The 205,340-nt window shown below is 40.0% G+C and overlaps 5 protein-coding genes and 1 long non-coding RNA gene across 14 annotated transcripts; 4 read left to right on the forward strand and 2 right to left on the reverse strand.

Annotated features, from left to right (window-relative positions):
* The first annotated feature begins 245 nt into the window (after nt 1-245).
* Nucleotides 246-77,158, forward strand: LOC121516072 (rho guanine nucleotide exchange factor 9). Of its 7 annotated transcripts, none has more exons than XM_041797138.1 (15): nt 246-530; nt 3,831-5,517; nt 6,681-7,019; nt 7,788-7,914; nt 8,023-8,126; nt 46,352-46,531; nt 47,145-47,234; nt 51,176-51,376; nt 54,760-54,939; nt 56,374-56,606; nt 57,596-57,725; nt 61,127-61,258; nt 68,988-69,231; nt 72,688-72,756; nt 75,776-77,158. In XM_041797138.1, the coding sequence occupies exons 2-15, from the start codon at nt 3,907-3,909 to the stop codon at nt 75,949-75,951; spliced, it is 3,816 nt and encodes a 1,271-aa protein (XP_041653072.1). In that variant the 5' UTR covers nt 246-530; nt 3,831-3,906; the 3' UTR covers nt 75,952-77,158. The 7 variants fall into 7 exon arrangements, with proteins under 7 accessions (XP_041653072.1, XP_041653075.1, XP_041653073.1 ...); XM_041797141.1 differs by having other exon boundaries at nt 72,688-72,779; nt 75,776-75,908; XM_041797139.1 differs by lacking the exon at nt 47,145-47,234.
* A 136-nt stretch (nt 77,159-77,294) lies between these two features.
* asb12b (ankyrin repeat and SOCS box-containing 12b) lies at nt 77,295-87,818 on the reverse strand. Its single transcript, XM_041797146.1, has 4 exons — nt 87,673-87,818; nt 87,047-87,370; nt 82,777-83,305; nt 77,295-82,689 (listed from the first exon to the last, which is right to left on the reverse strand). The coding sequence occupies exons 2-4, from the start codon at nt 87,329-87,331 to the stop codon at nt 82,544-82,546; spliced, it is 960 nt and encodes a 319-aa protein (XP_041653080.1). The 5' UTR covers nt 87,332-87,370; nt 87,673-87,818; the 3' UTR covers nt 77,295-82,543.
* Nucleotides 87,819-92,508: 4,690 nt separating this feature from the next.
* On the forward strand, nt 92,509-94,323 carry LOC121516285. 2 transcript variants are annotated; one of them, XR_005992459.1, is made up of 3 exons: nt 92,509-92,607; nt 93,670-93,815; nt 93,910-94,323. It is a non-coding gene; the product is annotated as an uncharacterized LOC121516285 (long non-coding RNA). The 2 variants fall into 2 exon arrangements; XR_005992460.1 differs by lacking the exon at nt 92,509-92,607 and adding an exon at nt 93,377-93,567.
* A 169-nt stretch (nt 94,324-94,492) lies between these two features.
* Nucleotides 94,493-110,859, reverse strand: zc4h2 (zinc finger, C4H2 domain containing). Its single transcript, XM_041797494.1, has 5 exons — nt 110,700-110,859; nt 109,793-109,964; nt 109,382-109,554; nt 96,326-96,488; nt 94,493-95,105 (listed from the first exon to the last, which is right to left on the reverse strand). Exons 1-5 carry the CDS (start codon nt 110,750-110,752, stop codon nt 94,992-94,994), a joined length of 675 nt encoding a protein of 224 aa, XP_041653428.1. The 5' UTR covers nt 110,753-110,859; the 3' UTR covers nt 94,493-94,991.
* A 2,326-nt stretch (nt 110,860-113,185) lies between these two features.
* On the forward strand, nt 113,186-126,758 carry LOC121516475 (moesin-like). Its single transcript, XM_041797777.1, has 15 exons — nt 113,186-113,281; nt 113,934-113,981; nt 114,182-114,265; nt 114,342-114,437; nt 114,598-114,720; nt 118,197-118,348; nt 118,451-118,534; nt 118,649-118,795; nt 120,634-120,730; nt 121,348-121,511; nt 121,648-121,778; nt 121,965-122,125; nt 122,529-122,621; nt 124,804-125,037; nt 126,594-126,758. The coding sequence occupies exons 1-15, from the start codon at nt 113,198-113,200 to the stop codon at nt 126,756-126,758; spliced, it is 1,863 nt and encodes a 620-aa protein (XP_041653711.1). The 5' UTR covers nt 113,186-113,197.
* A 3,009-nt stretch (nt 126,759-129,767) lies between these two features.
* LOC121516192 (progesterone receptor-like) lies at nt 129,768-148,802 on the forward strand. Of its 2 annotated transcripts, none has more exons than XM_041797318.1 (9): nt 129,768-130,977; nt 134,964-135,100; nt 135,324-135,440; nt 135,772-135,909; nt 136,020-136,226; nt 136,750-136,894; nt 139,963-140,093; nt 140,248-140,399; nt 147,665-148,802. In XM_041797318.1, exons 1-9 carry the CDS (start codon nt 130,181-130,183, stop codon nt 147,827-147,829), a joined length of 1,989 nt encoding a protein of 662 aa, XP_041653252.1. In that variant the 5' UTR covers nt 129,768-130,180; the 3' UTR covers nt 147,830-148,802. The 2 variants fall into 2 exon arrangements, with proteins under 2 accessions (XP_041653252.1, XP_041653253.1); XM_041797319.1 differs by having other exon boundaries at nt 140,248-140,395; nt 147,665-147,806.
* The last annotated feature ends 56,538 nt before the right edge of the window (nt 148,803-205,340 follow it).

A 205,340-nucleotide genomic window follows, 5' to 3' on the forward strand; every position in this document is an offset into this window, starting at 1 on the left:
AATTTCTAAAAACATAACATTAAAATGAAACAGATGGGCTTCACTAAATAGTGAAATAATACAGGCTTAGCTACAGCCGTTAAAACAACTTGATATTTATTAGAACTGGCACACTTAAAATGATAATAACACTGGTTTCTGAGTGCTGAGAGTGAGTGTGTGATGCCTGAGTGTTTGTGGGAGTGTGCAGAGGGTGTGTTAGTGTGTAGGCTACTACCCTGTCTGTGTGAGAGCTTTATCACAAATCACAGTGTCGGCGTCTGCAGGAGCTTACAGGGCAAGAGTTCACCAGTCTGTCGCTAACTCGGGGAGTTTCTCTCAGTTTGATGATAGCTGACGAAGTTTAGAGGCAAAAACCAGACTCATGTGGTCTTCAAAGGAATCGCTGAAAACTCTGCCACAGCCTAACTCATGGATAAAAGTTAAGCCTGCTACACTGGATAAGTCCAGGCGGTGTTAAATGCGCTGCTTTTATTGACTTTAAGGACAGCATCGACGATGCCCTTTTAAACGGAGGGACTCCTCTGAGGGTAAGGCACGTTAACGTCAACGGCTTAATAGAAAATAGTCTTTAGCTTGTACAAGTTCATATAAACGTTTATGATGTTATCAACCGGTGTTATCCGGTGAATTTTGTTTGAAAAAGCCACAACTTCAACCAGGTAACACTGAAATTATTCAGCAGTTAAAGAACGAGACGGCTGTAACGGTTAATGTCACATTTTACTGACGCCATATTTAAAACATTTGACAACTTTCTGACATCTAGCCCAACAGAGAGAAGCTAGCTCAACCATTTATGCTAGCCTGGACGGAGGGTAAAGGCTACCAGAAAACATGAAGTCTTCACGCTCTAAAATGTGATTTTTTTTTAATATTGATGATATGTTTGTACAAACTTTTTAAAGAGCAGAAAATATAAAATAAAAATAAAACAACTCGTTGAGTGAAATGCTGAGTAAAAATGCATTACTGCGTGCTTTTTTAAAAGTCTTCCGTGTTACTTAAATATTTTGAATGACACATCAAAAGCTTAGGGTATCTATAAAAAGACTAAATTAAATTGTCAAGGCCAGCTTAAATGCAACACATCCTTGGTAATGATCTCATATAACAGCTAAGATGTGTGCTGAAGGCCCCAATTACACACACTCTCCATACATTAAAGGGATTATCAAATGGGGGTAATTAACATGTTGTAGTGTAGCACTTGCTGAGCATCCTCTTCCTCAGAAGACGCTTATCGGAGCCGTGATGATGATGATGATGTCACACGCCTGAAATAACCAGACAGCTCCGTAATGAGTGTTTCCATGGCAACACAGCCTCCCGGTTTAAATGCTGGATTGGGTGGGGGAGGGGGGGTGGGGGGGCTGTGTCTCAAATAATTGGTCCACAGGTCCACATTATGTTGACTCATGCCATTAAAAGCCGTTGTTTGAGAATCAGGAACAAATTGTTAAAGTTGTTTAGCAGAAATATATTTTAGTTTATTCATCTGGGTTTGTTAGTAGATAAAATATATTTATCCTTCCCTTGAAAATGTTTGATATGTTATAAAACAGTAGAAAGCTGTTTAAAATGAGTCGTCTTAGTATAAAAATAGCAATTTTATCCATATGTTTCTCAGTTGATTAGGAATGGGAATTGACACAATTTTATTGGGCCCATTATCGATTCTGCTTATTAATTCAGTTATTTAATGATTCCCTTAAAAATTCTTTCCTGTGAATTTTCTTTTGGAGAAAGTAAGCTATAAAGGTTTCCACCGTTAAAAACTCAAATTTTTTTGAGTCTCTTTCTCTCTGAACACTGAACAAGATGTGGACCACCTTCAGTGAGAGTCAGTGACAAGCACTCTATTACTGACTATAATAAAACGTTTTTATAACTAAGAAGGATTAGCATCAAGTTTTTGGGAGGACAACATGCTAAAATATACAAAAATGATCTTTTTTTTGCTCGTAATGTCTCACATTAAAACAAATTGCCCTCTAGATCTTTAATCTCTGAACTTGAATCATAATATAATACTACTGGTCATTTTCTTTAAAAGATAAAACCTCAAACTAAATTTAATACCAGTCTTTGCATCCTAGATCTCAGGACATATAGAATAAATTTTGACTGCTTAAGCCTATTATTGTGACTGTCGACCATGTTTACTTCCTCGACTTCTCTGTTCTTGTTTGCACTGACTGCCTCTCACAAGACCGTGTTTTTCAAGTCATGTGGAAGTAAGACATCAATAAGGGAATCATTAAGATTAAATGTAAATGATGTTGATGGATAGAATCAATTGGGACCGGGTTTCAGCTAACCTGGCATGCCGGATTGATGTGTATTTCACACATCCATCTGGAAAACCACTCGTTCTCGTTTGGGAAAGGGCAGAGCCTTTGACAAAAAACTCGGAGGGTGATTGGATGAACGTTCTGTCTGTCACATCTTTACTGGACAATCAGAGCAACAAAACAAGTGACGTAGCTGCTATCAAGCTGCGCCTCTACCGAGGACTAAACTCCACAGAGAACTGCGTACAAAACCATGGCAACTGTAGACATGTCAGTACATGACTTTTGTCATTTTTGAAAAGAAAACAATTCAATGCTCTTCTTTGTTCTTCTTTTGACAAAGAAATGTCGTCAAGTTCTGATAAAACTGGCACTTTAGCAGCATCCACGCTAATGTCTTCCACCACAATTGCACCGGTCTCTTGTTGCTGCTTGCATACGTCATGACTCCACTGTGCCAGAAAGTACTGCTCCTCGTTGCTGATTGGTCCTGTCACTTTCTAACCGGGCCTAGACAGTTCAGACAGGAGCTTTGCAAGATGGATTTGCCAGTGAGAAACAGGCGTATCCATCTGCTATGCAAGTTGATTGAACTTATTTTTAGTTTTAATGAAACAGTATCCAATCGTTCTAAGTTTTTTTGTCATTGTATTCAAATTATTTGACAGCCATCCCTTAACCTGCAGTCTTCCCATGCCTTTGGGCATTCAACACTGTTGCACCATGAGTGAAGTAACCAACTCAATAAGAGAAGTCCTGACTGTGGGGATCAATTCTTAACAACAACTTGGTAAAACTAGACAAGTTGAAACTGCTCAAATTTTTAGTTTAATTTTTTAAGTAGAGGAAATAGTTTTTTGAAGAATCATTACGTTCATTTAAAATCATCCACTGTAAGTTATGATCACTCCCTACAGGCGGGACTCCTCTCACTAAGTCAGCGACTTCACTCATGGTGCAAAAGTGTCTAATGCCCAAAGGCCTTCTGGGACGAATGATGAAAAAACACTTAGAACGACTGACTACCGTTTACTTAAAAATAAAAATGTGCTTGATCAACTCAGAAAAATAGAGTTGAAGTAGCTATTTTGGATTTTTTAGTTAACACAACGTAACTTTTTTTAGCAACCTTAAACTGTTAAGTATTACATTGTGGACATGAGGATAGAGAACTTCCTGGTCCAGTATGCAACTTTCAGTAACTGTAACTTATACTCACTTAAGTTGTCTCACTGTGAAAGACATAAATGTTCATGTACTCATTGGGGATTGTGGTGTAAATGATATATTTTAACTTGAGTCTATTCAAAAATGTATTTCCACCACTGAAAAACTTTGATGTGATCAGTTTCATCAAATATTTTGAGTATGTTTAACTTGTTTGGTTTTACAGTGTAGTTCAGCATAAGCCTATCTGGTATCCGTAGCCTATATTTGCAGAGCTTCTTAGCAGGTTATCCTAGAACAAACATGACATAAAAAGATAAAGCAGTCAGTTTTATGTCAAACTTCTGAAGTGTGGTTTTGTTCCTCTAGGTTTTTGAGAGCGAGAGAGACGCTGACGTCATGATGTCCATTGGAGCTGATAGCTGACACTGTAGAATGAGAGAGGATGGAGCAGACGGACAACCCTGCCCCTGAGATCAACAACCCTAATGGGTTTGTCAACCGAGTGTTTAACGTTTCTCTGGATGTGGAGAATGAGACCAGCAGTGTTTGTATTCAAGAGACTGGGCCAGGGCCTGAAGAGGGGCAGGGAGAGACCCAAGCTGCCTCATCTCAGACCCCTGTCAAGGACAGACAGGAGGTCAACAGGAGGCCCCGTGCCACAGGGGGCATCTGGAAGATCTTGAACCGAAAAAGAGCTGTCTCGGAGCTGGAGCGAAGACCCCACTCCATGATCCTGCCTGGGGAGGCTTCCATCCCTAAACTCTCATTTGCTGACAAAGTTCGCTCCTTCAAGAAGCTTAAATCTCCCTCAGTGTTCAGAGGAAAGACAGGAAAACTGTCCACTTCCAAGTTTAGCAGCTCCTTGGTGGATGAGGAATCTTTCTGCCGAGATATTGGCACTCCACAGCAATCCAGCAGGGGTACACTGAAACACCGTGGTAAGAGACACTCTTATGCTGGCTACACAGCAGAATTTGACTGCTCATTTGAAGACCTTGATCTAACAGCTCCTCCAGACAGCCAACAGCCCACTGTGCTGTTAGAGACTATAACTCAGAATGGTTGTAAACCATCAGAACGTGTTTGCTATACCAAAAGAACCCACAATAATTCAACAAACTGTAATAAAGCTGCTGCAGTCAGTGAAGAACCTAGCGCTCAATGTAGCCCAAGCACCCGACAGGGAAGAGGAAGGAGGCACAAAGATGTGTGGAGTTACCTGAGGAGGATTTCGCTTTTAGGGAAGAGCAATGCTGCCTATTCAGAGAGGAGTTTTGACTCTGAGCTCCCCTCTTTGGATAAAACTTTGGACTCAGACTATGGTTCTGTGGACTTTGACAGTGTCAGAGACTTTCAACCTCCACGCCCAAAAAACTCTGACACAAAGGGACACTTTGGGGGTCTGTTCAAGTTTTTTAACAGTGTTGCAGAGACGGCCAGGAAATGGCGGACAACATCCCACTCCTTCTCTCCTCCAGAGGGGGCAGAGAGGACACAGATGAGCTCCCCTCGAGCCGCACAGCGCAAAGTGGACAGCATTCATAGTGTGTCCCTGACACTCCACAGTGAAGGACTCTCAAACACCCAGCCTATACCGTCATCACCAGTGACTGTTAAATCCTCTCACTCCAGTAGCCTTGACAGTGAGACACCAGCACCTGCAGCAGGAGGAGGATCCCCTAAGGTGGTTCTAAGAGCCTTTAGGGCAGGCCCAGGATCTCGAGTTGTCAATGGCATTAAGAGTTCTGAGTGCACAGACAAACTTATAGATAGTGAGATGAATCACATATCCACAGCCTTAGTAGAGAATCATTTCTCCCAACCAGGTCCAAACACAGAGACTAAAAAAGAAGCAGAGGTTGAAAAAGCACCATTAGATTGTGTCTGTGAGGAGGAAAAGGTAGAGAGACAGCCAGGAAATGAGCAGGATTCCAGGGATACTCCACCTGACTCCCACCAGAGACAGGAAGTGAACGTCCAATCACAACAAGGTGATAAAGAGAGCACAACCAATAGCGTACCAACATCAGATTCTACTGAGGAAATATTTAAGGTATGTGATTTTATACAAAGTAATATGTGGTCATTACCAGCCACAGATTTGTAATAAATAAGAAATGCATAATACCTTTTTTAAAAGTTGTCAGTGATCTGAAACTACTGGTGTTTCAGCATTTTGTCTGTATAATGTGTCTCACAATGATGCCATAACTACATTCAATTGCAGGCTTTTTTCCACGTCATTAACATTGCCAAAGGCATGCATCATGTAATTACTGCATAAATGCTCCAACCATCATTTATGTAACAATTTTAACCATGGTCATGCTTTTGCTTCTTAAAACCATCAACAACCAGCACGTTAATGGTACCAGAGCTGTTCCTCATTTCCTTGTAAAATAAGTTCTAGGTGTGGTTCGTTAACTGTCAGGGAGAAACAAAAACATTCAGGACACCAGCCAGCCAGTGAGGACATGAATCAGGCACCTATTACTCTACAGTTGTCCTTTTGCCCCATCTGTTGGAGAGATGAGGAAACAGTGGGTAAATGCAGAGCAGAATAACAACACATTAGAGGAGTTCGTCCTTTCCTGCTGGCCAGCTATGTGTAGCATGCAAGGAAACCCTACTTCCCATAAAGCTGACTGTGTGTGGCTGCAGCAGCCCCAGAGCTCTGTGACGTCCGCACTTCATGACAGCACCCTTCCCTTCTCACTCCAGTGGAAACATTAGTCATCTCCCTTCTAGTCACACCAACGAGTCAGGACATGTTAGCCCAAACTCCTAATGACAAAATGAGATGTGACATCTCAATACTCAGCACACTTTTCATGGGGGTATATTATGCAAGGGCATGAGCTGTGGGAATCTGTGTTGTGGGGAGGGTGTTAAAAGTGCAGCCCTGCAAAAATTTAAGAGATGGACTGATTCTAGGAAAACCCTTCTCCCTTATTACCAGCAGTTTACACATTAAATCTACCTGTTTATTGTTTTGCCTCTATTAAATTTAACTGCCATTAAGGGCCAGCCTTGGCGCTGGTGGCTTATCACTGATGCGTTTTAATTTGGAGCAGGAGCTCTTGGCAGGTAGAATCTCTTTAAATGCATTATTGTGTGTATTTGTTGAGTCTATAGAGACAACCAATTCCCAACACAAGAAATGCATTGTTGCACTTTTATCTGGGCCAAACTGCTGAGTATCTGTGCCAATCACAGCTGTGTGAGCAGATTGCCAGCAAGACAAGCTCCAGTGTGAGACAGCCGTGCCCAGCAGGGCCCCACTCTAGCACAGAGAAGACCTCTGTATCTCACAGGCCCCTGCGCCCTCGTCCCCGCCCGGCCTCTGCTGTACTGGACCTCGGGAGGCCCAACCTGGACCGAGAGCTCTACAACCATTACAGTGAGGTTGGCTCGCTGTGCCGGCGAAGACGCAGGCCTATTCCCACAATGCTTCACTCTCCGGGGCAGAGACGGACGGCAGCTCGCTCCAGGCCTTGCTCTGTCATAGAGACCAGTGTTACTAGGGAGACGCAGTCCATGGAGTTGCACCACAGAGTAAGATGTCTATTGACAGTCACAGGCATGAAAGTTGCATGAATCTCCAAATATGTATGTATTTTGAGCAAAATGAAACTGTGTGTATGAAGTAGACATAAAAATGCCAAATTATGATGTTGAAAAATTACAATAGGCAGGGAGAGTCTTGCTAGTAGTATTTACCATTCCAAGCCCATAATGAGTCAAATGAAAACCACAAGCTTTGGAGGGCAGTCCAGTGCTAACCTAGTATTTATACAACATTCACTGTTAGCTGCAACAATGCATGCATGCTCTGCCCCATTTACAGAGGCCCATATTTCTGGATACTGCTTCTCCCTCAGCTCACCTCCCCCTCTCTCTTCCTTTTTCTTTTCATTCTCTCTCTCTTTCTTTCTCTTTCTGTCTTTGTGGCTTCTCTTTCTCTCTCCCTCACTCCCAGGCTTTCTCTGTGGCCAATTTTCTGCCTCATCGCTCCCATAAGCTCTACTTCTCATTGCCCTAACTGAGAGTCAGTTCATTTTAACCTGAGAGACCGCTCGGTTGGCATGATGTATAGTCTCTCATGGTTTGCTGCAGGGCATGCACACCGACCACTGCACCAGAATAGACTTGCTGAATGTGAAATAGTTTAATTCACTGCAAAAAGGGGACAGGGCAGTAAAGGAAGATTTTTTTAAGTGAAGGACAGGCGAATGTGTGAATTCAACCTTGTGTATGAGTGTGTAGATCAAAGTAACACCGTATGGAATATAGGAGATGCCCTAACTTTTCAGCACTCTATAGGCCTTGTCTCGCCCACCTGGTGTGTCACCATTAGAGCCCCCACTCAGGGCATCTCTCCAGCGGTGCCGCTCGCTGCCGCTGCCCCCGAGCACTCTCACTGCCTTGGCGCTGCTCCTGCCTCAGTCAGGTACTTCTGAATATTTTATTTTACATCAATATGCACATTGTTGATTGGTTTGTGTTTGTTAAATTGATCATCTGTTTGCCCGTCTGTCTGCATGTGGGTGGTTTCCAGACATTGGTCAGTCATCATCATCAGTGCGTCTGCGATCAGGAGGTTCTGGGAGCTGCAGGAGGAGGCTGTTGAGGCCTGGTTCAGAACCGCTGCAGGTCAACATTGTGAGTCGGACAAACACCCTCATAAACACTCACATAAAAACATGGCCCCACAGCCCTTTTGTCAGGCTTTATTTCTTGGCCTTCAGATCAACTTAAAGAAAGCACAATATATTTGGATTTATTAAAACAACAGTGTCTATTATAGAATTCACCAACAAACACATCCATGATGATTTATAAATGAACAGATACAAATAGCCAGATGTTTAATAATGTGTAACTGAGGAGGAGAATGACTCATAAATAACCGCTCACTGGTCCTGGTAACGTTAAGATGACAGAGCACTGGTCACTATTTTATCATGTGATGAAGTTACTGATCCGTGAAGATGGTTGCCACGTGGACTAATGTCATCCACTACTCTTAGGCCATTAGTCATCATAAATTGAGCACCCGCCCTTTAAGATGTTCTTTTTTTAATATGAAGAGAGCATATTTGGACTGGGGAGTGACTTTTACTGCAGAGAGAGATACAACATTAAATTCTTTCAGATACCTGGTGTGCTGTAATCTGCGAGAAGTGTAACGTGTCTCTGTCAGTTGTGTAAAATTAGCTTCAGAATATGTTGGAGTTATACTATTCGGGAAAAGAAACCAGGCATTTCAGAATCGGTGCTTTGATGTGCAAGTGGCCTCAGGGGGATTCTCGTGGAAGGAGATGCAGAGTTTCTCTGAAATATCCTGACAGTGAAGTGAACATTTCTGGGGCTGTGTCCAACATCTATACCTATAGAACTGCAGTACACAGGGATAACCACAATTTATATGATGATTTGATCATTTTAAATTAGATCTTTGCTGAATGTCAGGTTCTAAGTTTGACATACTCTTCATTTAGTGGAGACAAAAATACGTGAGGTTTCACATATTCTGATGTCCTAATAGATGATAAACAAAAATGTAGGTATAAGTAGCGTTATATTGATCCAGCCTTTTAAGCCATGATACCAACCTGAAGCAGGGGCTTTGGGTATACCTCTGTTCCTCAATGTGACTTGAGACACAGAATCATTTCTGTGTAAGATAGCATTAGTTTTCCCAACTCTGTAAAGTAAGAATAATTAGGTAAACACATATAATTTGAAACTGTTATCACATACTGTCCCAGAATTGCTGTTCTAGTTGCAGTAGCTTCACTCACCCTCTGCTGTCAGAGTAAACCTTTTATTTTGTTGTACTGCATGTGCAAAGTAGTCAAGCTGTGCACTCCTTTGATGCCCTTAGCTTTTCATGTTGCTTGCATTGTCTCATAAAATGTCATACACTTCAGCGAATAAGGTTGTCAGAAATCTCAATGCTTTGATACTTTTTAGAGATCACATTCTTTAAATGATATACCTGCTACTCTAATGATGAACAGTACTGACAGCACCAAAGGGAAAAAACACATAAACAGTCATACTTTCAGCCCGAAGCAGTTGCAAGCATTTACTTGTTTTTTTCCTCTGAAAGCCATCTGTTGTGCCATTCTAATGTCGCTATCCATGCCTTTGTAGCTCCTACAGAACATTTTCTAGAAGGGTTGGAACTTGGCTGACTTTGTAGGATCTTTAAAGATTAAAATCCAAACCTGTTACTCTGATATTGAACGTCTTTTTATCCATTTCATAATCCATTTTTCAATTGTTTCTGCAGTGAATGCCGTTCGACATATTGTCGGTTTCTATCCCAGAATGCATTGTGACTTGGCTATAACAACCAGTGGCAAGCTGTTCTACTGTAACGTCATGCGCGTGTGCACACACTTACAAACTGGAGAAGAGAGCCTTAATAACTCTTAATAGAGAGAAAGACACTGAGTGGCTATGATTTGTCCCACAAAGTCATTGCAGACAGGAACTGCTTTGAGTAGTGACTCAAATTCCCAAAGTGCAAGGACTTTTTTGTAAAAATGTGAATATTTTGAAAACTGTTAGGCACAAAATGTTTTTTTTTTACTTTTTGGTACAAAAGAGATGGGATAGCAAGTTTGTGCAAATAAAAAACAACCTTAGCTGTTAATATTTAGTTGTTATACATAAAAATATTTAGTTGTAATACATGAAAACTTTGAGTTTTGATTTCTGTTCAGTTTTTTCTTTCGTCATTAAAGTCCCGTAACTATTTTTAAATTCAAGTGACATTGCTGCAGCACAAATAGTCTTAGAACCCAGGTTGTCCTGAGAAAAATGGTAATTAGAGCTTGTCTGAGCATCACAGGGTTGATGTTTTACAAACATATAAAGACAAGAAGTCCAGGCACGACACAATGGTTTAAAAATAGCATAGGGCTCAGAAGGTTCATAATAATTCAGAGGAGTTTTGTTTAATTTTGAGTATACATTGTTTTGAGAAAAATCATATTTGTTTTGCCTCTCTTTAGACTTTTGTCAAGGGGTCTGATTACATTATGTCTCCAGTGACTCTTTCTAATGCACAGGATAGGAGTAAAAATAACTAAATTAAGCACCTTTCGGTGTCCAGGAGATGGTATCCAGTTATCCTTTGATTTTTTCTAGTATCATAGAGACATTCAAATTCTGGTATTGTGACATTTCTGTCAGTAAACTGATTAATCATTTTCTTGTTTGGAGTTGAGATTGAGTCGCTGATGTGTGATCTGTTTAAGTTTTTGGCCTTTAGCCTCCAGCACTGCAGTGTCTTGTGACATAAATGCAGCCGATAAAATGAACTACTGTGTTTTGTTTAATGTCATTTTCCTTCTTTGTTTGTTTAGACCCAACAGTGAACCAGCAAACTTTGAAACATGAGCTGTGCATACATTGCTTGTAGACATGGAAATTGTTGGCATAATAAGAGTAGCACTTTCCATCTACATTGCCCTTGTTGCTAGCTACCTCCATGCTATACATGGACCTACTTAAGAACTGGAGACAGTGATGTAGCACACAGAATAGCATAGAAATAAGCTGTATAGATAGGGGTCGACCGATACCTGGCATTTTGCTGATTATTGTTCTTGGCACTTTATTTCATCAATAATACTGTAGGTAAAATTGATAATCCAAAAGTGTGCTGCTTTTGTACCACTGCAAAGCGTGTCTTCCCCTCTGGTTTTGTTTTCACTTCACTTCATAGTCTCACCAAATGTCGTGTATACAACACAATCTGATTGGCTGGATGTCACATGAGTACTAGCCAATCAACACTTAAGCCTCGGTGCCACTGGCACAGTAAATGTATGGTATCAATTCTTGTTTTCCTGATTCTACTGTGCTGCTCTGCATTCTTCCTCATGCAGATAGACCTGAGGCTATTTTTTCACTTATTATGCAGTTTTACTTTTGAAACATTAAATACATTTTTTATGCCATAATAAGTGAATATTGGTTTAAAATATCAGTTATGGGACTCGTGCACTACCAGTAATAGGTACCGGTATCTGCCCTGAAAACCCATATTGGCTGACCCTCATATAGATTGGTCCATTGCCATGATGTGTAATTTACCCATTTGAGTAGATGGATGGATAGATGAATATCCAAATCAGTATTTGATCTGCACATAGATCAAGTATAAGAGAAATATTTGACATGATTTGAGGATGAATGTGGAAAGGGCTGTATAGCCATGTGAGAAGAGATTATATTTTCTGCAACAACATCAAATTCTGGCTCTGAGCATGGAGTCAGTGAGAAATAACCACAGCATTTGTTGTAAAATATGCAGTCCATTTTCATGAGATACTGCCTATTCAACTGTGGAATTGTGAGCCCCCAGCTTTCAGTCTTGGCACGTTTTTGCACTGAAATTTAGTGAACTGTGTCTTTAAAAGGGTGATACTACTGCCTTAAGGCTTTGATTATAACTTCGTCTTGCTGGTCTAAATAGTGTTTGTGAGCCACTGCACGTTGTTGCCATGACACTCGCTGGCTCCTGTTCATCCTCTTGCTTCTATCTTTAGGCAGCCTTTTTAAGTGTGAGCTAAATAGAGAAAGTGTGTGGGTGAGAGAGAGAAAAAGGGGTGGGAGAGAAACAGAGAGGGGAAGAGAGATGCTCCCTTTGTATGTGCACTTATGTGTCGTGGCCCTCCCCTGGGGAAGGAAATGTGGACTCATAGCACTTGAAATGTGTTGTATGTGTTTGAATGGCTTTCATTTGTAGTTCATTTACATCAGACTAAACTGCCAGCATTTATTACTTAAATCTGAGCTTGAAAGTAGCCTATAAGACATAATAAATTATAAACTGTAAACACATTATGACATAACATGGTCACGCAGCTGCTTCACAGTCACGTGGATGGAGGAAGCATTGTCGTTTAATCAGTATTTTGCTGTTTTATTTCTGGTAAGTCATGCATTGTTTATTTGGTATGGATCTCATGTCAGGATCGGATCTGCTCTTTGAAATACAGTGCAGTGTGTGTTACAGTCTTCCTGTTAGGATGACTACTGGAGCTTTGAGGCCGCAGGCAGAGAGAAAGCATTCTCACTGCAGTGGATTAGCTGCTAATGCTGACGCCTCTCTTCTCCCTTTCATTTAAATGGATTTCTCCCCCAGTCACTGCCCTCTCCTCTCCTCTCCTCTCTTCTCCTCTCCTCTTCTCTCCTCTATTTAAAAATTAGCAATACCAGTCTTTGATAACTCCAATGTGATGAGAGGACAGTATCCTGAGTGTCACTAATTCTTTGCCCGAAGCTCTGCTGTCAACTTGTCAGAAGAGGGGGACTGTCTTATTAAGGGCTTCGTGCAGATTAAGAGTTTCCAAAAACATCTTGTATGATTAAGTTTGGGCAAACCTAGGTCCGTGTACTCATAATCATATTATGCAATGCTATCTATTTATTATTAACGCATGAGTCAGCAGGCAGTGGCCAGTTGGCCTAATAGAAGGGCAGTGATGAAAAGGGACAAATCTGAGTTGAGCAGCTACTTACGTTGGAACACTAGCTCTCACATGCTAATTTAACCACTTGCACATTGTGTCTGTTTTTGTGCCTACTAGGCCTCAGCCTCGATGATACACACTTTAACAACACATGCACACACTTCACATGCTCTCCTTATGGATTCAGAATTCATCTGTCAGAGTGTATGAGTCACTGCATTGACAGCAACAATGTTTGATAAGAAAAGAATGGAACAGGCTGGTAAAATCTCTGTCAAACACACTGTGAGAGTGAGGCATTCTTTTCACCTAAGATTTATTTTAAAGCCTTGCAAGACAAACATTGAGAATGGGTCTTAAAATAACTGCACGTATGTATAATCTGCACAAGGCAGCCTAGACTCTTTTATCAGTTTTCATTCAACATTGTTTCCCACCCCTAGGCACAGGCACACATCCACTGTGCCTTTCTGCAGCTACCATCTAATACTATCTTTTAAGAATGTGGTGTCTCTGATCAGCAACAGAGCCCCGAACCAAATCTGGGCAGGTGGTTGTGTCAGACCGTCCCTAGGCTGTGTCTTCCAAAGAATGGTTTCTGCCTGTCAGGTGTGTTCATGTCTGTTGTTGTTGTATGCATAAGCATGCAACTCCATGCTTATGTGGTGTGTGTAAGTTTGTGTGTAGTTTGCAGAAGAGACAGCTAGGCTCAGGGCTCTTTCTCTTATATAACTGTCGAGAGGGTTTCCTGTGCTCTCTACAAAAAACATTTCCACTTTTACTTCAGAGGGCTGCATGTTCCCGGGGACTGGAGGAACAGTGCTCTGGGTTAATTCTCTCCTGCACTGGTGTATCCTGTTTTACAGTATCTCCACATCGCACTCCGTATTTATCGGTTTATGCATGCCCGTGCATGTGCACTTTTGTGTTTTGTGCTTTTTGGAGCACATTAGGCTTCAGACCTCGTCAGGGCCAGAGTATTTATACTGCCAACATATTTCCTAGTGTGTAATGCTGCCGGAACAGTGAGGATATATTGGTAGATCATTTCAGTTATGTCACAACATGCAGTAATTTTTGTTGAGACTATTGAAGGCCTAAGGCTATACTGTGCTTGTTATCCTTCATCAGTCGTATCATTTGCGACTGTTGTCCCAGGCTGCTAAGGTGACTTTACCGACCATCATCAGCTTCTACTATTTGGGTAATACAGGTTTTGTTTTCATAGCTGTCAGACAGCTTTACCATAAGGTAGAGATATTTTCCTATATTAAGTCAACACAGAAGAATGTCACCTTGTGATAGGTAATGCGAACATCCCTTATTATCAGGCAACACCATCTTACAGCAGACACCCTGGGGACTGAAATATGATACACCAGTCCTCCGCAGAGAGATTGTTGATGTTTGCTTTAATCCCAGTGATGACTTTCACTTCCGTTTGTTTTCTTTTACAACTTTGACTTTTCATAGAGCTGTTAATATAGCAACAGCCACATGGGTAAGGGTTTAGGGCCGTGAGTCAGTAGAGTTAGTTATCCCTCGCAGGTCAGAGGTTTGTTCCCCAGCTCATGCTGCCACATGTTGATGTGTCTTTGGGAAACACATAGAACCTCAGATTGCCCCCACTGCTACATGAAAGGGCTGTAAATCATCTGTTTAATCATGATATGATACAATGTCGATATTTTGGACAATGATGTGATATTTTCCAATATCACAAAGTCTAACACAATATGACTTCAGTATGATTCCATATCGGAGCCTATGATTGATACCAAATGATTTTATGAACAAGTATCATAAAGTTAGAAAAAAAGCAGTTTCAGCAGTTTATTTACTGAAAGGTTTCTGTATTTGATTAAAAAAAGATTTTTAACAAAATACAAAGACCAGTGTTTCACTATACATTCATATTTTTTAATCTTGCAGATGTTGTTTTTAATTACTTAAAATTGAGGGCCCCTGATTATCTTTAAATTAGGAACACAACTATTGATATTTGTGTTGAAACGTGTAGATTTTAAAACAGCAAACATTGTTAGTGCCAACATTTTTATTTACTCTCCTGTACTCTGATCACTCTTAAGCACCAGTGTGCACTTTTTCTCCAACCTTTCATAAGCATGATCAAGTATTTAGCCTTCTGCTTTCCTATTTTAGATTTGTTTTCTTTAACTTATTCACAAAAATGTGGACTTAAATCTCTTTATCTGCTTTGTTAAAGTCCTTCATACTTTACATAGGAGCCTATTAATGTGGCAAATATGTATTTTTTAATACATTGTGAGATTTTAATGAGATTAAGTCTGTGGCATGTGATGTTATAGTGATGAATTTACATTGTTTTTGATTTATTGCAAACTTGATTTTGATCAATGGAGGGGTTAGGACAAAGTTTTAGTTCACTGAATGGTCTCTGTTGTTATGAGCGGCCTCATAACAAGAAAGAGGGAAGGAGGTGATTGAAAGAGAACAGCTTTCCTGTTTGACCATGTCAAGATTGGAAGCCTATATTCTTATTTTAAATATAATGAGAGGCAGCCTACAACCAGTTTATCAAAGAAGGCATGTCTCTGTTTATCTGTAGAGCTGGTATCAGACACTACTCTTAAGGGGGAAGTGGTTTATATGCATGAACGATCTCATAAGGTGGTGGATTATGGATAAAAAATGCAGACATAGTCAGCAAAATAAGGTAAGATGCCTGCCCTGCAGTAGTCTCTATGTCCACACAGCTGAGACAAGAGTGGATATCTTCTTTAGTACAGATAATCACTGTTAGCAACTTCTGCTACCGGTAGCTTATTGAGGGTGTACAGAGAAGCAGAAACTGTCAACAAGCGTGTGGGAGGAATTTCAAAACAATTTCATAGGTGAAACACAACGGTGAAGATATTTTTTTACCTTCTGTTGATCTGATTGGATAATTAATCATCCACAATCAGTGTTGATATACATTGTTATTACTGATGGACACATGGAGTAGTTAGTTGACTTGTCACGCTCTATACATTCTGAAGTTCATTAACCATTTGGGACAGCGTATAATTGTAAAAAAAATATCTCATTACAGGAATCAAATAACTTGACTTATTTTGACTTGAGTCCAAGAAATGAAATAATTTTAAGCACAGAATAGTTCACTTTTATGCCATTCTTAGGCCTCAATCTTTGACATGGGTTTCCTACTGTATGACCAGCCAATTCCCACTGAAGTTCAATCAGATAACTTTAACCACTTTGATATAGCCTCATCACAACAGTTCAGGAAAACTTCATTTTGTCAGATTTGTTCTAGGCTTTTATGGCACTGCCATTTCTATCTGATCTCTGTCACTGTGGTGTATGCTGTGGCCAACTGGCTGTGACAATAACAGTGATGTGTGGATTTACACAACAGCTAGAGATGAAAATAACAGTAAAATTTCACTGAAAAATGATACTGTGGTTTTTGTTGCAAAATAATCATACATATTTTTCATGATGTAACATTTACTAGTGCATAAAGATGTTAGTGTTGCATGTGTAATCATTAGGGATGTACAGTATTGGTATGATATCAGTATCAGACAACCTTAGCTTAAAAAGTAAATTATCAGTATCAGCAGATATGAAATTTCTGCTGCCATTTTAACCAATATGTTGGTCAGCCTATCCTCACCCTGTAAGGACAACATGTAGTTCTTATTTGATTATGCTTGCTAAGACTGATATACACTTGAATATTTTGTACAGATTGGTCAGAGAGGTCAAAGTTATCCTGAGCCACTTCTGAATCCTGAGTTCCTGAGTTCAGTCACTGAGTCTGTGTAGCTCTCATAAAGAAGGACTTACTATGAAGTCAAAGTCTGCGTGCTGTGCACTTTCTTTTTTCTTTCCTGAAGTTTGTGGGTCAACCCCATTTCTAACCCTTATCCCTTTTCTTAGCCCTTCCTCTTGGTTTTGCATGTTCACGTCAGGTCAAGGGGTATCCCAGTTCTCTTTTGAATTGAGGGCTAAGGGCCAAGGGCTACATAGCCATTAAAAAGATGATTTTTCAGGACCACACTTGAAACTATGAATTTCCAACCATGCACTGCATTCACTTGCAAAATGGCACAATGGACTATGAAGGAGGTGCATAATTGTGCATATTTTCAGCATAATGATTATCGAAAACACAACAGTTGCGTTTTCTTATATATTCAGTCTTTAGCTACTAGGGATGGGAGTTTATTTTATTTTCGGTATGTACACATGTAAACCAGGGCTATTGGCTGTATAAATGAATGGAGAAGATCAACATATAAATCCATAGTATGAATGAGATGGTCGAAGTGTTACTGTTACCTCTGATGATGCAGCTATTTATTGGCAACGTATGATGATGAACAGCAATCAAATTGCAGCTCTTTTTTAGGGGCAAGGGAAAGAGGTAGACGAAGGGGAAAGGCTAAGCTAAGGGCTAAGGGGTAGTCTCATCCATGGTGACAATATATTACTCGGAGTGATCTGTTGTCATCTTGCTGCTTTGTCAACATATGGGCTCAGTTCTGCTGGCTGTTGATTTGGGGCCCTAAAGGGTTTTGTGTATTTGTCTGTTTATAAACCTTTGGCAACTCAGTGGGTCTAACTAATTTCCACCAGTAATGCACACATTTTCAGTTAATCCAAAAGATGTGTTGCTTACAAAAAAAGACAGAAACAATGATGTCTTCAGGCCAGCAAAATTCTGCTAAGTTGAAGCAAGAAAAAGCAGCATCCTGATAAAATAATCAGACAGTCCTGTTGTCATTAAGCACCTTAAAACTACAGTATAAACTGGCATGACATTCTGTGTCATATTACCATAGCCTAAACTAAAGTATGTCAGCGGCTTTTCAAGTAGGCACAATTTATAATGATAAATAGTAAGGTAGAAATAATGTTGTGTTTTTTTATCATTTTCCTCTTTAGAAACATTTTATTTTTGTACATTTTAAACTTGGCCACAGCCGGCGTTTAAACAATGGTCAGTTGTGTATTTGTACCCTGAAAAGAATACTTGGCTCCAGCCTTGGTTACTTTGTCCCTCCCTTACAACAATGAGACAGAAGCTAACTGCCTGTACAGTGTTCTGCTAGTTAGAGTGTATCCTGCAGGCCTCTGTGAGAGACTGGCTGTATTTTTTCTGGCAGCTGCCACTTCCTGTGTGCATTATTTAGCTTTACTATTCCGCCTCTGACCTCTATGGCTCCCTGCTACACCACATGTGGCATCGGAATAAACCCTCTATCATATACTCTATGCTATTATGCAACCCCTCTTGCTCCTTGTACTTTTCCCTCACCCCCCCACCCCCTTTTACTTCTGACCTCAGAGGTAGTCATACCACCCTCCATCACTTCTATCTCTTCTTTCTCCTTTCTTTAGACCTAGTTTTCTCTCCCCCACTGTTTTTTACTTTGCTCCCTCACCTTGTCTCCCCACTCTTCACGCCATCCTGTTCCCCCCTGCAGGCATGTGAAAAACACCTGCTTCCTGTGACCTGTCACATGCTTTTCTGTCCTTAAGTGTGTTCAGGCCTGTGCACAATCATATATGTTTGATAGTAATGTCATGTTCTTCAGGACAGTGCTAGATCAGTGCATTATAATGAGTTTGGATAGTGTTTGATGGAAGAGATTGACCTACCAATGAGATCTACGCTGCGTAGAAACACAGAATGCAGAACAACTCTGCACCCAAATATGGTTTCACTGCAGAGTTTTGCATTTCAATCCGATTCTCTGCTTTTGAACTCTCGTGGCGTGGAAGCAGTGAGAATGTAAAATGATTTTAGCTCTGTGGACAGGTAGAGCTGTAGTTTTTCTAACACCAACTCATCCCCTGTTAGAGTGATCTACACTGGCATGTAGTGGGCTTGATGGCTGATTGGAGTGATTACACAGCCAAGCCCAGCTTTCCACTTTCTCTCAGATTATGCGACTATAAATGTTTAAATAAAAATCTGAATAGGCGATGGTGTGCTCAAAGACACACAGTAGAAATATCTCAGAAATGTTGCATGCAAATATAGCAGCCTGATAAGGATAGGGGAGAACCGGATGAAACTACTGCTTTTACCTCCTAGTGTTTTGGGCCGCAGGTGGCTGACAGTGCTCTGATGAGTGCTGACACTAGCAAGCACGCTAAGTATGCTAGAAACCAGTGCAGTAGAAGTACAGTAAAGCAGTGGTGGCTTAGGCAGCCAACCAAATCCCAGCTTCAGTCATTTGATTCTGTCCCAAACCCCAGAGCTGGCTCTCAAATGACCAATCTGTAAGCTTTATTTAAGTACACACTGGCACTGATGGTGAACCGACACATAAATAAATAAGTCTGTATTTCAGCAGTGTTCCTTAATGCTTTCTTTCTGTTGCAGTTTGTGAAAAGCTACAATATCGTCTTCAGGGAGCTTGTTACTGTTATAGACATACTTTTTCCCTCTTTGGTAAATTTATAGACATTCCAGACCTACCACACTTTCACTAAACAGAGAGATAGAGAGCTTCAGGGAATTTCAGTTTGCTATTTTTACTGCAGGTTTCACTTTTCACTGAGGTGTTTAAAAGCAAATTTGAAGGAACCAAAATATGTGCAAAACAGAACTTAATAGCCAAGTCAGAAGGTGAGGTTTATGAATCGACTTAAAAGTTGTAAACAGTTCAAGTAAAAGCAATGATTTGATTTGTTTTTGTACTATAGGATTTAGCATTTGGGGTCCAGCATTGATCTCTAGGTTTATAATAAGCTCCAGCAGTTCAACTGAACTCAGTAGAGATACTGGAAACAGCCTGGAACAAAGGCTTGTCCGACCTGAAGTCTCATTGGTTAAAACCACTGTGATTCAGTCTATTTTTTGAAAATATTTATGTCACATTAAGGCCTGATTTATCAGGGTGTCTGCAGGGTCATTAAAATCATTAAAAGTTAATAAATCAATTAATAATCATTAACCAAAAAGTATTAAATACTCTTGAATGCAAGACCATATGGCCTTAAATTTTGTAGCAGTTTTTAGTTTTTATATTTGTCAAAAGAAGTTGTAGGCCAGTTTTTCTGCTCTTTTTTTTTTTTTTCTTGCATTTGATAGAACACAGGAGAGATTCTGATGGAACTCGACCAAATCTGACATCAGTCTGCCCGCTTGTCTGTATTCTGGCCTACTGAGCTTTAAATGCATCCTTACAATTCTACTGTGTCCCTAGTCGCAAGTTAACTGTGTGATCTAGAGATGTGTGCATGAAAATGATAGGTTAATGTAAGTTTTCAAGAAAAAAGTTTTGGAGCTGAGGCTTGGGTTGATATTAGTTCACATTTTAAAGGGTTTTGCAAATAAAAGCGGCTTTGAAGTGAAGCTTTTGCCTGGTGTAATACTAGCACAGAGTCTGTTAATGTTAGCACAGCTAGCATCTTCAAGAAGGCTCTGTTTGCAAACTACAATAACAAAAAATACGGAAGATGCTATGGGGTCTAAAAAATATATTAAGAAGGTCTTGAAAATCTTCTGAGTCAAATCTTCAACAGGGTATTTACCGTTGGCCTGTGTAGCCTTGATTGCTGATGTGCACCTCCTTCAAAATGTAGCTGTGTGTCATAAAGACAAAGTCCACAAGCACTGTTAATGTGAATGTATAAGTACTGGTCTTAAATATATGTAATTTTCAGTGTTGAAGACATATTTTGAATTTAAATAAGCTGCCCAGTGTGGAAAAATAGCATTAGCATAGATTTTTACCATCTACACAAGTCCCTGAGGAGAAACCTTAGCCCAGGGCTATTCAGTTACTTTGGAAAGGGGGGGCGGGTTCCTGAAAAAGGATCCCATATGAAGCTTCAGTTAATCGATCAAATTGTTTTGGATTTCCTCATCTATAAGAATCTCCTCAATTGATGCTGCAATACATGCCTTAACTGTCTTTGCAGCTGTAAATGTCTTTTTCTTTCTTGCCTTAAAGCAATGTCAGTAGTGACACTGACTTAGCTCTCTCTTGATCTGCACAACCATGAAAATGGGTGACGTGTCTTTGCTCTCAACATGAGGTCTTCCCCAAAGTCTTCTTGTTGCAAAAATCAGATTCAAGTGGTGTCAAAGTTAGCATGAGTTGTTTTGAAATGCCTTTTCAAAGTGTAGTCCTTGCACAAACAGATATAAAGGCATACTGTTCTCTACATCTACTTTTTTTTTTTTTTTTTTAAGTAGAAGAAACATTTTGATTGGTTTACTGGCTCATGTGCGATACATGTCCACAGGTACCTAAATGTGTGAGTTGAGACACCGGAGTGTTAAACAGTGCATGTGTAAGGCAAGAATACAAGGATATAAATAAACAAGGATAACTGCAACATCATCAGGTGGGACCAACAAATTTGCAAATAAATATGTCGGATGATCATGTAGATATAACAGACATTATTTTATTTTGAAAAAAGAAAAACTTGTGTGTATCACCTTTGAGCATAAGTAGTCGACTCAAAGGACCACTAAAAGGACCTTGGTGGCCTGACCTGTTCCTAGGGCCTTCAATTGAATAGCCTAGCCTGAGCCCAAACAGCAAGGTCCAAGCCCCTCAAAAAAGCCCCTATATTTCTTCATTTCAAGCTAATTATAGTAAAGTCGTTCCAAAGACATATTGAAACAGTAAATTGGTAGATTACTGTGTGGTAAAATTTTCAGAAGTTCCACCTGGCCTGGATTTGCTGACATATTATGAGTTTGAGCTATGATGCTCTTCTAAGAGCTGATGAAGAACTGCTGTCTATTTGAGTTTTAATGTTTCAGAATTGGCTGCATGCTGTTATTCTGTGGCTTTAGAGATGCTTTGAAATCTTTTTCTCACTCACTACGATTGCTTTTAGCTGAAGGGCAAAGGACTTCTTATTGGTTTTTGCCCGGGGCCTCCAAATGACTAAAACCGCCCCTGCACAGATACTCTTCCACATGCAGCTCTCCCACATGCATTGTCTTGTTTGGCCCGCCTTTGGCTTTTATGTTTTTTAGCGTGTTTTAGCATAACATTAAAGATCAAATGAAACAACCTCATTTAGACATGTTTCACTCAATATTCCATTATCTCAACTCATGGTTCATATGTGTGGAGGCTCGATGATGATGATGTGAGGAAGCAGCTGAAGGGAATTATTAAAATGAGGGCATAAGAAGCTTAAGTTTGTACACGAGACAGCACACCTCAATCAATGCCAGCTGACTTTTTACAGTTGCCTGCTTCTCTCTTTTGCATGTTCCCTGCACGTGATGGTAGTAATATACTGATAAAGCTTATCGTCTATGTGTGATAAACAAATTTATTGATGTGACTTACAATGTATAATTTCTGATTACAATGTTTCCCTTTGTAATTTAAGTGTTTTGGGAGGATTATTTATTCCAGGTAAGCTTTTAAAGAGCCAGACCTGCTTACAAAAGAGCCGTAGTTTGAGTATCACTGGTGTAAGGTCTAGAGTCTATGATGCAGTAAGGTACTGATTTTAAGAGGGAGAATTAGAGATAAGGATTGTTCCACACACGTAGGATGCATACATTTTCCACAGATTTATAGCAGTGTATTTTCTAATCAGTCCAAACCAAATGCCATGTTTTGGATTGGGGTTTGTGCATTGGGTTTGTTCATCTTGATAGCAAAATGTAGAGGTCAAATCCCTTTGTCCTATATGTTTTAGACAGTGGGCTTTACAGCATGTGTGCCTAAGTCTTCTTTTTCCCTGCTGGAGCTGCACAGTGATACACAGACTCAATAGAGGCTGACTGGAAAGCACAGTTTCAGGCTACATTCAGCTTGTTCTTCACTCTGCAGAAAGCACAGACACTGCACTGTTGTGTCATTTAATAATGATCCATTTTACTGGTCCCACAGCTAAGGCATAACTGACGAGGAAAATTTCTTGCCATTGGGCCTAGAAATGTTATGATATCACTTGTGCTGTCTTTAACCCTATTTTCTCCACCCTACTTGGCATGACTGACCTCTTTAATCTCATCTGTCTCATACTACTCCTTACTATTCTTGATGCACTGACCCAGTGACTCGCCTAACAGCCAAGTCGAGCTGAACGAATAAACAGCTGATGTCTGAACAATGGTGACAAAACTGTGTTCAGGAAAAGTCCAGCAATTTATTTTTAGGCCGCTTTGTGGTTGGAAGGCCTGGGAGGAAGCAGGAAGGCAGTGTGGTTGTCGTTGGGTTGGGAGGGGAACAAAAGAATTGGAGCAGACTGGAGGGGAAATGGGCGTGGTGGGTTTCGCCTTCCATTAGCCAAATACCTACTGACCACAAATGAATTCATCTGCCAGGAGCAAAGTTAGAAGTCTTTTTTTTTTAAGAGTTTCATAGAAAATCAGTAGAAAGAAATGAGATGTAGGAATTTTACCTTTAAGTATTATGATGTAGGACATCTGATTTTTCTGTTCATTGCAGGGGCATGACTTTTTATCTACTTAAAAAAATAGTAAAGGTTTGAATTATTTTAACCCCCTTTTATCCAAAGGTGTGAGGTGCAAAGATTTGTGATGGTTGATGATAATACTGTAGCAAATGATCAATTCTTGATGTTGCAGCACTGTCCACATCCCACCAGAGTACCACAGGGCACTTTTCCAGTAATGCAGCCTGTAATGTGAGAATATTTAAACTTATTCATTTCTGAAGGAAAATAAATGCGTAATAGTGTGATAGTGTAATTAACTTATCACTAATAATTTAATTTAAAAAGCTACTGAACAGGTAAACCTGGCTAGTGAATGTATTTGAAATGTTTAGTCCAAGTAGGAAGTGATTTTTTTTTGCGGTAGTAGTGTTTAAAGGCTCTGTAAAGTGATAAAAAAAATGTTATTTAGGTTTCTTGTAGGACAGACGCTGGGCTAATAACCACCAGGCCAAATTTCAGTGATCAAAAACATCTCTTAGTCTATAAAATTAAGCTTCAAAACTGTGAAAAATGAGGCACTAAAATTTGCTTCAGGATGCTGTGGGCATGTTGGTTGAATAGCCCACTCATGTGAAAAACTAACCTCTCTTAAATTACAAAAACACCTAACAAACAAAAAAAACTACATCCTTACTGAAGATCTCATGTGTCTGCTCTACAGGACTTGCTAGCTTTATTTGTGAGCACTCGAGCCACAATCACACATTATTTCATGACAGGCAGTAAGCTGAGAGCCATTTTGTTATGTTGCTTTTCAAAATGAAAATGTCTTCCATCATAACAAGAAGCAGAGAATTTTACTGTTACAGATAGGTTCTTTCTAGATTACATTTTGCAGCAGAGAACATCCCTCGTGGGGCAAGAAGTGATTTCTACAAAGAGAAACTCTACCAAAAAGGCCATATTTTGAGCTGTTTATGACTATACCAAGAATTAAAAATTTGAAAATAAAACATTCCTAATATTTAAGCCACTTATGTAGGGCCCTATGAAATACATTTTATTTTTTTCCAAATTCCGTTTTTTCCGTTTTAATTTTTTTGGAATTCCGTTTTTTTTCCTTTACTCTAATTTTACCATAACAAAGAGTGTCCTGTTTATGCAAGTAAACAAAATGTTTACTAATTAAGTGCAAATAACCTTAAATTTATTGAAAAAGGGGCACAGTTGGCCCAGGAGCCGCAGTTTAGATAACCTTCATATAAAGTAATTATAACCAGTATAAAAGTCAGAAATTTCCAACATTTTAAGACAAATCCATATAATCCGTACCCATATAATCACATCCTTACTTATGTTTGTAATGTAAATGAAATAATCCCTTTTTTCTCTCAAACATAGAGTGATAGAAGACTTAATGAGAAGGTCACATTAAAGTTAAAGGGTTAAAAGTAAACCTGTTTGTTACCCAAACTTTTCTTTACTCTCTCAATATTTCATAGTCAATGCAATTTAATGCGGCATTGTGCTTTACTCCTGACTGTAACGGTTCTCTCCTCATCTCCCTCAAAAAATTGCTTCACTGTCCATGTAGACTGTCCATCTGCCTCATATCAGACCACAATGTTAATGCAGACATGTTTTTGCTCGTTAAGCAACCAAAGGAAACTACAGCATCCATGGGAGGAATTATTAAGCGTATTGATGCTGGAATGTAACATCATTAGACTACTGGACTTTATAAAATCTCGAGTTCGTCTGACTTGAGTTTGAAGCCTCTGAGGGGTGAGCAGGTCTTCAAGTTGTGACTTCAGCTGTGTGCCTCACGCACAGACACACCTCTTTCTCTCCGTGACTCTCTGGTGTGGTGAGGTTAAATAACCCAAGGCAATAACTCAAGGAGTTTTCTTGTAGGTGCAAGATAATGTCGCATGGTACTGCCCTGTGTTGGGCTATGTGATGTTTGCTGGTGTTTCGTGCAGCTGCTCTTAAATGCTTTGATTGTTTGGGTGGGGGGTGGGGTGAGTGTTTGTGAAGTGAGGCACAAGTTGTGCCACATTTTAGTGATCCCCCAAAACATATCCCCCAGTTATACGTTCCTTTAAAAAAAAAAAAAAAAAAAAAAAAACATCATTTCAGTGAAATTCATTCAATTTCTGCAATTTAGTTTCCATTTTTATTGAAGGCCATTTCTGCAATTCCGTCCGCGATACCGTTAACATGGAAATCATGGGGCCTTACTTTTGTGTCCCGAAAGTAGTTAAATATTTAGGCAACATTAAAAAAAAAAAAAAAAAAAAAAACGGAAAAACAGCAGAAAGCAAGAATTAAAAAAGCCTTCATCTAAATCCTGGACGAGCCACTCATGCTATGGTCTGCTTCCACAAAGCAATGTGGCCTGGTTTTTCAGTACAAGACTCATGTTTCCCTTCATCTGGCCAGACAACGCTTGAAGGTCTGCAGGACTGAGTATTTTGTGATATTGACTGCCACCACAGGAGGTAAATCCTTTAAACAGTGGTAAAAATCTCTGTTTTGTAAAGTGTAGAAATCATATTCAATGTATCTTGATATTTTCTGATGATAAGTGCAGGGTGGAGGTCAATTTAGGGCTGTTAAGTTCAAACTTTCCACTATTCCTATTCATTGCTTATTGCTGTCCCCACTACCTGACCCCCAAAGGACATTCAGGATCACATGATTGCAAACAGCCTGTAGAATGTGTCTAATGTCAGATATCTAAACATTAATTTAGTGGAGAGCAGGGAGTATTGGCTGCAGCTTTGAGAGAGACACAGCCACAGCTTGCTTCTTTTAATCATTCTGGACTTTAGACAAGCAAGACTACGATTTAAACACATCTCTAGCAGGTAAAGTGGATAGTTTGGCTGTGCCTGGTTCAAGTAACACTGAGACTACCACTCCGGCGATTAGCCTGCTCCCTGACATTATGGAGGACTGTGGTCTCAGAGTGCAGCTGCCTGTCTCTGTGTCAGAGCAGACTGTTGTTTTCTGTCACAAATCACTCTGTTGTGCTACTTTTAATAACCCATGTGCCACTGTGACTGGTAGGTTGGACTAATTCCCCCCAGACTGAACAAAAATACAGCATTTGGCTGGTCAGTTAAGTCCATTAAAGTTTTAAGTACTGGCAAACAGACTATATTAAGAAACTATGCCCAGTTCTTTTATATCATTGCAGCGTTAAGGGGTTAAGATAATTCATTTAGGTCTAATAGAATCACTGAACCCTATATTTTACCATGAAATTGATTTCTGATTTTAGTTTTGAGAGACTTTAAGAAACAGTTTTATTTATTTATTTGCTTTTTTTCCAGAAACAGGTATTTTATTTCCATGTACATGTTGACATTGTGCAGATTGCTGTGAGTGAAAGCGCCTCAGAAACACTTACAATTTGGCCCACATTGTACTGACAACAATCTGTACTTTTTTATCGTTTCTTTACAGCAAAAAATATCAAGATATAAAACAAAACTACATATGTCTTTTTGGTCCATAATACACAACCCTAGTACAAATAGCTTCAAGGCATAAATGAAATTATGATGCTAGAGAAACAGTATAACCACGCCATGCTTTTTTTAGTAACATTGCATCAACCTTGTGACAGGAAGGTGTCAGAGATGTTCTTATTGCTTACATCTGTCTGTAATATTCATTGGAAGGATCTGGAGGCACACTGAGGCTTTGGAAGGAGTCCAGTTTGATGACATTAGATCAGACTGTGTTATTTGCTGATGTCATTATCTGTTCCCTTTGGCTTAATTGGACCATGGCATCCAATGTGCACTGGAGTTGTTCTCTCACGAGAAAAATGTCCCAGTCAAGTGCGAAGTGAGCAGCTGCCTCCATTGGAAGGGTTCTGGGTCATTTTGACAAGCCAGGGTGAAGGCTGAGATCATGAGACTAGCTGTCAGTTTGATGCATTGGCCACTCTAATACACCTTAAATCGGGTGCTGTGGTTTAGAGAGTACACAAACACAAAGCACAGTGAACTTTTAAAGCTTAGAGAGGCAACTGAACAGATTAAATTCCAAACACAAAGAGCTGTAGTGAAGTTCCTCATTATGGAATAGGATCTCTATCTTATTTTACTGCTCTCATGCCCAAATGATTATGGAAGATTTATATATAAATATGATTATTTTTAATTCCATACTGGCTGCACCATTCTCTCTGGCACATTTATTGTAAAGATGTAGGGCTTACATGAATTAAAAGCTACGACTGAAGTTAATATGAGACTGCCACAGTGAGTTTGAGAAATTGAGTAGGTAGCTTTTAATAACAAACTCCTGTGTTGTGTTCCTATCTCTCTGTCCCAGCTAAGCGAGACTTGTTTTCTGTCCTCACTTAGAAGACTTACTTTGGAAGATACAACACACATGGGGCTTTATGGTATGCTTGGCTCAAAGCGTTCAGATGTTCAGGGCAGGTGTGTTTCTTATTTTTCATCTGACACACTTGTCAATTTTACACCGTGCACTCATGTGGCTTAAATAGCAAATGAACTTGTGATTCCTTTTGCACCCATTAGTGTTCATTTTAAAACAAGGAAGGTGCAAAGCTGGCAGGTTCCAATCTTGAGGATGCAGAAAGCAGCTGTACTGTAATGATTTGCAACCACTTTACCTTTTATAAGTTAGTATAGTTAAGAGAAAGTGTTTTCTCCGTATACATTTAATACAAATTTGTTGCGCTTTTTTGCTTAGCAGTACATTTGATGGTAACTGTGGTGTCTAGGAAATGCCGTTTGTTGCCCCCTTTTCATACAAATTGGCCTTATTACTTTAGGCATTTAATGAGGAGAACAGTAATAGCATGGCATAGATAAAGACCAGCCAACTGTCTATGAGAGCTGATGGAAGTGCGCTTCAGGGTTTTTTTGTGATGCACAAACTTTCCAGAGATCAGGAAACAATTCCACATCTTTATGACTTTAAATAAATGATGTGAAATAGGGTTGATAAATATTACTTTGACATTGCTGTTACAAAGCCATAATCAGGAGTTACATCAGTCTGTGGCACCATTATGCATGACAAGGATGTGGTTGTTTTCTTGGGTTTTCCCTCATTTAGAGAGGAAACTTAATTAGGGTGGTGTCTAAGTGAACATATCAATTTTGCTTTTAATAAACACTCTGTCATTCTGATTATTTAGCATAGACTGTCAGAATGTGTAGGCGGGATTGACACCTGTTGGGGGTACAGGTGGGAGTGGATGGCAGGCGCTGCGGTAGAGGGCAGTAATGATCAGCAAAATTTGAATGCCAACACCATAACACATACATATTTTATTCTTATTTTTTTGTATTTCAATGTCTTCTAAGTCTATGAGGGCTGAGTACATCTTTTGGTGCATGTTGAATTAAAAATAAATCAACTGAATTGAACTATGTTAACAAGGTTTTAAATTTTGGACTTTTATACTTTTACAATCCAACAATCCCTCCTTTCTTTAAGTTAGGAATGGAGGGATTTTACCCTGCATCCTGACAGGCAATTATCAGTAAGAATTCAGAGTTTGCTGCCTGTTAGGCTGCCTAGAATATTCTGCCTTAAAAGTATCAGTACATTCACTCACTGTCATAATATTCTCGCAGCTCTGGGCTCTCTTTATTAATATTTAATTGTGCTTTGTTATTGCGCCATAACTAATGTTTGCTGAGAACCAGAGGGCTAAAACACTTGGATGAGGCATGATTGATATCTTTATCTGGGGGTTAGGTGTATATAACACATAATGTATCATAAATTAATGTGTTGGCAACTGTCTATTCACTGTCACTTCTGTGTCTTGTCTGTGCATGCCTGCTCAAACTTGTGGATTAAACCAACTGAATGGGGGTGGGGATGCTTTAAGAGGTACAATAACTGGCACAATTTGAGTATGAGGCTGTGTTTAATAAAACATAATATTATTCACTACAAGGCAGTTTTTTCAAATTACCATACAAATATAAAATTGTGGAGAAAAGTGGTGTTCTGAGGATTTCTAAATACTTTTGATTTACATTTACAGTTAACAATTTGTTTTTTGTTAATGAATCTTATTCCTAAAAATCCTACGTTACCCTGTTGACTTTGGTCTGGGAGATTGATGGTTCAAATCCCAGTCAGGTCCTTCACTTTGGATAAAAACATCTGTAACATTGGAGCATCAGGAGTGCCACATCCATTTCCTGAGAGGGGTGTGGTCAGGGGCAGAGTCAGACAGATCAGTAACATTTAAAGCAACAGACACAAATAGCTCGTTCTGAGAAGGGCTGAAATAGAGGGTTTTTTAGACATTCAAGAATCCTATACTAGAGTGTTTTTTCAGCAACAAACTTCACAGGCATGTTTTGGGGACCTCTGAGACCAATATAAACTTTTTGTTAAAGGGTAAAATATGTCCCCTTTAAATGAAAAAAGTGAGAATAAGTGGTGGAATGGTGAATAGCATGAGAAAGTTTAACAGTACTTAATTGCTGGACAGCTGATATAATCTCCAATCATGAAAAACAAGAGTCCAGAGGGATATCATCATATATTTCCAAGGGATATAGTCAATGACAGAGAACGCACTGTCGACAACAATCAGCTGGTACAAGCCTCAACGCCTTTTCATCTGCCGAGTTATCCCAGCTCTCTAAACCATCAACATGGCAGTGATATTTTACAGAGGACTTTACACTTACCAGGAAGTAGGTTCAAGATTTAAGTTATAACTTAAGACTAGGTTGAAAATATCTTAGGTAGTATAACACCTTAAATGTTGCATGGAGAAAATTTCATTGGAAGGAACAGGTTGCATTCAAACTAGGCTATGTTTGAACTCAGTGGTGCAACCAGTAGACTAAGACATGTAGAACTAAGCGATGAAGAAGTTTATCAAACTCCACAATATTATTTAAGATATACTTAGTCCCATGACTGTGGCACTGATGTGCTTCTTGTAATTTCAGATCTTTAAGGGGCTTTTAGGTTGTTTGGTTTAAAAATACTCAGGTCTAAGATTTGATGTCAACTGAAACAGCTGGTATCAGTAAAACAATAATCACAGAACAAAAGTAAAACAATATTTATTAAAGCGACTGCATCAGTGCTTGTTGTACATGTAATCCACTTACAGTTACATTGAATTATGTATTTAACACTATTCTCTCCTGTGGGAGATACTCTGCCATTTTTACCATCTTCCCCTCTCTCTTGTATATGTATGAGTATATTAGCATTGGTGTCTGTGCAGATTTAGACTTTCAGATGTGACCTTTGTTGTCTAAATGTCAGAGAGATTGGAGAGGGAGCCCACAGAGGTAGGGCAGGCTTATGTAATCTGCTCACACTGCATTTCACACACACATGAAATCACACAAGCACACAGCAGGAAAAAAGAGCTTGTTTTAGGACGCTTGTCATATCTCAGCTGTGATGCATCTCAGCAAAAGCCTGGCTTTCAGGAGCAGGGGCTTTTATCAGCATGTGTGTGAAGAAAGTGCTCTAGAAATTATTTATGGCTTTAAAAATACTGATACAGTGCACTCTTTTTGTTTTATTCTAGAAAACTTATTCTTGGGTCTTTTGATCGTTCTCAAGGCGCTGAGCTGAGTGCAAAGACGGTGTGGTTGAAGAGAGCTTCTGTGTTTGTGTGTGGATGTGCTGGATGGTTGAAAAGTTGGTTGAAGGTTTGGGACTGAACTGATTTTTTTGTATTAATTCATTCATGATTAAGTTGTTCCTTTAATATCTGAGGCAAAAATACCAAAATAAATGCTTCAAACTAGCATGGACCGTGAAATACAATGTTCACCTCTAGCAACACTGAGGACAAAGAGGCTGAAATAATGATGTGTATGCCAATAGCAAATTGATGGGAACTGGAGCCATTTTGCACTTTCACTCTGAGAGTTAAAGGAAAAACTTCATCAAAAACCTCAGTCATGAATACCAAACACTCACCTCCCATAGATTTGAAAGGATTTGTGAACCTTTGTGGAAAACATCAGCTGAAGTCTGCACAAATTCATGCCATTGAAGTTTACTCCAACAAAAACTACATTGCAAGTATTTCCTCATGTGCATGAACCTCCAAATGAGTATTTCTGCTCTAGCTATCGACCTGCTGCCATGTTTGTTTATGTTGGCCCTGGGTGTAAAAGGCTAACCAAGCTTACCACAGCTACAATCTATCTTATTATCCTTTTGTCTGTGCAAATGTGATGTGATGACTTTAGGATTTATACACTATGTTCAGACAGTTTTCTGCCAGGGGGAAATGTATCTGCTGTTGCATTTCTTAGCATTATTATATTGTAGGCAAATAATATGTTTAAAAGACATTTTTTACATTAAAATTATATTCGATAGATTATATTGGTTATGACATTTTAAGTTGATTTCTTAATGTGTGTGAGGTGCAGTTACCCCCAACTTTTTGTATGCTGATACCAATCAACAATAAGAAAGACCAGCTGATACTAATTATGTTTTATGTTTTGGTACAGTAGCTTGTTAGCAATTAGCCAATCTACTTCAAGACAGTCTGGCTGCAGACCGCTCATCTCTGACTGCCACTCTCACAGACCGCTCATCAGACATGCAGTATATCTCAGCGCAGAAATACACACTTCAACTGTCAAAATAAAACTGGATAAAACTTCCATGAAGGGTCAGGGTAAGGGTTAGGATACCAAAAGTAAAAAAACCTGGCCCACAAAACCTGTTCACAAAATGTTACATAAAGCCATGTAAAAAGTCTGCTAACAGGAAAAAAGCTTGTCCTGCATGAAAACATTCTAACACAGCCAAGGTAGCTTACATACTGTAGCTTTGTTAGCTACATAAATTATGTAGATAACAGAGCTACATAACTAAGCTACATAGCTAACACTAAGCTCACAAGGCAGCTTCGTGTAAGCTACATAGATATGTTAGCTATGTAGCTATATTGCAGGGTTTGGAATTAGCAAAGGCGGAAGCTAACACTGCTCCATTAGCTTTAGCTATGTTTGCTAAAGCTAACTTAGCTACATTGGCTTATGTAGTAATTAACTACATAGCTAAGCTTAGCTGAGTTAGCATAGCTATGTTAGCGTAGCTCATAAAACTAAACTACTTCTAAGTACTTCTAAAATGGGTCTATACCTAAATAAGTCCCAGATTAGACCTCTTACCTTTTTTTTCTGTTTTATTTATGTAATGTTTCATAGTCTGTAATGTTTGCAGTGTGTAATTTTTAATGAATAAAATAGCAAAAAAAAAGCAATCTTAAACTGGAAATACATTTTACAGGCAAATTACAGCCCTATCTTTCTGAGAAACAGTGTCTCAGATGAATAGTGTGTGAGTGTGGCCATCAGAGATGTATAGTCTGAAGCCAGACCCCTCTTATCTCCTTAGCTTTGTAGTAAACTGGGACCACCTACAGGCTGCAGCATGACCTGATACAAGGAGCAAAACGTCAGCCTTACTCAGTAAACTACATGCTTTTACTTCCTTTATTCAACAGAGCAGAACAAGAACCTCCTAAGGAGTATTGCAACAAATACCCTACAATAATGAGTTGCTGAGTTACACGGTGCTATCAGTCATAATGAACATGTGTCATTTTGTATAAACTAATTACCATTATGACTGAAAAAATATTAGGGATATTCAGTGGGCTGTAGTCTTACAACACAAGCTCAGTTGAATCAAACTGTAAGGTTATGTTGCCTCCTTTAGTTAACTAGCTCTTACATCCTGCTGGCTTCAACATGGATTTCAACAACCTATTACTATTTACAGCTAAAGGGACTTGCTGCAAAGGTTGGGGGATCTCACCATGGCTGCTTTGATTGGAGGAGGATGACTGCCGTACTACACAAACAGTAACTACTGACTGAGAGAAGAGGGGTTTTTATCCGGGGGAGGAGGCAACCTGTTGGAAAAACTCTGCTCTGTTTGTCATGAGAGAAATTTTAAGGGTAAATAATGCACATCAGACTGGGCATTGTCAATTGACTTGTTATTTTAAACATCGGCAATGAGAGCTGATGTGGCATCTTAAGCCTATATAATTATGCCACACCAGAACAAACAGTGTTCAGCTGCAGGCATGAGAGTACCAAGCACAGGTGGCCGCTTATAGTGATCAGTAACTAAAGAATAATTCAGATCTACTCATTACATAATGTTTTTTGAAAATCAGTTGCTAATGATACATTGCAGATCAACATGGGCATAGCTTGGGGCTGTTGAGGCTAATGAAACTGTTTCTCTGTCCTAGAGTTGTTTCCTTAGTAAAGTATGTGTATATCATAATGACTCTCTGAGCCCAGGGCATCACATGACCTGGAAATGAGATTCACTGTAACTACTGGGCAAACCTCAGCGCCTCTGAAAATAATTTCCTGCTCCAGAAATTACAGTATTGTTTGTTTAGTTTGAAGGACTGCAGAAAGACACCGCCTTGACTTGAGGTTTGGAGCTGTGCATGTTTCTGCTTTTTTGCTTCTTTATTTATTCAGGGTTTTCTAAGCCCTGTGATTTATTTCAGATTATTTCCTGTTTCACAATCACACATATACACATGCAGAGGTTTAATCTCAGGCCACATTCTGATCTGAGGGAAACTGATCTGCAACTCTGGCATCAACCAGATTGCTCAAGGGCACCACAATGATCATGCTAATGATGATAGGGATCGGCACTGTTTCTGTTTCTCTCCTACCTGTTAGCACATAGCTGTGTGCTAGCAGATGGTCAACACACCTGTGCCAGTGTGCATGTAGCTAAGAGATTAAGCTAGTGAGACAACAGAGAGGACTACACTGTAGAATTATTCCCATTATGTTGAGTTTTTGTACAACATGTATGTTATTTTGTTACTAGGTTGTAGGCTATGGGTGAACAGTGTAAATTAAGCTGTAACAGGAGAATGGGCTATGTTGGCTATACAGCTGCTGACGTGGAAATAAGAGGAAAAACAACACAAAGCTTTTCATGATGGAAAAGATGTTTCTGATCTTCTGCCAACCATAGGCATAAGTTGCAGCACAGGTTTGTGATAATTATGGGGGTTGGGGTGGGGGGTAGTTGTAGTGTGAGTTAGGAACTACAGTGACTGCTAGTGGAATGTTTAGCTCAGATGTAGTCACAGCGGCACTTTTATCAAAATTCGACATTTCTTTATTACAACAAGTGCAAAGAGCCACACTGAAAGCTTTTCATGTTGAAAAAGATATTTTCGTTCTTTTCCCGGCCTGCTTCGGCATAGGTTTACAGTTGTTACGGGTGGGGTTTGCCATTGTATCCAGTGGCTGCTTCTGGGTAGCTATTAACTCAGATGTAGCAGTCGGAGAGCAACAGTTTAATCAGAACTGGACCTCATTTCTTTGTTAAAACGGGCGAAGAGCCACACCTAAAGCTCGTCTGGGCAGAGAAGATGTTTTTGCACATCCCAGCATGAATTTAATTCACCGAGAAGCTCTGCAGCACTGCAGGGACGCTTACTACAGCAGCGGTAGCCTGTCAGCTTAGAAGAAGCACATGCGCACAACCTCATTCTTTCTTGTCGCTCCGATTCGCCAGTGATGAATGTGACAGACAGAACATTCCACCAATCACCTTCCAAGAAGTTTTTGGTAAAAGTTATGCTCCTCTGAAACACTTTCTGAAGGAGGTTTCCCAGATGAATGTGAAATACATCCATACAACGGATATGTTAAACAGTCTATCTGGCATTACAGGTTAGTTTCTTCCTTCAAGGCTAGTCAAATAGTAAAGGTAAGTGGCAAGCCTACTATACAGCTCTTACATTTTCACAGCATATACAAACAAAGCTCTTTAGCCCATTTCAGACTGGGTGTGCGGCAGCAGCGTAATGGCTGTGTCACGGCTTAATTTTCATTTTGGCATGCATGTTAATGGGGAGGGCTTTCAGACTTCCTGTGAATTTAAGTATTGTTAGCACTTTTATTTTCTTACCTTACCTGCCTTTGTCTGCTTCCTGTTGTAATGACCAAATTTCCCCCGATGGGACCAATAAAAGTTTATCTTAATTGAATCTAGGGAGCAGAAGGCTCACCTATTTTAACTGCAAGCCGCCTGTAGTCTCTTGGCCAAAAATACACAATAGAATGATAGAGAACCATACTTACCTTGTTTTAGCAGATATTTATGTCCACATTGGTAGGAAAAGTTAAGATTTAGCCAGCACACTTGTGCCTGGTTAAAAAGCGGTAACAGTGTGTGCCAGAGCTGTCATGTGACAGCCGACTTGCAGTAAATAGGCACGCAGTCTGAAACAGGCGACAGTTATTAGGTTAGGAAAATTTTTTGTAATTTTCAGTGACTTTAGGAGCTCAAATATTTTATAGGATTAACAAGTGCATAATGGGCCTTCATGAGCCCCCATTAGCATCTGGGCCCCAGAAAGCCCCCCCCCCATGAGTGCCCCTGCATTTCCTATCACATAACTGATACAACGCCTTCAAATATTTAATTTCATTGGTTTTAAACTCTTCCACTCCTGCTTTAGGCATTAACAGCGTTTAGAAAAAGTTATGAAGATGAAGTGCACAAAAATTTATATTTGGAAAGAAGTGGAAAAAAAACACTAAGAAGTTTTGCCCAGATTTTTCCACACAATCTCTTACTGAGGCTTTAGTCAGATTTTTTATGTGTAGAAATGTAATTTAGAGTCAAACTGCTTAAAGATTCAAACTGTGTTCTCATAAAAAAATATTTGCTTGATCACGTAGAGATACGTTTGAATGCCCATATGGCACTTTAAAGTTGCTGCTGCTTGCATCAGTGCTGTTTCTCTAATGCACCAGTGTTTCTGCAGAGTGTAAATGTGGTTGATTATTGGATCAACTGGGCACACTGTATCTGATTGATGCCCAGCCACGGACAAAGTGGCAGGGGAGGCTGACATTATGCCAATAAAATTATAAGATGGTGATCACTTTGAGGAACGTGCATCCATTATTGTGACATTTATACTCCCTCATCACGGACTGTTAATGATAAATGATAAATCACCAGGGCACGGTGATATTTTTAGCCGGGGTGGGAGATGAATGAGGTTATGATTCTGGCCACAGTGGTCGATGTAGTCAGCGAGGGGCTGGTTGAGCCCCTCCCCCGACTGTAGGTGATGGCTGAAGTCGGTAGTCTGGCTGTGGAGCACTGATCAGTATTAATGCAGGACCGCCTCTCAGCCTCACAGCCGATCTCTCTGCGGTCCCCACTCAGCGGAAGGCAGCTCGCAGCTGCGGACAGCCTGTACACAGCCTCCTTCTTGTTTGTTTTGAGAATCTATTGGCCTGAGAGTCGCACGGTTTAGGGGAAGAGTCGGAACACCGGCAGGTGTTGACTAGCGGGGAGAAATCGCGGTGCAGACTGATGACGATGATGATGGTGAGGATGATGCATCTCTTCCCGTGCCTTTATGAATTACATCGCGTAGTGTGAAGAGGCGTAGGGGCATCTTTTTTTTTTCATTTCCTTCCTAACTGTAATGGTGGATTGCTCGGTGGCTTTGAGGCTACGTGTCTTAACGGGGGAGCTGAATACCAGCCATCACTGAGAGCGCAGCTCAGCATCGGCCCGCAGCGCTGCGCCATGGCCTTGGATGTCCAGACTTGCGCGGTGTTTACGGTGATCGCGGTTCTGGTGCTTGTGAACGTGCTGTTGATGTTCATCCTCGGTACTCGTTAATGGATCTGCGCTTGGGGCCCGGTTCGCAGCGCACCACGCTTTCTCACAGGAGAGGAGAGAAAGACAGTGCGCGTTGGTCGAGAGCGGGGACACCCGGCGCTCCATCACGGCTACGCGTTGAAATGAATGACGTTGGTACAACATAATGTATTTCTGTTACCCCCTCCCCAATCCTTCGTTTTGTCTTGTGTCCTCTCACCGTTTGTGGTAGCTAGTGTTGTCTGGTGGTAGTTGTGCGGATACAGATCTGTGATGCTCTTACCTTTTCTGTGGTGACTGGAAAATCATATCCCCCGCATATAAACATGTCCCCCTACGTCGATCTCCCTCTCTCCTCCATGTTGTATATTGTGGACTATGCGCATGGATTTGAGTCTGTAATAATGAGATTTTTAGATATAGAAAAGAATCTGATTTCCTTTCTTTAACAGCATCTTACTGGTGCATTGAGACTTGCTTTCCTAATGGGACTGACTGTAGCCACATCCACAATATGGCAGCTAATAGCTGAGCAGGGGTCTCTCCTCTGAAGTAAAAGGGATATTTGTAGCAAATAGCTGTGCGAATGAGAGTTTTGTGCTGCTGATGACAGACTCTGGAGGGCCGTTTGTAATCTCAGCTGAACAGTAACCAATAGCAAGCAGGGCTAGGCCTAATAAAGGAGGGCCTCGTCACTCCAGGTTTCCCCCATTTTAGATGCAGCTCCCATTTCACAGCCCACAATATTCACATTTCTCCCGTTTGCAACATTTCAATATGGCAGCTAAATGTTACCACACCTGGCCACAAAAGAGTTACTAATACAAGTGTATGAGTGTATGTGCATAAACCTGACAGATGAAACGTCCTCCAAGTGAAAAGACATGTCAGGTGGAGATGAAAATACCTATATCCCCTTTTCTCCTACATGCAGTGGTATAATCTAATAAAGGGATGGAGGCAGGTGTCATGAATGTTGAATGAGTGTCAGAAATAGATATGCTAAAAGCCTATCCCAGAGCTGTCCTATTAATAGGGATGGTAGGCTGGCTAGGTTTTTAAGATACCATATGTGCTCGCTCACACTCAGGGCTGAGTGCTGTGTTTTTTGAGTGTGCCTAGTTAAGTGGTAAATGTTGTACTGTAGGTAATGTTTCATGAACACAGATACATCTATCACATGCAGTGGCATGTGGCCTGGTGTTTTCACCACCGAGGTTAAGAGCATCAACATCCTCCCCAGCAGGGACCCCCACAAGACTATAAACAGAGCAGCATAATATGTTACACTGCGGTGGTTGGGGCTCAGTTGGCTAGCAGCCTCTTACAGATGTGCTCACATGTGAGCCTGCTATGAGCGTGAGATCGACAGAGTGGCTGTTATCTGTAGATCCTCTTTGATTCTGAGGCGTGCACACGTCCAGAGTGTTCACACATTTGTAATCCCCCCCGGGCCAGGTGCCTTCTAATAGAGTTCTGTTAAATGCTGTGCAGTCAGAAGTGTCAATGCGCGGATGGTGTGTGCGAGCGAGACAACAGCGTGTGAGAGGATGTGTGTGTATTTCTCACTGGTTTTAGGCAGAGCATCTTTGATTGGCTCCTAGACTCAGGGTATAAGTGTATTACATAACAGGGTTGGCAGACACAGGGAGGACGGACCGCGAGACTCACACGGTGCGTCGGAAAGAGAAGCCTCTTTCTGGAATACAGCACCTTGTTACTAGGCACCACAGGCTCAGCTCATGCAGACGACCTACACCTCGACCACATCCGAAAGAGATTTATTTATCATGATTGTATGAACCGGACTTCTCCATGCATACACTCTCTGAACAGTTACATGCCACAAACATGGTAAGGCTAAAAGGCGTGTGAGTGTTGGTTTGTGAGGATGTTTGCTTAAGGATGCTGTAGGTGCTTTGGTGCAGATGTGCTTTTGCTAGAGATAGAGGAGGATGTTGGAATGCAGTGGAGCTGCCAGTGCAGTGAATGCTGATGTGTTGTGCTGCAAAGATGATATAAGAGAGTGAATCGGCTTTCACGTATTTCATATTTCTTTGTCATGCCTGTGATTGAAAGTGAAACAGAAGGTATTGTCTATATATCAAGGAAAGATTCCTCTGCATTCATTTGCATTGACCCAAATACAGGTTTTGCGTTTTAAAGACGGCTGTTTCGCCTTGTGATCTTTGATGTTGTAACTGCAGTGTAACTGAAATGATGACATAGGTAGTTACAGCTGCTAGACACACAGGTGATGATGAGTATTGTGGAAAGACTCCTCTGAGTTTACTGTGTACCTTTTGATCAAGCTAGGTGTGAGGGTGAGCTAAGGCAGGAATTGGGAGGATTGATTATGTAATGCTTTTAATTTATTCAGGCATGTAGAAGGGGGAAAAAGGGATGCAATGTATTAGAGAGGGCAGTGCTGATCTCATCAGGGAGATGGAGGGATGAGGAGGAAGAAGAAAAGTGAGCAGGGTGGAACATTGGCTGTGAATGGATCTCTATCTGTCTCTCTCCCTTGCTCTTTCTGTCTGTTGCCCATATTACAGCAGATTGATGGGAACTGGAGAGATTGTGCTTGGAGTGAATGGTGCTGAAAATGGAGTGGTGCTGGGGGGGGGGGCTGGAGGGTAGGGGGTGGGGGGCTGGATTAGGGAGAGCAGACATTACGGTGAAGAAGCAAGACTGACCTCAGTGCTGAGGCTCATCTGGCAGAGCTGCAGGTGTCAGATGGCGACGGTCAAGTAGAACTGATTGGCTTCTGCTGGATATTGTTCTTTCAACCACAAATCAGTGTTGTAAACACTTTTAGTCTTCTTTTTTTCTGAATGATGAAATAATTTTCAATTGTTTTTCAGCAGTATTCATTGTTGCTGTTTCCATGGCAGCGTGACACATGTTTTTGTGTTAATCCTGTCCTCTTCCTGTAGTGGAGCTTTAGAGATACATGCTTGCGCTATTGTTACCCAAGCTCTCAGTCCCATGTGAGACCTGATTGAATCAACCTCTTCAGCAATATCTTTGATCTCAAACCTGCATGCTGGGGCCAACATTATGTACTTCTACATTTGACACTGACATGGAAATGATGTTTGAGTATTCTCTGATGTGATTGGCTCCTCTCCCTCTGATCTAATAACACAGGGCTTTTGCAGTTACTCAGCGGTCACTCTGTGTGTGTCTGCTCACACGTGTTCCTAAATTTGGAAATATTCCGGTGCCTCCTGAAGTGTCCTTGCCTCATCCTGTCATCTTGTCAATACCAGTGAAGCATCCTCATCTGTCGTCATGACGACGGCAGATCTTTCTCTTCCAGGCGCAGGCGTCCCTCCCTGTGCTCACTCCTCTGCCCAGATTGGCTTATATCCCCTGTAGCTGTCTCAGTGAGCATCAGGGAGGTAGGCTTGTCTACAGGTTGAAGGGGTAACATAGCTGCTGAGTCTGAGAGCTTACATCCTCATGGGGGGTTCGGTTGAATGCAAACAACACACACATATGCACACACACAACTGCTGTTTCTTCAAACACTCTGCATCAGCATTAGGTGGGACCGCATTTTTGCACTGGAGTGATGAGGTGCATTTTAATCGGTTGAGGGGATTTAATTTTATAAGGGCAACCTCAGTCTTATGGGAATAAAAGAAAATATAAAACATGTTTCATTTAGAAAATCACAATAGCCTAGTATTACTGTGCAAAAGCCTTAATGCAAGTTAAGAAGTAATTTAATGTCCATCCATGTGACATCCCTGTCTCCAGGCCTTTGATAACTCCTTACCTAGAGCCTAAGCAGCTCCTGTCAGGCTTGGTTAGCACTGGCTGCTCTGCCCACAGCCCCAGGGACTGAATGCATGGTTAGCCTTGGACTGGAGACTGCTGATGAGCACTACCTTGGAGGGAGCAATTGGAACAAACATTTGGAGCCTTGCCATAGATGTATACCGGAGTTTAATGCATAAGAAGTTGAAAGTGTGGCTGCACGTGCGAGTGCTTTTTTTATGTGTTTGTGCACATCTCAGCACAACAAAGCTAAGGCCTCCGTGTGATGGATGGTGAAGCTGTTTGGTAGATGGATGATGTCAGGCTCAGGTCCCTCTCAGGAGCGCTGTCCGATGTTTCTGTCCTTTAATGAGAACAACCTTTAGCCTCTCCAAATCCCTTAAAGAATACTGATCACCCAACAAGACTTCATGCATTTACAAGTTGAGCTGCTTGATTATTTCAGAAATTATAATCACTTTTATTTGAGATCACAAATATTAAACACAATTACGTATTTACTTTGTTGCTTCGAGGGGCAACCTCAACTCGGTAAAAAATTCTCCAAGTTATTTTGCATTTATAAGGACTGAGGATGTGGACCTAGTATAGCGCAACGTTCAGCTTTTAATAGTGCTGAGCAGTTGATTGAAATTGCAATATGTCCTACTGCAGTTTTCAAATAGCAGAAAGTGCTGTATTTCTGTAACCTGATTGCAAACATTAAAGAGTCAACTTTTTCTAGAATATTCAGCAAAAAATCCTACTCTCCTTGATTTTGTATATGTTTGTATTATTAAAAAATCAGAATGACATTAAATAATTATTACCTTCAATACAACAATTCAAATCAAATTTGAATATGAGTCATAATTACACATTTTCAAAATTGTTTAGCCTTAGTCTAATCCATGTAATACTGTTTCGGTGATAACATGGTGATTTATTTCTTGTGCTTGTTGAAAAATACAGAAGATAAGGAACTTATAAATAATCACATATTGAATTAAAAAAATACAGTATTGGTAAAACAAAATAACAATCGATCATTTCCCCAAATCATTCAACCCTAGTTTTTAATACCATTCAACCTTCCCAAAATCTTCCCTACAATTCAGTGGGGAAGGGGAAGAATATTTGAGTACTTGATACTCACTTCCTGAGTTATGTTTCATTGCTAGGGATGGGTATCGTTTTGGTTTGTTCTGATAACAGTGCTAAATTGATACTGTTATGGTGTTGGTGCCTAAATGGTGCCTAAATTGATATTTTTGAGAGGAATAAAGTTTATTTTGATTTATAAGATGCCACTCCAATATGGGATCAGAAAAAGAAACCGGTGTGACAGAAATTCCATAATTTTTCTTGTCTTTCTCTGGGTGGCGCGGTATCGAAATGAGGTATCAATATCTGGGTTGTAAATCAGTGTGGAAGGTTTTGGATGTTTTGGCACCATGTCTGTACTGAATTTTGATTCTTCTTTTTTTCTTTCCTCAAACTTTCTGGGCTTGTCTAACTCAGTGGTTCCCACTCCTATTCATATCTAAGAAAGCAGCCCCCCCTCTGGACCCACTTGGAAAAGTTTAACTTCAATTTTAATTGTTTTTATGGACAAAATCCTAACTTATTTAAAAGATTAATGCCAAAAGATTAATGCATAAGCTATACTTACTACGACTATGTAATAGGGCCATTTTAATAATTAGAGAAAAACAACAAGGATCTGTTTTATATTGAGAAAAAAATCTCAGCTTTTGAGGTTTAGTTTCTTTATTTTTTTTATCTTTTGAGGTGGCCCTAATACACTGTGGTACATTATGTTTCTATTCGTGGTTTAAAATATGTATGCACATATAATTTTGTCAACATCAGAGCAGACAGGGCTGAGAACTTTGGCGCCCCACCTGGCCTCACCTGCTCTAACTGAATATACCTGGTGAGTAATAACAAAAAGCAAGAAAATAAACAGCATACAGAGGTATTACTTCTTCTGTCAACGATTTGGCTAAAACACAGCCAGCTAGATTACAGTAACAACATTACTTTACAACTTCGGTAACTCTCAAGGGACATAAGACTTAAAAAGCAGACAAACATTAGCCTGTTAGCACCGGTTCAGACACGTTATTTATTATGATACCAGAGCAGTGAAGAATAGCCTGCTCATAATAAATCTGGCAACAGGGGATATGCTTACATTATGTTTTGTGGAAGAAGAAGAATGCTTCAGGGAGTTGATGGTGTTAGTCAAGGTGGAGGAAAAGCCACCATCATGGCTAACAACAGCTATGACAATTGAGCAGATGTGTGAGGAAAGAGCAGCGTGTCGATAAAGTCACTAGCTTGTGGACAGATTGCTAGGTGTTACTGTTTGCTAGTTTGTCTCAGAGTAACACATTTTGGTTTGTAGAGAAGGCGATGGCTATTACAGAATAAAGTTTGGACCATCAACTTTGTATACGGGGCTCCTAGTTGATGCTTTCTTTATGTCTTTATGTTTCTATGTTTGCACAGTTAATAACCCGGTTACATTTTCATCTTCTGTTACTTCATTGAGAGCTGGAATTTGAAGTTTTGATGAGCAGCACACCATAGAAAACAGAATGAGCCAACAGCAGCCTTTTTTCACATTAATTATGATTAGTGAGTACTCTTTTATCAGGTCGTGTGAGTAATCAAGTACTGAGACTATGGTAAAATCTTGTCCCATTTATACAGTGTTACTGGTTAAATATTACATACATAAAGATTTTTGGATCAAGCACATCTCAATGTACAGAGTGCACAACGTGTATCCATATCCTTTCATTCAGTCCTAGAAAAGGTCATTTTTACAGTCTTGAACAACACAACAAGGACAAGTGTTTATCAAAGTGAGAAGTGGTGAAAGAAGTACTTTATAGTTGCACTGCTTTCACAAACTGAACTGATGAACTGAGTTACTTAATAACCAATGATCAAATGAAGCTTTGTTTGTTTTTCCTCCACCTCTGTGCGCGCTGGAGCACATGGGCTGTCTTTTACTCTGTCTTACTGAGTTTTTGATATCGAAAACTATGGCAGGATCTGATGTGAAGTCATGTTTGTGTGCTTATAATCAGATCAGGTAGGCATTAAGTAGGGGTGTAATTGTTCAAAGAGGTTACGGTTCAGGTAGTACCTTGATTTGGGGTTTTTATTTAGAACTGTCAAAGATAGTTGGTAGAAGAAGGCAAGAAAGCCTAATATCTCCTGATTTAAAGAATGAAAAATAAATACGATGTAAATGCAACTTAAAATCTGTGCATTTTAGAGCACTGTAGCCGGTATCTACTTCTACAGGTCTGTGGTTAGCCTTTAAAATGTTTAAGCATCTGTAATATTGACACTCGGCTCTGCTTTCACATCCATAAGCTTTCTAATAAGTGTGAACTAACTTTCCTTTAATGATGTTTGGTTAGTGAACATGTCAGTTCAAAGAGCTCTTTTATATCATGTGAATGATAAGATCTAGATCCTGTTTGAGAGTTGATTTTTTTTTTATTGTGTGTGTGTCTTAGCCTATTTGATTTATTGATAGTGTTGATGTTTTCTCTGCATTAAGGACTCATGCTTGATGGTGTATCACTAATGTTTTACAACAGGTATGTCTTTCATCCCAGCCAGTGGGTAGGTTTCATTTGACCAGCAAGGTGTTTTGGGGAAATGGCATATTTTGCTAAACAATTACACATTTTAATTAATTGAAAAATTAAGCATTGCTAAATTTGGCAGGAAGACAAACTGGTACCCAAATGAAGAGCCTTTGGAAGCCAAAAAGGCCTCTTTCGGCTCTTCTTGGTGAGCTGAGCCAAATGATCCGGATCACTACAAAGGGCTTCATCCTCTTCTTTCTTGTTTGTTTAATAGCAGTTAGCTAACACTTATGATTACTGCCGCCCAGATTGGCAGGTAAATCACATTTTTTGTTTTTTATTTTTAATGGTTTGGACATATTTGTTTTGTGACTACTGACCCCTGAAAGATCATGGGTTTTTGGATGAATACAAACACCGTTACACCCCTAGCTGTAACTGTTGTTGGCTGCTTGATCACATCAGGCTTTTATCTGTTAACGTGTACTTAATCGACAGTGAAGTATGTTCAGTACATTTCTGTTACTGCCTTGAGCTCCAGAAAGAATAATTTAATGGTTTTTAAATCATACAGTTACATGGATGTGATTACTGCGAGCTGTTCATGTTACAGAGCACAGTGCCTCAGGTATGAGGTATGTAAGGTATGAATATATATGAGCACATCTAAATAGCGAGTCCTTTTTAAATAAATGAGGCCTACATCACTTACAGGAGTTCAGTGGTGCAGCTGCATGAAACAGACACACTCTTATCTTAAGGTAGTAATTTTAAACATGTTCAAAACAGCAGATTTTTTATGACTGTTATTAAAGGGATAACTTGGGTATTTGTGAATACCCTGGGACATGGTGTTACCATATTACTTCCCAATTTAGAAGGCAATTGACAGAGGTTTTCTTACCTTCTTGTCAACCATCAGCCACCTTTCTACCTTTGTATTTTGCTCTTTTGCTTGTCAAACTAGCTGGAATACTCCCCCTGCTCCTCCCTTAAATTAATTCAAAGCCTTATTTTGGTAGGAGGGACAGAATACAGCTGCAATATAAGGACAGGAAGGTGTGTTTAATTTACCACACATCTGAAAACATATGGACTAAATAAATGCATCACTGTATGAGGCACAGTAATCCCAATTATCTTGTTTTCATGATCTTTGAAAGCTTAAACCATTACTGAAATGAGAGCTCAATCTATTGCCCAGCACTACCTACAGGTGATGCCTAATGCAAGCACTTTCCTCATGTGAATGCATACGTTCAAAAATTTATTTTTGGTGTAGCAAAATGTCGACATAATTTATTCATGATGCTTAAATCAATAAAAAATGTTTGATGAGTCATGCCTCCATGCTCTGTCAAAGACTCTGCTGCAGATTAAATAACAAGCTCTGGTGACAGCACGAAGGAAAAGAGATTATCCCTTCACATTTGTTTGCTCCTCAGCATTTATATTACATTAACACATGTAATTATTCTAATGTCATAATGGGCCAATTATAGTCCCTGTGTGCAGACTGGTGCTGTGTTTATGAACACTGTGTTGTTTTTCCCCTAATAGCGCTGCCTTTTTTGTGGTGTTCAATTTTGTTGTGCTGTGCTGTGTTCTGTGTCATCTATTGTGTTGCTCTATTTGCAATCCCTAAGCTGCTAGTGGGCCCTGGCTTTGAGGGTGTGTATTTGCATCTATTAGTAATCTGAGTGGGTTTAGCAACAAGGATTCATACAAATTGAAGCCTAAATAAGGATGAGAGCTGAATTAGAATCCCTGTCAAATTTAATTTATGTGTTGTTTTAGATCAGGTGGATCCATATTTATTGTTCATTGTGTGCAGTGCTGTCCATGCTGTTTCTGTGCCGTCTCCACAGCAGATGCTATACCTAACGTGAATAAAGCATAAGATATCGCTTGTCTTTCCCTCCTGTCTCCCCAGTTGATAAGTGGAGGTTCAATCGTCAACGCTGAGGCGGTATGGGACCATGTGACCATGGCGGACCGGGAGTTGGCGTTTAAGGCCGGTGACGTCATCAAGGTGCTGGACGCCTCCAACAAAGACTGGTGGTGGGGCCAGATTGATGAGGAGGAAGGATGGTTCCCTGCCAGCTTTGTACGGGTGAGTTAGCTGCTGCCATGGCTGGCCAGTGACCATAGACACAACACACACCCACACACATACAGAAATGGAGGCACATGAACATATGCACACAAGCTGCTGAATACACAGAGGAAGGTGCACAAGAATTCTGTCACACACTCAAAATACACTTATAAATATTCCTGCTCCACACAGATATACACTGTTGAATAAGGCTGTGTTTTAATAATACATAACAGTGTGGAGATGAGAAGCCAGCTAGCTAAGTGCCTTTATCGGGTGTTCAGGGACAATGAGACAGAGATGCTGATGAGCCCCTTTCTCAGTTTGGCATTGCCTCTACTGTTAGCCTTGAAATTCCTCCCTTCATATTATGTAACCTCACCCATATCTAAACCTACCACACAAGTTTAATTCTTTTAATAAGCTTAAAAACAAAAAGACTAAAAACAGAGCGAGCATGGTTATTGTAAGTAGAAGCTTCCAAAAGCAGAGCACCCCCACAGACACTCCTCATGGCCATTCCCACCTGTCCACCCTTCCATATTCACTCCTGAGAGGGCAGGGCAGACAGGCTGACTGACTGTCGACCAAAAAGTCTCTTTCTGTTCTGTCATTCTTTCTCTCCAAGGTGGAACCCCACCCTCCTCAGCCCCAAACAAAACAGGTTTTCTATATCAACCCCATAGCAACTCCACGGTTCCAAAACACAACGTCAAAGGTGCGTTTTCCCAGCTTCATCCAACCCATCCAGCCTGCCCGCCCACCCGCCCGCTCCAGTCTGTCCACACAACGTGCCCTCGACATTATCAGACATTAACGTTATCACGCCATCTTCAGCGGAGTCGATAGAGAGGAAGAACTGATGAGTCAAAAGTAAAATAATGTTAAAGTCTTCTTAAGGCCTGGACTCAAATTCTATATTTATATTTAAATAGAAGTAGATGGAATTTTGGAACCATTTTTCCTAAACTTTTATAATTTCTATGATGCACTGTATGCATATTTTTGTCGTACTCTTATTTACTATTGACTCAGACTATTTCTCAGTCTTAATGCTGCGCTAGTAGTTCTCGTCTGCAGTCAGTGCTCTACCACCCGTCACTCTGCTTGTCTGTGGCGCTGCATTTCTCATCTTGTGTTTGGCATTTTACCCGTCGGTTCTTTGATGTTCTCTTGGCAAACTGTGTGTCATCAGGTGTTGGCTGCTGGACATCTGAAACCACGCTCACCTGGCCCTTTCTATGAACAAGAGTGAAATACACAATGCACTGTGTGTGGATCTGTATGTATGTATGTGCGTGTTGGTGAGTGCATGCAGATGTGAGAAACTTTGTGTGCGAGTGTACATGCATGCAGATGTGCAGGAGGAAGATGTTTCGGAGTGCCACACAGAGAGGAAGTTGGGCAATGAATATTCTCCAAATACTAGTCACAGAAAGATTTCTTTTCCATTCAGAAGTGTTTGACATTGAGTCCCTGCACCTACTCTAATCAGTAACCTTACTCACTGTCCCTCTAAAGGAATTTATGTGAAGGGCTGAACAATGGTAAAAAAAAAAAAAAACACTCACTAGAGTATGTTTCTCCTTATGTGACATATACAGTGCGTTTGGAAAGTACTCAGACCCCCTTCACTTTTTCTTTCAAATTTTCTTATGTTGCAACCTGATGCTACAGTAAAAAAATGTTCTCATTAATCTACACTCAGTACCCCATCATGACAAGGTGAAAAAAGAATTTTATAATTTTTTGCATATTTATGAAAAATAAAAAACTGAAATATCACATTGATATAAGTATTCAAACCCTTTGCAAAAACACTTGAAATTTAGCTCAGGTTCCTCCATTTCTCTTGATCTCTGCTGAGGTGTTTCTACAATGTGATCAGATTCTACCTGTGGTAAATTGAATTGATTGGACATGGTTTGTAAAGGCACACACCTCCCTATAGAAGGCCCAATAGCTGACAATGCATATCAAAGCATAAACCAAGCCATGAGGTCAAAGGAACTGCCTGTGGCGCTCAGAGACAGTATTGTTGGAAGGCACAGATGTTGGGAAGGCTATGAAAAATTGCTGTTGCAATGATGGTTCCCAAAAGCACAGTTGCCTCCATAATTCTCAAATGGAAGAAGTTTGGCACAACCAGGACTCTTCCAAGAGCTGGTCATCCGGCCAAACTGAGCAATCAGGGGAGAAGGGCCTTAGTAAGAGAGATGATCATGGACCTGATAGTCACTCAGACTGAGCTCCAGAAGGATAAACATCACTGCGGCCCTCCACCAATCTGGGCTTTATGGCAGAGTGATGAGAAGGAAGCCTCGCCTCAGTGCAAAACACATGAAAGCCCTCTTTTATGAAAGTCTTTTTTTTTTTTTTTTTTTTTTTTTTTTTTTAATTCGGTGGAGGGCAGCAGTAATGGTTGTCCATCTGGAACTTTGTCCCATCTCCATACACCATCTCTGGAGCTCTTAGGCCTTCTATAGAGAGGTGTGAACCTTTCCAAATCATGTCCAATCAGTTTATTTTACCACAGGTTGACTCTCTACAAAGATCCTGAGAAATGGGAGGAATCTGAAATTTCAAGGTTTTTTGGGAAAGGTCTAAATACTCATGTTAATGTGATATTATAGTTTTTTATTCTTAATAACTTTGCAAATAATTCTAAAATTCTGTTCGGTAGATTAATGAGCATCAAAATGAGTTTTTATCCAGAGTAGATCAGACTGCAACATAAGAAATTAAAAAAATGAAGGGAGTCAGAATGCTTTCTAAATACACTGTATTTAACCATGCAAAGCTGATGGATTGATCAGACTCCATGTCAGAAATCAAGCAGAGCCATTATACAAAGCTTAAACCTGAAATGGTTGTTTCCAGTCAGAGAACAGTCAGTGCCATTTGATTAGAAGTAGATGGTAGCTACAGGAGTGGTCTAGTTGTATTGCAAGCCAGTAAACAACATCTTTTATCAGAACTGGACAACATTTGTTTATTAACAGAAGAGCAATGAGCACACTGAAAGCTTTTCTAGGCTTTAGCAGGCATTTGAATCAGCAGTTAGCTCCACTTAAAGTAAACAACAACAGCAGCTATCTGTCAAGCTCTTATGAAGTTTACTACCCAGGGTGACGCACGCCTACTGCGTCATATGTTCAGTTGCATTTATTGTCCCATAAGGATTTGTTACAGACAGACAGACAGAGCATTTGTCCAGTCACCCTCCAAGATTTTTATTTAAAGGTTCTGCTCTTCCCAAATATTTTCTGTGGGCTGTTCCCTGGATGGATGCGAAATATATTGCAGTGAACAGTGTGAAATAGTCGGTATGTCATTTCAGAATAATCTACTGTATATAATGCAATTTATTTAGAAAATAAAGGGAAAAAACCTCCAATTGAACAACTACACTTGAAGTATTTGGCTTTTTTAAGTCACTTTCTGATTTCATATCTAAACCCCCTCTTACTTTTATCACACAATGAATCCAGCCCTTTGACAGACACACACACTAGAAGTTAGGGAACGCCACACTGAGTGAGAGTAGGTGGAGTGACAAGTTTCTTCATCACTTTTCAAATAAACTTAAGATGTTACTTGCAGCCATCATGAATTATTTCTTCAATGTTGAATGTTGTTTTTAGTCTATACCACCAGCTCTGTGAAAGCTCACCATCTCAAGCTGCTTGTAAGGGTGCACTCACACCAGGGGCAGTTTCTGTAGCTTGCTGAAGCAAGCTTGTGCCCCCTCCCGGACCCCTGCTGGCCTGCATTCACATTGCTCCAAGCCTAACTGGGCCTGGGCACGGAAATGTCATCATGATGTAATATGAAATGCAGGTTAATGCCATGAAATGGCAGTCCTACACAGACAACATGACTGTGACATAACTCAGTTCGCCTTATTTTGAGTCGTTTTGCTTTAACAAACCCTGAAGCACTCCGACAATGTTTAAAGGGATTGTTAAGAGGAACAGGCAAACACAGGTTGTGCACCCATGCTTGTGCACGTGCATGAGCAATCATGAAGTCCCCCTCTTTCATCTGTGCCAGGGCCAAGGAAGTGAACAGTTCCTTCAGTGTGGGCACAAGCAAGTAGTCAAGGTGTTGCTGATAGCTGGAATAGACACTTGCACCTCAAATCTGTGATTGATTGTCTGCCTCAAGCATCATGATGTTGTATCTGTGACTGCGGCTGCACTGCCCATACCAGTCCCTTTTTACATGGAGAGGACACACTGACTCTGCATGAACATTGGTCAGTTTTCTGACTGAGGTGATATCAGACAGATTTTTTTATTATAGATCAGCCAAGGAAACAAGAAAACTAGCAGTTTTAGTTTGCATCGAACAGAGGGAATTGTCAACATAACATGCTTCAGGAGACATAACTGACACTGCATGTCCTGTGATGTAAACATCAGGCATGCACACATTCAGTTGTAATGGTAAAATAGTGTATTGTTCAGCCCTAAATCTGTGCAAGTGGGATGGGTGTGTGTTTGTATGGCGTGTGGTTGTGTGTGTGCTAAATTGTGTGAAATTAAAAAAAATAAAAGTGAGATTACTGACTATTCTGAATCATATTTGTGCATTTGAAACACTGCTGAGCACATCACTTATTCATGTGCATGTGTGTGTGAATGTGTTTGCACTTAGCTGTGGGTGAACCAGGAGGATGGGGGCGCAGAGCCAGCAGAGGGGACCAGCGAGGTGCAGAACGGGCACCTGGATCCGACCAATGACTGCCTGTGTTTGGGCTCGCCCCTTCAGAACCGAGACCAGATGAGAGCAAACGTCATCAATGAGATCATGAGCACAGAGAGACACTACATCAAACACCTCAAGGACATCTGTGAGGTACTAAACACGTGCACGCATCCAATAACACACACGCACACTGCTGTTCCAGCACTTTAAAACCGAAGAGATGACTAAAAAGATAAAAAGAAATGAATCAGCTGAGATGTGTACAAGAGAAGAAGCAGCCCTTTTAATGCTACACAATTCTTAACACTCCCACATTCACACTTTTGATCATGGCATAGTTCTGCTGTTGATCTAAAACATTCCAAAAATAATTCTCTTTTTCTTAGATATAAAAACACAATTTGTCGGTTACACACAGTAGTGGCAGCTGCCATACTTGGACTTATTTAGTCCAGATTACATTTTTTTATTAAATTATGAATCATGATGAAGTGGCAAGCTTGAATTCACACCTAATAAAAATAAACAGAAACTGTCTGATTTGCTGTATTTTGAGGATTGAATGCCATATAAAGACTCATTACATTGCATGCCAAAATTAAAATCTCAAAAAAATGAGGACACAGTAATGAGAGCAAATTCAACATTTTATTTCTAAATTATGACAATGTAAAAATTCTGTGATTTTGTCATTTTGGTTTGATTTTACATGGAATAGTAGATCAGTTTAGGTCAGGAAGTGTTTAATGCTGTAGTTATATATTATTATTATTATTGGAAAAGATGACAAAGGCTGGTTAGTTGAAAAATTGCAGATTTGGTTGCTAGTACCTTCACATCATGACTTTTGGTGGCTGGTTTCATTTTAATCTAATCATCATCTGTAATCCTGTTTACCCATTGTCAGTAAAGCATATAACTCCAATCTTCTCTCCTCTATGCAGCGTACCTATGAGATTCATCTTTTAACTTGCTCAGGCAAATAGATTTGATAAACATTATTATCTCTGATCTAATGAACATAGAAATGAGCGAGGCATATAAAAGTATGGGCTCATTTTTGCTGGAACTATTTTCAAACCGGCTTAACATGCAGTCAAAAGGAAGAAGTTAAATGATTTAGGACAGCTAATTAGAGGAAAACATTGCTTTGAAATCCCTGTGCGTATGAAGTCAAAATGCCTCTAAGCTGATGTTTTCCTGTTCTGTAGTTGAATACTTGATGACTTTGGAGGCTGTTCCAGTCACTGAAGGTGCAAGCAGTGAAGTTGCTTTTATCTATCTATCTATCTATCTATCTATCTATCTATCTATCTATCTATCTATCTATCTATCTATTAAGGCTGTCAAGATTGATCGCATTGATCATGATTAACTACTATCTTCAATTAGTGCACTAATGATTTTTAATTGTTATCGTTTAACTTGTTACTGTTATTATATAGTAATATAATTATTTTCTCAACATAAAAAGTTCTTTTTGCTGTGGTTAAGTCCATGTAATAATCTCTAAACTACCTATAAACGCAGGCCTGTATCCAAACAGGAAGTCGATTACCCTTAGTTTATGTCAGTAGAAAAAAAACAAAATAACACAAGAACAGTCTTAAATGCAAAGTAGCGGATTTTCAAATGCAATATGAAGGGTGCGATTAATCAATCAAAGCAATCCTGAGGTTAATCACAATAAAAAATTGTAATCTTTTGACAATTCTAATATATATTTATATGCACACACATGTATCACCTGCACAGCTTTAAATCACCAACCATTGCTGTAAATTCCTATTTATATGATTTGTAAGATTTGACTGTGTGACTTATCTGCACTCACAATCACTTCATTAGGTGTAGCTGTTAAACTGCTCATTAATGCAAATATCCAATCAGCTGATCACATGGCAGCAACCACTGTATTTAGGTATGCAGATGTGATCAAGGCATTTTTCTTAATTTAAACCTTAGCATAAACCTTTAAACCTTAGCATTAGAATGGGGGACATAAGAAGGTATCTTTGCACAACTTACCATTTTTCAGGCTGCTTGGAGGTTGAAAAAGTGTTGAAGGTAGCAGAAAGCTCAAGCAACACTTGCAGTTTAGAGAACAGCTTTATTAGACTGATGTGTTTTGGCTTTCATCACGGTTTTCATTATAACTGATAGTGAATCCTCTGGGGATCAGTAAAGTCTCATCTTATTTTATCTCATCATAGCTTATCTTATTTTATTACTGTAGATGTTATGTCCTCCAAAGCAGACTGATTCACTGACCCGTTTTAGCTTGTGGCCTTCATCAAGGTCATCTTTTTGACCCTGATTAAAGCCACAAGCTGTAACTAACCAGTCTAATAAAGCTGTTCTTATAACTGCAAGTGTTGCTGGAGCTTTCTGTTTCTTTTAAATTGTGAAAAAAGGTGATTTGAGTGACTTTGAAGGTGCCATGGTTGTTATCTGGCAGGCAATCATGTTTTGACCATTTTAACATCACAGCAGAAATTGAGACTCATCAGACCAGAAAAGTTTTTTTTCTGTTGTCCAGTTTTGATGAGTCTATGCAAACATTCGCCTCAGCTTCCTGTTCTCAGCTGACAGGAGTGATACCTGAGGTGGTCTTCTGCTTCTGTAGCCTATCTGGTTTGAGGTTTGACATGTGTGTTCAGAGATGCTCCTCTGCATTACCCTGGTTGTAACAATTAGTAATTTGAGTTATTGTCACCTCTCTATCAGACTGAACTAGTCTGGTCCCTGGATATTCTCTCTTTTCTTACAATTCTCTGAAAACCCCAGAGATGGTTGTGTGAACATCCCTGTACATTATCAGGTTGGATATATCAACTCCTTAAGTTAGAAGTTAAAAAATAATGTGACAACCATGGCATGTTCAGAGTCACTAATCACATTTCTTCAACTTTTGGAGCTCGGTTTTAACATCAGCAGATTGTTCTAACCATGTCTAAATACTGTGGTTACTGCCATGTCACTAACTGATTTGATAATGAGCAGTCAGCGAGTTTTACTAGATAAAGTGATCATCAAGTGTATTTACAATCTTATCTTAAGCAATTAGGGTTGCTTAATTCAAAATATGCCACATTTTTAATGGATTGCATTTAACTTGACTTAGGACATAAAACAACAAAAGGCTTAGCTTGTGTAATTTTCTAAAACAACAAGGAAAATTCTGGGTAGTGGAGTGTGAAATAGACAAAACCTACCTCTTACAGCAAAATATTTCCCTATGTGCCAAAGCTTCAGGGCATTTAATTAACCACAAGAATTGGACTGACAAATTAGGGCCGGAATTTGATGTATAGAAAATTGTTTTGCACTGCACAGAATAGTAAAAGTTCATGACAATTCTTTTTTATGGATTTACGTTATGTTTAATTACAACATAATTGAACAGTAGAGCTGTTACAGACTAATGATTTTTCTATATGGAATTCTGAGCCAGAGCCTCGAAGACATGTGTCTGTGTAAAGCCTGTATTAATTCTTTAAGCCTCATAGCAGTTGTAACTCCAACTGTTGCAGGGCTACCTGCGCCAGTGCAGAAAGCGTGTGGACATGTTCAATGACGACCAGCTGAAGGTCATCTTTGGGAACATCGAGGACATCTATCGCTTCCAGATGGGATTTGTTAGAGACTTGGAGAAACAGTACAACACAGAGGAACCACACCTCTCTGAAATTGGACCTTGCTTTTTAGAACATGTGAGTTCTGCTTTTTTTCTAAAGCACATTTTAACATTGCTAAAAAAAAAATAAAAAAAAAAAAAAGTAAGAAAATTTGTGAAGCATTATTTCTTTGTTGTAACAGTGCTTCTTGGCAATAAATATCATACCATTGGAAAGCCTGTCTATTTCTCTTTTAACATGGTGCCATATTTGTAAGGAACAATGAGCAGCATTTGTGGGATGAGCAGCAGAGCTGAGTATGTGGGTTGGGCCCATGAAAGATTTGCCACATCTTCTCTGCCAGTGCAACATAGCTTTGGTGTTGTTTGGTGGATTTGATTGCAGTCTAAAAAATATATATATTGGCAATTTAACAATTAATTCATTGAACAAAAAGGAGCCTCAGTAGCATTTGGAAGAACCATACATAGCCACAACAACTTCCTTCTCATGGAAGCCTGGTCACACACTGCTGTGGGATAACATCCCATTCTTCAACCAGCATTTGTCCCAAGTCGGCCAATCTGTAGCTAATCCCATGTGTTCAGTGAGGTTGAGGTCAGGAGTACTGGCCATCCTCTCCACTCCCAAGGTCTGGAGGAAGTCTCTAATAAGACCTGCTCTGCAATAGCAGAGAGGAGTTTTCTCATGGGCGCAGCTCTGCTGTAACCTGGCACGCCAGATGGATTTGTTTCACATATCCATCTGGAAAACCACTACACACCATACACAGCATTTGGGTAAGGGCAGAGCCTTTGAAAAAAAAAAAAAAAACTTGGAGGGTGATTGGATGAACGTTATGTCTGTCACATTTTTACAGGCCAATCAGAGCAACAAAACACGTGATGTAGCCGCCAGCGAGCTGCGCCCCTACCGAAGGAGTAAACTCCATTAGAGCTGCATAACGCGATTTATGGTGACTTAGATAAAACTGGCGCTTTAGCAGCATCCACGCTAATGTCTTCTGCCATAATTGCACCTGTCTTGTTGCTGCTTGCTTACGTCACGACTCTGCCGTGTCTGAAAGTACTGCCCCTCAATGCTGATTGGTCCTGTCACCTCTAACCGGGCCCAAATGGTTCAGACTGGAGCTTTGCAAGATGGGTTCGCCCGTGAGAAACACGGAAACGGGCGTATCCATCTGCTTTGCAAGGTTAATGCATGTTCCTTACAGATGTGGATCCATTTTAAAAGGAAATTAAAGTCAGTTTTGCTGTCCTCCTGAAAAGGTATAATTCTTATTATTTATTTTATTTTGTTGTGATTAGGTAACAGGGGAGGAGATCATTAGAAATAAAAAAAAGATGATTCAAGATAAAGAAATGATTAAAACATGAGCTTAAGAAAACAGCAGAGCCAGATCTGCTTACTGTAGATATTGGAACCCTTTTCCCAGCATGTTTTATTTAAAAGTGTATTCGCCATGTATTTTCCTCTCATCGTGTATCTTTTTGCTCCTCTCCTCTACAGCAAGACGGTTTTTGGATCTATTCTGAATACTGTAACAACCACTTGGATGCCTGTATGGAGCTGAGCAAACTGATGAGGGATGGAAGGTACCAGCACTTCTTCGAAGCCTGTCGTCTCCTCCAGCAAATGATTGACATCGCCATAGATGGCTTCTTGCTCACCCCTGTCCAGAAAATCTGTAAATATCCACTCCAGTTGGCGGAGCTTCTCAAGTACACTGCACAGGAGCACAGGTAGTGTATGCTTTTTTGTTGAGGTCACATTTAATATGCTGATTGAGCTGTTGCTCATTTGTGTTTAAAACCAAGTCATTACTGATGCATCATTGTTTTGCAGATGCATTGGGTTTTGATGCAGCCTTTGCAGGTGTTGGGTTCATAGTACTAAAGAGGTCATTATGCATGCATGAATTGAAACAAATGTTGTTCACCTCCTCTTTTAGAGGAATACATCTCACCAGGAGAAGCATTTATGTTACAGAACTACACTTTATCAACAGTGGTCATAGTATTGTTGCGTGGCTCTGTGGTTATAAATAGGTAGCAGATTAAATATGAATTTGGGCTTTGCTGGCACGTATACAAGCATTCTCCATGCACTGCCTGCGCAGTACAGAAGCCCAGTACACAATATAAACATTTGCAGATGATCTCCAGCATCCAGATGTGCAAACTCATGCGTGCAAGCCCACAGAAAACATGGTGTAAATGATTCAGCGTGTCTCAGCCAGCTTCAGGTCATTCACAAACCATGCGTTCTCAGCAAGAGAGGGACAGGTGCCAGCTCTGACAGCGAGGCCCGCCAGATCCCAGTGTTTGACTGTTGGGAGCTATGAAGAATCTGCCAGATATAGGCTCACGCACATACACACAGTATTGTCACACACACACATGCATTATCTTCCAAAGTGAGGATCTGATCCGTAGCACATCTAAGCCAGAGGGATAAATCCAGCTCAGTTAGCATAGATGCAGTCAAAGTTAACTGCAGATAGAGAAAGTGGCTGATTAGAACTAAATGGCAGTGTGTTTTTTGACTGGGTTCCAGCAGACTTAGTGCTGTTACTTAAGTTTATAACCCAAGTCTTTTTATAGGCCACTCTGTATCACTCACTACTGCAAAATCACATGTCTGTTTTTTTTTTTCAAGAGTGGCCCATCTCCAAGAGCTATAACTTTCCTTTTAACACCCAGGAGTAATTATGTTTACATTGTAACCGTAGTGACTATCGATACGTGGCAGCAGCACTGGCAGTAATGCGGAACGTCACTCAGCAGATCAACGAGAGGAAGAGGAGGCTGGAAAACATCGACAAGATCGCCCAGTGGCAGGCCTCTGTTTTGGACTGGGAGGTATGTGTATGCATCGACTGTAGAGTATTTACAAACCCTCTAAAGTCCACTGATGTTGTTTTATTGGCATGAAGTGCTCTGATCTATTTAGTCCATCTGTGTAAGCGGACATTCTGCCTTGAGATAGAAAACCGTTATTCTTGCCAATTAATCTGTCACTCAGAGTACACCGTTTTATGTAAACTCCTCTGGGAAAGCATAAAATTTATTATTTGTACATGCATTTAGCTCACTGCTACCCATTCAACTTCTCATTAATGCAACTCTCTCATCAGCCGATTAGATGGCCATGGGTAGAATGAGCAACGAAGGTGACTTAAGAGAATGGTTCTCAACCTTTGTCCTTAGGGCCCCCTTACTCGTATCTAAGTAAAGCTAAGCCCCCCTGGAAAAATTTGACTTAACATTATATTATTCTTATTTTAAATTGTTTTCAATGACAAGATCCTAACAAAATAGACCTATCTACATAAAAGGTTCATGCCAAAAGATCTATGCATAAGGTACCCTAATTATGACGCTGTAGTAGTACCACTTTAAAAAGTTAGAAATATGTAAAGGATCATTAATTTTTTAGAAAGAAATCAAAATTTTAAAGTTTAGTAATCAGAAAATTACAAGAAAAACTAGATTACTTTTTAATTGTAAATGAACAAAAACTTTGAATTTTTTAGATCATAAAGTCAAAAAAGGCAGATTGTGGAAGAAAATCAGACTAGAGCCTGATCAAATGATGTATCTTACTGGGACTGATCAAAAAGGAAATAATTGTGATTTTATCCCAGAATCATCCCATTATCATAATCATCTGGACTAAGAAAAGACATTTCTAGTGGCTGGAGCTTTCCAGTCACCGTTTTCAGTTTTTTTCTCATAAATTTAACTCTAAATACTTACAATTTTTGAGTTTATAACGTCAATATTTATTTCTATCTTTTGGGATGGCACTAATATGCTGTTGTACGTGATGTTTCTGTTCATGGTTAAAACATATATATGCATATCTAATTTTGTCTCATCAGTGCAGACAGGGCCCTACAACCCCCTGTAATCTTTGACCCCACACCCCAAGTTGGGAACCACTGCTGTAGAGCAAACAGAAAGTGGTCCGAAAAGGAGAAAATATCCATTTAGCAGTGCTAAATGTGCCAAAATTCCTTGCTGATGGCAAAGATCAGAGGAGAGAGTGTTCAGATTAGTTCAAGCTGACAGAGATGCAACAATACGTAAAATGTTCACTCATGACAACCAAGTAATGCAGAACAGCCTGAATGCACAACACATTTTACCTTGAAGCAGATGGGCTACAGCAGCAGAAGACCACACCTGGTATTACTCCGGTCAGTTAATAACAGAAACTGAGACTACAGTTCACAGAAGCTCACCATAATTGGATAGTTGAAGACAGGAAACCTTTGCCTGGTCTGAGGAGTCTCGGTTTCTGCTGCAAAGTCAGAATTCGGTCAAAAACAACATAGGAGCCCACCAACAACCATAGCACATTCAGAGTCACTCAAATCACTTTCCTCTTTATTCTAGTGATCATTTTGAGCTCCAGCAGATTGTTCTGACCATGTCTACATCCCTGAATGCATTGGTATTGATTGGCTGATTAGATATTTTGCATTAATTTGCCACTGAACAAGTATGAATGATGAAGTGCCTGTTGAGTATATTTTCTATGCTTAGATGTATTTTTTCTGAATTTCTGGATGTCAAATTAGAACACAGAGAGGAAAGAAAACGTTTCAATCAGTAAAGCTGTTACTAAAAGTATACTCAACATCCCACTGTGGTAAAAATAACACTGTAGGATGTTTAATGGCAAAACATCTTATCTGTTGTTTTCATAACTTTTAAACATCACTCCTTGATCTTCTTAGGTTCTTGTGTTGCCACTTTGGACTTCCTGACATTTATTTAGACACAGACTTGCATTCCATGATGGCTGCATAATGTTCGTAACAGTCAATGAGCCTTTCCTTTTATTCAGTTTTACTTTAGCTTGAAGAATCATTGTTGAGACTACAACGGTGTTACCATAATCATGAACAGACTAAAAGACAGCCTTAATAACAGGACTGTACAGTAGGACATATTAGTGCACATGCTATAAAAAATTGGTCTGTGCCACGGGTTTTGTATTTTTCTTGTGCAATGACAGTTCAGGATAGAGACATGTGCATTTTGACTTCAGGCTAAACTTGTACTCACCCCTCGAAGGCATCAGACTCAACTTGGACTTTGTAGTTGGGGCACAAAATAAATTCAACCTGAATGTCAGTCCTTCACATCATGTGGAACCCTCTGCGTCTGGCTTAAGGCATGCACAATACAAGTGGCCACCATGAGCTCAGACAAGCGCTGCCCAGCACCACTCTTGGTTTGATTTGAGGACTGTGTTCTGAAAAAAAAAAAGAAAAGAAAAATCACAAATGCACTGAAACAGGGACTTCCTGGTTGCTTGGAAACACCCAGCACATTTTTTGGAAATATTTGAGATACTGTCAATTTAGAAAATATATTTAACATAGGAATGGTCATTTTTTAAATTAGTGTAGATATTCCAAGACAGAAACTTGAACAATGGTACTGATAGTAACAATGATAGGACTACTTGTAATGGTGATAACATATGAATGTAATTAGGTGATCATGATAATAAGGAAGTTATAGAAGTGATTGAAATGGTTACAATAATGATGATGATAAATGGTTTTGATAATAACAAAACTAGAGCCCTGGGCGGGACTCCATACTCTTGCCTGCTCCCACAGCTTGTGCAGTCCACTCCTGCCCACACCTGCAACAGGTCGCTCCTGGATTCTGACAGTCCGTGTTAAATATTAAGAATAACAGACAGTGTGTTTAATTCAAGAAATGGTAATACTGATGTGTTCAATTAAGCACCACATTGACACAGTTTCCTCCCTGAATGGAGAAAAATTCGTAGAAAACAACCACAACACTCACATCTTCATCATGCATAACAGTACTTAACAGTTTATTCCTACAATGCCACATATTTCTTTATTGATATTTTAGGGCTGATCCTTTGGATTAAGAGCCAATACTCACCTGTTATTAGACATTATTGTCGTTATTATACAGATCCAATGTGAAAGTGAGACAGAGACACATTGTCTAAACAGTCTGAAAAATGTAATCTGAGTATTCCCATCATTGCACTTGACAAATGTCTTTCAGAGTCTCAGATTTCACAAAAAAATGTTTTTATTAGGCTGAGAACTACTTACCAGCTATGAGCAGACTGTGTAAATTTAGTTATTTTAGGCTTTTCATTTTTGGCAGCTGAATGAAAACACAGTTTTATCTGTGAGTGTGTTCTATATTTATACATCGCTCTTCTGTACCATGTGTCTTTGTGTGTTTGTGTCTAGGGAGATGATATCTTGGACAGGAGCTCAGAACTCATCTACACTGGGGAGTTGTCATGGATCTATCAGCCGTATGGACGCAGCCAGCAGCGAGTCTTCTTCCTCTTTGATCACCAGCTGGTCCTCTGTAAGAAGGTAAGCTCTCTCTCTCCCTCTCTCTTTCTCTCTTCCCTTTCTTCCTTTGTTTTGAAGAGCTATGTTGGCTGAAAAACAAGCTGATAAGCTAAAACACACCCTCAGACTGTGTTCTTAAAGTTGTGTATCACATGGCTGGTGACTGAGGTGCTTGAAGACAATGTGACTTCATCAACCTTACTCGTGAGCTGCAAAAGGATTATGTAATACTGTATGAGACGCACCAGCTCTCAGTGAAGATGCGCTCAAGTCTCCCGCACCTTTTACAAAATGGAGCTTTGGTACTTTGGGCTCTAATGCACCAAGGCTGTGCTCTCCTGTCAGATGGATGTTCATGCTTGGCTAGACTTTGAAACACATGCACATCGGGACACCAACACAAACGCAGACAGACACACACACGGGAGCTAAATAACTGCGTCATCCCTTGCATGCATGTGTACACAAAGAGGAATAACGATATAAACCATCAAACAGAACAGAAGATGAACAAAGCCTTATAGATTAATTGATTTTTTGTTTTTCTATTTCTTCTCTGTCCCCCTCTCTTTCATCTCTGACACCAAAAATGAACTGAAGCATCTCTGTCGGTCATCACATTTGTAAGATGATCTCATCCGCTAAATTAATTCCGCTCCAAGACACACTGAATTATGAAACTATTCTTTGTTCTTTGCATCCTTCTTCAGAAACCTGAGCACAACATGTATAATGGCAGCCCTCAGGGTATGTTAGTAACACATTGCAAGTAGTCCCCCATCTTTTTCTCCCATCTCCTTGTCTCCTTATCGGCATATAGATGCAGATTTGTCCATGCATGCTTGTTAAAAGATGCTGTTCTTTATTTTCATTTCCTACCGTCTTTGACCTCAAAGTGTGACTGGATGTTATATGGTCCTGAGGCAGTTATTATAATGTCTCTTATTATGTAATAGGAAATATTCCTGTGTAGTGCAAAAGTCACATAGCTTAAGGTTATTTTTGTTTGATGGACTGTTGCAGAGCTGGAAGAGTTGGCATGTCTTGATAAACAATAAGCAAGTATTATGATGATTTATGAAATGATAAGTCCGTGTATGCAAAAATGTATGGTCCAGCCTTTAAAATGGGAGGATTTAATTCCCTTTTCTTTGTCCTGTGTGACTGTTAGTTGAATTATCATAGACTGTTAACAGTGTTGACTTGGGAGAAAACTGGACGGTAAGACATTTGAACTTGACTTTTGCTATTTTTCTTCTTCTTTAACAACCAGAATAATCAATTTATCAGGGAACAAATGAAGAGACTTTACAAATATTAAAAATTATTTTTGGCCACAGTAGTAGCTAAAAAACATAAATTAGGAAAGCAGATTTTTTATTGCAAGCTTTAAAGGAACGATATGCAGAACTTCCTCACTGCAATGTCAATAATAATGTAAAAAATGGAACTCCTATGTACTGTATATTTATTAGTTGAAATCTTACATATCTTCATATATTTCCAACAGCTATGAGAGCTAGAGAAATTCATAGTTTAAAAATTGTAACAGGATGTAAGCTGTCGCTACAACAGAGACATAGTGAAAGGCATAGGGGCAGATCCGCTAAAGCACAGCATGGATTTTTGCACATTTTTTCATCTGTGAAATTTGCAAAACAGCTCTCTGTCCCATTTACATGTCTGTAAATGAGGAGGAGGAGGAGGACTATTCAAAATTCAGAGCAAAATTGTTTCACTCAGATGAATATCAGCATCATTACAAATAACAACTAATCCATAAAGGCCAGTGCTTGCTGCCACAGGCAGTAACAGTAGTACAATTTAACACGTCATGAAACAAGGTACTAAACTGGTGCTGTTTCTCTCTCCCCCTCTCTCCTTCTCATTTCTCTTCTTTCCACGTCAGTCAGTCGTTGCTATGTATTCTAAGATAAACTTTTCATTAACAACAATGCGCTGTTGGACCGGCGGGAACTCAGCATGAAGCAATTTAGAAAAAAAAAAGTTTAAAAAATGAAATACCTTATCAACGAAATACCTGACTCTTTTACCATGTAAGTCTCTCATCTCCTATTGGAAAGAAATAAATTCTTGTTTGGAAAAAAACACTCCAACTGAAAGTAAAGTATTTCAGAAGCAGTGATGAGTTTGAAATGTCATTTTATATTTTACAGTAAGCAATCAAACGTTGGAGCAGCATGCATTATTATTAGACTGTCTTTAAATAAATCAGCTCAGAAAAAGTTTACAGCCAGGCTCTCCTCCTCACTGTTTATGTAGAGGAAGTTATCTGTTTGTGATGTAATTAGTTGTCCGTTTACTAGAGCTTTTTGTCCGTGTGCACACACAGCATTCTGCACATTCAGATGTTTTGGTTTCCAGCATAAAAACAGTCCAAGATATTTAATCCTGCTGTCAGACAGAAGTATAGTTTCTCTAGTGTTCGAATTATTTTATCAGATTATTCTTTTGAAAGGAAGAGGATATGGATGATGTAGGAATTGTCTTCACGTAATTGGTTAAAAATTAGCATAACATAGGTCCTAAAAAAAAATTAATTTACCTGTAAAAGAGTGTAAAGAACACTGTAGTGTCTAAAACAGACTGAAGCTGTCTCAAATAAACAATAATATCTGCGCATCATTGTCCTCCTTTTCCTTGGCATCAAATAAATGGCTCTTTACTGCTCTGTGCATTATAATTATAGATCATGTCTGCGTAAACTTGCGGTGTGAAAATTTGTTGTCTGTTGCAGGCTGAGCTGCTGTTAATTCTCATGGTAAAAAAAATCCTAAACATTCAGTTAATTAATTGTAACTATAGTGATTTATGCAGCAGGAAGTTAAGCAGCCTGCAGAATATAATTGTACCAACCCCTGACTGACCAATGACTGATTTCCAGACCTACTAGCTTGTCTGATAATGTGTTTTATGTGATTTAGTATTAACAGCACAGGTACAGATGTGTGTGCACTGTATTTTTTCTTTTTCTTTCTTCCAGTCTCTAAATCGCACATTATCGTCTAATAAGTGCCGACAGGTGTACCTCATGTCTCTACACAAATGAGTTCTCAGCATGAAAAATATATTTTTCTTTTTTCTTTCTGTCTCAGTCTGTTGTTGTTGTGTTGTGATCTTAACGTACAGCCTCTGATGTGCCACTTGGCCTGTGGCAAAACACACGCTAAGTGCACTAGGCTGGAAATTTCATGACATTTTAGCACCTGCATCTCATTAGTGCAAATTCTTTGTGGATTCTAGTGGATTCTTTGCAAAAGAGGAGCTATAAGCAGGCACAAATCAAACTCTAAAGTTGGCGCAATTAGCACAGCAATTTTACCTGAAGAACTGCCACACAAGGAAGCTGTTGCATGTTCTTTTCTTCTGGATTATTTGTGATGGGCCATGATTGTTCTCTTCAATTGGTTTCAAGTTCAATGGCCCAATCAACCCCCACAATGCCACACTCCATCCCCTTGAACCCAGTAAAGTCATGGCTGCACTTCTCATCTCCCCATAATATTTTCTCTCAAGCTAAAAGCATAGCATAAACACAATGCAAAGCTTTGTATTTAGATGTGAAAATTACCCAAGTACATTTCTGACATGATGATGTGAACTGAGTGTAATGTGTGTCCAAAAATGTTTATTCCCAGCTAGCTATGAAGTGAACAACTGAAGGTCTCTAATATATGGAGTTGTGACAGAGTGTATCATAGAGTGATAGCAGACACAAAGCAAGTCTTACATGCCACTTTTACAGGTAAAATTAAACTGCAGAAAAGAAAAAGAAGTATCAAGCAACTTCCTAAAGCTCCACTGTAAACAGTTATATCTTGGGTTTTGAATCATTCAGTATCTCATGATACAATTCTGATTCTGGGGGTCACGATTCATCCTGAATTGTTGTTTTGATTCACAGCACATTACCTGTTTGTTACACAGAGGTGCTTATTTCAGCATCTACTTTCTTCTGCTGTGCACTAACAAGCTCCAAATTCTTTTTGACTCAAAAAGCTTTAAAAAATGTGTTCAAGAGAATGCAGCTTATTGCTCATGTAGGATTTTATTATCTGGTTTTAATAATGTAAATATACAGAGGAAAACTATAAACAAAAGTGACATTTATTTGTGTTGAGTAAAAAGTTGGATTTGTGAGCTTAATCCAAATATTTACCAGAAACTATCCTGGAAAAACAGTGGCATAATCATAAATCTAAAGCATCCATTGTTACTGATGCTGTAGGAGCACAGAGCTAAAACAGTTCAGAATTGTCTGGCAGATTTCTAAATTGATAGTCTGTGGTTATTAGCTTCTTATTCTAATCCAGGATTAAGGCTGGGCAATTTTCTTAAATCTAGATTAAAGGGCAATATGGCCTGCTGTAATTTTCATATCGCAGGAGGTGCAATATTTCTTAGACCTGTAATTTTAATCATTTCTGTAGCAGTGATGTTATGCTCTACACATCATCCAAACACTGAAGAAAGAAACATTTTTTTTTTCTGGAAAAGTTTGAAAGAAATCCTGTTTCTTATTTTTGTATGTTTTTTATTTTTAAAAATTAGAATATTTAATTGAACATTCCTTCAACACAGAAAATCACATTGAATTTGCATTATGAGGAAAAAAACACAGATAATGTTAATCAGCCCTAATAGTTGTGATAATTGCTCACAAGGCAAACAATTTGGTCAGTGTACAACTGTGATTGAAGTCAGTAAAAACTAACTAAAATTGATTTCATACATCATCTAATCTTATTCTATCATAGAAACTGAAACAACAATTATTTATAATTTATCTAATATTTTGTTGTTATAGTATAGAGTGATTTATGATTGAGGAACTTCAAAAGTAATTAAAAATTAATTTGTAATGGCAATATTGGAAAAGAAATGTTATTATAAGATAATTTTTCCAAATTGTTGGACCCTATTCTGGGGGAAGTATATGATGTGAGCTCAGGCATTTGACTTGTTCCTGAAGTGTCTCAGGTTTTTTGGCAGACTTAGCATAGGCTAATGCCTACTTTGGGTCATGCTTCCTTCCATGTATGTACAAATAGAGCATGAAGTCCTGCTCCTGATCCTGTTGATAAGTTTAGGGAATTTTGACTTAACAGCATGGTTCACTGTTGATCAGGCTGACACAGATTAGCCCAGTGAGCCTAGCTGTTGTTGCTAACTGCTAATTGGCATTTTGTTGTGTGTCAATGAAGACTGGTGTTGTTGCGGTATTTTTACCTTGTTTTTGGACTGCTTGCATGACTCACACCCAACTCCTGAATTTAGGGTTTTTGAAGAAACCAGAAATAGTCCAGTATCTTTGCTTTTAGTCTTACAGGCAGCAGATAAAACTACAGTCAGTGTTATCCCACAACTACTACTACTACATCTGCAGGCTTATTTGTAAACCGAATATGTAAAAACTGCCATCACAGCTTTTATGGTCCCATCGATTATGTGAAATACACTGTATTGCCAAAAGTATTTGCTCACCTGCCTTGACTCGCATATGAACTTAAGTGACATCCCATTCTTAATCCATAGGGTTTCATATGACATCGGTCCACCCTTTGCAGCTAGGACAGCTTCAACTCTTCTGGGAAGGCTTTCCACAATGTTTAGGAGTGTGTTTATGGGTATTTTTGACCATTCTTCTAGAAGTGCATTTGTGAGGTCACACACTGATGTTGGACGAGAAGGCCTGGCTCTCAGTCTCCGCTCTTATTCATCCCAAAGCTGTTCTATCGGATTGAGGTCAGGACTCTGTGCAGGCTAGTCATGTTCATCCACACCAAACTCTCTCATCCATGTCTTTATGGACCTTGCTTTGTGCACTGGTGGACAGTCATGTTGGAACAGGAAGGGACTATCCCCAAACTGTTCCCACAAAGTTGGGAGCATGAAATTGTCCAAAATCTCTTGGTATGCTGAAGCATTCAGAGTTCCTTTCACTGGAATTAAGGGGCCGAGCCCAGCTCCTGAAAAACAACCCCACACCATAATCCTCCCTCTACCAAATTTTACACTTGGCTTAATGCAGTCAGGCATGTACCGTTCTCCTGGCAACCGCCAAACCCAGACTCGTCCATCAGACTGCCAGATAGAGAAGCTCGATTCGTCACTCCAGAGAAGGCATCTCCACTGCTCTAGAGTTCAGTGGCGCTGTGCTTTACACCGCTGCAGCCGACACTTTGCATTGCACTTGGTGATGTATTGCTTGGATGCAGCTGCTCAGCCATAGAAACCCATTCCATGAAGCTCTCTACGCACTGTTCTTGAGCTAATCTGAAGGCCACATGAAGTTTGGAGGTCTGTATTGACTCTGCAGAAAGTTGGCAACCTCTGCGCTCTATGCGCCTCAGTATCCGCTGACCCCGCTCCATCATTTTACGTGGCCTACATCTTCATGGCTGAGTTGCTGCCGTTCCCAATCACTTCTACTTTGTTATAATACCACTGACAGTTGCCTGTAGAATATTTGGGAACAAGGAAATTTCACAACTGGACTTGTTGCATAGGAGGCATCCTATCACAGTACCATGCTGGAGTTCACTGAGCTCCTGCGAGTGACCCATTCTTTCACAAATGTTTGTAGAAACAGTCTGCATGCCTTGGTGCTTGATTTTATACACCCGTGGCCATGGAAGTGATTGGAACACCTGGTTTCAATTATTTGGATGGGTGAATGAATACTTTTGGCAATATAGTGTATGTTTTGACATGCATTTCTGCAGAATGCACATGACAATATATTGTCGTATCAATTTTTTAAACACAGGCCCAGTCTACAGGACCTGTTGCTCACTAGTGGAAGGTGCCTGGTACTTCCATTATATCAGGGTTTTCAGTCACTAGCTCAACTCATCTTCTCTGTTGTCCTACAATGGTGGAAAGAACTAGCCAAGTCCATTCGATCCATAGAGTCCCTTTCTACTGTCAAGAGTAAGCTAAAGACCCAGCTCTTTACAGAACACTTAGCTAGATTCTTCTCCGCTGCTGTCCTCAGTGGTAGAATGAGTCTTCCAAATACGGTTGGCTCACACTGTCCCACTCTGCTTCTGGGGGTTTTGTGCCCAGCTCTTTGTAAGTGACCAGCACTTGGTACTGTGGTCAGTATTTATTGGGGAAGATAATGTTTTCGATGTCTGATGGGACTAAAGCACTTTGTTGCACTTCGTGATGTTGTTTCCTCCTGTCTAGATCTTTGCTGGTGTTGTGCTTACTCTCAGATGTATGTCGCTTTGGACAAAACCATCTGCTAAATGCCATTGTAACATGTAACATGATTGTGGCATCTACAGCACATCTCTATTCACAGTACAGGCAGCACCTCAGTATGTTAACTAAAGTCATGTAAACACTACAGATGCTTAGAGAATAATTAAACATATGTGACACATCTCATAAAATCTGATAAATTTCTAATTACAGGGCTTATTGTGTCGCTGTTTGGATTTTACATTTGATTATACTAATGAACAGAAAACCTAGTTAATATACTTCCATTTGTGTAAGTATTACTATAGATATTTTGTGATAGCAAGTGCCAAGTAGCTTTGCTGTGAAATATTGCATTCTGCAATGTGTGTGGAAGGTGTTTGTATGTTTGGGCAGCAGATGGAAAGGGTTGCATAAGACAGACTCTCAGGATAACAGGAGAGGGATGCTTGTTGACACCTCTATGGTTCAGCTCACACACATACAAACATTAACAGACATCATCTCTGCTCTTTATCAGGACCTGATACGCCGGGACATCCTGTACTATAAGGGACGCATCGACATGGACCGCTACGAGGTGCGGGATGCCATAGACGGGCGTGACGATGACTTCAACGTCAGTGTGAAAAATGCATTCAAACTGTGCAACAAAGACAGCGAGGAGATCCACATCTTCCTGGCCAAGAAGCCAGAGGAGAAGATTCGCTGGCTCAGGGCCTTCCATGAGGAGAGGAAGATGGTGCAGGAGGATGAGAAAATCGGTTAGTTACGCACCTCCCTGTTTGGAACGCTATGGTTTCATTCACAATGGCCAATGGAGCTTCAATAACATATTCTGCTGGCTGTAGCACTCTACAATGAGACTTTTTCAGTACAAAACATTGAGTCCCTCATGAAGACCTTGGGCAGGGACAAGGCTTTGTCTAAACTGAGATCGTCAAAATTATATTTAAACATATAACCAAAAATGTAGTAGCTCTCAATGGCTACTTTAAATTAAGTCTTTTGTTCAGAAAAGGTGTGTGAAAGTCTAATCTGTTAGGATTCTTTCACTAAAAATAATCAGAGTTTATGTTAATTTTTGACAGCGATGTTGCTGTCTTCATTATTTCTTTGGGCCGTGGGGGGCTTAGGTTTTCTAAGTCACATAAATCCTTTGCTAAATGCTTTACAGTGTGTGTGGAGATGTTTGATACATTTTTCCTCCCCTTTTCCCTTACCAAGGTTTAGATTTCCTTAGGCCAAAAAGTAAATGTTATGGTAAAAATACTTCGGTGTTAAGTTTTTTCAAATATGCGACAGGCAGATAATTACATTCTTATTTTTGCTGATGCTTATGCTGCTACGGAGAACACTACTAGTACTAATATGTGAAAGATTCTGCCTAAACTCAACAAACTTTACATAGTCCATCCCTTTAATCTTCAAATTTTCTGTGATAATTTTGAGGAGTATTGTGCCTTGAAATGAACATGACCTACTGCTGATATGTACAGCAGATATGTTAGCTGTAAACACTGACAGGAATTTTCATTTGTTTATTCTGATACAATGCTAATAATCTTGTGCATCCCTGAAAATGTATATATACCATCATATATTAACATGATGCACATGTAAACTAGCCCTTTATAGATTTAATGTTATTGCTCTCACTGTTTTATACCTGACCCAGTGCACTAAATCCTAACCCATAAAACAAGCTGAGCACTGAGTAAAAGCTAATTTTAGTTGTAGCTCAGCTTTTCTTTTTCTGTGCCATTTTTAACATAACACTGCTTTATTGTGTGCTTTATGTGCTTCATTAACTTGGCTTGAAATTTTAGTTATTAAGGTATTTAAATGCGTGATGGTAATGATCATTTTTGTCAACATTATCTGCTGGTACAGTCTCCACTCACACAGCACTTAAAGTATTTTGTAACTGTTTATTATTTTTTTTTTTTTTGATTAACCTTTATTTAACCAGGTTAGTCCCATTGAGATCAAAGATCTCTTTTTCAAGGGAGACCTGGCCAAGATTGGCAGCAATACAGTTTCAAAATCAAACACACTTAAACTCGCACAGTTCATGTGGTCCACAGGATGGCCTCCACTGCACTAAAAAGAACCTTGAGTTTAATTTTCTCTCCTCCTCTGCTGTTTTAAAGTTAACTGAAACAGAAACTTGAGTCATGCAACGATCAGCATCATCCACTCCCTCATACTTGACATTCCCTGAATTCAAAGAAACTCAAAACAACAAAAAGCGAGTGCATAAAAAAATTGCAGCTCTACAAGCACAGGTAGCCACAGTCTGTGATTATCAGCATGGACTGATCAGCTGAGATGAGGGACAGAAGAGGTCTTTGTAGCTCAGAGTTTAAGACTGAGGTGTCTTGATGTAAGGGTCCTCATGGTTGCAGTGTTCCTCTTTCTTACCACCTTTCATCTCAGAAAATGCAAATACTTGGCTGCTCCACTAGGTTTTGAAACGGCTGATAGTCGTAACTGTACTAATCATTTGTAAAGCCCTCCTTGGTTACTAGGGGTATAACGATCCATTGATACAAATAGATACATTGATTGGTTAGCCAAAAGCAGATCAAAACATTGATCTAAACTAGTGGTTCTCAACCATTTTTATCTGAAGTCCCCCCTGCTTGTATCTGAGGAAGGTCAAGACCCCCACGAAAAAAAAAAAAAATGTGATAGCTTGCGGTCAAAAATGTACACAAGTTTTAATTCTTTTGTGGACTAAACCGTAACAAAATAAGCCTACACATGTTTATCATACCCAAAAAAATGTGTATGAACTATTTGAGTTTTGTCATGTTCTTAGTTAATAAATGCCAACCAAATTTTGACAATCGTAGAGCAGACGAAGCCTCAGACCCACCCTAGGGGGTCCCGGACCCAAGATTAGTAACCTATGATCTACATTGTCACATTTCAGCTACGCTTTTATTTTTGAAATTCCTCCCACCCACACATTGACTGTTTACTCTCTGTACATCCTCAGCTAGCGGTAGCGGCAGTCGCTAACAGTAAGCTGCCAAGTTCAAGAGGATATCCACTCCTCTTTGGCTGTGTGGACAGTTTTTGGACAGAGACTTGGGTATATGTTTGCAGTCGTTACCTGTGGGGGTTGTAGTGTGGGTCTGTTTATACAATGGCAGCTGATGGTGCGATTAGCTTGCATGTAGCTTTAGTATAGTGTCAGTTCAGTTAGACCTCAATCATATTTCTTAATTTAAACAAGAGCAAAGAGCCACGCTGTAAGCTCCTCTTTGCAGAGTAGAACTTTTCGCTCTTCTCCCAATTGGCCTCAGCATAAATTCTATCCACATCATGCTTCACTGCTCATTGATACAGCAACCAGTCCAGCTCACATGGAGCTACACATGCAAACAACTTTATTTTGTCTTGTCACTCTGCTTGGCCTGTCATGTGACAGAACATTTGTCCAATAACCTTCTGAGAACTTTTTTATAAGTCCTGCCCTTCCCAAACGCTCTCTATGCGAGCCCCCAAGATGAATGTGAAATAAATCCATGCTATGGATGTAAGTTTGCTTTAAGTTAACATCACAGCTATTTAGAATTACCAGATATACCAAATATAGTCAGTATGAAAGTCTTTGCTCTTTCTTTAAAGAATGTTAAAGTATTCTTTGTGGTTTTGGGTTGAACTACTTGTGTGTTCATCAATGAAGTAAAATCCAATAAAGCATTTTTCATAAGTAACCTGTGCTTTGAAAATTGAGGATTGGGATTGAAAAATAGTCCTGGATTACGTTGTGGATAATTTGACTTGCTCCATCAAACACACCTTTTTTAACCATGCTGAAATAAGAAATTGAGGTCACAGTTTCACAGCAGTTCCCTGAAAAGATAAACTTCTTTTACTGAGTGAAAGTTTGTCTAAAGAGGATGTAGCCCAGAAACAGTTTATGATTCATGGGTCAGCAGACCAATCAGAGAGCCAACAAAGAGTCAGTTGTGACATGATAACTTACCTCTTGCTATGAAAGAAACTACTAATGGCAGCCCTTTTGTATTGCTGTGTATCTATTTTTGGGAAGTGATTGATAATGGTATCAGGTCGATGATTTTACTAGCCTGTTGGCAGATCGTTTTCAGCAGTATCACGCTTCCCCTCCCACACTGGTATTACTGTAAGAACAACTCAACATGTGCAGAACTTCTGTTAATCTTTTAATCATGTTTGTCGTTTAGGTTTTGAGATCTCTGAGTACCAGAAGCGACAGGCGGCCATGACAGTGAGAAAGGTGACCAAACAGAAAGGTGAGGCAACAAGAAGATATCAGGTGATTCTCCTTTTCTTTTTTCGCTGGTGTGCTCTGTCTTCTCATCGCTGTTTACTCTTCCTTTAACTTGCTCTCTTTTTCTTTAACTTTCTACACCTTTTTTTTTTAAACACGCTTCTTTGTTTACTAATGAACCTAGGATATCTGTGTACTCAATAAGCTAGAAAAGTCATGTTGTCACGCTATATTACTTTCACTATTTTCACTTTTAAGTTAAATGTCTGTTAGTCCGCACATGAGGTTGACTTGATATGAGTTCTAAGGCAGCTGATAAGCATCAATGAAAAGACAGAGGGCTGTTTGCATGAAGTATTAAGTTTAAAGGGAGGTACCAGTATTGTTAACATGTGGGTCCTGTGTCACGCTTGTCTTGGAAAAATGTATTACCTCACACACCTGTTTACTTTTTTTTTTACCTGAGTTAGCATGGTTGTTGGTTCTCATTACTGCCTTTTTTGTCCAGTTTTGAAATATACACAGACCACTCATGCTTTTATTCACATGTAAAGAAACAAAGAGCCTTCCTTAAATTTTGTGATGTTATAGCATGAGTTAAATTTGCCAAAATAACTTCAACAGCCAATGACTAACTAACTCTGTGACAGAAAATAGCAGTGCATTCAGAAAGTATTCAAAGAACCTGCCTGCAGAGCTCAGAAACAGGAGTGTTGCAAGGCACAGATCTGGGGAAGGCTACAGAAAAAGTTCTACTGTACTGATAGTTCCCTATAGCACAGTGGTCTCCATAATTCTTTAGTTAAAAAAGTTTTGCACAACCAGGACTTTTCAAAGAGCTGGTTGCCCAGCCAAACTGAGCTACCGAGGGAGAATGGCCTCAGAAAGAGAGTTGACTAAGAACCTGATGGTCACTCAGACTGAGCTCCAGAGATCCTTGTGGGAATTGGACCAAGTTTAAGAAGGACCAACGTCACTGCAGCCTTCCACTGATATGTGTTTATAGCAGAGTGGCTAGATGGAAGCCTCTGACCAGTGCAAGACACATGGAAGCCCATTTTGCTTTCACATGGAGTTTTGTGAATTCCAAGCAGGCTTTTGTGTATTTTGGGCTATGGAGAGACTCCTGTCTAACCACTCTACCATAACCCCAGATCAGTGGAGGGCTGCAGTGATAATCGTCCTTCTGGAACTTTGTCCCATCTCCATACAGGATCTCTGTAGCTCAGTCAGAGTGACCATCGGGTTTGACGGCCACTGGGAACCTTCAGTGCTACAGAATTTTTTTGTAGCTTCCCCAGATCTGTGCAACAATCATGGCTGAGCTCTGCAGGCAGTCCCTTTAACTTATGATGTGGTTTTTGCTCTGATATGAAATGTCAGCTATGAAGCCTTCTATAGAGAGGTGTGTGCCTTTCCGAATCCTGTCCAATCAATGTAATTTACCTCAGGTTGACCCCAATCAAGGCATAGAAACAAGTCAACAACAACTGAGAGAAATGGGAGGAACCTGAACTAAAATGTTTGTGCAAGGGTCTATACTTATGTCAATGTGATGTCTTATTTTTGATCATTTGCAAAACATTTTGAAATTCTGTTTGACTTTGTCATGATGGATGGAGTACTGAGTGTAGATTAATGAGAATAAAGATGATTTTTTTAAGACAGGAGCATCAGGTTGCAACAAAACAAAAATGAAGAAAGTAAAGGAGTCTGAATACTTTTTGAACGCCCTGTATGTCAAATAAATGACTGAAGTTGCTTCTTCCTGACTAAGCATCAGTCAGAGGGCCCACATGTCCAAACTGCTGGGATCCCCCTTTAAGATTTAGTCGTTTTAGTGCGAGGCTAGTTGTTTGTACATTTACCATTACTGATGTTCTTGCTATTTGCCAGTTTCACTATAAGCATGACCATCCATTAAAGTATTAATTAACCACTGCTGGAATGTTTTCTCTGACGTTAGGTTCCCTGTAGATGTCTGTCAGAAGTATATGTTGTGTGTTTCTAAGTGCTGTATGTGTACATGGCTGGCACAAGGTGAAGTACTCTCTTGAATTTCAGATTCATTTATAGATTTCATCTTGAGAAAGAGGGCCATGTTGTATGGACATGGTTTGAAAATGATAAAGGTATATACATTAGAGTTCTCCTTAGAGCTAGCACAACAAGATGCCATGGCAACTGCTAAGCAGCATTGGGAGGTGTTGTGATTAACATTGGAGCATGCAGTCACTGTCCAATCTGTTTACAAGTATTATCTTGACTGTCCAAGATAAACAGGCCCCACTAACACAAATAGATCGAACCCTTCTAACTGCAAAAACAGTGTCTGGCAAAATACCCGTAACAAAAGACACTGTTTCTCATCTTTTGCATTCTTTTCTAAGATGCCATGGCAACTTTTGAATATCTCATCTCCAAATATGATTGTATCTGATTTTTTAATTGCACTAGCTTAGTTGTGATGCTTGTAGACTGTAGCTTAATGACATTGTAGACTGTAGTTTAAATGCATATTAACAGCTTTTTGTTGGCTCTATTTTTGCCACTCTTGTGTTCTCAAGTGTCAAGGGTGCTATTCAAACAAATGTGCTGTCTACAAACACGGAAGAACAATGTCCCTTGTCCAAATGCCTGAATCATCATCGTATCAGATATAATCCGTTGGTTCTCTTGTTTGCCTGCCACAGAGTTTGATTGAATAGCACCTGAAGTCTCCCTTGTGTCATTGCTAGAGCTGAATTTCACTTTTCTTCCAATTCAGCCGTCATCATATGATCATACTGTATCATATCTCAGGTTTAATATGCAGGAATGTTTACAGTGCAGGCTCATTTGTATGTCTGTGTGCCTGTTTTCTTTGGAAGCATGACTCGATGTTGTGTTGTTGTGTCTGTATCTGATCCATTACTGATTATATTTCCTGTTTGCTATCCACCTCCTTTCTTTTTCTCTTTCGCTTTGCGCCCCGAAACACCTCCTTGCCCCGTCCCCTTCCCCACACCCCCTTCTTGCTCTTTTTGCACCTGCCTTCCCAGGTGTAAACAGGTGCACGCCCCCCTCATACCCGCCCCCCCAGGACCCCCTCAGTGCGGGGCAGTATGAGGTAACGGAGGACATGGCACAAGGAGAGGTTTTTGAATTCAATCAATCCAAAAGAGGCCAGGCTCCTTTCTGGCAGAATTTTAGTAGATTAGCTCCATTTAAGAAATAGAGATTCACAGACTCTTCTGAAGGACCAGCTATTTTTCTTAGAAGCACTAAACACTGGATGATCATGTCCCTTGATGAAGAAAAATATGGAAAACACACCTACACAAGAGACTTCAAAGGACCAATGTTAATACAGAGTGTGATTGAAAGCAGCAAGAGGACTGAAGACTTGAGAAATTGCGAAAAAATAAAACTTTACAATTCATATATGTTAGTAACGTTCTAAGTTATCATGCTTCTTCAGTTGAGTCGACTGTCATGAACTCTTTCCCTTGGTTTCTGCATATTCACACCATCTGAATGTCCTGGAGTCATAGAGATTGTTATATTATTTCATTTTTAAACCATCATCTGGAAAGAACCACGGGGTCCAGCCAGGGCATTCTAGTAGTATGATTGTTTTCCAAAAGCTGGGATCTTGCTGTGCTGCTATGTGAGATTGCTCGCTGCATTCTTCTGAATGTGAGATCAAATAATGACGGGGCCTCAGCTACCGGCTGCGGCGTCTGAAGGACCTGCAAAGCTCAACTGTCAGCATCTTCTCTGAGTTAGATCCATTCTGCCACCGATCACAGACTGCTCAGGCAATCTCCGCTTCACTGATGTCTGCATCTGGATCTCACTCTCTCAACGCTTCACACTTCTCTCTAGCTGTTTGCGTATAGTAGCCCTCTCTTCACCGAGTGTGACGCTCACAGAGTCTCCCTCTCTCTCCACATCCCTCTCTTGTCCTTCCTATCTCTCTACCCACCTGCTCAGCCTCTGTGAGTCAGTGGCTCTCAGAGGAAGAGCTTCATTCTTCTGGAAACCTGCCATTGGCCATGATACGACGGGTCAGGGAACAAATCAATAGTTGGAACATCAGTAGAATATTTACATCCTCTCACCAACCACTTTTGACAGGGTATTCATAACCAATCACACCGGGGGCGGGGGCTATCGGGTTGAGTTCACGCAGAGTTGCCGCTCAGATGAAACAGCTGAGAGCAGGAGATAGGCAGGCTACGGTCCACCTGCCTTGTGTTAGAGCCCTTCCCCACTCTCCCCAGAGACCACCCCTGTAGCACTGTGCTGGCAGCTCACTGGGTGTTTGGAAAGAGCACAGCCTACCTCCAGAAAGAGCTAAAAGTGAAGCTGATGAATTGGCCAAGGTGTAAAATAATCTCTTTCTCACGTCAGCTGTAAAAAAGCAGTTGACTTGTTTGTATTGCTCACATTGTAAAAAGCACAGCACATATTTAGTCTGAGGTGTACTCTTCTTGCACTTGATTTGCAGAGAGCCAAACATGCAATGCCACCGGTGAGAAATCTGAAAGAAGCGTAACCAGCACAAGGGGAAATGGTCGGACAAAAAGGCAGATATTATAAATGAACAGGACAGGCATATCAGCTGGGTGTGAGCCAGAAGTGAAAGAAAGAGAGAACACTGCAGAAGTGTGAGCCAATACCACAGGGAGGCAGAAAGGTGAATTTAATCTGTAGCATGCAGGTGTCCTCTGACAGATTCATGCCTCTCTGAAGACTGCAGCTTCAAATCTTGGCACTCCTCCCCGTCACGTTGTTTTCCAGATCTGATCCAATGTTCTGGCGGTTAGCTCGGCACTGTTAAATAATTTGCAGAGGACATAGGCCTGTTCAGATTGATTTGTTTAATCAACACTGTCCCCAAAGCTGCCGCGAGCAAGATGTCGTGCTACTACGAGAGAAGGGTTAGGAAACGGAAGATCTGAGGAGACACTAAATCACATCATGAAGGTGTTTTTAATTCTACAGTTGGAATGTAAGTGACACGTCTATTTATGGTTTGTGATCATATTTTGACCTCAGATACAGACCAATACATTTTGTGTTGAATTATATCACCTGATGGACAGTGCATATACAGTATGACAATTGTGCAATGTGATATATCATTATATATCTTCACTATTCACTACAATGTGATATGAAAGAGTTATATATTGTTCTATGTCATTTGTTTGCCTTCTTATAGGCCTTATAACCTATTGGAAAAAAGACCTTAGACTTGCTTTGTATGTTGTGTAATTTATGTTTTGTTTCAGTAAAGAAAGTTGAGAAATGGGTGAGTTGGCTGCTGGTGTCTGTAGAGACGGCTCCCTGTGAGATTGTTTTGGAAGATAACTCTCTGGTTTGGCACAGCAAAAAGAAATGGTTCCCAAGCCAAGATAACCTCAGGTCCCGTGCTACACCCACCCCCACACCTTCACCCTCACCCCCACCCATCCCCACGCCACCACCAGTGCACCCATACAAGCATGCAGGCACACAAGCATAATCATACGCACTTGCTGGCCCGTTCTGCTGCGGAGAAGAGAGATGCTATCTAACAGTGCCTTCCAGCATTCCACTAGTGATTATCTATTCAGTTTCACAGGCAGATTTGAATTAGTCATGTATTTTCCCCTTAAGTGTGGGACTCACATCTCTCTCTCTTTCTTTCTCTCGTACACACTGGGAATTCCTCGTTCCCCAGTGCATGAGACCCACTCTGACAGAAACTCGGGGGTCAGGCCTTTTCCATATGAGTAGATACTGTGCTGTCTGGCTGAAACACTTAAAAACACCTTATTATGATTATTATTGTATTCTATCACATTTACATAGCAGTAATTTTATAGCACAAAAGGTGTTACTTCTAATTTAAGAGACTTCTTTAACTATTTAACATCCTGAAAGTTTAATTTGAGTATATAGTAGAAAACAGACCTTCATTAGGAAAGTTAGGTTCACATTTCAGAGTATATTATAAACGGTGAGTTATGAATCAAAAGAAGAATCATCTATTTTACCTTTATCAGCTACACACTGTAAATACTGTAAAAAGGACAGATCATATATTTGGATATTGGTATTTTGCGTTGGAGACGAATGTTGTTCCAGTTCTAGCGTGCGGTAGACCTCAGTACCAGGTAAATGCATGCTTGTGGCATCCAATATTTTGCATGAGACTTAAGACAACTCTTAACAGATTGTTTAATTTCATTTGACTTCCAATGGGGATTTTTTTTTTTTTTTTTTTACACAACAAGGAACCATTCATTTGTGAACCCATGCCATCTCACTAAAGGGAGTTCTTTTCTCCGTCCACCTGTCTCCTGCTCACTTTCCATCACAGGTTCTGATTTTATTTATTGTCAAGTCTGGGGGGGTGGGAAGTCTTCCCTCATGCTGAATCAAAGACTGAACTGTTGATAGGTGAAATGAAAGGCACTGATGCTCTCTTTTTCCCACATGAAATGGGAATTTTAAAGTGTTATATTACTTTTTTGTTTGACTCCAACTTTTGCTGTTACGGTCAAAACTGCTACTTTGGAAAAAAAATCATCAACCGCTGAGGCTAAACGGGTATAAATTTTCTACGACAATGGTGAACCATATAGGCACTGATCATGAGTGTTCGTGTATAGATTTGTAGTCAAGCAGAAGAGCTGAATAAATGCAGATACTCTCGGGAGGAGCTAAAAATAAACATAATCCTGAAGACGCACACACAGTACTTCATTTTAATTCACATCATGCTCTTTTTTCTACTTAATCTTTGAAGTACAATGACTTGACAGTAGAAATTAATTTCTCACTTGTATTTATTGAATGCAGTATTATAGTTTCAGTTTGGCCACATTGTTGAAAAAAAAGGTGTATATATTGCATTTATTTTCTTATATAATTACCTTTCTGACCTTGTCCTGAGCTGAGAGGACAGCTTTTTCTCTTTCCAGTCATAAAACCAAGACAGCCAAGTTAGCAGAGCGTCACTCAGATGCATCAGAGGTTGCTCAGATTTACGTAATTCCTCTGAGAACAGGGTGTACATGAGCTGCCGAGCGCGCTCACTCACATTTAGCATAGCAGCATCTTCAGTAGGAACTCCTTGCGGTTGGTTATGCAGTCCTGTGTTGTTTCAGAGAAGTCAGGGTACAACCGAGTCTTCAGTGAGCCATATACTGATGTGGTGTTCAAAGACAACAAGGTTAACAGAAGACTCATCCCAATTTTTGGAACTCATTGTAAATTACCATCTAGTTTAAGGTCTGGATTTTTGCCTATCACAGAAGAATTTACTCACAATATCCATATTCTTTGTCACCATATGCAAACATTTGTCATTTTTTTTCTCGCTGGCCTTTTGAGTTTGATTATTTGTTGTAGAAATGAACAACCTGAAAAATAATGCCTATTCAATCCAGAAACTGTGAATGGGAGAGTGGAGATGTCAATTGTATGTACATTATATGTTTTGATGTAATCAGAAGCACTGGGAATATGTTGTACTTTGCTGTAAAAATAAATCCATATCTGATATAGCTGTACTTTTGTTGAAAATAAAACCTCTACCAAACTGCGGGCCGAGGCGTCAATGTGTGACTGAGAGCATTGTGTTGGGTTTCCTGTCGTGTGACATCATTTCCTGTTTGTAGGTCCTATTCCTGACAGCTGACACAGGATATACAACAGGGGGAGGATTTAAGGGAGCACGAAAACAAGATATTTATGTTAAGATTTTCAACAAACTTAGGATGGCAAATCTTTGCTTGCAAATACTAAGACTGTAATCAATAAGTAATGAGACTTCTGCAGATATATTCTCCCATATGGGCACGCTAATGTGTAGGCTCCTCTCTGCTTCCTTATGTTTTTAAATCCACAGCCTGTTCTTCTGCAAAATCATAGACATCCTGGCACATAGCAGATCTCCAGATGTGTGAATATGTTTGATTGTGTAATGTTGCCTGTGAAAAAACAGCTGAAGGTGATGCAAGAAGCATCAACAGATGTTCAAAAGTCCTAATGAGAAGTCTCCATTTGGCATGAGTTATAAGCAGTATTACTGTGGTCTCTAGTGGCCAACCCTGGCGTTACACTTCCCAAGGACATGACAGATTTTCTCTAACATGGAGCCCGTCTAATATAATCATCTGAGTAAAACAACTTCAATGAGCTTTTAGGGTCTGTTGGAACCTCTAGTCTATTAAATACGCAGACTAATGCTTTTACTAGGCATGCCGTTTCAACTACTCATTAACAAATATCTAATCAGCAAATCACAAGGCAGCAAACAATACATTTAGGTGTGTGGACAAGGTCAAGATGATCTGCTGAAGTAAAACTAAATGACAATGATAAAGAAAAATCTCTTTATTGTCAAAGTGAAATGATTCCTACAAACAGTCTCACAAATAGTGAAATTTGGATCACATGAGTGCAGTGAATATATTTCATGTGATTGTAGTATAAAGCAACCTGTGTCCAGAAAGTCCAGTCACAGGTTTGTCAGTATTCCTGGCTACCATTACACCATGAAGACAAAAGAACACTCCATGCAACTAAGAGAAAAGGTTATGGAAAAATATCAGTCAGGGGAAGGATACAAAAAGTGTCCAAGGCACTGAACATCCTCTGGAGTTCGGTTAAATCCATCATCAAGAAATGGAAGGAATATGACGTGTAAACCTCACAAACAGCGACCGTGCAAGAAGGAGACCAATGAGAGAGGCCACCAAGACACCAATGGCTACTCTGAAGGAGTTACAAGCTTCAGTAGCCGAGATGGGAGAGACTCTGCATACAACAACTGTCACCGTGGTTCTTCACCAGTCAAAGCTTTGTGGCATGATGAAAACAACCCTTTAAATCTGGACTAGAGTTGGCCAAAAGGCATGCTGGAGACTCTATGGCCAAGTGGGAGAAAGTTCTTCAGTCTGATGAGACCAAAATAGTGCTTCTTGGCCATCAGACAAGACACTACACCATAAACAGCACTGGGATGGCAGCACCATGCTGTGGGGATGCTTCTTGGCAGTCGGCCTTAAGGCTTGTAAAGAAAAGTCCTGGTCTGCCTGCAAGAGAACTATGGATTGAGAGGATTTATATTCATGCAAGACAATGACCTGAAGCATACAGCAGAAGCTACGCAGAAATGGTTTAAAGACAACAACGTGAACGTCCTGGAGCGGCCGAGTCAAAGCCTAGACCTCAGTCTAGTAGAGACTTTGTGGCTGGGCTTGGAAAGTGCTGTGATTGCAGCCAAAGGGGGTGACTATTTATTGAGTCACTTATTCTGTACAACATATTTTTATTTAAGTGACATTACTGAGCAGCAATCTGTTTTCACTTTGACATTAAAGAGTATTTTTGTACATTTCTCATATTCTGGAGAGATTTTGATGGCTGTTTACTGAGTTAAAATTGTGCAACACAAAGCTCTTGTTTCTGAGGCAGAGAGGGGAGTTTGTCTCAAAGCGGGCTGCTTTATTCAAACCCTCCAGTTTAACCGAGGAAGCTTCTTTTGTGACATGCAGTCAGAGTCTTTGTGTCAGTTGTGGTCTAGATGCAGCTGAACTGGTTTACCTATGAAATGATCAGTGAGTATAAATACATGTACAAATCACAAATTCAAATCATCATGTATGAATCATAAAAACAGGAATTTACAGCAGCCAGGGGAAAGAGTCACACATTGGGATTGGTTGGATAATTATCTGTTTTCTTGTCCTTCTCTTAGTGTAGAGTGATGAGGTAAAAAGAGACTTTAAAAAAAAGACTGGCCATGTGTTCTGATGCTAAGTTTAGCATCACACCAGTTCAGAGGTGTCATGTTTCAGGTAGTTCCTAAGGATAAGAGGAATATCCAGACTGTCAATTGCAGGCTCCTTGTTGGTGAGGGGGATGTGTCTTCGTATTGTCAGTCGAGTCTGCGACATCAGTGTTTTGGGACAAACTGCAGCAGAAACAGACAACAGTGAATAAACATGAGTATTTTTAGACAGTGTAATGCAAATTAAACCAGCTAAAACAAGTGTCTCACCTCTCTCTTTGAGCAGCAGAACCAGAGCTTCGTTCTGCTTTGTAGTCTTGTCAATGATCAGTGTGGGCAGATACACGTCTGCGCCAAAGTCTATGAGAAGCTGGATGTACTCCACCCCGCAGCCGTACCGCAGACACACTTCCAGAACCGTCTTTGGCTGCTTAATCCTGGCCAGCATCTTCTCATCGGTGCAGTTGTAGTTGGGGTTGGACCCATGCAGCAGGAGCAGTTTAAAGCAGCCCAGGTGTCCATAAACAGCTGAGATGTAAAGGGGCCCCCTACAAGCTGTAGCATTGGAGGCCCACTCCGGGACTTTGGGTCTGACATCCACCTCAGCTCCAAAGCGCAGCAGCTCTCGGAGAACGTCCAGGTCTCCCTCACGAGCCGCAGTCAGCACCGGAGAGCAGTTGTTGTACTGGCTGCCGTTAGGGTCGGCCCCGGCCTTCAGCAGGGCGACCACACAGTCTAAATGTTTCCCGCTGACAGCTGTGAACAGAGGAGTCTGGGCCTTCACGTCCAGGCTGTCAATCTGGATTTAGACAAAACAGAAAACTGCTGTAAAACACATTCCTGACTCACTGTGTGTTGGCTCATTCAGGGAAGCTGTCTCACACAAGAAGGATTTATATTTTACTAAAAAAATCAGCACTGAATACAGTGAATATCACCTGTACAATTTATGCCCTAAAGGCATCAACCAGGCTGTAAACAGGTTTATTTCTTGTTTAAAATTTGCATTTCACATGCCATGACTTCTGGTGCTCCTGTAGCCAGCTATGGAAGTAGTTTGAGTGTATATATTTGTATCTTTACAAGAACTTAAATTTTTTCAGCAGTATGCAACTTGGCCTTACTAGAGCAAAAAGTCTCACTAGTACTGGTAAGCCAAAAATGTCTCCTCTTTCTACTAGTAGACTAGTTTTAAGCTTTCTAGTTGCTAGCATTTCAAAGCTGATGGATTAGCTAGACTTCATCTCTGTCATCAGGCAAATCAATCTTGAAAAGCTCCAAGCCATAATGTTTGTGGTGAACCGAACATGGTTTGGACCAACCAGCATCAGTTGAGGGGAGCAAGGCAGTATCTGTGGGCGGGGTTTAGTTGTACTGTGTGCGGCTAGCATTGGCTTCCGTCCAGCGTAGCTGTTAGCTCAGATGTAGCTTTAGTATAGCAGCAGTTCGATCAGATCTGGACCACATTACTTTATATAATCAAGAGCAAAGTACAGCATTAAAAGCGTTTAATGACTGAAAAGGTGTTTTTGCTCTTCTTCTGAATTCTTCACCATGAGTTTGTTACAGGGGAAGGAGGGCTTGTACTGTAGCGATTAGCTTGGATGTAGCTATAGAAAAGCTGCAGTTAATCAGACCTCGACCACATTTCTTTATTAAAACAAGAGCAAAGTGCTACGCTGAAAGCGCTTGTGGTGGAGGAACCATTTTTGCTCTTCTTGCGATTGGCCTTGCCGCAACTTTAATCCAAATTGTATGTGAGAGTTTCAGGTCAGAATGCTGAGGGAAACATCTTCCTGTGAAAGAAAAACAAAAGGAAAAAAACAGCGACTACAGGGATAATATAGGATGACCAAAAAGCGGCAGATATAGAAGGGCCAAACATGGGAAAGAAAAAGCAAAAATGGGTTCAAAGTGCCCAAAGGTAGCGAAAGTTGGTGTTTTGTTGCAAAACAATGGCAAAAATGCACGTAGAGTGGCCAAAAGGGCTAAAATACAGCAAAAATAGGTAAAAAGTGGCTAAACAGAGTGGCAAAAATGTGCTAAAAGATGCAAAAAAGTGGGAAAAAGGATGGCAAACAGCAAAAAAAATGGTTACAAGTGGCTAAACAGTGGCCAACATTGATGTAGAGTGGCAAAAATGTGCTAAAAGATGCAAAAAAATGGGAAAAATGATGGCAAACAGCAAAAAAAATGGTTACAAGTGGCTAAACAGTGGCCAAAATTGATGTTAAGGGGCAAAATGTATCAAAAGATGCAAAAAACCTGTAGAAAGATGTCCAAAAAGCCTGACAAATAGCAAAACATTTGTTTAAAAGTGGCTAAACAGTGGCCAAAATAGACACAGACTGGCAAAAATGTGTCAAAAGATGCAAAAAAGTTGGTAAAAAAAGGGGTGACCAACACCAAAAATGGGTTCAAAGTGGCAAAAGAAATAGCAAAAAAAGTCAGTATTTGTTGAAAAAGGGTTAAAAAGTGGCAAAAAATACAGAATTCCAACATTGGTATCAAGTAATAGTTTAACACAACAGTCACTTTCAAAATGAAGCAACTGTAGCATTGACATCATCAGTAAATAACGACTGGGGTGGGGGGCTTTCTCTGGGTTTTTCAGGGTCCAAGCCAGTTCTGTGGGTTGCCCTGGCCCATGACTGTATATCTATATAGCACTTTGTATTTGATGATAAAAAAATCAGTATAATCACTTTTTAACTGCTTGATAGCTGGTGGATACCCCCTCAGTCTTTAAATTAATATGTGAAACATGAAAATTGCTGTAGTAATGAAACATTTTCATAATTTGACAATAAGTAAGTAGGTTTAAGTAGGTTTTATTGCTTTTCTGGATTTTTAAACATAAAGACATTACAGTTATGAAAAATATCTTATTCTTTTTTTGGGACTGCTTCTCTTCTCTTCAGTCTCTGTCTGACTGTGCTTTTATAAACTACTGAATAAACTAAACTCAACTATTAGCGTAAATAACCTGCATACGATGTGTGCATGCCTGTTTGTGTGTGTGTCTCTCTGTTTGTCGACCAGGCAAGTCAGTAAAAATGGCCAAGAGAGGAAGGATTGACATCTGATCATTTTTCATTGCCCTAGATTTCAAGCAAGTAAACAAATCAGCAATAAAAAGGAAATGGAGTGCATTTGAAAATGGATCTTAATGTTGTCATAAGGCCATAAAAGAGCAAAGCAGAACCAGAGAGCCTCATAGAGATAGCATGTGTCACATAGATAAATAGGGCTTTCTAATCTAGACTGACAAGCAAATAAATACAGTGGGCTTCCTTTCGTTCATGTGTTTTTTAGTATTTGTTATTATAAAGTGTAACTTAATTTTTAACTTGCTGGTAAAACCCTGAATTAATTTACCTTTAAATAAAAATCTGATCCTCCTTATGCAAACAAGATAGAGCTAGGAATTAGGTGGAATTTGAGTTTTCTGACAAAAAACAACTCTTCAATGTCAAAGTGAGTGCAGATTTCAACAAAGTAATGTCAATTAAAAAAATGAAAGGTAAAATAAGTGACTGCATAAATATTCACCCCCTTTGGATTGACTGACCTAATTCAACAGAGGTCCAGCCAACTGGTGCTAGTAGTCTCACAATTAGTGAAATGGGGATCACCTAAGAGCAGTGAATGTGTCTCAAGTGATTGTAGTAAAAGAGGCCTGGGTCTAAGAGGGCAAGTCACTTGTTTTCCTGGCTACCATTGCACCATGAAAACAAAAGAACACTCCAGCAAAAAGGTTATTGAAAAGTATAAGTCAGGGGATGGACACCAAAAAATTTCCAGGACGCTGAACATCCCCTGGAGTTCAGTTAAATCCATCATCCACCATCGTGAACAGCCCATTTCAAGTCCAGCCATGAATTCTCTAATGGATTGAGGTCTGGGCTTTGACTCGGCCACTCCAGAACATTCACCTTGTTGGTGTTAACCATTTCTGTGTAGCTCTCACTGTATGCTAAAGATCATTGTCTTACTAGAAAATAAATCTCCCATGCAGTAGTTCTCTTGCAGCCTGAACTATGATTTGCCTCTCTTTTGCTGCCCTCATTTTACCCTCTAACTTTAAAAGCCTGCTGCCAAGAAGCATCCCCACAGCATGATGTTTCCACCACCATGCTTCACAGTGGGGATGGTGTGTTTGTGGTGATGTGCAGTGTTTGGTGTCTGCCCAACATGGCGTCTTGTCTGATGGCCATTTTGGTCTCATCAGCCCATAAAACTTTCTTGCCCCTTATTCCTCTGCTAATTTATGTGTACTTTTCCCCACCAAAGTAGTATCTCCATGGTACCCTTCTTTGAAATATTAGCTCATTTTGGTTGATGACACCAAAACATTAATGAATAATGTAGCAGGCTGTTTTGGCTTTTAACTGAAGTGTTTAATGGCTAACAGCATGTTATGCAGTTATGGAAAAGGGCACTTGAGGCACCCACCAGCAGCCACAGAGCACCTAACGACCCCCTACACCTACTGTAAAGATCCACCTTACAATCTTTCTCTGAAATGTCTGTATCTCACCTCTGCGCCGTGCTCCAACAACAACTCCAAGCACCTTAGGTGTCCAAGAGCTGCAGCGGTGCGCAGGGGGGTTACTGGGACCCCCCACCCGCTTCGTGCATTGATAGATCTCCTGTAAGTCTCCTGAGATAGCAGCTCAGAGAGCAGAGCCACGTCGTCACTGCTCACGGCGTTGTTCAAAGCCTGGCACTGTTCGTTGTCCTCGTCCTCCTCCTTGGGCTGCAGCAGGGAGAAGATCTTTGAAATGTCCATCAAACTCATGTTGACAGCTTGGCCCAGAACCATAATGTTACCCCAGGCTGCTGCAAGTCACAGCAATTTCATCTGGAATGGCCAAAAAGAGGCAGAGAAAGAAGATAATGTAGCTAATCCACTGCTGACATATTCTTAGCTTTTTAGGACAATTTTGAAGTAGTTTTTAAATAAAAATAATCTATAAACAATATTTCCCATAACTATTGAAGTATGCAGTTATCATGACTGTAAACAAATCAAATAATACATCCTTTAGAGCAGATAAACATATAACTCATGGCTTCAGAGATATAATTGTGCATTTGTTTCTCAGTAGAATCACTGTCTAGTAAAAAACACCCATCTGTGACTAACAGCATCAAGAAACTTACCTCCTCTTCTCACTTGCCAAGGTTTTATCCAGAGATGCAGGAACAATTTCAAAAGTTCCTTAGCTTTTACGTGAAGAAACTAAAGATCCTTCATGGAGTGTGGGATGCTTCCATGGTGGACAAAAGTGTAGTATGGTTTTTGTGTGTGTAAGTAGGTGACTGTGTGTGTTAGCAGACACAGGGGGCAAGAGCTCCTTTCTGAGGGGTAGCAGGGCTAATTTTAGGCCACAGATGGGCCTGGCTAAACTTCCATTCTTGGAGAGTCCAGGCCCAGGTTTATAATTAGAAAGGTGATACAAGTGTGACACTCATGCGCTGATTGGTGACTCTGTCCCTGTGTCAGGAATCAAAACAAACATGAAAGGGAGATTTCTGTGTCTTCCTGCAGCATGGCATGTTAACCACAGCACTCCAGCCCCGGCTACAGAGCTAAATAAACAAAGAGATGGCCTGTTGGTTTGCTATTTCTCTCCTTTTCTGACCCTGTTTGTCTGTGGTTCACACCAAAGCTGCCATTTTAGTGTCAGCTGTGTGACTGTCAGAGGCTTCAGAGGAGCAGCCAGTCAGCTGTTCCTCCGCCAAGCCCACCAATGTCTTTCTACTGTCCCATGTTTAGAAGGCAGGCTGTGACACACCACATTCTCTCAGCAGATGGCACAAGAGACCAGATTCTTGGCATTGTACAAATACATGAGGAAAATATTTATTTCAGAACACAGACAAGAAAGAACACTGCAGGGACCAAGATCTACAGGTGCATCTAAAAAGAATATTATGAAAAAAGATTCAATTCAAGAACTCCCATATACTCGAGATTCATTTCATACAAAAACAAAAATTTCAATACTTTTTTTTGTTTAAATCTTGACGATATAGTTTATAGGTCACAAAAATCAAAATCCATTATCTTAAAATATTAGAATATCGCAAATCATCAGTCCAAAAATTGATTTATAATACAGAAATGTTGACCTGGAGAATGATGCTCATTTTTCCAATCAGTCAAGCTCCTTTTGCACAAACTACAGCATCTATGCAATGTGGCATGGAGCCAATCAGTCTGTGACACTGCTGGGGTGTCATGAAGCTCTGATAGCAGCCTTCAGCTTGTCCGTATTTTTGAGTCTGGGGTCTCTCATCTTCCTCTTGACATTTCCCCAGAAATTCTCTTGAAGGACATCAGTGTCTTCATAAAGGTTTTCAGCAGATGGAAGTATGTAGGTCTCTAAAATCTCCTGGTAGACGGCTGACAGTGTCGACTCAGGACTTGATAAAACACAGTGGACCAACAGCAGCAGATGACATGGCGCCTCGAACCATCACTGTAGGGACTCATCTACATTCAAATCACTGCTCAAAACTCACCTCTTTAAAATGGCTTTTATTGTTTGACTCTGTTGTTGTTGTCTCGTCACTTTGTCTGCATGTTTGTCTGTTTGCTTGATCGTGTCACTGTCCTGTTCTTGACTTCTTTGCAATGCATTTTATTATTTTTGTACAGTGTCTTTGAGTTCTTGAAAAGCGCTCTATAAAATGTATATTATTATTGTAATTATTATTACTATTATTATTATTATTATTATTATTATTATTATTATTATCACTGACTGTGGAAGCCGAAAACACTCTCTGGGACCTTGATTTCCAGATGAAGATCAAAATTTATTTTCATTCGAAAACAACACTTTGGACCACTGTGCAACAGTCCAGTTCTGTGGTTTAGGACTGGCTTAACACTAAGATAATGACACTTCTAGCTCATGTCCTGGACCCGTCTGTGTGTGGTGGTTCTTGATCCGCTGATTCCAGACTCAGTCCACTGCTTGTGAAGCTCCCCTAAGTTCTTGAATCTGCTTTGTTTGACAATCCTCTGAAGGCTGACCTCATCCCTGTTGCTTGTCACACTTTTCCTGTCCATTCATCCATCCATCTATTTCTCTACGGCTTATCCCTTTAGGGGTCGCGGGGGGCTGGAGCCTATCTCAGCTGTCATTGGGCGAGAGGTGGGGTACACCCTGGACTGGTCGCCAGTCAATTGCAGGGCTGATATATAGAGACAGACAACCAGGCTCGCTCACATTCACACCTGGAATTACACCAATTAACGAGTATGTCTTTGGTGGTGGGAGGAAGCTGGAGTACCTGGAGAGAACCCACACATGCACGGGGAGAACATGCAAACTCCGCACAGAAAGGCCCTGACCAGTAAGTGAACCAAGGACCTTCTTGCTGTGAAGCAACAGCGCTAACTCCTGCACCGCCATGCAGCCCCCTTTCTTGTTAACTTTCCATGAAGGTGCTTTGATACAGCCTCTGAGAACAGCCTGCCCTTGCAGCAGTGACCTTCTGTGGCTTACCCTCATTGTGGAAGTTGTCAGTGATTGTCTTTTGGACGTCAGCAGTCTTCCCCGTGATTGTGTGTACTGAACATTTGCAAATTGGACTCTTCCACAATATTCTAATATTTTGAGATTGTGGATATTTTAATTGTAAGCTGTAATAATCAAGATCAAAATAAAAAAAAGCCTTTGAAATGTCTCACTTTGTGTGGGATGCATCTAGAATACATGGAAATTTAACTCTCTGAAGTAAATCATGGGGAATAAATGAACTTTTACATGATATTCTAATTTTATGAGATGCATATAATTTTAGACTTTTTAGCAAAGAATACTGACAAATTAGTGTGTTAACCACTGCAATAAATGAGAAAAATGCATTGCTTTATTGTAAATGCACCTAATCATAAAGTAATTATAATGTTTACTTTACATATTGGTGTTAATAATGACATCAATATATATTTCACAAATATAATCATTCATACTGGGGTGTAGCTAGGGATTTTGGGCCCCCAAAAAGAATATTACACGGTCCCCCCCTTAACTGGCTAGTCAAGCAACGAATGTTGCATCATTTTTAAAAATATATATGCATTTTAATGTATTTTTGAAGCATAATTTTTCTATTTACGAGCAATATTTTTACTGTGGTTTAACTGAATTTACCTGCATTATTCCGCAGCACTGGACAATACCATTTGGATATTTTTAAGGGAGGAGCACAGGCCCCCCAGTATTTATTTTACTCTATTTGATACAAATTTCAGTCTACTGACCCATTCATTTTGTTGCTTTTGATTCGATGACACAAATTACCAAGAAAACATAGATAACTAGAAAAGCACTCAGAGAGAATAGACCTCTGCCATTAGCCCTATCTCCTAATAGTGAAGAATCCTTTAAAAACAATCCTGGATCCAGACAGTGATCTGGATCACTCCCAAAATCTAATTTGCCAATTACTCCCTCCCTGGTGGGGAGGAGACATGGTGAGACAAAGCATTGGCTTTGCTATGTGTGGAAGTCATGACAGAGGGTGAATATTCCTCTATTCCTCCCAGCATTGTGAGTATTCTCGCTACAATTTGCTGTCTTTCTCTATGTTACGCTCCGACTCGTCTCCTCGACCGGATGTGTGTCTTTCAAACTCTGTAAAGTCCAAATCTTTGAATAACTTACTCATGTCCGCCATCTCCTGGTGTAACAGCGCAGACCTCTGCCATTAGCCCTATCTCCCAATCGTACAAAATCCTTTAAAAAATTCCTGGATCCAGACGGTAATCCAGATCAGTCCCAAAATCCAATCAGGTCTTCCTTATGCCATTTCTGACATTTCCTGAAAATGTCATCAAAATCCATCCATAACTTCTTGAGTTATGTTGCTAACAAACAAACAAACAAACAAACCCACCTGATCACATAACCTCCTTGGCGGAGGTAAAAACACACTTTTCATTGCAGGTTCCTCAAGGGTCCCTCCCTACTGTGGGCTCAGGTAATCGGTACCCTTTCCCCCCTTTTGCTACGCCCCTGAATTCATAAATAAAAGTAAAAACAGTCTTCTGTAAGGCTGAACAAGTTGTGAAAACGATCAAATTGCGGTAACCAACCACCACCCAGTATTGCAATTGGGATTTAACATGAGGTTATTTTTTTAAGTTCCTTATCTCTCTATATATTTTAGCTTCTCTATATCATAACAAACACAATACTTGGTAGACTAAACTAGGGCTAAACAAGTTTAAAAAAAAAAAAAAAACTCATTTTGATTATTTCAGCTGGTTGTAAATGCAAAATGAAATGTCTTACAAAAGGAAATTTTCATTTTTATGTCTCTCATTTTTATCAAGACAACCATATACAAAAACAGGGAAGGTATGATTTCTGCACGTTATTCTTGAAAGAATTGCATGGTGTGTACAGCATACTGTACTAAAAATGTCTAAAATTGGTCTTTTAAACAGATTGCAGGTCAAAGAAATAATGCATTTTCTGCAATTTGGAAATTGCAATAGAACATATTGCCCAGCCCCAGTCTTCTTTGCTGCACATTTTAATTTTATTGGCTTTCTGTTGCACTTTTTTGTAAGTTTTCAGATGTATTTTAAGTTATTTATCACGGTTTTAGGAGGCTTGTCACTTTGCATTTCATTAAACCTTGTTGATGGTCACGTGGTAGAAAAAGTCTGATCAACAATTCAGTCTTTAAATTATGAATAAATTGATGAATTAAACGTCTCTTTGCTTCTCTTTTGCCCGTCCACCACAAGATGGCGGTACTGAGTCGCAAACATCAGGAAGCGCTACCAGAGAGGGCACTGAAAGAAGAGGGCGTGTAAACAAAGAGGAAATCACATTCACAACGAAGGCTGTGTCCGAAATCACTCCCTAGTCACTGTATAGTGCACTATATAGTGAATACGCCATTTTGTAGTGGTGTCCGAATTCTGAGTGAGCATTGTTATCATATTCACTATATAGTGCACTCATTCTATCCCACAATGCATTGTGAAAAGTAGTGAACAGCCGATGGTCTCTATAATGCATCACGGTTGCTGCTCTTAAACATGACGGACGAACGAGAGGAGCACAGGTACATATATAAAACTTTTTTAAATGCTTTTTTGTTTGCTGGTTCTACCAAGTCTGTAAGAAAATATTATGGATTCAAAACGTAGTAACTTTTTCCCCCTATGCTGATTACAAGGCATGAGACCATCATCTTTATGCAAAAATTGATTATACACACAAAAAATGTATATTATTTTGTCAATATAGAGACATATTTTTCATCTATCAGTATATTTATTTTTTTGTGAAAATACGTTACATTTTTATCAGTTTTCATTCAAATTCTACTGTTAATTTCGATCCTCAGCCGTTGTCAAGGAAATTTACGAGCCGTTGCTGCTAAACGTTTTAATTGAGGCGGCGATGACGTCATCGCTCGCGGCCGGAGTAGTGCCAGAAGTCATATTTGTGTTTTGCGGTTGAGTCCACTATATATTCCACTTTATTCTGCTCACTATAAAATGGATAGGGAGTGGGGAATGAGTGTGTGATTCCGGACACAGCCCCTGTCATCTGCTGCTACTTAGAAATCAGTCATTTTCTAGGAAAGGCGTGTTTTACTAACAAACGCAGTTCGCTGTTCTCATAAACAGAGACGACTGCTGCTAAAATTACTGGTTACGTCACCTATTAAAATGTTTGCAGGCACTATTAACCGAAAAGGCGCGAGAGACTTATTTTATACAAAATGAAGGAAGGTATGGAGGAGGAAGCTGTTAAAATATCTGTCAAAGACTGATTTCTAGTGAGTCTAACAAACAGCAGCACATTTCGTGCCCCTTATGAGAAAAGTGGACGACACACAAAGGAGTCCAAAAGGATAGAGACCGGTATAAGGCGTGTGGCCTCCCTCACTCATTCCGCTCCAGAGACAGACGAAGCGTCCTTCTGCCTCACGTGTCAAGGCCTCGCAGGCCGGCCCGTCCCACCACCAATCATTTTAATGTTGAGGCTCCAAACTTTCGAGGTGGAGATCAGGCGGGTTAGTGGAGCTTATTGTGTGACTCATTTATACCATGTGGCTGTCTCAGTAATAGAAAACCGCTTTATTTCTTCTCTCACACGTGTTTTATGTTTGTGGCAGGCGGTGGGGGTGGAGCTCCTTGATTCAGCAGTGTATGAGAGCAGGATCAGGCTTCTCTGGCCTTGAAAACTTTTATCAGGAGGAAGACACAACTGCAGCTCCAAACACTGAAGGGCAGACTAAACACACTTAGAGCTATGGAGAAAGTACATTTGGGGACAGGAGAAGACAAAATCAATCTCATGCATGGTAGAGGCATTAGTGACATGTGAATGACTGATCGTCCCTCTGTGTTCACAGGATAAAAACATGACGGCTATAGGAGTGAGCGTGAAGATGGCGTACGTGTGAAATCTCCCAAAGTCCTTCGATGCCCCTCACTGGATTTGGGAGGAACTACTTGGTGTAGATATGCAGGTCACAGCAACCTGGGGTTGCCTTAGCAACGACTGAAGAACGTGGAGTTGCCCTGGCAACAGATGAAATGAGGGGTTACCCTGACAAAAACGCTACAGGAACTCATTTAGCAAGCCCTCGCTGTCCTTTTTCAGACAGATAGCTGCAGACATGACAGGCACAGTACTAATACAATGAAAGGGAAAATGTTGTGGGTAAGTCAAACATATTCCTACCGATTAATTCTCAAAAACAGGCTCATCCTTTCCATTTACCCAATAAACACAAATCCATATGGGTATGATGGCGTCCTCACTTCCTCTGAGTCAGCTGTGTTTATGTTCACACTGCTGAACAGCACAAATGGACGCCTAGCCTTTGTTTTGAGTGTAAAAAAGACATGCTAACAAGGTTTTTACAAAACAGACATTTATTTACTTAACACTGTATTAAAGTTAAACAGAGAACAACACTATTCAGAGTCTGTTTTTTTCTTTCCAGTTTGTGGTTACTTGAACACTGTAAACAGTTATCCAACATTGTGTTATTGGACTCTGCAATCAAACCTGTTTGTTTTTACACTGGCATGAAATTACACAAACAGCCACAGAAGCACACATGCATTGCAAAAAAATATACACAGTACAGCACGTTATCTAAGCAAATAAAAAAACAACATGGGCAAATTAACTGGACATTTTTTCTCAAGTCATTTCTGCAGTATTACATGGTTAGGAGAGCTACCAATGACGTCATACAATGACAAACATCCAAAACACTGATAAAAACAACAGAATGGCATTACCAGACTGGACAGTTTATGCAAAAAAGTACTAATACACTTTGTTAAAGCAGGGACTGTGGAAATTATCCTGAAGCAATGGTCTGTTACTTCAGCCATATATAGTTGTGAACATGGCTGATCTTAGATCAGTGTCTTTAACCAGGCCCCTTTAAATGGTACCAAGGCTGAGGGAGAGTGGGATCTACTCATCTGGCTTCCTCTTGGGCTTCTTTGGGTTGCGGGAGCGGCTCTTGGCCTTGCACAATGGGCAGATGGGAGCATTACGATGAATCTGCTGGTGACAGGACAGGCAAGCCTGGAGAGAAAGGGGAATATTCAGTAATAATTTTTTCTGCTTTCTTACATCGTTTTAAAGATGACTAAGCAGCCTCATGAGTTCTGAATGATTTATTTTACTTGCTTGATTTCAAGGTGATGTTACCGTATGCCTTTTATTTTAAATAATTGTAGTATATGAGAACTAAAGGCAAATACCATCCTCACAGTCCTTTTTCATTGTTGGGAAACTACACTTTTCTGCCTAATAGAATGTATATTTCTGTTTTTTATTTTTCCCCAATGCAAGAATTTCTAAAATTATGTTTCCACTCTGTCATGATGGGGTACTGGGTATAGATTAAAGTCCCTGTAAAGTGATTAAAAAAAAAAAATTATTTTAGGTTTGTTGTATGACAGGCCACTGCATTATGAACCACCAGGCCAAATTTGAGTCATGAAAAACATCTTTAAGTTTATAAAATTAAGCTTCAAAATCATGAAAAATGAGGCAGTGAAATTTGCTCTATGATGGCGGGTGTGTCAGACAAATGAGCTGAACCCCCGAAGAAATATGATCCTCTCAAATTTTAACAACTGCTTCTGATCAGAGCACAACTGCCCTGGCTCTGTACCAGAGCAGAGAGACAGGAGTTGGGAATTAAATTTACTGTTTTCTGACACGAATCTCTGTTACAATACTTCCAATGACCCTTAGGCCACAGTGGCCGATAGATTTGGGGAATTTACCTCACAATGAACAAAAACGCAGCATGTAGCTGGCTGTTAACTTTCAATGAAGACAGTGACATCAGCTAACAACAGACTTTACTGAGATGAATTGCTCTGTGATTTTATACCATCATAGTATTAGGGGGGTGGGGTAATTCTCCATCAAGAATGGTGAAGTCATGGGCTCCTATTTTTGCCCTGCTCAAATAAAACCAAGCCCGGAAACTTTCTGAGTGTCTAAATAAAAAATTCAGTCACACCTGGATCTCGGTGTTTTCAGTTTAGATTTCACTTTACAGAGACTTTAATGAGAATAAAAATGTTTTTTTTTTTGATGTAGCATCAGGCTGCAACATAACAAATCAAACAAAGTGAAGGGGGTCTGAATACTTTTGGAATGCACTGTAACTTTCTTGAAATAGCAGATTTTTTGGTAGCTCACACAATGAATCTATCAACTATTCAATCTCAAGTTGAAAAGGATTATTTTCACATCCTGGTAGCTTTTCCAGGCAGTTAGGAGTGTACCTTCATAGGCGGAGGCTGTTGTCTGAACGTGGCCGTCTGGCGAGCATCTTGCTTCCTGGACACCTGAAGCTGCTGTGCTGCTGCCGCAGCAGCAGCAAGGGATTCTGGGATGGCAGGCTCATGCGGCTCCTTTTGCCACTCGGCTTTCTGCTTCTCAAAGTAACTGTTCAAAGAAAAGAAAGAGAGAAACCTGGCTAGCTGTGATTCTTATTTAGAGCCTCATGAATCATATCACAGTTGAGATTATCCCATCTCGGCTGTGTATCTGGAGATGTGGAGTGGCAAAACCAAATACAAAGGAGACTTAAATTGGAGAACATTGTAGTCGATCTCACACATCCTCTTTTTATGTGCAACTCTGAGCAAAAGTACAGTCATTGTGCGAGTATTTGTCAGCATGTGTGCATGTGTGTGTTTCTGTGTGTGTGGGCAGGGGAGGGCTGGGAAAGAAATTTGGCCTTGGACTTTATGCCTGACTGGCCCATTTTCAAAAGTAAAAAAGTGATATCCCATTTCTTTACGCTCTCTGGTTTCTCTCAAAATAGGCTCATGATAGAGAGTTGACAGAACAAATTTAATGGTTGCATTTCTTGTTAGAATCCTCCAAAAAGCACCAAATACTAATGGCATGGAAATTAGCACAGATTTTCTTATTTTAGTTCATACACTTTTATTAGAAATGAATTTTATTACATTTTTTATTATAGAGATCGTTATCTGTTTTTTCTATCACTTAACAGTGGAGGGCTCATTTGTATGCTGATCTGAAAATGTACCTAACCGCCCCACGGGCCGCTGTGATTTAATTTTCTGTAAGGTGGCTCCCTCTCACCTTGTAAAACAATTACAGTAGGCACTTACGCTGTTGGGTAAAATTGTCCGAGAATTACTTTGCTCACATAAGAGGTGTGAAAGAGATAGTTTTAACATCTTCACCATCCTCATCACTCAGACATTAGCATAAATCTCTCTCCGTGATAAATTTAAGAAAAACTACCAAAGAACAAAAGTGATGAGCCTCAACCGTCTGAGTGTCTCGGGGAACATCAAGGATCATGCTACCGAGAAGGAAAGGAGAGACAGCAACCATCTGGCCAGAAATGAACTCATCATCTGAGCTTCCACACAGTGCACGGCCAAACTGATGAGCTAGCCTGCCAACAAGCCTGTCAGCCTGCAGAGCAGCAGTGGCCCAAACACACTTTCTCACAACTCAAGCTCTTTCTGCAAAGAAAATTACAATTTTTAGTACATCAATCAAAAGAACCAACCAAAGTTTTGCATTACAATTTCTTCTGTAATTCTCAGTGCAACCTCAACTAAGAGAAAAACACAAATGTGCAGGGAAGTCCAATTTTGAGAGTTACACCGTTGAGCGAGGAACCAGATAAACCAGGGGTGTCCTACTCTATCACCAGATTCTGAAATTAGGTCTAACCTGAGAGCCTAACAAGGTCAGCATTCAACCATAAACTGTCAACCTCATTTTCACTAGTAATAAATTATAGGGGAAAAAACCCATAAAACTGAGCACTAATAATTCATGATTGTGATATTAAAAAAGTAAAAAGGATAGGTGCAAAGGCTAAAAATCTTAACCTATCAGTTCAAAAGGCCAAAATATGAAATTAAATGCCAAAATGTTTTTAAAAGGTATTATATGTAATAGAAATTCAATATTTTAAATTTTGAGACTAATAGATCAAAATATGGGATTATAATGCAAAGTTAGGAGTTGAAAAGGTCAAAAGGGAAATAAAATTAGGGATGCAAAATATCATCTATGTTTGCATTCTATATTTTGGTTGTGGATATCAGCATATATCAACTGTAAATTTTGGCCATATAGGCTATACTAATAAATTAGAGGAGTTTTAGGCTTCACCAGCATGCGTATGCCGGCTGAGGTCTTTTTCTTTATTCATCCTCATTATTAAACTGTAAAGTTTTCTTCTTTTTTCATCCTCAAACCTTAAAGAGTGTTCAAAGTAGGGGTGGGACTCTTCCCTCTTCTCCTCTCTTTAGACCAGGGGTTTTCAAACTTTTCAAACCATGACCCCCAAAATATAAGTGCCAGGGACTGGGGACCCCCACTGTACCTGAGGGTGATGCAAATTCAAGAATAGCCATGCGCGGACTCACATTTAAAGGATTTTTTTAGACTTTATTTTGATTAGAGCATAAATCTCACCAAATGAACATGTGTTTATTTTACATTTAGCTAATTTTATGCATAAAAATGGGTAAACCATTTGAAATATTAAAAAAATATTCTGTATTTTTTGGAAGGCATCTGGTGATCCACTCTCAGTGTTTGGCGACCCCCAACCTGACCCCCAGGTTGAGAGCCACTGCTTTAAACAACGTAATTATGCAAGCCTTCCAGTCTGCCTACCCCGCAGAGCCACTTCTGCTGCATTCGTAGCGAATAGCGGATATTATTTGGGATTCCAATACATCAAAGAAGCCTGTTGAAGGCTGTAATATCGGTATCATGGACCATGTATCGTATCATATCGTTAGGTACCCTGTGATTCCCACCCCTAGTTTAAAGGACTGAACTTTAAGGTCTGAAACACATATTTTAATATCGGTACAATATCAGCTAAATGAACCTGTAAATGTTGGATATCAGCAAAAATCCAATATTGTGCATCCCTACGTAAGATTTAAAACAAGTTAAAAAGGTCAAATTATAATTTCAAATTTTGAACCTGAAAGGTCAAAATACAACATTGAAAAAATAGTTGAAAAGGTCAAAATATGGAACAGAAAGTCAAAATAATTGTGAGATGCCAAATTGAAAATGTGAAATGGAAAAAAAAATTCTTTCCAAATATCTCTGAGTTTTTATCCAAATATTTTTACTCTTTCCTTTCCAAATATTTATGCCTTAGCAAGGATATTTTGAAAAATCATGTTAAGTTGACATTTTTATTCTGGAGGAAACCTGCAGACCTCATGATGATGGGCTTTTTATAATAAAAATGTTATTTTCTTGCCGGCTGGATACAACTGTACCATGGCCTGGAGTTTGACACCCTTGAAATAAACTGTCAGAACTCCACCATGTTCAATTGAAGACAAACAAAGCAGACAAAATCTTACTCTGACTTGATGTCAGCGGTTTATAAATTGATTCATAGTTGTACTGACCAGCCTCTAGTGGATAGCTGTCATCATGGACACTTGAAAACATGAATGTTTCTCATGGCTACATTTAACACCCCTGGCTATAAATAAAAGGTCACTTATCAAAGCAGCTTCAGTCCAGTGGCACATTTTTCTGGTGTCAGAGCTTAAAGAGATAAGCCATCAACTTGACACCACTGAATCAGTTTCCTCTCTGGGACATGTGAGCAAATAACTCGTGAGTTTATAATGCCCAAACATGTCTTCAATTGTCTTAATATCATCCTCTTAATGGGTGTGAGACTACAGTTTTCACTGCTAGAAGTTCAACTGTTGCCCCCCTTCTTGATTTGCCTGCATATTTGGATAACAAGGACATTCATAAGCTTGAAAAATGAATTCTCTACTCTGGCATTCTTGCCATTTTCTGAAGCCAACAAATCTGGAAAAATGGAGAGGAAATATGAACCAGGTTTCCTGAACAGGCAAAAGAAGTCTATTGAAGACCACCACAGAGCACCTACCAGATCATTCTGTTTGAGCTGTTAGCTACTCAACTGTCCCCCACATTACTACCAATAAGGCATTTAAGCAACATCGTAACAGTTAATGAAGAAAGTACATTGGCAATATTGAATTAAATCCAATATGGAGTCTATACTGACAGAATCAAGTAGCCATAAGCACACCTGCATTTTTAAGGCACTTAACTGTCCATTCACCTTGACTGCAAAATTCATCTGCTGCAACCCTAAGAGCAATAAGCACCATAGTCGTTAGATGGATAATGGACTATTTTCCATTTGTAACTTATCATTCTTGACAGTGAAAATTGTATTATGCTGATTCAATCTGACAAGGTTTGTTCAAGGTATCTGCTTCTGAGGTTTTGCTCCCAACCTAATACAGCACATGGAACTGTTTTATTTCCAAAACATGGAACATGGATTCTTGCAACATCTTTTTGCCAAAAATAAACATGTCTTGCTGTCAGTATGTAACACTGGGGCTATGAAAACCAGTTAAACATTTCAGAGACAAAACTTTCTCTGTCATTCAGTGGTCCGTTGCATCAGCCATGCCCAAATTCTGTGTTTAATTCTCATGTGGAGTCCACACTTAACCCTATGCTGGAACTAGATGGGTTGTAACTATGTTATCGTTTGTTTGTGGTATGTAGAAATAAAGTTCCTGGTAAATGGACATGAGCCTACATCTGCCAACTCAAAGCTCTTTTCCTACCTCAAGTCACATTTAGCTAGTCATTTCACATCCACATTCTGATTGTGAAGGCTGCTAGTATTAACTAGGGCAGTGGTTCTCAAATGGTGTGGCAAGCTAGTGTGCCTTGGGAATTTGTACTTTTTGCCACTTGTAACCAGCTGGTAACTTTTGCCACTTTTGATATTTTCAACATGTTTTTGCAAATCTAAACCCATTTTTGCCACTTTTTAAATTCTTTTGCCCACTTTTGCTATTGTTTTGTCATTTTATGCCATTTCTTCATCACTTTTAACCCCTTTTTTGCCACTTTTAACCCATTTGTGCCACATTTTTTGCCAATTTTTCATCACTTTTAACCCCTTTTGGTCATTTTTAAACCCTTATTGCCACTTGTAATCCTTTTTTGCCAACTTTTTTGCCAATTTTTGCCCACTTTTACTCAAATTTGCCACATTTAAAAAAATGATTTTAACCCATTTTTTGCCCACTTTTGCCCAATTTTCCACATCAACATATGTGTTGTCTCTTCACAGTTATTCAGTTCTTCTCAACTAAAGTTGTTTCAGTATCTTTTTCTTTATTTTCTAGCATCCTGATGTTTCTGCACATTGTGACCTTGCTATGAAGTTGACATTACTTTCCTAATCATTAAGTTCAGTGTCTCCATCAACATTGGTAACATTACCAATAAAAAGGTTGTTCTGTTTTCATGGGATAGCATTTTTAAGAAGGCTAAATCTTACCAAAACTGATTTAAAACTGATCTTTGTTGCTTTGGTTAGTGTTTATTATTTGGGTTAAATATATTGGTAATCACAGTTAAACTTAACAATGGGTCATGGTTTTGCTGTCCTCCATGATCCTTCAGTTGGCTGAGCCCCATAAAGCTCTCCCCATCATCCCCCCTTATGGGCAGCCTTGACTGTCATTATTGAAAGAGTATATTTCGTATCAGACTAAAATATCGTGATACTGTATTGATTAATCAAAAGATTCTTTAAAGACCACTAGTTGGCAGACATTCAACAGTCTCCCTCTTCTCATCTCTTTAAACAAAGAGACACAAGGCTGCCAGCCCAAGTAAAGGCCGGCTCAGACAACACTTTTTTTTGGTCATCGTTCGTTAAGCCATTCGCTTCTCCACTAACAAGCTGAGTAACAGGCTGCCAGCAGTCATGCCAGCTCCTGCCAATAGTCATGTCATTTGCAAACATGCCATGCCAGAGTGAAATACTCAGACAACACGATGAACCTATGGGCACTATGAGCTGTATGCTGCAATACAATCAAAGCTGAAAGAACAACTTTGCTGGTTGCTGGTTTAGCCTAATGGGTAGAACAGGCTTTAATCTATAGTTCCCATGACCAGTGCATGCCTTCCCCCCACTCTCTCTCCCCATGTTTCCTGTCACTATACGGCTATCCCATCAAAATAAAGGCAAAAAGCCCGAATAATAATCTAAAGAAAAAAATGATAGCAGAACAGCTAACAGCTAATAGGAAACAAGTGAACGCCTCTCAACCTCTCCTTCCATCTTTACGAGATTCCAAATTCTAAAGCATACATAAAACTCCCATCGCTGCGTTTCCCCATGGGGACTGTTTTTTTGGGTTATACGTCTCTCCCTTCCTTCTCCAAACATAAGCAACATCTCTATGGCCAGTTCAATTCCAGTGGGCATCATCTTTCTCCAGGTTGTCCTTAGCACACTTTGGTCTGGCTTGAAGGTGGAGTTTTTCTCACTCTGCTCTGGGCTCTAATGATTGTCTCCTTTGAGACTACAATCCCTGACTTGGCCAAGTCATTCACTAGAGTCTTGGCAGTTGTTCTGGGGTCTTTAGACACATCTTTCACTAGTTTTCTTTCCATAGTATTTGAAACGTTTGGCTTCATACCTCAGCCAGACTTCTTCTGTGCTGTGTGGCTCTCTTTGAATTTCTTGATGATAATTCTTACTTCAGTTCTTGGAAAAGCTGTGATAACTTTGTATATCCTTCTCCTGCTCTGAGCATCAACAAGTCTAAACGGATTTCTATTGTTTCTGCCATGATGCTTTCTCCAGGGACAGCTCAAATCCTTACTGAAGTTAATATACTGTGTAAATTGGAAGACAGCCCTCAGTTTTAAATTGACTTTACAAGCTTTACAAAGTTAAAAAGCATCATTAGACAATGGTGGTTTGTGCTATTGCTCAACAAAAAGGTCAGTTCTAAAGGGGGGTAATTATTCTGACCCTGGTAGTTTTGTTTTTGTGATAATTTTGTTTCTGTGTGCAAAATAAAATGTAAGCATCCAAAATAAAACTAGGATATTTGTAAAAGTTGTGTTTCTTAACAGCACTAGGGAAATGCTTGAGAAAAAAGGAAAATCTTTAGGGATTTTTGTCCTCATCTGTATAGCTGGTGTAACCTATAGCTCAGACCCCTGATGGTTATTAAACTCTGACAAGGGCTAAATTTAAATACTCCAAATTACACAATCTCAAATATTAGACCTCCTTCACACCTTTCCTTTGCTCACAGTGTCTTGAGAGAGTCTTGAGCGAAAGTAATTATGCTGATTTGAGGCCAGGTTCCCCCCTTTCAACCAAGGTCAGCTAACAGTTCTATCAGATGGTTCTAAAGATTATTCCTCTAGATTCTCCCGAGTTGTGTTGTGTGATTGGCTTTTACGACAATCTGAGCCACTCTGACTTGAATTAATAAATATCTGATTGGATATTATACAAATTATATATAGTATTGAACATATCCAATATTTATGATGAGAAATCCTGTTGTGTGCGGGGAACACAAAGGACAACCAAGCAGCATGAGCAGGATTTACACTTAGAATGGAAAAATAGCCAGTTAGGACACAAGCTGGCAGAGGAAGGAAGCACAACAAACACAGCCATGGCCAGGACTGTTACAGCGGCTACAACAAGCATTTAGTTAGCAATGAATAAAGCTAAACCTTACTCCATTCTCCATCCTCTTACCTTAAAGGAAAATTAAGACTTTACATTTCAGATCAACCACACAGCTAAGTGATAGGCACTTAAGGGCAATGGATTGTTTTCTATAGTCTATAAATAGTCCTATGATGTCCACTTAACATGGCGGGAAAAGCCGAAAAACTGTCAAGTCTATCAAAATTTCTCACAGATTAAATGAAAGTTTATTTGGTTCAATAAAGATGTTATTTATGTTTATGCGTCATGAAGTGAAAGTACAGTTTTACAGTTTATACCATTTATATTGTACTGTGCAAATTAGTTCCATTAGAAATAAAATTGAGCTAGGCTAACTAGGCCTACACCCCGATTTTGTAAACAGATTTATAAACCACAGGGCGATCTTTTTACAGGTTAGCAAAGTAAAAATTAGAAAATGATATTTCACTGAAATATTGAGAAACAACTAATCTATAGCTTCTAACAACAAAACATTTCATTAATTCTGATTCACATCCATCACAGATAAACCAGGCTGATTTGTGGCTTCAAGCTTTTCTTTGAGTACTTAAAAATCCCAATTACCACATAAAAACGTCACGAACCAAACCATGTCTTTAGGAAACAGTTTGGATCTCTGCCAAGTTCAAATATCACAAATTTAAGCAGATATTAGTCTGTTTTCTCCTGTTTTCGCCCAATCCCCATAAAGCAGACAGTCGTGTCTCCATTTATTTTGCCAGTCAACCCCGCTGTGCAGTTATATCGCGCACTGAAGATGATGTCAATGCATACGCTCTATATACCAGACTTTAAGCTCCAATGTGTTCTCCAAGTCTCATAAAAACAAAGGGGAAAACCCAGATACCACAGTGCAGGAAACTGATTTGTCCTTGACATCTCAGAAATCTGATTTGAGTTTCCACTCTAAAAATTCTCACTAATCAGTGATTAACCCAGGAACTTGTGACCTCCAACTATCTGTCATGTCAACAGTGACCTTTAAAGACGCTTCTTAAAGACTCTGTAATAATCTTTGCTTTACCTTATCACAAACAGCTGAAAACCATATTTGCTATTGCTCAAGGCTGTAGTGTTAAAAACAGCATTTTGAAATAAGGCTGAAATCTCCTCAGCTTTCTGCTATTCTTACTCATGCTAGAGTCAAGAGTAAAAATAGACACTCCCAAAGACGTATGAAATTATTCAACTACTTTACTGTAAATGCTACTGGGCCTTTAGCTTATCTCTTTTCTTAAATGATATCATCTTGCCTTTGACAGAAGACATGGACTTGAATCAATGAGACTGCCACTGCAATCATAGATGACATTTCTCCATGAGGTAATAGATAAAGAAATCATCTATGTTCTCTGATGAAATCACAATATCTACTGGAAATGAATTATTTAATGCTTTCCACATGATGACTTTAATATCATAACTCAAAATATTTATTTTTGTAGGCATTGCTATCTGAACCTATCAACCTCTGTTGTCCTTCTGTTCTTAATGATTAGCGGCCAAACATTCCTGACCTTCTCAGTCATAGCTCTGGCGCCCTGATCTGGTTTTTCCCTCCAAGTTTTCAAACAGCCACTGCCCATATCAAAATACAGTAACTTCAATAAAGCTCACTGGTTGATAAGGTCTGTCAACATTATGACGCTTTCACACTTTTGATTACCCGCAAACCAAACGGCCTCCTGACTGATGCTTTTGTCAGATTATTTTCAAATGACCTATATGCACCCCTTGCAAAAAAGTGATCAGCATAATTTCATAGGTGCCCATTTCATAAATCCTGTTCTTGCTACTTGAAGTCTTTCAATGTTAGTAATAATGTTGCGGTTGGGATTCAACTGTTGCTGAATGACACGGTGACACAAGTGTATTTCTGCAGAGCATTGCAAGGAAGCCCTGCGTCCATTATGCTTTGAGAAATGCATTCTGATAATGTGGCAGCGTGATATTTGGTGTCCCCCATCTATCAATTTACTTTGCGTTACGGTGTTGCGGAAGCGTGAGAGAGCACAGCAGGAGCTCAACACAACAGCACAGTCAGATGCACAGACCCAATGGGCTGTGCTCCCTCCTTGGCTCCATCAATCCTGTTATCACCTCCATTGCTACCTCTGAAGAGGGCACAGGGGGATCACAATGTGCCCCCATTTTGCCTCGGGATGTTCATAGAGAAGGTTAAATTTCACATGGGTGGACATATCAGGACTTGAAACGGCACTGTTAAAGAGGTGAGTGTAACAAATTGTTTTTAGGGATAAACAATGTTATTGGCATTTGGCAATATCAGCAGCTAACAGCTTAAAAAGTAGGGACAGAAATTGATAAGATTATTGATATCGATCCCATTATTAACTCTTCTCCTCTTCTCTTCAATTCTTTATCGATTCCTCTATCAATTACTTCCTGTGAATTTTCTTTTTGAAAAAAGTAGACTATATAGGTTTTAACTGTTAATGAATCAAATTTTATTGAGTCTCCCTCTCTCACACTTCAGTTAATGGCTATAATAAACAGTTTTTATAATCGTAATCAAAATGAATTGTGAGGTAGCTAAAGATTCGCTGTTACTTTAAACCGCCTTAGCCTATTTTTGTGATTGTCCACCATGTTTACCTCTCCTTACTTCCTCGACTTCACTGTTCTTGTTCACTTTGCTGACTCCCTTTTGAAGGCTGAGTTTTTCAAGGCACGGGAAAGTAGGGCATTGATTAGGGAATCATAAGGATTACATTTTACTGAACCAATTGGAACCAGTTCTCAACTGGAACCGGTTCTTGATTCCCATCCCTATTAAAAAGTTAACAAGCAGTTAACTTTGTTGATTTCACAGGAAAATTTCCACTGCAGATATCAGCAGAATGCACAAATGTGAAGCATTAAATTAGTGGAGTTTTTAGGAAGAACTGAAAAACCTACCCTCAATTTAATGAACTTGAGAAGAAAGTGATTTTTGTCCTATTTCAAGCATGTTGTCAGGGTTGTCTTCGGGTACCCCCGTTTGGTTCAAGGAATTTATTACATTTTTAGGTAGGAGTTCTTTTTAAAAAAAAGGGCCGAAGTCTTATTTGGTGCAGAACTCACCATCTATCAGCAGGTTGTTTAAAAGGCACTGTTTCTGTAAATAATATATTTTTCACACTATGTACCTGCAATCCAAATAGATTATTTCTTTCTTTTTAATACTGAATTTCTTATTATAAAAGAATACATCTTTCATTCATTGTAGGATCAACCGTCATCTTGTTTTATTGTACGTCTGTATCTAAATAGACAGATTAGCAGTAGTGCAAGGGCAGGATAAGAGTAAATAAGGGTAAAAGCGTCACTGCAGTACATGAGACTTGGTGTCTTTCAAATGTCAAAAAGTCTGTATCTACTGGTTTCTGTATTGGTATAAGCTAAAATGTGTTTCAAAATAACTGCATATCAGATATTGACAAAAAAAAAAAAATCAGAATCATGCATCCCCTCCCCCCATTTCCTTTGAAAATAAGTCTCTTTACTGACTACATAGCTAATGCAAGGCTCCATTTTTGGACCATTTTTTTAGAATAATCTCGATTACACAAGATGTGGCCAACCAAAAAATAAAATTAGCTACAGTGCTCATATGTCCTTGCATGCCTGAAGAACTAGAGCTTTGCAGAGTACCTGATTTCCTTTGGGAGATTTGTTTTTCATTCTTGTACAATATAGTCCATCATACTTTACATTCTGCTCTGTAATACCATGTCAGTACTCACTAAAAGGTCATCTGCTGCTGCAATTACTCTTTGAGACAAGCTAATGTGCAAATAGGCCTTGATAGTGAACAAGAGCTGAAATGTAGTTTGGAGGCTGCTGCGTTTTGCCAATTTTCCTCTGAATTGGGAAAGAATTTCCTTACTCTACCCGCAATACATGTTTGAGAATATGAGTGATTGCACAGTTAGTAGTGTTTATGTATGTCCAAAATGACAATGGTAGTAAGCCTGGGTGGTATCCAGTTTAACAAAGTTTAACCTGAGCCATACTTCCATTTTGCATATGGTATATACTCTGCTAATGATCAGAGTGCATTCCCAAAGAGCAGTGCCCACCTTTTCATTCAGTCCTTTTAGGAAATTTTTCTTTTGCTAGGTCTAAAGGAATAAATACGTTCTTCTCTCCCTCTGTGTGCAGTGCATGCATGCATTTTCTTCTCCTCTCCCCTTGTTTTCAGGTAGTGTGAAGTAATGGTCCGTGTGTTTTTAACCAGAGTATGTCAGGGAGTTAACACTTATTTACATGTTTGCTGCTTGATCACAATGGTTACATTCTGTTAGTGTGTACTTGATGGACACTGGAGAATGTCCAGTACATTTGTATTAGCATCCCTGGTTTCAAGAAAGAAGTCCATAAACTTTGTTAAAGTGCGTTGTGATAGTGGGCCCTTTGTGATGTTTGACTTAATATGCTTTTATCATTTGTAGGAGTGCTGTCATTACTTCTAAAGCATTTCAAAAGTAGGCAGTGTTGCTGCTGGAAATGGACACACATTCTTAAGGCATTTTCACAGTTAAGATTACACAGCAGATTATTTTTCAATATAATACTAATTAAAGGGATTCTGTGGCTGGGTACTGTAAAAAAAGGAACCATCACGCCTAATGTAAAAATGCTCTTAAATACTCCAGGATATAGTACTGTATTACTCCCCAACTAGAGATGGGCAAGATCCAATCCAATATCAGTGTCAGGTCTGATATTTACATTATTTTGATAATGGATATCAGACTGATGGTGCAATTCCACCAATCCAAATGCCAATGCCAAACTGCTCACTTTCTGTGCATTTTTTGAAATCTTGAAGTGGGCAGAGTTAGCTCTGAGCTGGGGGTTCACTTACACTTTAAGGTCTGTAACAACAGCAACACAAAGAAGTCTACTCTGTCAACCTGTATGTATCTTTAGTATGAGCTGCAGCGCCTCGCATTACAACGGCTTAAACAAGTGTTTAAAGGTGTTTTAAGTCATGACTCGCGATGCTGGCTGTAGAAATGGTGGGCTCTGCTAAAGCTAAATGAAATCAATGACAAGCACTCTATTTCCAACAAAACCTTCACAATGAAAATCTCTAGTTGTGTGCTTTAATTGTAAAGATCCACATCAGGAAACACAGCGCTTTCAGTGGCAGTTTGTTTTTAAATGCAATTTTTAGTTTGAAAACTTCCCATTTGTAGCTTCCTGCTGTAGTAGCCCATAGATATATCCTGATAAGTTAAATTGCCTTTTTTTTACTTATTTAAAAAGTGTTTTTTATGATGTTAAAACTACATATTTACTTATTATTTAATGTTACATGTTTATTTTAAATATTCAGTTTTCTGCAGCAGCGCTGGGGTGCTGTTGGTTGTTTGCAGTTGTTGCTGTTGTTTCTACAGTACACTGCAGATTCCTATTTTTAAATTGTAAACATCACATTTGTTGCTGGAATAGATCAGGACTGAAAAAAAGTGGATCGGCCCATATGTATCCCCAACTTCAAAAGACATTACTATAAATATATTACACATTGTGTTCTGGATATTGAATAACTGCAAATTTTCAAAAAGTGTTTGTTTTCCGGTCTTAAATTATCCCCACCCTGACATGAAAATTCTGTGTTAGGGGCTGATATATATATACAAAGATGGGTCAGCTGTACAGGAAACATCTTAAATGTCTTCAGTGAGCTTGCATGTAATTTTATGTGAGTGTCTGTTGTTGTGTGTATACTGACTCCAGGGAAAGCTTCTCCTCTTCTTCGTTCAGGTTCGGGAGTCTGTGAAGACCTAGTGTCATCCTGAGGGCATCAACATGCTCCTTCAGAGGCTTGTACTCATCATGTAGGCGGCGAGTTGTTTCCAGTAGTTTATTCAGGTCATTCTCCGACTGTTTGATGGTGCTCTCCATCTAAGAGGAAAGGAAAAAGTATTTCAAACAGAAAACATACCAAGTAAAAGCTCTGCAAGAACAATCTGTGGTTGTGCATAGCCATTTTAGCTTTATGATGAAAGTACAACAGGCTCTGTAATTGCATGTAGCTTTTCTGTCTGATTTTGTGTTGTTGTTCTGCTAATTATTTTCAATGGAGATTCAGGAACATGTCCTTTGAAGAGCATGCTTGTTTCCAAATGAAGTACTTGCTCACCACATTGATATCAGCATGGATGAGGCGCAGCTCCTCCACATGTGCCATTTTCTCTTGTAGAAGCAGATCCATCTCTTGCTTGTACTCTTTCAGATGCTTCTCCTCAGACTCCAGAGCCTCAAACTCAACCTTTAGACGAGATTTGATTTTCTGCATCTGGATAGTCTTGTTCCTGTTGCCAGTGGTCAAGAGAAAAGACACCAGCTGTCAAATTATTTCTCGTCATGGTGCCAATGGAAAAAAAAAGACATGTTTTTTTTTTTTTCTTTTTTCAAAAACGACTAGATCAAAAACATTGCAAAATCGTTCCCATCTGTGCTGCATTGCTTTGAACTTGGGTAAAAATTGCTAACAACTCTGCAGATGTTTTTCTTATGATGTTTAGAAAAATGGCCTATTAGTTGATTCGTCAATTAATGATTAATCAAATGGATAAATGCAGTCTATAAATCTGTTACACTGTTATTATTCCTTCCGGCAGGGGAGTCATAATTACACGCAAACATAATCAATGATTTAATAACAGGCCGATTATCATGCTAGCCAAGTAGCTAGCTTACCCGCTGAATTAATGAGCGACGCACATCTGGCATTTTGTTGATTCACATCTGGGAATTGTTGCATGTGCGATCACAATTAGTAGTTTTGTTCTGGTTTATTTGTATCCGCGTCTGGTTTCGTCTAAAGTGACTGAATGCCTATTATTTCAGAAACAAGCGGAAATACGAGTAGCATAAACCTTTTAGAACAGGAATGGCATTCAACCCGGCTAATTTTAGCTAGCTCGGTAACAAAAGCGAAGCCAAAGGAGCTCATCCTTGGCCAGCTAGCGTTAGCTTAGATAACGTTTCTCCGTACGTGTCAAACATCTGACCACCACTCATCGATCAACGCGTCCGAGACTTACCGTATTTCCAATATATTCTCTAATTTGCACATTATTTCTTGTTCGTCCGCCATGGTTTCGCAGTCCCGTCCCGTGTCGTTCAGTTGGCCAGATCAGTTACCCCTTGGGCCACGGTGGTCTCCTTGTTGATAAAAACACAATAGCAGATGTGAGCGAGCACGCGAGCACGCGCGCGCAATGTGAAACCGTGGTTACGTGTGAAGAGTGTCAGGAGAAGTCTGCCTCACACTTCCTATTCAAAGTTTAATCCCGCTTTTCACTGCAGTAGAAAGTAACTCCTTCAACTTTAGCATTAATGTTTAACCAAAGAAAGAAGTGTCTTTCGCTGCAAGCCTGTGAATGGTGGAAGGAAAAGTTAAAATCCACTGAATATCACTACTGGCATGGTTTTCGCAGGACACCCCTCACTCAGGTAGGCAGGTAAGTGTTAATAGAAGTCATAAATCCATTTACTGAACAGTGAAACACCTAAATTAAACGGCCTTGCAGTTAAATTTAGAGAATAAAAATAGGATGAACAGCGGTTAAGGAGTCGGTTTTTGAATTTCTGTATCTTTCCTCCCATGACTATAAAAAAAAAGTCCAGCACATGATGCATTCCTGTTGTACTCAATATATCCAAGTAAGTGCTGGCCTACACCTTTGTAGAAAACGATGCAAAACCTTAATTCTGGTGGGCTTGCACTTTGATGTTTGTATGAATAGTCCCTTTACTCATTGATCAAGGCTACTGTGAGCATTTATCTTAGCTATAATTAAGTTCAATCAGTGCTTGAAATTAAATTTCATCACCTACATTTTAATTTGGTAAGGGGAACTAGCTGTATCCAAGCCTGTCAGTCAGTTAAAAATTATTATGCTCAGAAAAAACTGCCTCATAACAAAAGGTCCAAAAGTTAAGTCAGTCTTTTAGATAAATAAATGTGTTCCTCTTATAAATAATCAGTGATGAAAAGAGCACAGGACCATTGTACTCATGTAAAAGTATGCTACTCTGGTAAAAATAAACCTAAGTAGAAGTACTGTTTATTAAATCTATCAAACTAAAAGTAAAAAGTATTTTAAGTTTTCTTTAAGCACCGAGTAGGCTGGGAAAGTGACTGAAATTTAGATTAAATTGCAGTGTTTCCTACTCTAATTTTTAAATAGAGGAAGGTGCCAGTGTTAATTTCGTCAACTAAAACCATGACTAAAAATGTTAGTCGACAGTCTTTTTATCCATGACAAAAACTAGTCAGTTTCGTTTTCGTCAGACATCCAAAATCCATGATATTTCTCCACTGTGGGTAAATCTTTCAAAAAACAATCCATCTATAGCTATTCTGCCTCTCAGCTGTAGAAAGCAGGGACCTCAGGTTTAGCAGGGTGCATAGAACACACTTCCATGATTTGGTACCAGATTTAGGCAAGAAAATAAATGTTTGAACAAAAAGTAAAGACTCAAATGTGAGGACTTTTTGTCAACTAAAACTGGACTAAAACTAAAAAGGATAGAAATGACTAAAATGTGAGTAAAACTAAAATGCATTTCATGTAAAGACTAAAACAAAGACTAAAATTAAAAATCGCTGCCAAAATTAACACTGGAAGGTGCAATATTTCTCTTAACTGAAATGTGTGTTAAAAAAAACGGTTTAATACACTTTTGCAGCAGGGCTGTTATGCTCGTCACATATATACCATACATACGGACTTTGCCTCTGAACTATCATCTGTTGCCTTTGTCTTTTGTTCAGAGTTGTCAAGGCAACGGCTGCAGATGTAATCATAACCGTTCCAACACGCAGCGGGTTTTGAGCGTCAAGCTTCTTTGCAGCGGAGTCTCGCGAGATGAAATTGTACAAGAATTGCAAGGCTTATGCCCAAAACTCCCTTCAATGGAAACACATTCAAAGCACAATTGTACTGAGTCGAAATTTGAGAAAAATCGCTTTTATTTTGCAACTAATTAAAACCCATCTCACAATAATATGTTAAGCTGTGATTGAATGATGCAGCCTCTTCAAAAATAATGACCTCAGTACCTCTGAAATCTTAGTTACAGCCCTGTTGGCTGCAGTGAGCACATGTTATTTGAGCAGTAAGCTGAAGGCCAAGAGACCCAACACATTTCCACACTAAACCTAAGATGACTGTATAACAACATATGCTTAAAACATTAACTGAAAGGATTATTAGATTAGCATAATGTTCTTGCACCTTCACTGCCACTAGAACATCAGGTGCTGCTGTGTTAATGATGAGCTATGTCACTATATAAACAGGTTTGTGAGACAAAGATCCAGCTTTGGTCATGGATGAGTGATGCGCATTCAAAACATTATCAATTAAAGCAAAAAAAAAAAAAAAAAAACCTGTTCACAAGAGATGAAGCTTGCCTCTTTAAATATCCTGCTCCTTGGTCTGCCATTGGATTAACCAGAGAGAAATACTTGGGAATAATACAATGGTCCATTCTCATTCAGCATAATCCTTGTAGGTATTGCAAGCAGTTTCATATGACTCCACAGCAAAAAGGCTACTACAAGCACCTCTCTGAAGAAGTGTTACGGCAGGAGATTAAAAAGATACAAATGTCTACTGTAAGTAGCTCATTTCATTATTCTTGTAACTATGTTTTAGTGTAGTTTAAGTGTTTTTTCTTTTAACTGTTGTGGTTTAAGCAGACTCTGTGAATCTGCTTTGTAATTTAAAGAGACAGACAGAGAGAGCATTTGTCTGGGGTAAATTTGAAACTTTTAGAGCAAAACATATGGAGTTATCTTAAGTTGCCAGATGTCTTTAATTTTGTTGTGGTCGTGTTCCTGGATTTAATGTGTGCTGTAACGTCATCTACAAAATCATCTAAAAATGCTGTAGCAAAGTTAAGCTTTCTGGTCTTGTGTGTTTAGTACTGATCGCAAAAATCAGTTCAGCAAAGCTTACCAGTACATTATTGTTATAATTATGAATATATCAGGGCTATTATGCTATTATAATGGTCACTAATGAGGGCCTGTGTTGCTGTTTTGCTCTCAGAAGAGTTTAAGGAATGGAGAAAGAATGACTCCTCTGTTCTGCTTTTTCTAAACTTAGTCTGTACCTTGATGTGTTTATATTGTTTGATACTAATATGCAAAATACTATATGGCGTCATATTATTGACGCAGTGTTGGACACTTTTTCATCATGGAATGAACCCCATGTTTAAAATTAAATCTAAAATATACTGTGGGCTTCATTTTTTGATTGTAGTCCCCACCAACCTCTTGCGATTGGATGCTCCTGGTTGAACAGAAGAATGTAAGGAACACTCTTTTTGGTCATTTTGATGTCAAAGAACCAACAAATTTAGCAATGCTTGAAAGAACAAACTAAATTATTTCAGCTTTTTCACCCAAGTCTTTCTCTGCATGTTTTTGATGCTTCACCAGTGACCTAGATGAATGATTAGGAAGGATTTTTTTCACCCTATATCTCAGTGTGACTGTTCTCTCTGGCAGATAAATGTCCGCGTTACAACCATGGACGCTGAGCTGGAGTTTGCCATCCTGCCCAGCACAACCGGCAAACAGCTCTTTGACCAGGTACTCTTTGAATCACAATCAAGTGGCGGCTTTCGCAGACAAGTGTGTGATCCTGTTTTCTTATCGTTGCTTTTAGATAGTGAAGACCATCGGGCTGAGGGAAACCTGGTTCTTTGGCCTCCAGTATCTGGACAGTAAAGGCTTCTCCACCTGGCTCAAACTAAACAAGAGGGTGAGGAGAAATTTTGTGTGCTGACTTTTCATTTCTTGTTGGCATGACTTGAGCTGGATTTAAATTATTTCATTATAGTTTTGGCTTTGGTAATAACACTGTGTCACCTCAGTGAGACCGTTTAGTCTAATTTCTTCATCCTGTGGGCTGCAAAACCCAGGTGACAGCTCAAGATGTGAAGAGGGACAACCCTTTGTTGATTAAGTTTAGGGCCAAGTTTTACCCCGAGGATGTTGCAGATGAGCTGATCCAGGAGACAACACAACGCCTCTTCTTTCTTCAGGTTGGTGAATTATGTAGTAAATTCTTGATGTGGGAAGATACTGTTTGTCTTCCCGGATAATGTTAACCTTACGCTAGATTAACTGTTTCAAATATCCATTGCATGGATATATTTCACCTTCATCTGGGAAAACTCCTATAGATCAGTGTTAATTTTGGCAGCTATTTTTAAATTTAGTCTTTCAATGAAATGCATTTTAGTTTTACTCACATTTTAGGCATTTCTATCCTTTTTAGTTTTAGTCTAATTTTAGTTGATGAACACTCAAAAACATTTCATCTTTACTTTAAGTCCAAGCATTTATTTTCTTGCTTAAATCTGGTACTAAATCATGGTAGTGTGTTCTCTGCACCCTGCCAAACCTTTGGTCTCTGCTCTCTACAGCTGAGAGGCAGCATAGCTATAGATGGATTGTTTTTTGACTGAGTCAAACCACAGTGGAGAAATACCCTGGATTTGGAATGTCCAACAAAAATTACATTACATTTTAGTCTAGTTTTAATCATCTTGACGAAAACTAAACTTAGTTTTTGTCATTTTTAGTCATCACAGATCTATTTTTGTTAGTCTTAGTCTAGTTTTTGTCATGGAAAAAAGGCTTTTGACAAACATTTTTAGTCAAAGCTTTAGTCGACTAAATTAACACTGCTATAGATAGTATTTGGGAAGGGCAGGACATTTCAAAAAAATTCTCAAAAGGTGATTGGATGAATGTTCGGTCTGTCATTTTCACGATGGAGCTAATCAGAGCTACAAGACAAAATGATGTTGTACATGTTGATACGTGTTCTGTCCGTCTCTGCTCCAACACGGTAACGGAGCAGATAGGTTTCAGTTTTAGTCAATAAGAGAGCTTACACCATCTCCGCTGCTCTGCAGAGCTCCGGCAGTCCGGAGCCCTCCACAACAGATACGTTGGACTTCTATTTCTCCCGGACGCTGGAGACCTGCGCATGAATTCAGCAGGGAGCAGATCGAATGGGCAGGAAGTGTCGCCAAAACCAAATGAAAATATCCGGTTAAATTTCAAAATAAAATACTCCGTGTTGACATCAGACTGTATGTCCTTTCACTACATGGACAAAAAGTCTCATTTGGGCATAGCAGAGCCTGTAATCATCATGTCAGAGTAACAAAAAAAAAAGCGCATTTATATATAAAGCATTACTGACCCATAGTAGACGCAGAAAAATCTATATGAAAGAACAAAACAGAGACAAATGAAGTTCATCCTACTCCTGCAGTTCAGAAAAATAGCTTAGTGTGTTTATTATGTTTTATGGCGCTTCAGTAGTTTCTGCTCGCACGGCCAAGTGTGATTCTGTATGTACCGTGAAACTCCTTGGTCTCGCAATCTAGCAGTCCAGTGGTGCTGATCTGTGCTGCACTGCAAACGCTGTCAGTGGGTGTTGACAGACAGCGGGGCACACAGTCAAACTGCAGCACAGCCGTGCTGAAGCAGAGATGTATCTGGTGTATTTTAGGGGTTAGATTGTTAGTGGTGGAGCTTCTCTGTGAAAAAAATTCATGTCAAAGCCTGTTGGGAGACGTGCCAAAATGACAAGCTTTTTGCATGGCTCTTTGCTCTTGTTTTAAAAAGAATTGTGGTCCAGTTCTGATTAAACTGCCACTTTCCCACATCTACATCTGCTAGCTAATAGCTACCATGGCAGAAGCCATTAACCTGGCACACCAGATGGATTTGTTTTCACACATCCATCTGGTAAATCTCCCGTAGACAGCATTTAGGAAAAGGCAAAGCCTTTGAAAAAAAACTCTGAAGGTGACTGGATAAACGTTCTGTCTGTCACATCTTTACAGGCCAATCAGACCGACGAAACACATGACGTAGTAGCTACTGCGAAGTAAACTCCATAGAGAGCTGCATAACGCGAACCATGGTGACTGTAGACATGTCAGTACGTAACTTTTGTCGTTTTTGAAAAGAAAACAACTCACTGCTGTTCTTTGTTCTTCTTTTAAAGAAGAAATGTCGTCAAGTTCTGATAGAACTTACGCTTTAGCAGCATCCACACTAATGTCTTCCGCCATACTTGCACCAACTTCTTCTTGCTGCTTGCATACGTCACGACTCTGCCGTGCCCGAAAGTACTGCCCCTCGTCGCTGATTGGTCCTGTCAATTTCTAACCAGGCCCAAACGGTTCAGATGGGAGCTTTTCAAGATGGATTTGCCAGTGAGAAACACGGAAACGGGCGTATCCATCTGCTTTACAAGGTTAAGCAGCCATTGGACACAACGGCAAACTCATGCCAAGGCAGACCATGAGAAGAGATAAAAACATCTTTCCACCATAAAGAGCTCTCAGTGTTGTATTGTTGTTATTACCTCCACCAAGGAGGTTATGTGATCAGCAGGGTTCGTTAGTTAATTTGTTTGTTAGTTTGTTAGCAACATAACTCAAAAATTTATGGACGGATTTTTATGACATTTTCAGGAAATGTCAGAAATGGCATAAGGAAGAACTGATTACATTTTGGGATTGATCCAGATCTCTGTCTGGATCCAGGAATTTTTTAAAGGATTCTTTACTACTGGGCTAATGATGGAGGTCTGCGCTCTCGGAGTGCTTTTCTAGTTTTAATAAAATGTTTTTCAGTTTTGAAAAATTGACACTGTGGCTTAATGGAGCTAATCACTCCACTAGCAGTCATTGTATACAACCACTCATAGTAAAACTATTCATTACCACATACAGTAACTCTCAAAAAATTATGCCGAAGCAGGTCAGCAGAAGAGTGAAAACATCTTTCTCATCATAAAAAGCTTTAGGGTTGTTTTTATTCTTTATTTCATGCAGAAACACAGTCAAGTTCTGGTAAAACTGATGCTTTACTAGCACTATATCTGAACTTATCACCGCAGTGGAGGCAGCCATTACAAACGGCTTTGAGTACAATTTCCCATTGCTACTGCTTCGTTCTCCTCAAACGACGCTGATTATGGCTTGGAGCTTTTCAAGATGGATTTGCCTGATGACAGACATGGAGTCTGGCAAATCCATCTGCTTTGTAAGGTTACAATAATGTATCCTGTGTTAATGTTGTGTAATGTTATTAGAGATTACTTACCAATTAGAATCAGTTTAACATGATTTAGATCTACACAAAGTGGATACCACACTGAAAATGTCTTATGAGAGAGCAGTACCCTGTGAATGCAGAAGTACCTCAGGAATCACAATTAAAACAAGATGCTGGTCCTTCCTTAATGAACAGTGGGGGTTTCACTGACTCACAGAGATCCTGTTACCCCTTGATGGCTGTACATGAGGGAGTATTTACACAAAAATGTGATCCATGTGCAATAAAAAGCACCAGAACAGAATTCCTGACCCTGTTTTTATTGAGATTTACTCCAACACCATTATATAAAACACCTTTACACAGACAGCAGCAATAAACATCAATGATTAATGTGTCAAAGATCTTTTTCATGTCTTTTTCTGTCTTGTAGGTAAAGGAGAGCATCCTAAATGATGACATTTACTGTCCCCCTGAGACTGCAGTGCTCTTGGCTTCATATGCAGTCCAGGTTAAACATGGAGACTACAGGAAAGATTATCACATCCCAGGATACCTGGCAAGAGAGAAGCTGCTGCCGCAAAGGTACTCACTCCTGTGGATACTAGTGTTAGCCAGAGTTCAGCTTAATTCCAGTGTCACTCAGCTGAATTTTTACTGAGATGTCCTCTTCACTGATAACACCAGGGTTTTGGAGCAGCACAAGCTGAATAAGAATCAGTGGGAAGAAAGAATCCAGGTGTGGCATCAAGAGCACAAGGGACTGCCGAGGTATTAAAATCCTACCACAAAATGTTAGCCATTACCTTTTGGGGGGGGGGTGTTGGGTTTTTTTTAATTGGCATGGCATTGTGTATTAGTTTATTTAAATGGTCTTTACCACAGAGAAGATGCCATGGTGGAATACCTGAAAATAGCCCAGGATCTGGAGATGTATGGGGTAAACTACTTCAACATCAAGAATAAGAAAGGATCAGAGCTGTGGCTGGGAGTGGACGCGCTGGGGCTCAATATCTATGACAAAAAGGACAAGTAAGCCAACATTTAAAAATCTCTCTATGTCTTTTACAAACACAATATATTCATTTTGCCAGTTGTTCAGCTGCTTTATTCCAGGCTGTAATATCTCTAGAAGTGAAATTTGTGCAGATATTTAAAGTCATTTCGTCTAGCATGGCAGTTAAGCTGAAATTTGGGATATTTTTTTTGGTAAAATTTCTCAATAATTATTTGAAAAAATGACACAAAATACCATACAGAAGTCTGCAGTCCCTGCAGAACTTCACAAAACTTCATTCTGACACTCAATTTCCACTTAGGCTTGATTGTACTGTGCTTTGGTGGTATTAGAATATGAAATTGTGATATTTTAGGTCTGAAATCATGTTCCTCCAATATTACCTGCTGAACTTGTTAAAATTGTACCTCACCAGAGGAAAAAAAAAGATTATCCAAGGATGCTGCATAATAAGAATATGCGTCTCATTTTCTCATTCCTCACAGTTTGACCATAAACTCAGGCTGTGCAATAATTGACATGTCATCATTATTGTGATATGAGAATTAGCAATAACTGGAAATCCGGAAATTATCACAATAGATTAAGTTATTTTATGTAAACTGGCAATTTCTCTCTCTCAGCTTTTGTTATTACCCACTGGATGGAGGCCTGGCTATACTGGCCATGCTTTCACACCAATTTGATGCAGTTAAATGAAGCTTAAGATAGCTCTCAGCTACCTTCTGATTAATTTGTTAAAGATTAGTGAAAAAAATCTTTTTGGGTATATCCTCTAATGTAGGCGAGACATGTGAACAGAGCTACAGATGCGTATACTGTGAGTAATAGCTAATTTGCACTCTTGAATCTGTGTTTACTGATGATATCATCATTGCAATATTGAACAATGTTTTGGCATATTGTTTTTTTTATTCTCTCACATTAAGAGTAGAGGGACTTCCATTTTCCATTTTCTATGGTAAGCTGTCAATCCAATAGAATTAGAAATAAAATCAGATTAAACTTATGTTTAGGGTTAAGGTGTGGGTGAGGTTACCAAAAGTTAAAAGTAAAAAACCTGACCTGATAAACCTGATTACAAAACACTGAATAAAGCAGAGTAAACAGTCAAGTATGTAGCTAAGGATTAGCTACAAAGCAGCATTTGAGTATGATAAATGGATACAATTATCAATGAGTATGCTAAATAGATTATTTAATGAGAATATGCATATGAGGTAAGGTATTAAACTACAGTGTTTTAAGCTAACGTTAATAGATTGATTAGTGCCATCAAATTGACTCTGTGACTGTTGAGTGATCATCAGAGTAACTAAATGACTGTTGAGTGGTCATCAGAGTAACTCTTGTGTGTAAAATGTGGACATTTTAGCGCAAAAATTCTGCAAGTTGTTAATGCTTAAATTCGAAACAGTTGTGATTTTACATCTTGCAGTTCAACATCAGAATCTAAAGTGATAAACAACAAGCAAAAACACAATTTTTTTCCTGATTCTTTAATCCAGTTAATAATTCCAGTACTTTGGACTTTGGTTGTTAAATCAAACAACCAAATCTAATTACAACCCACTCAGCCTCAATCCCTTTTTTAGATGCTCAATAACAGATGTCATTTTAAGAAACCAAACTAAGATTCAGAACTTTCATGGCCCCAATACAAAAGCATTATCACAGCATGTTGTCTGGCATGCTGAAGAAAACCTCTGTACTTTTCTGTTGTGTGACCTTTTCTTCTCTTTACATATTCATTTCATTTTAAATGTTTTTATACAAGAAAAAATACTATTTTGTGTTATACTTTACAATACTACTACGGGCATTAATGGTGAACCATGCTCACAATTTTCAGGATGACCCCAAAGATTGGCTTCCCTTGGAGTGAGATCCGAAACATTTCCTTTAATGATAAGAAGTTTCTCATCAAACCAATCGACAGGAAAGCCCCGGTATGTAAATGTATGTTTACTTGTCACAGCCACATATGAGAGTGGAGTCTACTGAAAATTGGTTGTTTATACTTTACACCTATAGGCCAGACAGACTGGAAGCCTTTGTGTGACTTGCGCTATGTTGTAACTTTGAGTTTATCCAAGTTTAGCTCAATGCATAGTTTGTGGATGTAAGCTGCTTTCATGTGGTAGTCATTTTAGCATCAGCAATTTTGCTGAAAGAATTCTCACAGCTACATACAAGCAGAATCTTGTCATAATTATTCACTGTTGGTTTAAAACAGGAGGTGTAAGAGAATCTTGTAGTGTTGTTTCTGGAGATGTTACCAATTTTGAAAATGCATAAATTACAGAAAGTAGTGTAATGAGAGCAGCTGCTACTTGATCTCATACACAAACATGAATTTAGCCTCACACTTCAATTTGGCTTCTGACTGCAAGAACAGAATCGAGATGAGAGTCCAAGAGCTTAGAACAAATTTATGAAATCCTCCCAAACAAAACGATCTACTCAGATCATATAAACCTAAGCTTAACTGTAAGACAGAGACAGGACATGCTAATGATTTGTCCCGATTCAACCCAATCACGGATTCCTTCTTTGTGTGTTGTAGGACTTTGTTTTTTATGTGCCTCGTCTTCGCATCAACAAACGTATCCTGTCTTTGTGTATGGGGAATCATGACCTGTACATGCGCAGACGTAAACCTGACACCATCGAGGTGCAGCAGATGAAGGCCCAAGCCAGGGAGGAGAAGAACAAGAGGCAGAAAGAGAGGTACGGAAGGAGGAACTAATGACGGCGTTTTTTTTTTTTTTTTTACAGTTTACAGTGTGTTCTTGCTGCTTTAAGAGTGAACTGTCAGGAGATAAAGTTTTTTCAGATGTGTATTTATGCACAATTCTCCTGTCAGGGCTCTGCTCGAGAGTGAGAAAAAAAAGCGAGAAAATGCTGAGAAGGAAACAGAGAAGATTGCTCGTGAGACCATGGAGCTGATGGAGAGATTGAGACAGATTGAAGAGCAGACAAAGAGAGCTCAAGATGGTCTGGCAACTTTCTGAATACAAATGTTTCTCAACTTGAATTTAGTTTTTTTTTTTTATTAAAGAACATTTAAATACTTTGTACATTGAAATATTTGTGCTTTTTGGATCTCTACAAAGATTATGCTGTGTGGATATGTCTGGTTGTGAGGGATGGGTGTGTCTCACACGTGTGTATGCATTTCAGAGCTGGAGGAGCAGACTCGCAGAGCTCTTGAGTTAGAGAAAGAGAGGAAAATTGCTCAGGAGGAGGCTGAGCGTCTGGAAAAGGAACGCAGAGGTGCAATGGAAGCTAAAGCAGCCCTGCTATACCAATCTGAATCCCAGATCAAGAGCCAGGAGAGCCTGGTATGTATGCAAAACACACATTCAATTTCAAATGAATGCATTTAATTATATTATAGATTTTCCTCATACCCCAAAAGAGGCAAAGAACAGTAAAGTCATCTTTCAGTATATTATGATAAAGGACTCATTAACATATATTGACCGTGTCCACCTCTAAGCTACAAACAAGACTGTGGAGATATTGATTTCATTAAATGATTCAGAAGTTCAGCATATTTAAATCCTTAACCTTTCTCCCCCCGTTTGAATAGAGAGGAAATTAGCCTGAGCCATGATGCAGCATTTAAACATACCCGTGCACACACCATCTCGCTTGCACACATGTGCACCCATAGACAGAGCACAATGACCTCAGATCAGGAGCACTCTTAACTCTCTTCCCATTGTGTGCGTGTGTGTATAGGCCACTGAGCTGGCAGAGCTTACCTCTAAGATCTCCCTGCTGGAAGATGCCAAGAAGAAAAAGGACGAAGAGGCAAAGAGATGGCAGAAAAGGGTGAGAACTAATGAAAGAACCATGAGACAGATATAAAGGGGAAATCAAAAATGAGCTAAGAGTGCTGTCTGACAGTGTTAGATCTCAGTAAAATAGAAGCAAGGCATCAAAGGCAGATAAATATATCAGTAGACTTTAAAAATATGACTGTATGAATTTATCTGCATTTTTATAGGCAGTAAGCAAGTCTATGGAGCAGAGGTTGGATGAAAAAAAACTCTATTTTCAGGCAACTCTAGTGCATGTGTGGGAAAATGTTCATAAATCTTTAAATACAGTTAAGGGCCATTTCCCATTTACCCCTGCACCTGAATTTCGAGTGCCCTCTGATCCTCTGAAACCGATTTACAGTGCCTATAAAAAGTATTCACCTCCTTGGATGTTTTACCCTTTTTTAATTTTATAAATTAATCATGGTCAATATAATTTGTTTTTTATGACAAAAAACCTTTTTAATGTCAAACTGAAAACAGATTTCTACAAAATAAGGTCGATTAAACAAAAATCTGTAAGGTATAACAACTGACTGCATAGATATTAACCCCCTTCAAGTCAGTATTTAGTAGATGCACCTTTAGCTGCAATCACAGCACTGAGTACGTGTGCAAAGGCCCAATCAATTCTCTAGAACATTCAGCTTGTTGTCTTTAAACCATTTCTGTGTGGCATTCGCTGTATGTTACAGGTCCTTGTCTTGTTGTAAAATAAATCTTCTCGCAAGCTGCAGTAGGATTGTCCTCCAAGATTTCCCTATGTTTCGCAGCATTCATTTTACCTCTACCTTTACAAGCCGGCTGCTGAGAAGCATCCCACCAGCATGATGCCGCCACCACCGTGCTTCACAGTGGGGATGCTGTGTTTGTGGTTATGTCCACCGAACACAGCGTCTTGTCTGATGACCAAAACAGCACCATTTTGGTCTCATCAGACCAAAGAACTTTATTCCACTTGGACCATGGAGTCCCCCACATGCCTTTTGGCAAACTTTAGTTGAGATTTAATGAGTTTTCTTAAACGGTGGCTTTCTCCTTCCCACACTCCCATAAAGCTTTGCGTAGTAAAGACCCTGGCCAACAGTTGTCATATACAGAGTCTCTCCCATCTCAGCTGCTGAAGCTTGTAACTCTTTCAGAGCAGTCGTAGGTGACTTGGCGGTCTCTCTCACTGGTCTCCTTCTTGCACGGTCACTTAGTTTGAGTGGACGGCCTGATCTAGGCAGATTTACACATTGCCATATTTCTTCCATTTCTTTGTGATGGATGTAACTGAACTCTGGGGGATTATCAGTGTCTTGGATTTTTTTTTGTATCAATCCCCTGTCATATTTTTCAATAACCTTTTCTTTGAGTTGCTTGGAGTGTTCTTTTGTCTTCATGGTGTAATGGTAGCCAGGAATACTGATTATCCTGTGACTGGACCTTCCAGATACAGGTGTCTTTATACTACAATCACATGAGACACATTTCACTGCACTCAGATGATCCCCATTTCACTACTAGTGAGAGTACTACAACCCTTCAAGCTCCTGATGCATCACTACTAGTCATTGACTGTAGTTACTTAAACAGACACATTACCGAGCATTTCTATGAGAGTGTTTTCTAAATGCTAATTCGGAATAAAAGGACTGTCATGCATTGACTGATCTTATACAAAAAAATACTGACTTCTTGAGCAGTTATCTTGCTGATGATTGTCAAGGCATTTCCCATAACACTCGGGACACATCACCCCTAGATGTAGGAGTAGGGCTAAGTTTAAGGGACAAGGGGTGTGGTGGGATTGGGACAAGGGGTGCTTGTCTCAACTGTAGAGTTACTGGGCTCAATGGTAGTGCAGTGGATAGCATTGCTGCATTTCAGAAGGTTTCTGGCTCAGTCAGGTTGGACCTTTCTGTGTGGAGTTTGCATGTTATCCCTGTGCTTGTGTGTGTTATCTCCAGGTACTCCAGCTTCCTCACACATTATAAGACATGCTCGTTAGGTTAATCAGTGACTGTGATTTGTCCATCTTTATAGAGAAAGAAATATCCACTTAGCTTTGAGTTCTGTTTATTTTAGTGTCCTATTTTGTGACTCAATTGTGCCAGAGTACAAGCGTCCCATTTAATATTAGAGTACATGACATTTGAGGGAAAAAAGTGCGTCACATGCAGTTTGTTATCCATTGTGTGTGCTGACAGGCGATTGTGGTCGAAGCTGATTTGAGGCGAACCAAAGAAGTCCTGAAGACTAAACTCATGGGTGTCCACATTCAGGATTCAGTCCATCCTCATATGCACGAGCATGATGAGACAGATGAGAGCAGCGCAGAGGCAAGTGCCGAGCTGACCTCTCCAGGCACGGTCAGAGACCGCAGCGAGGAGAAGAGAATAACAGAGGCTGCGAAGAACCAGAGACTGCAGAATAACCTGAAGGTAAGGTTAAGTAACTGATTGAATCTCCGATTTTGCTGTTCTCTTTCTGGCCCTTGGGTCAGTAGCCAGGTTTAGTGAGAGATTAACGGGCTGGGGTTTTTCCTTGAGATTTACAGGGTGCAAATGGATCTGAAAATACCTTCGGTTTCCTTACTTGCTGGTTCTAAGTTCATTAAATAATGTCCTCAAGAAATCTGGCATCACCAAAGCTGCATGCTTAGACCAGTGCGTCACTGCCTTGATCTAGAGTTACTGTAATGGCTACTTGACAATACCACCAACAAAAAGAGTACCCATCTTCTCCCCAAGGCGATTTTCTTATTTTTTGTTTGATTATGATGCACAGAGAATTATTCCTGCTTTGGTGATATTTTGCTCCCTCTCCAGCATCCTGCTTTGTGAAATGTCTCAACAATTATAAAACACACTGCTGTGGAAAGCATTACACAAGTCCGTGGTCTTAAAATGATTAATCTACATGGCTCCAGTGTGGTGCTGTGTTGGTGTTGACATTTCTGAATCTGAGTATAATTTCTTAACAATTTTCAGATGTATGGCCCAGTTTACCTGCTGGTTAAATTCAAAAGTCCTCACTTATGGCCTTATCTTTCATCGAACACCACCACTAGGTCAAAATGTGATTTGGCCAACAATCTGCAAAGCCGTATGAGTGTCCATCATAGGTATTGTCTGTAGCCCTGACCTTTTAATGTTACATTGCTAAATTTAGGAGGTGAATTTGGAAGAAAACAAACAGCTTACAGGAGTATGTTAGCATCATCCTTGTGCGCATGTTTGTAAGCTGACATTAGCATTTAGCTCTAAGCACTTCTGTGCCCAAGCACCGCCTCACAGAGCCTTTTACTGTTGACTCATTGTCTTGTTTCCAGAGAGGCTCTGGCTCTTAATCACTTACTCCAGTTGTATTTTTATGGTAATTCCTAAAGTACCAATTTAATTTAGAAAACATTAGGTCTAATAAGAGTTATGAGGTGTATGTGCCTGCATGATTTGTGTCTTAGTTAAGCATTTTCAGCCATGGCAGCTGCCTCTTCTTTGTTGTGTCTCTTGCTGTGTGTGGATTGAAAAGCATATTTTTGTGGGTGCATGGTTGTTAGGGATTTTGAAAGAGTTTTTGCTCATTTGTTGTGTTTTTGCAGTCATATAGAGGATTTGACTCCGCCATAAAGATGGCAGCTTAATTGCTACAAAAAAAAAAAAAAAACAGTTTTTTACTAAGAACTAAGTGCACTCTACTTAATTAAACATTTCGGCAGGTACATTATCTTTGTGATGATTTCATACTAGGTACAAATTTGCAGACCATTCAGGCCTTTTACAATGCAAATAATTATTGTCTGACAAAAACAAGATATGATGTTGCATAGAGGGCTCAAGAGAAAAATGGACTTAATAATGATGGACAATAGAGTGTCTTCAGATTGGGATACAGGGGAGTACAGGGGTGAGGGGAGAGGGGCAAAGCTTCTGAATAGTCTCCCAAAGAGTCTCAGGAAAGAGGATTTCATTCACAGTGTGTTTGTGTTCCCTTTCAGTTCCTCAGCAGTGAGCTGGCTGGAGCTATAGACGAGACCAAAAGGACCCTCAATGACCTGATCCACGCCGAGAATGTGAAGGCGGGCCGTGACAAGTACAAGACCCTACGTCTGATTCGTCAGGGCAACACCAAACAACGCATTGATGAATTTGAGTCTATGTGAGCAAGGCTGCTGTGGGCTCACGTGCACTGAAAGCAAGATGAGGATAGATGATTGAAAGATTCCAGAAGAGTAGTTGCAGATTATTACCTAGGTAAAAAAAAAATTAACTCTGTGTAACAGGTTAAATATTATGGCATATGATTCTGTTGTTGTGCTTTGATGCTTTTAATTCCAAGATTTTAATTTGAATGCCTTAATCTGGAAACATGCCCGTGCAGACTTGACAGATGTCCTCAAACCCCCTTTATCTGTTTACGAGGAATCAAGGAGCCTTTGTGGTTAATTCCATGCTGCAGACAAGTATCATCTATACTATAGTTTATCAAATCTCATTAGGCATTTGCAATCTGAAAATGCAAACTGATGGGAAACTTCTCTTTATTGAGTAATGCAGTAGTGGCTTTTAAAACACCACTTGTTATTATTCCAGCTAAATGGTAAATGCTCTGTCCACTTAAATAACTAGTCAGAGCCTCCTACAGGGTGTTATGCATGCATCAGTGCGCATGTGAATTAACATTAGCTTCATCAGGAAAGGTGTTGTGATGAGCTGCAATCAGAAATAAAATCTGGTAATCACCTGCAAATATGTCTGTCTCTGCAACAAAAATGAACAGAAAATATAAAGGTGTAACTCCCTTTTCTGCACCTTTGTCATCCCACTGCCTGTACTCTTACAAGAAGCAGGGTTGCCAATAACAACACATCTACCCGGACTGTCTGGAAATAAACTTTTTTTCTTCTTTCATATGATTTTGATTTGTTCTAATATGTTTCATGATTTTCTTATTGTGCTGTCTTTAAAAAAAGATACAAAATAAAGGTAGAGCCTTCATTTAATATCACTACAGAGCAGTCTTTGTCAACCAGTCCAGCCTCAGGACCTACCCCACCTCTGTAATGGACCAAACTACCTGATCAGCCACACAAATTGATTGAAAGAAAAATCCAAACAAAGAGAGAAAAAACAGGATGTCGAAAAAGCCCATAGTCATGAGCAGGGGCGTAGCTAGGAATTTTGGGCCCCCAGAAAGAATGTTACACAGGGCCCTCACTTACCGACTAGCAAGCAACAAATGTTGCTTCATTTTTACAAATATCCATGCACTTTAATGTGTTTTTGAACAATCATTTTCTCGTTTGTGAGCAATATTTTTACTATGGTTAAATCAACTTTACTTGCATTATTTTGCAGCACTGGACTACACCATTTTGACATTTTTAAGGGAGGAGCAGGGCCCCCTCTGTATCATATTTGACCTTATTTGATACCAGTGTTCATTTCGTCAACTAACAACAATAACATTTATCCAATCACCTTCAGAGTTTTTTTTCAAAGGCTCTGCCTTTTCCTAAATGCTGTCTATGGGAGATTTACCAGATGGATGTGTGAAAACAAATCCATCTGGTGTGCCAGGTTAATGGCTACTGCCATGGTAGCTATTAGCTAGCAGATGTAGATGTGGGAAAGTGGCAGTTTAATCGGAACTGGACCACAATTCTTTTTAAAACAAGAGCAAAGAGCCGTGCAAAAAGCTTGTCATTTTGGTATGTCTTCTGACAGGCTTTGGCATGAATTTTTTTCAACGAGAAGCTCCGCCACTAACAATCTAAGGCACCGGTAACCTGTCAGCTCAAGAGGAGCACATGTGTCCAACATCATTTTGTCTCGTAGCTCTGATTAGCTCCGTCATGAAAATGACAGATCGAATATTCGTCCAATCACCTTCTGAGAACTTTTTAAAAATGTCCTGCCCTTCCCGAATGCTATCTATAGCAGTGCTAATTTAGTCGACTAAAACTATGACTAAAAATGTTTGTCGACAGCCTTTTTTCCATGACAAAAACTAGACTAAGATTAACAAAAATAGATCTGTGATGACTAAAATTAGTTTTTGTCAAGATGACTAAAACTAGACTAAAATGTAATGTAGTTTTCGTCAGACACTCAAAATCTGTGATATTTCTCCACTGTAGATAAATCTGTCAAAAACAATGTACTGTAGCTGTAGCTATTCTGCCTCTCAGCTGTAGATAGCAGGGACCCCAGGTTTGGCAGGGTGCATAGAACAGACTACCATGATTTGGTACCAGATTTAGGCATGAAAATAAGTGCTAAAATGTGGGGACTTTTTATGGACTAGAACTAAACTAAAACGTTTTGAGATTTCATCGACTAAACTAGACTAAAACAAAAAAGGACAGAAATGATTAAAATGTGACTTGAATGAAAATGCATTTCATTTAAAGACTGAAACTAAGACTAAAATTAAAAATACCTGCCAAAATTAACACTGTCTGTTGACCAATAAATGTAGTCGCTTTTAATTCAGTAATGACACTTATTACAAAATAACATACTTTCCATTGCAGGCTTCTCAATGGCCCCTCCCTACTGTGGGCCCAGGTAATCAGCTCTCTTTTCCCCCTGTGCTACGCCCATGATCATGAAAGCCCTGAGAGCTCACACATTTATACTATTTTTCCACTCTGTTTTCCTGAGATAATGTGTACATTTTAATTATTTTCTAATGATCTCAAGAAAACAATTTGTAATGAGAAAACCAGGGCTGAATTCCAGAAAAAACGACTGTACTTAGTTGGGATCTGATCCTTTGATGATGAAAACAATTGAAATGGAGTGTAAAATGTATGGATGCATGTCTGCATAGGGCTTCCGTACATCGTGTGTCGACCCACTTTTGGTCCTGACCCACCAGTCTAGAATTATTGCGTTTGAGGAAAGATGTTGCATTATTTCAGTTGTCTTTGAAGGTTGACAGACCTTTTGTAAAGAAAAAAAAAAGAAATAAAATAAAATCTTGAACGGCGGTTGTTGGAGTATATGAAATATAATCAGACTTTAAAACCACATGACTGCTGTCATTGAGAGTACTGCCGAGAGGCATAGCAGTGGCTTTATTTGTTTAAAGTAGCTACTGTGTTACTGTCAAATCAGTTAAATCCTGTGTATTCTCGCGAGACCCGGGACTATTCGCTGAAATAGCGGCAGGCGCGGCACTGGGATTTCATTTGCGATAAGTTAATATTTACGGTTGTTGTTCAGTATGTAAACGTGCCAGGGTTCGAAGTCCTCCTTCCGCGTCTCTGGCGGTTACTTATCAAGTCAAGACCGACAGCCTGTTGCTCAGGTGGGAAAAAAAGGTCACTTTGTCAAAAGTTCGCAGCCCCTCAGCTGCAGAGCAAACCGACGGGACGTCCCTTCCGTGTAGCGGCCTACGTAGAAGAGGGCTCCGAGTTTCTTTTCCGCGGACAGACATATGAGCACAGCCACGCAGGGTAGACGCTTTCGTGCCTTGAAAGTGCTGTTTCCTCTACGTGCTGTCAGCGCGCTGCTTTATGTAGACGCGAGCTGAAGTGTTTCCCTCGAGCTTGTCTGCTTTAGAAGAAACTATTTAATAATGAATGAGCGGGATCGGTTTGATAATGCGGACCCTTGTGCGTGCCCGAGTAGTGCTGAGCTCAGTAAGGCTGTGTCGGTGTCCTTGGGTTTGGATACACTCTCCTCTCCTCTCAATAACACGAACCAGAGCTCCAGCAGCGCCTTTGCAGACTTCGAGCTCGTTGTGGGCAGTAGTTCCAGAGGAGTGCCGGAGTTAAGGGCGGCTCGGAACATGAACCAAGAAGGCAACAGGCTCCTGCTGGATGACACTAACCTTATAGAGGACGGGGATGATTTAAAGCAGGTGAGCTGCATGGAGCTGCTCAGGTCGGGCGAAGTGGACAGCGCGCAAAGCGTGACGCGTGGTCCGGTGATCTCCAGATACGTTTGCAAGGAATCAAACTTGTACATGAACGCGGTGAGTGAGCTGCCTGCGCCCTCTCACGTGGAGGCTCCTTTGCCTTTGGAGCCGTACCCTGCTTACTCTGCCAATCCAGACAACTACAGAGAGATCCCGGGTGTGTGGTGCGCATACAGCGGACGATCCGAGCCAGAGAGAGGGGCATCTGATGGACATAATTCGCTGTGTAAATATTGTAATGGTGGGCAAGCCTCTTTTGGATCCAGACAGGAATGCCGCTGTGTTTGGTCTAACAAGGGTGAGCAGGTTGGCAAAGGTGGCACGCGAGGAGCTGTGGCACAAGCGTACAGTCAAGTGGAAAGTTACCAAAGTGCTATTCCGCAAGGCCATGCCAACTTTAACGCGGTTAAGACCGAGCCGTCGGTGTGGATGAACTGCACAGATCGTAGTTTCAGGTAAATTCCAGCTCTTATGAAGATTTGTTCTCACATGCTCTTCATTGGCATCGGATCAGAAGAGAAGTCCTGGCCAAAAGAGACGCACATTCTTTTCTGATAATCAGTCTCATATTGCTTTATTCAGAAACAAAAGGAGAATTGCAGCGCGTCAAGTGGTCGTGCTTCAGTAGTTCAATATGCAAAACTGTAGGGAACAGTTTAGCTTATTGCATTGTTGGGTTTTAATTTCCTGCTTAAGTTTTTGAGGGGAATGCTGTTATGAATCCACCACAACGTTTTATAGATGCTCTGCATGCTATCTTTTTTACCAACTATGTGTGTGTAGAGCTGCAGAGCATCACAGCATCTTTTGCTACAAGACAGCACACTTCAATTAAATATAGATATTGTTATTCTTATTTTATTTAGCGATATGTCATTCAAAGCCCCTGCTGCAGACACAGTCACTCACTCACTCCTGCTCTTGCAGTGCCAACCATGTGCTCTTGTTGGCCTTGGCTTTGTTGTGTTCTACATGCAGTTAGACTGAATCAAAGTTCACCTTATCCCTAACTTTCCAGCGCTGTCCTTATTTGTGCTGTGACTAACTCCACAAATATCAGAGCCGCCATAAAAACCAGAGATACAGCACCTGTTGCTCTGTGCTCGGAGCAGAAGAAAACAACCTGTTTTCACTTTTTGATGCTAAAGAAAAAAAAAATCCTCCAGTGTTGTGTCCACTGGAGTTGTCATGATACCACAGTTTTGAATTTTGAGACAGCACTAGTAAATATACCAAACCGTATCAATACTTGTTTCAGTGCCACAGCAACAAAACATGACCTCCTGGACACCAATAAGTGTTATTTTTGATTGCCTACCTGCACATCAAAGAACTGATGAATATGTTGAAATTGGACCAGCTATCAATAGTTATCAAAAGCAATTTTAAAAAGCCTCTACATTTGCATCGGAACAGGATGGACATCAGTCCCCTTCCCCCTTTAGATATTTAATCTGAATCATTTATGATGATGAAGATCCAGAAAGAGCCTCTTTTTGGGTGTTTTATGTGTCTATCTTTATGAGATGTTAAAGGGAACATGATAAAACACATTTGCAGACCGGTGAATGAAAAATGTTAGAGGGTGGAGAAGAGACAAACACAGCCAGAGGAAGTAATGCAACTCCAGCAGCAATCAGACATAATCCAGCAACTTAAATGTGCTCATTTAGGTTTTTCTCGTTATAGTAAGGGATGTCAACATTATTTCATTGATCATGATGTGATTACCGGCCATAGTGCATTGCTTTATTTTCTTTTTCAGCACACTTTGGTTAAGCCACTGTAACATTTACAAGCACCCAAAGTGATGCAAAATCAGAGATGCACCAATTGCATAAATCAGGGCTGATGTTGATACAAATGTTTGGTATAAAATGTTGATTTTTCATCGCCTCTTCGGAGTTATCACTCCCACACTGCCTGCATTTTTTTCTTGTGTTTGATCTTAAAAGGAAACCTGTTTGTTCAACATGTGACTTCTCCTATTCAATAATAAGTCACTTCTCTGAATCAGCTGTTTAGTGTGCTGTAAAGTAATACAAATTTTTATTATAGGTTTGTTCAATGGCTGGTCACTGTGTTAAACCACCAGACCATTTAAGTTATGAAAAACATCTCTAAGTTTATGAAATATGCTTCTGATCAGAGCACAGCTGCCTGACTCTGTGCCAGAGCAGAGGGATTAAATTTACTGTTTTCTGGCACAAATCTCTCTGTTATCGTACTTTTAATGACCTGTAGATCACCGTGGCTGATAGATTTGGTAAATTTTCCTCACAATGAACAAATACAGCATGAAACTGGCTGTTAACTTTCACTGAAGGCAGTAGCATCGGCTAACAGCAGACTGTACTGGGATGAACTGCTCTGTGATATCATATCATTGTAGCATTAGGGGGGCGGGGTAATTCCCCACTAAGATTGTTGATATCATGGGCTAAGATAAATTTTCAAACAGTCAATCCAAAATTCAGTCACACGTAGATCTTGTTTTGTCAGCGGCTTACAGCAACCTTATTCCAACACAATTTGTGTTTGAAGACACAAAGTTTGTATTTCACTTTACAAGGACTTTAATGCTAGGGTTAGATTAATATGGCACATCAGGTAAACACCTGCAGCTGACATCAATAATGCCAACATTATTTGTTGATGCCTGATGTTTGTCAAAATGACTGATTTTAGCCAATACTTATGTTAAACCAATGTATCAGTGCAACCCCCATGTAAACTAAGGAAACCACTATGTGTTAATGTTAATTTTAATCTCACAAACAGCACAATGAATGAGTCAAAACCCCCTATCTTGTGTTATCACTATTTTAACTTTTTGCCGTTCCCTTATTTTCTTTTAATCCCTAAAACTTCCCTTTTTCCATGATTAAGTCAATGTCATGATCTTCATCTATCCGAATATCCTTCATTTTTTCAAAATAACAGCAGGCCTGTATCCAAACAGGAAATAAATTACCATTTGGTTAAATCAGAACAATCAGTATGTTTACCTGTTGCTCTCAGTGTACAGGGATTAAACATTAAAAACAAAAAAAAAAAAAGAAAAAGTACTAAAAAACTGAGATTTAAATATGTAACTACAATCTCTTGTAGGTATTTTATCTAGTGCATACAAGTACATGTACATTGATTGGATGTTTGCAACTTGGGCAGAGGGTGAAAGGATGCTGACTAGATATGAGCAGAAGGGTAAAACATGCAGAATGTGGGCACATTTACATGAGCTGGATGATTTAAGATAGTTGATTAGTGCACGTGTACATATGAGGTGAGGCATTTTACCACAGACCGAGTTCTTACAGTATTTAGTGAATAGATTAATATCAACAAAAAAACCCACAATAAAACAGAACAGTTGAAATGCAAATAGTGGAATTTCAAATTGGACAAAAGGGGAAATTAATCGTGATCAACTACAAAAATTCTGAGATTAATCATAATTTAATAACATGAAAGTCTGACAGCCCTAATAATGATACAGTTTTTTATATAAAGGGTGTTTAGGTGCTCATATACAATGTATGTTAGCTAAAAAGATTTTTAAAAAAAGCACAAATATGGCAACATCACTCACATGTCTAATGCTCAAAGCATATTAGAAACACAGCACATAGCTCTTGGTGAAACAATCACAAAAATAATCATATTTCTCTGTCATTTTTCTATCATTTCTTTTGTACTTTTTGATACTATCCAACAGTGTTGAAATTCAGCTTTTTGCCTACCTGCCACTGTGGCTGGTGGATTGAAAATCTATCAGTGGTAAAAAAAAATCTTTTTAACCACTTTATTTAAACTGGCAGAATAATAGTTATATATAACATTACACTCAAGGCTGATAGTATTCAAGTAATAGGGTATCTTGTAAGTCTTAAAACTACAAAAAAAATCTATTTAGACTAATTCTTAAAAGGAAAAAAAAACATTACATGTCTTATTTTAGTTATGGATTGTGGCTGTTTTAAGCCTCAATGGAAGCTATGTCCTCAAAGGTTGATTTAACTGTAACTAAACCTTGACCAAGATCCAGAATGATTAAATTATTTTGAAAGTATACACGCTTATATGAGAAGAATTGTAGCTACGCTCTTGAAAATCAAAACAGAACAAGTAATAGACAGTGATTCAAATGACATTGTTTTCCTGTTGCTTATCTCTTTGTTGCATTCCATTTACTTACCTGCCACTTTGGCTGGTACATTCAGTAAATTCATCTCAAAGCACAAGCATTTGGCTGGTGATGGATGAAGATTTACAACCCTGCTACGAAAAACTAATGGATGATATAATGTTTAAAGCATGTGATATTGAAAAAGTATTGTCTGGTGCTGACATACCTGCTTGAGTATCTGCACTTATACATCACAGCTGTCTTAGTCCACTTGTGAATCAGCTCATATTGTGTATTTTCTTGTGTTAACAGGCATGAGGACTTGTTTCCAGGTGTGTACCTTTCAGACCGGAGAGTGTGTCAGGTGTGCGGGGACGATGCCTCAGGTTGTCACTACGGAGCAGTCACCTGTGGCAGCTGCAAAGTGTTCTTCAAGAGGGCTGCTGCAGGTGGGTGTCACAAACACACTGGTTCACAAACGCACCGTTTTCATCCGCTTATTTAATTTCTTACACCCACACAGTGGCTCATGCAAACAGGGCACACTGACCTGACTCCACCAGGGTGAGTTATTTGGTATCAGCAAACACCCACGTGTCGTTGCTATGAGTGGAAGCTAAGGCATTATTGAACTTGCCTCCTCATCCCCCCAGGACTTTTGTGTACCACCAGGTAAGCAGAACCACCTGTGTGCCAGCCGGAACGACTGCACCATTGACAAGCTCCGCCGGAAAAACTGTGCCTCGTGCCGCTTAAGGAGATGCTTCATGTCTGGGATGAGTCTCAAAGGTGAGGAACTGAGGATGGGAGCTGAATAAGAGACAGATACAGAAAATAATGTGTGAAATATTTGGGGGAAAATGAGGTCAGATACCGTGCATGCATTGGATCAGAACTTACAATTTAGATGTTCCAGCTTAAATACAGTGTGACAACAGGATTTTAACAAGGGCCAAAGAGCATGTAAGAAGAGGCCCATTTACAAACATTTATCGTACTTTTTTCTTCTTTTTCCCAGCTATTTCTTGTGTAAAGATCAGACATAACAACTTTTAATGGAACCTTCTTATCTCTTTTTTGCCCTTTTGTACTTGTCTGTATTGTCTGCGGGGGATTCTAGGTCGCAGGCTAAAGGGAGCCGGACAAAGTAGGAATGGAGAGGAGGAGCACGCTTCCTGGGGTCCTGGAGACCATGGAGAACGGGCTGGAAGAAAAGATGTCAACTTGGAGCCAGGAATTTCAGCAGCTCGGGCTCAATGTGAGGATTCTGTCACATGTGATCAAGTTTCAAGTTTTAAATATGTGATATTGTTTTGTTTTGGGGTGTTTTTGGCCAGTCTTCTCATAATGTCTCTGTATCCTCCACAGCATCCCAGGCTTTGGCTCTGGGCATCCCTCCTACTCTGCGCTCCTGCCTCTCCCTGCTCAGCATCTTGCAGACCATTGAGCCAGCTGTGGTGAATGCTGGACACGACCATGGTCAGCCAGACAGTGCCGCATCCTTGCTCACAAGCCTCAATGAGCTGGGGGAAAGACAGCTAGTAACTGTGGTACGCTGGGCCAAGGCAATACCAGGTAAACTAACCAGGTCCAAGGTAAACCACAGCAAACTAAGCCAACCTACATGTAGGTGACTCTGTTGGGGTTGTGTCTTCCTAATTTCTACGATATTAGAACCTCCTGCTTGCACGTCATAATAAGCAAAACATGTAAAGATGGAACTCCTATTAAGCAAGACAGTGAATAATACTGAACAACTCCAAAGTTCAGTTATTAAGAAGAGCTATACAGCATTGGGCAAAATCTCAAGAGCTTATCCATGAGATAAAAAGCCTTGCAATAAATTTATGCCAGAAACATTTCCTCTTTGGGGCAGCCAATCCTACGCCAAGCAAACCAGTCTGTTCATTTATTAACCACTAGAGGGAGGTATGTTCATATTTAAGCCAGAGGAGCAGGCTGAAAATGGCCAGCACTGTTTCCATGCTGTCATCTCCATGTTGATACCCGTATGAACTCTTAACATTAATTTGATTGACCTGTGATGAAAAGGTTTTTTTTGCATGAGCTGTTTGCATGTTTGAATATTTTCTCCCAGGTTTCCGCGACCTGCACGTGGATGACCAGATGTCACTGATTCAGCTGTCATGGATGGGGGTGATGGTGTTCGCTTTAGGTTGGAGGTCCTACACACTTACTAACAGCTCCATGCTCTACTTTGCTCCAGACCTGGTCTTCAATGAGTAAGTGATGAAAAGTACTACATGCTAGAGTGTAGTTAACACATTTTCAGTAATTTTCAAACATAAAGTGCCTTTAAAAAGTGTTCACCCCCTTGGATGCTTAACCCTTTTATTGATTTTATAAATCAATCTTATTTTGAATTTTTGACAATAAAAAACATCCCCAAAAAACATCTTTGATGTCAAAGTGAAAGCTGATCAGTCAATTGAATTTTTAAAAAGTTATGTGAATATGTGATTTCATAGGTAGTCATCCCCTTTAAAGTGACTGACCTAATTCAATAGAGGGCCAGCAATTTGGCGCTAGTAGACTAACTTTTAGTGAAGCTGGGATTACCTGAGTGCATTGAATGTGTCTCAAGTGATTGTAGTATAAAGAAACCTGTGTTTGGGAGGTCTAGTCACAGGTTAATCAGTATTCCTGGCTACCGTTACACCATGAAGAAAAAAGAACACTCCAAGCAACTCAGATAAAATGTAAAAGAAAAGTATAAGTCAGGGGATAGATACCAAAGGCACTGAGCATCCCCTGGAGTTCTGTTAAATTCATCATCACTATGATAGGCACATATGTAAATCTGCCTAGATCAGGCTGTGCTCACAAACTGAGTGACTGTGCAAGAGGGAGACTAGTGAAAGAGGCCACCAAGACACCTATGACTACTCTGAAGGAGTAACAGGCTTCAGCAGGCTTTACAAGCTTTGACAGGTTCGTGACCAGTCAAAGCTTTATGGGAGTATGGCATGTTGGAGAAAACTCAGATTAAATCTCAACTAGAGTTTGCCAAAAGGCATGTAGGAGACTCCTTGGCCAAGTGGAAGAAAGGTCTTTGGTCTGATGAGACCAAAATGGTGCTTTTTGACCACGAGGCAAGATGTGCTGTGTTTGATGGACACAAAACTCAGCACATCACCACAAACACATCATCCCCACTGTAAAGCACGATGGTAGCAGCGTCATGCTGTGAGGATGCTTCTCAGCAGCCGGCCCTGGTATGCTTATAAAGGTACAGGGTAAAATGAATGCGGCAAAATAGAGGAAAATCTAGGAGGGAAGTCTTGTTTGGTCTGCAAGAGAACTATGGCTTGCAAGAAGATTTATTTTCTAGTAAGACAATGTCCAGAAGCATACAGAGAAAGCTACACAGAGATGGTTTACAGCCGACAAGGTGAATGTTCTGGAGTGGTAGAGTCAAAGCCCAGACCTTAATCGGGTAGAGAATTTGTGGTTGGACTTGAAAAGTGCTGTTCATGCCTGATCCCTGTGCAACCTGACAGAGCTTGAACATTTTTGCAAAGAGGAATGGAGAAAAATTGCTTTGTCCTAATGTGCACGCCTAATTAAGACCAGTCATCACAGATGCAGTGCTGTGATTGCGGCCAAAGGTGCATGTACCAAATACCAACTTTGCACGGGTGGATATTTATGCTGTCACTTGTTTTACATTACACATTTTAATTTAACTGACATTATTTAGTAAAAAAAACTGTTTTCATTTTGACATTTAAGAAAGTTTTTTTGTGAAATTTCATTGTCAAATAAGCCAAAGTATATTGACCTTGATTGATTTATAAAATCAATAAAAGGGCAAAAAAAATCTGAGGGAGTGGACACTTTCATAGACACTGTACACACTAATATCAAGTTGTTGTTCCTGAGGGAAAGCTGCCTGGGTTTGAGTCTAGTCTGTGGCTCTTTTCCTGCATGTGATTCCCTGTACTCACTCTCTATTTACCAACTCTATCCACTGTTCTATCAGAATTAATTCGTTTCTGCCCCCCAAAAATCTCAGTTGATAGTAGTCTTTTGTTCAATAAAAAAAATGGAAATAACTCACTGAAATAGTGAAGTCTTGATAAAGCCTAATTTTTCTAAAACCAAAAGAGTTTTTAATAATTGTCAAAAGGACTTTGGAAAGGAGCAAATTTACCCATTAAGAAGACTGAGACAGTAAATGTTTGACATTTCTGCTTGAAATAATGGCTAAAAGGATTGATTCCTTATCAGAGTTGTTTGGAGATTAATCGTTGCAGCTCTGCTTTGCATGGCAAACTTCAGCAAAGTTTTAACATTGAAGTGTTTGGGTCAAACAAAAGTTTGCAGACATTTGTCGTGTCTGGCACAGTGTCTTCATCAACAAAGAAAGTTTTTTTTTTGGCCTAAACATCTGTAATCATTATTGTGACACTGGGTTTGTAGAATTACCATGAGATTTCACATGATTGTCATTGTCAGTGGAAAGAAAGGCACCGGGGAATATGAGCTTCAGAGGAAGATTTCAAAATAACACAATACATGTCATCTGCTTTTAGACGAGACGGTAAACAAGTCTGTTCTGTTCTTATCATATCCTTTGCATTTGATATACATGGCCACAAAGGGATCAACTCAGATGATTTATTCTGTTTCATCGTCATGATACCTTCATCAAAACTGCTCCTGTATTGAGTTGTTTCTTTCTTTCCACTTTCATGAGTTTGAATTCACACCACAACCTTCCTCCAGCCTCCATCAAACTGTTTGTGACACTTCGGCTGCAGTCTTTTGTCTTTACTTTGTACTTTTGAAAACTTAATGCAGACTTTGAAAAGTAAATCATTGTACATGATGAACATAAATAACAATTCCACCGCCTCTTATCTGCAAATTGTTTTCAGTGTTGAAGGCGGACTGGCTCTGAATGCTAAAATCAGCCACAGGCCCTCAGAGCTGCTTTCACTTTGTGTTTTGTGCAACATTAGCAAAACTCTCATTCTTTCTGCATTAGACCTCTGTCACTCTACTGGTCCTGCTCTGACCTGCATGGTAATGGAGATGCCTGCCCTTGTTACTGACCCTCATTTTTCTCTGCCTCCATGTCGTTCCCTTTTTCCATTATCCATCATACTCATTTTTCTCACCTCAACTGCCTTTTCCTCTTTCCCTCACTCTCGTTTCAGCAATCCTTTAATTGACTTCGTCTCTCTTTGTATCTCTTGTTCTGACCCTCTCTTGTCTTCCTGTCTCTCCTTTTGTTGCACCTTGTGTTCCTTCTTCTCCCCTCACGCTGTTTTTGTCCCCTCCCCAGCCAGCGGATGCAAGTGTCCAGTATGTATGAACACTGTGTGCGGATGAAGCTGCTCTCCCAGAGGTTTTGCATGCTGAAGGTCACCCAGGAGGAGTTCCTCTGCATGAAGGTCCTGGTCCTCTTCAGCATCAGTGAGTCAGCTGGGACCATGTCTGAAATAATCGGCTGATTGTAGACTCAGAAAGTAAAATATGACTACATTATAAAGCGGCCATACTTTAGAGAATTGATGGGATGGATAAAGTCTGTGAGAATTATTGTTGTGTTCTGGCTTTGTGGTCACAGTGCCAGTGGAGGGCCTGAAGAGCCAGCGTTGTTTTGATGAACTGCGGACCTCCTACATCAAGGAGCTGGACCGCTTGGCCAGCAACCGCGGAGAGACCACCCGTACACAGAGGCTGTTTCAGCTCACACAGCTGCTGGATTACCTCCAGTCGGTAACAGACACCATCACGCCTCACATATGAAAACATGACATTTGTTATATAAATGTGTAAGTGTCACAGAAGCTACTGGAGCGGCAAATAATAAGGCCAAAGTTTGCCTCCAAAGTAAACAAACATACAAATTAGGCAACATTTAATGGCTTTATTATGTCATTTAAAAGGAATCCGGCATATTAAGACATTTTAACCTTATTGAATAAACATTAGTGCTTTTAAATGAATCTTGTACATAGAAAAATGTTTGATTTCTACAATTTGGATCTTTTTAGTAGAATTATTCAGCCCTAATATGTTCTATCCTTTCATTTCTGTCATAAATCATCATGGTCAAAATGATTTGGCTAAACAAAAAATATGTAATATAAAAACATGACTGCATAAATGTCACCCCCTTCAAGCTAGTATTTAGTAGATGCACCTTTGGCTGCAATTACAGCACTGAGTCTGTGTGGATAGGTCTCAATCAGGCTCACACATCTGGACACTAATATTTACTCTATTAGTTTTTGCAAAACTGCTCAAATTCTGTCAGGTTGCATGGGGATCGCAGTGAATAACACTTTTCAAACTGAGCCACAAATTGTTTATTGGATTTTTTTAGGTCTGGGCTAAGGATGTTCCTAAGCGTCTATTTCCCTTTTCGGCTAAACGCCCATTTATATTTCATTTAACTGACTTGTCTACAAAGGAGAAAACCCCTAAAAAACAGTCAAATTCCTTACAGGGTCATTGTGTCAGCGGGTGTGTTGTTATTCTGATATACTCTCTACAGCGTGGCTAGCATTAAAAGCTAGCGCCGCCCGCATTCATTCCTCTTTGCAGAGTAATATCGTGCTTTGATATTTGGACTCTTTTCACTTCAGGTGAGTAGTTCTACGTGAGTTCATGCCCCAACATCCTACATACCACTTTATTTCCATTTACAACTTTAGAAAACTGTTGTACCGCAGTCTTCCAACTACACGCCAACAGCTTAACCATTGCTGAGCTTCTCATGTTTACATCCGGTGAAGTGCTAGAGAGGAATGCAGCGGACCAGGATTTCAAGCCCGTTTTCATAAAAAATGATTGGTGATTAGTTTAACCGACTAGTAAATCTCGCACCAGCTAATTTGATAAACGGTTTTAACCGTTTTACTGATTAACCACGTGTATCCCTAGTCTTGGCTTTGTCTCTGCCACTCCCGAATATAAACCAATTGTCTTTAAACCAATTCTATGTAGCTTTTGCTGTGTGCTTCTGGCAATTCTCTTGCTGGAAAATAAATCTTCTCCCGAGCTGAAGTTCTTTTGCAGACTGAATAAGATTCTAGGATTTCCCTCTATTGTGCCGCATTTATTTTATCCTTTACCTTTACAAGCCTTCCAGGGCCAGCTGCTTAGAAGCATCCCCACAGCATGATGCTGACACCATCGTGCTTCTCAGTGGGGATGGTGTGTTTATGGTGATGTGCAGTGTTTGGTGTCCACCAAACACAGCATCTTCTCCGATTGCCAAAAAGCATCATTTTGATTTCATCAGACCACAGAACTTTCTTTGATGGAGTTCTTGATGGAGTCTCCCACATGTCTTTTGGTGAACTCATGTCAAGATTTAATGAGTTTTCTCAACAGTAGCTGTCTTTTTGATACTTTCCCATAAAGCTTTGACTAGTGAAGAACCAGAGCAACAGTTGTTGTATCTAAAGTTTCTCCCATCTCAGCTGCTGAAGCTTGGAGTAATCATAGGTGTCTTGGTGGCCTCTCTCATGATGTTGATACCAGTGATGCGTTTTCACTCTCTCTTTCATTGTATCACTCCCACAATGCCATCGTTTTCTCTGATGTTTGACCATGAAAGCAGATCACAGTTTGTCCAACAGGTCACATCCTCTACCTAATAATAAATCCCTTCTTTATATCAGCAGTATGCTCGATACCTGCATTGCATTGATTGGACCCAACAGATAGGAACTGCAACTGATAACAGTCCATACCCATATTATTCACTGTTGACTGGTGTTTACAAAAGGGCTGACATTGGGTGATACAGCCTGGATTTCACGTGGAGTTTACCAATTTAGTTTATCACAGGTGGACTCCAATTAAGGTGCAGAAATATCTCAGCAAAATTGGGTGAAATGGGAGGAACCTGAGCTGAATTTCAAGGTTTTTTGGCAAAGGGTCTGAATACTTAGGTCATTGTGTTATTCAAGCTTTTTATTTTTAATACATTTGCAAAAACAGTCTAAAATTGTTTTTTTTTTTTTTGTCATGATGGGGTGCTGAGTGAAGATTATTGAGAATAAAAATAAAATGTTTCTGGCTGTAGCATCAGGCTGCAACTTAACAAAACTGAAAAAGTGAAGGGGGTCTGAATATTTTCTGAATGCACTGTAGTTGTAGCTCATTATACTCCCATCTTACTCATCAACTAACAGTTTTCATCATAGTTGTTGTTGATAACATTAACACTACATTGATCTAAAAGTTAAGTTTATTAATGTCATTTTTCTTTAACTATACTGGTTCAAATAAAAACTCTATTGTGCTGCTTTTTAATCCAAACCTATACAAGACCCTTATTTTATTCTAATTAAGTGTATATGTTTTAATGTGCCAGGCTTTCAGTTATGACTTGAATCCAAACAGTAGTCTCTTGAGTTTTTTTCTGCAGACAGACTACTTACACAGTAACAGTCTGAATTTAACCACCAATTTGTGCAGAGTTCTGCAGCCAACAACTCATTAAACACATACCAAAGAGTCATATAACTTCTTTTTTATTTTTTCTACATTAGTTGCATGTAAGAAAAAGAAAAGAAAGTGGAGTTTTCCTTTCTAGTAGTGGCCTACAACATGAAGAATTACTGCAAAATTTCAAAGGGAGTTGAGACATGTAGTCTGTAATGGAAAGCACCCAAATCCATTATCTGAAGCTGCAGACTGCATGTCCAGTCCAGCAAAGACACAGAAAAAGCTTAGTTCTGTAACTGTATTACTGAGCATCAGCATCAGGAAAGGATGTCATGGTATCTGAGGTTTTTTAACTTTTAAGGCCCACATAAATTTAATTTAGCATTCAAATCTAATTTTGTTCTTTCCATCCTTCTGGCTCCTCTGAAAAGAAAAAAAGTTTTTGCATCTTTTAATATCTAATTGTGGGAAAATGAAAACTTTTAAACGAACAAACTTAGAACCAGAATTTGTATAATTTTCAACTTTGTTTTCTCTACTGGAACAGCAGTGAGCTGTGGATGGTTGGTTATCTCTGGAGACAATTAACCCTTCATTTCTAAAAGTTTGTTCAAGCGGAAAAGCTCAAAGTTAAGCCTGTGGCTCTACAGTGGTTACTGTTTTATAGCAGTGGTAAAAGATTCAAGTATATTTAAAAGTTTTATATTTATTTAGGTACAAAGTAATGTGACATGATGATCACAATCTGTGTTTGTAGATGGGAAGGCAATGAAAATTAAAACCCCCAAAATATTTTTAATGTTGAAAACAACTAAAGAAACTATAAAATGAAAACAAAACACCTCACATAGTCACTTCGATTTTTAATTTAACTACATTTTGTTAATACGTAGTTAGATATATAAATATTTCTCAAGTTAACATTTATCATTTTAATTCATTAAATTAGGAATAAACTTCAAAGCACTTTCTTAATGTGAAAAAAGGGTTGTTTACTGTATAGTATATACACCTTAAAGATGTCCACTTCTTTTTCCATAGAGTCCTTAATTCAAAACAAGAAGTAGGCAATTGAAGTTCAAGCTACATTTAAAAACATAAAAAATAAGATGCATGTGGTAGAAGCCTACAAGTGGCTTATATAAAAACCACACCCTGGAGACAGGGTAAAAAATACACTTTTAGACATCACATAAAAAATGTAAAATTAAGTCTGAATACATGACAGAGAGGTTGCAAAATAGGAACGTGAAGATGTTTAAGAAAATAAATAAGATTTTAAAAAATAATAATTGAAATGCTCATGCAACATATTTTGAAAAAGTAGCTGATTTTACAAACTGCTTTTGAAGCTGCAGTATTTTATGAAGGTGGGAAATGTGCAATATGATAAATATGGATAAATTAAACTATTGTATAATGTTGAAAAGCAAGCATTGTTAACAAACCTTCTTATTTTTCTTGAACTCCCAAGAGATTCAGTGAAGTATTACAGCCTATTGTAGCTATGCATCCTAAGCCAACATGTTCTCTACAGTTCAGTGTGCTATCAATCTGAATGCCTAAAAACATGTGGATGAAACTTTGGTAATATCATTGTCAATGTAATGCCTAATTTGTTCATTGTTATATTCATTTTTACCAGAAAATAAAATGAAATGAGACTTTTTAATATTTCATGAGAATTTAGTTTGGAACCAAGTAGAGTAATTTGAAAGACCTTGATGTAAGACTGTAATGAGAGATGTTGAATCTATTTGTGACTAGAACGTTGGTGTCGTCTGCATAAAAGCAATGGAAATAATGTCATTTATGTACATTAGACATGATAAAGGGCCTAATATATAATATAAAGATACTGAGTTATTTTATGATCATAGTTTCTGAGCCATTGATAAACATTACCATTAAAACTATATTTGTACATTTTTCAAACATGTATCCTCTACATTGGAAACACATGGGGCCAGAGCTCTCTGTCTGTACTCTGTGTTTATTCCATCATTTCTCTCAAAGTGTATGGGACAGGGACCAAACGCTGGAGTACCACTGCTTTAATGGAGTTGAGCAGTGTAGCTAACAGTTCAGGCCAGAGCAGCAAAAAACACCCCCAGCATTTTAAAATCAATGGTACTTTACTCAAACGTGAACTTGAATGTTGTGTTTGACTTGTTAGAAACTACAAATACTGTAGTGCCTGGAGGTAGTCCGAGCAGTCACTGGGCAAGACGTGGGGTACACCCTGAACTTGTTACCAGTCAAGTCAAAGGGCTGATCTATAGAAAAAACAACAGGCACGCTCCCATTCACACCTACGGACAATTTAGAGCCACCAGTTAACTTGACGAGCATGTCTTAGAATATGCAAGCGCTGTACAGAAATTCCTGTCAGACCCCAGATTGAGACCTTCTTACTGTGAGGTGACGGTACTAATCACTGCTCCACTGTGCAGCCCTCAATGTACATAATGCAGTACCAAAACTCTACATATTGCACCTTTAACCCTCTACTGCATACCATACGTGGTATATGCTGAAAACTATCTACATCATTTACTGATTCTCTGTACCATTTTATTTCCAAAACAATTTTTTTCATATTTCAGACCCCCCCCCCCATCCCAAGTTATTTTTACCAGTGGTACCAAACAACAGAGAAAATGACTAATTCCTAGATCATGAGACAACTGTTAGAGCAATAACAAATCTTCAAAAAATATTGAAAAATTATGTAACAAAGAACTGAAAAACATTTGAAATATATTTACATTTCTGACTTGATACAGACCTAGGTTTGTATTGTCCAGTGCCATGTCATATCGATTCCCATGTTGTGAGTCATTGCTGTCACTCCGTGTGAAACTTCACAACTGTTCTTCAGTCAGGAACACTCTCATCATATATTTTACCATTTTACTGCAAAATGGATATACAGTTTTACTTGGTAGAGAATGATCTGCTTTAAAGATGCTCCCTGGGTTAGTCAAACAGCATGCTTTGACTTTCAAGGAAGTGCACGGCTAGAAGCCCTCATATGGATGGATACATTTATGATAATGCATATTGAATACAATAAAATTAGTTCAAAAGCAATTAGTCCATAGTGTCATGAATCCACCATGAGGGTGCTACAAGCTTTATGCTATAAAGGAGGAGGCTGGGGTGGAGGAGGTTAAGGTTTTCCAGCAGCAGTGTGGTGCATCAGCATTAAAGCAGGCAGGGATTAGTGAGAACTACGTCATATTTAAACGCACTGCTGTGTTGAGAGAAAGAGCTGTGATTGGCTGTGACGGGAGGCGATAATTAGGATGACATCAAGAAAAACTGTATTTCAGAACATGCGAAATAAACTCTTCATAAACCTTTATTAAAAAACTCTACAACTTAATACACACACATGTACTTTCATTACAGTTGCTGTCATTTTAAATATGATTACTAGGTCAAATATTCTCAATTTCTTCTCACACCATGTGCTGCTGTGTCAGAAAAGGATGTCTGGGCTAATCATGCTTGATAGTGACTACTACATCTTATTGGACTCTGATTGGTTGGCATCATTTAAGGTAGCATGTACTGGGCATGGGGGTTAAAAAGCTTTGTTGCACAAGGGAAACACTGTGTTGTAGAGGGTTAATTGGCTGTAAAGTGCTTTGTGAATTGATATGAAAAGTGCTATATAAATAAGAATTAATATATCTAATTGCTTAAGATAAATTAAGTCAGCACAATCTGAAGTGAAGCTCCCAGTGATGCTGTCTCTTTAATATAAACAGCATATTGGCAGTCCCAACTGGGATGTGAGCTTTCTGGTTCTGAATATTTCTAAAGGTTTTTAAAGTCCCAGAAAGCTGGTTACATATTTCTTTAATGCCAAAACTTATTACACTGATTTTTGTAATGATAAGGGCAGTAATCAAACATCCCTCACAGTAAAGGACTGCTGAAACAGATCAGAGTTTTTTAGGGGGTGTTTTCATAATGGAGCTGTGACTGAGGATTGTTGGTATCCACATGACCACTAGAGGGAGTAGATGAGCTGCTTTTGCCCTTAATGGAAGTGGAACTTAAATTCGCATTGATTCAAAACCAAAGAGATGTCCAAGAAAAACTCGTGACTGTGTTTGCAACGCATAGAGGAGTATAATAAGTTTCCTCCCAAAGAGGGCAGCACTGCTGCAGATTCTCCCTCAAGTCTGTCACCAAGGATTTAACCCTAAAGGCTCAGCTTTGTCTGTGTCCCACTCACATCTTAGATCTTCTAATACCAAATGAGCTAGAGGGCAGCATGGGATTGTCTGGCAGGGCCCCGAAGGCAAAAAAGCAGAGTTGATCAAGACTTTGCCACTCAGCCCCCTTCGGCTTTTCCCTGTCTGGGGAGCTTAAAGCGCCACAATGAGTGTCATCATTTTAAATCACCCCTTAAAGCTTGTGTCAAGAGACAGGCTTCAATGTCATTTGTTTTCTTCTTTTATCTGCAGGCTTTGTTCTTTCTCGGCGCAGTACAAATTTAAGTGTGTCATCTTTGCTACCTGTAACCTCTGTGTGACCTCTGCCTCTCTTCTTCTGCTTATTCTCAGATTGTGAGGAAGTTGCACCAGTTCACCTATGATCTGTTCATCCAAGCCCAGTCCCTGCAGACCCGTGTCAACTTCCCAGAGATGATCTCGGAGATTGTGAGCGTACACGTGCCCAAGATCCTCTCGGGCATGGTCAGGCCCATCCTTTTCCACAATACAGCCTAGAGCAGGGTCTCTGTAATTGTTCTTTATGTCGCATAAGCTCCTGTGCCCGATCCTTTGGCCGTTTCCTGTTAAGCTAAAATGGCCGGGAAGGCTTTATGCTCTTATGAGGTGAATGAAGTAAAAGCCCCTCTTTACCTACAGGGTAATGCGGGGCACAGTGAGAGGAAATTATCAGTGAGGCATACAGCACATTCTTCCAGTCCCTTGTAATCTAATTGCATCTAATCTGTTCTTTGTTATACCTGTAATCCGTATCATGCACATAGAATGCTTCTGGAGCTGATTAAAGCATGCACATGAGCCATTGACAGCCTACCACCTGGCATGTAGACCTCCTCATTTTGTTAACAGAGGAAAAAACATTACGAAAAAAACACATTTGCAGAGTTCTCACCATAGCTTGTGTGTGTGCAGTAGTTTGATGTTTGGAATACTTTTCTCCACAATGAATGTAATTGTGTGTGCCCAAGATGAGCAGACTTGTTGATTGACAGTTAATATACAGTTATGGCATGCATGCTAAGAAGCTGTCTTGCCTGAGGGTGACTGAACTGATTTGTGAAAGCTGTTATCCGTTAAAAATTATAGTAAAAAGGCACTTGGATGGCTTCAGATGAAAATTTAAAATGTATATTTATGAATATTGTGATGTTTAGAGAGCACACACACAAAAAAAGAAGAAACTGTTTGGGCAAAACAAAAAAATACAATCTGGGCTGACTTTTTTTTTAAGTGTTTTTGTTTTTGAGTGTCAAACCTTATACTTAAGTAATTTTCCTGAGCTGACATTTCATAAGGTGTAACTTTTTCTACTGTTTCTAAAAGTGTTCTTTGCAAGTGCTTTGTTGCGTATCCACGTGTTTCATTGTGGCTTTTTGACAGTTTTGCTAAATGTTAAAGGTCCAGCCAAGTTCTGCTAATTTGTTTCAACATTGTCGGTTAACATGCAATTAAAGTGAAGCATGAGTGTGTATCTCTTTGTCCATGATGCCTGCAGAAGGAAAAAGAAATTTGCATTACAACACAAATCTTTTCAGTGTGGTCTCATTTGAGTGCATGCATGTAACGCTCCTGTTTTTTTCTCCCTGGCAGATTCATTTCAGTCTGCAATGCAGTCGAGTGGACAGACAGGCTTTAGAAACAGCAGACAGACAAGTCTTTTCTACCGCTACATTACCAACCCTCAGGATTATCTCAGTCTCCACCCAGCCAGGTAATAGATCTCAGCAGGAAGCCAGAACATATCACACAGTCAAAGCAGGAGGCCTGGCTCATTTATTTCCTCTCTTTGTAGCAGCAATGTCTGCCCAACTGTGTTTTAAGTACCACCCAGTGGTGACTGTTGGAACTGCATCAGTAAAGTGAAACTCAGCAGCAGCGTTAGTGTTGTGTTAGTAGGACAACATCTGCTGGAGCCATTGACATTTGCTTCATAATGTAATTGGACACGGATTTAGTGCGTGTTTGAAAAAGGTTACCATTATATTGCCAGAGTCACGGATGAGGAAGTCATAGCATTTAAGGGGAAGAGAAAATAAAGATTACAATTCAATCAGAAGCGTTACTGGAAATTTAATGTTTTTAAAATGAATACATGGAGAGAAAGCTTTGTATTGTAAGAAGAAAACTATTTCTGGAGCATGGTTTTGAAAATACCTTTACAGAAAAGTATAGATTCCAGGAAAAAAATTCTATAAAACAATATTTACGAATGTCTGCAGGGCGAGAAAAGAAATAACATATCTTTCAGAGCTGGTTTATTTTTACTTGCTGCATTTAAAAGCCTGAACTGTAAAAAGCAGTCTGTCTGGGTAACCTCTACCTCCATTTTAAGCCCCATTTCCTGAGCAACCTCTTTCAACAAGTATTTGTCCCTCTCATAAATGAATTGGAGCTGAACGAGGTTGGGATTGAAAGACATGCTGAAATATCACTTATTTCTAAATATATTCCCCGCTACACATGCCCCTGTGGCTTTCCTTAAAAGGAATGGCGTCTTGTAGGTTTGCAATGATCAAAAATGTATGTGTTGTTGTCGGCATTTGAACTTAGTTTGAATTCCATTTGATTTCTGTGTTTCTCCGAGTCTGCTCTGCATCAATATTACATGCCTACTCTAGCAGAAGAGGGATTTTTCCTGTTGTGTAACGGGAACCACAGAAAGCACAAACACGGCGGCCGCAAACAACAAAAGTTTTAAGCATTTCCTCATGTGGAGATTTGGGAAAGATTAACAATAAGGAAGATTTTCAACATGGCAGTTTACTTTAAATGTAAGAGGCTGACACAAAGGAAAAGAGAAGAATAGACAGTCACAGGGGTGGGCCACATGCTGTCTCTGTCCTTACTTTAAAGCAGCCTGGGACTCAGTATCAAATATCAGTACCTTTTAAACATGAATAAAACACAAAAAAGTGTCATGAAGCCTTTCAACATAAGCTGCCAGTACAACCCCATACAAAAAGACTAAGTGCATAAAAACATGCAAAGAGATATATAGATATTATATTATTTATTCACTGACATGTGTTTTTTTTTTTTTGCAAGAAATTGAAGGCTGTATCTGGCTGCTTTTCCTCTAAATCTTTAACGAAGCTTTTCTCAACATATCTGGAAAAAGTACACTATACAGGTGCATATCAGAAAATTTGAATATCATGAAAAAGTTCATTTAAATCCTGTGATTTAATATAAGAAGTCCCATATATTCTAGATTCATTTAATATAAATTGAAATATTTCACAACGATTTTGTTTCACTGTGGATGATTACGGCTTACAGCTCACAAAAATCAAAATATCATAAAACATCAGCCCCCCAAAAAATATAATACAAAAATGTTGACCTTCTGGAAAATTGTGCTCATTTATGCACTCATTTCTTTTTTTGGAGCTCCTTTTGCACAAATTACTGCATCAATGTGACGTGGCATGGAGGCGATCAGTCTGTGGCACTGCTGGGATGTTATGAAGCCCAGGTTGTTCTGGCCAGTCAGGTATTATTTTGAGGCAACTCTCTATTTGTAATAATAATTTTGTTGTAAAAGGCATACATATATTTGAACTGGTTTCAGAGTTAAGAGTTCATTTGTTTTTATTCACATTTAACTGAACAGCATCTAAACATCATAATTAATGGTTCAGTATTTTTGATTTGGTAGAAATAATGCCATGTTTGGGTAGTTACAGCACTCATGGTTATGGTAAAACAAAAAAAAAATTAAAAAAAACTTCTTCTTACTTATTTTTGAAACAGGCCAAAGAGATATTTTTGATGAAAGCAACAGTGAAATTTGCAAAAATTGTGACTGTATTATTCTCATGAAAGGAGAGATAGAGGTTTAGGTATGGGACAGCCACCTCTCAATACAAAGTTCCCTATAAATGGGTATTTAATATAAATGTGGTTTAAATGTGCAGTGTGTAAAATGGGGAATATTCGTGACATCTTAAACTCAGGTTTAGATTGTGATGCTTATTTTCTGGTGGTAAGTGTTTTAGTCAACGAAAACTCAAAATATTTTAATCTAGTTTTAGTCCATAAAAGCCCTCACATTTTAGTCTTTACTTTTAGTCCAAGCATTTATTTTCTAGCCTAAATCTGGTACCAAGTCATGGTTGTGTGTTGTATGCACCCTGCTTAACCTGGAGTCCCTGCTCTGTGCAGCTGAGAAGCAGGATAGATACAGATGCATTGTTTTTTGAAATTTACCCACAGTGGAAAAATATGGATTTTAAATGTCCGATGAAAACTATATTACAATTTAGTATAGTTTTAGTCATCTCACTGAAAACTAAATTTTGTTTTTGTCAGTTTTAGTCATCACAGATCTATTTTTATTAGTGTCAGTCTAGTTTTTGTCATGGAAAAAAAGTCTGTCGACAAACATAGTCATAGTTTTAGTTGACGAAATTAACACTGCACTGGACCTTTAAGATGATCTAAAATCTATTTTTGTGTTTCATAATATAATAGCTAAATGTTGCTAAATATGCCAGATTAAACCAATCTTACACTTTTTTTGTTTTATTTTTGGACCACAGATTGAATTTCCATATTTTTTCAGAATTTCCATTTTGCCTGCTTGAACATGGCTGTGTAAAATAAAATGGCAAACAACCCAACATGAAAAATCTCTGGAATAAGATACCTGAGAGTTACATCATACTGTTGCATTCAGCAATCTTTCTGCTTTTGGTACATACATGTTCCCTAAAAATGTCTCCCATACTGATAAAACTGTACACTAATGCAATGTGCATTTATACTCACTTTCACATGTAAGCTGTTGGCTTATTTCCAAAATCTTCCAAAGCTATATTTCCTTATTTTCACACCTGGAAAAAGTCCCAATGTCCTCACACGAGTACTTCCTGTTTAGCAGTGTTGTAGCTGTTGCTGTTGATAAAACCTGTGAAATTTGCAGCCATATTAAACTACAAACATTACCAGGCATAATTAAACAAGCATCAATCATAAAAATTTGAAGTTTTTGTATCTTGAATAGTTTTGTGTGGAGAGTGGCTGCAGAGCATTTTGGTTAGAATGGTGGCAATCTTGAATTTATACTGATAATTGTAATGTGCTTTTGTGATCAAAAGATGGCAGACAAAGTTTCCATGAATGAGGCTTAACAGCAGTTCAGCAAAATTTGGAGTAATGGTGCAGGGAACCCAAAATGTAATGCCCTCATATGACAATACTGGGACGTAGGAGACCACAGCATCATGTGGTGATCAACAGAAGCTTCCACATTGCCAAGCTTTATTTTCCTAGACTTTACCTCAAAGACAGTATTCTTATCGTGACAGAAAAAAGTAACTTAATCTGGTAAAGTTTACTTTAAAATGACAAATCTTGGCATGATAAATTCTGATAAAAGCTTTTTATTTATTCATTTCCTTAAAGTATTAGTGTTAGGTGTCTAATTTGGACTTTCCTGCAGTTTATAACAATCTTGGCCTCTGGCAGTGAGAATTCAGCTGATACGGCCTGCTTGGTAACCAAAGTTGCCCATCTCTGTGGTAAAGTAACCAAACCCTACAATACTTTGCTCACAAAGTGAATACTTCTTGCTAGACCTTCCATAAAACTCCATCAATAATGTCTTTAACACCAGGTTACTGCAACTCACGGCTACAGTGACAAGGAAACAATTAGATGGTGGAGGTGGTAAGATGACACCCCTGAATGGGTTGTTTCGGTGGCCTATCTAATGGAGGGCGATTCCTGCCCAAGCACCAGTCCATTAACAACCAATTAACTTCCTATTAATATTTTACCAGACAGGGCCTCTCATCCTGACGTGTTTTAAGGAGCTTTTCCCAGGAGTGTTTGAACATGAGCAGCTTTTAGCGCAGCATAAAGAGGCCTGTGTAATGGGCTGAAGGAGGAGGAGTGGCAACCTGATATCACTGAGAGCAGAGGAGGGGAGAGAGGACAGGAGACAGACTTCTGCAGCTGGCCTGCCCCGCACCGAGCCAAGCCTGAGCTGGTCCAAGCACACACGGCGACTGCAGCGCGAGGAAATCCACGGTTTTATAGCTACGACACAAGATCAGACATGAGTAATGACCTCGTGCCATGCATGGAGTGTAATTGTGTTTTGATAGCAGAAGATGCTCAGAATTGCAGCCAGGCTGCAGTTTTTCCCCTGGGTGTTGGAGTTCTCCTCATCCTCCATGAAATAAGTCATAAAACAAGAAAAGCCAACGTGTTTCTGGACTAGTTTTGTGCTGCGTAAGGCTGGTTTGGCTGGATGCTTAAAACTAGTTCAGGGGAAACTCCCCGCCTTGAGACAAAAAGGAAGAAAGAGAGAGTGAGGGAAGCTGAAATAAAGAGAGAGGGGCCATTATGACTATAGCCTGAGGCTACTCCCAACGGATAAGGCATTTGTCTTCACTTGAAAGTATGATTTATTTTTCTTCCAGTCAGAAGGGTTATGTTTGTCGCTGCCGTCTGAAAGGACTTTTGGAGAATAGCTGCAGAAGCAAAAAGAGAGAATGTCCACCAGGTTTCCTAATGCAGCCATCGTCGTTTCCCCCTTCTATGGTTACCTTGTTTGAGATCTCTTTCATTCTTCATTAACTTTAGTTAATCATACTGAACCTTGTGTCTAATTTATCAGCAGGAGCATGTGTGTGTGTTGATGATTAAGAGAAAGAGGGGAATGTGGGGGGGGGGGGTGTGTGGTTGTATCAGGTTCCCTCCACTGGGTGTAGATGTGGTCTTAGATTTCTCTCTGGGCTGCTGATTAAACGTGTGTTTGGTGTGAATGTGCGTGCGTATGAGGGAGAGAGAGAGAGAGCTGGGAGTGCACTGAGGAGGAGAGGAACTTCAGCTTTAATTTCCCCCAGCTCCAGATATTACACCCCCGCGCTCTCTGTTTTTATTGGAACAGAGACCAAAAAACACCAAGTGTTTATGATGCATTAAAACACAGTGGGGAACTCGAGTGTGGAATTGTAAATCTATACATTTGGCTCTGTCTCTCGGACGCAGAATTAATTCCTTTATAGAGGATTTGGTGTGTTTTATGAAGACTGATGATTGTAACGCGCCATGAAATCATGTTTATCATCTTGATATGGAGGGCTGAGGCTGCGGAGAGAGATCTCTCTGTCTAGGGGAAGGAGAGGGAAATGGAGGCAGGACATAGGAATACAAAACATTGTAGAGGGGCACATGGGAGAAGGAGGAGTCACTGAGTTTTTCTGGGTAAAGGCACAGAAGGAAGGAATTATTCTGCATTACCCTAATGACCATTTGAACAAACGGATGGGTGAGGAGACCACATTACATTCTATTAACTCGGCTTTTGTTGTCAGTGAACTGTTAATGATGTACAAAGGGAGCTGTGCAGCACTCTCCTGGACAATGCATGCTCTGTGCTTCTAATTATTCTCAGGAAAGTGCTGACAGCCTTTATACCTGGAGACACATTAGCCGCCTCTAATTAGAGTAAATATTCTTCTGGTATAATACTGGTATAGCCTCACCAATCCAACAGCGATTAGCGCCTTGTTTTTTTTCTGCAGGGCTGCTTATGCATTCCCAGCCTTTCTCTGCCTCTCATTCTCCCTCTGTTTTTCTGTCTTGATCATTGCCTTCGTCTCTTCCTAGCTCTTTTCTTCTCTGCACTCAATTTACTTTCTCTCCTTCCTCTCTTTTTTTTTTTGCAGCAATGGAGCACCACTAGCTGTGACAGAATCACAGTGGCTGCCTATGCTCCAGCCTTCTCCCAAGTTCATTATATCAGTACACAGTGTCCATGCCCTCCGCCCCTTGTAGCTCCTGTGTCCCAGCCAAACGCAATGTGACAGCGCCGCCACAGCCCTCATTTACAGCCATCACAGGACAGATTTCCCCTTCCAAGGCTCCCCGTCTGCAGCCTGATAGATGGCACCCCTGCTTTTTTTGCCTTGCGCGTGCACGCTGTCACTTTGTGCGTGTGTGCAAATGTGTGCCTACCATTCATCTACGTCTGCATGTGTGGAGCAGGCCGGAGCTGTTTTCTTCTGTCAGTACTGATCCCTGAAACAATGTATTATGATATTACTGCGCTTTGTTTACACTCGCTCACACATAGTTTTTCTATTTAATGCACTCTGCATACATTGTCGAGATTTTCTGCTTATCCTCCCAGAGTGCTGCTCAGTTTTAAGTGCATAGTTTGTGTAAGTCCTTCCATTTCTGTGGCACTGCTTATTGGAGCACCCTTGGGGCAGGCACATCTTAAGTTCGGGGAAATGCTGCAGCACACACTTTCTGATATCTTGTCTTCTCTAAATCTTAAAGTTGTAGCCTCAGGCGTCGGCTCTGTGTCATACTGGGAAGGTCAAAACAGATACAACACATGCGCACATGCTGCAAAAACTCATAGATTTCGAATATCTCTATCAACCCTCTGAGGATCAGATTGTTTTACGGGAAATCATGTCACGGGTCAAATGATTGAATTATTAATGGAAGTGCTGTGCAATAACAATTGGGCCTTGTCTATTGTGATTCCAACGTGATATTCACAGGCCCTCTCAGCCTAACTTGATACTACCATGTTACAATCCAAATCCAATAATGCAGACTCTGCAAAATAAGCCCCGCTCTCTCTGCTCCTCTATTGTTTCGTCAGTCAAAGAGCGTCTGTTGCCTCAGAATATAGCCCTGTCTGTAGAGCCATATCGACTGTTATGCCATTTTCCCAAGGACGAGGTTTTCATGCTAAAGTAATTCCCAATCATAAGACTCTTTCACCGCTCCATGAAAACTGTGTTTTTATACCATAAATGTGTGTCTACTACCCTGCGTGTGCGTAATCTGCCTCTTTTTACGCAACTCTAATCTTAATTCCTTTTTGCACTGCCAAATATGGATTTTCTTTCCGAGCACAGCTGGAAAATCATCCAAGCACATCTAAGGCACATTCATGATTCACATTATGGAAATTAAAGCAGACAATCCAGCATTCCCACATTTGCATATGTAAAGAACCACACTCAGAGAGGTACAAGTATTTTAACCTTATTTTACAACGCAGTGGATTCAATTGAGTATAATATGCTGCTTTATGATGTTAAGAGAGGGCTTCACCAAGACCAGAGGCAGCCCCACTTCCCTCAGGCCAGCACGGTTCTCACAGAGTCTGTATGGAAATGTGTGTTATTGTAAAAAAAACCCACTGATGGATTCTTGACCTCGGCTCAGGAGGATTTTTGGCTCTGTTTTGAGAGTGACCGTAGAGCAACATAGAGGAAGGAGACGTAAGGTCACCTCTTTAGCATTTATTATCAACCCGTGCCAGAAAACACAACTCTTTTAGACATCCTAAACATAGCACACTGGACACATGGGCTGACAACTTCACTTAGGAGAAGCAAATCAAACAGGGTTGTTAATGCAGCTGCTGAAAACAGTCCCATTAGGAGCAGTCACTCCTATTCCTTGTTTTTCTATCATTTTTTTCTTTCCTTTTCATCGTCTCCCTATTGGGCAACTGTTTCGGAAAGAAGGGAAAATGAAAAAAGATATAAACCATGTTCCTCTAAACATTTAATGAATACTTTTCACTTCCACTTAAGGCTCAGAATGGATATCACAGTGAATATAACAAGAAAAAGAGGTTGAGAGTTGTTGCGAGGTTTCATATTCCTCAATGAAGGCGCTGCCATGTCTAGCTCTATCAAGCTTGTTTGTGCCATTATGCATTCTCATTACAGTTTCAACAGAAGTTTCCCATCTGGAGAAGCAGAGTCCCTGTTTACAGTCCTCTCTTCCCTTGCTCTCCTTCCATTTCAAACCCCATAGACGTTCTCGGAGGCCTAAATGAGCTTGAAGACAAAAAGAGCACATCTTTTTTTCCCTCCGTCTAATTTGCTTTTTCCCTCATTATGTTCCCCTCTTTATGGGGAGTAGAAAACAAAAGACGACATATGTAATTACCGCATGACTAAAGCGTAAACATGCCTTGTAGGATGAGGCTACGCTTACGGCGGGAGGCTAATTGTAACTTTCTCCTTCTCCTTCAGTGCCTGGGTTATTCGATAGCTCACAGTGAGACACGTGAACATGCATATGTGCTCACATGCAAGCACAACACCCACACTGATGCACCCCTGCTGTTAGTGTGTGTTCACCTAGTTTAGTTTCTCTTTCTGTCTCTCAAAAACCCCCGTAATGTTGATTATGATTTACTGTTTCATGCTTTATTGCTTTATAGAGTGAGCTACGTGACGTGTTATTGCTGCTATACTACAAGCACATGACAGTCATATAGCTATATTTTCTGTACTTTGCTCAGGTGAAAAAAGACAGGGGGGCAATTACACAGCATTCAGAAAGCATTCAGACCACCTTCATTTTTTTTCTTTTTCAAATTTATGTTGCAGCCTGATGCTACAGTCAAAAAAAATAATTTTTATTCTCATGAATCTACACTCCGTACCCTAATATGACAAAGTGAAAACAGAATTTTAGAAATTTTTGCATATTTATGAAAAATAAAATTGACATAAGTATTCAGACCCTTTGCAAAATGCTTAAAATTTTGCTCAGGTGCCTCCCATTTCTCTGGATCTTTTCTACACCTTGATTGGAGTCCACCTGTGGTAAATTAAAAATAATTGGACATGATTTGGAACAGCTTACACCTCTCAATAGAAGGCCTCACAGCTGACGATGTGTATCAGAGCAAAAGCCAAGCCTTGAGGTCAAAGGAACTGCCTGCAGAGCTCAGAGATAACTGTTCTGTTGCACTGAAAGTTTCCAAGAGCACAGTGGCCTCCATAATTCTCAAATGGAAGAAGTTTTACACAACCAGGACTTTTCCAAGAGCTGGTCACTAGCCAAGCTGAGCAATCTCGGGAGAAGAACCTTAGTAAAAGAGGTGACCAAGAACCTGATGATCTCTCTGAATGAGCTCCAGAGATCCTGTGTGGAGATGGGACCAAGTTCCAGGAGGACGAACATGATCTGGGCTTAATGGTGGAGAGGCTAGATTAGTGGTTATCAAATGATGTACATGGATATGAACATGGTGTGCTTCGAGATTTTGGCTTGATATAGATGGAAGCTTCTCCTCAGTGCAAAACCCATTAAAGCCTGCTTGGCTTTCGCATGGAGTTTTTTGCTTCTTTCTTGGCACTCCTCCATAAAGTCCAGAACTTTGTCTCACACAGGATCTCTGGAGCTCACTCAAAGTGACCATCAGGTTCTTGGTCACCTCTCTTACTAAGACCCTTCTCACAGGATTTCTCAGTTTGGCGAGATGGCCAGCTCTTCGACGAGTCCTGGTTGTTCCAAACTATTTGAGAATTTTGGCCATTGTGCTTTTGGGACCCTTCACAACGGCAACATTTTTTGCAGGCTTCCCCAGATATGTGTATTGCAACAATCCTTTTCCACACAAAAAGAAAACGGTCTATTTCTTTCCCGTCTCCTTAAAAATTAACCTTGCAAAGCAGATGGATTCGCCCGTTTCTGTGATTTTCTGTGATTCTCACTGGCGAATCCATCTTGCAAAGCTCCCGTCTGAACAGTTTTGGCCCAGTTAGAAAGTGATAGGACCAAGGGGCAGTACTTTTAGGGCGCCGTGAAGTCGTGACATACGCGTGCAGTGAGAAGAGGCTGGTGCAATTATGGTGGAAGAGATTAGCATGGATGCTGCTAAAGTGCCAGTTTTATCAGAACTTGATGACATTTCTTCATTCAAAGAAGAATAAAGAACAGCATTGAGTTGTTTTCTTTTCAAAAACAACAAAAATCCACAGTTGCCATGGTTTGCATTATGCAGTTCTCTATGGAGTTTACTCCTTGGAAGTGGCGTACCTCAGTAGTGGCTACTTCATGTGTTTTGTTGCTCTGATTGGCCCCTAAAGATGTGACAGAGAGTCCTATCATCCTCAGAGTTTTTCAAAGGCTCTGCCCTTTCCCAAACACTGTCTATTGAAGGTTTTCCAGATGGACGTGTGAAACAAATCCATCTGGCGTGTCAGGTTACTTAAAAATAGCATTATTTCAAGAAATGTCGGGTAAGCACAAAACCAGGCATGCCAATATCCCAGGCATGTGAGTGGCGCTTTAACTCTGCCACAGAAATACACCAAAAAAAAGAAGATTGTGGAGCAAGCACACCCAAAAATTCCTCCTGGCTGCCCTTCTGCTTGCACTCTGTGGTAAATCTAAGAACATATCCTGTTGTAGACAGGATTCTTTGGCTTCGTGGCCTGATTTTTGCTCTGTTATGCATTGTCAGCTGTGAGGCCTTCTTTAGAGAGGTATGCCTTTTCAAATCATGTCCAATCAATTTAATTTACCGCAGGTAGACTCCAGTCAATCATCACTGTACTTTCTAACATGGCTTAAGATTGCGGCAGTGTTAAAACTAGTGTATAAAGTTGCCAGGCACAGCCTGAAAGCCTCCTCCGGCAGTTAAAACCACAACACTACAACCATGAATGGCATCCCGGCCCTGGTCTACACACACACACATCATTCCACACATTACTCCCCTTAGCTCTCCTTTTGATGTGTCAGAGAGAGAACTAGCCACTGTTCCTTAGTTTTTATTGCTCACACAGCAATGTGTGTAGATATATATATATATGTGTGTGTGTGTGTGTGTGAGAGAGAGAGAGAGAGAGAGAGCGAGAGTGTTTGCTCTTCAAAGGCAGCAAAGGGGGTGCGCTACTTAAGACCTATTAAACCTGGAGCTCTGTTCATTGTAGCCGGGAGAGAGAACGCTGCGTGCTGAGGCAGACAAAACGGCGAAAGTGTACCTTTGAACTGGAATCATGTGGGAGCTCACATTTTCACAAGTGCTGCAGAACTGAAAACAATGTTTTGGCGAGTCCCTTGGTATCTGTGTTTTTTTTCTGCTAAGGGCCAGCTAACAGAAGATCTGTTCAGGCTTTGCCCTGACGGTGTGATATTACAAGCCCACAGTACATAATCCAACATACTGTGAGTTATTAAAATATGACCATAGCAGCTCCCTGGGGCTATATAACTCACACATACAGTGTCTCTCTCACGCACATACACCCTGTTACAAATTCCTCTGCATGCACACTGTCTATACCACTCTCTCTCACCCAGACATGAGCGCACAGCTTTATTTAAAACTGCACAGAAGAAGGGGTACGCTCCACCCGCAAATCAATACTTAAATGGAGTTTCATTCCTTCATTACGTACTTCACACTGCAGTCAGTTGCCTTGCAAGGGGGAGGAAAAGTGTCTGAGGAACAAGACGATCAGTCTACATGTTACTCTATATCAGGAGGTACATGAGATAAACATAGCAGACAGAGTTCTCAGAGGAAGCAGGAAGGAAGCGAGACGCTCTAAATCTGATCAATGCCACACACTCCCGTTTATGTACAGGAGTTCTAAAAACAGAAGAATTATAATAACCTGATTATGAGCTGCAAGGCGGATTTTGCAGAGCAGAGCATATGTAGAGTGACTTCCAAAACTCCTACCAAATAAAAGAAGAAGCAAGCTGATACCAAGTGCTGTGTTAATGATAGATATGCCGGTATTGGATTCATTTATAGTGTGGGAGTGGAACACTATTGTTAGATCATAATTCAAACAACCTGCTTCTTTCAACTGTGCTAGATGAGACTCCCAGGAGGATACTGCTGGAGTCATCTGCATTGTGCGTGCGTGCATGCACGACTGAAACACACATGCATTCTCACAATTTTGGTGTTCACGCGGTCCCCGGGGCGCAGAGCAGGACAGGAGATTTATGTTCTCTGTCGTCCAGACACGGTTCTCCCGGCTAGCTCAGCGCTCATTAGGGCTCCTACATGGTCATACGTGTTACTCTAACAAGCTGTATAGAGCCCCCCACTAAAGCCTGATGGATTTGAGGGGTGGAGCAGGTTCCCTCCCTGCAACAAGCCGGAGGAAACGTCACAATGCATGAAGCATCGCAGGAACAACTTATCTCCATCTAAGCAGGAAGAGGACTATGGAGTCGTTCAGCCATCCATCATGGTTAGCTGCGTTTATTAGGCCTTGGTTTAATGATGCTTTCAAAGACATGAAGATGCACTGAAATTAAAATGTTTAATTTGTGCCTTGTTTGTGTAGAACAGAGGCGGGGAGGGGAGTAATCAGTGCTGCGTTTGCAACTGAAGCGGGAGGGCTTGTTTGCTAATCTCTATAGTTACCTGATATGAAATGAGTGTCATTCTCATTCTCTGTTGGTTACCAAGACTGGAGCAAATTGGAAGGCCAAATGAACAAACAAATGACTTGTTTGTGAGCTGCTCTGCCTACAGGGTTTATCAGTTTTGCTCCTAATCCGCCTGATAATGCATCCAGAGTCTATTTTGCAACTCATGTCTGAGTGATCATGTCGTGCACATGCGACGGTGTGTCTGTTTGCAGCTTCCAGAGAGCGCTGCTTCTTGTCATGGAAATTGACTTGATAGAAAAAGGAGCTTCGCTTTGTTAAAATACCATCTCTTTTGAAAGCTCAGGCAATAAATGGTAATATCGCTGCCAATGAAGCTCATTTCATCTAAGTCTGCACCTTGGGATTTAATCAAAAATCCTGTAGCTGCTCACTTACGACTGATGTGATCGGCCTTTCCACTACAGAGGAATACATTATAATGATCCCTGTAATGAAGACATATTGCACATTCCCAGGCCAGCTATCGAAGCTGTGATCAGAAAAATAACTTGACCTAACCACAGCTAATGATCTCCGGCTGGCCTTGTTCCATTCTTTTTATGGGCAGAGGTGACAGAGTAACACTCAGGTGAAGGTTGCAGTGAAGTAGGCAAATAGAGGAGGGAGGGAAGTGTTATTTACAATCAAGTGAGTTGCAAGATAAGCTCACGTTTAGATAGATGCCCCGTGCTCTGCACTGCCAGTAATTCAAGCAAAGCCATCAAGAAGTGGCAAATAAAATGTCTGCAGTCAAATTTTACAGACCAGTAAAGTGTAACTTAATAAAAGTGGTGAAATGCCTGCCGTATTGACTGCCCGTGCAACAACATAGTGTTTCTGAAATGATGGAGGATGCCATTAACAGCATCATTAATGAGCCAACTCAATACCTCTGTAATCAAACGGTTCCATTCAGCAGTCTAACTTTTTCTAACGAACAGTGGGAAGTGAAAACAGCAGTGATAGCGCAGGCACAGCCTGCAGCACGTTCCCCCCCGGCCTTTCCTGATTAATCACGCTGCAATTTTTGCGCGGTAGGTCATTCACCTCTGCAGCTTTGGCAACAACGAGGAGTTTGATGGTTCTTGGAAAGTGCTGTTTTATCATCACACCAAGAGCAGACTTTTTAAATATGGGACAGGCCGAGTCATTCAATCTAAAGCTGTTTGAGTTGGCATGCTGTATAGGTTTTTAAAAAGATATTTGAGTGATCTGGAGAGGGTTTCACTTTTCTAACACAACATCCAAAATAAACCTTTTTCATTTCCAATGATACCGAACCAGCGCAGCAGAGACAGAGAGCGCTGCCATTGTAAATTAATCAGACTTGTGGAGGAAAAACAGGAAAAAGCATTCCTCAAATTAGACAAACCCCAGCCGCAGCATGACGCGGGCGAGCCCTGGCTGTGATATGGCCAGCTTCCATGCTTCATACAGAGCCAAGGCAAATTTAGGCCTGATAAAGTTGGCCAGGTCTGCTAATGTTAACCTCCCTGTTATCAGTTCTCTGGCCAATTATGCTCTCAGATGCCTCCACTCATGCTCTGCCGATCTCTGCTTTTGCACAAACAAGAGCATATGAGTGGCATCACATTATATTGGTCATTTAGGGAAATAACAACAAAGTCAAGCTGTGTCTTTGGGTTTTAATCCAGACACATTTCCACTGCTGAGTCTCTGTCGGACTCTCTGATCTGGGAACACAGCGAAGGGAGACTGTGGTGTAGGCAGTCCAGATCCAAGCTGCTCTGTCTGGGGGACTCCAGGCCGGCTCCGGCTGCCCAGGCCCTTCACGGAGACAGTGCTGGGTTTAATTATCCCCAGCTGTGCTTCATCTCCCTCCCCAGCTGGGCTCTGTGTCCCAGTGTCCTCTGCTAGTCCGTCGCATTCACACTAAAGTCAAGGTGAGACACACAGGCGAGCGTGCACACACACTGAGTCTGCACAGACTGACGTGCAGCCACAGAGAGAGAAAGTACAGGCATAGATGAATTCTGGCAATGGACACAATAATGGGAACACCTGTACAACACAGCAGCTTTATTCAATCATGGTGCAAAGAAAATATTAGCAATTTGAAGCTGGTTTGGCTGTCTGCTGTTAATTAAATGGATGTTTTAATGCTTAAGATTTGGTGCTGCTGCTGTATTGGATTTCGTCTCATTGCATTGTGTTGTCTATTTGCTCCCCCTGCCTGCTGTATATGTACTCAAGGGGGGGACACTTTGCAGGATATTAACCATTCCATGCTACTCAGACCAATTATCAAGACTAAATGGTGTCTTGGTGTTCTGCTTTTCTACAGGGAAGTTGTTTTTTTCTGCTAAGCCAGGATTATTTTGCCTTTCTTTGCACACACAAGCCAGAAATTCTAGGAGGGGGCAATCATTTCTCCACATAGCAAAAATAAATTTTCAGATGAATACCAGATGTAAGGCACAATCATTTCTGACAAATATTACCTTTAGGTTTTTAATTATGAATTATGTTTAAGTATGAAGTCATTTATTCTCAAGACTCTTTACAATTTGGTGCACAAACATGCATAGCTGCAAAAGAATGAGTAACTAACTGCTTGTTTACCAACATAATTCGGTAACTTATGAGTTTCTAGCTGCTGGTAAATAAGAGAAGCTAACAGGTAACTAATGGGATGATTGAGCTATGAATCACTCCTCATTTTGTTCCACTTTTCAAAAGGAGTCACAAAATCCTAATCTAACAAACGTATGGTGATAATTTAAAGGTTATCCATTATGTTGTAAAATCTGATGAGGAGTTACACACTAACTACAGTGCCTATAAAAATAGCTCACCCACTTGGATGATTTACTCTTTAATTGATTATGTAAATCCATATAATTTGGCTTTTTTTTTTTGACAAAGAAAAATTAACAAAAAAAACGATTTAATGTCAAAGCAAAACCAAATTTCTACAATGTAATGTCAATAAGATAAAAACATGTAAGGTAAAATAAGTGATTGCATAAATATTCCCCCCAATTGGGGCAGGCACTCTCATAATTAGTGAAACTGGGATCACCTCAGTGCAGTGTATGGCTTGTCCTGACTTGCATGCAAAGGAACTGAAGATCAGGCCCTGTTGCGGCCAAAATGCACGTCTCATGCAACCGGTCTACAACAGGAAAAAAAAGGAAGTGGAAATGTTTAGGAACAAGAGTAATTCAGCCATGAAGCAGTCAAAGAGCAGGGTCAACAAATGTGAAGCATAAAAAGTGCCAATATAAGCGCAAAAACTGTGCAGCAGGAGCTTCATGGTATGGGTTTCCATGGCTGAGCAGCTGCATGCGCCGACACTGGACTGTGGAGCAGTGGAAACGTGTTCTAAATGGTAATGGTAAATGGGCTTGTGCTTGTTCAGTGCTTTTCTAGTCGAGTGACTTCCCAAAGCACTTTTACACCACAGGTCACACCTACCCATTCATACCCTTTGATCCAAAATAAAACGCAGATGGCAGAGGTTGCTATGGAAAAAAAATGGCTATCAGTATTAGCTAATCCCATTCAAGTGCATCCATACCCATTTACATGCCACCAAAGAAGCAGTGGGAGCAAACTGAGGTTAAGTGTCTTGCTGAAGGACACAACATTTGACTTGGGGATCGAAACACACAACCTTCCAATTGTGAGGTGACCAACTCTACCTACTGACCAAACCTATGGAGTGACCAATCATGCTTCTCTGTTTTGCAGTCAGATTGGTGAGTCTTGGTTTGGCAGATGCCAGGACAACATTACCTGCCTGACTGCTTTTTGCCAACTGTGAAGTTTGGTGGAGGAGGGATAATGGTATCAGGCTGTATTTCAGAGTTTGGGCTTGACCCCTTTCTCCAGGGAAGGCCAATGTTATTGCTTCAGCATCCCTAGACAATTTGGACAATGCTATGCTTCCAACTTTGTGGCAAGAGTTTGGAGATGGCCTTTTCTATTCTAGCATTACTGTGCTCCAGTGCACAAAGCAAGATGGCTGATCATCTGAGACGCCATCTTTCAGAACAGAAGTGCCACAATTTTCCGGTGCAACATACAGTGCTTAACAAATTTATTAGACCACCACCCAAAGTAAGGTTTATGCCACAGCTGCCCTAAATTAACAGCATTGGTAATTACCAAAATCATTTTTTGTGTTTCTGCAATGGTTAATACACCAATATATAGAAGCTCTTTAACCCAAATGATATTTTTAATGCTAAAATAGAATTACCATTGTTATCCATGAATTTTCAAATTTACTGATTTACAAAAAAATTTAAAAATAGTAAAGCATATTATTATTTCTTGGTTAATATGTCAAATGGTAGTTATTTACTTGCATTCCTGAACAGAAAAATGAGTTTTAGTGGTTGAATGTTATGCTTGATTAATTTCTGACTTCTCAGAGAGGCCCAGTGAGCCGGCTCAAATTTGGCTATAAAAAGGTGAATTCAGTTTGAAACTCCTCATTCCTGTTCTAAATGGTAAAAGGTGGAGAGCTCACTGAAAATGAAAGAGTCCGCATTAAAGCACTTCATAATGTTGGATGGTCTCTGAGACAAATATGACAGGTGGTCTAATAAATTTGTTAAGCACTGTATTTCCAGTTTTAGATTTTTTTTATTCAACTTTATTCATAAACAAAAAATGACAGTTACCTTCATGTAATAACTGCATCGCAAATATTATAGACTGACAAAAATATCAGGGGTCAAATCTGTGATTAAATTATGTATAGACCTGTTTTAGAGGTAGTTACACGAATGGTGGCTCACTTTAGATTTCTTTGTTTTAGCTAAAGCTAACATAGCTACAGTTGCTACATTATTAACGTAACTACAAAGGTTGCCTTTAGTAATGTGAGCGATCACAAACTTAGCTGAAGCTAATGACGCTAAGTACAGATTGTAGTTCATGTAGCTGCTTTGTAAGCTTAGCTTTGTAGCCACTAACTATGGTGGCTATGTAGCTTACACAGTTAACAGAGCTACGTAAGCTACGCTTCTTGCCTGAGCCAGCTATATACTCAGATTTATTTTAACATTTTGTAATCAGGTTAATGAGGTAATCAGGTTTTTAACTTTTGGCATCCTAACCCTCAACAGAAGTTTAGTCAGATTTTATTCTGAAAGTTTCAGCGTGCATTTCTGTTCCGACAGAGACAGCATCTCATAAACGGCCTGTGAGAGCAGCTGTCAGAGATGTACAGTCTGCAGCCAGACCGTCTTGTCACAGAGCCCTGACCTCAACCCCATCAACCACCTTTGGCGTGAACTGTAACGGACATTGTGAGCCACTCCTTCTCGTCCAACATCAGTGCCTGACCTTATAAATGCTTTACAGAATGAATGGGCACAAATTCTCACAGAAACACTCCAAAATTTCATTTCATTCTCTTTTCACTTTGTCCGAAGCATGCTTGCCATTACTCTGTGCTTTGCTCACTAGTTATTTCTTATCTATATTCTTATATTTCTTATGTCATTCATATTCTTTTATAGACCAAATTTCCTACTGCTATTTGTGTAAAAGAGGAACTGTAACGACTTGAGGAAGTGTCTGATTCTGTCTTTCAAACTGACTTGTTCTGTTTTTATTCATTTCTGTCGACTTACACTGTACTTGGAAGCAGCATAAAATTACAATGAAACATTTAGAGGCACTGCACTGACTAAATGAATGAATATTTAATTGCATGACTGATCATTTACATAACCCATCCCTCAGGGGGTTATTTAGACACATTAACCAACAACAAGCCAAACAATGTGGCACGTTAACCCACCATCAGCTGTAACAGCCCAGTACACTAGCTTCACCCAAACATACATAACATAAACATCATCCAACACATACATAAACATAAACCTCCCACAATCAGCCTCCAGGATGTATCCCACTGTACAAGTGAACAAATATACAAAAGCCCACAGAGCACAAAGCACAATACATAAATAAAAAACTACATCTGCATCCATTTGTGTCTACCAATTAAGTCTAAGAATTGCAGCTTTTCATGTCCTATCTCATGCTTTAGAGATATTCAGAAGATGCATAATCTTTATCAAAGATGTTAAAACATCATCCACACCCACGCAAAACGAAAGCTAACCTTCCATGTCAAACTCCAGTTCTCTCCCTTAATGCTTTTACCACATTTACCATGTCCTTGTTTTTAACATTTTATAACACACGTCTCTATAATCCCAGCATCCAGATTCTATTCAAATTCAACATAAAGGGTAGAACTTTAAAGCCCACTTTTCTTTAGAAAGGCCAAAGGATTTCACATTTTTAACACAGAATCCTGTTTAAAATGAACAAACTCATACTGACATTTTCACCGAACCAGAAAACTAGTCAATGTCAATAAAACATAAAGTTAACAAGTCCAAAATTAAGTTAGAAAAGAATAAAATCGACTCCCATTCCAACAGAACAGGGTTAAAACAGAATGTCCTACTTGTCAGTGCTGCATGCATGCATATTTGCAGCAGTCACAGAGTTACTCTGACGACAACTCAATAGTCACAGAGTCACTCTGATGGCCATTCAACAGTCACAGAGTGACTCTGATGACCATTCAACAGTCACAGAGTGACTCTGATGACCATTCAACAGTCACAGAGTTACTCTGATGACCATTCAACAGTCACAGAGTTACTCTGATGACCACTCAACAGTCACAGAGTCACTCTGATGACCATTCAACAGTCACAAAGTTACTCTGATGACCACTCAACAGTCACAGAGTCACTCTGATGACCATTCAACAGTCACAGAGTTACTCTGATGACCATTCAACAGTCACAGAGTCACTCTGATGACCACTCAACAGTCACAGAGTCACTCTGATGACCATTCAACAGTCACAGAGTTACTCTGAGGGCCACTCAACAGTCACAGGGTGTTTGAAAACAAACTTTTCTATAGCAGGCACCTTAACCTCAGGTCATATGCATATTTGCACTCATCACTATCTTAAATGATCGTATCTATCTTGTGTTTTATCAGCTCACATCATTGCATACTTTAAACTTCTGATCATGTCTAGACAGCATTCTTTTACCATCGGATATCTTGCAAGTTTATTATCAATGCACACCTATCTTAATCTTAATTTTTTCTCTTTTTCCAGTGTTGGTGATTTCCTGTATTAAATGTTTGATTCCTGTACACTGAGAGCAAAGCTTTCCAGGGTTAAATTCCTTGTTGCTTATACATGCAATTAAGCTCATTCTGACTGTCATATTTTAGTTCTAATATCTATTTCTTTAAACTTACTTTGTGACCCTGCTCTTTACTCTCACTATCTGTCAACTGAAAACTTTGCAGTGGCATATAATCGACAGGCTGTAGTTCTAGTTTGAACTCAATTCAAACTCAATTTCTCATTTTTATATTCAAAGTGTTAATACTTCACTTGTAGACTTTTCACACACTAATCTCTGACTTTAAGGCTCACTAAATGGAAGGTCTTATTCACATTTGTATCAATTTTTCTATTCAACAATAAATAGATCACATTGGGCATGTGAGACAAATGGCATGATTGAGCATAATGATGTATTTCTTTGAAATTATAAAACATTTTAACTGTATGAATCAGGTGAAAACTTTTATATTGGTATGTTATTAAACTTGCTTCTCTTTTTCACACATCTATTTGGATTTTACTATTTTAATTTTTATAAAATGTTTGAAAAAAGGGCTCTCAGGGTGAGTTTGGCCTTGTACTCATGATTCCAGCATTCTGCCCTGCATCTAGCTCTGCTCTCAAGACATAATAAAGTGTATTGTGCATGCAGTGCGATCAAGTTATTATGTTTATGGCCCTTTATACATGCAAAGAGATGAATATGTGAGCCACACATGCACTCTCCCAGCCTCTTAAAACAGATGTGACTGTTGAGATAGCAGAGCAGCACCCCCACATGCTGCTTTCTGAATGAGACAAATGCTTATGAAAGCTGTCCCGGCGTGAAGCTTCTGCATGACCACTGCTCTGGCAGTTCTGATTGAATCCCAATCTGACTAGGTTTGACTTGGTCCATCTGTGCGACTGTCCTTGGCCTTGGTTTAGGGTCTGGAGCAGAGGGGGCCGTGGAGTTATCACACTGAGAGGCTGTTAGGGTCATTACAACCCTCTGCTTCGATATTTCCACTTTTCTGATGGGAGCCAAATGTTGTGCTGGAATCCCTGTGTCTGTCTGTCTTTGTTCCCGTCTCTCACCATCCTGTCCAGGGCCATGCCAGCACAGCTGTGAGCGGCAGCGTGTAATAAAAGTCTAATGCGAGCAGCTGCTGGGGGTTTAAACTGTAATGAGATGGTGTGTGAGATTACCACACTTCGCTAGTCGCTGAGAGAAAGCTTGGCACCCCGACAACACTGTGTCCTCCCCCCTCAATGGTACAATTACACTTTAGATATGGCTAATAGAATATCCACACAACGCCTGTAAGCAAGACGCGTAATGAGCTTTCGCATGGCCTCTTCCTTCGATCTTCCTCTGTCTCTCCATCTTTCTCTCTCACATGCCCACAGCTGCAGCGAGCGTCCACCCAAAGGAGTTGCTGTAAACTGCGAGGGGCTGATGTAGGAAACAGAGGCAGTGTTTCAGAAATCAAAGGCTCGCCTAGTCAGAAGATTCCCACAGAGGGGGACAGACTTCTTCTGGAAACACAGTTTGCCTGCATGCATCAAGACGACAAATAATTCAGGCCTCAAGTCATGAATAGTTGAAAGCTCTGTGTCAACTTCATTAGTCAGCATGTGGGGGTTAGTGGTACAGGATGTATGCATACCCACATGGTGCCCATACATTGAAAAGCACGGTTACAATGGAGCTGAGGCTTTCTATGGAGTTGCTTTAGGCCTGCTGAGGAGCTTTTGTTATGTCCTACTTTATTATGCAAAGTCTTTTTCTTTTTTACCCTCTTTCGTATTGTCTTGCTTATTTTCAATTACCTTCCCTTTGTGTGCTTGAGTTCATTTGTTTTACTTCCTCTATTCTTCCCTCTCTTTGTGTCTCATCCTATTATTGAGGCTCATTCCAGGCATGATAGGATGGATGTAGCAACATAAAAGTCCTTGTTATGATTCCAGTGCTTCCTCAGAGGTGCTCTGTAATGAAAGTTCAGGGTGTCTTGGTGTGAAGCGTCTGTACCTGTCATAGCAGCGCTGCGATAATAGGCCCAAAGGTGCCACTGCCTCATCACGGAAGAGGAGGAACTCTTCTGAATGTGTGCAGCTCTTCATTACCTCATGCAGAAGGCTAAACTCCAGATTCACAGCTCCGTGGAGCTGGATATTGTGAATGTGACCCCAGGGAGCAGAGCAGTGGAATTTCAATACGCCACACGGTCAGTATTATTCCACACCTGAATGCAGAGCCTTCCAGACAATTAGCGGAGAATTATAGAAGGCGAGGCGTCGGGTAATTTAAAGAGTCCGTCTCGTTTCAGCCCCAGCCTTGGCCTTGCCAGCCAGCAGGGATTTTTCTCATTCACACAGCAGGGGGGAGGAGGAGGAGGGTGATGCAGGCAGTAAGAAAACGGATGCTCTTAGACAACTTAAATGGGAACAAACTTTCTTCGTATGTAGGGGATATCAAGTGAGGCAGTTCTAGCCTTTCATTCCCTAAACGTTTCTGTTAAGTGTCTACGTGTCATCTTCTGTCCCGGGAATTTTGCATTTGCAGTATTTCTGTGTTTCCGAGCAGGTACAGAAGTGAGACTTTCTGCAGGCAAATAGCCTGTCACTGTCGCACACTGTAACCATTTTATCAACCCAATGCAGACAAGCTCTGCCCCATTATAAATGCAAAGGATGATCAAGTCATTAAAGTAATATTTGAGTCTGGACTGTGGCAGCCTTATCACTGTACTCCTCCATCCTTTTCATTATCCTACCTCATCTTACTATCATCAGTGGCAGCAGACATAGTCTGAAGAAGATACGAGATGTCACATAGGTACACCAGTGCGCTTGATTAAAGTGTTGTATTAAGTGACACCCTGTTGTTATTTGGCTGCTGATCTATCTCGTCTGCTTCACAGAAACTGAGCTGACACAAAAGTAATGAAAAGTTGATCAGAATTCCAAATCAGCAGGCATCACCTGATAAGATCAAATTACAAAACACCCAAACAAATGAGCGTGCTAATGCATCCATCACTTCTCTTCTTCTCTTGTCATCTGTTAGTCATGTGACGCCTCAGCGCTGCAGCTCACCGCTCAATGTGGAATGCACATGGCCACATGAGATCTCCGTAGTATCCCGGGCTCTCTCCCTCTGAAACGTGTGTTCCAGCTGTTACCACTCTATGGACTTGTGAGGTTATAATGAGCATGGAAGCAGCTGCTTCCTCCTACAGTAGAGGCCCCAGCCTTTCTAATCCTCATCATTAAGAAAGGAAAGGGTGTGGGGAGCCGTGGCACACAGACTTGTGGGCCTCAGCACCCCAGGACACGCTGTGGAGACTTTGGTTACCCGACCATTTTATGAGTCGGACTAGCAGGTATAGGACCTTATTGATCTGCCTGAAGTGGTAAAAAGGATTAACTTATGCAAGACAGCTGGGGGAAAAGACTACAAAGAAGTGCTGCCGCTCCATTTTTTCATCCATTATTGTCCAAACTCTCGTCAGAGTTGGACAATCAGCAAAAATTTTGCCAGCTATCACAGTGTGAAGCTGCTAAGCTAAGATAAAGACACAGTAGCCTGATATTTCTGCACTCTCACAGCCTTAACGTCATCATGCATAAACTCAATCACACATAGAAAATATCAGATTATGAAATATTTATGTTTTGACCTTTCCCAGTAATGATTTCATGATTTAATTTTCTCCGGCTTTACCTTAAAGTGCTGAGAGAATACAAAACAGACCCGAGCAGCAGGCACAAGGGAAAAAAGACGATCTATTGAGACGATGACATTTGCATTCAGCTTGTAAATATCAACAACACTCGGGCAGATTATTCATAGGCCTGGTCTTGCCTGTCTCACTATACTGTGTCTATTTAAGCCTCCACACATTGGCCGAGACAGCCCTCTCTGTCTTTCAATTTCACTCTTTAATACTTTAAGCTGAAACAGTTGAGTGAGTGAAGTTCAAAACGGCCTGATAACCGATACAAAGAGTTGTAAATCACAGAGCATGAACGCAGCGTCACTTAGGTGAAATATATGCGGGCATATAGCATAGAATGTACCAGTGTAAAGTTAATAGTGTTACATTTAGAATAACAAGCCCACTCAGCCATGTCACAGTTGAGTCGACGTGAAGCTGCACCCAGAGCTGCGACTCTAACAAGACTGTGTCTTTGGAGCAATTTTATGTAGATTAGTAATATGCTAATTTGAAGCATGACCTCGCTGTTTGCCAGAGAAAATCTGTCTCTTTTTTGATCTGCATATTAATGCCCAAAGAAAGATGGAAGTTGAGACATGAAAAGGTTTAATAAAATCAGCAGGTAAGAGGCAGACTCATAATTAATCCAGCAAAGAAGGAGTCTTCCACAGACAATGGCCGCACCTCAGATTCATAATTGGACCCTTTATTGATATTCCACAACGCAACTCCTGAAACAGTGATTAATCTTTCACGGTAAAAGGGAAAAAATTGCAGTGAAATGTGTTTAGCTTCCTCTTTTCCTCTGGCACTATAGCTTAGCCGATCAGAGCCCAGAATTATCTCAGCCAGGATCCCCCCCAGGTGATAAATACACAAACTAGCAAAATTGCAAACCAAACTCATTTTTCAACAAGAATCACAAATGAAGGTGCAGTTCAGGGGACAGACTGTGGCTTTCCGTGTGATGGCCTGTCATTGCGTTTGCTCTACCTAACCTCTCCTGACACCTGGAGTCAGGGACCCCCCTCTAAATGTGTAATATTCAATCTTCCTGACAGCTCTGCTAATGACCAGGAGGAACCAAAACAAAGGTAATAGGTGAGCCTCAAAATTGCTTTCAAATTATCCCTGATAATGATTCCCTTCCAAGTAATAAACTCTGCGGTGTGTGTGTGTGTGCTTCGAAGTGTGTGTGAGTGGCAGTGTGTTTACGTCGGAGAATGTAGAATGGCAGGGCTAATTATCAGCGCTATTAAAGGTAAGTACATCCAGCTGTATCTCGGACAAGTCCTAATGAAGGACAGCAGACAGGCTGGACTCTTTCATGTGTCGTCTGTTGTTGGTCAACATCCACACCTCCACTCTGCTGCTCCAGATCTGCTTGATCCAATTCAGCGCTGAGATGAGGGTGAAAAATCTCACAGTGGGGCTGTTTTTAGTCTTCAGCAGCCTTTAGTGGGGGTTAAGACCACAAAACTTTGCCTTCAAATTCACTGTTAAGCCCAATGAGTAAACCTTACTTTAAAAAATCATACAAACCAGTTAACTTTAAAACAACAAAGTGAAATAATTTTTGACCTCAGTGAAGTGTAGGTATTGTGTGGCCTTCTGGTGAGTTTACAAGCTCAAATTTACTCACAATGCAGATATCTAGTGAGTTTTTTTTAGCTCAGTATAAACATGAGAGATACAGATATCTATCCAACAAGGTTAATATGTATGATCATGCAGGGTTTCTTTTATAAATCTCATTTGTCAGTGAGACAGTGGGTGATAATGATTGACCACAATCTACACACCAGGTTGAGCTGTTTTGTCATGCTTAACACCTTATACAGGAGGGGGAACTGGGGCACTACAGGTGGGACACCTTTGACTGAGTAGGCAACTTCATTCAGGGTGCAAAAATGTCTGATACACTAAGGCATTCTGGGAAAACTCTTGAGGATTAAGGGATGATTGTCAAAAAGTTTTATTAGAATGACAAAATAAACTTAGCTGCCATACCCAGACCTGCTTACTGGCAGTCCAACCCTTAGATGTTACCTGCTTGCTTTATTTCAACTTTACTTAAAATTACAACAGTGACATGGTTTCCTGCAATAAAACATTACTTGATAAATCCTATTATTAATTATGCATATTTGACTATCAATTAAAGTTAACCTACAGTAGGTGAGTCTGGATAGCTACCAGGGTTTACAGTGCTGTTAGTAGAGTCTAAATGCAAGATAAGGACAAATCAAGAAAAGTTTGGCATTTTACACACTTTTTTTAAACTTGTACCCAAGACGAATAATTTTGTCAGGCTCCATTTGCAGTGAATTATTAACACAACTGTTCTTAATTTGCCTTGGTGAGATATTCAATCTTTTTCTTCCTGAACTGACAAGAGACAAGTCTGAAAAGTTTATTGCATGCTTGTCAAACTCGCGTCTCAAACATCTGTTACTGTAACACAAAACTAGACGGCTTTGGCTAATTTACACTATTTAATCCTTGTTTTGTTCTCAGACATATACCTCCATAAATCATACCCCTAAGCAGTCTCATGTTGCTTTCTTATACCAAAATTAAATTATGTGAAAGAGTGTTTTATCATGGGTTGTAAATGCACCAGTGAGAGCAAAGTTTCCAAATGACACAACACTGAAGTATCAAATAAATATCAGATCAACATTTTTATGACTAAGCAGTAAACTTGTAACATATGTTTGCATACCACATTTTGCTTTTGTTTCATGGGTGTTTGTAGTTTATGACATTTTCAGTTTTATTGGTGTGGGTTGTGCAAATTTGTGTGGCATTAACTATTAAGCAAGTCCTGCAATAAAAAGGACCAAACATCATTTGATTGTTTTCTGCTCTCAATCTCTCACCAGCATAGAAAATGTTCACATGCACTCTAATTAAATGACCATCTGATTTCTGGAGTCCCCTGATTAGTCCATAGTAGTCATGTAAACAGCATGATCTGATATGTTTTGCTGGAAAAAGCTCATTTTAACTCTTTAATGTGGTTTCTTTTGTTCTGTTCTATCTGTGCATGACTAAAAAGCGGAGGAAGAAACAGCAGCTCGAGCACTGAGAAGCAGCATTTTTGGAGTCAATCTGAAAAGGATTTCATGTTCAACAAAATTAATGGTTCTCAACTGGTCTAGCCTCAGGACCAACCACCATCTCCTTAATGACAAACCGCTACCCAAATTTCTGTAAAATTTCCACCACTTATGCTAGAAATGTTGCCATTTGGAACTTGGAACAAATTAATCAAAGCAAAAAAGAATGGAGAAAAGAGTCAATCATTACAGGAGCCTAAAGAGGACATACGTGCATTTTATTTTACTCTGTTCCCAGGAAACACATGCACATTTGGTTGGTTTATCGAGCAATGGTTCTCAACAGGTGGGTCAGGGCCCAAAAATTGGGTCACATAGCTGTTTACAGTGTGTCATGAATTTGTGCCTGGAAAAAAAATGAGTCAAAAAGTTCATTTGAAACATGTATTTTTTCTTCAATTTGTTTTCTTCCGTCACATTTTTTTCAACCACGCTGTTTTTCATGAACTCTCTGAGCCCAACGTTGTCATATATGAGAGACACAGGTTATAAAAAGTTAAATAACTTATGAGCCATAAATTGAAGCCACTTACTTTTCCCCCTCTTGAAGCCCTCCGTTTTGCTGTTCTAATGATGCTATCCATGCCTTCAACGCTCTTGTGGTAGCTTTTCTAGCCAGCCTGGAACATAGGCGACTTTCTGGGGCATTTAAAGATTAAATCCACGCCAGTTACTCTGATACTGAACGTCTTCTTATCCATTTTTAATCCATTTTTGATTGTTTCCTCTGCTAGCTTAGCATTATCCACCACGTTGAGCCCCCAAAAAAGATGTCACATGGGCTGTGACAACCAATGGCATGCATTTCCGTCGTCAAGTCATGCTTTGCCAAAAAGCACATGAGTATACACTTGGAAACTGAAGGAGAGTGGATCAGAACAAGACAGAGAGCCTGTGATGGGGCCCTCTGTGTCACTGTACACAAGAATTGCTTTGAATAATGGCTTTTAATCAGCCGATATAAAGAAGTGCAAGGACTTGTTATGTAACTCTGAGAATATTTTGAATACTTTTTGTCACAGAATGATTATTTTTCACTTTTTGGTCCCCAAGAGATGGGAGAACAAGTTTGTGCAGAAAAAGTTTAAGTCTTTATTGCAAGCCTCCAGTCAGTTCAAGTCACACTAAAGCCTACTTGGCCTTTTATTTGAGGTTTGTTGCAAACTCCAACTGGGCATTCATGTGTTTTGCACTCAGGAGGGATTTCCATAAAGTCCAGATCAGTGGAGGGCTGCAGTGATGTTGTCCTTCTGGAACTTTGCCTCATCTCTACACAGGATCTCTGGAGCTCAGTCAGAGTGACCATTGGGTTCATGGCCACCTCTCTTACTGAGACCCTTCTCCTCTGATTGCTCAGTTTGGCAGGGAGACCAGTTCTTGGAAGAGTCATGGTTGTGCCAGACTTCTTCCATTTCAGATTTATGGAAGCTGCTATGCTCTTGGGAACCGCTTTGTAGCCTTTCCCAGATCTGTGTCTTGCAACAATCCTGTCTCTGACTTCTGCAGGTAGCTCCTTTGACCTCACTGCTTGGCTTTTACTTTCTTACTTACTTTCTTAATGCAGTGTATGTACTCTGGAATGTAACAGTGTTACTTATGTGAAAAAAGACCAATGGGGGAGTGGGAAAGATGAAGCAATTGTACCCATGCATGGTACAAAACAATCATTCCCAATGTGAGAACGCCAAAAGACACAATGTGGAGGTTTGAGGATGTTTCCAAAACTCTAAAACCTTGTTGATGTCAGCTTACATTAGCTGTTAACATCAACAAAATGATTATTTTACAAAATATATGATTGTTGATGGATTGAATTGTCAGCATGGTGGTCCACAGAGTGGTTTGGGAAACAGGATGAAAAATACTTCTGGATTATTATGTGGATATCTTGAGTCACTCTCCACGCAGAAGTGACCAAAATAAGGTCAAATGTCCATGATGACACACTGAAAGGTTGCTGCTCAGGCAAAAGTAATAGGAATTAGCCCAGAACAGTTGCTATTGTTAAAGCAGAGGAAGACTGGAGGAGGGAGCAATAGTAATGTGAAAATGCCCAGACTTGTGGATACAACTCCATCAAATCAGATTATTGCCATTAGCTGATACTCCAGTTATTGGATTAATGTCATGATGTAAAACAGTGATGCTCAATGTGTGGTTCTTGAACCACATGTGGCTCTTTAGTGATGATTTGTGGCTCTTGTATGTCTTCATTTGAAATATTATTCCCCAGAAAACCTTAAAAATGGAAATTCTGACCTCAGAAATGATCCATTGTGAGTCACAATAATCAGTTTGTTTCCCTGCACTTATACAGTTAGCTTTAATTGTCAACCTCATTTTTTGTCTGTATATTTTCATTGCCCTAATTTTCAATTTGTTGCCCCTTTTAGCCTATTACATTTTTTGCCACCTTTAATCCATTTCTGCTGCTTTCAGTCTGTTTTTACTACGTCTTTTAGCCACTATTAAACCATTTTTACCACTTTTATCTCATTTTTGCCCTTTTTCATCAGTTTTGTCCACTTTTATCCTGCTTTTTTGCCATTTTTGCCCATTGAAGCTGCCTTTTACCATTAAGTGCCACTTTCCCCCATGTCCCCACCTTTCTACAGCTTTTTTGCCCATTTTACTATTTTTTTGCTGCATTTTTAGCACTTTTTGACCACCTTTAACTACTTTTTTTGTGATTTAGCACCAATTTTTTGCCACTTTCCATCCAATTTTGTCGATTATATGCCTATTTTGCTGATTTTTCACCTTTTTTTTTACACTTTTTTCCACTTTTTGACCATCTTTGCCACCTTTCACTAATTTTTCTTGCCACTTTAACTCATTTTTGCTACTTTTCACCATTTAGATTGAGGCTCTTGCAGAGGCGTTTTTCATCAGTTTGGCTCTTTGGTTGAGCAGGGTTGAGTAACACTGATGTAAAACATATTCTTTGACCGTCACTGTTCCAAAAATGACCCAGATGACTGTTTCCTGATTGTAAGCGCTGTAGCTGAGAATCCTTTATGCTCAAAACAGTCAGGTTAAGCTGGATAGATGTTGCACAGTGTTAGAGGGCACTGATGGGAAATGAACATTGTCCTCTGGTTCAAAGTCAGATTTTACGCTGTCACGCTATTCCAGCTTTGGCGGTCTTTATTCACATGCAAGAGAGCGGCTGTCAGGCCATTTCTGAACAAATGGAAAACCCAGCAGTACATCCCTCTGAAACCTCTGAGGAGTAACCCCCAATGCCATGGTGCCTCACCAAAGACGCAGTAAAGCTGACTAAAGACAAATGACCAACTGTTGGTGTTGGACGGCCTCAGCCTGCTGTATTTGTCAAACATGGTGTTATGACTCATTCTTTGTGTAATAAGAAAAATAGGTTCAAGAAATCTTTCCATGGCCCATTTCTTTTGGTTTACACCAGCACTGCTGTGGATTATGTAATATCTCACCTGCTTTTGTATATAGGCTGCAGGAAGACTGCAGATCCCTCCTCTTTCTTCTTACACAGTATGTTTAATGCTAAACACTGCAGAAAAGGGCTCATTTAATAGTGGCCGCACTCTTGGATGAGGGTTCGTTGTATTTCAACACTTGACTGCTCTGTGTTGTATGCCAACGTGCAATATATCAGTCTCTATTTCTCCTCTAATGCGTGTAACACAACGATTTGTACTTTTCTAATCAGTGCAGCGTAAATACATCACTGTCAACATGCAGCATACAGCCGACTCATTTCTTCTCTCAAATTACAACCGTTGTAAGTGCTCTTAATTTTCCAGCACTGGTGAATTATGAATGATATAAAATATTCAAAAACTAGCATAGAGGAACTGTTGAGAGTTTCTTAATAACGAAGCTAAGTATGTGATGGTTTGTACTTAACTAAATGAGCCCAGAACTCTGCACTGCATAGCTGTTTGACCTCTACGCAGCACATTCATTTTCCAAACATATGTTGGCTATTTCAGCAGCTCTGGACTGTGAAACTGAGACAGGCGAGGAGAGGTCTGCTGTGCATGTGAGAGTGATCTAAGTGGCTGTGAATACTGAGGAACGAACCGGCGGTTAGTGGTTGGGGAGGAAAGTTAGCAAAGTGAATGGCATGTTTGTGTGATCTGATGCAGATTTTACTAAGGCGCTCTGGGGGATTGGGATAACCCGAGGCCTTTAAACTATGAACTTCGAATCATTTCCAAACATACGCGAGCACGCACGAATATACACAAAGGGCCATGCATAATTATGCCACCCATCCCCAGCAGCATAAACATTCCTGAGGTACAGCTGTTCTGGTGTGTCTGATATTAAACGACAAGGTGACTTGGTGTCCTGTAGGCCACCTGAGAGGTAAAGCTGTGCAAGGAGACACAGCAATCTATTCTCCTCAGTGCTGAGAGGAAACTTACTCAAGCAGAGCAGCAGTTATTTCCCCCGCTCTGCTCTGCTCCCAATCCCTCCCGGTTTGCCTTCAAGTCAGCACCAGTTAGTACTTTCTTCTGCGTGCGTGCCAGTGTGTGTTTGCGACACTGTACGCCAGGCTAATTTCCACCGCGATGCACTGCAGTGTGCTACTAGCGTTCTCCAGGATATTGATGTGCTGCATATTAGGCGGCAGAGTGAATCAGCTCTGTGTGCTGTAAATATTCTATTGTCACTTTAATGCCTCTGTCGATGGCTTTGTCCGGGGTAATTCAGTCCACCGCTGTTTCTGTCCCCTGTAGCTTCCACCAGCCAAGCGTCCCACACACGTCTGCACACTATGCAGAGGCAGGGAGACTGAAAGAGAGAAAATGAGAGGAGAGTACCAAGAGATAGAGAGGACATACACATCACATTATCGCACACACACATACACTTTGCCTGGGGTTTTTCTTGCCGTCACAGATGATCAGGCCCAGTTTTGGCTTTAGCTCAGCTCTGGCCAACCCCTGGTCCTGGAGCCAAACTGTTAAAAGACATTAAGTCAGCACTGAGACGCGTCACTGCTTCCTCTCCCTACTAACCACAGGACACTATATGTGTATGTGCATGCATGCATTCAAATGTGTGATGGAAACTGTGTGACTGTGGGCTATCTGTAGACATGTGTACCTTAATGAGTCTTCGCATGTACTGGTGCATGTGCCTTCTCCTTGGTGAGGTCAGAAAAAAGAGGGGGCAGAATATTTGGAGCAGCCTTCCGGTCTCTCCAGGCGCACCACATGCCTGTCGCAGCTCAGTGAGCAGACTGTGAAAAGCTTATGTAAATGACGAGCCGCTCAGATGTGAAATCAGCTCTGTATTAAATTGTTTTGTTCCACTTGTCAGAGCTGATTAGTCCAAAAGCTCTCCAAAAGCTGCACAGGTATTGTGTTGATTGTATTCATATAGGAGTGAGGGCAAAAAAAAAATATTCATAGATCACCCCAGGAAAGAGCATCTGTGTAGGTAGCGGGGTGCAATTGCTTTCTGAAGTGTGATCATTAGTCAGTTATCCCATGACAGATTAGTCTGCTGGTTTTTGAAGATGCTGGATGGCCCTTCACAGATACACACTGATTGCAATACTCCCCCATATATGTGCAGAAACACTCCACCTGTCCCTTCAGAGGAAACTACTCCTGCTCTGTTACAAAGACCAGATCACAGGTCCCAATGGTCCAACCTTAGTCTGAGAGCTTTAGACCAGGAACTGCATGAACCCCCCACAGCTTCAGCAGAGGAATCTACATGAGTATGGTTCTGCTCAAGGTTTGCCGCTGTGTTCTGCTCAGTGCTGTGCTCTGACATTGGATTCTGAATATATCCAAAGTGTCCTTCACTTTTTAAAATGTTTGTTGTGTTGAAAAAAACAAATATTCTCATTAATTTAGACTCAGTACCTCATCGAGAGAAAGTGAAAACAAAATCTATAAATGTTTGCAAATCCATAAAAAAAAAATCTGAAATGTAAAGGCATACACCTCTCTATAGAAGGCCTCACAGATGACAGTGTAAAAACCAAAGGTCAAAAGAAATACTTCCTAAGCTTAGAGTCAGGATTTTTGCAAGGCACAGATCTGGGGAAGGCTGCAAAAATTGTAAGCTGTACTGAAGGTTCCCAAGGGTTTGGATTTCATGTGGAGTTATTTGCAAACTCCAAGCTGACTTTCATGTGTTTTGCACTGAGGAGAGGCTTCTGCCTACTCTGCCTAAGCCCAGATCAGTGGAGGGCTGCAGACTGCAGTCATGTTTGTCCTTCTGGAACTTGGTCCCATCTCCACACAGGATCCCTGGAGCTCAGAGTGACTTTCAGGGACCAACCAATCAAGGCAAAAGGATGAAGTTGTAAAAATAGCAAATTGCTTTCATTAAGTTTTAAGGAAGAAAATATATATTTTTTAATTTGCACATGAGATATAATTTTTTGTGACATTGAGACATCTTTTACAGGGAAAGATTAAAGTTAGAGTGTGCTGGTGAGGTAGGGATTACAATTAAACCTCACCACACCATAATTAGACTTTGTGGAAAGAATTTTATCCATTGTGCTGAAAAACAAAAAAATAAAAGAAAAACAAACAAAAAAAGAACATGTTTATTGGACACAAGTTTCACAGGACAGATACACTACACCTGTGTGGTAAAATAATAGTAGAGTTGCGTTATGCATACCTATCAATACCTTCTTGTCACAAGTAATAATATCACAGTTGCAGTCATCATGGTATATAATTTTTTTTACTGCTATTACCATCACAATTATATCTACTGGTTGGTATCTACTAGTTTGATCAACTTTTATATTTATTAGTGGGTATATATTAAGAAATAAAATCTTAATTCATTTTACAATAAAACTCTCCTACAGTTATACTATATTAGATGTTTGCTACCCTAGGTGGTTCATCTATATCTTTTGGCAAATTAACATTGAAAATAGGAAATAAGTGAAAAAATTTTCAAAAATTGGGCCCCAAACTCAAAATGAGGTCATTTAAGCAAGAGAACTAAAGCTTCAACTTAATGAGATATAACTAAACACACCTGACGATCACTGACACAAGAAGGGTTACATACACACTATGGATTAGTCCAACACAAACAAGAGGGGAACTAAAGTGAATACAAACTAAACATGTGACTTAGTTAGACAGAAACCAACCAAAATTTACTTATCAAAATAAACTGTTTACAACTAGAAAAGCACTCGGAGAGCGCAGACCTCTGCCATTAGCCCTATCTCTCAATAGTGAAGGATCCTTTAAAAAATTCCTGGATCCAGATGGTGATCCAGATCACTCCCAAAATCTAATCAGTTCTTTCTTGTGTCATTTTTGACATTTCCTGAAAATTTCATCAAAATCTGTCCATAACTTTTTGAGTTATGTTGCTAACAATCTAACAAACAAACAAACCCTGCCGATCACATAACCCCCTTGGCAGAGGTTATAAATGAATGCTCTCAAATAAGAGAAAGTCCCAAAGCAAAAGCAAGGACTCTGATTAGCAAATCATGAGTCCAAGTCTCCCCTCCTGCAACTCCAGTGGTGGCAGCCTCTACTTCCTGTGGGCGGGGCTTAAAAGGCCATCTTAAACAGCCAGCAGGTCCTTTCTCAGGTGATCTCAAAAGAGAACAAAGGAAAAATTAAGTATTACTGAAAATTAAACAAAGTAGTATAAAATTTAAGCATGGGAAAGAATGTTGACTAAATTTAGTGCAACTGTCAAAACTGCAATAAGGTAAGATCTATTTTAACAAAAGTAAACGTGATTTATTAAAGGGGAAACAAAAATGCCTAAGATTTCACAAATGAACAAAAATAGATACTAAGACAAGATGGCAGACATCGGGTTCTTGGTCACCTCTCTTAACAAAGCTCTTCTCCCCACAATTGCTCAGTTGTGCTGGGATACAGCCATTGGAAGAGTCCTTGGTTGTTCCAAACTTCTTACAACAGAGAGTTATGGATACCACTGTGCTCTTGGGAATCTTCAGTGCAGCAGACATTTTTGTAGCCTTCCCCTGATCTGCGCCTCGCAACAATCCTGTCTCTTAGCTCTGCAGGCAGTTCCTTTAACTATGGCTTGGTTTTTGCTCTGATATGCATCGTCAGCTGTGAGGCCTTCTATAGAGAGGCGTGTGCCTTTCCAAAAAATGTTTTCAATCAATTTAATTTGACACTGGTGGACTCTAGTCAAGGTGCAGAAACATCTCAGTAAAGATCAATAGAAATGGGAGCAACCTGAGTTAAATTTCAAGTGCTTTTGCAAAAAGTCTGAACACTAAAATTTCAGTTTTTGTTTTTTTCCTTAATTTGCAAAAACGTCTAAAATTTGGTTTTTACTTTGTCTTGATGGGGTACTGAGTGTAGATTAATAAGAATTAAAATTAATTTAATCTACTGTAGCATTTTTCACACAAAATAACACAAAAACAGTTTAAATGCAACACAAAGCGTTTTCAAACTATGACAACGGAGAATTTAATTGCAAATATGTATTAAAAATCTGAGATTAATTGCAATTAAATGAATAATTTTTCTATATTCCTAGTTTATATTGACATCTACTTATCATAACAGCCTGTGCAAACAGTGTATGAATGTAGAGTGAATGTGTGTGAATGGGTAAGTGTGATCTGTGGTGTAAATCATGTCAGTCAAACTACTAGAAAAGTGCTTTAGATGCTCATGTAGTCAACATTTACCATTGAAATATGTGCTGCACTGCTACACCAGCAAAGCCAGATGTTGTGCTTTTCTGAGAGGGGAAAGTAAACAGTTGTCTGTTTTTTCTATTTTTCTTACAGGTCCAGTATGGCTGGAAATATTATTCCTTGTGACGGTAAGGCAAATAACTGGTCTCCACATGCCAACCTGAGGATCTCCTTTAGACTTGAGTCTTCCACTGTGTTCCCTGGCCTGCAGTCAGTTGTCATCCATTTAGCAAGCACTGTAGTTAACTTCTTGGGTTTAGTTTAATCCTGTGATTTACACACTCTAGTAGAATACTCTGCAGGCTTTGGTGAAGCTGCAGCAGTTGCCAACAGACATCAGACAATTTTAAGCCTGACTTTAGGCAAGTTTGTCCCCTCTGATGATCGGGAGGGCGTGTCCCGAGTCGAGGTTCATTGCAAACGATTATTTGCCCAAATAACCCATGAGTGTGTGGTGTCAAAAAGATTATTTTACTGCTCCTTACCATGCCAGAGCCTCTCCACATTGAATCATAAATATGGAAAACATTTAATATACCACTCTGTCTGTCTCCAATGGAATTCCCACAACAACTGATGAGAGTGAGTTCACCGGATAGGCTCTCTAACCAAATGTTATGTACTTTTACAGCTCACAAACACAACTCATCTCAATAAGGTTTTCATTTTTTTTTTTACTCTACCTGCAACCATAATGTTCACAGGATGGCCAGCCAAGGATTTTGATCATCCTCCATGTTAATTTTCTTCTGAAGTCACTTTCGATCATTTGAGTGTCCGATTGATCTTGTTTATTGGGAGTCTTCACTCTGGAATTGTCACTACAGGCCAGCAGGTGTGTGGTCTCACGGCCTGGCCGAGTCGTCTAAGGAGTGCACTGAGAGGATTATAAAGGAAAGGTTGTTTTTTTATGTCTGTGGTCTCCCACATCTTTAAAACTATTTAAGATTTAAAAATCATCCAGTGTGTGGCCAGCCTTCGCTGCACCTGTATGCTAAGCTTGTGGTGGGAGCTCAAAGTCAGCCGTCTCGGTGATATTTTATTCCATCTGTGCATATTGCTTTCAACTTGTCAACTGAACTGTCAGGAAGTTTTTTTTTTTTAAGTAAAATGTGCCATTTATGAGCAAACAGCAGCAGCAGGAAGATGGCTTAACTACAGTGCACCAAAAGGAAAAAGAGGAAATGTGTACCATGAGCTGAAAGGTAAAATACCACCTAATTACCAGAGAACTGCCATGATATAACAAGGGTAATGGGTAGGGTTAGGGTAACATACCCCTTACTACCAGACAACTGCCACGATATTACAGGGATTAGAGTAAGGGTAAAAGGGTTAGGATAAGGGTACAAGACCACCTAGTTATCAGAAAATTGCATTGATATAATAAGGGTTAGGGTTAGGGGGTTAGGGTAAAAAATCACCTAATTACAGGAGCATTGCTACAATAAAACGAGGCTTAGAGGTGAAGAGGGTTAGGGTAAAATGCCCCTAATTACCAGAGAAATGCCACAATATTACAAGTTAGGGTTAGGATAAAATATCTTGACCATTACCAGACAATTGCCACAATATGACATGGGTAATAGCTATGATAACAAACCATCTAATTACCAGACAACTGCCAAATTATTACAAGGCTTAGGGTAAAGGTTAAAGTGTTAGGATTAGGGTACAATTCCACGGCATTACCAGAGAATTGCTGTGATATAACAAGGGTTAGGGTTAGGGGTCTGAAGCTAGGGTAATATACCACCTAATTACCAGAGAAATGATACAATATTATGAGGGTTAGGGTTGGAGTAAAGGTTAGAGTTAGAGGATTAGGAATTAGGATAAAACATCATCTAATTACCAGAGAACTGCCACACTATTATTAGGAATTACTTGGTAATTGATACATTATTACTAGGTAAATATGTTCTTGATATTACTATTACTATATTATGGTTATTACTTGGTAAATGCCAACTGATTACTAGTAATTACGACCTTATTCTTGGGAAAGTTTGAAATAATTATAACCTTGCAAAGCAGATGGATACGCCCGTTTCCGTGTTTCTTACTAGTGAATCCCATCTGAATCATTTGGGCCTGGTTAGAAAGTGACAGGACCAATCAGTGACAAGGGGCAGTACTTTCAGGCGTGGCGTAATCGTGACGTAAGCAAGCAGCAGCAGGAGGCTGATGCAATTATGGCGGAAGAGATTAGCGTGAATGCTGCTAAAGCGTCAATTTTATCAGAACTTGACAACATTTCTTAATGTTAAAAGAAGAGCAGAGAACAGCATTGAGTTGTTTTCTTTTCAAAAAACGACAAAAGTCATGTACTGACATTTCTACAGTCACCATGGTTCGCTTTATGCAGTTCTCTATGGAGTTTACCCCTCAGTAGGGGCATAGTGGCTACGTCATGTTTTGTTGCTCTGATTGGCCCGTTTCTTCCTCATAATTTACTTCAACAAGTTATGTTTCCATAAATTCTGGATTCCTCTCACACATTTCCTGGACCTTTCTGTGTGTGGCGGCTCTTGATCCACTGACTTCAGCCTCAGTCTGCTCTTTGTGAAGCTCCCCTAAGTTCTCAAATCTGCTTTGTTTGACAATCCTCTGAAGGCCGAGCTCATCCCTGTTGCTTGTGTGCCTTTTCTTTTGACGCTTCTCTTCAAGTCAACTTTTCATAAATATGCTTTGATACAGCCTCTGAGAACAGTTTGCCCTGTCAACAAAGACCTTCTGTGGCTTACTCTCCTTATGGAGGATGACAATGATTGTCCTCTGGACATTTGTCAAGTCAGCAGTCTTCCCCATGATTGCAGTTGTATGTACTGAAAGAATGAAGGCTCAGGAAACCTTTGCAAATCTGACTTTTCCACAATTGTATGATATTTTGAGAGAGTGGATTTGATATTTTTGTGAGATGTACGCTGTGGTCATCAAGATTAGAATAAAAAAAACGAAATGTTACATTTTGTATGAGATGAATCAAGAATATATGAAAGTTTATTTTGAAGTAAATCACATAAAAACTTTTGGAGCTGCACCTGCCAGGCCTGACTCTAGCTCACTTACCTCTGGGATGCAGCACAGGTGGCACTGTATCTTCAATTCAGACCTGGGACGGTGAGAGAACTTAGAGAGCATAGGAGAGGGATGTGAGAGACAGGGTGAGGTGGGGGGAGTGAGAAAGAGAAAGTGAGGAAGCAAGTTCAGGAGATGTGTGGGCAGAGAGAAAGAGAGAGGGAGAGAGGAGACTGCAGCACGACGGCTGGAGGGCTCCCAGCATAAAGCAGGTCTTTGAAAAGGGCAGACAAAGAGAAAAGGTCTCCGCCAAATACCTGAAAGAATGTTGAGAGGAAAGAGGAGCGCGGCCAGAGGGAGATAAGGCAGTTAGCCGCACACTGAGGCAGCTCCTGTGTCATTGGATCAGATTACTTCTCCTCACATGTGCGTGTTTGCATGCATGCGCTCATCTGTGCTTGTCCATTTGAGCACCGAGGTCGATAGCGACATTCCTGAGTGGTCTGTCTGCGTTCATGGTCCAGTGAGGTCGCTGACAAAGCTGTGATGGCCGAGGCTGTGTGTGGCGCCTGCAGGGCGAGCCCAGGTTGGTGTGACAAGATCTGGACCACAGACGTGGCCCTCAGCATCAGGCCAGCCTGAGAGAGATAAAAAAAGTTTAATATTCCTGTAAGACTCAGGAGAATTCTAGTTCCCGTGCATGGCTTTTCAAGCTCTTCTCCTGGGCTTCAAAGCATCTTAAGAGGAGAGCCTTACTTTGAAAGTGATTTTCAAGTCTGGGCTTTATCTGTGTGCGGGAAATCACCCTCGAGCTATTTTGTAAGCTTACCTACCTTTGAATGGACTAACAGAGCCTTGGGATAAAGGGATCTGCTGAGCTGCCTTCCGTAGCAACAAACCCAAAAGAGGTGTGAACCAGCTTCTCTGTGTTGGCACGGAAATGACAACAAATCTATCAGGATATTAGAAGGGGATAATATGAGTATCGAAACAAATCTAAGCACTTATTAGTTGTGATTGAGGTCTGATAGCAATTAGTACCGCTCCGGCACACACGCTGACTCCTCTCTAATGATGTCATTGACCTTGTCACCTCCCAGAGGTCAAAGTGTCCATGTTAAACCATGCGTAATGGTTCCGTGTTTAGACTACAAGGGCCTGTCCTGCTAAATGGTGATGGATCGCTTCTTTTTGCTGCTGGTGGTGTGTGTTGCATCAGATGATACGGGTCTCAACATGATACACAGTTGATTAAATCAATACTCCAAGGAAATGTGTGGTGGGCTCCATTTCAATCCAATAACACATGGCGGCTTTGGGTGTGTGTGTGTGGCCACACAGTGTCTCTGTGTGTACCCTTGAAGAGCACAGTAGATAAAAATAAAGGACAAGGACAATGTGTTTGTTCACAATATGATTTTGAAATGAGGTCATCAAGAGTAAATGCAAGCCTTTAGAGCTGTATCATGATCATCTGCAACACATGAAAGCAGAAATCTCTCCCCTATCAGCAATGACAGACTGGATGATAGTGGTCATTTACTGCCCCAGGTTCTTAAATCATAAGGGAGGGATAGAAAATGACAGACCGGCAGACTCATGCAAAAACAGAGGGATATTTTTCTGTTTTTCTCTGCTTTATTAGATTTGTTCATCAAGAGGAGGCTAGGTGCTAGAAAAGGCAAAGGACCCAAAGGAGGTTGTTGGAGAGATGAAGCTGTGTCTGTGTGGATAGGTCTCAATCAGGCTTGCACATCTGGACACATCAATTCTATTCCATGCTCAAGCTCAAGCTCTGTCAAGTTGCATTGGGATTGAATTTAGGTCTGTGCTTCGACTCGGCCACGCTAGAACATTTACCTTGTTGTGTTTAAACCATATCTGCGTGGCTTTCGCTGTATGATTGCTGAAAATGAATCTTCTTGTAGACTGAATTTTATCATCCTCCAGGATTTGCCTCTATTTTGCTGCTTTGGTTTTACCCTCTGCCTTTACAAGCCTTTCAAGGCTGGCTGCCTAGAAGCATCCCCACTGCATGATGCTGCCACCACCGTGCTTCACAGTGGGGATGGTGTGTCTGTGGTGTCCGCCAAACATAGCGCCTTGTCTGATGGCCAGAAAGCACCATTTTGGTCTCATCAGACCAAAGAACTTCCTTCCACTTGACCATAGAGTTTCCCACAAGTCTAATGATGAACTCTAGTCAAGATTTAATGTGAGTTTTTCCACATTCCACTTTCCAATAAAGTTTTGACTGTGAGAACCCAGGAAAAAGCTTGTAACTCCTTCAGACTAGTCATAGGTGTCTTGGTGGCCTCTCTCACTTGTCTCTGTCTTTTACGTTCACTCAATTTGTGAGGCTGTCGGCAGATTAACATGTGCCATATTCTTGATTTCCTAATAATGGATTTAACTGATATGATTTTGAAATGAGGTCATCAAGAGTAAATGCAAGCCAGTATCATGGTCATCTGCAACACATGAAAGCAGAAATCTCTCCCCTATCAGCAATGACAAACTAGATCAGGGGTGTCCAAACAATGGCCCCGGGGGCCAAATGCGGCCCGCGCCCCATTTTTAAATTGGCCCACAGCAAGTTCTAAAAATTAAATGAAATATGGCCCTATACTTCTTGGTTTCAGCACAAGACATTGCTACCATGTTAATTCTGTAAACAAACATTTTGACTAGAAGAATGTATTGATTTGAGGTTTTTTGACTGAATGATGTCAGCACTGTAAATGGAAAACATACTGGCAACCAAAATAGTAACAATATTCTGATTTATAATGCTCGATGGATTACAAAAGCTAATGGCATTACCAATGATGTTTTAGGGGCAGAACCAGTAGTAGCCAGGGTCAACCAGGGCCCCCTGAAATCTGATTGGCCGCCCTAAAATCCTTAAAATAATTGGCTCTTTGCCTTGCCAGCCATTCACTAGCCATTTAAGCATACCCAATCACTAAGCATATCTTAACCATTATAAGATTGTTTTTTACCAACTGTTCTATCCTGAAGGTGAGGCGTATAAAAGTGACCCCACCATTGTTATATATTTTTGTGTGCGGCCCTCAGTGGAAAAAGTTTGGACACCCCAGGACTAGATGATAGAGGTCATTTACTGCCCCAGGTTCTTAAATCACAAGAAAGGGATGAAAAATGACAGACAGCCATGCAAACACAGGGGGGTCTTTTTTCTGTTTTCCTCTTCTTTATTAGATTTGTTCATCAAGAGGAGGCCAGGTGCGCGGAAAGGCAGGGAACCAAAGGAGGTCGTTGGAGAGATGAAGGACGGATCTGGATGTTGGATATTAGATATGAAAGAATTTCCCACCCATATGGCCGCTGCTCCCTGCATTTTGTCAGGGATGGTTAGCAAGACAGGTGCTGCCCTTAGGCTGTGCACATAATGCATGCACGCTGTGAATAACACCATTCGCACACAAACACAGCAGCACAGGGTCGGGACAAGGGAAATAATTTGTGTTCTTTTTTTTTACCTGCTTTCTCTCTCATTTTCTCCCTTTTCTTGCCTGCTTTCTCAACCCAGCGGTGACCCGTAGCAACCCCCAGCCTAATGACCGCCGCAGTTTGACACTCATTAAAGGTGGTCAATTAACCAGAGGGCCTGGAGTCACTTTCATTAGGCAACTTGTAAAGGTCTATCTTAGCCTGGCTTTAAACACAGAGGGTGGGGGGTTGGTGTGGCAGACAGGACTGGTGCTGGGTACCTGGACCTTGGGTGGTTGTACTTGTAGCGGCAGGAGAGGAAAAGGGGGGAGGTTTTATACCTGCAGGAGGAAGACAAAAGAACCTCTGGAGAGTCATTTGTTGTGTTTGTTATTTGTTTTGTTGAACTGGATTCTGTTGGTGTTTTATAGAAACAAACTCAAATGGTGAAAAACAGTGAAATAGCTGAACAGAGCACAGAAAATGAGCTCTCATGAGAGGGAAGATGAAAAACAGAGCCATCTGCTCTGAGGGTTGGCTCTCTGAAGACGATCTGGTCTCGTTTCAATCCTTTGTATCACTCCTTTACAGTAAATCAAGGGAGAGACTTCTTTCTGATGGTTTAAGCTTTTCTGTGTGTGCTTACTTATGGCGGCGAGTACGTGTGTGCAAATAGAGTTGCGAGTGAACAGACGGGACTGTTTTTCCCATTGTGCACGCTTCATGCTGTTACATATCTTAGAGTGCGTGTTTCTGGTTTAAGGCAGAAAGCGTGTCCTGGTCCCAGGCCTCTAGAGTCATCAGCCTGTGAAGGTCAAGTCTGATTCAGAAAGAGACAAGGCAGATTGGCATGGAAATGGAATCTGCTGTCTCTGTGCCAAACGTCCAGACTGACTGACTGCCCTCAGCCTCTCATCACATCCAAGTCTATCCTCTCATCGCACCGTCCACTCCTACTCCTCCACCTACTCCTACTCCTCCTCCTCTCGCCGCCACCCTTGCATACCAATATCAGAATAACACGAGGAGGAGTGGCGCTGAAATGGGCCTGTTTAATAATCACGATGTCAAACAATGTCGGCATGAACAGGGAAACATGAATCCAGCTGTTAGCTGCAGCTAGGAACCATCTGCTTGAAGCCGAGCTGTCTCTTCTCATTGCTTTTTTTGCATATGGCAGATTTAGCCCTAAGCCGTTTTTAAGCAGTTGTTTTATAATGAAACAAGAAACGCTCTTATTGAGCTAATGGATTCATAAGCAGCCGCTGCTAAGAGATATTGTTCAAATGTTTATTATATCTCTATGAGAGAAGTGAAGTTGGATGACTTGCTTGTGTGTGTGTGTGTGTGTGTGCATGTTTGTGTGTTTTCTGCTCTTGTATGTAATGAGCATGCGCTTTTGATATGAATGAGTGCAGCGAGGCATGAGATGAGTATGTGCCTGCTGGTATGGAACAAGTCCTTGCTCTTCGTGTGTGTGTATGATTTTGTGACTGGTGTGTTAATGTGTGTGAGAGGAAGAGGGAGGGAGTGTTCATTGGGCTGAAATGGGTCCCTGCCCTTCATGAATATTCAGTTACCCCCCACGTTTCCACTGATGTCTCACTGATGTCAGCTTGCGTGTGGGAAAAACATGTTGCCCCAGTAGTAATGTTCCCCCAAAGCTGCTTAAACTGCTGCAAAAAAAGAAAAAAACTGGGCTGTGTAGTGGAGTTTGTACCTAAATTGCAAAAGCAAGCATGGCTGGAGCTAGTAATAAACTACAGCTGAGTGAAATCTTGATCTCATGTGGCACCCTCTAAAAGTAGGGCAGCACTTAGGTCACATGTTTAGGTCAGTCACCCTTCACTGAGGGATTCTCTAATGCGTCCTGTCAACTGCTGTGCAGCCACAGCAGAGCAGGGAACACAAAGGCATGTCGGCGCCCACTCATGATGCTTCCTGACTGCTCTTCTCAGTTTTAATTTCTCAGCTGCTGAAAATATAAGCGGTCTGTTTTGCTCTCTTTAAGAAGAGTGACATTGAGAGATCCTTCACCACTGCTCTGAGTGAGAGATGTTGTTATTCTGACACCGTCATTGTCAAAGAGACTGACAGAGAGAAATAGAGAGAGAGACAGAGAGAGAGAGAGAGACAGAGAGAGAGATGCACGGGCATGCGCACACTTACACACAGAGTCTATCCGTCAGCATCCTCCATCTCTGCCCCCACAGATGTTGCTCAGTATTTAGGTCAGTTAGTTTGCAGATGGGTGGTCACTAACGCTTCTATTAGCTTGGGTTTTCCAGGAACTGATACAATAGGCCAGTCAGCTCTGAGTGGCCACCCCGACGAGGCCGGAAGTGCAGCTCTTTGTAATCATAACGGACAGAGATACCAAACAGCATTAAGGTCTGCTTAATGACAGGCGCTATGAGATTTAGACTGCTGTGAAAATCCAATGTACTGACGAGTGACGGCACTGAAGCTCTGGAGATAAGACTGATCATATGACTGTGCAGTGCTAACACAGAGCACAATGCCATTACACCTTTTAGCACTACATTATTTTCAAGCCCTTTTTCTCCTCATTCTTTGTCCAAATCTCTGCTTTTTATATTATAGTATTGTTGCATCTGTCATGAAAAGACTGAGTCAGACATATAAGGATCAGTAGTTTAATCAATAGCTATAGTTATTGAGTGAAAAATCTTATTCGGTTTACAGAAAGAAAAAGTTGGCAAATCCTGTCTGACTATGACAGGACTTTTAAAATATCTGTAAAAAATAGTCTGACTGAAATCATACTTAGTTTGATTTCTTAAAGTTGGACTAACCGATAGATAATTTGCTTGGAGGTCAATTTGCTTTGCATGTATACACTAGGGATGTGTGTAATTAGTCACATGAATAATTTAAGGCCTCTGTATACCAAGAGGTGCAAATAAGTGTGGATAGGAAATTCTGATTTGCCTTTCAAAAGTGATGTCAGTTTAATAAAAATATGTCAAATATGTGATTGCATATTTATTCACCCCCTTCAAGTCAGTATTTAATAGATGCATCTTTGGCTGCAGTCACAGCTCTGAGTCTGTGTGGATAGGTCTCAGTCAGGTTTTCACATCTGAACACTGCAGTTTTACTCCATACTTCTTTGCAAAACTGCTCAAGCTAAAATTCTCTATTGGATAGATGTCTGGGCTTTGACTCAGCCACTCCAGAGCATTAACCTTGTTATCTCTAAATCATTTCTGTGTAGCTTTCGCTGTATGCTTTGGGTCATTGTCTTGCTGGAAAATGAATCTTATCCCAAGCTGTAGTTCTCTCACAGACTGAATAAGATTGTCCTCCAGGATTTGCTGTTATTTAGCCACATTCAGTTTACCCTCTACTGTTACAAGCTTTCCAGGGCTAGCTGCTGAGAAGCATCCCCACAGCATGATTCTGCCACCACCATGCTCCACAGTGGGGGTGTGTGTTTGTGGTCACGCGCAGTGTTTGGTTTCCTCTAACATAATGTCTTGTCTGATGGCCAAAAAGCTCCATTTTGGTCTCATCAGACCAAAGAACTTTTTTTCACTTGACCATGGAGTCTCCCACAGGCCTTTTGGTAAACTGTAGTCCAGATTTAGTATGAGTTTTCTTTAACTGTGGCTTTCTCTTTGCCACTCTCCCATAAAGCTTTGAATGGGTTAGGGTTGGCAGAGAACCTGGGTAACAGTTGTTGTGTGCAGAGTCTTTCTTGATGATGGACTTTGGGGGATGCTTCATGCCTTGGAATTCATTTGTGTATCTATCCCCTGATGTGTTCTTTTGTCTTCATGGTGTAATGGTACCAGGAATACTGATTAACCAGTGACTGGATCTTCCAGACACAGGCGTCTTTATATTGCAATCACTGGAGGCACATTCACTGCACTCAGGTGATCCGTATCTCTCTAACTGTGAGACTACTAGCAGTAATTACCTGGGCCTCTGTTGAATTGGGTCAGTCACTTTAAAGGGGGTGAATATTTATGCAGTCACTTAGTTTACATGACATATTTTCATGTAATGGACATTACTTTGTAGAAATCTGTTTTCACTTTTTTGCCAAAAAAGACAAATTATTATGACCATGATTGTTTTATAAAACCAATATTGTTTTATTATTATATTATACCAAATTATCCAGGGTTGAAATATTCATTCCTTGCTAAAACATGAATTGTTTCTCAAGTTGGATTGTTTTGACCCAAAGTTCCTATGTCTATTTTTAATTCAGCATACTTTATTAAATTGAAATTTCCTTCCAGTGGCTTATAAATATTTAAATTGTGGAAAGGTGGCCTGTCATCTACTGACATTCATTATGAGCTGCAGCCTCCTCTCTGCAGCACTGATGCATCACAAGCAGACACTGGCATCTAAACGTACATATCTATGATCGCCCAGTATGTGGCATAATAGTAACCTTGCAAAGCTGATGGACTGGCCAGATTCCATGTCTGCCATCAGGCAGGTCCATCTTGCAAAGCAACAAGTTGAAACACTTGTTCCCAGTCAGAGAGTGGCAGGATCAATCAGCGTCATTTGAGAAGAGAGATGTGGTAGCTGTGGGTGTGGTTTAGTTGAAATGTCTGCACTGGTCTTCAGTTAAAGCTGTTCTTTTCTTCTTGAGTTTGACTGACCAACTGATTGTGAAGAATTGTGTATTGATATAACACTGACCACCAGTTGAGCTCGTGTTATGTATTTGTTCCTATGCAGTGCATGCTGATGATGTCATGTTTTGTAGCTCTGATTGGCCTGTGATGCATGTGACAGACAGAGCTTTTGTTCAGTCACCCTCTGACTTCATTTAAGATACTGCCCATCCCAAACACCATCTTTACATAAACATTTCCTATGCCATGGGTATATGACACAGTCTGTCTGGCATGTCAGATTAGCTGAATAGGTTACCCAGAATAACTTCCTGCAATAACCAGCTGAAAGGTGGGATAGTTCCACCTACTGCAACAGTCTAACATACTTCCTTCAATAAATTGATTCTCCCCTGTGATAGGACAAAATATGGTTGTCCAACTAAATGGCCTTATCAAACTTTAACAGTCACTAGACCTAACTGTACATGTACATGTACAAACTTACACATTAACAAAGGTCTAAACCTGACCTCTTAGTAAAATGTCATGAAATGATATTTGTTTTGAATCAGTGCAATTCAAACAAAAATCGGTCATAAAGATAATACAACATGATAACAGCACAATGTCAACACTCTGTTTCATCATTCAATAGTCTCAAGTTGGGTTTACTATCAACATTTATTTCTTTATCAGTATTCCCATGTCCTAAATCAATATATTCTGTTCTCATGTTATCCTTGTATACTCATGAGTGCTTGTTCAATATTCTCTAGTTTCAGGTCAATAAATCTTTATCTTTCAGTCAATACTCTTCTCTGAATCTGGTCTTCTCAGATTTGTCTGCCGTCAATATTTTCAGGTTTATCTTTCTCAGTATGTTTTCAACACTCAAAGTTTACAAAAACAAATTCCAACAAAGTTTGGACGTTGTGTAAAATGTGAATAAAAACAGAATGCAGCGATTTGTAAATCCTTTATAACCTATCTCCAACTCAATACAGCACAAAGACAAGATATTTAATGTTCAAACTGATCATCTTTATTGTTTTTTTTTTTGGAAATAGACAAATTCTAATTTTGATGCCTGTAACAGCATGACTCCACTGTCTTACATTACTTTTTCTCCCGACAGCACTGTGTAATCACCTGGGAAAGTTTTTAGAAGTGGAAATCTTTCCCATTCTTGACTGTAATTCTTAAGTTGCTCAACAGTGCTGGGTTTGATTGTCATAATTTCTGCTTCATAATGTGCCATACAGTTTCATTAGAAGACATTTCAATGAGTCTGGACTGCATGCAACCCAATCTGGTACCTGCACTCTTTTATTGTGAAGCCATGCTGTTGTAATTCGTGTAGAATGTGGCGTGCTGTTGTCTTGCTGTAATAAAAAAAAAGTGGGGGTATCCCAGAAAAAGACACTGATCAGTGCCTCCAGGTTTAGGAGCACCTTTACAGATGTGCAAGTTACCCATGCCATTCGCACTAATACACCCCCACAACATCATGGATGCTGGCTTTTGGACTCTGCATAGATTAAAAAAAATCCAGATTGTCCTGTTCTTCTTCAGCCCTTACTGCTGTGATATCACAGCAGTGCATCATCATTTGGGGACACCTTGCAGATGTGGTTAAGTAGCAACCGCTGCACCAAACTTTGAAATACCTGCTGGGTTACCAATAGAAGAAGAAGAACTAGAAACAGTACCCAAGTCTTCTTCCTCTGGCGGACCAAAACAATGCTTACTGATGTGCAGCTGACTCAAACGTCACTGACTCAAACATCGCTTCATCAGCTCTGGGTGCACCCTCGAAAGGGTAGCTCAGTCCCAATGGAAAAGCAAATCTCTTGCCACCTGAATCAAACCAAGTTGAGCCGAGCCGTTTGGTGTAATGGCAAAGCCCCAATAGTTGCTGAAGCTTCTGGATGTTGTTGATATATGGCTTTCACTTTTCATGGTAGAGTTTTAACTTACATTTGTAGATGCAGTGATATACTGTGTTAACCAACATTTTTAATGCAGAGCCGCCTTAGGGGTCAGAGGTCATGGGTAGTCAATGTTGGTGTTCGACTATGCCTCCTACATGCAAAGATGCCTCTAGAATCATGATTTTATGGACTGTAAAAGAGGAAATCGCCAAGTTTCTTGCAGATGACATTGACAAACATTGCTTCTAAACAGTTGAAATATTTGTCCATGCAGTCTTTCACAAAACAATCATTGATTGTGAATAAGTGAGCCTTTCAAGAGTGCTCCTCTTATACCCAATCATGGGACTATCACCTCTTAACAACTGACCCATATAGTGTTTTCTTGGGCATTCCACTTCTTTTTTCCACCGTCCCAACTTTTTTTGGAGTTGTCGAAGGCTTGAAATTCAGAATGTGCATATATGTCAAGATGAAAAAAAAAGATACAGTTGATCAGTTTGAAAATTTAGTGCATAATATAGGTTGAAAAAGCTTTGCAAATCCCTTTTTTAAACTACATAATACTCAACACCCCAACTTTTTTGGAGTTGAAATGAAATATGAAAGTAATCTGGTTTTCTATCAGCCTGTAGATTGTGCAATGCTCCCTCTTTCTGCTCCTGAAGTCTTTTTTTTTCTCTGGCGGTCCATCATTTATCATTACAGCACAGTTGCATGTTGCCTTTTCTCTTTTAGATTATGTTCAGGTAAAAACAACAGCAAGTCAGCTTACATCACTGTGCATGTACTCACACATCCTCAAAGGTCAGAGAGCCGATGATGCAGAGAGAAAAACAGAAGTAAAACAAAAGGCCCTTTTCATTTAATCTTTCATGTCCACCTGACCTGCAAAAAAACATCGCCAGTTGTCTGTTGTGTAACGCCAGCAGACAACTGATGACAAGAGTTTAACATTTCAAATATTAAAAGGTTACATGATAGACTGTAGAGATAAAGCATCTGTTTGAATTGAAATATAAAGATGAACCGGCTGTACCTCACAGAAAGGGTTTCAAGCACATTTACCAACATGCTAAACAAGATGAGATATTAGGAGTCAGGGTCCATGATATCCTTATTTTCATGGAGCATTGACGCCACATATGATGGGGAAAAGATGTAGAGCATCGCCGGAGATGCGCATAGATGTGATGTGGAGCAGAACTTTTGATGAGCATGTTAGACGGACCCTTGGGCGCTGAATGTACTCAGAGATGGAGGTGAACGAGGTAGAGGAGCATCTGTTTGACTCAAATGCCAACTGATGGCAGCCGAGAGGGACAGTTTAAACTTTGACAGGGATGGGATGATTGGCTCCTGAGAGTCGTGGTAAAATGTGATTGGTTAAAGTGAAAGCGCCAACGGTCATCCGAGGAGAGAGGATATAAATAATTAATCAACATCAAGATGGTCAGTCTCTCTGGTTGAAGCTTCTTTCCATTTCATATTCCTTACGTTGAAAATGTGGCTAACTAAATATTCAGCATTTCTGAGCTTTTAGACTTTGTTAAAACCCTGTTCCTGGTGTAAACTCACCTTATTCTAAGATTCTTGTTCAATCAGGGCACCAAGCATAGACCTAGGGTTGGTGAGGCCCCTATTGTACCTGTGTGTGTCATTTTTCTGTCAAAAAAAAGCTAATTTGGGGGCTTTAACATGCTCAAAACCTCACCAAACCTAACAGAAAATTATCCCCCAGTGAAAGTTTTCATATTTTGGTGAAATCATGCAAGTCCATGAGGAAGGGGCCCCCAAACATTAGCTAAAGGACAGGGTAAGAGCTATATGCATGAAAATCGGTACACATATGTATCACGATAAGACAGGAAAAAAAGTCTCTTGGGGCCATCCTCTAATTTCTATAGGAAGTGCACTACAAACAGCTAAAGGTCAAATTTTGGCATTTTTGGGCGATTCACAAGTTTCATATTTTAATGAACTCGTCCGAGGGATTTCAGCTGATTATCTCCAGAATTTTTTTGCTCATACTTGACAACCTTGAGATTTAAAGTTGTTCGAACTGTGTGTTTTCACCATAGAGTGGGGCCATGAGCAGAGCTCAAACTTAAACTACTTTTTAGTACATTTTTTGCAATGAAAATACACCAATAGTTCCTAATAACTTTATAATGCTTGAGCCAATCATCACCAAACTTCACAGATATGATCACACATTGATCTTGAATACATTCAGTTATAAAAATCATTACTCTGTCACAGCGCCCCCTTCTGGCAATTGAACATTTCCACCTCTGACTTTTTAAGATTTCCCTTTAAAATATTCAGCCCCCACACACCATTCAGCCTAGGCTTATGATTTTTGGTCGGCATGTGGGTCATTATAATACCTTCAAAAAAGCCTCTTGGACCCATGCCCAAATCCCAACAGGGAATTCACCAGCTTCATCTCAATTTCAAAATAAGGCATTCTTGATAGTGCCATATGACTTTAACCTATTATAACTTTAGTAAATAATATTCTGGGTTCTTCTGCTCTTTCTTGCAAAACAACGGTATCACACTGAACACTCTCACATACAAACATCTCATCATAGCGCCCCCTACTGGCAACAGGAAGTGACACAAATGTGTCATATCTTCATTCCTCTTACTGTGTTTCACCCACTGAGCTCTTATTTTGAAAGAAAGGCCATAATAATTGGCCACAACACAGATATGTTTCATTACAGGATGTCTCACTGGTGATGGCGAGCGTTTCAATATCTTGCCAATTTGACAGGAAGTATGTGAAACTCTCACACAAAACATCTGATTGCTTTCAAATGTCAAATATGGGATCAAGAGTTGCTTACACCCAATTATTCCCACACTCCCCCAATTGCGACACACCCCAACATGTGCTGGGTGTGAGGACCCTTCAGTGCTGCTTGCAGCCCTAGTTTAAAGATATTACCCAATAATTTAATGTAAAAATGCAGCTGCCTATGCAGCATTGCTTGTGTGTCATTGACAATGACACAGTGCATTATGAATAAATTGTATTTTCAACATTTGAATAATTTAATTTTAATTCTAAGGCTTCTCCGAATAAACATGGTAGTTTGTGTCCCTCACCTACTTGTCAGTCAGCCAAGGCCAGAATCAAATCCGGGAGGAAGCTTGAAAACGGGTTAAAAATAAAGTTTCGTAAACAACAACAGTGCATTAAAAGGAGACCATTACTTTAAAGTACAGATGTGTGTCTGCGTTTGCCAGGATGACTCTTTTGTAGTGTTAAACATCAAGAGCAGTTTCAGTGAAAGGGGGGAAATGTGAGAGACAGAAGGAACCAAAGCTTCAAGGCATAATACTGTAATTGGAAAATTGTGCAAATGCGTTTTGGAGTCATGTTATATAAATGGCCGGCAGAGATAATGCCTGAGATTCGAGGCATGGCCTAATTGAGACTCAGAGATGGAGGAGGAGAGGGGTGGCGATGCTGAGGGGGCGAATGAAGTGTGGGTTTTAAATTGGGTGAGGGAAAGTGGATGGAAATAGGATGTTTTCAAAGATGTGGGCGAGCGGGAGGCAGAGAGAGAGAGAGCTGTTTCTCTTTAAAGGAGAGCAGGGAGGGAAAGAAAGAAAGGGAGTAATTCCTACTTTCTTCCACACCTGTGACCCAGCAGCCAGACGCCCCAGCTATTTCAACTGTAAGTGTGTGTGTGTGTGTGTGCCCGTTTTCATGTGTGTAAGTCTCTCTGGTTCTTGCACTCTCTGTATGATTGATGAGTCCCGGTCAGGTCTGGATCCTTGCCATGGCCCGGGTCTGATCAGGCATGTTCTGGTCATAACAATACCATCAATATGTGGCTGACGGCTGTGTGTGTGTAATGAAACATAAAAATGAAGCCCAACATAACCCAAGAGAGCCTTGATGCTCTGGTGGAATTTCCATTTCCTGTCCCTCTGTGGGGATTAAAGCTGAGTGTTGTTTAGATATAGCTCCCTCCATTGATTGGAATCTGAATCCCATTAATTAGCCATTTCATGAACGATCCATATGTTACTGCTTGACTAATGAACTCTCCTTTCGTGGGTTTTCTTCTCCCAGTTTCCGTTTCTTTGTCAGGCTCAGGTTTCCCATGTCACTTTGAGATTGACCAAAAATCTGCTTGATATTTGATGAGCAGCATTTGATGAAAGGCATTAGTGAGCCTGCATTATTTATGACCGCAGAGTGATGCATTAACTCATCAAATATGTATGTGTACATTACATGAGAACGAACATGTCCCATAGCATGTCATATTGATTCTGGTGTGAGTTACGAGTCTCCTGCACGAGCCGGAAAAAAAAAAAAAAAAAAAAAAAACATTAGGTGATGGCACACCAAATCGCTTAAGAGCTTTATTGACGGCCTCCCCCCCCCTCCGGATGCTCGGTCACAGTTGAGGAGTTGCAGAGTTTTGAACTTGCTTGCTTCGACAGATCAAGGGGAGTGTGTGCACATGCAGCAGATTTTGTGTGGGAGTGGAGTGTGTGAAATAACGTGAGAGGAAACTAAGAAGCGGTGCCAACTTTCACTGTTAAAGGACTGTACCAGTGTTACTGAATTCTTTCCCTCATCTGGTTAGATATCACTTTACATCTCCCACTGACAACTTTATTTTCCATTCATAGCTTCTTTACAAGCTCTGCAGCCCTCGTGGCCCCTGTCAGACTCGCCCTCCAGGCAGTGATGTAGCAAACAAAATGATAAGTAAACTATGCTAATGCAAAGGCTTGTTTGTGATCATAAGGGGCCAACGGTGCAATGTAAAATGAATTACTCAGCTCAAAAAAGGCATTAATCTATGCTTCCTCACCTTAAAATACACGCTGCCAAGGCCGCCCATAAGAGGGGACAAAGGGGAGAGCTTTCTGGGGCCAAGCCAAATTGGGGGCCCATGGAGGTCAGCAAAATCATGGTGCACTGTAAAGTTAAGCTGGAATAACCATATTTTACTGAATAATAACCACTCTTATCAAAGCAACAAAAATGAATTTTATTTATCTATGCTATGGTGCAATATAGGCTTTTCAAACCCCCTTTTTTATTTAATTATTTTTGGGCTTTTTATGCCTTTATTGACAGAGGACGAAAGTGGACTGAATGGGAAACAGGGATGAGAGAGCTTGGGAGAAACATGTGGGAAAGTGCCACAGGCCAGATATGAACCCAGGCTGACCACATAGATGAGGCGCGCCTTAAACCACTAGGCCACCTGCACCCCTAAACCCCTGTCCTTAAGGCTGAATTATGTTTTTATTAGTAATGTTAACAACAAGGATGAGCACACTGAACTGCACTGTTAGGAAAGTATATCAGACTTAAGAGCTAAGGCATTATCTGCACAAATGTCAGCATGCTGGAAAATCAAGTAGGAGAAACTGAGACAACTTTAATGAAAAATATTTAAATATTTGTGGAAAAATGCAACAAAAATTTATTTACAGTTACAAAAAGCGGCAAAAAAAGCATAAAAAAAAAGTGTCAAGAATGGTCAGAAAAGTGGGAAGAAAAGAGGCAAAGTGGCAATGAGAAGTGGTGATAGAAAGTAATTAAACGGGTTAAAAGGAGCTCTAGTAAATAATTTCTTCAGAACCCAGTAGTAGTTTGACCTTATTTTATCTCAAAAATGAGGTAACTGTTAGTAAGTAAGTTACAAAATGGGTCAGAAGTGGAAAAAAAGGTGGGGGGAAAAAAGGAAAAAGTTACAAAAATGGGTTATACTTAAAAATAAAAGGTGGAAAGCAGCACTAATGAGATAAAGTGGCAGAAGTGGGTAAAAAGTGGAAAAAATGTGCTAGAGGTGGAAAAATGGCCAAAAGTGGGGGGGGGGGGGGAATGGGTAAATGTGGCAGAAATCAGTGAGAAATGGCAAAAATGGGTGAGAAAAAATAAAAACTGGCAACAAGTGTTAGAAAATTGATAAAAAGTAGGGAAAAAAAGTGTTAAAATGCCCCAAAAGGGTCAAAGACTGCTCCCAAATGGCAACAAGTGACAAAATCTGTAAGAAGTGGCAAAAATGGGCAAAAGGTGGGAAAAAATGGATACGATTTGGAAAAAAAAATTATGTGGAAAAAGTGAAAAAATGGATCCAAAGGCTATAAAAATTGGTTAAAACTGGAAAAAGAAGTGGGAAAAATGGGCAAAAGCTGCAAAATTTAATTAGAAATAAAAACAAGGGATAGGAGCACTTATGTGATAAAGTGGGAAAAAAAGGAAAAAATGGTTGAGAAGGGGACAAAGTAGTTAAAACGGCAGAAATGGGTAAAAAAAAAAAAAGTAGAAAAAATGAAAAAAAAGGAACCAAAAGTGGCAAAAAATGTGTAAAAAATGAATTAACAGCTGCAAAAATGGGATAAAAGTGGCAAAAAGAAGCTGCAAAAATTGGTGAGAAATTGAGAAAAGGGTTGAGAAGTGGAAAAAATGGGCAAAAAGTTGTAAATAAACAGCAAAATTGTTAAATAAAGTGGGAAGAATGGATGAAAAGGGGTGAAAATTTGTAAAATGGCAACAAGAAGTGGCATCAACTGGTGAGAAGTGGCAAAAATATATGAGAAGCGGGAAAATGGATGAGATATGGCAAACGCGGGCAAAAAGTTGAAAAAAAAAAGGTAAAAAGTGGAATCACTGTTTAAAAAGTGGTAAAAATTGGTGAAAAGCTGCACACTGAGGTATCTCTTAGCCAGCATGCTAGCTCCAATGCTACTGATCCTACACACACACTTTGTCAGGGGCCCAGTTAATTCTTTGTCACTTCTGCACGCCGCTCATTTAGTTTACATCAGGTTGAAAGTAATTACTTTGTGGCCACACGCTATGAATTTATATTACGTGATTTTTTAGTCAAAGAAAAAGTTCATTATCCTTTTTCTAATAAAAATGCAAGTTTGCTCAGCTTGTCCGTGCCACAAAAGTGACTTTGTTACAATCTCCAGTGATTTACTTTACTTTCCCACATTAAAAACAGTATGAAAAGCGAAGCCAGTGGAAAAAAAAACATCTTGTTTGAAAGTGTTTTTCATGATTAGTATTCATGGTCATGGATAAAAATGAGTGTAAGTTAAATTGTTCCCAAGCCACCACAAACTGCTGGCAGCTGTTGCTGTCCCAGGTGACTTGTTTCATCTATAAAGACATGCCAGCCACCATGTTACACAATAAAAACAACACAATGTGGGGAATTACACATGCTCACATCAAGTAAAAACTCACCAGGGTGTTTTAGCTGCAGTTAAAAAATGTACTAGTGTTTAAATATGTAAATGAAGTGGATTCTAAGCAGGGGAGCGCTCAAATACTGTCATAAAAATGGATGAAAATCAATTACGACACAGAGACAATGCAGGATAAGCCTGGTGAGTTGCTTAAGTCTTCTAATTTTGCAGAATACTGTTTAAATATTTAACAGCATTAAGAGTTTTAAGAAGTGTCCTCATCTGGACTTCTGAATGTCAAGCGTATATTTGATGTGAAATGCATTTAGAGGTTGCATTTCCTGAAACAAGAAGAGTAAAATACTGCAGTGCGTGCTGCACCCATATTTCCTTATTTTTGTGATGTTGACTCTGTTGTTGAACACCAGAAGAACCCTGTGGCAAATGCACACACACACACACACACACACACAGATAAAGACAGAGAGAGAGTGAGAGAAAGAGATGTACACAAGCGCAGAAAAACATGCAGTCACACACAGTAGCTCAGTTGGGGGAAGGTTTTAATAAACCCACAGTAACGTAGATCTATGGGGGCGTCTCGGGACCAAGCCAGGAAACCAGATGAACGTACCTGCCCCGGGGCACAGAGAGAAACAGCGAGGGTGGGGGTGGGAGAGGAGGGGAGGGGGGTGCAGAGAAGCCACAGGCACATTATGTCTCTCATTGCCCTGACTTTTTTCTCTCTCTCTCTCCTGCCATCATGAGTCTCTTCACTCGCCCACTCTGTCCGTCTCTGCTCACATCATCAGCCTCATGAAAGCAGGCATGCCCACAAACACTGATGTGTTCGTCAGAGAAAATGCCCAATCACTTTAATAACATTTCATGGCATCTCTGCTTTCACAGACGACTCGGAGTTTGTTCCTCAGTGAGCTAAATGCAGACTGTAATTTCAGACAAACGCAATGGAAATGC

This window comes from Cheilinus undulatus, linkage group 10, assembly GCF_018320785.1.
Source record: "Cheilinus undulatus linkage group 10, ASM1832078v1, whole genome shotgun sequence".
Classification (NCBI taxonomy): Eukaryota; Metazoa; Chordata; class Actinopteri; order Labriformes; family Labridae; genus Cheilinus; species Cheilinus undulatus.

What these genes read in the sequence shown, in the direction of transcription:
- LOC121516192 (XM_041797318.1), top strand. Translation starts at nt 130,181, where the DNA reads ATGAATGAGCGGGATCGGTTTGATAATGCGGACCCTTGTGCGTGCCCG. An exon ending in CTTCAAGAGGGCTGCTGCAG is followed by an intron (nt 135,101 to 135,323) that starts GTGGGTGTCACA and finishes GTGTACCACCAG; the next exon opens with GTAAGCAGAACCACCTGTGT. An exon ending in CTGGGCCAAGGCAATACCAG is followed by an intron (nt 136,227 to 136,749) that starts GTAAACTAACCA and finishes ATTTTCTCCCAG; the next exon opens with GTTTCCGCGACCTGCACGTG.
- LOC121516475 (XM_041797777.1), top strand. Translation starts at nt 113,198, where the DNA reads ATGACTCCACAGCAAAAAGGCTACTACAAGCACCTCTCTGAAGAAGTG. An exon ending in AACGCCTCTTCTTTCTTCAG is followed by an intron (nt 114,721 to 118,196) that starts GTTGGTGAATTA and finishes TCTGTCTTGTAG; the next exon opens with GTAAAGGAGAGCATCCTAAA. An exon ending in CAAAGAGATGGCAGAAAAGG is followed by an intron (nt 122,622 to 124,803) that starts GTGAGAACTAAT and finishes GTGTGCTGACAG; the next exon opens with GCGATTGTGGTCGAAGCTGA.
- zc4h2 (XM_041797494.1), bottom strand. Translation starts at nt 110,752, where the DNA reads ATGGCGGACGAACAAGAAATAATGTGCAAATTAGAGAATATATTGGAA. An exon ending in TCCATGCTGATATCAATGTG is followed by an intron (nt 109,555 to 109,792) that starts GTGAGCAAGTAC and finishes CTTTCCTCTTAG; the next exon opens with ATGGAGAGCACCATCAAACA. An exon ending in AACAGCCTCCGCCTATGAAG is followed by an intron (nt 95,106 to 96,325) that starts GTACACTCCTAA and finishes CTTTCTCTCCAG; the next exon opens with GCTTGCCTGTCCTGTCACCA.
- asb12b (XM_041797146.1), bottom strand. Translation starts at nt 87,331, where the DNA reads ATGGTTCTGGGCCAAGCTGTCAACATGAGTTTGATGGACATTTCAAAG. An exon ending in TGTTGGAGCACGGCGCAGAG is followed by an intron (nt 83,306 to 87,046) that starts GTGAGATACAGA and finishes GTCTAAATCCAG; the next exon opens with ATTGACAGCCTGGACGTGAA. An exon ending in TCTGCTGCTCAAAGAGAGAG is followed by an intron (nt 82,690 to 82,776) that starts GTGAGACACTTG and finishes TTTCTGCTGCAG; the next exon opens with TTTGTCCCAAAACACTGATG.
- LOC121516072 (XM_041797138.1), top strand. Translation starts at nt 3,907, where the DNA reads ATGGAGCAGACGGACAACCCTGCCCCTGAGATCAACAACCCTAATGGG. An exon ending in CCATGGAGTTGCACCACAGA is followed by an intron (nt 7,020 to 7,787) that starts GTAAGATGTCTA and finishes AGCACTCTATAG; the next exon opens with GCCTTGTCTCGCCCACCTGG. An exon ending in GACCTTGCTTTTTAGAACAT is followed by an intron (nt 54,940 to 56,373) that starts GTGAGTTCTGCT and finishes TCTCCTCTACAG; the next exon opens with CAAGACGGTTTTTGGATCTA.